General features: G+C 44.3%; 18 protein-coding genes and 1 long non-coding RNA gene across 52 annotated transcripts; 11 read left to right on the forward strand and 8 right to left on the reverse strand.

Annotated features, from left to right (window-relative positions):
* Window positions 1-16,654: 16,654 nt before the first annotated feature.
* nnt (nicotinamide nucleotide transhydrogenase) lies at window positions 16,655-38,023 on the reverse strand. The gene is made up of 22 exons (XM_086135351.1): window positions 37,969-38,023; window positions 36,450-36,654; window positions 36,015-36,244; window positions 35,673-35,890; window positions 35,467-35,554; window positions 34,877-34,965; window positions 34,604-34,791; window positions 34,305-34,438; window positions 34,022-34,213; window positions 32,218-32,371; window positions 31,184-31,345; window positions 30,136-30,246; window positions 28,443-28,588; window positions 28,033-28,228; window positions 27,359-27,592; window positions 26,933-27,093; window positions 25,742-25,921; window positions 24,973-25,132; window positions 22,411-22,492; window positions 21,452-21,570; window positions 20,617-20,732; window positions 16,655-18,743 (listed from the first exon to the last, which is right to left on the reverse strand). The coding sequence occupies exons 2-22, from the start codon at window positions 36,601-36,603 to the stop codon at window positions 18,600-18,602; spliced, it is 3,258 nt and encodes a 1,085-aa protein (XP_085991477.1). The 5' UTR covers window positions 36,604-36,654; window positions 37,969-38,023; the 3' UTR covers window positions 16,655-18,599.
* Window positions 38,024-39,392: 1,369 nt separating this feature from the next.
* ccdc80l2 (coiled-coil domain containing 80 like 2) lies at window positions 39,393-44,971 on the forward strand. The gene is made up of 12 exons (XM_086135045.1): window positions 39,393-39,904; window positions 40,130-40,218; window positions 40,302-40,472; window positions 40,586-40,737; window positions 41,442-41,780; window positions 42,098-42,311; window positions 42,395-42,551; window positions 42,810-42,946; window positions 43,034-43,185; window positions 43,287-43,390; window positions 44,276-44,356; window positions 44,479-44,971. The coding sequence occupies exons 1-12, from the start codon at window positions 39,625-39,627 to the stop codon at window positions 44,781-44,783; spliced, it is 2,181 nt and encodes a 726-aa protein (XP_085991171.1). The 5' UTR covers window positions 39,393-39,624; the 3' UTR covers window positions 44,784-44,971.
* A 741-nt stretch (window positions 44,972-45,712) lies between these two features.
* fyb1b (FYN binding protein 1 b) lies at window positions 45,713-53,266 on the forward strand. 4 transcript variants are annotated; one of them, XM_086135658.1, is made up of 19 exons: window positions 45,713-45,868; window positions 47,218-48,184; window positions 48,863-48,986; window positions 49,075-49,157; window positions 49,516-49,538; window positions 49,684-49,739; window positions 49,820-49,931; window positions 50,009-50,168; window positions 50,349-50,469; window positions 50,647-50,666; window positions 50,767-50,839; window positions 50,933-51,019; window positions 51,418-51,458; window positions 52,067-52,130; window positions 52,205-52,304; window positions 52,409-52,571; window positions 52,685-52,718; window positions 52,820-52,851; window positions 52,928-53,266. In XM_086135658.1, exons 1-19 carry the CDS (start codon window positions 45,749-45,751, stop codon window positions 52,948-52,950), a joined length of 2,403 nt encoding a protein of 800 aa, XP_085991784.1. In that variant the 5' UTR covers window positions 45,713-45,748; the 3' UTR covers window positions 52,951-53,266. The 4 variants fall into 4 exon arrangements, 3 of the variants coding, with proteins under 3 accessions (XP_085991784.1, XP_085991785.1, XP_085991786.1); XM_086135660.1 differs by lacking the exon at window positions 45,713-45,868 and adding an exon at window positions 46,500-46,578; XM_086135659.1 differs by lacking the exon at window positions 50,933-51,019.
* An 889-nt stretch (window positions 53,267-54,155) lies between these two features.
* On the forward strand, window positions 54,156-55,159 carry LOC147191608 (uncharacterized). Its single transcript, XR_015103398.1, has 4 exons — window positions 54,156-54,245; window positions 54,685-54,739; window positions 54,898-54,996; window positions 55,079-55,159. It is a non-coding gene; the product is annotated as an uncharacterized LOC147191608 (long non-coding RNA).
* Window positions 55,160-55,534: 375 nt separating this feature from the next.
* On the reverse strand, window positions 55,535-62,476 carry LOC147191609 (rod cGMP-specific 3',5'-cyclic phosphodiesterase subunit beta-like). The gene is made up of 23 exons (XM_086134152.1): window positions 61,939-62,476; window positions 61,549-61,860; window positions 60,632-60,784; window positions 60,470-60,559; window positions 60,093-60,233; window positions 59,935-60,009; window positions 59,795-59,859; window positions 59,404-59,470; window positions 59,278-59,325; window positions 59,044-59,193; window positions 58,816-58,959; window positions 58,336-58,401; window positions 58,117-58,266; window positions 57,924-58,031; window positions 57,736-57,845; window positions 57,456-57,543; window positions 57,161-57,261; window positions 56,946-57,053; window positions 56,800-56,863; window positions 56,659-56,733; window positions 56,221-56,304; window positions 55,982-56,135; window positions 55,535-55,889 (listed from the first exon to the last, which is right to left on the reverse strand). Exons 1-23 carry the CDS (start codon window positions 62,095-62,097, stop codon window positions 55,843-55,845), a joined length of 2,559 nt encoding a protein of 852 aa, XP_085990278.1. The 5' UTR covers window positions 62,098-62,476; the 3' UTR covers window positions 55,535-55,842.
* Window positions 62,477-64,694: 2,218 nt separating this feature from the next.
* On the reverse strand, window positions 64,695-92,440 carry LOC147191610 (keratin, type I cytoskeletal 18). 8 transcript variants are annotated; one of them, XM_086134157.1, is made up of 20 exons: window positions 92,122-92,439; window positions 88,902-89,046; window positions 88,434-88,553; window positions 88,278-88,338; window positions 88,130-88,199; window positions 83,658-83,728; window positions 83,471-83,546; window positions 79,683-79,762; window positions 78,694-78,849; window positions 73,411-73,523; window positions 73,018-73,102; window positions 71,805-72,071; window positions 71,569-71,694; window positions 71,270-71,352; window positions 71,014-71,170; window positions 70,066-70,230; window positions 69,828-69,953; window positions 68,789-69,006; window positions 68,206-68,234; window positions 64,695-68,132 (listed from the first exon to the last, which is right to left on the reverse strand). In XM_086134157.1, exons 12-20 carry the CDS (start codon window positions 72,060-72,062, stop codon window positions 68,017-68,019), a joined length of 1,278 nt encoding a protein of 425 aa, XP_085990283.1. In that variant the 5' UTR covers window positions 72,063-72,071; window positions 73,018-73,102; window positions 73,411-73,523; window positions 78,694-78,849; window positions 79,683-79,762; window positions 83,471-83,546; window positions 83,658-83,728; window positions 88,130-88,199; window positions 88,278-88,338; window positions 88,434-88,553; window positions 88,902-89,046; window positions 92,122-92,439; the 3' UTR covers window positions 64,695-68,016. The 8 variants fall into 8 exon arrangements, with proteins under 8 accessions (XP_085990283.1, XP_085990285.1, XP_085990281.1 ...); XM_086134159.1 differs by lacking the exon at window positions 73,018-73,102 and adding an exon at window positions 83,915-84,028 and having other exon boundaries at window positions 83,675-83,728; window positions 92,122-92,438; XM_086134155.1 differs by lacking the exon at window positions 73,018-73,102 and adding an exon at window positions 83,915-84,028 and having other exon boundaries at window positions 92,122-92,438.
* rbp4l (retinol binding protein 4, like) lies at window positions 65,359-67,102 on the forward strand. The gene is made up of 5 exons (XM_086134161.1): window positions 65,359-65,496; window positions 65,717-65,834; window positions 65,928-66,064; window positions 66,649-66,761; window positions 66,851-67,102. The coding sequence occupies exons 2-5, from the start codon at window positions 65,718-65,720 to the stop codon at window positions 67,072-67,074; spliced, it is 591 nt and encodes a 196-aa protein (XP_085990287.1). The 5' UTR covers window positions 65,359-65,496; window position 65,717; the 3' UTR covers window positions 67,075-67,102.
* Window positions 92,441-95,190: 2,750 nt separating the features above from the next.
* ndufa8 (NADH:ubiquinone oxidoreductase subunit A8) lies at window positions 95,191-98,070 on the reverse strand. The gene is made up of 4 exons (XM_086135709.1): window positions 97,882-98,070; window positions 96,662-96,825; window positions 95,919-96,084; window positions 95,191-95,558 (listed from the first exon to the last, which is right to left on the reverse strand). Exons 1-4 carry the CDS (start codon window positions 97,924-97,926, stop codon window positions 95,421-95,423), a joined length of 513 nt encoding a protein of 170 aa, XP_085991835.1. The 5' UTR covers window positions 97,927-98,070; the 3' UTR covers window positions 95,191-95,420.
* Window positions 98,071-98,465: 395 nt separating this feature from the next.
* morn5 (MORN repeat containing 5) lies at window positions 98,466-104,242 on the forward strand. Its single transcript, XM_086135498.1, has 5 exons — window positions 98,466-98,512; window positions 98,912-99,059; window positions 100,387-100,498; window positions 100,573-100,704; window positions 104,139-104,242. The coding sequence occupies exons 1-5, from the start codon at window positions 98,466-98,468 to the stop codon at window positions 104,240-104,242; spliced, it is 543 nt and encodes a 180-aa protein (XP_085991624.1).
* A 343-nt stretch (window positions 104,243-104,585) lies between these two features.
* On the reverse strand, window positions 104,586-119,786 carry lhx6a (LIM homeobox 6a). Of its 3 annotated transcripts, XM_086135157.1 has the most exons (10): window positions 118,414-119,786; window positions 118,066-118,317; window positions 117,444-117,506; window positions 116,391-116,573; window positions 115,050-115,171; window positions 107,787-108,007; window positions 106,811-106,911; window positions 106,552-106,647; window positions 106,285-106,459; window positions 104,586-105,617 (listed from the first exon to the last, which is right to left on the reverse strand). In XM_086135157.1, the coding sequence occupies exons 2-10, from the start codon at window positions 118,132-118,134 to the stop codon at window positions 105,538-105,540; spliced, it is 1,110 nt and encodes a 369-aa protein (XP_085991283.1). In that variant the 5' UTR covers window positions 118,135-118,317; window positions 118,414-119,786; the 3' UTR covers window positions 104,586-105,537. The 3 variants fall into 3 exon arrangements, with proteins under 3 accessions (XP_085991283.1, XP_085991284.1, XP_085991282.1); XM_086135158.1 differs by having other exon boundaries at window positions 107,787-108,004; window positions 118,066-119,786; XM_086135156.1 differs by having other exon boundaries at window positions 118,066-119,786.
* Window positions 119,787-119,920: 134 nt separating this feature from the next.
* rbm18 (RNA binding motif protein 18) lies at window positions 119,921-128,651 on the reverse strand. 2 transcript variants are annotated; one of them, XM_086135160.1, is made up of 6 exons: window positions 128,442-128,651; window positions 127,681-127,794; window positions 123,683-123,809; window positions 123,056-123,136; window positions 121,181-121,281; window positions 119,921-120,474 (listed from the first exon to the last, which is right to left on the reverse strand). In XM_086135160.1, the coding sequence occupies exons 2-6, from the start codon at window positions 127,785-127,787 to the stop codon at window positions 120,303-120,305; spliced, it is 588 nt and encodes a 195-aa protein (XP_085991286.1). In that variant the 5' UTR covers window positions 127,788-127,794; window positions 128,442-128,651; the 3' UTR covers window positions 119,921-120,302. The 2 variants fall into 2 exon arrangements, with proteins under 2 accessions (XP_085991286.1, XP_085991285.1); XM_086135159.1 differs by having other exon boundaries at window positions 123,050-123,136.
* Window positions 128,652-128,773: 122 nt separating this feature from the next.
* On the forward strand, window positions 128,774-141,526 carry mrrf (mitochondrial ribosome recycling factor). Its single transcript, XM_086135907.1, has 7 exons — window positions 128,774-128,869; window positions 130,511-130,681; window positions 130,748-130,900; window positions 133,550-133,668; window positions 137,225-137,316; window positions 139,156-139,315; window positions 139,404-141,526. Exons 2-7 carry the CDS (start codon window positions 130,513-130,515, stop codon window positions 139,479-139,481), a joined length of 771 nt encoding a protein of 256 aa, XP_085992033.1. The 5' UTR covers window positions 128,774-128,869; window positions 130,511-130,512; the 3' UTR covers window positions 139,482-141,526.
* A 3,340-nt stretch (window positions 141,527-144,866) lies between these two features.
* On the reverse strand, window positions 144,867-149,426 carry LOC147191617 (programmed cell death 1 ligand 1-like). 7 transcript variants are annotated; one of them, XR_015103591.1, is made up of 6 exons: window positions 148,573-149,128; window positions 148,218-148,483; window positions 147,989-148,085; window positions 147,383-147,567; window positions 146,803-146,925; window positions 144,867-145,860 (listed from the first exon to the last, which is right to left on the reverse strand). XR_015103591.1 is itself a non-coding variant. In XM_086135900.1 (6 exons), the coding sequence occupies exons 2-6, from the start codon at window positions 148,419-148,421 to the stop codon at window positions 145,889-145,891; spliced, it is 828 nt and encodes a 275-aa protein (XP_085992026.1). In that variant the 5' UTR covers window positions 148,422-148,520; window positions 149,385-149,426; the 3' UTR covers window positions 144,867-145,888. The 7 variants fall into 7 exon arrangements, 5 of the variants coding, with proteins under 5 accessions (XP_085992026.1, XP_085992025.1, XP_085992024.1 ...); XM_086135900.1 differs by lacking the exon at window positions 148,573-149,128 and adding an exon at window positions 149,385-149,426 and having other exon boundaries at window positions 144,867-146,025; window positions 147,301-147,567; window positions 148,218-148,520; XM_086135899.1 differs by having other exon boundaries at window positions 147,301-147,567; window positions 148,573-149,323.
* A 242-nt stretch (window positions 149,427-149,668) lies between these two features.
* plgrkt (plasminogen receptor, C-terminal lysine transmembrane protein) lies at window positions 149,669-153,932 on the forward strand. 2 transcript variants are annotated; one of them, XM_086135748.1, is made up of 5 exons: window positions 149,669-149,772; window positions 150,118-150,223; window positions 152,567-152,697; window positions 153,013-153,122; window positions 153,496-153,932. In XM_086135748.1, the coding sequence occupies exons 2-5, from the start codon at window positions 150,143-150,145 to the stop codon at window positions 153,621-153,623; spliced, it is 450 nt and encodes a 149-aa protein (XP_085991874.1). In that variant the 5' UTR covers window positions 149,669-149,772; window positions 150,118-150,142; the 3' UTR covers window positions 153,624-153,932. The 2 variants fall into 2 exon arrangements, with proteins under 2 accessions (XP_085991874.1, XP_085991875.1); XM_086135749.1 differs by lacking the exon at window positions 149,669-149,772 and adding an exon at window positions 149,990-150,010.
* A 162-nt stretch (window positions 153,933-154,094) lies between these two features.
* Window positions 154,095-156,511, forward strand: rln1 (relaxin 1). Its single transcript, XM_086135747.1, has 2 exons — window positions 154,095-155,017; window positions 155,830-156,511. Exons 1-2 carry the CDS (start codon window positions 154,825-154,827, stop codon window positions 156,129-156,131), a joined length of 495 nt encoding a protein of 164 aa, XP_085991873.1. The 5' UTR covers window positions 154,095-154,824; the 3' UTR covers window positions 156,132-156,511.
* Window positions 156,512-156,789: 278 nt separating this feature from the next.
* jak2a (Janus kinase 2a) lies at window positions 156,790-170,891 on the reverse strand. Of its 2 annotated transcripts, none has more exons than XM_086135862.1 (24): window positions 170,672-170,891; window positions 168,214-168,468; window positions 166,270-166,393; window positions 166,044-166,164; window positions 164,708-164,853; window positions 164,334-164,625; window positions 164,071-164,190; window positions 163,495-163,652; window positions 163,311-163,422; window positions 162,989-163,175; window positions 162,718-162,839; window positions 161,859-161,993; window positions 161,688-161,775; window positions 161,446-161,573; window positions 161,221-161,359; window positions 160,996-161,147; window positions 160,574-160,724; window positions 159,859-159,992; window positions 159,590-159,779; window positions 159,313-159,437; window positions 158,786-158,958; window positions 158,524-158,641; window positions 158,277-158,390; window positions 156,790-157,875 (listed from the first exon to the last, which is right to left on the reverse strand). In XM_086135862.1, the coding sequence occupies exons 2-24, from the start codon at window positions 168,446-168,448 to the stop codon at window positions 157,768-157,770; spliced, it is 3,372 nt and encodes a 1,123-aa protein (XP_085991988.1). In that variant the 5' UTR covers window positions 168,449-168,468; window positions 170,672-170,891; the 3' UTR covers window positions 156,790-157,767. The 2 variants fall into 2 exon arrangements, with proteins under 2 accessions (XP_085991988.1, XP_085991987.1); XM_086135861.1 differs by having other exon boundaries at window positions 170,587-170,891.
* On the forward strand, window positions 166,318-188,422 carry rc3h2 (ring finger and CCCH-type domains 2). Of its 7 annotated transcripts, none has more exons than XM_086135854.1 (20): window positions 166,318-167,161; window positions 172,116-175,759; window positions 175,840-175,957; window positions 176,045-176,278; window positions 176,362-176,537; window positions 177,397-177,597; window positions 177,985-178,117; window positions 178,438-178,556; window positions 178,643-178,752; window positions 179,288-179,563; window positions 179,806-180,017; window positions 180,372-180,670; window positions 180,742-180,888; window positions 182,496-182,690; window positions 183,080-183,247; window positions 183,371-183,641; window positions 184,099-184,183; window positions 184,422-184,548; window positions 184,621-184,781; window positions 185,064-188,422. In XM_086135854.1, exons 2-20 carry the CDS (start codon window positions 175,529-175,531, stop codon window positions 185,212-185,214), a joined length of 3,414 nt encoding a protein of 1,137 aa, XP_085991980.1. In that variant the 5' UTR covers window positions 166,318-167,161; window positions 172,116-175,528; the 3' UTR covers window positions 185,215-188,422. The 7 variants fall into 7 exon arrangements, with proteins under 7 accessions (XP_085991980.1, XP_085991985.1, XP_085991986.1 ...); XM_086135856.1 differs by lacking the exon at window positions 166,318-167,161 and having other exon boundaries at window positions 171,164-174,794; window positions 175,459-175,759; XM_086135855.1 differs by lacking the exon at window positions 166,318-167,161 and having other exon boundaries at window positions 171,164-172,410; window positions 172,501-175,759.
* A 446-nt stretch (window positions 188,423-188,868) lies between these two features.
* rabgap1 (RAB GTPase activating protein 1) lies at window positions 188,869-234,072 on the forward strand. 7 transcript variants are annotated; one of them, XM_086134488.1, is made up of 28 exons: window positions 188,869-189,008; window positions 192,066-192,153; window positions 192,234-192,321; window positions 195,033-195,062; window positions 196,318-196,561; window positions 197,458-197,671; window positions 197,958-198,132; window positions 199,611-199,771; window positions 200,591-200,701; window positions 200,878-200,944; window positions 201,242-201,344; window positions 202,143-202,312; window positions 202,440-202,608; window positions 204,904-204,997; window positions 206,123-206,273; window positions 221,022-221,135; window positions 223,417-223,491; window positions 224,561-224,686; window positions 224,827-224,970; window positions 225,053-225,094; window positions 225,453-225,581; window positions 226,334-226,426; window positions 227,057-227,167; window positions 227,437-227,541; window positions 228,156-228,239; window positions 230,283-230,354; window positions 230,855-231,055; window positions 231,230-234,072. In XM_086134488.1, exons 5-28 carry the CDS (start codon window positions 196,372-196,374, stop codon window positions 231,350-231,352), a joined length of 3,024 nt encoding a protein of 1,007 aa, XP_085990614.1. In that variant the 5' UTR covers window positions 188,869-189,008; window positions 192,066-192,153; window positions 192,234-192,321; window positions 195,033-195,062; window positions 196,318-196,371; the 3' UTR covers window positions 231,353-234,072. The 7 variants fall into 7 exon arrangements, with proteins under 7 accessions (XP_085990614.1, XP_085990608.1, XP_085990615.1 ...); XM_086134482.1 differs by having other exon boundaries at window positions 192,066-192,321; XM_086134489.1 differs by lacking the exon at window positions 195,033-195,062 and having other exon boundaries at window positions 192,234-192,330.
* Window positions 212,812-217,440, forward strand: LOC147191623 (putative G protein-coupled receptor 21). Its single transcript, XM_086135757.1, has one exon. It carries the CDS (start codon window positions 213,383-213,385, stop codon window positions 214,622-214,624), a length of 1,242 nt encoding a protein of 413 aa, XP_085991883.1. The 5' UTR covers window positions 212,812-213,382; the 3' UTR covers window positions 214,625-217,440.
* Window positions 234,073-239,076: the final 5,004 nt, after the last annotated feature.

A 239,076-nucleotide genomic window follows, 5' to 3' on the forward strand; every position in this document is an offset into this window, starting at 1 on the left:
CGACAATGGTAGTCTGTCTCTCTTTCTCTTTGTTTCTCAACGCTCGGCTGCCTGGCGAGTCATGAAGCTGCGCTCTTTCCTCATCTCAGGGTGCGGTTCGTAGTGCCGGTTGTCTTTTATCTTTTCATCAACTCGGTTTTGTTGCATCTGCACCACCGAACATGCCGATAGAGGCTTTCTGTTCTATTTTGTGGTCGTTTTTGTGCTCAATAAAGTTGAGCTGTTCTAAGTGAGTCTCAGTTCGCACGGAACTGCACGTACTGTTACCCACGGCGAAAAAAATGGGCCGCCTGAGGTACACTCAAGGTTTCCATGACGACCGGGGGCTGTGCTAAAGTTTTGCGACAAAGTGAGTACAGAGTGAGAAGGAAAAAAGCAGTCCATCAAAACAGAAAAAATAAAATAAAATTAAATTAAATTAAAAAAGCATCAATTTGTTTTTTTCTCACGGAGTTCACTGATCAGTTGATGGAACAGATCAGTGCAAGTGGCGCATGCAACCTCTTTTTCACCTGTCACTCTGCCCGCCCTTCCAAAATGTTGAGTTGGCATTTGCTACGTGTGTAAAAACAGCACCAAACAACGCAATAATCGCCTCAGAGGCCAAAGCCACAGCAGCTGCTCTGAACACACGAATGCACTCACACACGCGAAGGCATACAAAGTCATCTTTACGGTGCCTTTCAGATGTGGCCGCACAACAATAATCGTGCTCATAAACATTTTGGGTTGCAGCCCAGAGAGGCGCACGCTTCTTCGAGGGTTGTGGTGAGTAAACAGAGCTTTAAAAACAATAACAAGGCACCTGTGAAGTGTTGCTTATTTGCACTTCGACACAAAACGTTTGAAGATGGGACGGCAGAGTCTTTGTAGCCCAAACGCCGCATCTATAATAATAATAGGACCCGACGCAAACACAACAAATGACAAGAAATAAAATCTCCAGGGTGAAGCGGAATTCTCTAGATGAAAATTGTATTCATTTTGCTGCATACCATTGACTGAAAATGACGTCACAGTGCCTAAGGCAGGGGTGTCAAACTCATTTTTTGTCGCGGGCCGGTCTTCCCTCGGAGGGCCGATGCAAAATCTCAACGTTATTTATTACCCATGACAATTTGACATTACGGTACAGATTTCAGCAAAGATCAAGATTTGCTACCGCGGGCTACATAAAATGACGTGGCGGGCCCGATCTGGCCCCCGGGTCTTGACTTTGACACCTGTGGCCTAGGGACTCAGGTAGTGATCGTCATGACTCACCCGTTGTCTGGGTTTGGTCATGTGACGTTCGCTAGATGAGCCCTTCGGCACTTTGATGCCATTTTCAGTCGGCGGCGGGTGACTGGTGGATTTTGTCGTTTAATTCATATTCCACAAACGTAATATTAACCCGAATACTGCGGCGCATAAGAACGTCTTATTGTCAAGAACATCTCTGACTGTTAAACCTGACAGGCACAGTTTAGTTTGGAAAATAGTTTGGCCTCTGCAGATGGAATATTCCCCGTTTTCATCATTGAAAAGATTGATTCGCCATGCAAACACACACACACACACACACACACACACACACACACACACACACACACACACACACACACACACACACACACACACAACACACACAGAAGCCCAGGTCATCGCACCTCACCACAGTATCCTCAGACTGCGGTCGATGGAATAATGTTCACACTGGCAAAGACAAGCCGCACCGACCGTCCAAAGAATGAGTTGCAATAACAGAATTCCTCGCACGAGGAATGATCCGAGCCACAGGAGAGTGCAAGGTGACGCCGCAAGACAGCCTCGCGAAAGAATAACATCTTGGGGGAGAATAGAAGCCTTTGCATTTTTTTCATGCAAAGTAGCAATATTTCAAAGGCACTCTATAAATATCTGCTTTCTGTCGATCTGCCGAGCCAATGGTAATACACCTTTTCGGAGCAGCGGGCCAATGTTATTCCATTTGGATAGCCAGCGTGTGTATCATTACATGCCGAGCAAGCAGAACTCACCCCCCCACTCCCTTCCTAAAGAGCCAAACCGCATGCACAAAAGAATTTCATGTATGTTTGCTTCCAGGAGGAGACGAGAGCGTCTGAAACAGGTGCTGGAAGCGGGTCGGAAACTCACTCGCACATTTACATCCTTCTGTCACATTCTCGTGCGTCCGTCTACAACCCAAAGGGATGTACGGAGGGTCGGCGACTGCATCGCCTTGGACGACTGGACTACCGGTACATTGGTATCGGGAGAGACGAATCGACCACTTGGCACTGCATTCCAAAACGAAACGGTTTCTCTGTGTCCTGAAATCAATCAGTTGCGATTGTTCTTGAGCAGTTTCGGTATTATTAACGGTACTATTGGTTGGCGATGACGTCCGACACAAGAAGGCGTTTGTGTCGCTGAGGGGTAATTTTTTTCGGCACTCTCGCAATCAGAATTTTCATTCAACCTTCTTGGGAGTGTTTGATAAGATTGTTCTGTGTTGAAGAAACAAGACAAGACACTACTTTTCAGTTGTGTCCAGGTCGGTTTCATTTAAAGGTATCGATATTGGCAGCCTGCTTGTGGCAGTTTTACGATCGGGAATGAAAGGCTTACTGTCTGGCAAATGCCCGTTAAGATGCAATTTCTGTGAGCATGTATGGAATTAGAAAAAGATAATAGAACATTGACATTTATTTCATGCAATTTTAAGGAAAAATGCGGTATCTGAACATTTAGGTCATTATTATCTGTTAATTGGACGTTTTATGTATGGTAAACACAAGTGGTATCGGTACTTGGTATCGGTATCGGCGACCACTCACGTACTGGTATCGGTTTGAAAGAGGCGGTATCGGACGTCCGTAGTTTGAGTTACAGTAGCTGAAGAGAAAATTCAGGTCAGCACGTCAGTGGACGAGTTCATTGCCGCGATGCCAGTCACGAATTTGACCCAATTTTTCCTTTTTGACGTTCTGTATCAATGCAAACGATATCACGCGAAAAAGACGTCAGTTGAAGTCTAAAGCAAATCTGGTCAGTAAATAAACCGAAAAGACCTTGTAAAGAACCAAACAATGCTGATTTGGATTGTATTCGCTCACTGATGGCAAGTAAGCAATCCCGCACATGTGAACAGACAGGCTTGTAATTTTAGACGGCGGGGGAACAAATTGGTCCGTCTCACCCACTCAAGTCAATCAAGACGTTGAGGAGAGGGGAAGAAACAGTAAACACGGACAAAGGAGCACAGACAAATTGGGAAAGACGGCCATGGGAGTGTCTCGCCATCCTCCCGTTGGTGGTCTCTCTTCCCACCGTTTAATTGGCCAGGTGGGAGGGGGATGAGAGCCGCGGGACCAGCCGGAAAGCGCTCGGCGGACGAGGACTCGCAGGGAGAGGCCTTCATCAAAACAGCAGTTGCCGCTTATTAGATTATTATTACAGAACAGCAGCAGCGAGCGGCTTGATTACGGATGGGAGGTCTACTTTGACGGACATGTCTGGACGCCCAAATGGAGAACGGGGATACATACAAAATTGCTATTTCGAGATGATTGGCACATTTGATGAATTATGATGCTTTTAGATGTTTGAAAGCTCATTTTAGGATAGAAGTAAAGATGACTCATCGTGGTCTGCAATTATTCTCACAATTGTAATGTGGTCCCTGCTATTAAAATCATCAAGGCAATTCATTTCTGAACCCAATTTTACATTTCCTTTCCCGTTTGCCTTTTATAAATTCTTTCTTGAGCTCAAAATGAGGCGTGTGGGCTCCATCGCTAACCCAATAAGGGTATGAAGTATCTAGATGACAAATAATACACTTTATTGAATGATTTGCATCGGCGTTATCCTTTTGGATCCAATTTAAACGCACGCCGAGAAGAAAAATGAGACGACGGAAAGTAAAATCACATGTCAAGCCGTTGCCCACGCCGTGATAAACAAAAGCGGTAATAAAAAACAGGCCAAATAGTTGCGAGCTGATCTAGTGGCGGCGAGTCTTCAGTGCAGCGCAAGTACTCCCGACTTGCAATGAATTCGGATGGCATTTGTTGCACCAATTTGGAAAGAGATCGCCTCTGATGAGCTGCTTGAGTGGACGTAATGAGACAAAGCAACGCCTTGTGCAGAGTTTCAGATTTGATATGGCTGCTTATTATAGAACGCAACACACCCACACACTTGCTCAGACACTAAGTGTGGTCTCGGCCATGACCACCGTGACTGAAAATGACACAATTGCACAAAGCCACAAACATCCAGCTGTTTCAATGAGAAAGCAAACATTATAAACTTGTCTTGAGGGGTGTTATGTTGTTGCTAATTTTATATATATATTTGATTATCTTGCTCACAAATAAGTAGGGCACAATTTGGAATACAGCAACCGCTCCACATCCACTGGGGGGGCTCACATTTCAGACCAGACCCGTGAAATAGAAATACCTGAATTAAATACACCCACTCCAGGCAGGCTTTCACAGTATTTACGGTGCACAACTTCAAAACATTACAAACGCATTTAAAAATATTGTACAGTTTGACAGTGTACCAATCCCGACAATAATTCAAATTTAGAGTGTCAAAAATATCTCTATATATTCAGTATATATGCATGCCACCATCTAGTGGTAGACAGTGGAATTGCACCCAAAACAAACGGTACGAGAAAGTTTAAAAATTGGATCAACAAAGTCTGCAAAGTCGCAGGACAGCAAAGCTAGACTCCGCAATGGAGGGTCGAGGGTTAGGGGGTTTGGGGGAGGGGGGGGGGGACTATAGGAGGACCGTTGTGTGTCTGGACTGTGGAACCTATTGGCTAAATTTAGTTATGGTGAAATTTATTCGGGGAAGTACTTAACCTCTAAAGTGGAGTTGGCTGAACATATCTGGTTGGAACTTCTTGGTTCCAAGAACTCCAAGCCATGTCCAATATAAAGATCTGGTGACATTTTAGTGCCGAGAAACTATGTTGGAGAGGAATTTCAATAAGTTAGGCCACAATCTTGTCAAATAAAAAAAAAACAAATTAGTCGATGATTCTTTTCTCTCTCTGTTCTAGTCTTCCCAAAAACGAAGGCCGAAATGCGAATTGCATGACGCTCTGAGGTACATGAGGTATCGAATGTGGGCGCTTGGATGTGTGTGTTGACCGAACTGATTGTTGTTTGGATGTCTACACGAAAACGGAGTAAAAGGAGCGGGGCAGGTGGCCTCCTTCATCTGGAGCGCAGCTGTACTCAAGATGACTCACACACTCCTTTCCTACCTTGACCAGAACACACGCGCACGAGCGCACCTTCAAACACATACTTGCCACGATGAAACACACACACACACACACACACACACACACACACACACACACACACACACACACACACACACACACACACACACACACACACACACGCAAACCTCAGACATCTCCAATCAGACATGGCAGACCTCCCCCGTTGTCCGCTCAAGTGCGCTTTGATGTGGCATTTCATGACCGACTTAATTCAAAGAAATAAAAAGTTATGATCGAGCCGTTTCACTCTTGCTGCACCAGCACTCATGATGCAAGATAAACGGCTCTCTAATGCACTCGACTCTTCAAGTCCTGTCATTTTTCCCAAATCTTATGATTGTTGCCATGTGACAAATCTCCAGCAGCGGTGTAAATCCACATTTCAGGGACCTGTCATGTATAAGTAAGAAGAACGCTAACTGGCAGGCAGGACGCTATCTGGCAGAAATGTCAAGACACCATTTAGAAATCTTATTTGTTACCAAAGTCAAGTGCTTTTTGTTTGTTTGTTTTGTTAAGCCTTTCATGCACCATGTCACCTGATAACATGATAAACTGTCCACTGTCGTAACCGCTGTCCCTGAAAGGGTTAAAAAAAAAAAAAGGCATTTGATTATTCCAGTATTCATTTTTACCCTCGGCTACCTTATTTAACTTGCGATATGCATCTTTTCGAATCGTTTATATGGATATTTAGTTTCAGTGTGGGTCTTTTATATTTAACGTTGTTTTTTTGGGTGCATCTGGCTGCTTCTTTCCGTCCTCTGGCTATTTGGACTTCACCTTTGGGTAACAGGTTGTTTGTCCTTGTTTATATTTTACACGTGTGCTCACCCCTCAGAGGCACGGTAAGGGTACTTTAGATCAACCCCGTTACACTTCGATTCCTGGAACACTTAACATTACGTGCGTACCCACACATGCACTTTAGCAATCAGCGATGCTTTGTTGACAACAAGTTGGGCAGTAATTCAAATGCTGGGTTAAATTAAGCCGGCAAGTGACAAGCTCACAAACATCAACTTTGTTGCTTTTAAGTTATTTTTGTGATCAGATTTGACTCAGAGCGTCACAAAATTTGAATAAATAAAACTAAAAAGTTGATTGAGTCACTGCGTTTCTCCGTCTTCTCCTTCACTTGAAAACATGCATATTCCGGAAAATGCATTATTATTATTTTTCCAAACAGCTTGTATACAAATTGTTGATTCCTTGGAGTGCCTGTCCACCCATTAAATGTGAAATTCATAATATACAGTATGATAACATGACATAATGCAAAATATTATAATACCCATATAATATCCACTGTTATCGAACAGTGGGCCTAATTAATTTTTTTTTTTTTAACACGCTCAGCTAGGGAGGGTCGAATATCCAGAGTAACTTTCAAGAGGACTCTACTGTTTAAAACAAGATCACGTACAAACGTCCACATTCCCCACAGGTGTGTCTCCCCTGCTATCACCCCAAAGCCAAAAGGTAAGCAGAGCTGCACTGCACACAGCCGAGTGTATGACTGCTGATATCTCGCAGTAAAAATGATTTTATTGTCTTAAAATTAATGGGCACTCGCTCCACCAAAAACACACATTTCTTGCCCGGTCTCTGGTTATCCAGGCAACAACCCCCCCCCCCTCCCCCCACACACTCAATTGGCCCAGGAATATATGAGGGGGGGGGGGGGGTTTATGGCTGCTTACTTTCATGAGACAGGTCAGCCCCTTAAAACAGTGAGACAAGAAATAATAAAGTGTCCTATAATTCTTGATCCTTGGGGTATTTCAACAAAATTGTCACAGACATGTTATTAAGACACCTGGGAACCGTTTTACATTGTTAAAAAAAAATACAAACACAGGTCTCCCTCAAGCAACGTCTGCGTTCATGTTAGTGCGCGTTCAGGAAGTGTGTGTGTTTCCCCCCCCACAGCGTCCTGACTGTAAAACAAATATGGTTGGCGGTCGCTCATAAAGGAGTCACCACAAAGGGTGGGAAGGGCATGTCAAATAAACGAACACACTATTTAAAAAAAAAAAAGTTTATCTTTCGCTCGCTATGGATTGTTTATCCGCGCAACTGTGTGTGTAAAGTTTGCTCTATGATTTGCCCTATGGCGTGTCGACACATCAGCGGTGGCTTCCGTGTCCGTGTTGCGGGCTCGTTTTTTTTTTTTTTGTGTGTGTGTGTCAGAGTGCCCGCTTTCTTCCATTTGAATGTTGCTGCGAACCAAAACAGCAGCACCCAACGTAGGCGCCCAAGCGGTTTCTCATATGAAAGACCGAGTGTCTTTGATCCTTGGCCTCTCTTTGCGTTTCCCCATCATATTCATCTTTTGTTATAAACTTCACTCTCACTTGGCATAAACATGGTGGGAACATTGTTTCATATGATGCCAAAACATGAAAGAAATCCTCCCCGTTGGATGCCTCCCCCTATCTGCAGTTGAGTAAATAAACTCCCCGGGCTACTATTGTGTCGAACGACTTGATATATTTTTCCACGAGTCTATTCCATGTGATCTTTATTTTTTTTTTTACAATTGCTTTTCGTTTTGCCAATGATTGCGGTATTATTAAAACTCATTGTTAACCCTTTGGGGGACGGCTGTTACTAAAGTGGACATCTTATCATGTTACCAGGTTACAGGCTGCATGAAAGGGTTAATGTGTTTTTTTTTTAATTACAGATGCTGATGGCGACAAAAATCACTTTTTCGACCTTGTTTTTTTTTTAATTAAAGAGTTTTAATTGCAAAATGTGAATGACTTAGATTTGAAAAGATTTTTGGTCACAGGTGTCAAACTCAAGGCCCTGGGGCCAAATCTGGTCCACCATATCATTTTACGTGTCCTGCGAAATCAGATAAACACGTCAACTTCCATGATGCTTTTTAAAATGTCGACCAAAAATTTACATTCTCATATGTAATAAATAAGAGAGATATTCGAAGCATTTTCTTGTTCCCAAACACCTTGTGATAGTAACTTAAACAAGAGTTGAATCAACAGTTATTCGATAAGGGTTCAGTCATAACGGCCCTCCAAGGGAAACAGTAACGAAAATGTGGCCCGCTACAAAAATGAGTTTGACACCCCACCAAATCGTCTAACATTTAGGTGGTTCGGTTTGGATTGGAAGGTCAATTGAATCATCATTTCCATCAGTCGTTATCATGCCACGTTGCAATTTCAAGTGTCCAAAATGAGTTTCTGAAAACTCTCTTGAAGGTTTGGGTAAAAAATTGGAAGTGAGATGATCATCATCATGATCCATCTCACAGCAGAAGAAACACCGCGATGCTCAGCGAGGTCACGTTGAGCAAACATTGTTTTCGAGACACTTTTGGCTACATTACTCGTGCGGATGTTTCCGAGTGGTACGGAGATACTTTTGGGGTGTGGGGGAGGGGTGTGTGTGTGTGACTGTGTTAACAAAAGGGTGAATCATCCCGCCGTTGGTTTGGACGCCTCCCCATCGGGCTCTTGTAAATATTTGAGAGGGACTGTTGACATGAAGATAACACGAACTAATGCACTTGCGAGTCAGGAAAGCTGGCGATGGCGATACAGCGGCGGGTCCCAAACTGGGGCCTGGGAAGCCTCGTTCGAAAACATGGCGGTCCGCGAGATAAAGGACAATAAAAAATGTCGCCAGGATATACAGTACAAGGTCGAAACATTTCTGTTCAAATGCCAAATTTTTGAGTAAAAAAAATTGTTTTGGTTTGTTGTTTTTTTTAAACAAAAGGCGCATCATTATTAGGAATAAAATCCTTTTTTTTTTTTAGAACAAAATGCGTATTTTTCACCCCCATAGGAAGTTGCGTAATATTTGAAGTTTTATTTTTGAAATTCTCTCATTAAAACTCCCCCCCCCCAATAAACAGTTTTACAATATTATGATTGGTTATGCCTTGGAAAAAAATACAACTTTATTCTTTTCAGATGATAATTTTTCATTCCCATAACAATTTACGCATTTGGTTTTTATTGTAATAATCACAGCTATTTACGACTTGAATCTGTTTTTGTGGGGGGGGGGGGGGGGGGGGGTTTGCTTGAAAACAACTGGCTCAAATGGTGTCCAAAATAACCATTGAGTTCATCATTGTCAAGAACATTTTTCGGTGGACTTCCTCTTGAAATACGAACCTTTGCTGAGGTTTCAAGAACACGGTTTTAAGACGAATGCAAACAATTTGCTGAGGCGGATGCTGTTTCGGGAGCTTTTTTCTTTTTTTAACTAGGTTTGAACTGCTGAATGTAACCTCCGGGGTTCAACGTACGAATAAAAAGTATGTCATTTAGTCGACGCAATAAATCCTTTCAGGCACTTAAGACAAACCGCACGAGCGGTCGTTTTTTCTCAGCAAATTCCAAGACAATTCCAAGTTGTTGCGTAAAGCTCCATTTGAAGCGTTTCTGTTTTGCATCATAGATTGCGCAAAATAACACACCGACTTGAACGCGCGCGGCGTCCCTACGAGCCGTTCGACGATGACCTCGCCTTTCCCACTTTGGAGCAGCTGAGGAACATCTCGCGCTGAGGTCGAAAGAGAGGAGCCGTCATAAATCCACACTTTCCAAAGGCGCAGGCGGTCGGGCCAGCCGGCAGCAGCGTATTATGAATAGTTGCTATTCTGGAGTGTTCTCTTGGCAGACGCTCCCGAGCTGCAGTGTGTGGCCGCTTGACAAAAACACATCAGTTTCACCAAAAGCCCTCTAAATTAGCTTTTATTGCCATTCCGATGGCTGACTCATCACACCGTCACACTAATGAGGGCTTCCCCTCGCTCCATCTTTTCTCTCGCTCGAAGCCTAACTTTCAGAATGGAGAGAAGTCGCTCCAAAACGTGAGTTTGGTCGCCATTGAATTGTCAAATGAATCCAAGCTTAAGTGTCTATGACATCTCTTGTATGTTCCTCGGTGTGTGTAAGTTAGCTGATACACCGTCAGGGCAAAAAAAAAAAAAAATTTTACAAAAGCAAGCATCGGCTAGGCCGCAGGACACTCTTTTGTTGTGCTCCCGAAATTCCATCGGGAAAACCATCCGCTTTGGTGGCACGACATCTCCATTGTCCGTCCCTTACGCACGGACTTGAAACGCACACGCAACCACAACAAGCCGCTTGTTTTGCGTGGCGGCCACACCTGACTGATAAGGACGGACTGAGTATGGGGGCATCTCGGCACTTTCAAGCTTCCACCGGCGCCGCCATCAACATCGTCGTCACGAGCAGCAACCCACATCGGAGTACTCTTTTGTGATAGCTATCGGATGTGATTTTGTTTCCATTAATCATGGATTTTGCTGTTATTCCAACTCGCGCTGACATTTGATGGATGATTTTAAATATGATGATTGCGTTTTGATGAATTTATTGAAATTATGCTGAGATACTTTCGCGTGCAAACAGGATCTAAGGATTTGAATTGAGATGGAGTGTCCACTGTCGTACGAAATATGGTACAGCATCTGTTCGTAGCTGGCTATTCGCAAATTCGCCTTTTCACGTTTATTTTTCGCGGAAACACCCCGTGATACACTAAGATGCCGCCAAAGCCGTGGAATTGGTGTCAAAGGAAGTATGCCGAGGCGAAATGTCTCGACAGAGAGAATGTCGGAGAGGAGCTACGTTTCACCGGGACATCAACCTTCCTTCGGGCTCGCATTGAGAATATCACGGAATTACAGATGAGTTGAGATTTTTTTTTTAAAATCCGATTTAACAATTTTTTTTGGGGTGGAGGCTGGAACGGATTAACGGTATTTTCAGTCAGTGAATGGAGAAAATAGAAATAGTAAGTCGGTACAGCATGAGTGAAAAACAAACGTGATCATCCCAACAAATGATTTCCTGTCACGTTTCATCAGATGTCAGCACATGTCCTACAAACCCGTGAATATGCCACCATACAGCTGCGGTGCATTCAAAGACCGGGTATCGGAGTATGTAGGCCGCTGTTGTGTCTTTTACGGCTAAAACAGCGACACGGACCTCAACGTACACCTGCCCTCATACACACACACACACACACGCACATTCCTTCCATGACAGAGTGCCAGCTAAATGGACGGGTCAGGTGTTTCTGCCTTTGTAGTTTGACAAACGCCGAGCGAGAGACAGAAAGTGAGCGAGACAGACGGAGAATAGCGCTGGAAAAGATATGATGTTTTCCTTTCTTCCGCTTGGGCTCTGAAACTCCATCTCTCTTTCATTGCCCCTTTCATTGTCACTCAACTCTTTTGTGCGGCGCTGATGAGGCCCCCCTTGACACCAAAGAGGTCATCCGGCTGATACCCGACTCCCATTGACAGCCTGGTAACATCCTTTCCATAACTTCCTTTTATTTCCCGACAAGGCTATTAAAGTTGTCTGTTTTTTGGGTTTTTTTTTTTTTGCTAAATTAGGACTACCCTCCACCCCCTGACCTAACCCCCCCCCCCCCCCCCCCCCCCCCCCCTTATTTAATTGAACGCAGAGGCTTTTATTGCAAAAGAGCACAGGGTGTTCTCTATGGTGCGGTGCAGTTCCAGCGGAGGCTTGTGTGGTCATGGGCTTTGGGCCGAGACTGGTTTATCCCACTAACCCTGAGGTGCTCCAACACAATGGTTTCTCTTGCGGATTTAAATTGGGCCCCACACATGGAGTTGGTGGGCTACAAACACTCAAGCCTACTGTACATTACAGTTCATACAGCGAAGAAGCGGAATGATGATTGCCGTGAGAGTATGTCAACGTCTCTGTGTTGAAGGTTTGTCCTTTAGCTTTCCTTGTGGTTGCTAAAAGGTTACTGCCGTGGCTGTTTTTAAGAAAGGGCCATCGCGTCCTTTACTGACCTGCTACAAAAGTTACAGAACTCATGGGATTAGAATTAATCCACAGCCCACAACGGAGTCCATATAAGGGCTTGAAGGAAAACATTCGGCAGACCAACTCTACTGATTGAGGATGCGGCGGAGAAAAAAAAATACACTTGAAGGCCTAAAACACGAGGAATCGTTGGATTTTATGGAAAGCTTTCAACTCTCGAGTATTTCATTGAAGTCAGAGACTGTTTAACTTGTTGGATCCGATGGACAAATTAACTGGCTGAATCCAGTGGACTCTTTTCATCAGTTGGATGCCAAAGACAGTTGAATGGATCCGACAGACAAGAGTTTGACCCTAGCTACCATAGAAAAATTGTGGCTCCAACAGAAACTGTTTGGAAACCTCCAGACCCTTGAGTATGGATCCGATAAACCCCATAAATTGTTCCCATGGAAAATTCAGCCTGTTCTACAGACCATTTATTGGATGCTAAGGATCCATAACCAGATCAATCTTACAAATCTTTTAAGCGGGAAGATCTTTTCGACCCTTTAACCATTCGGGTTCTACGACGACAAATTTCTAGATTGGTTGGCTCCAATGGCCCTAAAACTGGGCGGATCCTAGGGACAATTTCGCCTTGGATCATAAGGACCCCTAAACTGGGTGGCTCTATGGATCCTTGAACTGGTTTGGATCCTCCAGACCCTTGACCTCGGATCCTACAAACCCTTCAATAGATCTGACAGGAACCGTTTTACAGGCCATTTATTAGATCCTGCGGACACTTTAACGAGATCGATCTTACAGATCTTTGAAGCCGTGAGATCTTTTAGACCCCTTAAACCAGTTGGGTCCTACTACAAACCCTCCCTACCTGTTGGACGCTACAGATCCCTTAATTGGTTGAATCCAACGGATCTTGAAGAGGTTGGATCCTCTGAACAATTTAACCATTACTTCAGTATTTTATGCACAGTATACTTAACCTGTTCAATCCTACTGACCCTTCAACTTGTTGGACCCTATGGATGATTTCATGAATCATACTGACCCTTCATCACTTTGGATCCTATGGATGATTTACTCGTTGGACTGTGTTGTGTTTAGCTGAACAATACCTAAACAGTAATATCGGAAAAGCAAGTACCAACCGGCTCCTGGACTAGCAGGTATACAACTGCCTCAGACTCAGGAAAAAAAAACCAAAACGCTATTTAAAAAGCTGTAGTTTTTCTACCTTTTTCTCTACTCAAAGAGTGTTTTTCTCCCGTCTGACCGAAGGACAATAACAAACTCTTACTAAGTGGTCCTGGAAGATGTTTCAATAAACATTTTGTTTCCCTAAAACGTGTTGCCTCTGTTTTAGAGATACATTATGCACTAAAAGGCTCATAGCGACACGTCGGCCTGCCGCCTCTTAGTCCTACATTAAGCAGCCCCCCCTACTTCCTTCATTCGTCTCTTCTCCTTCCATCCCCATCTTTCAACAATTTACATCCAGAGGTTGAGGAGCAGCTGGACAATAAAAGCAGCTTAAAAGACTCACTGCCTCCATGTTTACATTAGCCGGCCCTAAGCAGCGACGAAATTGAACAGTAAAAAGGTCATTTGTGTTCCTCGCCGGCCAGGTTGCTTTGACATTTATCTCCCGCTGTCATAGTGCAAATGTCTTTCGGAAAGTGCAATGTATTCCGGAGGCCCGACTGGGAGCTTTTAGGACGAGCTCGGTAACGCATTCGCTCCTTTCAAGCGCTGATTTCAAGATAAGCGCTTTTGATTTCATTACTATCGAGACCTGAAAATGGTGGCGATATATTTTTAGCAACAAAAAAGGCTTATTATATTAACTACAACTTATTATATTTACATATTTTATTGATGTTGAGTCAATGACCCACCCGATGACCAATCGGAGCGGGGCGTCAATTAGAGGCTACTTTTCAGTTCTTTACAGTAACAGTTTTGAACCTCAGCCAGCGTAAAAAAAAAAAAAAAAATCCTTATCCATCACGCTGCCGACTGCATAAGCGATTTCCCGCGGGACACTGCCGCTGACTATTTTTGCTGCTGTTCACGTAGTCCATCAAAATATGAGTGCGCATATGTTTAAGCGAGAGCAACACAACTGCAGGACTCTCAACCGGCCTTCCTTCCCCATGCATGGCGTGACAGATGAGCACGATGCACCTTCTGTTGGTTACGCGAGTTTAAAGCATAGTTGCACATGTTTACTACAGTCGCCCCTGCGGGGACGTGTGGCGGTCACATGGCTTCGCTGCAAGTCATTAAAGTAGCAGATACACGTTATAGCTCATGTTTACACTGACCATTTGTTGGAAGATATGTGGAACAGATGTCCCCCCCCCACCACCACCTCACCGATTAAAAAAACAAAAAAAAAACCTTTGGAGATGTTTCATCCTTGGTCTTGATTATGACACACTCAGAAACACACCACTAATCTACTTGATCTAAGGCGGAGGAGGTGGAGGAGGAATTGCCTGTCAACAAATCCCACCAAAAACACGATTGCATCTGCACACCTTTCAGCAAGCATTACTTCATGCTCATATGGTGATAACACGTATAAATGCAGCATATGTAACGAGGCCCCGGTGTCGAGTCTGGCCTGTGTGGCATTTGTTTAAAACCTGTCAAATAGGGGACTGTAGCGTTGTTGTGGACGACTTGTTATGACTTGGTGTCGTGTTAACACACCATCCATGGACAAACCGCGTCTCTCTCTAGTGACTATGACAGTGTGAGACAGAAGCTATGGAAACAACCGTGGCATGTCACGAAGCATGCTGTTTAAAACACTTGACGACTGGAACCGAATGTGAAAACGTCCCGGAGCAAACTTTCTTCTCACCCAACCTGGCTCTGTCTGACTTTTATCCTCTTTCCTGCACTGAAATGTCTCAAGTCATCTTTCCACATTGAAATCAATGGAAATGCCATTAATCCATTCCGGCCTCCTCTCCGCGCACCACCGAACTAATAAGTAAATATAAACAAACCAAAAAAATGAAGCCGAAGACAGACATACAGACTATCGTGGAGACTCAGTGCCCCTCAGTACGGCAGTAATATTAGTTGTTCTTCACAAAGGATAAAGAATATATGCCTGTGTGTATTGTTCTATGGTCGGCCAGCGTGTTGTTGAGGCACTGTAATTTTTTTTTACATTCTACTGTCCACTTTGCTGCTATGAAGCCTATTTTCATTTTAGAAGGACTATTGAAAGGTTCGCCTATGCCATTCAATTTAAATAATTTGATCTTTTGAACCATCTGGGTCATATTTTAACACGAAAAAGCAGACTCACGTCACATAATGCCACTTGGACTTTTTTTTTTTTAAATATCGAATACATAGTGCATTTTAATAGACAAACACAAAGACAAAATAACGATAAAGCCAAACTTGTGATCAAACACGACTTCACCACAAATCATTTGCATCCTTATCAAAGTGCACGCAAAGCCGCAGGCCAAAAGAGCGCAGGATGGAGGCTTATTGTGGCATAGGCATGCGGGTGATCCATCACAGTTGAGGATAAATAGTGGCAAAGTGACAACGGGGGCAGGAGGCGATCACCTGAGCCGTTATCACACAGCGGCGCTTCACCATTAACACCGACACCACCAGACCCTTAAGAACTGTGATAACTTCCTGCATACACAACCTCATAGTCCTAAACTTTTTCGGCCCCCCCAAAAAAAAGTTTCAATCGCTATCGCTGCATCTCACCCTCAACTGCGGCGAGTGACAGCTCCCCTCAGATGTGGCGTACCCACAGAGGAGATAAGAGCCTGTCTGAGTGCTACTTGTTACCGGATGAGGTCGCCCTCATGGCACACGCATGCACTCATCATCCTATCGTCTTATCTCTGTGGGCACCCGCCCTAACGCCAGCTTCCCCCCAGACGGCCCTCCGATGATGATGAATGGCAAATCAAGTGGCGCTGGGAGCTGAAATTGTCACACAAACTCGGATTTGCATCGGAGGTAGTAACGAGGCCCCCATGGCCCACTCATGCAATCCCTTTGTGTGTGTGTGTGTGTCTCTCTCTCTCTCTCTCACACACACACGCACACACACACACACACACACACACACACACACACACACACACACACACACACACACACACGCGGATGAGAGAGGTGGTTTATTATTTCTCACATTCATAACAATTAAAATGATGAACTTATGTCTGGAAACTAATGACAATTTTAGAAATACTTTTACAGTTAAAAATATTTGAGTGACTTGCGTCATTTGCTTATCATTTTTTGTTTCATTCAGTTAACCTGGGCACACTACAATTACTGTAAAAATATTTGCAATTAAGAACGATAACGACGCCAAGTGAGACCGAGTGACAATTTTTGAATGACTTCATTAAAAGCTGATCGGCGATTCGATCCGAAGCTACAATAGAATCGTCATCATGTGACTTTGGTGGAAAGGTCACGGTAGAGTAGTATGACAAAAACAAAAAACAAAAAGACACCACACAGCATACAGTACTTCGTGTAAATACAAGTTTATTTTTTTTGAGGGATGATTGCTCCATGATAAACAAAAGCGGAAAAGAACATCCACAGTACGTTTCCTTACCATGGTGCATTCAAACTTCCAATCCCGCTAGCAGGGCTTCACAAATGTCACATTACAAAAATACTTTCCGTTTGAGGGGTGGGGGCACCAGAAAACATACATTTGCAAATTGGCCTAGTTACAGTAAAATGATGATTTTCCTAATAATGGGCAACAACCTCGAATTGTTCCGCCAACAATGCCGACCACTCCAGGAAGTTTTCATGCATGTGAGCGCACAATCGCCAACGACTCAAACTAGACTGCAGCAAAACTGAGGTCAGGCGGTTCGACGAGACACAAAAGACGACGACGGGGTCCCAAAAAAATGAAGTATGGAAATGACGTGATTGGTCAGATGGAAAACGCTATTGGTCGAGTGCGTGAAGAGGTAGAGAGAAACGGATGGCAGAAGGGTCGCAGGGGTTCGTACACACTAGCAGGTCTTCTTACAGAACATTTACAAAAGACTTGAAATGGAGCGACCCCCCCACCTCCTTTATTGTTCCTCAAACCAGGAAAAATAACATCTAGCGTTCCAAACGATACAACATTTCTACTCGGGTGTAATTAATGTTCATTGTGACGGCGCACATTGGAATGAAGCTGGATTGACACCGCACGATTCAAGTGTTATATTTTAAATGTTTGCGCTCAATTAGGACAAATGGGGTCAAAGGGAAAAACAAAAATGCACCGAATCAGATCTTTGGATTGCAATGGTTCTCAAATAGTGGTACGCCATCTAGTGGTATGGGAAAGAATCACGGCCTAAGTACAGTTCAGTTGTATTTAACTTTTAAATTCAAATATTTCTTAAATAAATTGCGGTGCATTCCAATTTAACATTTCCATATGATACATCTTAATTGAATCGTGAAATAAATCATTTGGACACTTGGACCTGCACTGTAAATCCAGCCTAAAGGAGTAAAAAGGTTGGGCTTTGACATGTCTTGAATGCTTACAGAATGGGACTTGTTAAACAATCTCGCTGTGAAACGTACTTAAAATGCAACGACACGGACATAATAAATGCCAGATTACGCATTTCTCGAAAAACGGTTACAATTTATCCACGCACGTGAGCTGAAATATCTGACCGCAAGATCTCATCGCTCTCCATGAAAAAAACCCCAAATCTCCACATTCTTCAGGTTCATCTGAGGCAGAAATATGTCTTTTGTTGTTGTTTTCACAGATCAAAATGAATAAATACCGTAGATACATCTTTCGGTTGGACAGTGAAGAACAAGGTCTTCGACGAGGCCATCAAATCGTAATTCATGAAAGCGACTTTCTTTCATGAAGCGTTTCTCAATACAGTACGAGACTGTAAAAATTTTTTTTTACAAAACTGTTTTGATCATATTGCTTTTGTTTTCCTGCCAGTCATGAAAATGGGCTTACGTGCCCTTGTGCTTCAGAATCATTGCAGTAATTTGATTTATTCAAAAGGGATTGTCGAAAAAAAAGGGGGGGGGGGAAATAAATCAAAGACGGTGCGGCGTTCTCTGAAATGTCACTCTCTCGAATATTAAAGAAAAAAAATGCATGAGAGTTTCAATCTCTATTTCCTAAAAGTGTAATGTCACACATTTAACATGTAATTCACTCAATGTGGATCGCCGCAATCTAAATGGCAGACCCTTCCTTCATCTAAACGCTATACATTAAAATATGTAACGGCACAACCGTGACGTGTACGGTAACCGCTGCCATTTGTCTAATGGCGACGTGACGTCGTCGACGAGACTGCCGCAAAAAAAAAAAAAAAAAACATTTACGCCATGTCGCCCGGCCTCTGTGTGGTTCCCTTTATGTGCGGGGGGGGGGGGGGGGGGGGGGGGGTTTAAGGGCGATGGCGGAGCGCGCCTCACTGAGCCTCGCGGACCTTTGCTTGCAGGGCGTCGCACGTCTTCTTGGCGTCGCCCAGCAACATGGCCGTGTTGGGCTTGTAGAAGATGGGGTTGTCCACGGCGGCGTATCCCACGCCCAGCGAGCGTTTCATCACCACCACCTACGGCAAACCGGAGCGGACACCGTCAAGACGGTAAAGCGCTGTCCTTTTCGCAGCCACAGACGGTGGATGTTGAAACGAAGCGGGGCGCCACTTACTGGGGGCCTCGCCAGTCCACCAACTTAGCGGCCATTTGGATTTGAGTTCCGAGTTTGATCACAGAACGGATGACTCCGAAGTCAAGGTACCGCTGCACTGTATGCTAATTCCGAAGCCCTTCCAATTCAAGGACTCGCGAACATCTGCTGCATGAATTCCCTTCCCACTACTTGATCGAAGGTGATAATTTCATCCCGTGTGTGCCAAAAACACACTTTGTTGCCTATTTTGAGTGGAAAAGGTCAGGCAGTTTATTCCCCGAAATGGCTTACTCAATCACTTTGCAGACTGTTTAAAAGCATTTTCCTAAAAAGTGCATGTTGCTCCAACTGCGCGTGCGTTTGTGTGGTTAAGTGCACAAACAGCCGACTTTTATTTCTATGGGACGGAGGCAGTCCACAGTTTACGACATAATTTTATTTTACAGTTGCGACGAGACTCATATTTTTGCGTCCAAATTTTTGAGTTACAGGCAACCTTTCGATAAACTTTGAGTAAAGTGGGGGGAAACAAATGTCTGATGCTCTTTTGGCCGTTTCCTGAACGGGGCAGACAATCGGTCACAAAAGCAAAATGACAACACTCACAAGGAGCATGGAGCAGACACTCGTCATTCACTTAAAGACACACAACACAGAGATGTATGAGAGCGTGTGACATCTCAATTTCTCCGTAACATCAAATATAAAACAAAGTCGGCCATTCGAGACACACGTTTGATTTTTTACTTCCACACCCATTATTGCGTCGAACATCAACAGCGACTCATCATTTCAGTCGAAAAGCACCTTTGCTAAATGACATTTTAAAAAAACAAAACAAAAAAAAAAAGGCATCTAGACGAAAAAAGTTAAAATCTATATTGAAAGGCAGTTTGGTGGGTGTGCAACCAAATTCAGTTGCAACAATAGCAACAGACAAAAGACCCCGATTTCGAAATGCAAGGCATTCTTTTGAGCCATATCGCTTCGCCCTGCTGAGGCCACAAATATAAATCATCCATCGTTCTTTGATACCAATACGGTGAAAAAGAGAATCCCCTGTCAGGGTGTTGCAGCATAATCATGACCGTGTTTTTCGGACTACAAGTTGCTCTGGAGAATAAGTTGCACCATCAAAAAAAAAAAGGCGTGATGAAGAAAAGCAAAACATATATAAATTACTTCGAACTACATTGCATTTGAATTCAATTAATTCTTCAGCCCTGTGTCGTAGCCCAAAAATCTCCCATGGAGACAACTTTTTTTTTGACAAGGGGAAATGTCATAGGGTTCACTTATTGCTCGCGCCAACAATTAGAGGGGTAAGAATCATGTTACTTGGCCTGTACTAACGCCTAAAAAAAACTGACAAAAAAACCCAAAAACCAACAAACAGCTCATACAGCGAATGCAAAGTTTAGGGGTTTTGACAGCATGATATTTCAAAACCGAGGCATAGATAGAAGCCGGCCGGCAATAGGCCCGTGCCTATTCACAGGTTGATTTAATTGGGTTATCTTTTAATTTTTGGGGTTTTTTTCTGAGTAAAGATTGCTGTGGGCAAAGCGTGTCCAATCCCAGATCTCGGAACAGCGTCATTCCACAGTGACACAGTCAGCCCTAATAGGATCAGGATGGGACTGCACCTGGAGCTGTAACCATCCCTCTCGCGCTTTCTCTCTCTCTCTCCCCCATTTATCGCAACATTCACTCTTCTGTTGCTCTTTTATCTATTTTGGGCCCGGGGGACGTGAATGTTATGACGGCGCGGGCGTGTGCCAGATGTGTCTCACCTGCTTGGCTTTCCAGACCTCCAGCACGGGCATGCCGGCAATGATGGAGTTGGGGTCTTCCTGGGCGGCGGAGTTCACCGTGTCGTTGGCGCCGATCACCAGGACCAGGTCGGTCTCTGATTAGACACACCAGACGATGGAATGAAATTTAAAGTCGATGTCAAGTCGCGTGTTCAAACAGGGCCATGGCGACCACGTTCTGCGAAACGTGTTAACATTTACTTATTTGTACTTGACATACAGCACTTTGACAAATCACATCATGCGGTGGATTCCAAACTTGAAGGGGCCTCGGGCCTCAAAAGTACGACCGCCTCCTCTTCTTTCTTTCTTGGAACTAAATTGAGGTAAAACTCCTAGTTGCCTTTTAATAGTCCCAAGTCCCGTGGTAAAATTCTTGCGTCTTTACAGTGTAATCAAAACCACATCTCGAGTATCATCGAGCATCAAAGTGGTCAAAGGTTAACGACGAGTGAGGCAACACGACTTTACTTGGTCGTTTAATTTCACAATTTGATCGGTGGGCAGACCCTCCACAGACCCAACTACAGTCTTTGTATACAAACCCATTCAAAAGTAACATTTCCATTTGGTTGCGTCCTATGGTTTGATGTTCTAAGGCACAGGTGTCAAACTCAAGGCAAGATCGGGCCAGATCCGGCTCGCCACATCATTTTATGCGGGGCGCGAATAACAAATCATGTGTGTCAACTTCCTTGATGCTTGCTAAAATCTGTACCGAAATCTCAAATTGTCACGTGAAATCATAAATGAGTTTGACACCCCTGTTCTAACGTGATACGGATGTGTACTCGGGTGTCCCGGTTCATCTTACCAGGGAAATCTTCATTGATTTCCTCCATCTCCAGGACAATGTCGTAAGGGACGCCGGCTTCGGCCAACAGCACGTTGAGCTGACCGGGCATACGGCCGGCGACGGGGTGGATACCGAACCTGTAGCAACATCATGCAATTACTATTTTTGATTAAGATTGGTGGGGTGGGGGGGATCCTCAATTCACAACTTAGAAATCCAGCAGGGGATCAAGTCATGTATTCCCCTGCTGCGCACATGTTATTTTAATGAAACGAGAATCAAGTGGCCGTGTCATTGCAGCCACCGTTTGGATCGGGATTAACTCATTAGTTTGGTGATTTTAGGCAAGAGCAGAGTGCAAGGCGGCCCGCAGCATCTGGGACATATTAGCGGTGGTGGCGGGATTTGGGGGGGGGAAGACACTGGACACAGTCAACGTGAGGGAAGCGAGCGTGAACGTCTATCGTCCAGCGAGGCACCTGGAATATGAAATGAAAAGGGATGCTAGTCAGGGAGAATTGGAATCCAGAGTATTCGAGTAAAGAGAAGGAATACTGCTCTTTGGTTCCTTCTCTTGAACTCTGACCACTCGTTTTCCCCTCTAATCAAGTACAAATGCCCCAAGTAGCTCGGAAAGCGGCAGCTGCCGCAACGGAGGCGCGACAATTAAACCGGCTTCCGCTGGGCCTTTCTATTTGTCCTTTCTTGTTGACATGACCCCCCCCCCCCCCCCCCCCCCACTTTCCCTTCTTTTTGCCTTGATACGATTTTCAGTCATTGACATCATTGTAGCACATGACAATTCCGACAAACGTGAGCTGGTTTTGTGAAAACGTTTTATCCGAATCGAGTGGATAGCGGTGATCACAAACAGTGAGGAGGCAATCACTGCGGTCCAGCGGAGTCGTTATAAGTCAAGAATGTTCACTTGGAGAAGAATCGCCAAGAGTGGAGTTCGGGGAAGGGGAGAAACTTACCGCACGTCCTTGCCAGCATCTTTGAGATTCTTCACCAACTCGGCAATGGGGTACTGTGCCTTCGCAGCACAAAGACCGTAACCTGTAAAAAAAATAAGATAAATAAAAAGGGATTTATTGTTATTATTGTTATTTTTTTAGTCTATGCTTAGTCGGACACTCGCACAGCTAAACGAGGTCACCAAAAGATGATAAATGGGGTAAACGGTACTCAAGGTAACCTGTTGTCCACTAATAGGGTTCGTCTCGTTTTGAATTTCATGAATGGTAACGACAGATAAAAGCGCCTATTCAGGGCAGCAGGGTGATTGGCAGTTCATGCGGAGCACAAAATCCTCAGTTTGATCAGGCTGTTTCAGTGCCGTATAATCACCTCAGGAACATTTTTGAAGTGGAGTCTGCCGCTGACCCTCCAAGGCCCTAAACCGCTCACCGACTACCCGCTGTGACGGAGTTTTACAATCCCACAGAATGTGCTAATGCAGTTGTGAGAGCAAAGTGTGCTGCGAGTTAGAGAAAAAAAAAAACAGTAAGCTTGCCAGCTTCAAAAGAGCTCCACTGCCCAAATCACCAATAAATGTTAGATGTTGCCACAGGGGTTGACGTGTAAGATGTGGCCAAGCGTAATGTCACGAAGGAGGACTGAAAAGTGAGCATGTGAAATGTAGCAAGGAGACTGGAACTGTAGTGGTCATTTTTAAATTGACATTGACCCAGTTCACCATTTAACTAGCATCCTTGTCTGGTGAGTGACGTGGGAGTCAACAAGAACCACCGGGGAACGTCTTTTTCGCGTTTTCATCTGAGGGTTGAAAATAATGTCCCACCATAAATCAGTTCAACCATAAGTCTACGCACGCACTTATATGCCTTGAAATGTGTTTCAAGACCCTAAAGAGTGATTCAACTTCAGTGTTAGCATGCTAACCGCTAGCTCACCATTCTGCCGGTGACTATGTCACGTACAAAAAAAAAGAATGCTGATTTGTGGTACTTGATCTTTATCACACCGTTAAAAACCCCACATCCACATGTCAAACGCTCCAGTGGTGCTAACGAACCTTAACAACCAGTCAAAAACCATTGTGCGTGGATACGCCAATTACTGGTAAACAGTCAAGAGTTTCTGACACCAAAGGGGGGGGAAAAAAAAAAAAGAAAATGATTCTGTGCAGTTGTTCTCTCTTTGCTTCCCTACATTCCACATTTTGGAGAAAAATAAACCCGAAGAGAGATGGCCCAGACAAGGCATGCAAATCACGTTTATTCCCCCCCTACTGTCAAAAAAATAATAATCTTCATGTTTTGCCCAGATGTCAATCAGGTGAGGTGACAGACGGCTGCAATTGGTCTTAAATGGTCAAAGTGGAAACACGGTGATGGACTAAAGAGGGCAGACACTCAGCAGTCTAGTGGCTGATTAGTGCAGCAGAGAAAATAATCAGCCATTTGATTACACGGTGTTCCAGCAATTATGACATCAGCGGCAGTAAAACCTGAACACGGGACATACTGCATTGTGATCGACTTGACTTATTCAAGTTAAAGCTCCGTGGACCAAAAAAAACGTAAATAAAACATTGTATCATGTGATGGCTCCACTGACATCGAAGTAATTGTGACAGGGCGAGTATCCTTGACAAGGCTTTGTTATGATTATTCTAAATACTCCTATTTTGACTCATTAAAAAAATATTTCTGGAATTCTTTTTCTTTTTTTATTATTTGTTGAAAAGATGAAGAAAAACAAATCGAAAGCCTTTTTTCCGCCACCGCGTCCAACTCAGACTTTATTTTGGCGCCTTTTCGGTTCGGCTGTCGGACATGATCACTGTTTGTAGCAGAAAAGTCAAACATTGTATCACAATAGGATACGGGCACAAAGTGAAGGAAAAAAAAACTATTCGCAAGTTTGTAAAAGTGCATTACTCAAGACCATTTTTCACGTATTTTTAAAATAACGAAAAATAGAACTGTATTTTATAAAAACATTAAAAGAGGGATAATGTCAATGAATGTTTCGTAAAGTGTACATTGAGATATGTCAACTCCACGACAACTTTGGTGTGATGGTACCACTGTACGTGAAAACTATGGGGACCTTTGCAATCACAAAAGTGAAATTCCTTAAATTGGCAAAAACTAATGATCAAATCAATAAAAATGCATACCCATCTGTTCATTTTGTCTTAACCTTGGCTATGTTTGTATGTTTTGGAAACCTGCCGTACGCATCACACATTCATTCTGAATGGTGAATAGAAAAAAAAAATCCACATATTTTGCATCATACCTAATAATTGCATTGTAGCCGGTCTATTTACGAGACACGACCACACAAGAATGCGTGCTCCTGTCATTGTAAGTGTGCATCGGGGGGCGGCGGTGAGGGGGGGGGCTCAACCTTGTCAATTAGCCAAGCAAAACGATGATGTAACACGGGTCAAGAAAGGGTTAAATAAACAGAACATGCACTTTTCAAAAGACTGGAAAGGGGGGGGGGGGGGGTGACTGGCAAAGTCAAAGTGCTGTTTTTCTACTGGGGGGGGGGGGGGGGGTTACCTGGAGTGATGATAATGCTCTGGGCCTCTTTAATCATGTCGATGGTCTGATCCACGTTGACCTCAGTGTGCGTCCCTGTGATCTCCATGGGCTTCCCGGTACCGGTGGAAGACGTGCCGTAGCCCCCCAGGATGACGTTCGCCAACGAGCGGTTCATGGCCTGATGGGAAGCGTCGCTTTCATTATTGTTATCGTCTCGTTTTGTGTCAACAAGCAGACGCGAGGGCCTGAGATTTAGCTCCTCAACAATCTAGCCACGATGACAACATGAGAGTTCCTCCTGGTGGACACGAGAGGAATATTATTTGACCATATTCTATCCACAAATGTTCCCATGCAGATATCCTGCAAAATTGGTACATAATAGCCATAACAGAAGATCGGGCATTAATTGCTTTTTGCACTTCACATAAAACTCAGCAGATTCATTGTTAAGAAGGCGTGAGAGAAATGCTAATCTGCTTTCTGACGACTGTCGAAGCGCCGTTGAGCAAGGCATCGTTGTCTGAGCGAAGCCTTCTGAATTTTCATTTCAGTGAGACATAATCTGCACACCGTTTTTCCACCTATAACATGAACGGCAAAGCTCGGTGATGATCCGGAGCCACTTTCAAGCAATGAGGTCTGGCTACTGCCTTGCCTTGCCTTAATCCTGGCATTATTTTGATGACGTGTTCTTCAAACAGGCTGTTTGGAAGGGGCCATCGCGGTAGCTAATTGTTTTGTCACAATTGCAAAATGTGTTACAGTGTGATCCATCGCGACGTACCACACACATGATGTACGACAAAATGGCGCCAGACGATCCGATGAGGGCGCCGACGATGGTCAGGAGATTGTTGCTGAGCAGGAAGCCCTCGGCGCACAAGGCCCACCCCGAGTAGCTGTTCAGCACGGTGATCACCACCGGCATGTCGGCACCGCCGATGGCCGCGGTTAAGGTTACTCCCTGGAGTACAAAACAGAAGAGTACGTTAGGGCCGAGACACCTGCGATTGGAAAATCGAAAAAACACAAGAGATGATGATGTAATACATTGACACAAAAGAGTGCTTTGTTTTGGATCGCTGTGAAAAACGCAAAGCAGCTTTGAAAAAGAAACACCAACGGATTCATCATCATCATCCATCAACTTCCTGCATTGAAAATGATACATGAGGTGATAAGAGCCTGATTGGAGACGAGACATTTAGTAGCCAAGCCCTGATTGATCCGTCGGGGCGACGTGCAGATGTGTGGATCGGCTAACAGCTCCTTTGCTAAGCTACCAATGGAAGATCGTTTTATTATTATGATTATAATAATGACTGAAATGCATTTTGGCTCGTTAATTGGCCTCCCCCTGCTAACTATGATCGATTTTTAAGGTAGCAGGGGGGGGGGGGGGGAAGCCTCCCAAAAGCAGCCGCTGGTCATTGTAATCGCTCAGTGTGTCATCATTACTTCGGTTCGCTAGAAATGTGAAGCGTTAATTGACAGAAAGAAATTGAGGTCAAAGAGTTGTTCGGTATCCTGCAGCTAAAATTTGAGTTCGACGTCAAGGGAGCGAAACTCTCGGGGGACATTTTTAAAAGGTTAAGTGTGACTTTATAGTGGTGAAGCCCAATATAATTAAGAGTCAAGTGCGAGCAGGAAGCTGGCAGTTGCACAAAGTCGACTTTTTTTTTTTTTTTTTTTGCCACGACGGTGGCCAGACTATGAACAGATTTCTGGGCAGCGCCTGGTGCCAGTGCAACAGGCTGCTTATTGACTAGCTTCTCTCTGGCCAGACTTCACCCCCTTCCCGATGGAAATAAGAAATCAAGCTTCTTGCATACGCCGTCCATCAGCATGAACAGATTCCGATTTGTGCGCGTCGAAATGTCGCCATTGAAAAAAAAAAAAAAAAAAAAAAAAAATGAATGCGGCGTTGTGCGCACGTGGCCGCGCTCCAGAACCGTCCGCACACGACGGGCCATACCATGATGGCAGACAGAGCGGAGACTGAGCCCAGGCAGGTGATGCCCGTGATGTAGCTGGGGTCCAGCATGTAAGGGATCATCCCACCGATGCTGCCGGCCATCAGAGAGGCGTTCAGGGCGTGGCGGGCGGGAAGAATCAAGGGGGCGCTGTTCAGCATACCTGCAGGACGGGGAGGAGAAGAAGAGGAGGAGTAAACGTCACCACTTCAGACTGGATTCACATTGTTCAGGTGATACCGTTGCAGCTTCTGGGACTAAATTTTGGGATGAACGTAAAATGCACGATAACCCTTTAAGGTGAACTTAAATTTGACCTTGTGTAAACTTTGCAATGCACATGTCTGTTCAGCGTGCCGAATCCATTTCGCACAATCCCCCTTGACTTTTTACGCAGTAAAATATTTGCTCCAAAGTGTATCTCCAACCTTGCAGTTTGCCGTAAGCCACCAAGGAGCCGCTGAAAGTGACTCCGCCGATGAAGGTGCCCAGGTAGGCCACGATCTTGGTCAGATTGGCTGCGGGGTCCGTGGCAAAGTGCGGATACTCCACCATGTATTCGGCCACGCAGGTCAGCACGGCCGCCAAACCCACCAGGCTGTGGAAGGCGGCCACCAGCTGCGGCAGGTCGCTGATCTGGATCCTCTTAGCGATCGTCAGACCTGCAGAGGAGGAAGAAACAAGTGATTAAGCACACAGACATGCAAATCTCATGAAGATGAACAGAGAGCTGCCGGGAAGAAGACCTTTCTCAAGAAACTATGCGTTGCCGATGGCCTATTTGGCCATTTTCCATGTTTGGACCGACGGAGATGACGTGAACTGTTTAGTCTGGTCCTCGGCTTTGTTACTGGAACAATTAGCATTTCAATTAAATGTTCTAAGTAAGAGATAGTGACTAATGCGCAATTCTAACGAGCTGAGGCCCAACCCTGTGAATCTGTCAGCAACAATCTGTTTGATGCACACATCACAAAGCTCATCTGCACGCCCCGCAGATGCTTCTTAATCTCTCCAAGCCGACGGCGCGCACACACGCACACACACACACATACGGCACATCCGAACAGGACACCTCCCGCGACTACAAATTCAGACTCACCGGCGGTTCCGCCGACGGCCATTGCGGCGCTCATCTGCGCCAGGAGCTCGGGACTTGGCTTGAGTGCGCCCAGAGTGGCGGCGATGCCGCCGGCGACTCCCATAATACCCAAGGCGTTACCCAGGCGGGCTGTGGACTGGTTAGACAGGCCAGCCAGGGCGCCGACGCAGCACATTCCGGAACCCAAGTACATCATCTGGTGAGAGGAGGGGATGTACAATGCTTAAAAAAAACAACAACAACAACAACAAATGTTTTACATGGATGATTTGTTCAACATCTGGACTAACAAAGACCACATAAAAAGGATGATTACCTAACTTTTACATGCCGGAGTACGACTTTGATGGACTCTTAAAATGGACGCAGCGGATTCTACAGGCACATGACCAAGCACAAAATTCCCCCACCTGCTCAATGTTGTATCCCGACTGCAGCGCTGCAGCGTATCCGCCCACGAACACGCCAGCCGGAAGCAGATAGAGGTAGTTGTGCTCCGGGGGATCATTGGGACGCTTGAACATGTCCAACATCTTCTGAGTCACCAGGAAACCACCTTGGCCAAACAAAATGGAAGCTTAAGCGAGGTATGCGCATCACGATAATTGAGGCGCATATATATATACCACGCTTTTCACATAGCGGACTCACAAAGTGCTTCACACGGTTCAAATAAAAGCAAACAAACAAAAAAAAAAGAATCTAGTCTTGCTGAAATGCCCGTCTAAAATTTTATTTTTTATTTTTTTTAATGTCCACCATATAGGCAGCGCTTGACGCAAAATATATCACCTTTATTATTGTCAAGGAAACTTTTGACTTGACTTCCGCTTTAAAATGTTATTGGAAAAAAAAATGCCTGGCATGTGGAGGATTTAAGTCGAACTGTATTTGTTAAAACGTTGCTGTCATCGTGAAACGTGAGTGATGGCTCGTGACCATGTGTTGCAATTGCTGCCCACGTGACATGCCGGCGGGAACAAGAAGCCCCGTCATGCGATGCCTTCTTCGAAACAGGTGCGCAAAATTCAACGGACAGAGTGCAGGGCGCTCTTCTGAATTTGTAGCCGAGTCGCGTGCGTCAGCCATTTGCATGGAATCATGGTTGGCTGCCCCCCCCGAGGTTTGTGGCTTTTGCGGTATACCGCTTGGGAGATGTACATTTTGAACCGTGGATAAATTAAGGGTAAAGGAGAGTTTAAAAAAAAAAAAGTCTTGGTTGGAGTATTTGACACACCAAAGTGGCTCAAGTCATCATAACGCAAAGCCTTTGTTCCACCCCAAATTCAAAGTTTCACCGTCAGTCACGGTATCAGTGACGGGCGGCGGGGCGATGGAGCCGTCGAGTCCCCAAAGGCTCAAAGGCACACGACCTTTCAGGCCAGCGGTTTACCACGCATGCCGGTATGTTTACTCCCAACCCCTTCACATTCTGATGGGGTTCCTCACGTTCTGACATGTTGTGTCGAGTCTTTCTACAGATGAAAGGCAGATGATGGGCAGCTTTTGGAACAATGTTTGTTGCCCCAGTAGATCAACTCAAGCTCGCTTGGCTGGCCCCGCGAGTCACGCGGACCACCGCACAATAAATGCTCGATTCATTTTCGGGTTGACAATTAATCCATTTCTTGTACCCAAACCCGTTATTCGTATACACACTGCTCCTTCTTATTTAATAGTAAGTGTTAAAAACAGTTCTGTGACACATGGCTTCGGTTAAAGTCGCTTCACATTCCGCTATGGACCGCTTCCAAGCGGTGTTATGCCCTATTAAGGACTGTCAGGTTTCGTTGCCTGTGCCCCGCTTTTATTTTGGCGGACGAGGGCTTCTCGTCTGCGCCGTGACTGCCGTGGCGACCGCTTGGACAGTTGAAACAGCTCGCCGGGAAAACCACGTCAAAAGCCACTGGAGCTTGATCAGAGCAGGTGGGTATGAAAGAGGGGCTGTGGAGCTGGCTCAGAGGAATATTCTCGTACAATCGGTATCAAAACCTGTCAATCGCCCATCGACACTGACGTTTTATTGGCCGGCGCTTGCCGTTGCTGGCGGCGATCGCTGTGAGGTTGCGACGGCGTGCGCGCGTGTGTTGGGAAGGGACTCACCAGCTATGTTGACTGAGGAGATGAAGGCGGCGAGCACAGCCAGTGACTCCGCCGTGCTTGTTGGGGTGTAGCCACCTCCCATCAGGGCCAGACCACCCACGGCCGTGAGACCTGCACGCAGTAGACGTTTGGAAGATTACGTCCGTTATGCTTTCATACGACATTCTAAACTTGGGTGAAGACCCCTGGAGTTAAGAGAAAAAAAATCCTTTCCAGATTCCAGAATAAGTGTGCGCCCCACTTGATTGCATTAATGATTTACGCCCAATAAGAATGGCAATCGGCATTCAAAAGGACTTCAGCGGGTAGTGTGCTTCAACAGGCGGGCCCGGAATTTCTGTTCCGCTGTGACAACGCTCCATGACTTAACATTCATATTGAAGAGTTTGTGTAGAATAAGGTTAATTCCACAAAGAATCAAAGGGTAGGAAAGTCCCCGAGGAGCATATGAGACGAGCAAAGATGCAAACATAAAAGCAGTACAGGCCCCGTGGCCAATAAAATTTTAACAGGATGTGAAAAGTGTCCGCGTTCGTTCCCGCCGAGGCTCGGCGGCCTCACTCTGATGTCTGGGCGAGTCGCGCGCGCGCGCGACTAAATGAGCAAAGAGACCACCCTGACCCCCCCAAAGATCACCGCTGGTGTGTTACTTCCTACCTCAGCGTGGGTCGCCGGGGTGATCAAAGCCACGAGAACACACACGTGCACTTACCTCCCCGACCTTTGGACCCCGTTGTGTTAAGCGGCAGTCAACAACGGGAACACGATCTTTGAAGGTTTTATTTGGACTGAAGGAGATTTACATTTTCGTCTTTAAAATTGCACACGGATGCTGAGAGGCGCATAGAAGAGTTGGCGCGCACGAATCACTAAGCGAACGTTTAGTCTCAATGTAGCAATACCGTTATGGCAAAAAAATAATAATAATAACTGCATGATTACTAGCCAATCCGAGTCGCATAAATGAAAATCAATTGAGACAGCGCAGTGACGCAGCCGAACAAAACTGTACATATTGTGGACCTAAACAATCCTGCACACCACTGACCTGAGATGGCGTTGGTCACGGACATGAGCGGCGAGTGGAGCGCCGGGGTGACACCCCACACGGTGTGGTATCCCACGATGCCCGCCAAGCCGAAGGTGGTGACCATCTGGGTGAAGGCGGCGTTGGGAGCCGCCAAACCCAAACCTAACAGCGTGGTGAAGCCTGAAGCGAAGGAGGGAAAGCATTCGGCATTTAAAATGGCATCCGATACATTAACTCATTCACTCCCAAAGACGTTTTTAAACGTCTTTTCAGACTTGGTCAAGAATTGGCTGGTACTGAATGAGTTAAAAAAATAAATAAAATAAAAAAGATTCACTGATTGTTCACGGTGGCATCAGTTGAGGCAGATGCACCAGCCACTATGCCACCGTGCTATTTCCAATTTCTCCTTCCAGACCAATCCCACTAATGGAGTAAAATGGAGTTTTGAGTCGTTTGCCACCTCGGCATATGCACATTTTCCTCATTTCCTGTTGCCACGTGAAAAACTCTCCGACGCCCCATCAGCGCGAAAGTTTCTTTTTCAAAATGACTCCATGACACGTCCACTTTAACGAGCAGGGAAGCAGGAACTGGCGAGTGGTCGGCGCGCCTAACGACGGTGGCCGACAACGACGTGTGATTCAAAATGAAGTGCGTGCGGAGCACTGACACGGCGCCCCTGCGCGGCACCGCGGGGAGCGAGTGGCGGCGGCGGCGTCACTTCAAACGAACGCTCGGCGTGACGCCGCTTTTATACCGCGCGTTTCCTGACACTAAGAGGGTGCCCGTTTCGGGGGTGTCGGTGTGCGAGCGCTCGCTTTTATCTGGCTGTGACACTTCGCACCTCCCCGTGCGCATTCCGGCGCTGACCTAAAAGAGCTGATGATTAACCTCCACCTCGTCGCAGACCCCGACCTCCCGAAGGCTGACCCATGAGTCCGATGAGGACAATTAAAGCAAAATGAAGTCCAGGGGGGAGGGGGGCGGAGCCCACGTTGAGAACTCCTGAACTTCCTTCACACGTGAATGACACATTCAAGCACACTGACCTCCGGTGTACGCGCCGGCGGAAGTGAGCGTCGCCCTGAAGGGAGAGATTTGGGAAGTCTTCTCGGCCTCCAGCTCCTTGACAGATTTGGGCTTGGGCGGCGCGGCGGTGGGCATGTTGTTGGGCTGAGGTGCCGGGAAGAGGATCTTTCCATTCTGAAAAAACAAAAGAGAAAAATGAGGAAAAATGAAAAGGAAAGAAAACAAATCCGTGGTATGAATAGGGGTAATTTATTGCCAACATTTATTAAGCGATGACCTGAGCTTTTGGTTTCCTCTTCAGTCCCGATGACCTCAATCTATGTAACATTAGACGAAAAACATCCATGTAGGCAAACTAATGGCACGCATGGTAATATCTGTTATGAAGGCGTCATTTATAGATTGTGCAACATGTTCAGTGAATAAATACGGATAAAATAGTCGACTGCAGATCATTTGTTTACTGGAAAGAAACTTTTAGACGCCGGCCCAAAACTGATTAAAGCACAAGAAGCTTCCCAACAATATGATGAGGATGGATGACAAAGTGCGGTCGGAAAAACGATCCGCTATGCATCAGCTCTGCCATGACTGGTAATGAAAGCAGAGGTCACGCTTCAGTTCAAAGCCTGTAACTGAACCCTCGCTGGCCACAACATTAGCTACACGCCCACAATCTAATATGTGCGCCGCCGGTCTACCTTGAACGAGGCCAATAACTCGCTTTGATTGACACTGTCGGAGATAATTAAGATTAAAAAATAAATAAAATACAGTCGGCGTAGTGCTGTAAGACTACATACTTGCATCCTACAATTTCAACTTTGTTGCAGTCAACTCGCTACTTACACCGTGTAAAATAAAAAGCAGGAGATCTTCTGAAACGGCAGTCGGTGTACTTAACGATGTTACTCGTATAATTTGGGCTCAGCAATTTATCGACATCACGGTGCCCCAACTGAGGATAAACGTGAGAGAAAATGGAGCGATGAATACATTCAAGTGTGTAAAATAACTTAAACATGTTGGATATTTGTCGCTTCGTCGGTGAACTGTATAGAAAAAAAATAGTTTTAATTTCCACCCCAACGTTAAAAAAAAAAGATTCAGTTACTGGTTTGGAAAATAGAAAATAGGCAAAAATGTTGATCTTTGTTATTCCAGAGTAAAAATAGATGCTTGCATTTTTTTTTTTTACATACATAGAAAAATAAGTCAGCTTTTCGTGGCTTGCTACACAAATGAGAGAGAGAGAGAGAGAGATCTATAAATTGGGATATTGCCGTACAAATGTAAACAACAGTAGTTAAATTTGAGGGTCAGCTTTGTCTGGGAATCAAACTGTAACTTGTTGTGAGGGTGACACCTAGTGACCATGAGAGGAAGATACACATTCATTTTTGCTTTGCCTTTGCAAAAATCTCTCAGCAACACCCCGCCCCCCCCACCCCCCCGCAGCCTGTTGACCAAAAGCGATCATTCTGTTTTGTTTTGGGGTTTTTTTAATTGAAAAAGTCGGGGATTCACGGTTTGTTTGTACCTTCGACCATTTAGTTGAACAGCATTTAATTGTTCCGTCTGTCACTATACAGTTGACAGATGGATGCCCAAAGATACATTACAGTATTTGCAGTCAATAACGAATCTTTTTCTGACTAATTTAGTGGTATTGGACAATTTCCCACAGGACACCCGATGACCTATCACCACACGCTAATCAGCTGGAATATGGCGCTTGGGAGTCATCGTTCTCAATCACAAGTATCAAACTCAAGAGGATTGCGAGAAATTCCAAAGACAGGCCCGCATGTTCACATTTCGTACCTGCATGACAACAGAGCCTCTGACAACATGATCCATGGTCCCAAAGTCAAAGGCGTCCTTCACATCAAGGTAAAAGTTGTCCTTGTCTGGACTGATGGCGCGCAACAATTTTGTGATATTGTTGGAGTAGAGCGTGCTGGACTGCGTTGGCAAGCGGCTGGGCAGGTCTGTGTACCCAATATGGGTTACACCCTGCGAAAACGAGAGCAATCACATTTCTGAGATTTTTTTGTCTTCCAAACGGGTCATTCGTAATGACTGAGTAACTCTCAGGCGCACTCACATTGTGTACAGACAGCTCCCCCGGGACCGTGGTCTCGATGTTTCCACCGGCCTCAGCGGCCAGGTCCACCACCACCGATCCATCCTTCATGCTCTCTATCATTGGCTTGGTGATAAGGATGGGGGCCCGCTTGCCTGACACGTGAAAACAAGGAGCTGTTGAACCCACGATACATTTGTGGCCACATCATGATCAAATCTTGTAAGTAGGGGTGTGAAGTGAGGTTGCAAAATATGTCCCGCGGTCGGCCCCTGAGACACAGTATACGGTACTGCTTAGAACACAGTTTCCGTGCATACCGGGAATGAGCGCGGTGCTGATGACGATGTCCACCTCCTGACACTGTTTGGCAAACAGCTTCATCTCTGCCTCAATGAACTCTTTTGACATCACTTTGGCGTAGCCTCCTTGACCCTCTCCAGACTCCTTGAAGTCCACCTCGAGCGGTTCAGCGCCCAAAGACTTGAACTGGTCCAAAGCATCAGCCCTGCGGGAGAAAATGACAGCAGCCAATCGTAAGCTTGTTTTGTGTGTTTGTGTGTGTGTGAAAAATGTATGAGAGAGAAACACACCTTGTGTCAAAGCCTCGAACAATGGCTCCCATGGCTCTGGCGCTGCCGGCCGCTGCTAATCCAGCCACTCCGCCACCGATGATTAGCACCTAACGGAGGTGGGCCGCAAGGTTCAATCTTAGGGCTCATTTTATTTCTGTATTTACAGAAACAATCTGTGTAAAATGTGTCAAAAGCAAATGTTTTCAGTCCCTGGACTAATCCCGTACTTTGCGTTTCTTAACTGAGTGCCCGTCACCTGACATCACTCCGATCTGTACGTTAATAACGATTCGCCCTCTCCGCAGAGAAACATACGTACTGGTTGAACCTGATCTCCAAGACCCTCATTGATTTAAATTCTGTTGAATTTAGGTCGTTTTCTCCGAAGGTCCACAAGCCACTACACCCTGCGGTCATGTGACATCTTCAACATGACAGTTTCTAATCTTCAGACTGAAATCGGTTCAAGAGCATTTAGTTACGCTGCTCCTTCCGCAGGTCCCCATTGTGAATGAGAACTGTCTCAAGTGATCTTTTCCATGCTTATGTAGAAAAATGTTATAAAAGAGCAGCAATTCAAGGTCACTACACATAGAGAGTACACACACCTTAGCGGGTGGCACCTTCCCGGCTGCAGTGATTTGTCCTGTGAAAAAGCGCCCAAAGTTGTTCGCAGCTAGCACGACAGCCTTGTACCTAACGAAAAGAGGGAATGAAATGCATTAATTTTTTTTTGTTTTGACACAATGATATAATGTATATGGAGGACCAACTGTATTGTCACCAGCTGCCATTGAAGGCACCATGTACCCACCCTGCAATGTTCGCCATGGAGCTGAGGGCATCGTAACCCTGGGCGATGGTGACTCGGGGCACCTGGTCCATCGCCAGGACGGTGGCTTTCTTCTGAGAAAGCATGTCCATCAGCTCGGGGTTCTGAGCCGGGTAGATGAAGCTGACTAAAGTGGCCGCATCCTTCATCAGCTCGACCTCATGGATGCCCAAGTCCGGGTTGAAAACAGGAGCACGGACCTGAAAGCAGATGATTTGGAAGGGATGAGCTTTCTTTACTGCTGATCCTTTGGAGCCCTTAGCTGTAAAGGCCGCACAGCATGTTCATTTCCAAATGAAGGGCATTGGACAACGCAAGGCTTACCTTGACCAACATATCGGCTGCAAATACATCTTTAAGGTCTTTCATTGTAGCTCCAGCCTGGGCATACTGCTCATCTTGGAACTTTGAAGATTCTCCCGCGCCGGTCTCCACGACAACATTGAAGCCCTGTTTGACAAGCGCCTGGACACCAGCGGGAGAGAGCGCCACACGCCGTTCATTTTGAAAAATTTCTTTTGGGACACCAACTGTGAGTTGTTTGTATGGAATTCCTGCAGAGGCAAAAGGACAGACGACAAAGGTGCACCTGAGCTCAGCAACCGTTTTTTCAGAGTGCAGCCATTAATACCATTCACGATCTATTATATTTTTTTTCATATTTCATACGAGATAGATAAAGGAGAAATCAAAATGTGATTGTCACAGCAGCAAATGCCATACTAATGAGCACAATTCATCTGTGGCATTTTACACTACCTGGACTGGCACATCTTCCGAGGGCGTGATTGATCCTGAAAAATCGTACGCATGCTGTTTTGATAGTTGGGGCATGTTGCAGTTTTAAACAAGACACCCCGCTGAGGACAGGGGCCGAGGAGCCAGCCGCAAGCACACGTAGGAGGCTGGCCATGGTGCTCGCACACACACAGCAGTAGCTCAGCCGCGCAGAGAGCACTTCCTCCTGACGAAGAAGGAAAAGCACCGTGGGTAAATGACACTAGACAAGAACTTTGGTAACAAATAAATACTGTACATAAATAACGTTTTTAAATTAATTAATTTAAAAAAATTCAACCGTGCCACACTAGAGGATCTGACCCAACCAGGGACAAAATGATACATCACTTTTAATAAAGGTGTTATAATAATCGTTTGAGCTTTTGAAACATTAATTCATCCATGTACAGTTTTTTCTTGTTTATTGTTCATTAGGGTCACAGGAGAGCTGGCACATTCACATTAATTCACATCACACTGCCAATGGGAAATCCTGATTTTTTTAAAATAAAATGTGCATCGTCACATTATTAGTTTTAGCATTAAAATATCCAGTATCCTTTATTGCAGCACCGACAACAATAACAACCATTCGTACGTGAACTCAATCGCCTTAATGCTGTCACGTCACAGAGAGGTGACCTATACTGTATTGGTCAACTTGATTCGAAATGAGCCAGAGGATCAATATGTTGTCAGAGGGCAATTAACACAGAATGTCTAACCCTGATATGCTTTGCAATGAAAGGACACGTGTAGGTACAGTTCGATTAATGAAGTTATCCAAATGATGGATAGACAGATAGACATAGGCTACAGATAATGTTTGGTGGGATCGATGGATGAATGGATCGATCGATCGATCGATCAAATTTAGCAGGTTAACCTGCCAGATGGTGCCGCGTTCTAGCACGTCATCATTTTAACCGTCGTCACCAAAATGAATGAAACGTAACACGTCACCAACACGTCCAGCAATTCAAGAGCTTGTGGAGAAAACAAAAATCAAGTTGCTTCTGCTGAAAATGTCACGCAATAAAGGTGCGGAACGGAGGCAGTTAGTTCTTACAGTCCAGCGTATTGACGGATGCAAATTTCAATTCGTTTTTTTAAAATATGACTTTCATTCAATGGCTTCCAAATGCCACATTGACAGTGTCTTTCAGACGACCTGAGAAGTTTAAGCACGAAACGGAAAACGTTTCCATTGAGAAGGTCCACGGTATCACGCTCACGCGAGCCACAGCGACATTCATCTATTAATGTTTTTTTAATTTATTTGATTGTGTCCTCTGGCCGGCGTGCAAGTAGTGGGACTAGCTTGCAGTTAGCATGCTAGCCGCTGAAAAATGCACATCTGTCTCGTGCACTGGAAGGGCAGCGAGTGAAATTAAAAGAACACAAAGGCCCGCACACGTGCACGTGTGGCTGCACGACACGAATGCACGTTGAAAAACATTCAAAAACAACAGGGATCGACGTCATAACGTCCACTGACCTTTGCAGGGGTCTCGTCGGTGTCTTTTTTAGTGTGCACGGCCGAATTTGAGTCGACCCGGAAGATGTCAGCCGAAGCGGCCGGAATATCATTGGAGCATTTGAGGATGGACGAACTCGTCTACATGTGCAAACTCTCGTTTATGCTTTTGGGAACGCTATTCCATCTTCTAACACATTGACACGGTTCCGTTCATGTTTATCAATTTATTCCATAGAAGTGAGATTAATCCTTGTATCATTTTACAACCTGGAAGGAATTGTATCCGATTGCTACAAATTGTTATAAAAAATAAATATGAACGAGGAGAATTTTACATTATTTACAATATCAATACATCTCAAAATATAAATCTGAAAATGAATTCCGTCACGTATCCACTTGGGGGCGCTGTTTGACCGTTTCTGATGTTTTAAAATATATATTTTAATACAGTAATGAAATGGCAATTGCACTGCGGGCAAAAGGAAGCTTTTTCTTAAAAAGAACCACTGAAATTTAGTTCGCGTGATTTATATTAATTATTTAACCAATTAGGAAAGTGTTTGGTTTCACTATTTTTTAAAATGGCAACATGTAGTACTGATTACAATAGGTTATATAATTAATTAACAATACATACATGTTTATGTATGTACAATGTATGTAACATATGTATGGACTCTCTGTATGTATGTCTGAGAGAGAGACCAATATGTTTTTTTTTCCAGGGCCGATACTGATTATTAGCAACCATGGAGGCTGATAACCGATATTTGCAGCCAATTTGCAGAAAAAGGCAAAATATCGGTGGGATGAGCGCATTCCAACATTACAGAGTACAAGCATTGTCATTTGCAGTTTCTATCTATCTTCGTATCCCCAAACACCTTCTGAGAGAATTATATGCAGGTTTTAGTAATATTGTCACTTTTTTTCGGTAAAAAAAAAAAGGTCTGATATAATGAATGCATGAGTAGCCATTGCACTTTTTCCAAGGTTGGTTTGGTTTGATGTTCAACGCAAATTGCAATCAATGGATTTTATGTTCACATAAAAACAAAAGGTCACGGTGAGGACAAACGCTCCTCCCCGGCACCATTCATCTGGACTTGCTTATGTGGCTCAGGGAGAGGAATGTATAGTAAGGATGTCTGTTTTCTTGTTTGAACATTTCTTCCCATTGCCATCTGCAACTATTTGGCACAGTTACGTTTTTACACGCCACGCCAGAAAAAGCTGATGTAACAATACAACAATAGTGTTTCGTATGGTGATTTAAAGTTGATGTAGATATGTTATGATGGTCATGTTTGTGTGTGTGTGTGTGTGTGTGGGTGCGTGTGTGTGTGTGTGAGGCACACAAGCCTTTGAAGAAAATTCCAGCCGTGTTAACAAGCCTCAGCTTAATGCAAACCAGGAGTGAATGTGGAGAAAGAGAGAGGAAGGTCTCCGTCCTCACTCTGTCTACAGGCTTGAGGGTCTCACGTTAAGTCTTGTTTTGTCCTTTTGCGATCTTATTCCCTAATTTTTCCCAACCTTAATGACGACGACATTATTTGCATTTTTTTTTTCACATGGATTCATGCATTTGGCTTGTTTCGGTGTGACAGCTTTGACAGCTTGTTCTAGCAACGCTTGAATGAATGTTATGAGTTGTCTGACCAACCAGTGAGAATGTTTTGCCGCTTCTGCACACACTGGCTTCTCGTCGCTGCCCTGTGGAGCCTCAGTCACTCAAGCTCATTGGCCGCACGGCGGAAAGTCACTTCCAGCAAGTCCAAAAGCCAGCTGGACCCCAATGTGAAGGACTGGGGAGACTATTCGGATCTCCTCCCGGGAACGGCGCTGGGACTGGGCCTGAATGAAGACAGACGACATGGACACGACAACAGAGAGGGTTGGGGATCGTCATCGAGCCTCGCTCCTGATTTAGATTTTCTCTCCGACTATGCAGGCAAGCAAAATAGAACGGATGCGTGTTTGGAATATTTGGTTGCGTCAGACGTCATGTTTCAGTCCCAATGAAATCCTCTGGGTAAACATGGCGCCGTAATGGACTGAAATCTCAGAGCAGCCGTCGAGTCCCCCTGCTCAAGAAGACTTGCACTAGACTCCTACTCAGCTAACAATTTATTTCACGAGTAGATGCGCACCCGCCATTCTCTTTTCTCGCCCGCAGGTAAAAAGCGACTGTGGGTAATGACAGCGCCCACTTACAATGACCACTACCTTCGTATGATGGAGAAACAGCTGGAAGACATGGATCAGGTTCTTGAGTCGTAAAACAAGGGATGGGCTTTGTGCACGTGCTCAGATGTTGTTGTTTGGGGGTTTTTTTCGGTCTCCTTCAGAAATCGCTAAACTGCCGTCTGGCCGAAAGAGACACGTTCATCGTCACCGTCATCCAAAACGCTATGATGGAAGGAAGGATCCAGAAGACGACCGTTCAAGGAGAGGCCACGGTGGAGACACTGGACCCCGACACTGTCACCAAGCTGCTGCACTATCTTGAGCTCACCCAGGTAAAAGAATAAAGACAATTATATCTGCGCGATCAGGGACGGTCCACTCATATGTCAAAAAGCATGATGTGCTACGGTGACCCGTAACGGTCCAATCTTTTTATTGGTTTCAGGACCAAGCCTTTCACATGTTGGTGCTGAAAAAAAACCTGAGAGTCAGCGAGCGGTTCCCCTACCCGGTTCGGGTAGAGGCGATTTTGGAGGTCATTGATCAATTGCCCATGAGGAAGCTGGAGAAGATAACCAGAAAAGGATCCAAACTGAGGTTCTGCGTTAACACTTTGTACCGTATTTTCCGAACTGTAAGGCGCTTCGGAGTATAAGGCGCACCTTGAATAAACGGTCTATTTTAACCCTGGAGAACACAAGAACCCTTTTCTTCTTTGGAAAATGATGAATTATACATTAAATGACTGCTATATGTTCACTGAACACCAATATATATGTTTTTCAAATATTCAACGCTTGAATCCTAATTTAGGATTACGGCCAAATTTGACCCTTTGGGATTTTAGGGTAGCATTTGAGTAGCAGAATTTATAGGGGCCAAATTTGACCCCGTGGGTTCTCCAGGATTAAAACTGTTTTCATATATAGGGTGCAGCGCATTATAAGATGCATCGAATAGAAGCTACAATGGTGGCTGCGGTTTCATTATGCATCCACTAGATGGAGCTACGCTCAAGCGAATACAATACAATACAATACAGATTTGTTTATACAGAGCCTTCAAAACCGCTGCAGCCACAACAAAGCGCTTTGCAGAACATTTAAATGACTACGTCCAAGATATGTGAATATTGATCCATATATAAGGCGCGTCGGATTATAAGGCGCACAGTCGGCCTTTGAGAAAATTGAATGCTTTTTGGTGCCCTTATAGTGCTCAAAATACGGTAGCATTACAAAAGAAAATACACAAAATGGGGGCGTTGAGCTTTATGTGAGCACTGTTTCACAATTTCGCAGGTGTGAAAGCACGAAAAAGAAAGTTGTGGTGAAAAGGAAAAAGATGATGAAGAAGAAGAAGAAGATCATTCTGAGTCCTCAGAAGAAAAGCAACCGGACCTCTGAGGTGACCCTGCAAAGGAAGCCCCGGATGGACAAAAAAGCCGTGCTGAAGAGTAAGATCCAGGACATTCTGAGCGGCAAGTCCAGGTTTGTTATTTGGAAGGTGCCGGCTGGGAGGAGAAAGGAGGCCACCAATGACGGCGGCGCTGCTGGCGGTGGCAAACAGGAAGAGGAAAAGAAGAATACACAGCGTCCTCCTGCTGTGTCAACAGGAAAAGAGGAAGTGAAGCAAGAAAGGTGATTTCATTTCAGATTTCTTTTACATTCACTCTCAAATGCAAAACTGTCACCAAAACTAACAAGGACCAAAAAAAACGATCGAAACATATGATTTCTTGTAAACCAGCTTTCATTCAACTCAACAAACTCCTTGGCCAATAGCAAGTACGGATTATGTTACCGTTCCAAGTAGTGGTGGGGGGACAAGGGTGCATCCAACAAAACATTCGTCTTTGTTACATTTCACTCCTCCATGTCCAAACTGCGAGTGAATGGCGCTCACGTGAAGCCACCATTTTACATCACGTGTCCCCTTTGTGCCGATTGTTTTGCAGGCCTGACGCCACATCGGACAGAGGGCCTAAAAAACACGCCGAGGAGAGTAAAAAGGAAAATGAGCAAAAGGAAAAATCCAAAAAAAAGGGCAAAGGGAAAAAGGGGAAGAAAGGGAAAGGAAGAGGCAAGAAGTCTCATAAAGAAGCAAGTGAGAGGGACAAAAATGCCTTGAAAGACTTTCTGGATCATTTAAAGGGGAAGAGAAGGTTGATGGTAAGAATACCTTAAACGTCACGTGCCGCACAGTTTACGGTGCTTGATCGTGCGTGTGTGTGTGTTTGTCGTCGTGGTGGAAGCTAATCTCAACCCCGAGCAGCGACGCAACGCTGTACGTGCAGCAGAGCGCCGAGAACGAGAAGCAGCGCTGTGAGCTGGCCACCCGCAAGGTCACCGTGGCGACCATCGTGGGCAAAGGCAACGACGCCACCCTCACGTTGCAGCACCCCCGACTCGGTAGGACGGCTCGGCACGCATTTCGTGGTCCTCGTCTAGTCGTATTTATGACAGATAACACGACAAGAATATTATTTTCAGACTATTTTTTTTATTCCTAAAACTTACATGGGATTCCCACAGCAACATACAACAAAAATGTCCTCATTTTCTCAACATAGTGATGTCGTCCTGCTTCCTTCCTATTTTATTTTTTTAATAAGAAGTCCTTTGAACTTATTTTCACAATGAGCTCATTGTGCATTATTTGCATTGAAGAGTCGGAGCCTCCATTCAGTGAGCTACCAGAACAGTTGTCTGATTCAGGCCTGATCTCACTATTGCGATCCCATCTGGGTTTGTCTTCGCCTGATCTTTTTTCCATGACCGTCACCGACTACGACATCGGGCCCAACGTAAGATTAAATTTGGATTCCATGCAAATTCCTGTATGACAATATCATTTACGGCACTGATGAAGTCCCCCCCCCCCTGCCCCCCAGAGAGTGTTTGAGGCGCCTCCATCAAGCCTCGCTATATTCGACTACATCGACAACTTTCCCTCAAGGCGCCCCGAGAAAGAAAAAGAAAGGAAAAGTCCTCCAGCGTGCGGAGCTGACAAGCAACAACCCAAAACTGAGAATTCCCTGCTAAGGTAAAGCAGGGTCCACACGCCCACACACGTACAACGAACGCCAAACGACCCAAATGTTGTCCAACATCATCCTCACACTGAGACTGACCCATCCACGTTAGGTTCGTGTCCAAGAGGAGACTGCTGATCATCTCTGCTCCAGCTGAGGACGACTACTCGTTTCAACAGCAGCTGTCCGCTCTCAACGGGCAAGAATGTCACCTTGGTTAGCGAGGCGCCGCACTCACACTCGGAGGCGGCACAATCTACCGAGAACCAATACAACAGCTGTATCCCAAAATTCTACTTCGACGTGTTTTGAGCGACATTGTCAGGAACATGTTTGAAACCGAAGGAGCAAAAATTCAATAAGACTTTAACTAGTACCATATTGGCCCGAATATAAGACGGTGTTTTTTGCATTGAAATAAGACTGAAAAGGTGGGGGTCGTCTTATATTCGGGGTCTAGACATTATACCCATTAACGACGCTAGATGGGGCCAGATATCATTGAAGCGAATGCTGAACTTGACTCCGCAGGCAAAAGTGAACCTCTGTCCCAAAGAATAAAAATAAAAATAGCGGTAGCACGAAGAAGAAAAATAAAAAATAGCGGTAAGAAAGAAAAGACGAAAGAAAATAAGAGAAGAGATAACAGAAAATGGAGAAACATAGCGACAATCTGGGGAAAAGTGGGTCGAAGATCGGCCAGGTTAACCGGCAGCTGAGAAGTTATGATGTAATTTACATTTCAAAATCCAGAAGCCATTCATTTACGAATGTGATTGCACTTTAGTTTACTGTACATATTAAAATGTTCAGATATTAAGATTTGAATGAGGCAAAATAACATGCTTTTTCTCTCAAATATATTGTTAGAATCATTAGTTTCAGATGTACTGTAATTATTTTCTGTATAAAAATTAATTTGGTGTTCAAAAACTCTTTTTTCAAACTTGAGTCTTGAAAAAGAGGGGGTAAGAGGGGGTCGTCTTATAATCAGGGCCATCTTATATTCGGGGCCAATACGCTAAGTTAACCTTGTGTATGAAATACGCAAAATAGATGTCCGCTGTCTTGCCTTGCCGAAAGTATCTTTGCTTCTCTCAGGTATTCGTCACATTGCCATGTTGAAGCTAACCGGGGTTGGAGAGAAAGCTTCCGGGACTGTTGAGCTGTTTCCGCTCAATGGTGATTGCATTTCCTGGTTTATGGTTGTCATTTCATTTTTTGGGGGGGATTTTTGCCTCCATCTTGAGAGGTTCTCCATTTTCTATTATCATATCACATACATCTGTCACCATCCCCTCCAGGTCGCAGTCAGAGTGAAGTGGAGCCGTTGTCCCGCGTGGTGGTCAACGACCTGCGCGAGCAGCTGAAAATCAGCAAGGACTACTTCAGCATGCTGGTGGTGGGCAAGGACGGCGACGTCAAGGCGTGGTTCCCCTCACCCACGTGGTCTCTGGAGAACGTATACGACTTGGTCGACTCCCTGGAGCTGCGTCTGCAGGAGGAGAAGCTGCAGAGACGGCTCGGGATCCACTGCCCAGAGGTGTACGAGAGAGGAGGAGGAGAGCGGGAACGTTACCACGGTTACGGGGGAGAGCGTCACCGCTAACAAGGAATGAACATCGGATCACACACGAGACATATTGGAAAACTTTGCTTGGAGAATTTTTGGATTCGATTTGGGAATGAATCATAGTACATTGCACGAGTGTCAGAGGAATGCTGGAATGGCAACACATGTGATGTATCTTTAGCCGGCTAAATGAGCATTAAATTAAACTGTTGAGCAATCAGTCATTCGCGCCCATCAACGTCGTTGTCGTTACAATTCTGTTGGCCTCTGACGGCCTCCCAACGCAAAGGCAGTTTGCAAACTTGGACATTAGACTGGAGACACAAACCCTCGCACGTTAGCTTAGCTTTAGCAAGCTGGTACAACAGAACGAGGGGGGATTTAAAACTTTAACAAACCCAAAAACAAAACAAAACACAACACTGGGTTCTATCATTGGCCAGCGAGGAATCCTGGCGGTCAAACTAAGTTATTTTAAACTAAAAAGGAAAACCCTTCCGTAAGTTGACGCGACTGCATTAGCATGTCGGTGGACACTGCGACATGTTTTCAAAAAAGGGAATATGAGGCTTGATAAAGCGCTTTGGACGACTTGTGTCCAAGATAAGTGCACTTTTTCAGTTGTTGGACTTTGATGTACGGCAAAAGTACATTTTGTAACCCATTTCAGTTGATCGGGATCTTCTCATCTCAAGTTTGAGGAATGCTGATCCTCCCAGGCCGATAGAAGGCCTACAAATCAGAAGTTCGCCACCCCTAATTGAAGGGAACACTTTTTTAAATTTTTTTTTACTTTATAGTCCCAAGCTGCCGGACACAGGCAAGAAGCAAAGTGGCCAGCGACAAGCAAACCATGAGATCAGCACACCGAGATAATAGAAAGTGTGACACATACACACACACACACACACACACAGCACGGGGCGAGAGAGGAAGTAACCCACAGCAGTTCACACTCACTCACACACTCAATGCTTTATATCGCTCTTTGACGTCCACTAATGCTCTCTCTCTCACTCTCGGTCAGGTACACAACCTCCCACACACACACACACGTACGCACGCACGGCATAGCTACTTCGTCAGACACAGGCGAGGCCAGCGGGACTGTTCTCAACATGGTGAGTCCCTCAAACGACATTAAAAACAATAGACAACTGCTAAGATATGTGACGGACCTTCAATTTTTATGACGTCAGCAGCTCGTTGAACTATTCGCTCGTGAGCGACAAGTGCGCAATTAGACAGGGTTTATCGGAATATTGACAGACTTGTAGGGTCAATGGGATGATTCCGCTATTTTTTTTTAAAAAAATTATTCATTGGATATTCAACTCAATCTGAAAAGGGAGCCATTTTGTTTCGCTTCTGCGTCTCTTTCTTGTGCAACTTTGGCCCTCATCTCTCATCAAAGTGGAAATAGAAACGTTTGCTTCCTCTTTGCTTTGACCAGAGAACCTGGCTCCTATCGCACAAAATATTTCATTTCAAAGCTGGCGTCTAAACTATCCTTTGCTATGCAGTGGTTCATCGCTGTGAGGAATTGACCCAAGATTCGCATTATGCGCAAACCTGAAAAAAAAAGGACAATTCGAAAAGTTTTTATTGTTTTTACAAAGCTATAGTTTTGTAAAAGTCTGCTGCATTAGTCCAAGAGGCACAGTTGCAACTTTCTGGAGCAACACATGTTGGGTAATTTTAGTTTGGGTTTTTTTGGGGGGGGCGGGGGAGTGGGTGTTGAGAAACAGACACGTGACGGAGGGTATTTTTTGACTGATTTCATTTCCCAGCTTGTCATGGGGATGATGCTCGTACAACTTTTTCATCAGGGGTAGGTGGATGTTCAATAATTTGAGTTTAAGATGAAGTTGTTTCATATTCCTCATGATTAAACTCGACCGTAAACTCCAACTTTGTATATTGAAAAAAAAACCAATTCCAAATGTAAATCAAATTATTTAGCGAATTCGAACTTGCACATTTTCCACAATAAGATTGGCAGCATTTAACAACAGTAAGGAAAGGTGTTTATTATTTGCGTGTTTATTTCTACTAAAATCAAATGGTGTGCAAATGGTAAATGTTGAAAAAAATATATATGGTTGTTGCTGCTGCCAAGGTACCGGCAGGGGGGGCATAGGTGCTGTATGCCATTTTTTCTTTCGTAATGACTTTCCAGTTTTACATTGAGGGGCCGCCGGGTGGAACAACAATCAGCGCACGCAGAAGTTGGAGCTCGTTTGAAGTCGCAAATGTTTTGCAATGACATCGCTGCCATGACAACAGCAGCAGCAGCTTTCCGTCCTTGACTCTTATCTCTACTTCCTCGTACTGTGTCGTACGCTCGTTTCTTCTTTGACTCTGCAGTCCAGTGCGCCTCCGCGTCCAAAGTGTCACCGCTCCTCTAAATCGTCCGCGAGCGTTAGCCTGGAGTTAGTTGCGTTATCGTTCTCTTTCCCGTTGGTTGCAGGAAAACAAGGCTGACGTCAAGGCCATCATGGCTCGTTTTCAAGCCAACGCCGGGGGCGCCGAGGAGAGCTCCTCGCCGTCACCGAGACACAAAGCGCCCCTCAACGTCACCCTCTCATCTGGTCCCGCCATACCGTCCAAGAAACCAATTTTGGAGAGTCTCTCCGGCAGTAATTTAATTCTACCGCCCAAACCCTCGTCTAATCTACCGCCCAAACCCTCGTCCTACCTTAAAAGCACAATAAAAAGTGACACAGAGGTGCCGGGAGCAAACACAACTAAAGTGGCGAGCAGATTTCACAACACCCTTAGTGAGATGACGGATAAAAAAGCTGTGTTTGAGAGAGGCCAGACAGCTCTGAAGTCACCGGAAGCAAAGTCTCCTGAAGTCAAAAGCCCCGTGCTGAAGCCCACCCCCCCAAAACCTCCTCTCAGTACGAGCCTTTCAAACCCCAAACCCCCCGGTCCGAAGCCACCTCCGGCAGGATCCAAACCAAGTTGGGTTAGAGAAGAGAGCGGCGGAGGCTCGCCGACCGAGCCCACGCCGCCGAAAGTGCCCCCGTTGCACCGAAAACCCAACAGCAGCATCGTCAAGTTACGGCAACAGAATGAGCCCAACACAGACAAAGCGTCGCCTCCGTCAAACTTCCTGGCGGCCAAAGAGGCTTTCAATAAGCAGAAAAACAAGTCCGAGTCAGACCTCGGCGTGGAGGCGGACGCCAGACCGCCTCTCAGTGCCAACCCTGCCGTCCCCCCTCCCAAACCCCCGGCCAGTAAAAAGCCCAGCTTGAGAATTCCGCCCAATGCCTCAATTCAGAACGCCGACACCAACGATGATGATTCCCCTTCGGAACCGAAACGCAAGCCGCTTCCAAACACGCTCACTTTGGGCCCTGCGCCCGCTAAACCGAAACGACCGCCCAAAGTGGACCTGGAAGACTTCAGAAGAGCTGCGGGGATTTTTCATGGTAAGTTGGACTAGTTGCTTAACTCATTCAGTACCAGCCAATTCTGGACCGAGTCTGAAAAGACGTTTAAAAACGTCTTTGGGAGTGAATGAGCTTAACTCGAAGATAAATTTGTTTGGAGTTGAAAACTTTTTTTTTTTTTTTACTGCCAATACAAGTCATAAAGGATTTCGAATTCCGACTGAGTGACTTCACTTGTTGTTCAAAGGTTTGCATTAGTCACATATTGACTTCCTCCATTTGTCCAGTCAAGTTCACTGTCCATTTTCTCTCCCGGCTCCGCCCCCTCAACGGCCGGCTCACTTTGTTTTTGCCGTATGGGGAACTTGTGAAGAAGGAAGCAGGGAGAGAGTTTCGAGCGAGAGCTCTGCTGTTTACAGACAAGACGAGATAAGGGCTGATGCCTTCATCAGATCGTTTATTTTCCCGTTAAAATTAAATCACCTGGATATTGATGAATTGCCAGTATCAATTATTGCTTGATCCTATTGCGTTCCAAATACAGTGACAAACTATTACCAAAGTCCAAAATCAACATCGAGCAATCCTCAAGTCGCCTGTCATTTTAAAAGCCGTTATAAGGGCTTTCTCGGCCCGCAAGTATACGCTCGAGATACTGCAATGTCGGAATACACATACAGTCACACAAATGTGTATGATTTTTTTTTTTTGTGACAGGAAATAACACTTTCAACAAAACAGTTCCCCCAACTGGCTCAGCCTCCGGTAACCTTGGCGCAAACCGGCCTCAGCCGCCTCGAAGTGCACTTCCAAGTCTGCCCCCGCGACCTTCGGGAACCATGTAATGCACGCACGCACGCACGCGCGCACGCGCGCGCACACACACGTCGAGAAACATGTACATTACATTTTCAACTTGTACCTTGCAGCGTGCACCAGGAAGAATTCTACGACGATGTCGACGCGGTCAAGATCAGCTCTTCCCTTCCTCCTCCTCTACCGCCGTCTGCAGGTGCGGTCGACACTGAAAAGCATCAAACGTGTCAAGATGTTTTGAGGATATTATTTGTCATAAAAATGACGTCTTTAATATCATGGAACGACTTTTTAATTTTATTTTTTTGTTAGTTCTTGTAAATGTTTGAACAGTTTCAAAATAACTATCGTCAGACATGTAGACATTATTCAGGTAAAGTTACAACCGCTACATTTAATTTCCTGCCACGGATGATGCTGCAACTTTGCGGTTTTTGCTTTTGGGCAACTCCATGCTAGAAATGATTTCGATGACAAAGTCCAACATAGTCGACCTTTGTAACATGTCAACTGACGTTTCAAACCAAATTTTTTTTTTTGGGCTCCCTTTTCAGGTCATCCAAGCCTGAGGCCAAAGGTGACAAACGCTTCACTCCTCCTTTCAATTCGATCCGAATCCGACATGTTTGCTACATTGACGCAACGCTTAACAGAATCATCACGTCATCATCATTCATCGTAAAGTTTGCTCGTCGTTTTGATTTGCGTCCACGCGTGTGCAGGAGGAAGAACAGGACGACGACAGCGGCGATATGTACGAGCCTCTTGACGATGCGTGGTAAGAGAACGTTTTGGGTTTTTGTTTTTTTAAACCAAGTTGGAGATTTTTCCCCCCATTCGGTTTCTGCTCGTCAACAGGGACGAACACGAGAAAAGGAAAGAGAAAGAGGAGAAACGACAACTGGAAGCCGAGAAGAAGGAGCAGAAGGGGCGAGAGAAAAAAGAACAAGAGGCCAGAAAGAAATTCAAGGTGAGACGCGACACCCTTTTGACACTTTGCCGGATAGCTTTGGAACTTTAACCTCCGATATTATTTTGGCACGTCAGCTGGTGGGCCCCGTGGAAGCGATCCATCAGGGCAAAGCTCGCGGGGACTGCAAAGGCAGTAAGACGGAGCTGGCGCTCAAGCGAGGCGACTGCCTGGACATCATTCGAGTTCAAGGCAACCCAGAGGGCAAATGGTTGGGACGAAAACAAGACGGATCCAGTATGTTATGGGGTTTTTTTTGTCCCCTGCATTATATTCCTCTGAATCAAAACCAAAATTGTGACTTATTTGCGGGGGGGGGGGGGGGGGTTTGGTAAAAGTTTAAGATTTTCGTGAAAAAAAACCTAAAATTTCATCATCATCAAAAAAAGTCGCAAAAGTTGCTTGCTCCTTTGCCAGTTGGCTACGTGAAGACGACGTCGGTGGAGATTGACTTCAACACTCTGAAGACGCAACAAGCTCAGCAGGGCTCCAGGTTTGACGTCTACGATGACGTGGACGTGGCCTCGTCGGACAGCAGGTGCCAAGTAACTTTCAAATCGTTCATATCGATTGATACATTTTTGTTTGCGTGTGTCTGGGGGCGGGGGCGGGTTGTTTCATTCCATGTCAAGTCAGGTGTATTCTGCTTGATTTTTTTTTTAAATCAAATAAATTTGCTTTGATATCAATATTCCAACCCGTTTTCTCTCCGCAGTGGAATCAGTGGACAAGGAGGTAACTTGGCTCACCCTTTTCACAGAATTTCGTTATAATTCATTTGACTCCTTATAATAAATTGTGAGTAATTCCATCCCCCCCCCTCCCCCTGCCACAGTGTTTTTACCGCCTCCCCCAGTAGAGGATGACGAACTCTATAATGACGTCATCGATCCGGATTTGGATGTGAGGTGGGTAATGCCAAACACTGACACGATGAAATAAGAACGTATTAAAAAAAAAAAAAAAAAAAAAAAATCCTCTGTATATATTTGGCTGTTTAGTCACCAACGGCCCAGGTTGTCCGTTCCAAAGTCGCTGGGCCTCCTGAAGATTTTTGAGCGAAACAGACGTCCAGTCAGCACTAAAGTGTAAAAATACACTCGGTAGTAAGGCCGGTTCTCAAACGTTAATCCAGCAATCTTTCACGTCAATCGCCCGAGCCGTGACGTCAAGGCGGAGAGAAGGAGGAGATGATGCCGCCTTCTGTTGATTTGACTCTTTGTCGACCACTGATGATGTCATTCACGTTGCATGAGATTGATTTTTATTTTTTTTAATTTAAATGGCTTGTTGTTTGTGTGCAATCAACTAATTGTGTTTGTCGATCACTAATCCGCTGATTACGTTGGCGGGACTGACGCATGACGCCGATCATCCGGAAATTGAGGGCATCGGCTGTCAAACAGATCGAGTCAAAGTGACGTGACCTCTTTCGGCAGATATGTAGGATAACTTTTGACATTTCTCCTTTCTTCTGATGTGCCAGACTTCCTCCACCCAGCCAGTTTACGGCCGAGGACAATGCAGGTATTTCAAAATAATTGTTTTTTGTTTTGTTTATTTAAAGAGAAAGGGGAAAAAAAAGGATAATTTGTGGATTTTTTGTTGCATTTTTTTAAAATAGCCATTCATCCATTTTTGACACTTCAAATTCTGTTCAGCATCGTGCGACGATATTATTTATTTCATATATCAATTAGGATATTTTTGAAAGTAGAATTTAAATACAAAAGGCTAATTTTGTTTGTGGTTCAATCCAGTATTAATTTTTTTCTGGGGGTTTTTTTCTATGAAAGGAAAAGAAGAAAAACTATTTTCAAATGAGTGTGATTGAAGTATACAGATATTTTTCTTATGCAAGTTACAAAACACGATAGTTCATCTTTTTTTTTTTTTAAATTAATGTCAACTTTAAAAATACATCTAGCAAAACTATTCAAATATGATTCTTCTATTAAAAAGCATCGAAAAAGATAAATAAAGGATCCAGTCTTGTTTTTCTTCCGGATAATTGTGGCAAATTTGGATCAAATTAGAACAAAAGAACAATTGTCTTTGTTTCGACGACCATTGTGTTCGAGTGCAAGTCGAAAACGAAAAGACGACAACCGAAAACCTCTTTCATCTGTCTGAAGTTGACGACGAGCTCTACTACGACGTCGACGCCCAAATCCAGCCGCCTCCGCCACCCATCAGCAGGTACAATCGTGTCATTCGGCGCTACTTTGTCGCGGCCTTTTCCCCAAGTTGCGCCGCCATTTTTGTTTCCTCAGCATTCCGTCCACGAGAGGCAGAGGCAAGGCGGAAGAGACTGACCCGAAAAAGACAAAGAAGCTTGAGAAAGAAGAGAAAGACTTCAGGAAAAAGTTCAAAGTTTGTATTTCTTTCTTTATATATATATGTGTGTGTGTATATATATATATATATACACTGTATGTAAAACAAATGGATGTCCTTGTCATGCAATATGCTTTCAGTATGACGGTGAGATCCAGGTCCTGTATCAGGTGACCGTTAGCCCCACTGCGGTGAACAAAAAGTGGGGCATCAAAGAGCTGGCGGTCAAAGCCGGGGAGAAACTTGACGTGATCGTCAAGCCCACCGACAACAAAATGATCTGTCGCAACGAGGAGGGCAAGTGTGAGTGCACAAAAGTATCGGGACACACGGCCGTTACACCGACTGGACGATGTCCGAGTTTTTTTTTTCCCCCCCGATGGCCTATTCTAATCTATGTGTGTTGTCCTTCACAGTTGGTTACGTTTCAATGTGTCATATTTGCATGGAGTGAGTAGCACAAATATTTTCACGTGGTTCACATATAGCAAAACAGGGAGCGACAAGTAAACAAGAAAGCTGACTCGTTTTGTTTTTTTTTAAATTTACAGCGACGGCGACATTTATGACGATATCGGCGATGGTATGTTTTTCCAATCAATCAGTCTCAAATTCTAAATGAAAGGAATTTTTAATCATGATGTCATCTTCCTCCTCAGAGTGCATCTATGACAATGAATGAAGAAGACTGCATCCTGTGTACATACCAAGTGTAGAACGTGTTATTTAATTGTGTTTTGGAAATCGGAGCTTGGCCTTTTGGCGACATTTTTGAAAATATAAAACACAGCAGTATTTACACCTTTTCCATTTTGTTTTCAAATGTTCTCAGCTTTGTGCACACATAACGCTTCGGTAACTTTCCCTGTAAAATACCTTTACAAGTTTAAATGTGTTATGGACTCTAAAATAATGTATATAGACTCATGTGACATATGTAATCATGTAAAAGTCTGTTTTTTTCCTGTTGAATAAATATGTTTACAAAAAAAAATCTATCCCTGTATTTATATCAATTATCATGACATGCATTTTCACAGTTCTAAAGTTCAGAATTAAAATTTTGCCTGGGCATAGGTGGAGAGCATGCACATCAATTTTGGTAGCGACAGATTGTAGTTTTGTTATGCGACATTCAGCTTTTTCTCAATGGAGAATGTCTACGAGGAGGAAAAAGGTTAATGCCCATGAAATCCGAAATACTGTGCTATATTTTCAGAGGTTGAAGTGGGCATAAGTGGAGCTGTGCAAATGAATTTTGTATCGCTTTTTAACAATAAGCGTTTAAGACTGTCGCTTCCTCAAATCTTAACATATTGGCAACATTTAAACACCGTTTCCTTCATTCAAGCTCTTTTCACTTGATGGTTTACAAAAAATTAATTTTGTTGTCACTTACCTTTTTTGCAATTAATTCCACATAGCGAAGCTGTGGTTAATTAACGTCAAAATCTAATGACAAACACAAATACATTGACTGATAAGCACAAATTCTTTACCTTGTTGCCACTTTCAACCGGGCTCGGTGTAAACTGTTGTATTCGTCGTCTGTGTATCTTTCTGTTAATTTTTATAAAACTCATCAGTTTGACTGGTGAGCACGTTTGGCCTCATCGTGCAGAGGTGCAGCGTTCGCGGATGGTTGTTCAAATCTGGCGTCAGGCTTTTCCTTGTGCCTTCAAAGTAAAAATTCACTCCAACAGGAAAATTGAAAATAAAAGCTTAAATATTGTAGCAAGTGGAGAAGATAAAAACGCTGTTTGTAACAGTAGCCATGCTTTACAAAGCGAATGTTTAAACTATAAGGTGTAATTTTTGTTCCTGTGCTTGAGGTCGAATTGTGGTTGTTGCGCTACACTATTCAGACAGAGTGGGGGCGCTGTATCCACTTTGAGTCACCAGAAGAAGAAAAAGGCGGAAGTGAATGTTCTTGTCTTCATCATGGCTCCCCCTGTAGCTGTCTCTCCGCTCATTAAGGTGAAACAAACACTTCTTTGATTATTCTAACGCGACTCCGTTTTCGTTACGGTACCATTCTCTCATTAATCATATTGTGATGCGTCTGATGTTCAAAGTTGTATTTTATTTTCGTTGCGTAGTAAACTCGTTTAAGTTTGTCCCACGTATGTCACTGCAATGACATTGAGGTGTTTTTCATATGAATACGCAAAACTACGCAGAAATTCTCGGAAAAATATTTCCCATAGTCTGTAGTGAACGACGGTGATAAGATCCGTGTGCATGTTCTTTTGGTAAATGCGTGCGTGTTTTTAAACTCATCCGACGGAAGGTCAATGAGGACTTCGCTAGCGTGCTTGTTTTTAAAGCGCAGTAGATTGCTGAAAGACAAATTTGGAACTTTATGGTGTTATTTGTATTAACACACATAACCTAATGGTATGCGTGATATTTTCAGACGGCCCGGTGGTCTGCCCTGTTGCTTGGCGTCTTGTATGGCAAACAGAGGTTTGGTAAGTTTATTAAGCAATCCTCTTCCTTTCAGTACAGTGATGTAAAAGGAGTGCAGTCGGTGTAATTGCTTTCACCGGCCGTAGGTTCCCTACCTCTTCTCTACATCAGAAACATTAATTATCACGAGATATGGCATCACAACATTGTTATTATTCAGAGTACCTGAAGCCCATCGCAGAGGAGGAGCGCAAGGTGGAGGAGGCTGAAAAGAAGGCCCGAGAGGAACAGGAGCGCATTGCCAAACAACTGGCCGAAGGTAGCATACGACTGACATCATCACTCGATTTATTTCCTTCCATTTCCTGGTCTCAATGTTTCTCCTCCTTCTGTCTCCACAGCTAATTCAGACACCATCCTCAAGTGAGCCATCACTTCCTGTCTGCTATGTTCCAAAATGAATAAAAGCTGATTATTTTTCATGTGAGGTGATGAGAGTGTTCATTGGGATGCAGGTGTTTGTGTCCTTGATTTGAAGGCCGGTTGTAATCCTGGCGTTGTTTAGCAGCAATAATCCCAGGATTGGGGTCAACCGCCAGTAGTAGAAAGTGCACTGTGGACATAAGCACTCCTCTCTAAATTGTCAACAGTAAAAATATATTTGCTTTATTAGAATCTTTGTGTCACACACTGAGCATGCGGCGTTCAAAGTAGTTAATGAAAAAACTATTTTAATCTAACCACTGAGACAAATTGTTTTCCACAATGTTCCAATGTATTAAAATGCACCCGTACAGTGTTACTGTGTCGGTATTTGTCGAAAGGAACCGTTCGTGGAAAGAGCACACAGGAATCCATTTTTAGCAACAAGGGTGTATTTACAGTAAGCTAGAGTTGACAAGCAACCCCAAATTTTGGAACATACACTCACATCCCCATATGTACAGTACATGCACACTTACACAGTCCATGTATGCAAATATTCGACAGACTAGAAGATGCTTCTCTTGCTTCCGATTCTTTCTGCTCTTTCCTGAAAAGCACCAATTTCCCTGCAGAAATTCTATGGGACCACGTTTGCACGCACGTCCATCTCCCTGACTTATTTTTTTCTCCCCTTCCTTGGCGGAGACTACAGTGGTCATCAAATTCTCCTGTGAGTGTTTCAGCAAACCGAGCAGGTCTTGGAGCCTCCCCCACCGGCGTTATCCGCTGTTGGTCAAAGGCAAAATGTTACTCAGAATCATGCTGAGCATTCAATCACACAGAAATACGACTATTTATGATTCATTTTCTCGCCGCACCTTTCCTGGCTGCGGCTGCCTGCTTCGCCGCCTTCTCGTCCTCGGTGGCTTTGAGTTTCGCCTCGTACTCTTCCTTTTTGGCGTTCCACTCCTTCCTGTTGTTCAGGATTCCATCCAGCATGGGTTGGATTTGGGGGTGGAAGCGGGAGAACTCCTGTGGGAGGGAGGAGAGTACAATTCATCCTGTTATATGGTTTGATTGACAACTGGTTTATCGAACCAGTCAAATGAAGCTTCACCTTGTAGACAAACATGCAGACAAAGTCGATGAAACCACATTGGAGTTTGGGGAGCTCTGCTGCTTTGTTCCTGTCCATCATAGGCTGGCGGATGCAAAAGTACACAGAATTAGAACTATAAACGCATTCGACTAAGGTTTCGTCCACTTGTTAATAATGCACATGTACAGCTTTGTTTCAGTATTGTACTTGGCAGATGGTAAATGTATTCCATTTTGATGAAGCCGGCATCATGTCAAACTGGAAATCCTTGGTTGTCACCAGAGGACAAATTGTTAAAAATCGATTTTGCACATGCAAAGTACACAAGTACGGTTTTCTGTTGAGCAGATGAGGTATGTGTTGTAAAAATGGGAGGACTGTAAATGCGAATGAATGCATCACAGCATGTCCATTGAGAATTCTTACTCATTGTTGAAATCATTTGCAATGACTTACAATGGGTTGTTGCTCCAGCACCGTCCTCTCCAGGTCACCTTGCTCCCAAAACTCCGCCGCCACGGACAGGGCAACCTGCATGACGCAAACACACAGTGAGTACTGCGGAGGTATTTCAAGAATTGCACATATACGCCTCACCTTGCTTTGCACTTCCCAAGGTTTGGTGATGGCCGACAAGTCGCAAGCGGTCATCATCATGGCCCTGCAGTGACAAAACATTTATGAAAGGCTTGAGACAATGAGCAGTAACATTTTTTGGGTGTGTGTGTATAGAGTCCACTCACATGACGATCTCCTTCCTGGTTGTTTCTAGAGACATGAAATCAACCCACTTCTTTTCATCCTCATACGTGTGCGAAAGGTCCACAATCTTTTGGAACATGGTCCTCTTTCTGGCATGCGAGAAGAAAGGATGAGCACTTATTCCCGCATATTCTTGGTGGTGGTCTACCCCCGCCCCCATATGCGTGAGAGGGGACTAAGCATAACGTCGGCTCACTTGAAATAAAGAGCGAGATCAGTGGCGATGATGGCGATATCGGTGAGGTGAATGACGTGGTCCATCTGCCGCCTGTTCAGGTTCTGGTAAATGTTCAGTGACTACGGGTGAGGGAGGAAAGGAAGAGCTGTACGTTGTTGGGTTTTCAGGTTCAAAACATGCACATTTAGTTTTTGTCATGATATACGAAAGAAGTATTGGGATCACATAACATACCAAAAAAAGTTTTTTTTTAAAAAAGGTACAGTTAGCTTGTTTACAAATGGCTGTCGACCGGTCCGCTGTACGTTCTCACCTCATCGGACAAGAGAAATTTCCCGAACTCTAGATGGTGCCGTTCCAAGATGGAAGATCCGTGCAGCTTGGCTAGAGGGTTGCCTGATCTGTTTTGACGTGAACATAATTCGGATTCTTTCAAAACAATGTCATCTGGATTACACATCCAATATATGCTAATCGCTACCACCCCCACGTCGTTTTCAGAAACACTGTCGAGCCATAATACTGCACATTTGTAATTGACAGGTGATTAATAAGACTAACGTCAGGTAGAAAGTTCAGCAAGCAACACTTACTTGACCTGGTACAAATTATTGGTCCCTCTGTGGTCAATGTCATGAAGGAAGCCTGCTGTAATCATGGCCATGACCTCCAGGTCGGTATAGTACCTCTTCAGCAGTCCGGTCTGGAACAAAGATGCAAGTACGAAAGAAATCCCGCTTTGCTTTTTTTTTTAAGGCTGAAGAGGCATGTAGTAAAATACCGTCAAAAGCGTGAACATGGTCTGCCCCACGTTGAAGCCGTGGCGCCAGTTGTGATAAGTGATTCTCCTGTAGCCTTTACTGACAGAGTACATGAAACGAACCAGCACCTGAGGAGAGCCGATGGAACCGCGATGCTCAGAAGGAATCCCAAAATGTTTGATGAGACCAAGTACGGGAGTGTGGACAAATCACCTCCTGCGGGATTTGGAACTTCTTGACGACGCCCACTTCGTAGTACATCTGAATCCCGCACTTGACCAGTTCCATCTCTGTGCAGTTGAAATCCGAAAAGCGGAACTCGTAAATCTCAAATTTCTTGATCAGAGGTGGCAGGGCTTTTTTCTACAAAATAAAAAGTCTTTGACACAACTGCATTCAACCCGCTCGAGATCCCGTTGTTCACCATTTTACCAAGATATTTTGAAGCTCTTCCTCTTCACACTCCCATGGTTCGCAGTCATACAGCTCTTGGGTGTTCTGGGAGTGGATAGAAAAAATTTATGTTCGTACTGGCTCTTGAATTTAATGCGTTTTTACTGCTAACCTTAATTCCGAAAAGAAAAACCTTTCACCATAACGCTAATCCCTGTATTTGAACTTTGACCTCTAAACAAAGGAGGTTTGCCCCATCACCTATTGTCCACTTACAAAAATGTCCTGACATCTCGCCCCCTAAAGATTGTCTCATTCCTACGGGAATTGTGTAATGAGCTTTTGTGTCGTTTTGATATGCAGGACGTTTGTTTTCTTGTTGACTACCATTGACGGCTAGAGACGTCAAAATGTTTTACCATGGGCTGGCGGTTAATGAGTTTTAATAGGGAGACTCCACTCTCAAAATTGTAGAACTGAAGAATCTTAAAACATCTTCAGCAAGAATCTGGTACTGACCAGGATATTTTGAATTTCATCATCCCGGCATTTAACATGGTAGAGCACCATGTCCTGGGCAATGTCTTTGCGGTTCTCCAGCTTGTTCATTTTGTCATACGTGTCCGTGTTCAGAGCTGACCAGCCCAGGAACTGGGTCAAAGCCTTGGAAACAAGCGACACCAGAACAATCAGGACCGGTACAGAAAATTCAGCGGAATATGGAACGGCGATCTGAAAATATCATACCTCCATGAGCTGCTCATCTTGATCGTCAAAAGGCTTTCCATCTTTTCTGTTGTAAAATGTCGCCACGCCGACGATCTCTTCCTTTTTGTTGACGATCGGGAGGGAGAGAACATTCTTTATGGTCCATCCGCTGCTGTCCAGCGGCTCTGTCTGGATCATACAAACGACAAAACATATCGTGCCCATTGAGCGGCACATTGACACTATTCCTTTTCACGACTGCGCCTCTCCTACCTGGAAATCAAACGTGTCATCCGCCCCCGCATTCATAATATTGCAAATCTAAGGAGGACAAAACCAATAAATAGATTGCTCATGAAAACACAGAGCAAAGACCATATTGCTGTAAATGGAACTCACTAAGCCACTTTCAGCAACATAAGTAGGCAAACCGCTGCTCAAGGCCCAGTGGTCTGCCGGTGGATTACTAGATGACAAATAAAGATGTTAGTCTGATCTAATTCACAGATATTACAGTACATCATATGCATTTTTAAGGACAACTAGGCATAAACTCCCAGATCATGTATTTTTTATAAAATACATTGCGGTCCCCATTTCAATGGAATTTCAATGGCATCGAAACCAGCCCGAGGAGCACCATGTTATTTCCAGTTTGATCACTTCGTAACCATCGTCAAACTTGTACGCAAAGGCCTATTTGTGTTTTTATTTTGTTTATATATTTTTTGTTTGTGTGTGTTATATTGTATATCTAGTTAAAAGTCTAAATAAAAAAGGCTTTACTCACGGTATTACTTTGATATCTTCCTTCCCATGTAGTATGTAATCAATTACTTTGTAGAAATGTATTTCCTTAAAAATAAAGAGAAATATTTAGCTTATCGAATATGTGTTTTTTCATTCTGGACAATACAAAAAAAGAAGTACCCTTCCGTCAGGAGTTAGAGGTCCAGAGTAAGGAGGTTGCTCTCCCATTAACACTGGCCATACGTCAAAGAACTCCTGAAAGACAGAAACAGAATTACGTTCGGCTCAAAAAGAAAAGAAAAAAAAAACGATGGAAGAGCAAAACATAGAAAACTCGCCTTTTCCTTGGTCATGTCAAGTAAGCCAACAGAGTAGCGGTCACAGTTGAGGTAGGCTCGCACCGTGTACAAGGCCTTGTGGAACTGTCGCTCGATGTCGGTCAACTCTTCGAACACTTTGTTGGCAGACCATAGCAGCAGCTGGAAAACGACCACTTACTTTTTAAAATAAATTAAAAGCAATTCTATAGCGTAGAATTGTAGCTGATTCATATGCCACAACAGTTGATTTATCTCATGGGGAAAAAAAAAGATGCAGTATTGAAGGTGCAGTGTGTAGAATTTAGTGACATCTAGTGGTGACAATAGAATGCAACGAGCAAAGCTCGAAGCAATCGGCCTTATATGGCGACTTCCGTCACTGTCCTGTGCTTCACCTGTCCTTTACGGGTTTCACAGTTGTGGAGGTAACTCAGGTGGTAGATCTTCAAGTTCAAAGTGGCAATTTTCAGATACTTTAAAAAGAGCTGCAAAAGAACACGCGTGCATGATTACAAAATGTTCTACAGCTACAAAAAGTCAAGCGAAGTGGGTCTCACGTCTTCATCCTCATTCGTGAAATGAGGCCCGGTGGTCTTGTTGAGGGCGATGATCACGGCCACCAGGTCTTTGCCGTTGAGGATGGGCGTGGCCAGAATGTTCCTGGTCTTGTAATCAGTGAGCTCATCCACAAATGAGCTGAAGTACTGGTTCTGAAACACAGAAAATACACAATATTAGTTTTACTGTCATATGATAACATGGAGTAAACAGTTTTATCGGAAGGTAACAGTGGTTCAAAATAGCCATTTTAGCATCAACGATGAAATACTGCTAGTGAATATGCTTTGCGAATCAAGTTTCACGACAATGGGATCATCACTTTAATTCAAATATTACCTTTGTACAGAATTCTCAGGAGTGTCCGTTTTACACAGTCTGGCACATTTCAAAACAAACAGCTCAAACATACAGTAGAGGAGAGGCACAAAATGTTGCTAGCAAAACATCATCTTCCTAGCCGGCTGAATTTGAGCACCAAGATTTGAAGGGGGACCACTTAATACAGTCAACTAACATAAAAGATTAAAAATGTATGCAGACACGAAACTAGATCTGTCGTACATTACTGCTGACGAAATACTCGGGCCGTGTAATCCACTCGAGCAGAGCTGCAAATAAATGGATTATGTCTCACAAGTGGATTAAACCTTCACTTGGTCAAATATAGCTGCATGGCTGCATTCACCTGCAACTGGTTTGTCTTGGCTGAAAAAGTGTTCACAGGGGCCTCAAATTATGATAGCCGTCTACTTATATATCACCTACATTGTGTATGTATGTACAGTATATAGTTTTTTTTTGTGTCTGATTTAGCTTGACTTGGAAGTCTTATCAAATAAACATCGAGGTAGGTGGCTTCGTGTCAGTTTGCTGCCACCTGTTGGTCGTACCGAGTAGCGGTTGGTCCGCTTACCTCTTTGACATCCTTCATGTTGACCGTCTTCTTGGTCTGGGCTACATGGCCAACGATCCCCAAGTCCAGTGGGTAGACGATCTCGGAATCGGGCGGCACGACGCACTCGTCCAGCTCAGACTGGGTGTTGACACCGAAGAGTCTGGTGGCCAACTCGCCGATGCCGTTCCTCTGCCTGTACATGAACAGGCTGCAGCGGTCGGCGTGGATCAGCGCACTGATTCTCTTGAGGATCTTGAAGACCACTTTCTCCATGTTGATGTTCTCCTGCATGTCTGTGATCAGGTCATACATGATCCGACTTTCCTCCACCTGGGGGGGAACAAAGGCAGCGTAATCTTCCCGATTTGGGTTCGGATGCGTGTTTTTCAGTTAAAGTAGTCAGACTACCTGGCTGAGTTCCTGAAATTGGCTGAAGTCCACCTGCTTTTCCGGGAGTCCAGACAGCTTGGATATGTCGCTTTGAGTCATCTTCTTGGCAAAGTACTCCTTCGTAAAAGCCGGGTTCCCTTTGAGGAACCTTTCTACATCCTCCTTTTGCACGCCCATCTTTCCCGCCGCGTCCTCTTCACCCAAATGACGGCAGCCTCTTCAAAGGCAACAACAAATCTCTGGCTTTGACCTTTGCTGTCACGATGCTACCTCCAACTATGAACCGACAAGGCTACCCGAAAAGCAACAAAAAGCTGATGCAAGATCCACTTTAGGCCTTTATCGTAATCCAAAATGGGGAGGCAAAACGATGGTATAAAGTGCTGGTTAGAAGTAAAAATAATAATCCCCCTCCCCCCTGTGTACGCGTTGGATGAAGAGCCCTGATGAGAAGGCAGAGGGCTGAATGCAAACAATCCTCCTGCCCTCAGCAGATACTTGGAAAGGTTAGCAGGGGATCTACCTAGTCAGGTGATCATTTCCGAGCCCATATGAGCCCCACAGTGATCGTAGTCATCACAGGAGTATCAACCAATGACTTGGACTGGCTTTTGTGCTCAACGGGCCTCATTTGGATCCAAGTAGTTATCCTCTCCACAGCCACTTCTTACAGCTCTTCTGGGGGTGGATTCCGAGGCGCTCCCAAGCCAACCGGGACGCAGCATCTCCACGATGTCCCGGGTCGTATCCGTAACCTCCTTGCTGTGGGATATGCCCGGAATGCCAGGGAGGCGCCCAGGAAGCATCCTAAGCAGATCCCCGAACCACCTCGTCTCAATGCAGAAGGGGGAGCAGCGTCCTCGGAGGACTGAACTTCTCACGCTATCACTAAAAGAAGATTCTGGACACCCTGTGGAGGAAACTTATTTTGTATTCATGATCTTGTTCTTTTGGTCACAACCCGCAGCTGCGACCTTGTGACCGTAGGCGCTTGTTTATGCTACTCCAAGACATTTCTCCCATGATGGGGATCAATAAATTTTTTTATTCCGTGTTGAAAAATAACTTTTCTAGCAAGGTAGAGCCTCTTCACGTACATACATTTCTGCCGCATTGGTGCTGTGCTTTTGTTCATTGTCTCGTCTTTCAATTTTGCTCGTCTCTTATGGCCATCTCACGCAGGTCAGTGCAAGCTCTTTAAGCGCTTATCAAACAAGACCTCCTCGAGCATAAACCCGATTAAGTTAGGACACGGGTTGATTATCTCTGCACCACAACTGCCTGTGCTGTTCTAGGTGCCCTGCCTGTTGTTGTTGTTCACACCTTTGCATCACAAGGCTGCGGCAACGGATTGTGTCAACAAGGTTTGCATAAGCGCTTCTGAAAAGGTCATATTAATAATCTGTTTCCACTATAATCAATCACAACAGTCCAGGAGCGTATCCGTGTTTTGCCTGTTTTGTTTTTTGCCTAATTTGTTCCAGGCTGAAACTGATGCCATCTAACACAGTTCAGGAATGAACCGAGTGGTGATTGTATCCCAGACACGTAGTCAAAAATCCGTAACAAAAATATTTATTTACAAGAAAAAAAACGCACTGACAGAGTATAAACAGAAATGGCTGCTCAACGCATAAACAAAAAGCAAGGTAATAGTAACGCCGAGAATATACACAACATGACAAGAGCCCAATTACATGAACACAAAACAAGATCAAAGACAAAATTACATCAATATTTACTACCAAGGAACTCGAGGCAAAAGCGACTACGACGAGAGGTCTCGAAAACGACACTTGAGGAAGAGCAGCAACAAGATCAATAATCCGACTTGGCAGTCCTTAAATACATGGCTTCATCATGATGATCAAATTGGCAGCAGGTGTGCAAGCTGGAGGAGAAGCCCTCCATTGCCACCTGCTGGAGACACGGTGGGAACAATTCCAACCACCGCTCACCAGCTGCAGTACAAACAATGACCACCAGGTGGGATCAAAGTCATACTTGAGTACTTCACCTTTCCTTTTCCACTCCCTCGGTCCTGTCTTTTCCTTCTTGAGTGGGAAAAAGCATCACCATATAGCATTAAAAAATACAGTATGTTGCAGAATTAATTATTCTTTAGTCTTGACACCCCATTCAATAGTTAATCCACAGAGTGCCGGAAAGGTTACAGGACTGGTACCACAAAAGATAATATTTCAACCCCAAATCACAAATTAGCAGTTCTTTCTTCAACATGATTAGACATAGCAGCTTTTTATTCAATCGCTGCAGTTGCACAGTGAATCTATTTGCGTCCGTGAGCCGTTTCAGGCCCACACAAAACGGATTAGAGCCCAGAGGAGAAAGTAGATCGCCTGACTTGATTGGCTTGTGTGTCGTCTGTCTCAGCGAGGACACTGTTTACTATGTTTATGTGCAGGCCATGAACTTAATGTCCTTTTTTTTTTGTGGCTAGCTTTAATCGGGTAAAAGGGACACGCGCAGCAGCAGACAGCCTGGGGACAATTTTGGTGGGTTATTGTCACGTTGCTACGTTATGGCAGCGGTAATCGCAGGTGACCGAGGTTAATCTGGGAAGTTCGTGAGTTCACATGGCGGAGAAGATGAGAGTGTGTTTGTTTGTGTGCCATACAATCTGTCGGCAAGTATTCATACAGGAGACAACAATTATGGTATTCACCCCCCCCCCCCCAAAAAAAATCTGGGTTCAGTACGTAACACGGGTTCATGGGAGTTCAGTTCACATTGGGTACAGAAAGGGAGCAAAACACATTTCTTATTTTCATTCTCTTCTTCTTAGGAAAGTACAACAGTAGTTTGTTTTCTTACAAATAAAACAATGCAAACAAACACTTTTGTTTTTGCTTTGGCCCGACCTGAAAATCCGTGGAAGGACTGCTTCGATGTCGCTGAAAGCTGCACTTGTGCTGCACTATTTTTTAAATTCATTAATTTATTGGAGTACTCCATTTGGATTTGTGTGATGCGGTTTGAAATCAATAAACGTTTGATGTACTTCTAAAAGCACATTGTTAGGCCATGACATGTGCTAGCATGAAGCATGATTCGAGTGGGGATTCGGGATCAAAGGATGTAAATGTACAGCATACTTAACACTTTATTTTGGGCAGCACAAACGACCATTTTCAACATTCATGGTAACAGCGTCATTTCTAAAAAAGTTTTGGGCCCCCTGAATCAGAAACTGTACAACTTGAGCAAAATGGACTTGGGCTGAAGTCTCTCTTTAAAGATTTGGGTGCGGTCTTTCCAAGTAACATGCAAGTGATTGCGCCTCCAGTTAGTTACATAAAAGTCTAATTGTTTTTGTTTTGTTTTTTATGGTAAATCTTTGGCAAATTTGAACACAGAAGCCAGCTTACGGTAAGGACTTCTCGTCAACGAGATTACCTCTAGATTTAAGCACCTTATTTAGTTCCCGGCAATGAAAATCAGTCGTAAGCTGGTCTACGTTTAGCCGTATATAAAGGAGGCGGCGGCGGACGTCGGACCCAATCTGGTGTTTGGCCACAGACGTAGACTTCTTGCTCATACTTCGACATAAAAAAGGTAGGACAACGTTTTTTTTGGGGGGGGGGGGTATAAAGGTTGACCAGCAAAGTTGATGGCCTGCTTGCGTTACACTACACGAAGTGACAGGATTTAACGGGGTCACGTTTTTGGGAGGTCAAATTGAATGTCGGATACAAGACTTTGTCTGGGATGGTTGAGCTCAACCAGTGTTTTCTCCTCATAACGTGATATTGTGATCTTGTGTGTGCCCACCCAGAATGGCGTCCACCAAGCTGGCACTCCTGCTGGTCGTTCTGTCCTGCATTGAGAGCTGTCTGTCCACCCCGTGCGTGGTTGACAGCTTTTCCGTCAAACAGGACTTTGATCCCAATAGAGTAAGTACACCCTTAAAGTTGCCACTGATGGAAAAACAACTCAAAATTAATTGGAAAGCAGGTCTGACAACCCGATTAATGTTCTGCATTCAGTACTCCGGGAAGTGGTACGCTTTGCAGAAGAAGGATCCGGAGGGTTTGTTCCTGCAGGACAACATCTCGGCGGAGTACACCATCGACGACGACGGCAGCATGACGGCTTCCTCCAAGGGACGCGTCACCCTCTTCGGGTTCGTCAGACACCGGCGTTTTCAAAATTGTCCGACGTAAAGAAAAAAAACCAGAAGATCATTTGTCCTTCTTTACAGCTGTCAAAAATCAAAAGTCCATCAAAAATGGTTGGAGAAGGGTGGTACCTTATCTTAGAATTTCCATCCATCCATTTTTGAATCCGCTTATTCTAACACAGGGACGCGGGCGTGCTGCAGCATATCCCGGCTGTCTTCGGGCAGTAGGCGGGGTACACCCTGAACTGGTTGCCAGCCAATCGCAGGTCTTATGATAGTATCCTTCAAAATAAATGACTTGCAAATTATTTCATTTTGAAACTTACAAGCACATGCGGCAAACTCTCGCATTGCCACTGACGACCCAAGCTAAACTTAGCTCCTCCCTGACCAAAAAAAAAAAAAAAGTGTTTCAGATAAAACCACAAATATTGTGGATAGGTGGGTGAATTTATGACTGGTGCAGGGAATTACTATCCAGAGAGGAGTCGGTTTCTCAGCATCGTTTCCAAGATGGATTCCGGATTGTAAAAGATGAGAAATGCGTTGAGTTCAAGATAGGAATTTTCCATGTTTTTATGTCGTAGTTTCTGGGTCGTATGCGCTGACATGGCTGCCCAGTACTCCGTCCCCGACCCCGCAACCCCTGGAAAGATGTTCATGAACTACCAGGGACTGGCCAGTTACCTGTCCAGCGGAGGCAAGTGTCCCCCCCGTTCCCTTAAAAAAAAAAAAAAAAATGGTTTTGGGTCCCTTTCCTAACAGTATGTGAACCCCAACCTTCACCAGGGGACAACTACTGGGTGATCGACACCGACTACGACAACTACGCCATCACCTACGCCTGCCGCACCGTCAAGGAGGACGGCAGCTGCGATGATGGCTACGCCCTGGTCTTCTCCAGGAACCCCCGCGGCCTGCCCCCGGCCATCCAGCGCATCGTGCGCCAGAAGCAGGAAGACATCTGCATGGTCGGACAGTTTCAGCCAGTGCTGCAATCCGGAGCGTGCTAAGAATGGCAAAGCAGGGGGGGGGGGGGGGGGGGGGGGGGCGGGCGAGCGAGACAAGAAGCAAAGCGGCGACACCAGGCTGCGGTTGTCGTGGCTTGAAAGCAAGAGTGATGTGGAACAGAAAGTTTGCATGGGACTGATGTGAGACGAGCATTAAACTAAAAAAAAAAAAAAGACCACCTTACATAACCCCGTACCTGGAGTCCAAGTTGCTGTCTCCGGTGGTCTTCAAATGAATGTAACGTTTTTTTTTTCTAAAACCACACCTGGCTTTGTTTTGTGAATAAAGGAAGGTCTGAAACGTGCTGAGCTGCTGATCACCTTCCTGATCCGCCGTAAGAACCCGCAGACATGTGAAACACAGAGCGCTTAAGGGACTTTACTGCTGGCCTGATATTTTGCCGCATCAGTCCTGTTATGCTAATTCGACCGTCAGATCGATCGGATTAGTGATTTGGAAGAAAGCAGTGGTAGGTCTTGCGCTTGGTATACCCCCCCTCCCCGGTGGGCCTTTCGGTGCCGTCTCAGGTACCCGACAAAATCATCAATCAGACCCCCTGTTAAGCATCAATCAATGTTTTGTCAATTTGACATCCCACGCATTCGTCACATGATCATAAGAGTGAGTCAGGTCAAGATTTATTCAGCGACACATGAAGACAGGAGGAGTTAAAAATTATCCTTGCACGTGACTTAGGGATACTACAGTAAACTTTGATACCCGAAGAAATAATAAAATATCTCGGGGTACACAGTATTCTTTTGGAGAACACTTTCCCCCTACTAGTCTAATAATATTAGCAGAGTATGAGTATATATCGCTATGTTAGATTACGTTTCACAAGACAGAACGTCTCTCTGGTAACAAATAATTGTCACATCCTTATTATTATTATTATTTTTTTGCTTTTACTTTCCTGATGATTGGCTCCGAAATGCACCTTCCTATTTCTTGGTCTCTTCGATTTGCTCCACCTCACTGGATTCATCCACCACCTTGCCATTGACCATAGTCTGCGTCACCACCTTCACGATCTTCCTGGTGCGCACGTCGGGCTCTTCTGCACACGCAATCATACAAACGACAACATATATAGATAGAGAGAAAGATAAAATATGGTTAAAAGTACTCACTTTTTGGTGGAGGTAGAACTTCCTTAATGCTGAAACACAAAGAAAAATTTGCTTTGAACAAAAAGGACAAACACTCAAGCGATAGATCCACACGCTAACTTGCGCTTCTGCTTCGACATGTTGACATGCAGCTAAAACTCCTCAACTACATGTTGCATAAAACAAAAGGATGTCATGTCACCTAATGCCGTGATTACCATGAACTGAGGCACTTTTTTTTTTGTTTGTTTGAAAAATTGCCAAAATTGTCCCAAAAGAGGATGCATATGTTAATTTCATTCTTTTTGCCATCTAATCGAAGACTCTACCCACCTCACTTTCTTTTCCCATGTCATTTCCGGCTGGTACTAAAACTGGCATCTTATTGAGCCGAGTGCCTGTCAATGCTTGCGAACATAGCGAGCGTCGGTTTGTAAAGATGTTGCAAAAGACTGCCAAGATGTTCGCAGACACTTTTTACTTATTCCAATGAGTTTTTTCTTATTCAAAATTTCTAGGCGGTATCTTTTTTTTTTTTTTTACAAACCCTGACGCAAATCCAACATTGGCAAGTATTCCCTGCCCAATGAGTCAGCAGCTTTACCTTTCCTCTCCCTCCAGCAAGCGCCTGTAGGTGGCAATCTCCATCTCCAGGTTCTGTTTGATGCGCAGGAGCTGCTCGTAGTCCGTCTTGGTGCGCTGCATGTCAAGCCGGAGCTGCGAGAGGTCTTCTTCCAACTGGTTCAGGGCGACGTGCAGACGCTCCATCTCGGCGGCGTACTTCTGATTGGTTTCGCACAGGTTCGCCTCCAGGGCCGCAACCTGAGGGTAGAAACCGAGGCAACGCAGGATGGCAACGGTTCAATTCTGTTCATGTCCCGCGTGCGCTTCGAGTAGAAACAGAAGAACAGTCGGAACGTTCTTTTTAAGGCAGGATGGCGATCACCATTTTAGAAGCTTATCCCACTGTCTGCCAGTCTACCTCAAACCTCCAAAATGTCGTCCCGATCCTCAGATGACTTCACAAGCCATGACCAACAAACCCCCGTGAACAGACAAGACGCTGCTCTCCAAAGCAAACGCTGTCTGGCAAGACTCATTCACTTGACGCCTCGCTGGGAGTCGACCCTGACTCAGCAGTCTGCTGCTGTCGCTGCCGAAACATGTTGACTGTCAACACGCGCTTACTAGTCAAACAAGCGTTTCTGAAGGTGCAAATATGATCCAGCGCGAGGAAGTTTGACTGCGAAAGTGGACTTGCGCCAGCAGCTGAAAAACGACTTGCAGAAAACTGACTCCACTTACTTCTTACCACTCACTCTTATTGCTAGGTTTTATTCATTGATTTTTTTTATCTGCTGGTTTGTTAACTCCCTACTACCAGTTACCTACACTGTAACTACTTCCAACTACCAGTCACTGACTACTTAACCGCACGACTTCAAAACTAGCGACTGGATGCTACTTAATTTTGAGACATTGCACCGATGGAATATGTGGCACACCCTACCCACTGTCAGAAAAACCATCGCATCCAAGTGAAAATAGTGGAGGGAAAGGAAAAAAAAATCTCATCAAAGACACTTTCTGTGAATTTGTGGTATGCTTTCTTCACATCCGACATTTGGTGTGCGGCTAATCACCTGCTTGTGCAAACTCTCCAGCTCCACTTCGAGGGTTTGAAGGAAGCGCTGCCTTTCGACCAGCTCGCTCTGCGCAACTCTCAGGGCCTCGTTGCTCTCCTTCACGTCGTTCTGCACCGTCTCCAGCTGACACAGGAGAAGGTCAAAAATGACTGTGCTTCAACTTATTTTTATTTTTTTTTGCCCAACTAGTCTTGTGAAACACTTTGGTGGCCAACTGGATCCGGCAGTTGTGTACCTTTTTGCGGTACCAGTGCTCGGCGTGTTCCTTGTTTTTCTTGACTATGCCCTCATATTGGAGCCGCAGTTCAGACAGGATGGCTCCCAGCTCGGGTCCCTGGGCCGAGTCCACCTCCACGTTTACCTCATCCCGGGCTATACGAGACTTCATCTGCTCCAGTTCCTGCAGAGTAGGAATTAATATTCCCCCTGCATCGACAGTACATTATTTAGATCTTTTCCATCAATAGTTAATGAAGGACGGCTCGGTTTACCATCCAAACAAAGTAAAAGTCGTCGACCTCGGCTTTATTCTATAAGTGATTGAATAAGCAGCTACGGTGGACGCACATCTACGCTCTGCCGTTTATTTCCGCTGGAAAAAGTGTGCAATCGGGTTGTAATGTTCCGATTTGTGTCTGTATGCTCACGTTGCCATTGCGTGCGGATAAAGACGGTTTTGTCACAGAAGATTTTCCTGGCTGTAGTACACCTTACATAGAATGAGCAGACAGAAGCGGCTGTCTTAGTGTCATATGATCTAGCTGTTCTTTGTGTCTGTTGTAACCAAAGGACCCCCCCAGAAGACCACTTTCAGCCACCAAATTAGGTCAGTCAACTACAATCTGTCTTCTTGTTGTTTGAATGGGAGCGAAAAATTGCCAAAAATCCAAACAATTCTGGTTGAAATATTGACTGAAAGGGGTTTGTTTTTTCATGTCAAAAAAAATTGTTAAAAATGTCATGATACTGTCATGTCAGGCAGGAAGGGAGGGTGTTCCCTCCAGAGCGACACCTGTCGCTAATCTGCCTCATTATCCATCTGCCTTTATAGACCCAGCCATGCCAACAACTGGCTGTCAGATTATTTTGCCTTGCTCATGACTCTGTCTCTTTTTGCACTGGGATGACTGAAGATGAAATTAAAATGCGGAGCCCAGAGAAGTGGACAAGGCACGCAGACTACCTCCTCGTGGTTTTTCCTGAGGAAATAAAGTTCCTCTTTCAGGCTGTCGAGGTCGCCCCTGAGGGAAGCGATAATCTGGTCATGGTCACTCTTGGCCTTCTTCAGGGCCACGCAGTCTCGCTCCACCGACTGACACATCACCAGCTCCGTCTCCCACCTAGTTGGAATTTGTCAGTTGAACTTTTTTTTTTTGTGCGAGGCTGGCCGATGTCTTGAGGACATACACCACGTTCCAGTGTGATCATGAACGACTCACTTGATCCTAAAGTCATCGGCAGCCAGTCTGGCGTTATCGATCTCCAACATGAGGCGAGCATTTTCCAAGGTCTTCTTCCTCACCTAAAAAACATGAACTGTTAAATAGTTGAACTGACAATATAGCACATTAAAGACAAACAGAGGATTTCCTGAAACCAAAACAAAAGGGACTGGCAACCAGTCTTGGGTGTGCGCCGCATCTCACCCAAAGACAACTGAAGTAGCATGAGGGCTCCAGTCCATGTTTTTTTAGTTAGTTTTTTAATTAATCAAGTTGACTTTCCAGTGTGTCTTTACCTCCTGCTCGACTGCATGAGCCTGGGTCATCATGGATTCAAGGTCATGACCTTTGGGAATGCGCTCGATCATCACTTGCTTGATCTTCATCTCCAGGTCGGCATTGGAGTGTTCCAGCGAGTGCACCTGCGACGACAAAAAGAGACGGTTTGATCAAAGCACATCCGCGACATCATATCCTCGTCTGCCGCTTGGCTGCTGACCAAGAACCCCCCCTCCCCCAAACAGAAGCACACCTTATCCAAGTACTTGGCCAGACGGTTGTTGAGACTCTGCATGGCCTCCTTCTCGTTGGCGCTGCTGCCGTGGCGCCCGTTCAGCTGCAGGCCGGTCGGCCCGTTGAGGTCATGGCTGACGGACGCAGATCGGGTCAGCGGGCCGCCGGCGGAGAGCGAGACGGATGCGCGGGAGCGGCTGGCGTCCATCAGGGAGCGGCTGGAGAACGATGGCTGGCGACTTACTGAGTAACCCCGAAGTGACATGCTGGAGGTCATGATGACGGGCTGCGGTCGAGGGGTACACAGAAATGTAAGATGGGTCGGCACATACCAGCATTCGAGCGACCCTTCAAGACTTAAAAGCTTTTTGTGAAAAGATCAATTTTATGCACAATATCGACTTTGATGCTAATAATTGTGGCTTTAGTGATGCAAACATCTGAACAGTCGTCTTCATATGTGCAATGGATATCCAAAAAAAGTCTGCTTGCCCCAATGTTGAAAAGCCAGGTTGTGAAATGCATCATAAATAAGAAGTCACGAACATTCTTCTGAAGTATCACAAAAGATTTGCGCAAAGCCATACACAAATGTTTCATCCTGCATAGGCACAAGGACACTTCAAGTCCACTCAACATGATAAAATGGCTCTCAAAATTTGTGAGAGTCCATCGTGCGCCATTGGGGGCACCAGCGACTTCGTGGTCAGCACCTCTTCAGTTTGTCCATCTCACTTCCATTCAGTAAAAAAAAAAAAAATCTAATCTAAATGTAAATTCTCATATCAGAATGCACTCATAAAGTCAATGACTATGATAATAAGATCTCTTTTGTATTCACGAAGAGCAAATAATCCCAGCGTATAAATATGGGGCGCAGTTAAGGGCGTCCTGTGTAAAAAAACGGTGCCAAATAAATCATGAAAGTGACTCGCTGTGGCGAGGCCCTGACAGGACAAGTTGAAAGTGGCAACATTTGCATGAATGCTTTTGCGCCTATCTTTTATCTGCAATGCAACGCATTCATCATTTAATGAGAGGGGGAAAACAAGTCCTAATTAAGTCATAATGTCGTTGCAGTTCTCTCTCTCTTTCTGTAGGTTTATTCGGCATTCGCTTTTCCTGATATCACCTTACTTCCTGTACATTGGACACATCAACGTGTGGATGTTGGACAGTCGGCCTTTGTGTGTGTGTGTGTGTGGCAGGGGGGATGCGAGGCTTGTCCGTACGCGCTGGTCCTGGTGCGTTTCTCAACAGAGTTCGAGAGGCGGATTAGCCATCAAGGGAACCTCTCTGTTTGTCTGTCACTTGATCCTGGCAACGCGACAGAGGAGCCATCAGGGCACAGTTGAACTCCTTGTTCACATGGGGAAATGATGGCCTAAATATGATTCATTGTGCATTCCGAAACAGAGACAAGGTAACCCTTTGTTGGCTACAAAATGCAATTTTCGATTGATATAATTTTTTTTTCTCACGTGTATCACAGCGTAAATTGTGATAAATCTCATGCATGTGTGTTTTATTGTCAAATGATGGCTCATTTAATCTCATCGAGATCATTTTCATGAGTCAATTATCACAAAGGTAATAAAACAAAATAAAAGATGTCTTAAACTTACCGAGTTGGTCTCGAAGCAACGGGTGAGAAATGACGATCGGGCTCAAGGAGGCTCTGCGCTGTTCATGCTGCAAGGTGAGTTTATATTCAGGTGAGCGGGGAAGTGGGCGTGGCCTGTTCACAGAAAATGAAGGTGGTGAGCAAAATGAGTACGGCATCGCTTGATGGGGTTATTGAAGGGTTATTATTAGCATTGTAATTTAGTCAATTAAGTCCAATGTATATAATACATATGTCAAGAAGATGCCTTTGATAGTGTTTCAGCAATGTCAGCGTGGCATCAAGTATGCCTTCCGCTGGCTGACAATAACCCTCTCGTGTGTCAGGGCTATTGAATGTCTCATTGCTGTCACTGTTTCACAGTGGTGGAAGCAGTCTCCAGTCACACTCCCCCCCCCCCCCCCCATCTCTGTAACTTGAACGTCCTTTCAGTGAGTTATTAAACCGTGGTGGCTCAGAGGACGAGAACGCTGGCTTGCGCGCACCCGTGTGCAAAGGCCCGCATGAGCAGGATAACATGCATGAATGGGGAGCACCGGTTCGAGTGATAAAACCGCAACATTGCCTTCAAATATGCTACGTTCATGACCGTAACTCCGGTGAATTCGGTCTATGCAAATGAACTCAGCGTTGAAGCACAGCACTCATTTGTTTGCCGCAGACGAGGATATTATAATTTCAATGAGATGCAAATATCCCGCTTCCATCATTTGCATTCTGACCTTAATCAACATTTCTTTTTTGTTTTGTGCGAGAGACAAAAACAGGTTTGGGGCCTCCGTAGTGATGAGATGATTTGCCTTACAGGCAGCATAAAAAAGGGACACATAGTGCAGTTATTAAATCTGTTATAATACTGAACAGGCCCGACGTCACTTTAAGATATCACACACTTTCATCACAATTTGAGATACAATTATTGAGCCTCTCTGATATAAAGCAAGGAAACATTTTGAAAATAGACAGAAATTATTGAAAGATATAGAACACACTGAAAGGCGCAGCTAGGAAAATATGAAAAGATAGAGTACATTCATAGCCAGTACAGTATATTCCATTTGTGAGGCTTCACATCAGCAGTTATGCCTCCTGCCAAAGGAGGGCAGCAACAAGCTACCTTGGAAAAACTTGCTCACCTCTCGCATACATATGATTTGATAAATGATATTAAGATATTAAAGATAATATTATAACTTGAGAATACAAGTGCAACAGAATAGATAGGAAACCATGTGATGGATGGATGGCAAATGGATTCTAATTAGACTTGATAGGGAAAATAGATGTAGATCTACTTGTTTACCACAAACTACCAACCTATGTACAACACTTAATTCCAATTTTTATTCCTATAAAGTAGATTCATTTATTTTATTAAATAGAAAATAGCGTAAATCCATTTGTTGGTCTGTCCATTTACGTGCTTAATCTATCCATCCATCGAATCTCCATTGTATCTTTTGATCGCTCTTGCAGTGATTCTCAAGTGTGGTAAAAGAGCGCCCTCTCGTGGTGAGCACGAAAAATCTGAGTTTCACGTTTAGCGTCACGGCGCATAACGTTGCAGTACCTTAAACTTTTGTTTTAGTTTCCTGTATTTAAAGGCCGCGTTAATGTTCAAGTTGTGCATCACGTTACAGTGCCTTAGAATAATATTAAATATCCTCTCGGAATAACAATTCTACCGTGTTTTGATGAACATTTAGGCTTGCTGCTACTATGGTTGCTCGTTAAATAAAGCGGAGTTGAGTTGAATGTTTTCATGATGGCGATACTTGGAAGGCCAAGATATTTCATTTTAGGTGTAAAAAGTTGAAGAACCACTGGTCTGCTGTAGCTATGTCTTGATCTCTCGATATTTCTCTTCCGCTCTCTCCGTCTATCGATCTCTCGATCAACGTACCAAAAGTGAGGTTAAACATGAGCTAAATCCACTGTTATCCCTTAACTTTCACTTCCTGCTTCTCTCGCGTCCCTCCCCGACAGAGTTTGGTCCGTTAAACAAATAAACGGGTGATTAAACGAACAGAACGCCAGGATACTCCTGCTGACCCCACTTGACTCCCTGTGACTCCTGTCACAAGCGATCATATGATCCCTTCGGTGGCGCATGCGACTTGACACCGAGGCCAGGCTGCCAACTTTGACCATCGGGTCACGTCCACGAAAAAAAGGGGGGGGGGGTTGAATGGAATATGGCGGACGGAGCATGGGTGAAGCCTCTCAATAGCTCCTCAAGTGATTGCTTCCTGTTTGAGTTCAGGTGCTGCCTTTCACTCTCACTCATAGACAAACAAACATGGACATGATTACTGCGTGCAAGGAGCGAAAAGTTTCTCTCGCCCAATGCAAGTATCTGTATAAAGCATCCACTATCCTAACCCAAACGGTTTGAAGCAAAAAAACAAAACAACATTCAAGCGTGGTACAAGTCTGCTGAACAAGAAACAAACATCAAGTTCAAGAACATGTTCCGTGCATTTTTTTTTCACAAAAACCAACCCACTCAAAATTTTAATATTATTGAGGGACTATGTTTGTCCTAGATATCATTCCAAATCCGCAAAAAAAAATTTGTTGGCCCTACTCACGTTGTAATATAAGGCAGCATACGACCCAGTGCAAATGCAACTATGGCTTGTCCGCCATCTATTGGTGATTGGTGATATTACAACTGTATGCTACAGTGAACTGCATATTCAGTTTGACGCCCATGGTTTTGCATACTCGCGGATTTTTAACTGACTAAAAATGTAGTCACGGCTTACCACAGTTAAATTCTCCGAAAATAGGTTTCAATTTGAACTAAAGAAAAAAATTAAAGGCTCAGACTGATGGCTCTTAGGGCCCTGACGTTAGTTTGATGCTACGCCCATAAGCTATTTTCTGATAAGATTCAAATCAGTGGGCAATAGAGAAAAAAAAAGGCACATAACACAACATATGTGAACCACTCTGTAAAAGCACGCACCCCCCCCCCCCCCCCACGCCGTTGCCTGAGTGCTGCTTTTGTGTGTCAGACAAACATCAGCGTGCATGTTTGTGTGCAAGCGCAGATGATGATTTCAGAAGGCTTGTGATATTTTAGATATGCATCTATAAGCCTAGCTGCTGAGTGGATGGGAAGTTGAAAGGAAAAAGTGACGCATGTGTGTGTGTCGGTGTTTGTGTGTGCGCACGCGCGTGCGTGTACTTTTTATTTAAGTGGAAAGTTGGCAAGGGGAAGAGCGTTGTCCTCCAGGGAAGCCCTCGTCTTCTTAACTCCGGCGCGAGTGTAGCGATGCCTTGCTCAAGAGCGTAATTTCCAATCCGCTCCCTCAAGGGAAAATGAAATAAAATTACAGTTCAATTTTTATATAAAATTCGACACCGTTTGAAATATGAATATCTATGTGACATCATATTCTCGGCAAATGAAAATAAATAGTCCTCAAATTGAAAACCAGGAGATTTGTTCATAAAAATGAATTAATTAAATTGCTCACCAAGTCGCCACTCCCTTGCGCTGGTACGAGTCGCCATGGTAACAAAAATAAACGGGCCCTGCGGTCTACGGGGTGGGGTGAGGGCTCGCTCATTTGCATGAGACAGGACAGTGACCTCAAAACAGGCCAATTTCGCGACATGCTGTCTAAACTTTGACACATCTCATTCACATCTGAGTTCATTTGAGCACGAAAATCGCTATGTGATCAGAAACTATGAAATGAGGTCCTTTTTTGGGTCACTATGTAAAGCACGCAAACGACAGCTGAATACGTCACAGCATATCACGGTCCATTGCCAAAAAATACAATGAAAACATGCCCTCTAGTGGCCATTTTAAGTATAAATGAAAATTTGAAACTGAAGGTGCGACAATTCCGTCTAATCCACCGTGTTGCAGTCAAATATATATTTATAATTTTTTAAAAACTAAGAATCGTTGTACAAAAGTGTTTGTAAAGCTCTTATCGCAGCACATTCATGACAAAAAAAGCACATAATTTCATTGGATTAAATATTTGTCTCATTTCATTTTTCATGAAAAAGCAGGTTTACACAAATATGAATCTCTCAGCATTCATGCAAACCCAAAACAGTTTTGGTGTCAGCATGCTCACTGGAATTTTTTTTTAAACAACGTCCCAGCAGTAACACCCATAAAGATTATGATTAGTGATGGAATGCATGTCTCGCAGCATTAATTCAATGAATTTTCAGACAAGATTTAAAACAAAGTTTCTGCCACACACGTGTAAATGCTGAGAGAGGATCCTTCTCATAGTTCCAAAAGAAAATGCTTCAACTAAAAGATGCAGATCAGCTCATCGGATGGCCCCAGACTACACACAACACTATCAGACTCAGCCTGCAGTCAACAGAGAATCAACTCCACCCCCACCCTCCCCATCCAAAAATCCCCAAATAAATCCAACTCTCCATCTTGGATTTAAAAGAAAAATAATTCAAGTTGTGACTTCGAGTTTGTCAAGGAGACATGGACACAGAAGACGATAATGACACAGTGCTGTGATGCGCGGCTAATGTGATCATTAGATGTTTGTTTGGAGGAAGACGCTCGGCTTTCCTTCCTTTGGGGCCATTAAGAGCTGGCAGCGGCCTTGTTGTCTAAACCGGGCCTTTTCATATCGTGGTGACGTGTGCTTGCGGTTTCTCCTCGGCGTGTGCGTGTGCACACGTGGGTCTAATAATACGAATATAAAATAAAAATGAAATGATGTTCTGTTTCGATGGATACTGTCGGGCGGGTAGTTTGTCGAAATTTTGGGCCGCTGTAAAGCTACTACTGTACACGAGAGTCAAAATATTAGAAACAACTGTCAGTGTGATAAATGTTTGTTGGACAAGTATGTCAAATTTTACTGCCTTAAAAAAAAGGTCGAGGTGCTGATCCAATTTAAAATAATTGTTAATGATTAAAACAAACGTTTTGAATGAATAAAGTACACCCCGTTTTTTACACTTTTTTAAAAAAAATAGTGAATGCCTTTTTCTATTTAAAAAATCAATTTAAATCTCTTGAAATTCATACAAAACAACAATTTGGTCACTTAAAATCAAGATATTCTAATGAGGAAAAATTATAAATATAATCTGACATGACCTCTTTCTGTCATAATCAAACCTTTTCCCCAGGTAAAAAAAGAAAACTAAAATAAAGAAACAAATGTTAAGAAAATGAAGCCACCGCTGTCCCCGATGTGTCATAAAACGGTTTAAAAGAAATAATCCCGCCACAATTTCGGAGAATCTTGTTTTTTTACATTGAATCATTTCTTGCCTGAAGTTGTCGATCAATATGGCCGCCCTGTGATGAATATGCACGAGGCGTCTTCCTCCTCATCCTCCTCCTCCTCTTCGCCGGCGATGGCTACGAAGGCCCGGTAATTGCCGGTCGTCAGGGGTGGCAGGAACCGTAATTTGCATCTCGGGGATCCTGCAATCAGCGTTCTATTCATTAGTGCGCCTGCCGCTTCATCTGCTGGCCACTCAGAGCTGCCAATCTCCCGGCGGCAGCCAAAGCATGCGGGGAGGGAGGGGGCGGGCGGGCAGGGGGGGGAGACAGCAAATGGGGAAAAGTTTCAATTACAAGCCGTGGCCGCGCCGAGTGGTGTAACACGTCTCACACCCTATATTTAGGCGGGTTTTTACGCAGGTGATTGACTGGTGGCGCTTTGTGGAAAGAGAATTGGATGAAGAAAGCTCAATGAAAGCGTATAATGGCATGAATGTTCAATCACCGCGCAGCCCGAAGGGGGGGGACGTCTGCGGCCGTGTGAAGTGGGGGGCCCGCGACCGTCGAGACAAGACACGGACGATTGTCACTCAGGGCTATTGTCTCGTCAAGATTACACGAGATTTGATTTGCCCTCTTTGTCGCGCCACGTCGCTCGCTCCCGTGTGCGGCTTCCCGCCTTAATTCCTGACACTGGGGGACACGCGGTAAGGACGGGTCTGACACCGGGCCGAGAAATAAGTATCTTAACCGTTTCGTGCATCCGGTAATCCGATAACATGATAAAATGTCCACTGGAGTGGCCTTCCGTGCCTGAAAGGGTGAAAGTCTACCAATGTGCGCAGGTGGGGTCCGAGCAATGCGGAAAAGCCACAGGTAAAACTCTGGACAACACTTTGCTGGCAAACAGCAAATTATGCTCTGCTAAACAAAGTTCCGAGTATGTGACGGTAGTATCACTTCTGTTGTCCTCTCACTGTTCTGTTTTATAACTTGTGTTCGCACGAAGCAATCGGATGGTCGTTTTGACTCACTTGATGTTGTAGTTGACACACGAAGGTAACGCTGCATCTATATTTGTTTCTCCGCCAGACTCTCTTACATCCTTCTTTGTCTAGAAATGAAGACACACGTCATTAGGTACTGCTGCACAATACAGAGTGGGCCACGATAGCTTGCAAAAATGAAACAAAAAAGGTTTTCTATGAATGGAAACGTAGCCACATTCATTTTTGATTGACATTGCCAGAGAGGTGTTGGATTACCACAGTGTCAATCGTTGTATGACTATGACAGTGTCAATCAAAGGGGTTATGTAAAGTTCCTGACCATGTTTTGACAAATCAACCTGCGTTTTTCCTTTCAAGGTTTCTCCCTCATACTCCATTTTGGTGGAAATGGACGATGCCAATAAAGCTCTCTTGAAAACAAAACAAACTAAATGTTCTATACGGTTGTTGGGGTCACAAACGGTAAACGGCAAACCAACTTTCGTTGGGATCCAATCCAGATTACACAGAGGGCCGCATTTCACGTGGACAATCCCATTTTACACACTGTGTGTGTGTGTGTGCGTCTGTGCGTGGGTCTCATATTTAATCAGATCCTTTTGTTGTTTTCTACTCCCAGTTGCCGGCCTTGTGTTGGGAAATGTACCTAATGTTGTGACCGGCGAGGGCACGAACTGCGGGATTTTCTGAAGCACACGTGTAAATAAATTGTAATCAATCGGGAAAGCAATGAACACAATCCTATTGCCGAGCCTCTACTCATTCAATACGAGTGCAATTACACTGATTAAAGCCAACACATCAATGCATTCGTCAGTGCGTAGCATAGGGCGGGTATCGGTGAAGCGCTGCCATTTGTTTTGTTGAGCGCATTTGCTTAAGCTTTGCTCTTTTTTTTTTTTTTTTTTTTGAACACAGAAAAGTTTTGTCATGTTGCGATGTTGTTTTGTTCTTATAAAGCATCATTGTTCTGCTCTGGCATGGAAAAAAAAAGTGAAAGAAGCATGTTTTATATCAAGAACAAACCCTCTCTTGTTTCGCGGCGCTCAATCTTTTCGGCCTTAAGACTGTGTAGTCTCCTTTGTATGCACAGCAAAATATTATATACATATACATATATATACAGTATATAATTGAATGGTCTTTTGTGACAAAGTGAAAACTGAAATAATAGTTGAAGGGTCTCACGACTTTGTATTATGATACCGGTGATACCAACAAGAGAAAGGGCGATGATAACCATAGACTATCTTGTTTATGAATGACATCAACAAATATTGGCATGAGAAAACAGCACCACCTGCTGGCTGTGTGCCCCAAAAGCTGAGTCACCGATGACCACAATCACAGCTCGACTTGACCTTGGGATGAACCTGTCGATACACGGCCGGGGAAATGCCCCAATTTCCCCCCTTGACTTGGCGTGCTTGATCTCGAATCGCAGCTCATTTCTCCACGCATGAGCACATTTCCTCCTCTCACTCGTGACAGCCTTTTTATTGCCTTTGCACGGCACCTTTCCACCCCGTCGGCGCGCACCGCCGGCAGTCGAAAGGCGAGCGTCTGCCGTCGCAGAAACAACAACAAAAAAAAAAAAACCCAGACTCTGACGGGCCTCTGTCAAATTATTAAGGACGCCGCTCTGATGATTCTGCAACCGGACTCCGACCAACCGTTCTCCAGATGACTGCAATAACACTATTACGCTTGCCATCATCGTGTCCAAACACCTCTCGCTGTCAGTCTGTCTGACCAGCTGTCAAAATGCAACCCCCCCCCCCCCCCGCCACAACCAGCATCCCCCCCAACCTCTTTATGCCCTTGGCTGTGAAAAGACAAGAGAGGGGCGGTTAAAAGCGAGGTGAATTCCTGGGAACAGTTTCGGAGCCGCTGAAACACCTTGACACGCACCTGTCAGGGACCTTAATATGGCGTGTGTGCACGTGCGGGGGGGGGGGGGGGTTGAGGCGAGGGAGCGTGGAGCTCAGTGGGTGGCAAAGGAGAGCGATGGCTGCTTCTGACAGGAGCTATTTGGCTAATCCAAAACAACAGCTGTAAGGTAAGGAGGGAAGGGGGGGAGGAGGGTGGGGGGGCAAGGGGAGGGTGGGTGACGGGGCAGCTATACAGGAGGTAAAAATGAACCCTGCGTGGAAAAGCGCTTGCATAAAAAGGGTGACAAATGCGTTACGACTGCGTTACAACTGTAACTTGTTCCTGCTCTTTCCACAAACTATTTTGAAATTGAGTTTGTAATTAGAAATGAGTACTCCTGCTTTAGTCTCCTCCTCACTTTTTGACGATTTTGATTCTCTCCTCATTTGTCTCAACAAACCTTCATTGGAATCTACACTTGCACTTTTAGCCTTCAGCGTCACAGATCTTTTACTTTTTTTTTTTAAATTGACTGTTTACAGCTGTTGTCGTACCCATTGTTCTCTTGGTTGCATTTCCCCAGTTGCTCAACCCCTCTATCCGGTTTTCTCTTTTTTACGTTGGGCGTTTTTGACCCTCCCCATGTGTTGTGATTTTTAGCGACGTAAAAAATGCCGAGTCCACTCTGTGAGGAGTGCCCGTACAAATAAAATGGCCCCCTGATTGGCAACAACCAACATGCTGCATGTCGAGTGATGTCACTTTGTTGGAGGGAGGCGTGAAGGGAGGACAGCCAGCCTACTGGGACGCCATTGAGTTGCATCCATTAGTGTCCAAAAAGGCAGGTGAAAATGATTACGCACAGTACGGTCACGCATGTACTGGCCTTCATTAAACATCTGGTTGAGTTTTGTCGAAGGGGGAAGCCACGTTAGGGTGGTCCTCTCTCTTCCAACACATCTGTCCTGTTAACACGGGTCGGGCCGCCAGCGTTCTAACGTCTTAACATCTCCTCCGGGCGCTGCAACGCGACACCTGGGAGGCTCACGACTGACTGCATAATTAAAAGAATTACATGGTGAGAAGTATTGCGGGATCACGTTTGTGAACGCATGGCAAGATATTCGAGCAATACCCGGATATACTGGATTGCAAGTACTCCCATGAGCGGACTTGAGGCTTCCCGACCGTGGATTTGGCTATTCAATGAGTGACTTTTGCTGGGACTGAATGGAGACTGGCTGGAAAATTTCCCTGATGGTTTGGGGTGGCACAGTGAACAGGTTACACTTCTCCACGGCGCAAATAAAAGAATTTTCACTCATGGAGGCAGCAGTTCATTCAGTGCACAGTAAGGAGGCGGAGCATGGACACATCACCAAACACAAATTCCACCGTGGCCAAAATTTCAACTCAAGTCAAATATTTTCTCTTTGATATGTTCTATGCACCCCCACTATGCTAAACACGGCACTCTGATTAAAATTGCGTTTGTAGAATGTAAATTAAGCAGCAAAATCAACCCGTTTTTAAAAAATTCATCTCAGCCGGTGGCCATTTTGCCACTTGTCGTCGACGAAAAATGACATCGCAGTTGGTCAGGGCTCAGGTAACGACCGATCACGGCTCACCCATTTTCCGAGGATGGTCGTCTGACATTCGCAAGCTGAGCCGTGATTGGCTGTTACTTGATCCCTGCGCAGCTGATTTTCAGACGACAGTCAGTCACAAAATGGCCGCCATTCATCAGAATACCGTGTTTCAACTAGTCAGGCTGCATCGGACATTTTTGACTTGACTGCCCTTATAAGATAAACATCAGCAGATTGCGTTCCATTATTTTTACAATCCAAATATATTTATGTGTTTTGCGTTATACTAGCAATGATGTGATTGCTTGTCTATAGCATTCCTGTGGCAGTACCAAGAAGATGACCAACCTCCAAAAGGTCTTGATGACATCATCACAGTTTCACCTCACCAAGAAGGACTGCCATCACATGGTAGAAACCCAGTCTAAAAATATAATACAAATTAAAAAAGGACATTTGGACAACAATACGAAAGCACAAAAGACTGATGCTGTGGTGTCAGACTACACCAGGACCCCTGCGGTCCCTCACCCACCCTCTAGACCTTTTCACCTTGGCTCCATGGTGTCCACATCATCCACTTTTCCTCCTCCTTTGCCTCCACCGCTGAAACACAATGCACAGGCAAAACGATTGGGACAATGACAATGTTACACAGGCGTTGGAATTGCACACATTCTTCCACACCAAAACTTCCAAGCATAGCTTGACCGACTTGGGTTTTGGGCTTCCCCGAACTTCCCTCTAAAAGCTGTAATTGTCCAAATCATTTCAAGAAAGTTCTTGTCCGACCTCCGATTGATTGATGACGAGGTGTGTCCTAATACTGTTCCCCGTGTATCAGTCTGAGCGATGGTCCATGTTGATGGGATCGGGCCATATTTGGTCATGAATGTGGTTCAGAGCCTAATGACAGAAAAGGATCAGGACACGGCCCATATCCACAAGTGCACATTAAGTCCAATGCATTATTAGAAATAATGTCGTATTTAACATTGTGCTGCTAATTCATAGCTCTTAGATTGGTTCCTCACACACACACACACACACACCCGTAACCTCCCATATTAATCCATGAGCTCTAACCTGGAGTCTTCTTTAAAGTCACTTTGGGAACTTTAAACACACTTTCATGTCTGATTGTTCCTGAGTTCTTTAGAGGGTGTGTATTATGCATCCGTGTGTGTGTGTGTGTGTGCGCGCGCGCGCCTAAGTAGCAACAGATGCTTCTTGTGACCTCAGAGGCTTCCTGGAAACTCAAATTTGTCAAAATGAAGCAGGAAAAAGAGAGAGAGCACTGCAGTTTAGGTGAATGTAATTTATACGGGACGGACACACACACACACACACGCACGCACACACACACACACACACTGTACGCCATGCAAACCAAGCTTTTTGGGTTGTGTTACAATGACCTCATTGAATGGTAATCATAAATTGTACACATGCAGCATCAAATAGAAATGACATGTTACCGAGGACGTGATGTTACAACGCAAAATGAGAAGCCCTCGAGTGATCCTTTTATTTTTATTTTTTCCCAAATTTGAAAACAGTAAAATATAGCCGGTCCTTTTTGGCCAGTTTCATTTATTAATTCATTTTTAAATATGTATGAAGATTTTTAAAATTATATTCAAATTTGCATCCAAAATAAATACACATGAGGAAGCAAAACAATATTTCTTCATTTCTGTCCCACAAAAAAAAATAAAATAAATCGAATGATTTCGGTATTAATATTTTACTATCCATGCAGGTGGTGCTGAATATATTGCAGATATATGAAAAACTTCTGTTTCATTACGTCGGGGAAAATAATATCGCCTGCAACTGATATGTTATTTTAAGTCCTTTTTTTTTTTGATGAGGGACAATTTCCTGCCGATGTAATGACAGACCATTTAAAAAGCGACTTGTGAAACAAATGGTGTTCTGACTCAAGGCTTCACTCCGGGTTTTCACTTGCCGGCTCCTCGTATCTCGCAACAAGGCCGAAAATAAACCAGCCGTGTGATTGGGGACACAGCGGCGGCTGATGGCGGCCCTCGCACACATCATCCTCGCGCCGGAAAAGAAATCACGCTATCTGGGGGCGACGGGCAGGCCTCGAGCCGAGCCCATGATATCACCGCTTTAGCAAAACAAGAGGAAACGCGTGCCAGTCGCTCTCATATGCGACCAATTATTTCACGGTGAAGTCGAGTTGTGGGAGCTGGAGGGAGGAGGGGCAGGGGGACATTTTCAACCATTAGCCCTTTAGCTCCGGGATCATACTGAGGGTAATAGTGACTAAACGCTGAATAAACACATTTGGCTAATAGGTCATTCCAACCTGAAACGAACGGCAAAACCAGCCGATTGGCTCTCGCGGACGCCATCATCGGCGACGGGTGCATGCGGAAAAGACGCAAAATCACGTGCGAGTCGACGAAACAATGTCAATGTCAGTTTTAGTTTGGGTAGCACATTTTCGATGGCGAGCATAAACTCAGTGAGCTTCAGGATAAAAAAAAAAAGCAAGCATTACATGTGCCATTTACGCAGCTACTGTAAAGTAGGAATTGCATGTAGTTTTGTTTTGGGGGGTTTTTTGGCGACACATTCACTTCTGCATTAGTATCAATGTACGGTTGCCATATACGCTGCTGGTCAGTCTCATGACCCATTGTCATAAAAACGTCAATAGATATTTTGGATGCTTTGAAATGATTCTTTTGCACTGCTTCAGTCCAATTTCCCCAAGCATATTTTCTTATCTGATAATGACAATAGTGCGACTGATTGTCTGTCAGCATTCATGCAAAAAATAAAAAATAAGTCAAGTTTTAGAGTTATTGTACTTGTTTTCGTACAGTTTGGTGTCACATCTGTTCCGAATGTTTCAGTGGGAAATAGAACGGCAGCATCACAAACTTGATTTTGGAGTAGATAAATTAACAGGCTAAAAACAAAAACAAAAATGACAACATCGCCGAAAAGTAGAAAGAAAAAAACCAAAAAGAAAAGATGAAATGAATCGTGTTTTGTGGAACCTTGGCTGAGCTCAGCGGCGGTGAGACATGTAGCTCGCGTGGCAGTAAAAAGTCCAACGCGCCGGTCGCCTCGCTGCTCTCTTGCAGCGGGCCCGCAGCTCTGTTTACTTTCCGCTAGCAGGGCGATCTGGAAGTGTTTGGCCGGGGCTCTGCCGCTCACTGGGAACGATCAGGCAATTCACATTTTAAACTATTTTGATATCGGGGCCCTGTGGAGAGTTGCTCTTTTCCTTGAGAACATGACTTGCCTTTGGGCTCTGGGGCCTGCTCGCACGGCCCGAGCAGTAAACACGGGCATGGAAGCCAGAGAGTTCCTTTCGCGTTGTGAATTGACGACTACAAAAAGCAAGGAGGGGCGGGGAGTTGTCAGGGGGGTGAGGGATCACCCTCTCCCAAGATCTCACGATTGTGAGGAGGATTCCACTGTAAACAGACTGCAGGGAGGGAGATCGATGCAGACGAGTGACTTAATACCTCGCACTGAGAAGAAACGTATCGACTCTCAATAGACTGGCACTGGGTAGAAATTCGCGGCAGCCATCTTGGCAAAGTGATTTCATGACACAATAAAGAATAAGACGTGCGAGTTCAGTTTAACCCTTTCACCGTTTAACCTGCTAACATGATAAGCTGCCCACTGTAGGAACCGTAATGAATGCTGAAAAAAAAAAAAAAGGAACACAAAGCTGATACACAGACAGGAAGCCGTGACTTATTCTGTTGTGGATGGCAACAGGTGGCTACACAGGTCCCCCTGGAACTTAATTGTGCTGCTTGTGACTCTGGCATACATGAACCAAGACATCTGTAATTATAAATAATAATCTCCTCACAAAATTAAGTGAAATTGGATCATCTCTCAACACAAGTCTGCCCTGGTTGGAAAGAACGGCCTTAGCGCGCTGCAAAAAAATAAAAAATAAAAAAAAATGCTATGCCGTCACATGATTGCTACTGTATACCCCGGTACAGTACTACCTTCCCCACAAGTATCTGTGCATGCATTTTTTATTTGACTTTTTTACCATCATGAAATTGAGAGACAGCTTTCATACCAATGCTTTTGTGTGCAGCAAAAAATAACAATAATCATCGAATGACGTGATATAAGGACTCACACAGACTACCACCACCAAAATGACCATTTAATTGAATTTAAATCAACACTAAGCTTAGATTTGTTTGCGATGACTAAATAAAAATGCACACCACCGCCTCGCTCGGTGTCATCCTACACCTGACCGGACATGATGCGATGAAATGAGGTACTCAGTGTAATATGTTGGGGGACGGTGCGCGTACACAACGGGGGAAGCAACATCTGCAATGTAACTTTCAACGCGGCTCGGGAAAAGTAAATTCGAAATGATCAATGATCAGCACGACCGGTCATTTATAAAAGAAGAGAGCGCTAATTTGTCTGCGCGTTTCCGTGTTACTTGATGTTCATTTCTGCTCCTTCCTATTTATTTATTGACTTATTTTTGCCTGTGTTGTTTTCTCAGCATTGCAATGCATCACTTGACATTACCCAAGCAAGTTTGAGATGCAGCGCATCAGCTGAAAGCAATTTGGTCCCGAGCGCAGCTGCCAGGCGGATAAGACTTTCCTTCTTTCGTTTACTTTGAAATGTTCCTCCACCTCCCCAACCCCCACCCCACCCCAACTTCCAAAATACACAAGGCGGCCAAATTGCTGACATGTGTGGGGGGAGCGGGGACGGCGAGGCTCCTGCATTTTTTCATGCCCCCACTACGCAAAAGTCCACATTGTTTATTTAAAGAACGCTGAACACTTTAGCACTATTAAGCAACATGTCATATAGTAAACTAAAGGTTTCCTCTCAGGAAAAATCCCTGACAGTTTATTTTTCCTCTGCAAAAAGTTGGTTTTGACTCACCAAGCTGCCTCCATGCACAAGTAAGCAAACGGGCCTGTGAAGTGTACGACGCGAAAGTACAAAGCAAACCTGGAAGGGTTGCGCCGATTGTGGGAGTTGAGACCACAGCATTGGACGGTCTCTTGCCCCCGATGCGTGCCTGTCACAAATGAGAGGAATGCGTGATCAAAACTACACCATCATTTCATAGAATGAACCGCAAGAGGAAAATGACTACATTTCAAGATTCTTTCACTCGGCTGACGGATACACACGGGGGCAACGTTGTTGATCACATTCTGTTGGAAAAAAAAACAACATAAAAATAGAAATTTACTGAAACTAAAATCAGACATTGATTTATTTTTGTGGTCCAACAGAAATCCCGCATAACCTTCTGAGGCAATCAATTTGCACCGGTGGTGTTGTGATACGTGCTAGTGCCTTCTGTGCAAAGGGCATCGGTTCGATCCCCAGCCAGTACCCCAAAACCTTGCCACTGTCAGTCCCTAACCTGGAAAGAAAAACGGGTGTGTTACATCTCGTGCGAATACTGTGCCAAACGTGTTGTCTTTTGTTGAAATTGAAAAAGGTAATGAGCTTACTTTGACAAGTAAAGAGAAGGGGGGGGAGGGGTTGAAGCCAACAGGGTAAAACGGGAGAAGCGAAACAGGCATGACAGCCAGGAGTCAGCTTTGTGTGCGTCATCCAAGGCGAGGAGGGGCATGGAAGGAAGGAAAGAAGACTTCCACGGGGCGGGGCGGGATGGAGGGGGGGGGGGCGCTGAGAAGGGAAGGTTACTATGACTGATAGCCCACGGGGGCCCACAGAGCCAGCCGACACAGGGAAGCAGCTAATATACCTTGACATGCGTAGGAAACTCAAAACGCTGCGAGAGCTCTGTCAGATAGGAGCCACCCAGAGGAGTGTGTAGCCTGAGCCGCCGTGTGTCCTCTCTAACTAGCACTGTTTACATGAGTGCGTGGCCAAGGAATGCTCCAGTATACCTTGAAGAAACCACAAGCACAACAGCATTAGCGGCACATCAGCTCCCCGCCATGGGAACAAGTCAACTCTGCTCGGCTACCAACAAAAAGGCAACACTTGGCTCCCCCTGTGTGTGTGTGTGTGTGTGTGTGTGTGTGTGTGTGTGTGTTCAGTACATAGGATCGTGTGCTTCAGTCAATATTAGCTTGGATGCTGTAATATTGTCAGCAAACGCTTAATGGGAATTGAAAAGGGCAGAGTGATTCCTATGTGGATTTCAGTCAGAACTGATTTTCAGAAAGTAGCTCCAGTGACATGATGGGAACAGACAGTTTGGAAACAAAAAAGCAACACTTGTGTGCAAAGTTACGGTCCCGACTGCCAACAGACTTTTTTTTTCACAAAAAAGAGTGGAAACCAATAGTTATGACCCACTAAAATACTTACCACTGAAACAACTACTTTTCTTTTTTTTCTATGGGAAACATTTTTGTGCGGGGCTTGTTGTGCTAAACATTCAGAGACACATAAAAACATGTTTTTGAAAACAACTGAAGATTGGATAAATCAACTAAAACGTTAAATATACAGTATACGCAACAATGTTTATGCTAGGCAGCTAGCTACCTAGCCAGTCAACCACAAGACAAAATGTGGAAGAAAGAGACTAAAAATCTCTTTGCGAATGCCTTACTTTGAAGAGATCGCTTTGAAAAGTTAAATTTGGGGTTGGGGGGGGGGGGTCCATCCAAAACGCACAAAAAATTGATTTTTCACTTATGACATGTAAAATTGCTTGCTGTTGACAAGAGAGAATGACACAACAAATGGATGAATGCCCTGGAAAAAAAAAGTTCTAAAAGCACAACATGGTCACATTAAAAATAAAACAAATAGAAATGGTGCCTCGAAATGTATATTATTTTTAGAATTTGGGTTTCTTTTCTTAATACATTAAAAATACCTTACCATATGGACATTATGGAGTGTGTATGAATGGTTTAAAAAGAGGAATGGGACACCTGACCTTAAAAGTTTGGAGTTTGTTCGCCCTCTTGTAGTTGGATCTGCTTCCCTTTTTAGGCAGCAAACTTTCTCCATGGTTTTTGGAGTGTCTAATGGAATTTTTGAAGTCAGGGCTCATGTTCGTACACACCAAAATCCTCCAAGTGTGTCCTCGGCTGGAACGGAAAAGGAATTTTTTTCCACAGTTTTCCCACAATGGTGGGCGCATTAATTGTGCGAATATTTGTACGCATTAATTGGTACAAATGAGGAATTTAGATCCAGGGCAAACTGAGGTGATTGAAGCCAAAATTGCCCACATGTCCATATTGGCCAGTGATTCTGTGTCAATGTCATAAATTTTAACGGATTGTGATAATCTGTGATTGGCCGCTAACCAGTCCAGGGTGTAACCCTGCTATTTGCCAAAGTGGAGTGAGGATAGGTTCCAGCCCACTCGAGACCCCCGATGGACATAGGAAAATGGAAAAAGATGAATGGAGAACCGAGGGATTAGCAAAACCAGACTGATAAAATTTATTAAGCAGTGTGATTTGAGTCCTTATAGTGATGTCAGGAAACAATCAAGATGTATCCAGAGGGGCCCTGTTTTTTTCACTCATTGTTCACACTACCTCACTCCAAAAATGATTATGTATCATTTTCCTGACAAGAAGGCCAGCGTGTATAAAAAAAAAAAAATGAAATGAAGGAAAAATGAGCAGAGGTTGAACGTGCACCCGGTGCAGCTGGGTAAGGTCTGTTTTGACTGACGAGACCAGTGAAAGAGCGCGAGATAAAGCAAAGGGGAAGACAGCGTGGAGGCAAATTGACTCTGACTTACAGCAGGAGAGGAGAAAAAGAAGCAAAAAAAATAAATAAAAAAGGATTGGATGTTGGCACGCAGGGAAAGAGAGTCTGTGGTAGACTCGTAAATAGCCGGAGGGACAGAAGGGATGGAGAAATGGAGCTATCAGTGGAGGAGCGATGAAGGTCTGGGCTCGAGCCAACATAAACACACGGCGGCCCTGTAGGAGCTGCGGCAACAAACATGCCTGAAACGGCCTTGTCCATACACAATACGTACAAACACACAAACATGTAAACACTTAAGGCTGCACATTTTTATGTAACACACGCATAGTATATGTATGAACACACGCACACACACACATACCAGAAGGCAAGCGCCCAAACCGCAACATCTTGAGTGTTAAGCCGTATGTCATTTCATTTCATCACATACTTCACATTAGTCCACTTTGCTACGATACCACAGAATAAACATGCAGCGCCCCTCAAAAAAAAAAAAAAAAAAAAAAAAGACTGCAGTTTTATTTTTACACATGTGAAATAAACACACAGGAGAGTTAGCGGCGCCCCGCGGAAAATCGCTTCTAGGCCATCTTGGACAGCTCACTGAAATTATTTTCGCTGTAAGAATGCAATTCGCTCATTGTGTGCATGTGAATGTTGACAGATGCTACCTATCTTAAAAAAAAAGGGGGGGGGAGCATGATTTGAGGACAACAGTGAAGTTGCTTAATGCCACAAAAGTGTCTGAATGAATCAGAGCAATCCACATACGATACAAATATGCCCATAAAAAGATAGATAGATAGAAAATTTAGTTTGGATATTACTTGTTTATGTGTACCATGCTTTACTTCCCCTAACTTCTAATGTACAGTACAGTAAATTCTCTTCCCCACACTTTGTTGTAGCTAGTCCATCTTTCGGATCAAGTATAGTTTGAAAAAGCCACAAAACTAGAAATGTTTAATCTTTCGGTCTAATAGGCTGATGCCATGCATGATCTTGACATCCTAATCACTTGCCGTGGCTCCGAGTGATTTCTCTTTCCCAAGCTCCAGTGGGCCATCAAGGAGACCCATTGTAAAAAGACGTGGTCGACATCAAACTGATGTTTGTGACAACATTGATACGCGAAGATGAATCCTCTCAGGACTGCATCCAGAGGTGTGACTTCATAATTTGAATTTGAAATACATCTTCCTGGATGTGATACCAAGGCCTCAAACTTGGACCTCTCGAATATATGGTTTGAAGTGAGAAAAATAATGACTCACCTGTCTCAAATCCAACGAAAACATGAGCGGATTTCATCGACCACATAAGCATTAGCATTCAGACAAGCGCCATGTTTGTTTTTGGCACGGCTGTGTGTGACGCCTCCATTAACGTGTGACCGAGCGTAGCTTGCCGTGCTGCCAACGTAACGAGCGCCCTCTTGCTCCGTCTTGTTTTTGACCAGCCAACCAACCACCCGACGCACGCAGCCTCCAATGTGGGCTTCGGTGTTTTCTTAAGCGAGACATTCAAAAGTTGTTGGGCGAAACTGTAGCGGGATAACAGCGTCTACCGAGCGTGTCTGCCTGGAATGCAAAACACGAGCCGTGGTTGTCACTCAGTCGCCAGTGAAGGCTTCCATCATGACACTGTTTAGGTGTGAGATTCTTTTAAACTGTTCTTGCTTTAATCGCTAGTGTGTAAAAATATTAATAAAAAAATTAATCTATCAAATTCATCCATATTTGTATTTGATAACATCAGATTTGAATCAGTGATGGCGTTATGTGACCATAAATATATATTCGATGCCAATTTCATAACGTTTTTGGTCACAGCAACATTTAAATATTTTAAACATTCGTCCTATTTGCAGTTTTTAATCGAAGGCTGTCAAAATTGTTGGGTGTAAGACCTGTTAGAGTACACACTGTACTTGGCTTGAGAACTGAGCACCAATAAGTCAACTCTGGAGTTTATTTTGTATGTTTGTTGCATTTATTTCACTGCTGGTAATTCAAGCAGACAGGACTGCAGCCTCCTCATCCCCGCTTCAACCATGTTGTTTGTTTAACAGTCTTGAAAGATGCATAAATAAATAAAACCTTGCATAACCATGTCTGTTACATTTCAGCTGTCCCAATCTCTTCTCCACACGACGGGGGTGGGGGGGCAGTCGTGGGCACTTGTGGCCAGTGGGCGCATTTTGCCACATAAAGCAACAACCTGCATGGCGGTTCAAAGCCAAGTGCGAGGGGACATGAAAGTAGCACTCAGTACAAGATCACAGGGCGAAAAGGCAAGGAGTGTAAACAGATAGAACACGCCTCCATTTTCGGGCCTATCTCAAGGGTACCCTCATTGCGCAGGGTGGCTCTTAACGTTATGGATGCTGAAAAATGACCCGCCGGTTTCAACTTGATATCCATTTGCGGAAAACGTCGACATCTGCCACCCTGCACTGTTTTGGCGCTCATCACCAATCCAAACATTCATTTAATTGCCTCCACTGTGACACTGGACATTGGGAATATTGACAGGCGTGTTAGAAAGCAGCAAAGTTGTTTGAGTATTTTAGCGTGTCCAGCTCCCAGGCGGGCTGTTGTTTTGTGAAAGCCCCCGTATTGTATTTCTTTCCTGTGCCAGAGCACGTTTCCTGTGGCGCTGCCGTGTCAAACAACGATGACCCGCCGCTTCCTGCAAGTCGCATGGAGGCGAGGCCCTGCCACGAGCCCCGGGGGCCTCTTGGCCAGCCACCGAACATGTTCGGAGACCCCCACCGCATCCTCCCCACGCTTTCGAGTCATCCCCCAGCTTGCCTCTACCGCATCTCACTTTCCTCCCGCTTCCCCCTTTTGCTTGGATGTTGATCACTCCTCTAAGCATGCCCCCCCCCACCCTTGTCCTTTCTTACCTCCTCCACTGTGCCTTGCCCCCTTCAACTCCATGCTTCCCTTAATCCACACCTCCTTTCCTCTTTGGATTCAATCTCCCCCACCCACTTTCTCCTTCTCCGTGCAGGTCAGAAGAGGTTCTGTCAGACATTTCCCGTGCACGCCGCTGATCCAGTCCGCACCTTCGGAAGGGGATTTCTTCTTCAGTCACGTGCAGTCTACGGTCAAAATGCACCAAACTGGGGATACTGAGTGGGAAGAATCGTGTCAATTGTTTGCTGAGGAGTTGCATCTTGAAGGGACCGATAAAACCCGCAGTGCATTGCTTAGCATCACATTTTTCACATTTTCATTGGAATCCCACCAACGCTTCGCGCTGTCGCTTGACTTACCCGTTTCATCCTGGAACAGAACATTTTAACAGCGCTAGTCCTTATGATGGGTTTCGCGGATAAGCTTGAATACACCCTGGACTGGTCGCCAACCAATCACAGGGCACATATAGACAACAAACGTGGACAAAGAGTATTCGATTAACTTGAGACAACATGTCAATTGTACATGGAAAGGCCCAAGCCCTGAACCTCAGAAGATTGGAGGTAAAAACCTGCTATCCACTACCGCATCGCGCTGCCCTTCTCTGATTTCCACTGGCGGAAATTGTTTCCAAATCCAACAGAGGTGAACCAGAGTTCCAAAACGGATCGTGCTCCACTTTACATGGGAATTTCGGGTTTGTATTCATTTAAAGGTGTCACTCCGAAAACCTCTGGCTCAATATTTACCGAGCGGCGAGTATCTGAGTGTTTATTTTGATCTTGTGATGAAGTCAGAAGGACCGTCGGCGGCCGAGCCTTGAACTGTCTGCTTTCGAGAGACGTCTCCAAGTAAACACCTGTGAGCCTCGTGTGCGGAGCTGCCAATTGGAGCATTGCTATTGTTCCCTGTAGAAATCAAGAACATGGCAGAGGTTAAAGACCTAACCCGAGTGATGACTACTAGCTTGCAAAAGACCTCCCTTACAACTGAAACGTGGACAGAAGGGGGGAAAAATAATAATAATAATAATCGTTTTGCTCACATCTGTTCGTCGGGTCAGCGAGGCGTTCGATTGGCTTCGCTTCCCGTCTCATTTGGAGGTCACTGTGTACTCGCGTGTCTGCGCACGTGAGCTGGTGACACAAACACGCCTTATGCGCATCGCCTAAGTGCTTCTTTTTCACTCCGTCCCGGCCGGGTCATGGAACAGGAAGCGAGCTGGGAGAAAAGAAGGAAGCAGAAGCAGCTCTCTGTGGCTGCAGGTAGTCACCTTTAGTCTTGACCTTGAACCGGCCCTCAATCAGGCTGACAGCACATTGCTCGGACAAAGCGCAGATGTGCATAAACAGTGACGCACAACCCCGCATAAGCAGCTTTGAGACCAAAAAAAAAAAAAAAAAGAAAGACATAAAAATCCTTAATTTATTTCTTTATTATGTGACAGCAATGTTCACCGATGAGATTTACAGAAGCGGACCGGGAAAGCTACGATGCATCATGCATGCGGCCTTCCTTTCGTTAAAATAAATTTTATGAAGATGGTGAAGCTGTACAAAAGCCACTTGTAGGACCAAACAATGACAAAACCGCTGCTGTCAGAACATTTGGTGACCCCCCCTGGCTGCTTTTGGACAGAGCCCGTGACCTCACCAAGGCCAAAAGAACAACCTGCTGCCATATTTAGAAGGCTCGAGTTTACCCTCGATGGTCGAATTGGGCTCAGGGCGCGGGCGAGAGTGGTAGGGGTTCTCCGGCAGGGGCCTCGAGGTTGAAACCTTGGTCACCTAGAAAATAAATCAGGCGCACCATCACGTGGTTGTAAGGGCACGCACTTCCTTGCATTCAAATGTCGACACCCTGCGCCTCCGAGGAACTCAAAACTGAAACGGTCCCCTTTCAGAAAACGTTTGCCTAACTCTATGTCACATCCAGACATGGCGAGAATGGCAACTCATTTTCCACCCCAGGTCTGTTAAAGTGTGAGAACAATAGCTTTGACTGACAGGGGAAAGTTGGGAGTGAGAAGAGTGTGGGGGGGGGGGGGCTGATTTGTGAAATCTAGTTTGGTCGATGCAATCAAAAGCTCCTCTCTAATCAACACCAACGGCAGCCATCAAATTGAAGTGCTCGCTAACAAGGCTCACCTTCGACAGATCTCCCAGCTCAGGTCGCTCCCAACCCAGCTTGTCAAGGACGCAGTTGTCGAAGGATTGCTGTTGCCGGCGGCAACGGCGCAGCTCGGCCAAATTGGAATAGTCCAGGCAGGTCCAGTACTCGGTGAACGACTCGGCGCAGTTCCCCTTGATTTGCCTGACAGACAACATGCGAAACATGCGATGACTCTCGATGCACTCACTATTTGACGCAATAAAAATAAACAACTGTTTACAAGCGCTCTGTTTTGAATCCATCTGTCCAACGAATCAGAACATGGGATGTTTTTTTGTTTTGTTTTTTAATAGATGCTTTGTGCCTTCTTGCTCAGTGAAACCACATTCGAGCGATTTACAGTGGTCTCCCTCGCTCTCTGATTGGACTGAACAATTCCTCAAATTCAAATTAGCATCGTAACATAATAGAATGCAACTCTGAAAACACAACGGCTGTAATTTGCAATTTCAGTTGGTCGGTAGGCATTCAGTATATAATTCATTTATTTTGCAGTGTTGAGATGCGTTCAGTGTTTAGAAAGTGCCGTCTCCATGTTCGCATCGCTGCTTCAATAAACTTGAATGTGTGATACGCCACACAAGTTTGGTAGAATTTCTTGAAGCTGCCGTAGTGCATGCTTCAAAGAATCAAAAAAGGTGGCCATTTTTTAGTTGAGAACATTAAGACTTGTCTCGAAGCACGAGTGCTAGTCCTGAAATTAGCAGTGCTAACGTACCTGAAGAAGTTGAGCGCACACTCGTTGACTTTCCTCCCTTCTTCGAGACACTTGCGAGGGTCCTTTTCCTCCCAGCGGCAGAGCATGAACTCTTTGTTAGGTTTGTCACACTGGGAGCCATAGTGGTGAGCAGCGGCCTTCAGCACCGCAGATGACACACTGATCTGGTCGGGTGTCATGAATAACAGTCAACTGACAAATAACTATTCAAGCGCATATTCAATCAACCTAACACGCATGTTTTCAGAATATATGAGGCACGAGAAAACCCACACAAGTACGGCGAGACCAAAGATGAGGCTCAAACCAGAGTATTGCATTGTGAGGCATATTTACTAGCCACTAGGGCAACGTGCTGTCTTGACACGTCAAGTAACCTTACTTCATTTATTTCCAACAGCCATTAAGTTACCTATAGAGTCATATTCAATGGCATGAGGAAGAGATAACATTTGTCACCTTCTTTATCAACACGAGTGGGTATAAACATTAAAAACTACGCTCTGCAAGATACATTGCAGCTCAAGACCACTGCAAACCAGAAGCACAATTGAAAAAAAAAACATGTTAATACGTCTGGCAGTGTACATCAAAACATAACCTTACCTTGGTTGCGATTTTAGCATAGTTACCGAGGTCCAAGCTTCTAACTTCTGTCTTACTTCTGTCTTGGCATTCGACTCAGCATGACTTAGATTTGTTCTTGGTTTTACTGTTTGGTGCTTTCTACCGCCTTTATTACCGATTTGTCTTACTGTTTATTGTGCATGTTAAATTGCTCCATGTACAGCACTTTGTATGCAGCGATGGCTGTTTGAAAGTGCTCTATAAATACTGTTGACTTGACTTGACTTGACTTACAAGGATAAGTTCAACGTGTCATATAACGTTGCTGTGATTGACAGAATTTCGGTACATAGCAGACATAATCAAACATATATTGCTGAGTGTTAATGATGCAGACTATTAAAATTAGCTTGTGCTGCTTGCTGTGCAATCTGGTAGATCAGACGCCGGTCGCATTGGCATAAAGACATTTAATAATAAAAAAAAATGCGCAGTGTAACTCTGTCTCGCCGTCCTACGACTGATGACACGTAAATTACGTTTCTTGCAGTAAATTCCAGCAAATTACAAACAGTGAGAGAACGGGGTTAGCGGAATAGCTAACATGCTAACTTCTTAGCTTGGGTATAATTTCCATTCGCACTGCTGCTCACCTCGTCCACGTTCAGCTCCTGCAAACTGGGGATTTCCACCGGCATGGCTGCATGCGCGTGTAACAAAGCACACGCGGGGAAATCGACGACGCTGACACAACTTTGAAGGTCTCCTCGTCTGGCTCAGGACGAGCGACGGGACAGCAGAGAAGGTCAGTTTTCTCGTCAACTCGGAGGCGAGTGTTGATGACGCATCGTGACGCGCTGGACAACAAAGCACGCGTGCGCACTGGGGATCTGGGTACAGTAATTAAATGTTTTATAGAAGTCTGATTTTGGTCTTGGGAGTACATAAACTTGGGAGTTTATGTACACTTTCTTAGTTCAAATGTTTCATCAGCATAAAATGTCACAAGACGATACGTTCACTTGACAATACTGAAGTAAATACGTTGCCATGGTAACATGGACGCGCTTTTAAAACTGGTGGACGATGACCGTTTTACACGCGTCAATGCGACGATATTTACGTGTGGCAGTTTTTTAGGGGGGAAACATCGGTTTCTATATTTTGTGTTATAGTAACTGCAGAAGAAAATAAATTCTAAGGAGACTGCTTATTGAAAGAGAAGTTAAGTGGAAAAATGGAGCTCACCGGAAGCAGTTATGAAGGCCCTACTCTAAATAGCAGGTAAGTATAAGTTGTTTTAATTGCATCCGTTTCATTAGCACTGACCAATGTGTGAATACTGAAATTGAATGGACGGACGGATAGACGGACATCCATAAATTCAGTGAAAAAAAACATAATTACGTGTGTGTGTTTGGGGTGGGGGGCAAAAATAAATAAAGAAAATAATAAAAACGTGGGGATCTCTGCAAATAACAGGTAAAAAAATCTGCTCATGCCATACCATGAAATGAAGTGGTCTAAAATGTGGTTGCATTGTATCATCGGATTGCTCAATTATACTGTAATGGAGCGGGTGAAAAATAGATTACAGAATTCATGCATTTTTCAATCATTCTGATTGATACGTATTGATGCAGGATGTAAGAATGTTAACATGGTGGTCTACTGTCCTGTTAGGATGGAAGGAGAAGGGGAGTACACCTTCCCGTCAGAGACCAAGTACATAGGAGAGATGAAAGATGGGATGTTCCATGGAGGAGGGGTGCTCCACTTTCCAAATGGAAGTAAATACGAGGCCACCTGGGAGAACGGCATTGCCACGCAGGTGTGTGTGTTTTTTGTGTGTGTTTTTATGCACACGTCTACTCTATGTTTTTCAAATCGGTTATACTTAATATTCCATCTGCTGCATGTTATAGTAATCACTCCACGTTCTTGTAACGGCTATTAAGTTTCTCCGTGTCATACTTGACAAAGGTGTATTCTGTCCTGCTCACGTGCATTTACAGCAGCAATCATTGCAATTATTATCATCAATTCCGATGAGGGTCACTTCAAATGATAGTCACGGTGAACCGTGACTAAACTCAGCCAAGACTTCCCCGCACCTGCAATGATGCAACTATGCTGAGCCCAAACGGCAACACGTTGAACCCGGGGATAAGCAACACAGCTTTAGTCTGACCAAGAGCAATTTACATGAAAAAGAATATCGCATATTTAAAAAACAAAACAGGTCGCTTGTTGCTAGGCAGATTTCATATAACGTATACAGAAAAAAAAGATAATTTGGATGTACTCACCGTGTGTAGCTTCCACGATTGATTCTGTACTTAATATTAAAGGCCAAATCTGATTGAATGCGCCACCTGTTGGATCGAGTGTTGCCTCTGCCCCTGATACGGAGTCGCCGTCACCACTCGTCCCGACATAAGTTCCTCATCGCACTTTGCTCATGTCTTGCATTAAAGATTTCCAACCTCCCAACAAAAGAAAATCAAGTCCAATTAGATAACCGTTGTAATCTCCACGGACAGATTTATCTTGGCTGGGCTACAAATGAATGACATCAATTTCAACGGTCCCATTCGCTCTGTTTTCCATGTCGGAACAGATGTCATGAGTTTTTTTTCTAATTGCATTGTTTACTTAGAAAAGTAGCTGTTTCTAATAAACAACATTCCCCAACCATGTTCACTTTTTTCTATTATGAGTCCTTGTCTCTTTCCACACACACACACACACACACACACACACACACACACACACACACACACACACACACACACACACACACACGCACACGCACACGCACACACACGCGCACGCACATATACCGTCGACATTTGTTTACCAGAAGGCAAATCCCATTGTCTCCCATTAGAGCCGATCCATGCAGACTGGAATCTCCATCCCTGCCTCGAACCAAAAACAAGGACGGAAAAAAAAACCAGATTACAGTCTTGTTTTCTTAAATAGTTTTGTTCTGGAGAGACGTTCGCGTCCCCCCCCCCCCCCCCCCGTGTCAAAAGCAGATGTGCATGTCAAACAATAGGATGAAATGAATCGTCATCCATCAAATAAATGCTCATCTATGAAGTTTCTTTTTTTTTTTCTGTCTTCCACCGTAATTACTTAAAAAAAAAAAAAAGGGATCATTCACCTTTGCTGATGGGCTGCTGTACCAAGAGAAGAACTGGGATTATTGCGATGGCAATGACAGACGCTTCTACACCGAGAGATGCAACGGCCTTCGCCCGGCAGGTTGATATTGTTGTCATTTGATCGAACGTTTTAAGAGCGAATCACGTGCCTGTTTTTTTTTCTTCTCCACAAAGGTGAATCCCAGCTGACAGACCTGCATCCTCCACGTGTCATTCCTGACGGCTGCTATGACTGTGGAGATGGTTTCTATGACCCCGAGACGAGAATAATCACTTCCTACGATGGTACTTTCCTCAGAAATGCTGGTGAGACAAAAAAAAAAAAGACACTTCAGTACTGTACTTTTTACACTGCATAATAATACAATAACCAACACAGCTTTAAAGCTTCAAAACGTCGCGTAACTGTTCGGAATGAGCGTGGAACCACGAGAGCTTCTCTTTCTTTTCATGCCAGATTTCTGCACGTTGCACTCGTTGTGTTCACCGGTCTCACGATTTGATCAAGTGTGGCGGCTCGAGTGGCAGGCTTGTTCTCCTGAGGGTCAACTCCAACCATTTGTCCCAGTTGCACTGTCCTCAACTCTTTATTCTGTATTCAGCAGCGTCCTTACTCAAGAGTGTACAAGTGGATTCGACATACCCTCTTGTCTTGTGACACTTTTTTTTTTTTAAAGAAAAATGCTCCTGTATCCTGTATAGATTTATTTTCCAACCCAAGGAAGTGTAGGGGCATTTGTCAGAGCGCATGTAAACTTGGGATTTATTGCCTCAGGGCTTCCCGTCCAGGATGCAATGATGATGGCACACGGGGGGAAGAAAAGCCCCTAATCCGGTGTGGGGAAACACCTCCGCACAGTAAGGAAAGAGGAAGGAGTGGGTGCACGTTGATGTTCTAACTGGTGCAACTCACCTATAGTCACCCGACAGAACTGAATGAATTTGATGATAGCGTTGGCTAATCTTCGCTCCTTTTGCAGACCCCCTCGGGCTCCTTAGACACCGTTGCTAGCGCGGGCAAACATTCCCGCCCGGCACGGTGCTAAAACGCAGAACAATAGGATCGTCGGCCAATATTCCCCAAGAGGTCAAGGGATAATTTTCGGAGTCGACTCTCAAAGGAGAGTGCGCGGGGACCGTACCACGGTTATGCTGAGGTGGGTGAAAGACATCATTTCTGAGTCATAAGTTTTAAACGGTCGAGTTTGAAGCGAGTCCCAAGTCGGGCAAAAATCCGGTCGAGTCATTCCTTGGGCTCTGAACCAATCAGATGTCAATTCATCCAATCACAGCCGTACTGGCGTATTCTTAATTATATCGGCGATGGTTCCCAATTCAATGCGTAACTGACGCTTTTGACCAGCTACAATGCAAAAAAAAAAAAAAAAGTTGGGGGAACTCATAATTGCCAGACAACTGATAAAATTATAAGTTGGGCCAAACACTTTTGCGCGCAAAATGAATGGGACCGGCGAATATGGATATGCCACATAACTGATGATTGTGGTCATCATGAACCACCGTGATCCTTTTTGGTGATATTTTCTTCTTTTTTTTTTTAAAAAAAACCTAATAAACTACTGAAAGTATAGGCCAAGGCTAATTTGTGAAAAGGCGCCGACAGACTCTTCAAGTAGCAACACAGCAGGCAGCTGCAGGGCTACCATATTGTTTGGCGCACTTTCCTGTTTCTGGGATAAGCACTTCCCTTTGAAAAGCCCTCCACTGTGAAAAACATTCCAGTGCCAACAAAAACACCTCTGGTGACTAAAACGACAGGCCCTCCCTTTGTCCTCGTCAGGCTGAGGTGTTCCACGGACAGATAACATCAACCTAGGCCTTGAGAAGTGGAATATTTCAAACCCTGGCTGCGCATACTGTACATCTGCGAACAGAAAAACACCATTTGGGTTGACTCCAAAGCGCGGTTGCGCACGGATGATCATTTTTAAGATGTGTATCAAACCAGATGCTGTTTTTGTCGTGTGATGATATCATAGAAGTGAATTGGGCACAGATGACTTACACATGTACCGTTTCGCTCCGCCGGTTAGACATTCCGGTTCCACAATAAGATCTGAAGAGTTCAAACGCAAAAGTATCGTGGAGTCAAAATAAGTTTCTTGATTTGTGGTTTCAGGATTAACAATTTGTATTGAGGAGATTCTAAAGCAATTAAGAGGCTACGGCTCATCCTAAATGTCGCGGGTGAGACGGAGCATTTCACCAACTGACTTTTGGATGAAAGGTGGCACCCTTGATTGGTCGCCAGCCAAACAAGGGCTACATGTAGACAAACAGCCATTCACACTTACCGTCACTTCGTTGGGCAATTCAGCATCTTCAGGGAACCTAACATGCACGTTCTTGGGACATGGGGAACAGCAAAAATGTCGCCAATACTTACCGGCCACCTGTGTCCTCAATTAAGGGCAACTTAAATCACCAGCGTCCAATCTGAAGAGGGCGCCATTACCGAAGATGTGAATAGGGGTCAATCTAATCATCATCAATGCAGGTTACAGGGGTTCCCTCTTGACCCGATGACGAGATACATGTAGGCCACGATGATTACATTTTAGAGCCACAAAGACGGACGGAAAATGTTTGCAGCTGCTGATAAGCTCAATTGACCAAGCCCGGCCCAAATCCCCCCACAGTCTCCCTCCTGATCAGGTAGGAAGAAGATTGGGAGAGTTTTGTGCTTGAAGTGGCTGTTAGCGTTGACGCCCGTCGCTGCCAAATTACACACAATCAGTCGACAACCAGGACCTGAATACCCCCCCCCCCACACCACCCCCACCCAACGCGCCCGCCACAATGGAGCCCCACGCGCGCGCCAGCCTTTCGGGGTGAGGCCTGCGCGCCGCTCAAGTGCATGCAGCTGCGCGCGCTCCAGAGAAGGGCGACTTCCCCTGCAATTAGCTCCGCATTTCACTCGTAACAATTGACGAACTGCAGCATTATCTGCTCCTCTGGCAGTCCTTCTTTGGCAGAACACAAAAAAAAGAAGGGGCCGACCATTTTGCGAGGGGTTATTGTTTACGGGTGTCTGAAGTGGTTGTGAGAAGTTATTTTCTCCTAATTGTGAGGCTTATCTTGATTTGACAAAATTTACCAGCGACCTGAATGGCACTTCACTGCTCAAGCTGCCTTTTATACACAAAAGTGACCTGTGTTTTTAATTCTGCAGCTCAGTCGCTATTATGTCTCCTTTCATGCTGTGTGAGATTACGATTCCGTTGACTAGGCCGATAGATATTTAAATGGTGGTCAAGCGGAAGACATTTTCAAGAGGCCCCGCCGTACTTAATTTGATGTACAGTGAACCACCATCCATTGCGTGGGGGGGGGGGGGGGGGTACATTCTTCACCCAGACGCCAGTCGCGAAACTCTGCGATAAAAGGCTACATGAAAAACAAACGTTTTTGAAAATAGTTTTACACCTACAAGTGCTTTTAATACAATTCGAATGATTTAAGCACCCTTTTTAAACACTAAACAGACAATATAATGGAATCAGATATGCATTAAGATGTGAAGACAATAGTGGACTGCCGTTAAGAGGCTGGGCCTGGTGGGGAGGGGAGTGACGTCTTGGTGTGAGCTGTGACAGACAGCAGCTTTGCTATGAGTCTCCCCATTATGAAACCCCATAAAAAGATATTGCTATTAACCTCAGGTATCCTGAAAACTTACTAGCTTATAATGTTTTTTTTTTGTTTGTTTTTTTTAACAGATGACTCGGAACACGAGTGGATCGTGCGAACCTGTCGAGTGGCAGAGGAGCCGATTCCCGAGTCCTTCCTAGAAGAAGTGTCCTGTGTTTCTCATATGGATTAAAAAATGAAAATGATTAACTTGTTGGGACATAATATGTCATGAATGAAGCTTGCTTACTGTTTTTGACGCCTAAATCAGTAATTACAGTAAACGATGCACTAAATGGAAAACTGAAGTTGATGTGTTGTCTGCATTTGCGACACCGCAAGCTAACTTTAGCATGTTTGCTTGTGATTGTAATGCACAGCATTTTAGGGGTTGAAGGGTTATTGTGGCGTGTGGGACGCGTGGTGCTAAATAAATCAATGAATAAATACAAACGCAAATTTAATTTCAAGTTTGTGTCTATTTGTGTTTGCCAGCCACCTGGAGTGACGCAAGTCATAGGGAATGACCACAAATGTCATCACATTCTGTTTTATTGCATTTTGTTTACACAAAACATGGATGATGCACAGTCTATCAAATAAACGTTTGTGTTTTCATGTCATTGTTGTTGCTTTTTTAAAATTTTTATTTTATTTTACAAAAATCAAACAAAAAGTGCTTTACAGGATTTTTTTTTCATCTCAATAAATACAAGGACGTTGAGGTTCTCGTTGGATCCGCTTCTTTACACGATGGCTGTGGCACATAAGTACATGATGCGCAGACCTTCCCCAACACACACACACACGCACACACACACACACACACACACACACAGAAAGAGTCACATCTTACAAGTAGGTTCCATCTTTGTCAGTTTTGTACCAATACTGTTTCTCTCCAAGCAAACAGGCATTATTTTTATTCCTTTTTTTTTTTCCCGGAATATTAGTTTGACCAGTCTGCAGTCTGTTTAAAGAACCCTGAAATGGACAAAATCCTCAGACGTTGTGCTTTGCGGCCATCCTTCATTTTTAGGCATTGAAACCATTGACATAATCAGCAATTGGAAATGAGGCCTTCCAACACAACAGCGTTTTGTCGCCGTGAGTCATTATGTCGGGCGAGTGAATTTCATTTGGGTGGACTTCCAAGGTCTTCCTGACCACAGTTTGAGCTCCACCACTGAGCCCCTGTGACAACCCCCCCACCCTCTCCCATTCATTTGCGGGCCTCCAGGGGCTTCGGTCCATCTCCTTGAGTCACTTCCAGCCTTCCAGACTACATCATACACAACGAGGCAGAATATTCCTATTCGGCGCACTAAAAGGTGGGGGTTTTTTCCTCTCTCTCTCTCTCTCTCTCTCCTCCGATCCGACTCTGGCTCAACCTGATGGTTGCCGATCGGGTGTGAGTGATTGGAGGTCAAGTGTCGGGGGCGCAGAGGTTTGAGGCAGGACCTAAAAAGTCGCAGTAGTGGCGGCATGCTAGCGGCTGAGGGGCAGCTGAGGCAGCGACATGGCCTGGTGGGGGAGACTCTGGGAGGTCAACACGGAGAAAGGGTGACCTGAATAACACACACACACACACACACACACGTTATAAAAATGTGTTTATGATTTTTGTTGATATGGCGATATTGCTTTTTTGATGAACATTGTTGGCCTGTACAAGGATTTTAGATATTTGTAATTTAAGTGATTAACGTTTTTATGATTTTTTTTTTGTATTGAGTGAAGTATGTGGCATGTGTATGTTTTTATTTCAATTATTTTATTCATGAATAATATTAGATGCAAGTGAAAAGTGATGAGGTTTTTTTTCCAGCATTGTAATTATTTTATTTGAAGGTTTTTAGAGGTGACAGTAGTTTATTTTGAATTATATTTACTGTGTATATAACGAATCATATATTGTATTGAAATCATTCAAAAAATGACTCAGCATTTATTTTATTGTAAACATTTTTAAAATGGCTCATCATCTATGTAATTTCTAACTTCAGGTCAGCTGAGTTGAAGTTTATGGTTGTAACAGTTTTGTATAAAATTTAAATGATTTAACTTATCTCAATGAGAAAATAATAAAATAATTTGATCTGCGAGCAGAGTCAAGTCAGCATTATTTTGTTTGTATAATTTCTGCATTCTTTATCACAATGAAATAATCCTATTTGTTGCCGTCTTCATCATTTGCAAATGGCAAGCAAAAATCGGGAACGCTAAAAGACATACTGTCGATGTATCCGTGTAGGGCGACCATGCGCGCCCTGTCTGGGCTGCCGAAGGGAGAGTAGTGAAGGTCATCTGGCAAGGACGAGGGTATCCTGGACTGGGGGTGACCCTGGGGGCCCCCGCTGTGCTGGGGCGTGTGCTTTTTGTGTCTTGCTCTGCAGTTTTGAAACCACACCTATGAAGAGTGATGCAAGCGTGTGTGATGTTTGTCCACAAATGCGGGGGGATAGTGCCGACGACGGTGACGGACGCGCAGGACGCACTCACCTGTATAACTCGCCTGCTGAGACCCGTCATGTCGGCAAGTTTTTGTAACGTCTGAGCATCCGGGTTGTTGTCCTGGGCAAACTGGGCCTGCATGATCTGTACAGAAACCACATGTCAGTCAGTCGCAGGGCACACATAGAGACAAGCGACCGTTCACACCCACATCCACACCGTCACTCAGTGGGAACCGATCCCACGCTGCTTGCTGCTTGAATAATAATAATAATAATAATGCTAAAAGGGTTCCTGTTTGTGTCACCTGTAGCTGTTCAGCAGTGAAAGACGTCCGTGCCCTTTTGGCCGGTTTGGGCTGATTGTCTTGTTCTGTCGGAACCGCTCCCTCTAATGTGATACCATTGCCTGAAAAAGCACAATGAGCAGATGATGAGTTTTCAGTCCAGTTAAATCAATTCAAATGTTTCCTTTTCCCTCCAGGGTAAGAAATGTGAACGACGTTGTTGTTGTGATTTTCTGCTTGTCCCACTTTTGAGTGGGGTGTGTATATGTTAATGTGTCCGCAGTGGCATCGTACAAGCAGCATTCATTTGCCGCCCGTCACTCCCACCCCAAAAATGTCACTAAATCTAGAACTATAAAGTGTAAATTGATCATATGGATTTGCTGTTCGCTTCGTGGTTAACGAAAGCTGTACTCGGGGTGCAGAAGACCGGACTCCCCAAAATCCAGAACAGTGAATTCAAATGAAAATTGGATTTTAAGTCAGTGCTAATTCTTTCTCCTTTGTGTATTTTGACTGAGCTTCAGGAATCCCAAGAATGATTCGAATACGCGGGGAAATAAAATGCATACCGTATGTCACCTTCTAAGCCAAGAAACTGTGTTCCAAATTTTTAGGCGTTAGCCATTTTTTAAGCATCAACAATTACATTAGCTTTTACAATCATATGGATTTCATTAAAACAAAATTACAGAGATGAAAACTATTTTGGGGGGGTTATCAAAATACAGTGGAAATAACTGATACTCAAGATATTAATACATTATTAGTAGTAGTAGCAGTAGTAGTAGTAGTAGTAGTAGTTATGGCAGTCTACTGAAAATAAAAAAAGGTGTGTTGAATTTACCCAAATGGGCACCCCTAAACTTCTGATCCTAAAATTGCCCCATGGTCAGTGGATTTGTGTATGGGACAGAAATAAAAGTCAAGACAGACGTGAAACTGAATCCGCGGGGGAGATTGTAGTCATCCAACAAAGTGAATCGAACCCGCTCACCGCTTTCCGCCGCTCGCTTGAGGTTCTCCACCATGGTGTCGTAGTGGATCCTGCACAGCACCTTTTCCTCCACCAGGCCAAACTCCTCCCCCGTGGACAACTGCCTCTTGCACGAGTAGCACGCGAAGCACGCCAAGTGGTACGCGTTGCCTCTGGCGCGCCGCACCCAGTCGCTGGCGTAGATCTGACGCCCGCAGCGGGCACACTTAGTACCAAACCTACTGTGAAGGACAGAAGAAGAGAAGCCGCTGAGGTACAGGAAACACGACGACGTCGTTCCATCCGTTTTCTATCATGCTTGTTCTCATGACAACGTATTCTGGATGATAGCAATGAAACGCAGACACAAATGCGGACGCATTATGAAACCATAACCATAACTATTCTGCGGCCTGTGACGAAAATGAGTTTGATACTCCTGAAAAGGTTCATGGTTGAGGGCCTGAGCCCAATCGCGAACCCAGGACTAAATTATGAGGGAGACGGGTTCACCGCTATTACAGCGAGCTGCACAATGACTCCATAATTATTATTTTTTAATGTCCTTTCCTGAACGTTGATGTTTCAGTTTAAACTTTATGGAGGATTGAAGGAACTTTGGAGGAGGATGTGACCTACGCTAAAAGTCCCTAAGTTGAGCTTTGGATGCAAACAAACCAAGACCTGCAATTTCCTGACTGATGCCTGAAAATCCTGACACACTCACACACACTCACACACACACACACACACACACACACAAACACACATGTAGAGCACACTGGCAATTTCCCAAAGTTGAAGGTACGGGAAAAAAAAAAAAGAAGTGGATGACATCAGAGCTCGTCGTGGCTGTCGTGTAACCGATAGTAACAGAGAGGTCAGGCGCCATTCTACCGCAATGATTGGTATAGAGGGGGTTGGGGGTGGGGTGCGAGTGCGGCACGAGGCCAGCGAATGAGGGTTTTGGAAAGAGGAAAGTAAACGACGCGAGGACCCCGAAATGATTAACGACAGACTCGGCTGAAACGAGGCGTTAATATCTGACGTAAACACGCGCTGCTTATTGGAGCCCTTCGCATGGTGGTAAATGCGTTCGAGGACAGAATGAGGCAAACAGTGTGGTGATGGAGGCAGAACAGACCCCGCTCATGGAAAGCAAATAAAACGCTCAGTCAAGTGAGTTCATGACACGACAGAAAGTGTGATGCGGTTGCACTGGGGTTTGTTCTTGCACTCATGAAATGTGGATGAGGTTTTTTATATGTTATGCTGATGTGTGATTTGTTTGTATTCGTGTATGCAGCTGTGCTTTGCTCAAAGACAATTTTCACCTAAGGGAGACTAATAAAGATAAACCCCAAACCTTGCGCGGCCTGGACTGATCGCAAACCACTCGCCAATCGCACAATTAGAGAAACAAACATTCACACTCACACCTAGGAACAATTTAGAGTGTTCCATTAACACGCCACGCATGTTTTTGGAATGTGGGAGGAAAACCGTAGTACCCGGAGAAAACCCACGCAGGCCCGGGGAGAACATGCAAACTCAACACAGGAAAAACCGTCGCCGAAATCGAACCCTGCGCCTCGGCACCACCCGGCCGCCATATTGAATATCACATTTTCAAAATGAACAATTGAATGAATTTACAACCATTAGAAATGTAATTGTAATGTGTCATTCAACCCGTTGCTGTCAGTCTGACTTCACCATCCAAGATCAACAAAGACTCCTACATGACACAAAGCTCTTGTAGGGGGACACAAAAGTCATTGCTCATAATATCCACTACGCCAGATAATGAAACACAAGGAGCCATGGACACAAAAAAAAAAAAAATCAAGAAAAGCCAGCGCGGCTTGTGAGATGCGAAGAGACAAAAGCAAAGGGAAGGAAAAGGATGAATTCGAGACAGGCGGTACGGGCGATCTGTAGCGGGGGGAGTACAAGGGCCGCCACTTGAGTGGGTTTTGGCAGAGAACCAACCCACTCAAGTCCACTCTGTCTGGGATGAAAGCCCGCTGTTGTGCCCTCCGAGTCCTCACAAGCGTGTTCCCCTCCTCTTTTTTGTGCTTCCATCCATCCGTACATGCGGCTATACTCGACAAGTCGATTTCAAGGCGACCATCACATGATACATACAACAACAAAATACAACAACGAAATAATCGGAATAAGCGAATACTAAATGGTCTGTTTCTGTGAATATGAGTGTTTGTTTATCTCGCACTGAAGAAAACGGATCCATCACACTTCATGTGGCTGAAGAATAAACAATTATATAAACTGATGCTAGTGTAGTTATTTATCATGATTTATTATTATTTTGGGCAGATACGTTCAGTAAAATAATGCAGCGGGGTTTACCAACTCGGTGTCTCCGCAGACCACGTGAGTAGCCTGCAGAACTGTTCTTTTAAAAAAAAATAAAAATAAATAAAAATAATAATGAGGGGCATTGTGATTTCCTAGGAATGTTGTTCAAATACTCATTTAAGAAGAATAAGAATAAGAAAAGCTTTATTCGTCTCACAATGGAGACATTCCCAATTTACAGCAGCAAAGTTACGGGAAGGAAGAAAGTAGAAGAAGAAAAAGTAGAGGAGCTGCTGTAAAGGCAGCCACTCTCGCGGTGCCATCTTGAAGTCAGAATAACATCACAACAAAATAATACAACACGACACATAAGACACAGCCGGTCATTCAATCTTAACCACTTTTCTGCATACCCTTTGTTGTTTTGTTGTCCTAGAAGTCATTGACTTGCGTTTTTTTTTTTTTTGATTGAGGGCTCATATGATGTTCCATACTTAAATTTCCAACCCTGTACTAAAAAATCCAATCATGTCCATGTCAAACTATCGAACAACCCAACATTCAAGGTCACGATAACAAGCCTGTTGTGGCGACTCGAGAATACATTGAGACAATTTGCCAAAGTTGTCACTGAGATCTTCCAATAAAGTCATTCTGGAGACAAATGGACTTTGTGGCTTATATTGTACTGTGCCGGCGGATCGTTACGGATTGTTATGGCGAGCTCAACCTCTTGCTATACAGTAAAAAGCAAAACATTTGTGAGACTGAGCTACTAATCCGGCATGACAGCTCGTCCGCTCGGATACTCTGTAGACAAAACCCAGAGCTGCAAGTCATCACTCATTTCAAGGACCTCGCCTCCTCTTATCTTCATTGCCATATAGCCCCCCCCCCCTCATTTTTTTAAACTCATTCAGCAATCCGGGGGTTGTTTTGGATTAGTGTTAAGACATCAAGTACAGTACTGTGCTCTAAAATTAATAAATATGTCAAAATGTATGCCAAGTACGTGAATTTCTCCCAACAACTCAAAAATGTTGCTAAAATGAATAATTAAATGAGGTCATGAAAAAAAACCTTAACCTGCTGCATCAATGCTATCAATGTAAAAATATTGATGAAAAAATGGCTCAAAAATATAGTCTAGGCATTTTGTGTGGTTACGGTTTTCAACGGTTGTACATTTTTTTTGTATGTAGTAATTTCTGTCAGATTGAATTGAAAAGATTTATTTTTAGCAGCATTTGGTTTCATATCGAGTCTACAAAGGAGGAAGATTTTTAAATAATCATTTCAATCACGCACAATATCCGGCATTAATGTAGTAAGCCTCGAATAATTGAGCCTTTGTATGACGGATGTCTCTTTTTTTTCATTCTTGATTAATTCCCTCCGTTAAAAGAAAAACTTGCAATTCTGCATGCGCGCGGGGGGGGGGGGGGGGGGGCTGGTTGCTATGGAAACCTAATCACCTAACCAGAGGTGGGTTGATCAGTAATTACTGCCACAATTCAGCCACACACATGCGCACTTTCCGCTTAACAAAGCTCACTCAGGGTACAGTACGAGCACCCTGATGTGCACCTGATTGGGACTGCCATGAGATTTCCTGCTTGTTGTTGTGTGTGTGTGTGTGTGTGTGTGTGTGTGTGTGTGTGTGTGTGCGTGCGTGCGTGAGTGTGTAAGATACTACGGCCAGAAATATGAGTTGGAGTGGCACAGCAAGGGCTTTGTCCTGCACTTCTATCCCAACACACACACACACTCACACACACGCACACACACACACACACACACCGAAGGAAACACACTCTGATTTCCTGCTATTACGTCCCATTAAAGTGTCTGTCAGTCCAAAGCCAGATGAGAGAGTGACATAGATGAGGAAACATCTCCAGAGGTTTTGGAAGTGGTCCAAATGAATCTGGACATCACTTTTTAAAGTTCCATTTTTAAAAAAGGTGTTTTTATTTTCATTCCTGATATTCACTGTGACTTCCAAATCAATGAAAACTGAAACAAATGTGTCTAAATGAGTGCCAAAAGCTTTTGTCAAACATCAAAATTTCCGAATAGATGAGATGAGATTAGATTAAATTACATTACATTAGATTAGATTATAATAGATTAGATGAGATCCAAACCAGTTTCAAATTAGCAACACTCACTTTCATGCTTTTTAATCCTTTACCCTTAACTGGAAATTAGAAAAGTAAAACAACTCGTGAGACGTAAGTGTGAGTGCAATACATTTTATTTTATTTTTAACCAATTATAAATTACAATTAAACAATCACTTGTTCAAACTGTTTTTGGGGGGTACTTCAAAAATATTTTTAAAATTAATACTTAGCTGTACACACACACACACACACACACATATACAGTATATATATATATATATATATATATATATATACACACATACACATACATACAGACATACATACATACAGACATGCATAAATATATGCTGTCCACTCAAGTTCTTTAGCCTTGGAGTTAAGTATGTGGCTGCAAAGAGTTGTTTGTCCATCTTTCTGCAATACCAAATTACACGAGATACCTTTCCACACTTGAAATATGCAATTCCGTATGACCCTCAAATAAACTAGAATGCCCCCCCCCATCGGAAAAAAAGATTAGCACCACTGCCAAGCTTCCAATAATTGAGTTAAAGGATTTGCTATACAGTTCAGTGATGATGATGGCATAAACATCTCGCCATGTGACAGCCATTTGTACCTTTCCTGACTCCCTTCTCTGGCTGGAAGTCGCTCGCATACACTCAACGTCCTATTTTACATATTTGATAATGGCTCACAGTCCGGGGAGAGATTTGGGGGCGCAAGGGGTGACCGGTGAGGGAGGGTGTAAACGGAAAGGGGGGCGGGGGAGGTTCAGCTCGAGTATTAGTACGAACCTGGCAGAGCAAACAGAAATGTGTGTTGTGAAAATAATAAAAAGCAAGTGATTGACAGCTGCTGGACATGCATAAATAAACAGAGACCGCAGGGCGTGTTTGTGTGGCGGCGTCGAGCGAGGTGATATACAGTACATGTGTGCATTTCTTTACGCCTACTGAGCTGTGTGTATTGAAGGGCAAACGTGTATGTTAGTTTGGGATAAGAATCACATTCAGGATCACAAGGAAAAAAAAGGTGCTGACCAGGCACTCGGGGAGGTCTAATTGCTGGTCTGGAGGTCTGGGGTGGAGGCCGAGTAATTGCTGGTGATTATAAACCTCAGACGCGGTTTTGTGTCAGGTTTCGATCACACGCTGACATTTGTGTCCCTATGCCAGGATTTTCGGGCCAAGACACAAACACACTAAAATCATGATTCTCAAAGTGTGGTTCGCGAAAGAATCGCTGTGTCGATACAGTTCGGATGTGTGTCACTTTTGAGCGCGATTCATTTGCATTTCGTCTCGAAGAACTGTTTTGTTTTTCGCACTTTGGTTCTGAATGAATACATCGAGCCACGACGTTACTGTTGGCCAAGATGGCGGTCCTTTGAAAACCGCTAGGCTAAAACACAAATGCCATAACTTCATTATAAACTAATAACATACTGTACATAAATACACCACGACAAACATAAATGGGGAAAGAAATTGCGGGCTCAAAAAAACATCTTCAAGCATTTGACTCCATTTGACTCCCAAAGTTATTTCATGGCCGCCATTTTGGCTCCCGGGGTCTTGTTAACGTTTTTTTCTGCCAATTCCACATGACCAAAGCACATGCGCACACGTTATCTGCACACGCTATCCAGTTTTTAAATGTAACACCGCACATGTGCTCCAACGTGTGATCTAACTTGTTGCAAACAGTAGACATCACAACGCTCACAATTGGAAGCACTCATCCCTCCCCCCTCATCCTCCTCCAAGATGAAAAAGTGACAACACCCTGTGTTTGTCCCTGAAAGCGATTGCATCATCCATGCATTTGGGCGGTTTCTTTCTGATTTTTATGTGGGGAAAAGAAAAGCAGAAATTTTTGTTTTGTTTCGCGCGAGTTGGAGTCTGAGAGGCATATATGATTGTATTTAATATAGTTGTATTGTTAGATATATATATATATTTTACCAGTGACTTGTTGAGTGCAGTGCTAAATGCTGACGACAGCTATGGCCTGGCTTTCATTTGTGTTTTTTGCTTTTAGTTGTGATTGCAGAATGAAGCGAAAAAACAAAACAAGAAAAAACATGTAAACAAGAGAACAATCTTTCTTTGCCTGTCCTTGCAATGTTGTCTTGAAGTCATTATTTCCACCTTATTTTTGGAGGCAGCTCAGTCATATTGCAATGTTCTATCATTATTTCCTTTGTCATGATTTATATCTTACAACGACATCTGCATCCAGCATAATACTCAAGAAAGTGAGGTCAGAGCTACAAAATATAACAAACTGAACTGGTTATTTTATATTTTTAGTATTATCAGTCGATAGAAAAGCACTAGTAGTGATATTAATTACAATAATATATTTTTTTGTATTATTTGACACGATCTATACTAACCTATTCATGAATTTCATTTTACATGAGCTACTCAAAAAAAATACTACAGGGTCAAAACTAAAAAATATGTTATTCGCAGTTGATCTACAACTGCTGTTCATATGCAGTCATGAACAAGTAAGTATTACACAATAATATTAAAAAAATACAGCATTAAGTACAAGTAATGGATTAAATTGAGTTGAATGGCAACTTTATATCCACATATACACGTACAGTTGTGAATATTATTTTTCCCCAAAAAATAAATAAATCAAACCGCAGTGTTTCAAGCAATGTGATAAAATGGTCTACCCCGAATCCCATGAAAAGGTATTTTCTGAAGAATCCCGCATTTCAAACGTGTGTGTTTGATGACATGATGCAGTTTAGCAGAGAGGAGAGAGGAGGTGGTGTTTTGCAAATAAAAGTCGTATAGTAAACTTACCCTACCTGAAATAATCCATTTTACAGAAGATCTCCTTGTTTTTGATGTAGCAGCTACTGTGCTGACGTAACGACGTCCGGCACACCGAACATTCCAGGCAGCGCACGTGCCAGATCAGGTTGTTCACCTGCGCGTGCACGCACACGCGCACGCAACACACACACACACACACAGACACACACACACACACACACACCATTTTTAATACATTAGTCAATACATATATTACGATACCATTATAAACGACATGTTAACTCTATATTACGTCTACAAGATTATATTGTATCAAAAATGAAAACACAGATTGAATTCGAACGCCATTTTGAATATTCAAATGAGCCTTTGAAGACACTATTTTGGATTCGTTTGTTTTCGTCCACGTCATTAAACGGCTCATCGTTTCGTTTCGTTTCTCGAAGCTGTTGGGTAAAGTCTCCGCTAGCATTAGCATTAGGAGAATGCTCGAAATGATAACCAAAAACAAACAAACAAACAAAAAGGGGCGAATATCTTTTTATTTTACCTGGACCCGATAAAAATAACGAGACGAATAACGTTCTTAAAATACGTGAGGATTCGTTTCAACCGCCAAAGCGTCGCAAATCACGGTCTATACAGTAAATTAAATCAAATCTGACAAAATACTATTTTCAAAAATACAGTATAGGCACGATTAGTATTCTGCTGGCTCAAGAAATAAATAGGAAATTTCTGCTTTGAAAATAATGAGATAGAAAGAAATTAAATTCATGGCTGCAGGTCTTAGAAAAAATAATAGTTTTATTTGAAAATAATCTTGATGGATACAATTTATCAGCACGATTTAACCACGACGTCCGTTTAAAGTATTTATAATCCGATGGAAAAGTCACATACTATACTGATTGATACTGATCCAGTAATAGTTTATACGATTGCTTTCGATTTATTTATCAATACTGGAATGCCGTATGGTTTATAATGTTAATTCAATTTAGTTTTAAATTGACTTAGATATTACAGCGTTGGATTGCATTATATATCACTTCTCATCACGTTTAATTTGGGTAGCTCCACTTTCCCACGAGGGAAATTTGTTTAAAAGGGCGAAGAAACAGGAGACGTGACAGTCACGTTTTGACAGGCTTAAAAAAAAAAAAAAAAAAAAAAGTCTTGCGACTCAAATTTACTCCCCGGCTAACAATGCTAAAATGTCACGATGAGCACAACGAATAAACGTCTAATTCGCTTCATTTCACCCATTTGCAAAACAGTCACCGTGTTTAGTTCTGACGTTCAGCCTCCAGGCCTCGAACACAAGACAATTCGACTCCACGCAAAAACGCCAACCCCTGGAATGCGCTCACCTTCAGCAAGTATCGGTCCAGTATCTCCAGGCCGCAACTAGCGCACACGTTCTTCCCCGTGGACGGAACCGAGCTGGCGGTGGAGGTGGGAGAGCACACGGAGGGCGTGGACGGCGTGCTCGGGGACGAGCGTGTGTCCTCCCGCTCCATGTTGGACCGCTGAGACTCCGCGTCCGACTGAGACTGCGTGGAAGGGGGGGGGGGGGGGGGCAGCCACGAATCAGAACCGAGTGTCACACACACGCACACGTAGACGCAGCCTCAAACTCACGCGGGCACGCACACGTTTCCATCTTATCACTCGTCTTGGTCACGTGAACAAAATTAATATGGAGACAGATTGTGATTTTTCCACCTTTGACGAATGACAAAAATGACTAGAAGGTAAAACAACAATGAATTTCTCCATTGTGAGACAAATAAAGGTTTTCTTTTCTTATATCAATTTTTAAAAATATTTTAATATTGTTTTTTCAATTTTAATATTATGTATTCTCATCTTAGTTTGCAATGTCGTTTTACTACGTTATTCTCATTTTATTCTAATGCACAAATATTTAGTAGAATCCTTTAGTATTCTTTTTAACGAAATTATTATTATGCTGTTTGCATTATTTAAAATGAGATATTATTGAGCTAATGCCCTTTAATAAATACAGAAAGCACCACAGCACGAGGTCTATATGGCCCGTGGAAGTATATGATAAAGTTCGTTATGCAAAAAATATCTCTTTGTTTTTAAAAAAATATATATCTCCAAACTATCTCACATGCAAATGCCCTTAACGTACAATTCCAAAAATGATTGCGACATACTGTACCTGTATTGGGAAAGTTACCGTGTGCTTACTTAATCATTTGATTTCGTGTTTCAGATTGCATTCATATTTTCATAATGTCTCTTAACTCCAATAAGATGACTTTCCAAATATCGTGTTTTTTCGTCATTATTCAAAACAAAATTAACTACGCCACGATTGTCAAAACACTTGGAGCCTTCCCCCTCCCCCAAATACAGTCAAATATAAAAAAAATACATAAGAGTGGTCTTACCATTTGCGTGTGTTTGGAGTCCACGCTGCAGCCCGCAGCACTCTGACGTTCACTGCAGATCACCTACAGCCAAACGGACATCTTCAGCATCTTCCGTGTGATAAATCAACCAGTGTGAATGATCAGCTTTATACACTCGCCTTAATAAACCCCCCAAGCGTGCCCACTACCATCCCTCCCCTTTGACAACAAAAAGACACCATGAAATGAAGGATCTCAAATTGGCTTTCGCGGATAATAGCGTTTTTCCTTGCAATCCAGGACACGCGTGGAGACGAGGGGTGGGGAAGAGGGGGGGGGGGGGTGTTGTGGAGGGGGGTAAACTACCTGTAATTACAAATAACTGGCGGATAAGAGGTTGCACAAGTGTCTATTTCATGTGTCGATCAGTGGGCGAGCGACGGGTCACGCAAAGAGTTGCAAATGTAATTTCTGCCCTTTCCCTCCCCGAGCGGTTAAATTCTTGTCATTAAATTCGTATTAGTTTTTTTTAAACTACAGGTGTTGGGTCGTTTGTAAAGATATTTAAAAACTAAATCCCCAAAAAGCACCTCTGTGCGTCATGCAAAATTCAAAACAAAAACATATAACTCCAACAAACACCCCAAAAGGCTCGCCTTACCTGCTTCGTGGTGGACAGAACCGTGTTGCCCTCTGACAGAGGGGACAAAACTTCATTTTTCCAGTACATGAATCCCCCGGAGCCTCCCGGCGAGCAGCGGCAGCAGTCAAGCCGGGGACAAGTTGTCGATGGGCGGCCAGCAGAGCTTTTATCATCCGGTGCTCGCACGAAACGCTCCTCGCCGCCCTTTTTTGTTTTTTTCAAGCGGGCTTGACAGCTCCTTTCCCGGCTTTAAGAACGTTGACGATGCTCCTGTTGTGTGGCGAAGCAAAACTGCGTTTGTCTAGAAGCCTGGTAGAAAGACAAGGCATGTGCGCAAATGCACACCCTCCCCTTCGTGCACTGTACCTCTCCCCTCACTGGTGGGATGGAGTTGTGACTTTACAGGAAGTGCAACTCGCACGCAGCTTCTTATTCCTCCACGCAAACGCTTTCCAAGGTGCAGAGAGAGGTGGAGGGCTGCAAAGAAGAAAGTTACGCTGCGTGGCCTGCCTCCCTTTCGGGGGGACAAAAAAGGAGGGCGCGCGCGTGCGGATTTGCATATCTCGCAATGAACTGCAAAAAAACAAAAACCCAACAACTAAAAAATTAAAAATGACAGCGTTGCAATATGCCATAGGGATTTTCATCATGTGACAATGAGAAACGCTGCGAAACACATTTGCTCGTTTGTTATTTGAAAACGAGACGCGTCCGTAGCAATAACTGTACTCGCCCAAATTAAATCAAAACACAAAATGTTTTAATAACAATTTTCGGTTTGAACTGAACGAAAGAGGATTTCAACAGTTGCCGAATTATGACAAGCGTGTTGGACGATGTCAAACATAGGTGACAAATAATTATTGCCATAAAGCAAAAAAAATAAAAAATAATAATAATACGACGCAAACGAGAGCCCCGATACATTGACGTTGTTCACTAAAAATACGCACACTGGAAGCTAAATTAAACGTCTTCAAAATAGGTGCATTCGTGTGTGACATTTAATTTAGGAACAGACATTAGGATGATTGCCAGCAATTTAACGCACAAAAGACATAAAAGGGCTTTTTTTTTGTTGCAAAGCAGCGAGGATTTGGTTGGTCGTTAACGGTATTAACAACCGCGCTCTTTCCGATGCAATTTGTGCGCAATAATAAAGGTTAAAGGTTAATAAAGGTTTGACTTGCCGGCACGCTGACTGAAATGAAATAAGAGCATTATATGGCTGGCGCGTTTCTTTCTTGGGAGAATAATTTTTTATTTATTTTTTAAATGGGGGAGTCATCATAACGAAAAAAGAGAATTGCTTAAAAGCATCCTTTGGCTATGTCTTTTTTTTTTCAAATTCCACTGGAAAATTAATGGCCCAGAAATATGCGTTGTTGCGTCTATTTTTTCATGGTTTATATTCGAATAGGTGCGTAACCTGATGTGTATGCTGTGGTCCTAAAATGTACCATATTAAGTAGAAAATAGAGAATATCACAAAAGATTACGAATCAAAACCACGTCATTTTTTCTTGTTGAGGAAATTCGATTTAATCTTAAAAAAATCACGGGGGGGGGCATCATCATACACTTTCCCAATTTGGCTGGGAATTATTTATATTTTTTTCATAACGGGGCCATTTAATTTGATTCTTTTTAAAATGTCTTCCAACGGTCATACAAAATATATGGTGCAATATAATGCTACAACCAAACAAATGATTATTATTAGACACTATGAGCATTTGTGGCTTATTTTTTTCGGCTCTGAGGTTTAAATTGCATGGCAAGTATAATAATCTCGAGGTAGGTGTCAGACCCACAGTTCGTGAATCCCCCCCCCCCCCCCTAAAAAAAAGGAAGAAACAAGACAACCAGCACGGACTAGAAATAATTAAATTAATAAATCCAAACAACAACGTTGTGCACAAAACGGCTCAACATTTTTGCGAGTCTTGCTTACACAATTGGTTTTGAAAAGGCTTCGTTTTTCTTCAGGATGACGCAGTCGATCCTGCATATCCCAAACATCAACACACGCACACTCAAATAGATTGTAACATAACCAAATGACTGAATGTTATTCGCCCAGCATTGCTGTGAACAATGTCAGTGTCTATTATTCCGAGCATTAAAAAAAAGAAAAAGAAAAAAAAAAAGAAGTCCCTGCTGGGATGGGTCAGGGGAGCCTGAGGTGTGTGTGTGTGTGGGGGGGGGGGGGGGTTGCCAGGAGGAGCAGAATGGGGGTTCTCCTTGATAAGTGGTCATCTCCTAAACCTTCGAAAGGGCCTGCTATGTGATTTGGAGTAGGGCTCCCAGCGCTTCCTCTCTGGCGGCTTGTTGTAGACGTAGGCGGACGGGCCTGAGTACTCCTCATCGGGATTCTCCTCCATCATCTGCAGCTTGGCCTCGATAGCGCGGATCTTAGCGCTCGTACTTGTGGAGGACCCACGCGCACACACACAAACAAAATAAATAAGAGAAGTTAGAAAGCCGAATGGGAAATACCGGCGCAAGAGTACCAATCTTAGAATGAAATATTAAAAGGGGGTCGGAGGGGGGGGGGGGGGCTAAGAGGAGGAAGAGCAGGAGAGGGATGATGCATCTGGGCGGGCATGAAAGAAGACAGTGTTTTCATTTGCTCTCGTGCGAGGTGTGAAGAGCGCCATTTCAAGAGCCCAAGTGTGCGGTCTGTCCCGAGAAGAGCTCTCAAGATGGCATCCCGCGCTCGGGAGACACTGGCTCATGGCTAAGAGCCCCTCACTCTGCTTTATTTCCGACACTTGGAGACGCGGCGATGAAAGCTCCCAAGGACAATGGCCGCTCCCCAAAATAATAGCAGGACTTGTCGATATGTAAGTAGATGATCAATGAGATGGACCGTGGCTATCTCATGTTATAAACGGAAATGATTGGGGCTGAAAGTGAACCTTTGGAAAATCCTCCTGCCTTCGAGACAAGGAATACACATTTGTAACGCAATGTACCCGAGTCTGGGTCCACACGCCACCCGGTTGGTGTCAGATAATGTCAATGGAGTGAGGACATGGGCACATTTGTATTTCGCAACGAATGCGCAAAGCAATGAATAAGTGCAATTCATGTAAGTCGGGAAAAATTTGTTTGCGTGCGCTCAAACAACCTGAGGTGGTTCGTCGTCAAGGCTCCCTCGACTCCGTCGCCGCTGCTTGACGGCTCCAAGCTGGAAGGCATCGTCTTGTCGTTACGGAACCCTTCAAACCTCTGCAGATGACGATGACGATTAAGATGGCGGCGGCCAGAGAACCCGAGAGATGGGTTACAGACACCAAGGGAAACAAAAGAAGCACGGACAGGTGGAAAGAGAGCAAAGGGGTGAAAGAACCGCTAGGAAAGTGGCGGCAGGCGTTCAGGTAACACAGATAGCATCGAAAAATGAAAGAACGAAGGAGTTAGTTTAGCATTTAGCAAACAACAACAGAACGTGCAGAGAGAGGAACGCTCCGATAAGACGATTTCCCCGACAGGCTGCCATCTGCACTCATTCATCTCAGCTAGCCAACAGTGGATTCTCGTTACCTATGGATGAAAGAAACAAAAAAAAAAACAAAAGACCAGAAACAAAATGGACATCATGTGACAGGTGAAACAAAGACTAGCTGTTGTTATTGGGAAAACAACTGTCGAGCAATCTAGATCTCAAACGTTCGGGTCCAAAGAACCCTTACAAGGGTGATTTGTACTTATATATTTATTTGTTTTGGGGGGGGGTGACAATAACAAACTCATGTATCGTTAAGTTTTTAAGAGAGAAGCGGTATTATGTTCGGAGAAGAACGTATTTTTTTTCTCAAGACAAAAAAAAGTCCTAATATTTACACATTTGCAAAGGAACAACGTCATATTTTTATTTTTTCTATGTGAATTAAATGTCTTTTTTTTTTTAAATATTATGTCTTATTTTGGACAAATTTGCCCCCACCCCCAAAAAAATAACATTTAAAAAAAAGTACTACGTTCTCTATAAATATATGCCCCCCTATTTTTAAAGGACTTTAGTCCAGTAATAATATTTTTCTTTAAAAAAATAAAATAAAAACATTTCATTCATGTCGGGGTGTCAGAAAAATTTAAGATAAGTCGGATTTATTGGTTCGTTATGTGTGTTTAATTGGCACGCCCATAGCTTAGTCGGAGGCACTTTTTAAAATGATGCCAACATTATAATGTATTGCAAATTGTTTAGTTGACCCCGAAGGTACAGCTCACGAAACGACAATGTAGTTATCTGTAAATATCAATTCGAACCTGACGCATACAAATCAGTTCGGAATTGGTTCACATTTTCTCCTATGCGATATCCTAAAAAAATAGAGCATTGCTGGAAAACTGTCCGGCTTACAGAGTGTCAAATCTAATTGCTCCAAGGGGGATATTCAGTTTTGGAAGTGGTGGTAATTGTCATAAAAAATAAGCACAACTAGGCCAAGGTGATGAAAATGTGACACTGCGTGAGCGTGCGCACGCATGTGACCGTCGGGTGTGATTCATCTCTATACAGGATATCCCGCCACTATTTGCCAGTAAGCAGCCTATTGTTAAGAGACAAGCGTTGTGCTCAGATTCCGCCGCTCGCTCGGCTCAACGAGCGACTGGGGAAGAAACGCGAAGAATGGCGGCACGGATGCTCTTTTAGCTCACGTGCTTCAGGCTTCCAAAATTCAATCGCAGGCACCATTCGGCTGAGGTAGAAGTGATACGGCAGACGGCATTTTTTTGCAGCTGGTCTGGTATAAAGGCGCAGAAAATTCTTTTCTTCAGAGGTGCTATCAGATGGAACGCCGCTCGTCTAAGACTCGAGGCCGCGCGCGTCTTAATACCCGACTGCGGGGTGCCACCCGATGGCGATTGCACTCGATCTCTGCGTAAACGATCCCTTCATAAAAAAAAAAAACACAAAGCCCGATCTATACCACATCGTTGCTTGTTGCGCTAAAGTGCAGCAGTGGAAAAGAGCGAGTGTGACACTTACCCTTACCTGTGCGTGAGCCCATCGCACAACCAGTTTCTTGGACAGCGCCAGCTTGCCATTCAAGCACTGGATGGCTCTTTCGGCCTCCTGCCGACAAAAAAAAAAAAAAAGGAAGATGGTTGTGACGTTTACGACTCGACCGCGGTAGATTCCGACGGACAAATTCAGGTGAAGAAACTCGGACCTCGCGTATTAATGAAGCACTTCATCTGGGTGTGTGAGTAAGTATGTGTGAGTGTCGAAGATAAACACACACTTCCTTTGCATAAACTCTTCGGGGAGGACTTCATAGCCCAGGGATAGACACTGGCTGCGAAACTAGATGCTTATCATGATCCCTCCCGGCTCATTGTAAAACAAATACAGGCGAGTCAAGTTAGTGGGCGGCGGTGTCTGTTACTTTTAATACAAAACAGAATCCACCACACACACACGATTACGTTTGAGGTTGAGATATAGATAGAGATAACAATAAAGTGTGGCCATGGCCACTTTGACACCCTACCGCCCTCTGCTGTCAAATGAAAGTGCTGTCAAAATGCCCTCGGGATCGCATTGTGAACAGTCACGTGAACGAAACCCAGAAAACAGCTGAGCCATGCAGTCCATTTGTGTGTGTGTGTGTGTATGTACCTCTCTGGTGTTGAAGTTGACAAAGCAGTAGCCTCGCGGTTGGCCTTCCAGAGGACCGGATTTATGGAACAAGAAGTCGAACTGTTTGACATGGCCGAATTTTTCGAGGAGCTTCACCAAGTGATACCTGCCAGGAGAGGAAACATGGGACAGAGTGAAGACACACGCACGCACGCACATACACACACACACGCACACACACACAGATAACAAAAAAAGCCCCAGGGGGTGCCAAAAGGAGTATGTGATTTATCTTTATTTATTTAGTCACACTGGAAAAAAAGGAAATGTAGTTTTTGTCTCCGCATCAGAAGGATTGTTATCATCCTGCGCCCGGCCACTGTACAGTGTGTCTCTGTCAAGCGTGAGGGCTAATGAGAACGGCAGCTTTCCCTTCCCTGACACCTTTTTAGCAGCGGGCCAGCTGGTGCGGGCACGCCTGAGACAGTAAATCTTTTATTGAGACAATGACGAGGATACGGTAGCAGGACAATGAGGGAATAAAACAAAGGAAGCCTTCGGGCTCCCCTCCCGTGCGCCCGACTGCACAAACAACATCCAGCCTGCGACTGAACTTAGATATGCGCTCACGGAAGAGCTATGCGCCCGTGCGCATTTGGAAGCGTGGGTACGGCCGGCCTCGTAGCGGCATGGGGAAAAAAATGTGTCTTCTGGGAAAAGAGGCTGGACAATGAGACCTGCGTCACCTACCGACAGCCGTGCTGGCTCCAACAACAATGTAGGCAAATCAAATCAAAATCAAGAGTCCCCCGCGGTATTTTTAGACTCCAGCTTCAGGCTATGTTTACACTTTGTTCCCGACGCGCACGATGGTCCCGTTTTGCCTCCCATTTCAAGATATGCTGGGGTTTCTCAAGGCACGGGTGTCAAACTCGGGCCCTCGAGGGCCACGATCCTGCGTGATTGAGATGTTTCCAACTTGGCCCTCCTCTGTGGAGGGCCAAGTTGACACCATCTCAAAAGGATCACACCATTATTTTGGATTTTATGGACATTATAATGTCTTCCTCTCCATTGGCGCTCACGACTGCTTCATGAGGAAAGCGTTCGTGCCCGTAATCTCCAAAATATTGCTGCGAGCCCTTTGATATTATCTGACATTTATGCCGGTATGAGTAGAGACGTGCGTGTGAATTTTGGGGGACGACTGATAACAGTTTCCTGACGGTCACCTTTCTCTTCCTAACTGCCGCCGTTCTGCCACGGCGGCATTAGCGCGACATCCTTTGCGCTACGACGGAGCAAACCGACGGCTCCAAAGAACACAACAAAGGAAGACGTCATAATCTCAGGACTGGAGGTGACTGCAGGTGAAATACGGGCTTGTTTTGTTCAACGGCCTCTTATTGTTTTGTTGTTATTATTTGAAATCTCAAGAGGGTTTTTGTGTATGGCCGGCACGACGAGCATCGCTGTATGACAATGCGTAGTGTGTGTGGGAGCGCGTATGGGATGTGGAGGGCGACTTTCCAGGTCGCGGTACAGTAGTACACTTGTACAGCTCCCTTGAGGACTTTAGACCACAGATGACTTCTGCTTTTCCCAGACAACACCCTCCAAACATACCTGAACAAAGCGACTAAGAAGCAAGTTCATGTTCAAATATTGGATGTGAAAAATACTTAAAAAAATATATACAGTATATATACAGTATACTAAGTAAACACATACCCACCAAAAAAGAGAAATGACACCTTTATGTCAGTGGTAAAAAAAAAAAAAAAAAAAAATTTACAGTATACATATACTGGTGCCTATACAATGCAGATACTCCAAGAACATTTTTGGAGACTCGCAACAGAACCACAATGGACTGCGCCTCACGGGAGCAGTAAAAACCGCCGGAGGAAGAGGAGGAGATGGGGAGGAGGGAGGGGAGGGCGGGAGAGCCTGTGGAGAGTGAGAGTAAAGTTCAGAGTGGCAGCGTTTACGGCAAGGTGAAAGGTGGAGGCGGGAGGATGCCGCTGTGAAGGAAGCGAGGTGAGAAGATGGGTAATGGCCCAAAAATGAGGGTGGGGGGGGGGGGGTGGGGGGAGTTTGATTTGAGATAAGTCATGAGCTAAGTGGACAGCGGTGGGGCCACTATTCTATCTATCTATAGAGAGAGAGAGAGAGAGAGAGAGAGAGAGAGATAAATTGCTGACATTTATAAGATAAGATAAGAAAACCTTTATTAGTCTCGCAATGGAGAAATTAACGATTCACAGCAGCAAAGTTATGAAAGGAAGAAGTAGAACAACAAAATATAGGAGCTGCTGGAAAGGCAGCCACTCACGCGGCGCCATTTTGAAGTCAAAATAACACAACACAACACATAGTATGGTCAACAATGTTGGTTCACGCAACAAAGCGAGCAAGTTTTTTTTTTGCTTAAATATTGCAGTTGGGCTCAATAAAAGGGGACAACCATTCTGGAAATGCTGTGAAATGCTAGGGAAGCTAATTTTCACGATAGCAAAAGCCAAAACATTTCATTGAGTTGCCCAACTTCAAATGGTATCCAAGTTTGTTGCCTTGAAAGTTTTTTTTATTTTTATTTTTTAACAATGTGGGAACCGGTTAAAGGCATAAAAATGCAAACGACACAATTTCAAGCGTGAAGCTTTGCGCAAGGGCAATCGGGAGCCAGCAATGCCGGTCTGCCTCCCTCCTCAAATGGACACAGCTATGCCGGGTGGAACAAAAAAAGTGTCCCGCCAGTGCCAGCCAGGAGCTAATTAATCTTCCCAATCAGCAACAGGGGCCGTGGGCATTTCTCATGTTTTCTCTTCAAAACGGCGCACGAGGGGCGCTATTTAAAACAGAAGTGGAGCAGGGCATAGGAAAGGGAAGGAAACGCCTGTCTAGACGCCCACCAGAGCCTGCAACGCATGTATTCTGCAGAAGCCCCCCAACTGGCACGCAAAAACAATCTCCTTGTGCGAAAAATATGAGTTTCCACTCCAGCACATTGTGCAGAAAGGTAATTTCAAGCCCAAACAATGGTGGGTGATTGGTGGCTTTGTTGCACAATGTTTTTATTCGTTTTAATTATTTTAAACAAAGCGAGACTTAAGCTTGTGTTTAAAAGGGCGAGGGCCAGTCAATTCCTCTGCACACGTTGAACTGCTCACCAAAAGCGTTGGTTGAAAAAAAAGTTTAGATTTATTTTGTTTTGTTTTGAGTGACAGGTGCACAGTGTAGTTTTCTGTGTAGTACAACATTGTAGATTGTTATGGTACATGAAGGGTGAAAAAAAAAAAACAATTAGCAAACATCGGCCAAATTGCTGATGATGTTTGCCGGTGTTCGAAGGGCTTTAATTAGCTTGGTCAGGCCCTAATTTTTAAATTCAAGCATTTCCAGTTACGAGTGTGGTCCCGGAACGCATCAAACTTTTAAGTTAAGGCGGTACAGTTAATACAGGTTCTAAGACAGGTGCTGCAATTATTCTTTTTTTAAAGACCAATGTCAGAGAGCAGAGAGTCGTCAACCTTCAGGATACATCTGAGGCATATACACAAAATAAAGCAAGAAATGCACACGCAGAGATAGGTACAGGTTGACAGAGAGAGTAAACAGGGCAGGTGGGTGAAGAACGATGGCTGCTGCTTTTGCAGACCAGCTCCACGCTTCGCTGCCACTAATTTACACACCCAAGCCCGTCTGCTCAGTGTCAGCCTGCAACACACAGGCGCTACACACACACACGCCTCATCAATCATGCAGGCACGCACAATGCAGTGGCTCTCTCTGGGAGGCAGATATAGCCAGCTTTAAAAGGCAAAGTTTGGGATTTATAATGCAGACTGCCAAACATCAGACTCGCGTCGAACGCTTTAACGCTGCTTAGAGTTGACAGCTTCACGTGCGTGCGTCATATTTGTTAGTTTTGGGTGAAAAGTGGATTTGTCTTCTGTTCCGTTTCTTTAAATTGTGTGTATGTGTGTGTGTGTGGAAGGGTGGGGGGGGGTAGTTATTCAAGATAATATACTTACTCAGTGATTTTGGGATCAATGTTGCCTATCCACAAGCGGTTTCCATCATGGGCCCCACTGTCTGAAATGATGGAGGCATTTTCCATTGTCTCTGCTGCAGACGACATTCGTCCACTGACAAGGCAACGTAAGGGAATATCATTAAATGTACATTCTACTTCATATTCATATTTTTTTTCTTCTTTCTTCTCTCTACCCACAATCTTGCTGCTGTAGACTGTACATTTCCCCAGTGTGGGACAAATAAAGGATATCTTAATATTTCAAGAAATTATTTTGTGGAAGAACAATTGTCTTACTGAGCTATAACCGACGTAAGGAATCACCATGCAACTTTTATTGGGAGACGCTTATTAGTTTCAGATTATTAAAATGATAAATTAATTTGTGGGCAACAGTGACACGCGTCTAATATGATCGGCGTTGACTTTAAGATGAAAATGCACTTCAAGTACGAGCTGCTTGATCGCTCTCAAAAACACAAGACGACAGGACGCCGAAATTAAGACATTTTGAGTGTAATAGATGCGATGTAGTTATGGGGAAACACTTGCGATCTGAGGTTGCAGAATACAAACTAAACTAGCATGTGTGGTTTGAATCCAAACATGCTGCTGGGATTCACAGCTAGCTGTTCGATATTACCTACTTTGCTCAACAGTGAGCAAGGTGCCGCGAAACTATTGGAAACATTGAGCAACTAATATTAATTAATGTTTTATTTTAGCAGTTTACGAGCGATTAGCATGTTTAGCACTTACCTCCTCGCTGTGTCACACCAGTGATATGACCGCGGCTTCTTCTCCGATCGAATTCGCTTCTAATCCCGCTTTCGGGATGCTCGGTGGTGTCAGATAATAATAATATTCATTCTAAATCCATGAGGCGGATTTGTGAGTTTGAATTTAGTTGAAAGTGCTGTTTTGAGGGCGAGGCAGTGGATTTGCTACCGCCCAACAACACAGGCGCACTGTGATGCCGTGTGTTGTGTTTGTAGCGCACTCGTTTTGAATTACGCATGTCCCAACCACACAGACAGTAGTTCAAGTCATGGGGTTCCTACTCTGTCGGCACACTCGGTACAATATTTCAAGCGCTAACATCTCAAAAATCCGTCGAGGCACGATGACGACTAAATGTGAAGCATCGGTTCCCTGCACCATGCTCCTGTAAAGATTTGCAACAGCAAGTACGTGTATTTTGTGTAATTTAAGGTACTGTATTGCTTTGATTGTGTTATTCTTGTCATTTCTGCTAAACCGTGTTTCTTACTACTCTTTGTAGTATTTCTGACGTGTCACGAGTCGCGGGGAAAAATGTCTCAACACTTCGACCTTCAAACTTTCCTATACCAGTTTCCACTCATTATAAAACACGCGCAGAAGTCTTATTATGATGTTATAGAACCCCCTTCAATGTTAATTGTGATTAAGCTATGACATTTCAATTCATTCGTATGGAGACAGTTCGAATCAAATGTGCGCTAGAATTTAATGCACGTCACTTAATTTTCATCATATTAGGACGGTGTTATAAAACAAATAATGCATCTCATTTAATTGTTACACTAAATATTATTTTTTTTAAACAGCAGTCATTATTTTCGTTCATACAACAATGGAACAATTACCCAAATATTGTGTGTCAGACCTTGTTTTTTTTTTTTTTTTGTATGGCGGAGATGAGATGAAACCAGGAAGAGTATGATCAGATAGAATTTTTAGTTCACACTCGAAAGTGTACAAAGGAGACCTCATGCGGGCTCACCCGCTGCTTTGCTGCAGTAAAAGAGGTGTGAGTTCAGCTGCATCTGCAGGATGTGATGTTACAGTGTCCCATTGACCACCTGTGCTCGACGTTTTCTGCATGACTTCCCCTCCAAGCAGCTCCATCAGCATCCCACATCGGAGCCGATGTGCTCTACCACAGTTGGGTCTGATCCTATCAGCTTGCTAGGAAAGTCTGCCTGCCATGCTTTGAAAGCCTGTAAGGAGTTTAAAATGGGATGCTGTGGCAGTCCACTGTCTGACCTGAACATATTTGGATATCATATCGTCTCTGGACGTGTGCCTCATTGATTTGGTTTGTGATATTTATGGCAATAACAAGTTGGACTACGGCCCATCCAAAGCATCCACACAGCATATATAACACATCTGTTCTTATCAGAATGCAGCACCGCTGCTCGCTCAAGGATAAAAAAAACAATTACTAAAAATGTTTTAACAGTGCGACCTTGGCGGAAGGCTGCATGCCACTGACTTTTATTCTTTATTCTTCATTTATCATAACAATATTAAGCCGCATTCCGTTTTGGGGCCGAGACTGTGGTATGCTTCTCCCCTTTCAGCTCACGGAGAGTTCTTCACAGCCATTGGCATTGAAAGACAGGCTTTAGAGTGTTTGCGTCTGCGGTCTTTTGTTACTCCAGAGATTGTCTGTACTTGTGCGCTCTAAGGTTCAGCGGCACAGTTCACAGTCTGCAAGGTGGGAGGTGGTGAGTCCATGATAAAGTCAGGTGGTCTGGTATATGTGTTCAATCAATGGACTGGGAGGAATCCCCAAACATCATCATTGTATGTGTACTTCACTTGGAATAAAAGACGGTAAAGTGCTGGTACGAGATGTATGCCTACCTCCTACTGGCTGAAATGGGCTATTACCAGTTAAAAAAAAATACAGGTACAGTAATAGCCTGCAAGGCTATTGTGATAAATTTGATATCAAATAATCTATCAGTCTTTTCCAATTTGAGCTGAAAAAAGCTCCATCTCGATATGATCCAATTGTATTTAAAAGTTATGTTTGTTTTTTTGTGTTCGCTCGTTAGCCATGGCGACGAATCATTTGAGCCGACTGCGTCCGCTGCTCTGTCAGTCCTTGCGATCGCTCCGGTGTGCCCCCGCCATCCCCGCGACGCTCAGCGCCCCACCTTTGTTCCCCAGTGGCCCGTGCCAGCCTGCCGCGTGCGTGCGTCTCTATGCCACCAAGAAGGCTAAAGGTTAGTGTGGAGTGACTTGCGGGCGCCGTGTCTCTCGCTGAACGACCTTTCTCATTTTCCTCCTAGCCAAGACAAAGGGACAAGCGGCCAAGGTGAATATTAGCGCCGCTCTGGTGGAAGACATCATCAGTCTGGAGGAAGTGAAGGACGACATGGCGGCTGTTGTCAATGCGCTCAAAGATGACTTCACACGTAACCTCAGCATCAGAACCTCACCCGGTATTGTCTCACGTTGTACGATTATGAGCCGCACTTGCAACTTGACTGCCACAAAATACTTTGATTTGATTTTTTTATTTTTATTTTTTAACTTACAAATCCACACGCAGTCCTTGTTTGCATCACAGAGTGCCCCGTATGACCTTATCTTGACCCCACTTTGACCATGATTTCCCCAACTACATCCAGGTCGTGACCCGGTGCCTCCGGCCTGGAAAGATGGTAGCTCGGTTTGGGGATGAGGGTCAGAGGGGGATGAAATGGAAGGCCTAATGGGCGGAAGGAGATCGTTCTATTCACCTTGGCGATATGCAATTTCTGTTGCTTTTGCATGTGCCGAAGCAGCAATAGAAAAACAAAAGTCCTTAAATGATCAATGCCTCAGTAGTTATGTTTTCATATTTGTCCTTCTCCCGACCGCCTTTCTTCTTCTTCACGTTCTGGCTCAAACATTTTCAATGACGAGCACGAAAGAAACTCTCATTTCCATCCGCTTCCTCGGCCTCCGTCCCTTCATCCATCCATCTGTCCGTCCGCCTCGCTTCTGTCCAGCTGCACGGTAATCCGGGGAGGCAGCCCGGATTTAGGTCTGACAGCGGGGATGAGATGTTGGAATGGAATGTAGTCAGTTGTCCGGAGCGAGCGTGCGTGTCTCGTGCGCAAAAGCGTACGTGTGTTTACCGCAACTTTCTCATCTGGATTTAATCAGGAGTAAGTACGGCTCTAGCTGTATGAAAGTGTGTAGAAAGCCAGAGATCGATAGAAGGAGAACATTCGCCGAGTTGTTGCGGTCAAAGCGCGGTTGCCAGGGCGACTTCCACGCAGCATCATCCTGTCGGGTTGCTTTGAAGGATTGGTTTGACTTGTAGGGAAACGGACGTCTTCGACGCAGTCATCGATCAGTCGGGCGCAAGCATTCAAAAAGAAGAAAGAACGGTTAGATTTGCAAGTGGCGCATTTCCCCTCAGTGAATACCTGAGAAAGGTTTGGCACAGCATAAGATGACTGTTGCTGTTCAGATTGTTTTCCTCATTTATAATTTCTCTATATTTGTAACACAGGCTTAACTTTTTTTTTTGTAATATTAAAATTCATTTTTCATTTGTCTGACTTTCCCGAATGAGTGAAAAATTCCCCCTTCCCCCCCAGTGTTGCCCTTTTCAATATTGTTATGGAATGTGGTAAAAAAAAAAAAAGTTCCATTTTGTAAGAGTGAGCCAAGAAAATGAATAATAATATACAGAGGTTTCATTCCATTCATACCCAATTCAGTAATGGGATACTTTCAAATGGAGAAACTGAAATCAATACAGAACATTCAGTTTGATGAATGTGAAAGATTAATGTACTGCCCATTCATTGTTCTTGTCAAAGGCTCAACCCCATTTTTTTTTTTTCGTTTATCATCATGTTCATGTTTTCTCACATGTTAAGTGATGTGGTCGAGATTTCTGATATCCTCCCTGCCAGATCCCTTACCTCTGTCTCTCTCTCCTGGTAAAGAAATGGCCGCCTGTCTGGCCGGCGTAAGTGCTAACAGATGTTGTCGGTGCACATTGTCAAGGCACAAGTAACAAAGCCGGACAGGCAGAAGGTCAGAGCTACGGATCGGAAACCCTGCGACCGTATTTGTACTCGCAATATCTTCTTCTTGTATCTGGGCCTCGGAATCAAACAATGAAACGGTCACATCAAGGAAATGACTGTCACCTCTCTTTCAAGCCCCCCCCCCCCCCCCCACACACACACACCTTCGCACACACAAAAGCACACCGCCAGCAGTGTCATGAGTTGCAACCTCCGCAGCCTAAGCAGGCACAGAGTGATGTAAGGCAGAGGTGGAAGAGAAGGAAACAACTGCGTCTGAGGTTAGCCATATGGAAGGAGAGGGGAATCGAGGGGAGATGGGGGTGGGGGGGGGTCGAGGTCAACACACCTTTGCTTCGCTCATCACTGAAGCGAGAAGAGGCGCTCATAATAAATAAATAAATAAACAATTATTTTCTTGAGCCGCATTCGTTATCGGTCACTTTCTGACCAGATGATTAATTGCCTGCTGAAAATGAGTGTCAAACTGCGGCCCTCGAGGGCCGCTTTCCTGCACCTTTTCCATCTCTCCCTGCTGTAACACAGCCGATCCAAATGATCAGCTCATCAGCAAGCTTTGCGGGAGCCCGATAAAGATCCTGATCATTTCAGTCTGGTTTGTTGCAGCAGGAAACCATGCAGGGTAACGGCGATGGAGGACTGGAGTTTGACACCCGCGCTCGAAAAAGATGATCCCTAGCAATCATCCCAATGTAGCACACCACACACCACGTGATAATCATTTGGGATAATCTTTTCTTTTTGTAATCTTTTAAGAGTGGTTTTTACCTCCCAGAACTGCTGGGAACGTTGTCGGTCTGACAATTGTAAATTTGAATATTTACGATGGCAAAAAGTGCGTTTGGTTCACTTGGCAAAGATAGCCAATTAGGGAGCGCGCAAAGTCACGTTGTTGCTAGACCAAAATTGTGGAGCAGCCGTTTGTGATGAGTGTGTGGGGGTTTTTTTGGGGGGGGGGGGGGGGGGTCGCCGGTGAAAAAGAAACAACGGTAATAATGTTGACAAATGTTTAGTCATGTGTACATGTGCCATGTTGTATAGGAGCTCTGGACCACATTGTGGTGTCAACGCCAGATGGGAAGTTCCCTCTCAACCAGCTGGGCCAAGTCTCCATGAAATCCCCTCAGCTCATTCTGGTCAATATGAGCAGCTACCCTGAGGTAAGATAATCACTCACACACCAACAAACATGTGTCTTTTTTTTTTTTTTCACTGGCACGCGCGTGTAGACGCTAGCAAGCTAGCTCGGGTATGGTGCGATTCATGTAAGTATCGGCGTAACAAAAAAATAATCGGGGGTGACTCATTTGTTTGTTTGAACAACTTTTAGAAGCAGGCTGTTTCCCCGTTCCCCAATGCCAGATGATGACACTATACAGTATCTTTTTTTTTTTCATTCTGGGGGCTTTCAGAATTGCTTTTGAATATGGCCTGAATATGGTTCTCTCAGCACGCACTTTTTCTTCTTTTTTTTTTTTTTTAATTAGTTCTTCCAAAGCACATGTGATAGCACTCCAAAACGTTTCTTGGAAATTTGCGACGTCGTTTTTATTTTATTTTATTTTTTTTGTCATCCTGCTGACTCACAAACAAACAAACTGCGGGGAAAACCGTACCTCTGGTCTTGGTTCTTTCGCGCTGTGCGAAAGGTAATAACCTGAGGCTTGAAGTGGAGCCAGAGCAGACATATGAAACCTGACCTCAGTGTCTCACTCCAACTTTGTCTCGTATGCTAATTGATGGATCACTCGAGGAGCCCTTTGTTCTGGAGTGAAAGATAGCACCATGAACTTGAACGGTGTGTGTGCTTATATGTGCATAGATGCGTCTGTGTGTACGCTGTCACTGAATAGGAAATGACCTCATTTTACCCCCAGGTTAGGAAGGAATGGATTATTTTTCTTTCCTTTTTTTTTTTTTTTTTTTGAATACCCTCCTTTCCTTTCTTCACTGATACAACACTGTACTAATCACAGCTCTGGTTCATCCACTAGGCTTATAGTGTCCAGACTTTTTCCAGACTGGTGGTCTGGAAAGTCAAAGCGCCCCCCACCCCTTTCTTTTACTTTTTCAGTACAATTAAGTGATTACACAATCATCCATCCCTCTATTTTCCATATATTGCCTTCTTCTTCTTGTTTTCATTTCACTCACAATAGAACTCCTGACCTGCCAGGAAATTGAACAATTAACGCAACAATATTTAGTAATCACTCTTTAAATGAGCTCACCGAAATCATGCAGGTGGAATCATGACTTAATACTCGCCCTAATATTTAGAGCCGTAGCATTTGTTCTGTTTCTTACAGCTGCGACGGTGGCGTGAATTCATAAGTTGTAAAATGGGAAAAAAAGTAAGAAAAGAAATCCCTTCCAGGCTCATTTAAAAAAAAAAAATTATACGCACACATGTCCCCCGCAGCTATTTGCGTTAAAACTCACCTATCTCTAAAAATGCCACAAAATGGCACCAAAGCCCTGTCAAAACGGAAAGTAGTATATCAGTTTCAATGAACCATGTTGAAGTGAAATATCTCAACTGAGAGGCACGTTTTTTATATCTACGAAGAGTTAAGATTAGCTTGGGTCGTTACGGAGAGTCATTACCACATGTGCATCAATTGACATGAGCATTGATGATTTTTAAAGTTTTTTTTTTGCTATTTATGGCAAGGCTAGCTCCAGGTTTTACTTTCTCGTCACCGCGCAAAATGACTTGATTGTGCACCGATGCTAACCTTGTAAGCTTATTTTGTAAACCCGGAACCCCCCTGTGCTTGGCCTATGACAACGCTCGGCCAGCCAGTGGTCCTCTGGTAAGTGTTTATAAGCAGCGACTCTTAACCGCAGACCACACGCGCGCTCAAGCAGATACACAACACAGGCAGTACTCTGGCGTGCAAGTCGCACACAGAGGTGAGGCTGGCGTGCCCGGAGCTAATAGGCTTATAATGACGCCGATCCATTACCGGGACTTCCAGATGCCCTTCAATTGTTTTCCAGTCATTTATTAACAAGCAGCAGGCCCGTGTTTGGGTCGTAGGTGACTAGCACCAAAGCGCTCGTAAACGCAGGCGGACAGCGAACCCACATTCCTTTTCCTTTTCCTTTTCCTTCTTGGCTTCCAACGAGAGCCGCCTGCGTTTGATGTAAAAATTCTGTGTAATTTCCTCTGGTCCTCACTTACATATTAACGAGAACCTGGCCTGAATATATATTTATTTCTTTTTGTGCAAAAAAAAAAAAAAGTCCATCAGGAGTGCGGAAGCGATGATGAATATGACGCTGAGAACGCTCAAACATCGGTATGAGCCGAATCTATCACTTGCCGCTCCAAGAGAGCAAGAAGAGGTCTGTTGCTCTCTGGGCGATTTCCGCAAAGGAAAAGAAACAAGAGCTGAATGAATGAATTCATTGCGCACAAATAAGTTCCTTTAATCTCGCTGCCATTTCTTTTCCCCCGAGTGGGAAACACCAGAAGGAGCTGTCTTGAAAGGAGAGAAGGGAGGGTTTAAAAAAAAAAAAGGATATGCACATTTGTATGCATTTATAAACTCTTTGGAATGCTCAGCACAGGGAATTGTCATGCCGCGAAATTGTTTGGGAGTGATTTTCCTTTCTCCTGTATGCAAAGCCTGCAAAGTGCAGCATCTGGTAGGATGTTTACAATCTCTCAGCAATGCCCTCGTGTGTCCAAATGATCATTGTCAAGATTGCGCTTAGCTCTTTTTCTTTTCTTTTGCTTGTTTATTTATTTATTTATTTAAATCCGGGGTCGGGGGGGGGGTCCTACTTCCCTCCTAAACGTCATGCGGGATGCCGGATTTTATGGCTATCTGATGTCCAATCAGACTGACATTTGAGGCCGTTCCTGAAAGAAGGAGTTTGGATCGCAATACCGATCAGTCGACAAAGATCAGCTTCTCGTAATTACATACGCAGGTGCGTGAATGGTGCTCAGCAACAACGCAACAGGTCGACAAGAAGGAGCAACGCGAGCCTGCGGTGATTTCATCCGCAATGAGTCCGCACCTGACGTGATTTCGAGTGCAACTAGGAGACTGTAGCGAGCTAATTGTGTCGTAATATATTGATAGGAGACAAATACGGATAGATTGTATGACTTTTTTTTTTTTTTTTTGCTTTCGAAAATAGTCTTACTGAATTGTATTTTTTCATGTGTACATGTTCGGATGAGGCCTCAAATGTTTATTTATTGTTTGATCGACCATATGAGCAGTTTCATGGCTTACTTATTCTCGTTTCAATACAATATTAATATCGTAACAAAATGGCTTTCAAGGAGGACTTTTTTTTCCTCCTAATTTCACGCCGTTTCTTTTTGTGTGTGTGTGTGCGTGTGTGTGCGTGTGTGTGTGTGTGTGTGTGTGTGAAAGCAAGCTCTCTTGTTGGGTCACTGTGGGTCAGCGCCCTGCCCTGTAGCCTCTCAGCCCGATCCCACAGGACTGGCGCTGACAGTGGCCCAAGGCACTTCCACAGTGTATGGGCAGCCACACACACACACACACACACACACACACACGTTGCCCACTCGAACACACACAGCATACAGAACACCTTAATGACTGCCAGCTGGAGAAAGACCACTACCTGCAGTTGTAGCTTTGATTTTTTTTTTTTCATTCACCCCACCTTTCCTGTGCATGTTCTTGCCTCTGTGTGTGTGTGTGTTTGTTGGTTTGCGCGTGGCCTCAGGCGACGGCAGCAGCTACCCGTGCCCTGAAAGAGAGTAGCATGAACCTCAACCCTGAGGCGGACGGGACAATCATCAAGGTGCCTGTTCCGAAGTGAGTCTCTTCTACACACACGTGCCCGCACTAACACAAGACTCCTGCTAACAGCCAGTTAACCCCTGGTGCATACAAACCGCACTACAAACGACACTGAAGACACCGAAGGCTATGTTGGCACCGCAGCTCAGTAAATGGTTCATTTGTTACATCTCGGCAATGACGTGACGTCATCTTCAGTGGACTTGAAGTGAGATCGAGGCGCGTTGCCCTGTGTCTTCAAAATATTTCTACCTCCTCCCGCTTCGCTATCCCAACGAAATGAGATGACAAAATGAGTCCCTACACAGTTGCTTAAAAAAAGGGAGTTCATTTCTCGAACTCGTCCCAATATTTGAAGAGTAAATATTGCACTATTATCAGTGTAAAGGCGTGAAGTTGTCATCATAATTCTACGAGTGAAATATAAATGATCCAGAGGAAAGAAAAAAAAGTCTTACTGCAAGAACCGACTTAGTTTTGTCGTGTGCGCCTGCCCATTAATTTGAGTCTTTCCATGCAGTGCTTTGCTGTCCATATTGTGCACATTTGCATATAAGATGGAAAGCAAGCCCGTTTGTTGATGTGCGTGCCTTTTCCACGGCGGACGCAGCAGCAGCAGGTGTTATTCTGATGGAGTAGGGACACATGCGTCGGACCGCTCTCCCAAAACGCAGCCACCCGCCCCCTCCAATCAGCCCCGGCACGCTCCCGAGCCGCCATTTGCATCTGCAAAGAGAAGAAGAAGGCGCCCGTTGATTCGCGGCGCAATCAGCAATTAGAGCGTATTGTTTGCAATAAATAGATGCTACTCGTGGATTGTTTGCAAATAGTCCGCGAGGCTCGAAAACGGCAATTAAGGACAAAGGAGCAGAATGACACGGCGAGTCAAATTTTCCGAATGATTAAAACAAAGGGAGGTGATTGCAAAAGTTGTCGGGTTGATGAACGTTTCAGTTCTGGAGTGAAACCTCCGGGGGAGTGATTGTTTGTAAAATAGCAGTTAGAAACTTTTGACAAAATAACAGCCTCATTTTCGCACTTTGCTGGGCGTTTGTTTTAAAGGTATAATGAAGGGCGAGTTGGGTCAGATCCACTTAAGGACGTTTGAAGTGATCCAACTTGAATCACGCTCAATAAGAGCGGAGCCCTTCGTCAAGTTGGAACCGTTAATTAACAAACGCGAATACAATTGATGGATTGTTGTTTGTTCCTCCGGCCACATGGGGGCGTTTCGTTGTATCTTTATGGCCCTAGAAGTGCTTTTCGTTCAAATATTTACTGTCATTCTGGCTTGAGTTGTACGTTAGCATCGTGCGAGTTGCGCGCGGACGTACTGACCGTTTATCCTCCATGCCGTCCGTCCGCAAACCTCAGAACATAATTTGCTGGATTCATACAAGATCAGTAGCTCAAGTTGAATCCACATTGGCCGGATTTATAACATTGAACATGTACAGACCGCACCTTGCGGTCCACTTAAATACAGTCTGCCGTTCGCCAAAGTCAGCTGGGATTTGGGTCCACTTCTCCGCTGAACTGTGGCAGAGAAAACCCAAGGTGTCTTGAAATCGCTAACCTCCGCTTAGCGATCATGATTCCTTGACCGCAGCTGTGAATGGATCTCACGGGGGCAAATGGTCAAAGGCTTGGCGGAGGCCCGCTTTCTCGGAGTAACTCACTGCTGCTCTGGGAAAAAAATTAGTCTAAAATTTTTCTATGGTCAGGGAAAGCCTGTTTAACATCACCGTCACACGTCAGCAAAGTCTGACCAGAAAGTAGACTGCGGCTTTTAAAGGCGCAGGCCCGCTCTTGTTTGCCGGGGATTCAACTTTTTTCGGGCCTTCTCCCTCGCAGAGTGACACGTGAGCACAGAGAGAACCTCGCCAAAACGGCCAAGCAGTTCAGCAACAAGGCCAAAGACTCTCTGAGGAGAGTGCGCTCAAACGCTGTGGCGCAAGTGAAAAAGGCCAAGGAGGGACACTCCGAGGACACCATCCGCCTCGTCGAGAAACAGGTACAAAGGACGGAATCGAAAAGGGGGGGGCCTTTGTCGTCACGAGCGCGACTCCTCCGCCGCAACTGTCGCGTCTCTGTCGCCGCAGATTCAGCAGATGGCCGACGGCATCGTCGCAGACATCGACAAACAACTCGCAGCCAAGACCAAAGAGCTGCTCGGTTGAACGTGAGGAGGCGCACGAGCATCTGTTCGATTCAATACCTCGGCATTTTGTCGCAGGCATGTTTCAGACGGCAACACAAACTCAATGGCAGTAGGTTTTGGGACTCTTGCGTCGGTTTCACGTGTAAGCGGAAGATAGATCAAAACCGTGCGGTTCTGGACTACAACTTGCCTGACAGTGGCACAGATGTGAAATGAAATGAAATGAAAATGGCTCTCAAACAACAATTATCGTTTCTATGTGACCGCTTGAAAACTAACAAATTAATTTGGGGCCTGGTTTTGACATGCGCACGACGACCATTCACCAAACTACATTTACACTCGTCTCAAAGTTCCGAATTTAAGTCTTTCCGCTCAGAACGTCTTTGAGGTCTCGCAGTGGCAACGGACCGCTGTCGGGTGTCGTCGTGGTAACGTCATGTCAAAATATGAGCGGCATATTCCCATTCTCATTGGTCCTTTACGTATCAAACTATTGCAGCTCATGGGGATCATTTTGACAGTGTGTACGGGGGTCGTTGTGTAATTGCAGCCCAGGAGGTTTTCTTTACGTTGTTACCACATCACGAGCAATGATGCACAGAAAACAAACAAACAAAACCAAAAAAAAAAAAACCCCCAAAACGCTACTTCCTCCTTTTTGCCAACTTCAAATAAATTGAGCACTGGGAACAAATGGCTTTTTAATGGGATTTGTGGGCTTCCTCATCAACCCTCTTGCCACAAGTCTGTCTGTTTATATAAAAACAAGCGCACCCGTCTGAATGTCAACTGGCTTTGTTTTTTTTTTTCATCCCGCTTGCAAAAGCAGACAACATTGTCAACGAGTTGCTAAGCATTTGCCTCGCGTTCGAGATTGAAAATGCATCTGCATGTGGACCACACGTCTTAGTTCCCCCCTTTAAATGATTATTGATGGACCCTATTAAAAGCCAAACCGCTTTTTGTAGTGCGCGATGGTGCGTGCGTGATCGCTCTTATTTTCTTTTTCTCCGCTTTCAGTTTGAAGTCGAGCCCCCCCCCCCCCCCCGCCCCCACCCCCACCTCCATTAGTTTGAGTGATAATGGACTTTTCCTGTGTGCGCGGATCTGACTGTTGGCACTACAATGGTCCATTTGGGTGGGGTGGGGTGGGAAGAGGTCAGTGGGGGATTTTAATATTGCCTTTGTTTTGAAATTGCTGCATTTGGAAAAAACAATATGGGACTTCTCTTGTTGTGCGATTGTATGAATAGGAGCAGAACCATTCGACTCCTGCTTTCCTCTTCCTGTGGGGTCGTCCTAAAATTTCGATCTGCTTTGGGCGTAGCGCAGCGGCCTCACAAACACACGTGGTTGATTTCATTCCATCACGCTTCCCCTTTTGTTCAAAAACAAGGTGTTCGAGCGAAGTAGGCCTTCGTCCTTCAGCGCGGCGTCGCTTTAATGGGCTAAACAGAGCCGAGTCGTTGGATAAACAAGAGTTTAGCGAAGGAGCGTCTGCGCAGGGGACGCGGGCGGCCTCGCGTGGAAATGGCAGCGTTCGCCGCACCATTCCGTGTCCAGATGTCAGCAATTTTGGGGGCATTGTGTACCTTGGCCTGCAACAGAGGCTTCATGATCGATGGAGGGCTGAAAATCTCCAAGTCTCTGGCGCAACAAACGCAGGCCAAGCGTGAGGAAATTGCTTTCAGCTGATAGCTTCATTTCGCTTGACATTTATCAAGTGGAAGACGGGTTCCTTTTTTTTTCTTCGTTTGAATGTTTACCGCAAACGGCACACCGTGTTCTCGGCTCGTGTGTGCGTGCGCGCCTTCTGTCTTTGTAGAAGTTGCGGCATGTCCTTTTGGTCCTTCCGCAGAAAGATATACAAATGTAAATTCACTCGGTAAACTTTTGGCGGGGATTTGATAGCAGGGCCTTTTATTTGCTTTCTGTACACGGAATGGTTGTAATGTTGTGGCCGTGGTGTAGATCGGGTTAAAATACAAGTAGGGACATATTAAAGGGCAATTTGCACTTGCGGTGTTGCCGCGACAGCTTCCCATCATCCTCTTCTCTGTACTTCTGGATGCTGATTTCTGTGTGACTTATCTGAGAATAGCATGACGCTAACGTGTAGCAAGCCACACACACATATGCAAACACACATCGCCGCTCTCTCCCCTCATTACCTCTGGAGTGCAAAAGAGTGCGCGAAGCTACCCCGAAGATGTCATCGAGGCTCCAATCAGCGCATGAATATGAAAATAAAGCTCTCCAAAGGGGACACTCATTGCGCGTCAAATGGCTGCTTATGCAAATTCAATTGAAAAGAATCTGATGTTCCTAAGAGCTCCTCTGACCTTTTCAGTCCGCTCACACGGGCCCCGATTAATATTTATAGATGTAATTGGAATGAGCTCGGGTGGCGCGAGGCCTTGTTCCGATGCGGTTAGACACATGTCGGCCGTGCGCCCGCACCCCCGAGCGCACGCTGCAGGTGGACGCTCTTACTTTCTGCGGCGAACCGAGATTGCTTTTAAGGAGGAAGTTGGACATCCTCATAATCAGGTAAACTAATAGCGGGCAGTGAGAGTGTTTCCTTCCGCCGCATTCGGCGTGTCAGTCATTCGCAGAATTGCTCCTGTCTGTCTGGTCTGCGAGCTATTTGGATGGAGCGGAACGTGCGTCCACACAGTAAAGCCCACTTGACGTTTAGTGTGTACCGCAAGGCCCCCTTTTTTGGGGGGGGGGGGGTAGTGCTCCCCCTTCAACTGACGTGCTTCCACACACCTCCCGTCTCGCCGACGTGAACAAAGCCTTCCTCAGTCTAAAGTGGCCCAATCTCAAATGATTAGCGGCATGGGAGGAATTACATATTTAGCTTTACGTCCGTCACCATTTCCTCCCCGCTGCCTGATCTGAAGTGACTGGCGACTGGTCCCCTCTATGTCGCGCTATCTCCGTGAGGCTAAGAAGAACCCCCCCCACCCTCCCCGGCACCCCCCCGCCCCACCCCCCAGGAGACGAGTGTAATCAAGGGCCTCCAGCAGTGTGGAAGATGAGAGGTGCAGGGTGGACCCTGATGACAATGGACCCAATGGCAATTATATATTTTCATCTATCTGCACCCTTTTCGTATCAGGAGCCATTTCTGTTTGGATAAAGACACCCCCCCCCCCCCACCCCACGGTGTTCATGCTAAATTTATGAAGAAAAAAAAAAGATGCAGTGGTCGACTGTCATTCTATTTTGCCAGTGAATGCTTGCTGCAAATCTTTGTTCAAAACGACTCGGCCAGAAGAAAATGTGGATCAACTCATTCAGTGCCAGCCATATTCCAACCCTTCTTTACCCTACCGTGTGAAAATTTGGAATTGAATGACTTTTTTAAAGGCAAGGTTTCCAAAAGCTCTTTTTTTAATTTTTAACTTGTTCTGTACGATGCGATTCTCACACACACTGAAACCTGTTGTAGTTCATCCTCTATACCATCAGCCCTCGCTCGTAAATAAAGCAGATGGACACCGCCAAAGCCATTGGGCAGGAAGCCTGTTAATCTGCAATCCAATCCAACCCGAGTCAAGACTGAAACTCGGCTCAGCTTGACTGAGCGGGACCTGCGAGGAAGGAAGTGGAGAACTCAGGAAGCGGCGTTCAGAGCTTTCACCAGTCATATCCATCACGAGGGCTGGTGATGGAGGCATGATTCTGTGTGTGTGTGTGTGTCGTATCCATCACACAGGCAGGAGAGCAGTCATTAGAGGGGCTGGGCCGCATTTTAACTAAACATCTTTTTCCATAAAATAAATGCTTCCAGGTTACCGCGGGTCCCGGAGAAGCCAGGTCGCCCAGCGTTTGCTGCCACTCATCTGATCTCAATTACCAGGCCCCGCCAGGTCACAGGCCTGCGCTGGATGCACACCGGAGAAGACAAGCAAGCAAGTGTGCCTTTCTCTTTTGCTTCCAATTGACACATCGCCACCCCGGCGTGAACCTTCCACCTCTTACGTTTTTCTTGACTGCGGCTAGTATTGGGACACACACGTTACGCTTAACAGCGGTTCTCCCCAAAAAAAGTGAGGACCCCCGAGAGGGCTGGGGGGCGGGGGGTAATAATTAGAGTTTGTCTCAAAGGTAGAAATACGCCCCTGTCCACCACATGCACATATTGCAAAGAGATTTTGCTTATTCGTGCATACCAATGACCCAAAAGTGTTCATTTGATCAAATTCCCCTTCCTGAAATTGGAGTCCTGAAAATCCTTTTTTAAGGGTTATTGAACCGCTGAATTAAAATTAACCTACGTTGAAATCGCGAACCCAATGTCCAAAAGGGACAGAAACAATCACACATTATTTATCGACATTTCCAATGAAAGAAGCACTTTGTTTTGGTTGCAAATAAAAAAAAAACGGCTTGGGACCTAATTGGATTTCACCACTCACCCGGACTGGGATTTGAAGTCCGATCCTTGTGTCCAAAGTCAGTAACGTTACCCACTAATTCACCCCCCCCCCCCCCCCCCCAAATATCCAATATCCATTCTTCAACCCAGCCTGCTGGGTCAAATAACCCAACCTTGGGTAAAAGTAACTCAATCTGCTCAAAACCCGCTTCATACATGTATGTATGTATGTACACACACACACAAAACACACGCGCGCGCGCGCGCGCACACACACGTACGTACTGTATCAGCGTCTGCCTGCCTTTTGGTGTAAACTCCGTGTGCATTTACATCTCTACATCATCATAGGATAATTGCTTCCTCATGCTTCCCTTTCTTCCCCCCGTGAATATTAATTACCAGAAGATGAAACCGACCCCTTTGGTCTGCAAGGTTGAGGTCAAAAGAGGAAAGAGGGGGCTGTGTGTGTGTGTGTGTGTGTGTGCGTGCGTGTGTGCGTGCGTGTGTGTGTGCGTGCGTGTGCGTGTGTGTGTGTGTGTGAGAATGCGGGGGGGAAAAACTGCATTCGTTTGAAGGGGAAAACTTGAGGCAATTAATTTGAGATACAAATAGCTTATTTATCTAATTGAACTTTTTGGAGGGGTTTGATGTATTTTTGATGTTGCTTTTTTAAACAGCCCTGCTCCTGCTACGGAATGTATCCAAATCTGCATTTCATATTTTCAAATGGTCTCCACTTGAGTGAACCCAATTCATGATCTTCGTTGTAAATCGAGAAAACCGTATGCAGGTCGTGTTGGATTTGTATGGGCGGGTGAATGGCGCCATCTAGTGACTTTGTGGAGACTGCAGGCAAGAAGGAAAACTCAAAAGACTTACCGGTACTTACTTGATGGAGGCCTCCCATAGGGATCACCAACCCTTTTAGTAACAGTGATAAACATCAATCATTCACAGTGACTGATGTTTATCTTTCCATCAATCCTTTCTCACAAGAATGATGGACACTGATTTGACAATGTAAGAAGCAGACTTTTTATTTCCATAAATCTCCACAAGTGATTCCATTTTCAAGTGATCCCGTTCACAATGTCCCATCACTGGTCGGGGGGGGGGCTTTTTCAAGGACAACGTGTACTTTTACAAATACACCATTATGAATACGCCGCTGCATGCAGGAATCTGATAAGCGCCATATAAAAAAGAAAAAAACGGTATGTCCTCTAAAAAGCATTTTGTTGAAGATATCACGCGGTTCTATCAAGATTTGTATTTTTCATGATTCTAGAATCATTATAATATTGTGCTTGTGAAGTCAGGGGATTTTGACTTTTTTTTTCAGAGAAAATTTTGAATCCTTTAAAAGACAGCCAAAGAAAATCTCCCTCGGATCTTCATTCCCGCTCTTGTAATTCGATACACGCATGTGAAGACGAATGAACTGCAACAATGTATGTTAAAAATTCCCGTCGCTAGTATTGACCTGTCATCGTAAACAGGAACTCGAGCCTACGACAAAAGGCCATTGAAAGTACAGTACATGCTCGGAATGCCCCTCAAAAAGCTCGTTTCGGTTCTCTTCCTACTTTTAGTCTATGATTTCCTCGAAGAGTGAACAATGACGAGGCAATAAAGTCGGCATCTTTTCCAACGCAATGGGATTTTATCTTAATTAGCAGTTTCGGTGATCGTTATCATTTGAGTCATTAAGCCACTTTGCTTTCAGTTGCATTATTATTGACTCAATTGGTTCAAAAAGACCATTTGAGCTATTCCACATCGGAGATTCCTCTGGATGAATGATGCAACACAAAATACTAATCATAAAAAAATGGAAGTGTCATTATTATATCAATCAGTGCGATCAAGTTTGTCTTTATAAACTTTGAAACTCTGCTGAAATGTCACAAGACCTAAGATGCTCATCTTCCCACTGCCTCGGATCCATCGAGGAAGGCCGTTTCTCCGATGCCCGGCAGTAAAACGCTTCTCAAGCGGACACTCCCTGGAAACGAGCACAAGATCCTTTTTGTTCATGATGACCAGAAAAATCTGTTGCATTTTATGAATTGGACTAAGCAATTCCAGCATGCGGGTAGTTCCACGTGCCGATCTGGTTTTGGCTTCAGAGGACCTTCCAAAAACGTTGCCTGTTGGTGCACCTGGCAATCTGAAGACAGCCAAAGAAAAGCTCCCTCAGATCTTCATTCCCGCTCTTGTAATTAGATACACGCATGTGAAGACTAATGAACTGCAACACTGTGCTTTGTGGGATGGAAGTAGTCTTTTCCCAGCCAATCCCTGTGCCATCTGTCATTTACATCAAAATCAGGCCGGTCGGGACACAGTATATTACAGGCTCCCCCTTTGCAAATTATGTTGCCGGAAATGACCTAGGAGCTGCTTAGATAGGCCGGGAATCTGCTGAGTTCCTTCCCACAACGGCGCAAACACCCTCTCCCATTTGCGCTAGTCTCGCAGGATGCCAAAAGAAAGAAAGCTACACTCATGCGCAGAGTTAAACCACACTTTGCACTAAAATTCGGGTGTGCATGAAAATAGGGCCCCAGGTGTCAAAATCTGGCCTGCCACATCATTTTTATAGCTCCCAAAATTTCGATTTTCATATGAAATAAATTAAAGTCTTCAGATTGTGCTTTTTTTTTTTTTTTAAACCAACCCCCTTTTTGACAGTGACTCCAAGACCTATGATCCTTTGACATGCCGATCCACTTTCTTGTTAACCGCATCCACACAAATATATGTGGTTAGTGAAACGCTTGATTAAATGAGATGAAGGTCATAGCTTTGAAGTTTCTGGTGTTGCATCAGCAAAAAGCTCCACCTTAAAGGTCGGTCTTCAAAAAAAAAAGCAACATCATCATGACTTTGACGTTGCTTTTTGACACAGTTGATAGACAAATAGAGACGGTTTATTTTTCATTACCTTTTCTGCGTAGTTGAATTAGCACTATAATGAGGCCGATCAGTGCTATTCCAATACATATGCCAAATGCAGTCTGGGTTACATTTGCATTGTTTGTGTGTTCCTTCTGTAGCTGTGTTTCATCTATTTAAAAAAAAACAAAAATAAAAACAGTTGTGGTTGATTTTGTCAGGAGATGATTTTTCATGTGATTGGTCACAAATTAGGAAACAAACCAACATATGATAGACACATTGTCAGGGGTTTCACTTCCCCATTCAAGTTTGAAAACAATGCTGATTCATGACTCGGGTGACAATTTGGAAATTCTGCGGAATCTCCAGAAATCAGGTATTTACGTTGTTGAGACTATAGAGTCCTGTCATATCAGTTACGCCAACTATTCTTTTCTGTTATTTACGAGAATGGCTTTTGTGAAAACGTTTTACAACAACTTTGAATCGAATGCGCATCACATGTCGCAAAAGTGGAAACACGTGCATGGTAAATCCCGCTCACCTGGGATGAGAAAAGTCGCAGAGGAGCCGTTACTGTGAAAACTACACGTGTAGTTGTTTTTCTGCGATGATCCCACCCGTACCTGAGTGGTGATTCTGAAAAGGTGGTCCGCAGTTGTCACAACGGCAGTGCTGGCATTGAGCTTTTGACCGTGAGCGTCCTCCCAGGCCACCGTGGACACCGGGTAGCCCTCGGATTGGCAGCTTAACACGAGCTCGCCTCCAGCCGACGACTTGGAAATGCTTTTTGTGACCGTTTTATAAGGTGCTGCGAGGAGGAGATAAAGCACACAATGCCCGTTCAACCATTAAATGTGAAATTAAACACGCAAACAAATCTTTGGCCATACACCACGCTCACATCATCCTCCACAGGTGCCAGGCACCCCACAATCATGTCAAATCCAAAAGGTAAGCAGAGCTGCATTTTTTTTTTGTATAGCAAAGATTGAAGTTAGCGTCTGCTAAATGGCACATAGTTAATTACTCGAGATATGTTTGCCTCTGGGAGTGAAAATGTTTTTATTGTCTTTTTTTATTTATTTTTTGCCACACTATATATTTGTATACAACGCGTCCTTGCCAGTTCTGCACCGTAGCTACAATCTAGCTCCTGACCCTGCGTGGCCTTATTTTTTGCACAATTGCCGTACTGGTACGAAAGCCGTGTGTCAAGAAGTGTTCTTTACCAGTGACAGATAAATTAATGTCCTTGAAGTCAGCCCCGTTCCTTGTCCGCACTACGCACTGGTAGTTTCCCGTGTCGTTGATGCGAAGCCTGGACACCTGTAACAGTAAGTACAGTAAAACACACACATTCAGTTCCACTGTTGTTGTGTTGTCTGTTCGTGGTGTGGACTCATATTGGTACTTCAGTACATTGCATAATAGAGAAATTTGGGTCTGCAAGATCCTGACCTGCAGCCTGACCCAGCCGTCCTTAATCCCATCCATGAGGACCCTGGCGCGACCCCTGAAGTCCGGATGCTGGAAGGACATTTGCTCCTGCCCGTGATCCAGGCGGTACACCTCCCGAAAGCGAGCCCCTGAGATCCAGTACCAGGCCATCGTCAAATCGTCATAGGGATGCGGTGACAAAGGGTGGAAGCGGCAGCCCATCATTACGTCTCCTCCCAATTCGCCTCTGTATGAGGCTTGTTCACTAGTCGTGGTTAGCGGGACTGCTGGAGAGGAGGCGAAAGGAAAGATTCCAAAGGACTGCTGTGGATTAAAAGTGTTTTTTTTAAATGTGCTTTCTGTCCATTTCAAATACCTTGGAGACAGGGCTGAAACACCAATTGCAAAATAAATACTTTGGTCCAGTTCATTTAGAGCTGTGGGACAAAGACAAGCGAGCAAGAGTCAGATGACTTTTTTTTTAGGGGGGATTCCTATCACTTCATCTCTTCCTCAATTTGGGAAATTTTAAACTCCTTCATATATTAATTTAATACCCCAGATTTTTTTTAATCCAATAAAAAAGTATTTATCGCAGCTTTACCGTAAAAGCAAATGTTAAGTGACTTTGATTTTTGGGAAATTCATGTAAATTTAAAATAGCCTACATAACTCGGACATTCAGGCTGTTCAATGGCCAGTGATGATTTGCCAATTCAGGTCATTCAAAGAGAAGAAATGAACAAACAAGAATTCCTGTCAGATCTTTTTTCAAATTAAAAAGAACAACATTGGTCACTCTAAATTGTCCCTAGGTGTGGGTGTGGGCGTGCATGGTTATTCGTCTCTGTGTGCCCTGCGATTGGCTGGCAACCAATTCGGGGTGTCCCCTGTCTACTGCCCGAAGACCGCTGGGATAGGCTCCAGCGACCCTCGTGAGGATAAAGCGGTTCGGAAGATGAATGAATTTTGAAACAAATTACGATCCATCCATCCATTTTCCAATCCCAGCTGTCTTCGGACAGTCGGCGGGGGACACCGGAACCAGATGCCAGCCAATCGCAGGGCAACAAATTACTCTTCAATTTGATATCCAAACTACAACTTAATTTACTTCAAATTCTGATTAAAAATAAAACAAGAAATAAATAAACGGGGTTTCTCTTCAACAATTATTCAGTCTCCTACCTTGTGTGTGAACTTGAGTCTTCTCTCCCTTCAAGTTTCGAGCGCAGTATTTTGTTTCCACCACGCCCATTGTTCCTGTGACGTCACAGCAAAGCTATATATAGGCCAGGCACTGGTCATATACTGGAATAAATTAATATAAAATAATATACAGCACAAATAAATATAAAATAAAGTCTTTTGCGTGTGTGTGTGTTTGTGAGTGTGTGTGTGTGTGTTTATTAGTTTATTTATATTTTTGCGGAAATTACCGATCTGTTTTACTTTGAAAAGACAAATCAGAAGTGCATTTTCGGTGTACTCTTTGAACTTGACAACTATTCAATAATTACGCGTAATGACGTATTGAGGAAATCCTTGACACCAGTCACCTTGCTCGGGAATTCGGGTACGTACATGTATACAGGTATTTTTTTTTACAGCTATTTCATTTCATGGCCAAAATAGCAGCTGTTTTGAGGCAATTCGTGCTTTCTTAATTGCTTTTCAAAATATTAGCCGTACGGCTAGCCGTGACCAACTCGGAAGTTAAACATATCAAATTGAACCTTTTAGGTGGAAAAAAAAGAGTCAAGGTCAGATAACAAAGTGTCGAGACAGAAGAGTCAAACAGTGTTACTTCCTAGGTATAAAAGAGTCAGTTATAAAATTCTTAGAGTAAATGCATTAAATGAAAAGATAACGTGATGTTTGTGCAATCATTTTCTGTTTCTCTTTTATTTTGGATTTCTAGCAGCTCAGTGGTAACCATCGCCACCATGGGTTTTCTTCTCTCGAAGTCCATGGATGCAAACTTGAAAAAGCAGCAAGAGTTCATGCTACACAACTCCAGGCTACAGGTGAGTCAGGTTACTATGGCGATTTAAACACACGGAACCAGTTGTGCCAGTCAAGCAACCTCCAACAAATCTTCAACAGATTATTTTTTCCCCATGCTCAGTGCCAAAATAAAGCGGTCAAATTTAATATGATTTTGTAAATTTCCAGGAAAATATTTGTCTCCAAGACTATTACCACTCTTTTCATTTTCTCAAACAATGTTTCCCAACCTTTATTGAGCCAAGACACATTTTTGAAAATTCTCCCGTCGCAACACCAAATGAAAACATCACAATAAGTTGTCCTAACAGATTGCCTGTGGATTCGAGAACAATAGATACATCTGATGATGCCCATGTTTGCTTCAGCTCACAATAGTTTAGCCAAACTAGAACGAAACACAGCATCAAAACAAGCGCAGTCCATAACAACTCGGCAGAACTTCGCTAAACCTACATGTAAATATGACAACCAATATCTGCTATATTTATGGTTTTATGAAGTTGTATTGACTGTAATTGAATCTTCTGCCTTCTAGTGGGGAAGGACATTGAATTGTTCTGCCTGTCGTTGTATATCACTGGAATAAATACCATACATTTGCGATTCTGATCAAGGAGGAGAAATTGGTTCATTTCACGCAGCACACCTCATAATCTCTCATAGCTACTAGTTTGGGTATTCCCTGACTCAGCAGAAATCTAGTTACAGTGTCTGATGTGACTGTTTAAATGCGTCATCATCATCATCATTATCATTCCTTTTGCCAAGCAGGGATAACGTGTGACGTTGATGAAGTTATTTTTACTTCCAGACCCGTCTCCCATTGACTCTGCCCCAGTTTATTTAATTTATTTTTTTGGGAATGTGTTGCTGCCATAAAATCCAAAGTTTAAACATGAAATATCTTGCCTTTATAGTGAATTTAATTAAATATAGGTTGAAATGATTTGCAATTCATTGTATTCTGTGTTTATTGATGGTTCGTCCCAACTTCACTGGAATCAGTATTGTTGTCGCTCTGCGTGTTTTTGCTAATTGACAGTGACATATGGAAACTGATTTACGTTATCTAAAAAAAAAAGGCCACTGTTTGTTTTGACTTTCAAGTTCCTCTGAGTCGGCTTAATTCCACGGGTAGTGGAATTCAGTTGATTCAGGGCTAAATTTAACTTGTTTTTTTTTCCAGTCTTACACTTGCGTCACAGTTAATCATTGCCACGTGTGACTGAAAACAAAAAGTTAAAAAAAAAGTAATTTTTGTGTTTCCATTGTCCATTGACAAAGACATATGCCTTGAGTTGATTTTAGCTTTTTTTTTTAAATATATAAATGGATCGAACCCATTTCCTTTTGTGCAGCCACTTAACATAATTATTGATGGCTCCAAGCTGCATCGCAGGTGTGTCACACCGGCACACCTGAGCACTAAACCAGATTGTTTTGTTATTTGTACTGTACCTTCATTTACCGCTGCTCAGCCCAGCTGTACACACATGAGATTAAGACGAATCTCTTTTTTTTTCGAGAATGCTGAACCTGCGGCCGTGAGGACCTCGAATCGGAGATTCTCATTTGCGGATAGTTTCATTTCTCGGATGCCGATGTACTGAATCATGAATCTATGGTGGGAGGAGTGGGGAGGGTGCAGCTGGCCAACGAGCATCGATCAAAATATTTGATGGTGTTGGTTGATACTCTGACTCACTTTTACCAAAGAGAGATGACGCGTTTCAAGTTTTGTTATTTTTAGATGGCAACGAGCTATTTATAAATCTTATCGGTGTCAAAAACTGAGGATAAACGGATCAGGAAATGGATGGGTGGATGCAATGGATGGAATTCCACACACAAAGGGAATCGCTAAAGAATGCGATCAACAGCAGCGATTGCCATCACCATAGAATGCGCGCAAACATCACGTAGGATACTCCATCGAAACACTTTGGTTGGCATTTGAAAGCCCACATGTGAATAATTGGTGATTAAGTGAACATTTGCTGCCCCGCAGAGGATCGGACTTCTTGAAATTAGTTTTAAAAAGAACAACATGGCTTGATTGCGTTAATGATCTCAAGTACATTCATTGTGTATTAATTCACCTCTGACGTAATTGCGGGGGGAGCGTTCTGATTTCGGGCAATTGTTTTTGCACGGTCAAGCCATGGTAGTCCGCATGGGGTCACGGTAGGAGGCCAGTACTGTTAAGGACAATGGCTCCATCAGTTGGTTCCACAGAGAAACTGCCCTCTTTAGAAGAAACATTATTTGTCCCCTATACACACACACACACACAAACACATAAAAGTGAGTCCACTGGTATATCCACTCTGTTGCTCATATTCCGTGTATGTTTTTTACAGCTGGAGCGTCAGATGATGATGCAGAACCAGATGAGGGAGCGACAGATGGCCATGCAGATTGCCTGGTCAAGGGAGTTCATCAAGTACTTCGGCACATTCTTCGTGGTGGCCTCCACCGGCTTAACCGTGGGGTGAGTTTCACACCTCGTCGAGACTCGGTGCGGTTTTTGGGGCGTGAGTGCATTTTCACAGCTTTAACCTTTTTGTCCAGTGGCCTTTTGCCGCCATAGCGACCGGACAGTCCCGAAATGTCATTTTATACGACTGACTAGCTTTTCTCACCAATAGCAGCAGCCAGTCTGGCAATGCACAAATCATATGCAGTGTGTCAAGTTTTAACCCTTTCATGCACGCGCTAACCTGATAACATGATAAGTTGTTCAAAAAAGGGGTACTTTTGCCCATTCATCAAGGTGAACATAGTCAAATGTGTTTTTCTTCTCCAGTGCCTTAAAAAGAAAGAAACCAGCCATGTTGGCCCCGATCTTGCCACTCAGCTTCATCTTAGCCTATCAAATGGACAACGCCTATGGGACACTTATTCACCGAATTCGAGGTAAGGGCAGTCAAGTCGATCATCCCCTCTGTTTGAGTGAAGTTGAAAAGTGTTGAGTTCATTTCGTGCGCGCTCACCAAACTTTGAGAAGAATTCCTTGGTGGGCTCGGCTCTGTGCCCTGAGGAACAGTACATTGAAATGTTCAATAGTCCCAAATGTTATGTCAAAAAAACCCCAAAATACAATGAAATACAACCATCCAGAGGAAAAATACCATTAGAAAAACTATAGGTGTATAAAAGTCCCCCAAAAATAGGCAACAGGTGACAATAGTGCTCTGTATAATTGTTGTTTAAAAAAGGGTCCAAAATAGGAGAAGATGAACGTCTGTAGCCCAAAACACTTGCATTCTGCTTTCCCATTGCTTTTTAGGGGAGGCCGAGGGTATCATGGTGTCTGAAAATGACCGTCTGGACTTGCCTCATGGGATGCCAACCTTCGATAGCATAGAGAAGGCCCGACGCGCTAAAAGCAACCTGGCCTCTTTCTTGGAAAGATAACAATGTTATCTTCCCGAAAGACGCTTCCAACGGTAAAACCGTCCATTTGCGCTTGTCAGACTGTTACCTGCTGCTCGCGGTGGGGAAAAGACGAATGCCTTTGAATGTTCTTGGGTCATGTGATACTGTATACGGAATGTTACTTTTTTGTAAGCGGCAGTAGAATTCAACGGCTAAAGATTTGCACCAAATATAACCCATATACGAAACTTGATCCCGTATTGAGGATTAATCGGGCATCAATTTCAAACCTGCTCAGTGTCGATCAACTTCATTAAAGGTGCCTTCGCTGCACATTTTTTATTCATACTCACGAGACTGCCCCTGCTATTTTTTTTTTTCAAATACTGTACATGGGTGCATCTGAATGAATTAGAACGTGGTTGGAACGCTAAACGTATTTCAGTTGTGCAATGGAAACAGTGTCACTCGTACATAAATTCACTGAACATAGTAAAATATATCATGACTATTTAAAAATTTTTATGAGAACTCGCAGCTAAAGAAAATCCCAGATTCGTCAACTCAAAAAATTTGAATATTAGGTAACAATCTATTTTTTTTTTAAATGGTCGAAATTGTCTTTCTGAAAAGCACTTTATCTGTTTCATCATGGGATTCAATTTTTCACTTGAACTACTGCATAAAATGGGAACTTTTCTATCATATTCTGATGAATTGAGATGAGCCTCGAGTCATCACACCAGACTCACTTATTTTGCATCAACATGCGGAAATAAAGTAGAAATAATTATTGTTCAAATTCTACCGAAAATAACTGTCTGGTCAGTCAAGACTTGGATGTTTACACGATCAACAATTGAAGGTGACGTTGCCAAGTGTGGCTCCCAGTTTTCCGTGTGACCTCAGCGCTGACGTGGAGGCGAGGCCCAATGCGAAGGAGTCGACACCAATGCCGCTTTCAACGCAAGAGTCCACCACGCACGCTTGTAATATTGCCACGCGAAGAAATCAACCTCAGCGCGTCATTGCCGTCGGTCAAAATGACGCACGCGCGTGTGTGTGTGTGTGACGGAGAGAGAAAGAGAGGGGGAGTCTGGAGCGACTCCACAAAGTTAAGCAGACAACTATAAAAGATGTGGTCTCCCCCAAAGAAAACCACTCGAGTTCCATTAAGCCAGAGGACTTTTTTTTTTAATGGAAGCCAATTAGCTGCATTGACAGCTGATTGTTGAGAAGCATGTTTTTGAGAGTCGCCATATGCGTGTTGCTGTCGGCGCTGGTCGTGTACGGCGACGCGCAGCCTCAAACCATCAGCAGAGCGCTCCTGCCCAGGGAGTACGGAGTCAAGCTATGCGGCAGGGAGTTCATACGAGCCGTTATTTTCACCTGCGGAGGCTCCCGCTGGAAGCGACTCATCGACGCAGACTATGGTGAGCGGACCTTTTGTTGTTCATGTAAGATTGTGATGTGAAAAGAGGATTATTGATCATCAGTGAAAAGGAAGGAATCAGCATTAAAACACTTTATGGCGCTGGATGGCAATGGCGGTCCAATGCACTTGCCAATTAAATCTACATACTGTATACCGCTTGATCCAATCTGAATTGAAAACGTTTTAAATACCTGTCGTTGTTTTTGTACTCTGAAGTAAATATTTCCATGAACGGAATTGGAATTTAGCTTCAAATTCAAAATTAAAATTTGTATTGATTTTTTTTTTAACAATAGAAAAGAGATGACATAACAGTGCTTTTCATTGGCCAGAAAGGAAAAAAAAATCTCAATGTTTTCCAAGAAGCAATTCCATGACCTTTATCCAACACATGGGCCACCAGTTGAGAATCACTGCCCTACTTGATGTCGCGGTCATTTCTATTAGAAATAACCAGGTCTCAGGAAAACCTGTAAATCATGTAAAGTGTGCTGTTCATTTTTTTTCTCCATAAGACATTTGTTATGTTTTGAATTAATGCACTCTATATATGGATCTCGCCCAAATATCTATCTATCGATCCATGTGTCTAAAAATCGTGTTTTTTTAGATTTGTCCACCAGATAGCGCTTCCACATTACAAACATGCCGCAAAATATCATACAGCTCTGTCTTCTTGCAAATGTGCCTTTGCACTGAAATGTAAATATATCTTCTTCTGATTTTGATTTTTCATATTTCGATTCTTCATATTTCGTAATGACAATGAAATGCATCAAACGATGTGAATAACATGATATCTTTTTCCAGAATCCTTCTATCGGAGTCCCCACGGTGACGTCACAAAAAAGAGCGAGCAGCTCACGTCCCACACCCGCAACCTTCTTCCCCGGCGCACATCCTCCACCTCCTCCGAATTTTCTCCAACTTCCCTGGCGGACAGCTTGACCCTTCGCACTGCTTCAAGCAAAAGTGACGAGCACGACACGTCCAACGTTTTTGGTGCGCTGACTCAAGAACGGTGGCGGAGGCGGAGGCGCTTTTCTCAGGGTGTAGCGGGCGTTTGCTGCAGTGAAGGCTGTACGAAGTATGATATTGGAGGCTTATGTTGAAAGGGCCCCGCCGCGTCGCGTTGTCATGTACTGTAAATAGCTCATAAAAAAATTGTTTGGGGTGGGGAGGGGAATGCCATCTTAACATAAGAAAGATAAATAAATATATTCCGTAAAACAAGAGTTGCGTTTGTGTCCAGACTCAGAATCGTGTTTGACTGTACCTGTATAACAGATGGTGATCACTAGGGACTCGAAATGTCCATCCAATAAAAATAATCGCCTATGAGTTGATTTTTGCCTGTAGAGCCACCGATTTGCTGTTTCCGTGCAAATCAATGACTTTATTACTTTGGCACCATCTTGTAGCAAGAAACTATGTTAAAGTGGATTGAGGAGTTGGATTTAGCCCACCCACAATTGCCCCGCGACTGGCTAGTGAGCAATTCAGGATGTACCGGAGTTCTCCGTGAATTATGCTTTGCTGCCATCTTGTTGCTATTTTATAAACTGTCCCTATCTCCTGCCACTGCAACTAAAATAATCGGAACTTTTCCACCATATTCCTAAGTATTGGAAGACACTTTTTAATAACAAATGTATTATTAGACCATTGAGATTGTCTCAGAGACAAACCCAACATCACGAGGTGCTTTAATGTGGATTCTCCCCACAGCGTCTAACCAGACAAGGAGTCCAAAAGAAATTCACACACCGATTACAAGACTTGATCATTTATTTAAAGACAGTTGTAAGAAAAAGTATGTGAACCCTTTGGAATGACTCACATTCCTCAAATAATCAATCAAAGTCATACCAATATACAGTCTGCCTAAATTGATACCATGCTAACAATTATTGTGTTTTTATCGGGCACATGTTTAAAGTGCAGGGTGGGACAAATATGTGAACGTGACTTCTATGAGTGCTAATCGGAGTCAGGAAACCACCAACTTTGAGTCAAATCAAAGTAACGAGATTGGAGGTCTTTGCTAAAGGTGCCCTGCACACTCGGTTTGAGTCAGCAACCAGACTTCACGTCTACCTTATAGGATGGTGTCTACTGAGTAACCTAAAGCAGTGATTCCGAGAATGACAATCAATTAAAAAAAATTTAAAATAAGTGTGCCAAATAAATGACCACGTTTTCAGTACATTTAATAATACCACGGATGGCTTTTATTCAATTTGAATAGTAAAAAGTCCTTCAAAAAATGTTCTCTTCATTTCTTTGCCACATACTGACAACAACGTAAAGGTACATTTAAGATGAGGAGTCATCAAAACGGGTTCTGTGAAATGCCTCCACGCTTTTTTAAAATGTAAACACTTTCAAAATGTATACTGTACTCAACAATCAATATTACTTTGTTTTTAACGACATGTCGTTGGTCACTAATGTTTTAGCCCAGGCGGTGGAAATACAAAAAAAAAGGGGGGGGGGGACAATATACATGCATTCAATATCAAAATCTTTTATAAAACAAATTTTAAAAAATCAAATATAAAATAAGAAAAAAAAAAGCAATATTCAAAGGCAATCAGGAATGTTCTTTGGAGTCAGGTGTAGTGTTTCCGAAGTCCTCACATCACTTGTGGCGACGCAGTTGCATCAAAGAGGCGGTCGGCCCGGCGTGATCAGACTCGTTTGTTTGCATCAAAGCAACAAAAGCGAGACTTGACCAATGACTGCGCCTCACGTGTCCAGGTTGTCTCGTGCCATCTCCACGCTGTGGATCAACATTTGGAAAGTGGGCCTCTGTCCCGGGTCGCCGCTCCAGCACTCGGTCATCATCCGGTGCATCTGACAAAGTGAAAGCGGTCTTTTACACGCTGACAGTTACGCTCGGCGTCAGCGTTTAATCACGACATTGTATTAGAGCGAGGGCGGGGAAGCCTTTTCTGTGAGCCATGTAAGAGAGTTGGCAGACAGATTATTATCCGCCTATGACACTGCTTAGCCAGCTCTATTTTTTTTCCACCCCCATCGCACGTGGCACTGACACGTTTGGGAAGATGACATAACCCCGGCCATTCGCTTTAGTTGACGATTAAAACTTTTTCTCGAGTCGGGGGTTTGGAATGCAGACTTGATTTGGTCGTAACGTGTCTAATAAAAAAAAAAAAGTCCTTTTTTTTCAAGATCACATGGTTTGTATAACACATTTCAAAATAAGAAAAGAAAAAACATATGTTTGTGCTGACCTCCTTGGGGCAATGTTCAGGAGCGGGCAAGCGATAGCCTTGTTTCAGCAGATCGATCAAATGATAAACAATCATCTGCCCTTGTTTGTCATTTCCCATTTGCTCCATAAACACCTGCAGCAAAAAAATACAAAAAGAAGTAAGTCATCACGAGTCAGAGACATCACCGCAGAACCTGCTTTTTTAAGGAGCATTTCTTCAAAGAGATTTGATTCGTAGTTTGCGGGAAAGTCGTGCGAGATTGTACCGCAGGGGGGCTGTAGCCTTTGTCACAGTAGGTAAAAAGTTCATACAGGACCACACCAAAACTCCAAACGTCTGATGCCACTGAAAATTTGCTTTCCGTAAGTGACTCTGGCGAATACCTGGAGAAAATACAAAAATAAAAAATTAAATTACGTATTTCAGGGACAGCGGTTACTACAGTGGACAGCTTATCATGTTATCAGGTTACAGGGTGCATGTGAAAGGGTGAATCAAACATGTTGCGGTCTTTATGAAACGCTGACCAAAAAATGGGACTTTCTCCGGGCTCCCTCACGGTGTAGTACTCTTTGTCCTGGGGGAGCACTTTGGTCAGACCAAAGTCACCGATCTTCACCCTCGTGTCGCTCTCCACCAGAATATTTCTGGTGGCCAGGTCTCGGTGGATGTAACGCCTTGTGGCCAGGTAGTCCATACCCTAGAACCACCATGTTACATGTGAATACAGGGAGGGGGAAAAAAAAATCCAACATTTTTCCATTGCTCCCGAAAGAAATGTGCCAAAACATTTGCATTTATTGAGAAGGAAGTATTTGTTGATGATGGTGGATTTCCTGGAATAGTGTCGACCATACCTACATTCATTTGAAGATAAAATCACCTATACGCCATTTAATTACAAGTTTAATGTTGTGTGAGTAACTCACTTTTTTCACGATTCAATACATTTAATATTTTTCCCAAAATATTAAATGTGTCACTTTAAACAAATAGATGTCGCCACACGCTGACCGAGTACTCTGTCATGTGCTGTCCAGTGGAGTTTTGTCACCTTGCAGATCTGTAGCGCATAAAGAAGCAGCTTCTTGAAATCAAAGTGGACTTTGTTTTTGAGCAGATAATCCCGCAAACTGCCATAGGGAAGATACTCCATAATCAGGCGTAGGTTCTTCCGTCCTGAAAGAGGAAGTGTTCAAATTAATTTTTTCCCTTTTCTATTTTCTTTTTTTCCTCTCCGTTATCATTCTGACAGATGAGATCAGTTCTATTTGTTGGTGCCTTTCGAACAACTCGGTCACTGTCGCTGACAGGCCCTCGCTCGTCCGTACCTGCGCTGTAGCACACGCCTTTATATTTGACAATGTTCTCGTGATGGAGCGACTTGAGGATCTCGATCTCGCGCTCAAAATCCCGGATGTGCTCCGCCGTGCTGTGCTGGAGTTTCTTGACGGCCACCACCTCCCCCGTGCTGTCCTGCAGGGGGTCGTACCGACACATCTCCACGCTGCCAAAATTCCCCTGCAAGGGCGAAAAGGGTAGACATTTAGATGTCTTGTGTGTGTGTGGGTGTGAGCGTCTGCGTGCAGGTGCATCTCACTTTGCCCAACTGTTTGAGAAAGATGAGGTGTCGCTCCTCAAACTGAGCGGGCTCTTGACACTCGGAGGCCCACGGGAAGCCGAGGCCTCGCGTTTTGGCCGGCACCATGTCGCTCTCCACCAGCAGCTCGTAGTCTGCGCCGAAAGGTGATAAAGACGATGACAACGCCACATGGACAATACCGTGGCTGTATTTCCGCATATAAGTGAAAGGCAGCGTTGGTTTACTCGAGCGCAGATGAAGGAGCCGAGGATTTTGCCAAGCGTGCTAAACGTCATTTTGCATATTCTTAGAAGGAGTATACCGGATGTAGATGAATTTATCATACGCAATGTGAATGATCAAACACGAGACGAATTGCGTTGGCTGATTTTCCGCCTTTAAATGCCACGCCCGGAAGGTCGGTGCCAGCGTACCACGGGCAAAAATAAGAAGTGGCCAGGAGAACCGTTTTCCTATGCTGACATGTCTGAATCCTCTGAATGAGCAAAGCGCTAATTTGGAGCCAGTCACAAGAAGGAGTCATGCGTTACCAGTTATAACGACATTTCTTTCAACTTTACATGTCCATGTGTAACAGTAGCATCTGCAGTATGAAGTGAGGCCACCAAAGTTATACTTGATCCATTTTTCGATATAGAATAGGGACGTGTATGTTTGAGGGAGGTGACTGTGTGTGTGCGCCAAAAAGGGCAAAACGTGGGCAAGTCGCTACCTGGGGTAAAGAGACTGTTCAGGTCTCTGATGACCGCTCGGAAGGAGGGTCGGTGTGAAGGCTCGTAGTCCATACAGCTGTTAATCAGATTGGCCAGCTCGGTCCATTTGGGAGCCGGCAGCTGGTGTCTGTCCTCGTAGAACATCATCTTCTGCAGAGGGCAGCACAGACGCAGTCAAGTCAAGTCGGATTGATTGAAATCGCCCTTCATCACAAAAGAGTCTCAAAGTCAGAACAGGTGTGAACTTTTGGTGGCTCCTTGCTTGTAGGGCCGCCGCAAACGATCATTGGGCGAATCGATGACGAATTTCAGCGCCCTACTTGCTCGTGTGGAATCGTCGCACATTCTGTACCTCGATTAAGTGTGTTGCGTTGGCCCTCGAAACACACGAGTGAATCAAGGCGTTCGTCGTCTTTGTCACCTTGCAGCAGTCGAGGGTGCCGAGTGGTTTATCTCCACCGCTGCAGATCTCCCACAGGGCGGTGCCGAAGCCCCACTTATCGGTGGCCAAACTCAGATTTTGCTGGTTTTCAATGCACTCCGGCGGCACCCACGGGATCCGCTCCACCAGAACTGTTGAGTCCAAAGGCAGCAGACGAACGTTTGGCTCCGTCACATTTGAGTGTGGAGGTATGATTTTTAAGACCTTCTTTGGGCAGCACGGTGGTGCCGATGCCGGGGTCGCTGAGCTTGATGAAAGGCAGGCTGCCCGTCTTCCGGTCCTCCTTTCGGATCACCAGAACGTTCTTGGCGCACACGTTGCCGTGGACGACGTTCTTGTCTTCCTGAGGCCGCAAAAGACAAACGCTTAGCGCTCTCGCGCTCTCCTCAAGGCGAACGCCGCGGGAATAATCTTCCGTGATGATCTTACCAGGTAGTGCATGGCCCAGGCCAGCTGCTTGGCTACCTCCAGCTTCCAAGTGATGTTGATGCTACTTTTGTTCTTTTTCAAATACGTGTCGAGAGAGCCAAATTTACCGTACTCCTGGACCATAATGTCTGAAACGAAGACAAGGAGAGGTCAGTTTGATGCACCCGTCCATTTTTTTTTTTAATGTCTAAAACATGACAAACGGGAGTAGGAAATTTGGTCTTTGTGTGATTTGAACTTACTCTCGTCTCCACAAACGCACACGCCGTAGTTGAGGAGCAAGTGCTTGTGGGAGAGCTGGCTCATCATGCTGGCCGCTTCAAAGAATGACTGAGGGGGCAGGAGAAACCAAACCAATGTGAGAACAGGAGCCACTGTAGCTTCTCCACTCAGCCAAGTAGTCATAAGCTGACCTCTGAGTAACTACGATGAGCCTTGTCCAGGATTTTGATCACCACGTCGATTTGATGAATCTCTCCGTAGTCTCCGAGCTCCTTCCTCACGCCGGAGAAGAGCTTGGTGAACGTACCCTGGCCAAGACTCTCACTCTAAAATGTCGAGCCAAACAATGCTAAAGCACTTTCACGAGGACACACATGCAAGTTAAGATGCTAACCCAGAGGTGGGCAAACTACGGCCCGCGGGCCAAATCCGGCCCGTCGGTCTTTTTAATCCGGCCCGCCGAAGGTTGGTACACAATTAAGGTTCGATGTCAACGACTGCATTCATTTCATTTGGACTTGTAATGACAATGGCATTTCAACACCAGGTGGCACAGTTACTTGAAGTTACAGAGCATAGGGAGGAAAGGGGAGACGATACGGAAGCCCGCAGTAGAGCCAAGTCAAGCAAATCCCGTTCGATACGACGGAATAATGTACTCTTAAAGTCAGAAAAATGTGCCAAAAAATGCAAAATATTGCTTTTGAAATAAAGAAATCCAATTAATATTATGTCGAATTTAGTTCACCCTTTTGATCCGGCCCTCCATAATATTTTCTGGTTCTCATGTGGCCCTATGCAAAAAATAATTGCCCACCCCTGTGCTAACCAATGATAGGCAACGTTGATAAACGTACTTTACATGCTTCCTCGTCTATAGCCCAGAATCAATCTGAACAATTTTTTTTTCGCGATCTCGGACACTATAACCACAAAAAAAAAAAAAAAATGAGGCCTGTCGCACGAAGGAATCGCTCCTTAACGGTGTCGTTTCTGTTGCTATATTTGATGAATTGGAGGAATCGCAGAAAGCGACGAGGGTTGTCTTACGATGACAAGGTCCTCTTTTCGAATCTTGTGGAAAACCATCTGGCCGATGCTTTTTTGAAGCGAGGGAGACAGAAGAACATCCGGCCCTTGGTTATTTCGACACACCAGCAGGTTGGATTTGTCTGGAGAAGCGCGGAGGACACGTGTTAGGTAGCTTCCACCCAAAATTTCAAGCATTCTACAGTCAGCACGATCTTCATCTACATGCAAAACGCTCTTAAATGACAAATTTGAATCATTCGTGAGCTATTGTTTTTTTTTTTCGACTGACGTTTGGGGCTGGGCGGGCAGCACTTGGTCAGATGGAATGTGTATCCGTCTGTGCGAAGCGCCTCCTTTTGGTAGCAGTTGAGAAGTTCCCCGAGGGTGTCGAAGCTTCTCTTGGCCCCGTTCAGAACGTAGTCTCCCGACTCGCCCCTCAGAATCTGACAGTGCTTGTAGTCCATCATAGCATCATACTGAAGGTCAAAGGGAACAGATTGGCCGTCATATCACGTCTGTCGACAGATGACGACCGATCGAAGTCCGCGTTCGCAAAAAAATTAGGCGGACCATCAATCAGCAAGTCACCCGAAAGCCAACATGACGCTTACCCCCACCACAAAGGACATAAATAATTTGTCGTAGTCTCTGGGGCTACGGCGCAGCATGTACAGGCCTTGGCGGTTGCCGGAGCGACGCAGCTTAGCGATGGTAAACTCCATCCTGTGACCAGAGAGACGCGTTACGTTGTGGGGAGTGCGTGAAATCTTTTGGCTGAGCGTGCGGGCCACTTACGACACGGGGCCGTGACAGTGACTCTGAATGCCTTCCAGTAGCCTCGGGGGGGCCACCTCTTTGCAAAGAAAATGATGGGCGTCCGCAACCAGTCTGTAATATCCGTCCACTAGCGATACAAATGACAATGCCTCCGAGAGAGAGCGAAACTCCAGCTCCTAAGTGGACAAAGAATATATCAGAATTATTCCGATTATTATTATTATTATTTTAAATCACGAGTGCTTAATTTTCGATGCCGCACTGGAGAAGTTCTATTCACAGTATCGCAAGACTGGAAAACAAAAACACGATTGTTCGTTCACCCCCGACCGATACAAAAGATTAGCGCGCCCTTGCGATAATGACGACGACGTCACGAAGGACGTGCATGATACCAGCGAATCAGATTTAGTCGAGACTAGAAATATGTTTGGCCAGAAACATTCAGAAATGCATTGAACGCGTTGTTTCTGCTGTGTGGACTCGTTCCTGTGAAGACTTGAACGAGCAGACTTTCATTTCATGGTGTTTTGAGAATTTTCCACATCGCTGCACAACTACAGAAATGTGTCAGACAGCAAGTGTGTACTTTACCAAGATGTGGTGGTCTTGTCTCGTGAGAGTAACGACACGACTCTCCACTGAGCCTTCCTTATTGGCCTGCTTGATGCCGATGTCTATCACCTCTTGGAAATCACAGTACGTCTGCAGCTCCTAAACCACACATCATGCAAATTGATCATAATGACCGTCTCCCGTTTGCCGCCCGGCGTATGACAGACCGCGGCCGATTTAGATTATGCAGATATGGTAAATTGCCATGGCAACGCAAACCCCGCGGTCGTCGTCTTCCTTACCTCCTCTGCTCCCTCCGTTTTCCCTTTTGACCACTGGATGCCCTTGTTGCCCATGACGACGATGCTAACATCATGCGCAGACAGGTCCGTGACGTGGAAGCGCTCCGAGTAGAGCGATGGAAGCAGTATCTCCAAGCTCATCAGATACTTGAGGCGAAGTTTACACACCGTGGCCTTTAACTCTGTGAACTGCTGGATGAAGCGCTTGAAGCGGAAGCGGATGCGCTTCCGCGTCAGGATGTTGTACTCCTGTATGCGACTTCGCATGCAGCTCGGCAGGAAGGATTTGTAGCTGAACCAGAAATTATTATTATTTTTTTTTTGAAGAGACCTCACACCGAAACACTCGCGGTGCATTTGACGAGTCAACAGACCTGGTGTCGTTGTAGATGCGCACAGGAGACTGACCGCTTTCTTTGGCCAGACGCATCATGTCGAGAACCGCCAAGCCCAGACACTCTTCCTGGGCTTCGTGACCCATCGGGATGACAACCTTACCGTTAAGGAAGTCACTGCGCCACTGGCGAGGAAAATACCAAAAACATCCTCTTTGGAAACCGATAACAAGTAGATAGGGAAATAATCATCTATTCATTGTGAGATTTTGTTGCTTAGTCATGTCGTTGAAGCAAAAAAAGGAATGAGATCACGGGCTTTGTTCAATCGGCGGCAACCATTTAGCAAAGAACGAGTAGAGATCAGCTATGGGAGGTTGGGCCGACTCCACACAGTCTCGTACGGCGTCATTTAGTCATTATTTTAAAAATAGCAGATTGTTTTGTCCCTTTTTGATCAGGCCAACTTAGTTAAATGGCGTCCCGTAGTCATTAGTCAATTGCATATTTTGTCAACAAAACTTAAATGTGTGTGTTGAAATTCTGGATCTTTTTAAAGAGTGGTACAGTAGAGACACTTGAGTCGACCTGTTTTGGTAAAATCCACGACTGTCATGCTTCATTGAAGAAGGAACACTGTACGCTTGTGAGGCAAGTTCGATTTTATTATTTTTTTTGTGGTGTATGTTAAAATTCTTTTTGCGGTCAGACTGCTATAAATGGCTGGCGCCCTGTGAAGTATTCTCTCGTTTTTATCAATGACAGCGTCACAAATGTGCATTTTGCTGGGTTTGATTAGATATTGAATTGGCAAATCAATTAATATTCCACCCAAAAGCGACAACAAAATAAATATTTTGACTAAGGTGTGGCCGACACTTTTTCATGGTTTCCAACAGAATAATGCAATGATACCAAAATAAGGGTTTACTTTGATTTGTATCATCCTTCCAACCTTGTCTTGAGGTTTGAACCGCAGTGGCACATTCGCAAAAGGGCGGAGCAGGACACGCACAAGTCCCTTATTTGGCTGCTCAGTGACTGTTTATGTTCTGTTTGTATGCGAGCAGAAGCGAGTCGAGTCACACTAACAAACGCGGGCTCAACACGCAGACAAAGAGAGACAATGACATCACTGTGTTCCCCAATTTGTGTCGCTAACCATCATTAACCATGTTACTCGCCGTGTGCGACTTCAAGAGGAAAAAAATGGCAGAATGGTCGGCTAACTCTAATCACATGCGAGTAGAACCGAGATGATGACATTTTGTTGCGTCCGCTCGCCCATAACCGCGACTGCCGTTCCTCTCGGCTCTTTTGGTGATTCGCATTGAAAAAAGGAGACCTCAGCGTGACATTTGTCCTTACGACTGACCTGGAAAAATTGATACGCCATGACGCACTCATCCATCACAGGGCTCTCCGTGCCCTTGTTAATTCCACAGCGGTGAGCATATGAGGAACTGCCACTGTTATACCAGCCAGGAAAGTAGTACCTGGTTCAAGGTGGAGGGTGGGGGGGGGGGGGGGGGGGGTGGGGGAGGGGGTCATTATCTCGCATGCTCGAGAATGAACACTCGCGAACATCGTAAACCTTCTACCTGATTCTGAAGTGCAGGCGCTCGCTGGCCTCCTGGTGCAGTTTGAAGACATGATTAGCTGGGAACCACACGTGGTCGCTTTCTCTCATCAGGCTGAACAAATTGAAATACAGTGGCGCGATACCTGAAATGAATATTTTGTCGATTAAGACTTGAAAAGCAAGCAGTTATTCAGACCACACCCTTCTTACATCGGGATAACCTCAAATTGTCCAGGGCAGCCATTACACATATCCATGAATAAGGGATTTGAACCGCCTTTGCCTTTTATTACACAGAACCCAGCAAACGCAATATTGCTGCACAAAACACCACTTAGTGGACGGTGACAAGCGCTTTCAACACAACACGCCGGGCAAAGTGTAAAACTTCACACCCCTGTCCTGGCGAGCAACAAGCGCATAAAAAATGCAAACGGCTGGAAACTGTCAAAATGTCAGCCGGGACTTGTGTTTGACATTAGGGGAAACATGCACCCGCATGTAGAAAGTTGTAGAGTCAGGTTATTTGGCGACAGAAGATTTTCTTAACAGGAAGCACTCACCAGAGTGAGGCAACAGCCTGACGATGAGAACACTGCCTGGGGAGGAAGTGCGCTGGACCGCAAGCGGAAGTCAAGGTACTTGAGGAGTTAACCTACATACGAGTTCTGCCATGCATTATTATTTACAATACGAATGACCACCGACGCGTCTTCAGTCGTGACGACACAACGTTTTCATGTCTGTGCAATGTATCTCCATTTATTTTTGTCTTAAGTTACACTCACTTCCTGTCAAGGAATCGGGTCCTCTCGCACACATCTCAACCATTCTCAATCAGCTTTCGCTCCAAACCTGGGAATTTTGGGTTCAAAACAGCGTGTTATCTTCGACCTTGACCTACAGTGAAGGTAATCGAGCACCACTTGTTCTCAGAACATCGAACTCAACTGATACTTGACAGTTGCAAGATGTCAGCAGATTTGACGGACATTCTGACTCAGCGAGCGCTGAAACATTTCCAAGGAATGAGTAGTTTACACCGCTTTACGAATAAATCAGAAATGTTTAAAAAAAAAGAGACAAAAGTGGCTTTGGCGTCGCCATCTGAATCACTCAGTTACCGTTAAAAATGTCGCATAAAACTGTAGCAATGAAAACTCTGAGGTCTGATTCCAAGTGGCCAAACATTTGCACACATATTACTCCATGAAGTCTCAACATTCATTCGCCCTCGCGGGCACATACAGTGCATATTTGCCATCTATAGCCAGCAATGGCAATTCGTTCATTTGATATTCTTTTTTGTTTTAATTGGATGTATGTAATTTTGTCATGACCCACGCGCTGCTCTGCCAAATAGACTGTGTGTGGAATAAGTGGTTAAATGATAATTCAATTTTTAAAATGTTCATCGTTTCAGTGACCACAAGTTATGGGATAAAAACTCATTTGGATCACGTATTTCTATTTTCATATTCTATTGAAAATAGTTACCGTATTTTCCGCACTGTAGGGCGCACCCAAAAGCATTCAATGTTCTCAAAAGCCAACAGTGCGCTTTATAATTAATTCGATGCGCCTTATAGATGATCAATATTCTGAATTCTTGAACGTAGTATTTTAAATGTTCTGTAAAGCCCTTTGTTACAGCTGCAGCGACTTCTAAATAAAGCTGTATTGTATAGTATTCCCTTTAGCGTAGCTCCATCTAGTGGATGCATAACGCAACCGCATCCACTATTGTAGCTTCTATTCTATGCGCCTTATAATGGGGTGCGCCTTATATATGAAAACTGTTTTAAAATAGGCCATTCATAGGCCTTATACTCCGAAGCGCCCTATAGTGCGGAAAATACGGTAAACGGTAGACAAGTATAGATAGCAATCTGTAGATAGATATAAGGGGATTGTGGAAGGCAACGCATAGAATATCCGAAGCAACGTTTTCTTCATGTCTCACCGCAAGTTTTGGCCGCAAGGATGCAGAGCTGCTCCGCTACGTACTCGCCAGGCGGGTATGTGAGCAGGCACTCCTCTCCTCCATCGCCCTTCCTCACGTAGTACAGGTAGACACTGAGGCATGTGCTATTCCGCTCAGGTCCAGAAGGTGCCGTGCAGTCAGGTGGGAGACCATTATGATGTGCTTTGGGACAGGTGGTGGATGGGTTCATGTTTTTCGCCAGAAAACAGGCCATGCACCACCGCCAACATCCACCTAGCAATGGACCAACACGAGAAAAGAGAATTTCATTAAGGAGAGTTGAAGATTCTACCGTGCTAATATTTGCCATTAACAGCTCTGATGTGGTTGAGTACAAGATGGAGATGTAAATATCTGGAAATTAAAAGCTGAAATGTTCATTCAATATGAATTTTGCCGTCGTTTGATGTCGACGGCAAAAATTTGGCCTCATTGTTCCAATACGTGTGGAGGGGAGTCCATCTTTTCCCCTAATCTTGAGTCAACTTTCAACATTCATTGAAGTGAGCAAAGTGTTTTGAAAAGTTGTCCAGATGAAACACATTGTTTGACTACAAACAATGCGTTAACAATCACAAACAGTTCAAGTGTCCGCAGCAAGAATGTAAACAGGATAAAGGCCCTGTGTTCCGTGTGCCCTCGTTTCTCTGTTGGGCTGCTGAGCCACAACACAGCTAAAGACGCGTCTGCAAAGCCAAATAGATGATGTCAACTACATTCATGACCTCAAGTAGCTCAACTGATAAAAAGATAAATTTATACTTCACAATGCTGCAACAGATTATTCAGATGAACTGTCAACGATAGTCCTTACTACAATATAATGCAGAATATTGTGCAGGTTTGCCAAGACCTCTGCAGGTTCTTGCAGAGGGATTGTGATGAGTCAAATGTTTCACATATGATTTGATGAGGAAGTTGAGCACATGTTTCAGAAGAACATGGGAAAACATCCCTTGTATTGTGTGTTCCATGTTTACACACCCAAAACATTTATCACACAGCATACAGGCATGTTTCGTACTCAAGTCTTATCAGGGCCTCCTCGGTTTGCTGCGGTAGGTCCTCGTTATCAGTCACAACACATTTTAACATTTACTACACTAAAGTCTGGCTCTGGAAATTTGGGCTTTCACAGCGTGCGCTGACCCTCTGTTAATAACACTGCAACTGTGACTTTGGTGAATCTGAGCAATACGGCAATCTTCAAGAAGCCAAAAAGTTGCTACATAATTTAACCAACAAATAGTGAAATAGTGAGTAATCGACACCCACCCCAAAAAATGTTGTAATTGCCTCAAGATGCCACATGATGCTGACAAAGCACTGTTTTTCAATTAGACAAGGCTGCGGTCTGACTAAAAAACCTCCGCCACAGAATTCAACTTTTTTTTAAGCCAATGACTTTAAAAACAACCACAAAGATGGGATGAAACCATTTAAAGATTTAAAGAAACATTTTTCAAAAATCTTAAAATGAACTCGAAGTGAATGGAGGCCAGAATTGGATTTATGTGCTCCCTGCTACAAGCTCCTGTTAGGAGACAAGCAGCTACATTTTGGACCAACTGGAGATGCTTGAGGAAGTACTGGCAGAAACCCAGACATGATGTAACAAAGGCATCGATTACTGTCTCCTTATGTATTTTATCCAGTCATACATGTGAAATGATAAATACTGTGAGGTCGGGTTGTAATACAACTTATATTGGTTTCCAACTACCAAGCTATCGCAAGCTTAAACCTAAGAAACATATATGTGTGAAAGCGAAAGGGGGTGGATTACTCCATTCACTATTGGCGACCACGGCCATGACTAGAGCATCAGCGGTTTTATAGGGTGGCATGGACTGGCAGCTGCCACCTCTACCAAATGCCTTGCCATCCATGTCACCACTCCAAGAGTTGGCAACAAATCTATCAATACTACATTCAAAATGTCATTATAAACATTCCTGATATTGTGTATTTTAAAACAATTCATTGAAACGTCTTTGCCCAGGTGAAATTGGCTAGAGCCGCCGCTGGTCCACACGTTTGTGACGTCATGGGAAAACTATTCCACACATGATGTAATGTGCGACTGTGCACGACAAAAGTGCCTTCATTAGTAATTAGGATGTTCAGAATCAGTGAATGGGCCGTAAATGTTGCTGTTGTAACTTTAAAACTGTCCCATCGTCATTGTCGCCATGCATTTTTTAGTAGTAATCGTAATAGTAGGGTTATTAAACATGCACACCTGTCAACCGAACATAACCAAATAAATTACATCACGTCAACGTTTTGAGAACGTCATATCAACAATGCTCAGCTTATAAAACCATCAGACCCGCTAAAACAAACACTTACAGTCTTGTTGTTGTCGAGTTGTGGGCGGGAGCAATGCCGCTTGCACGACGCTGCTAAAATGCTCAAATGTGCTAAAAATTCTCACACTGCTAACGGCTCCCACGTCGGCCTTGGCTTCGAACACCGACCGTCCAGCAGCCGCGCCGTATCTTTGTCCCGAAACACAACAACGATCGCCTTTAACTGCTCTCGTCCGGGGCCAACTGTCAACTGTGAAGCGAACCAATAGTGACCTAGGACCCTCTCGCTTGGAGTAAAACACGGGAACTCTCACTCCTCGACTTTTCCCCTCTCGCGAGTGGGAGTAGACAATAGTCCGCCCAAGACCATCGTGTTTGTGAGTCGGGCAAAGAGCGCCCCCTGATGGAATTGTATCACATAGCAGGCTGATCTCGCTGGTGTTCCCACAACAAACTACTATGCCAGCCTCAAGAACATATCCGACAATTTAACGGAAATAAAATCATAACTGACAGCACAGGGAGATACTTTACATCTCAAATGATAAAAAAACAACAAAAAATAATTCTGAGGGGAGTTATGATAATGGGGAAAAAAAAGATATGTGGTTGCAAAAGGGTGCACACCCACTTACTTGGACGTGGATGTGTTCGGAATGAACAGATTCCATTTCAAATTTATTGTAAATGGGAGTCAGCAAACACCTGCCACCATTTAATGTGTTTCTGATTCAACCCGAATTTCAGATGTTTTAGTTGGCTTTTCCTGACTTCTTTTCAATTTCTTGCAGAAGCCTAAAGGTTTTTTTCTGCAAACATTTAATGCTTGATCCATCGAGCTGTTCATAATTTCAACAAACTATGCTTAAGCCCCAGTTCCAACTGAAGAAAAACAGTCCAAAACCATGATCCCCCCCCCCAACCCCACCTCAAAGCTTCGCTGTACTGCATTTATACAGTATTTGTTTCTTTTGATGATGAGCATCGCTTTTTTTGCAGCAAGTAAAATTAAACTAATTATTTAATAACATATAAAAGTTACTGCACAATCATAGATGAAATTGATATTTTTTTTAATAAGAGCGTACCCATCAATTTACACAATGCAATAGAAATATGAATGAAGCACAACCAAATACTTTTTAACTCATCCGTTTTAGCAAAAAGCAACACAATGCAACAAATGTTACAGGGCTCTCTGTAATGTCTGTGTTTAGTGGTCTGGATTGAAAATATTGTCATATTTAAACGTAATCTGTCATTCTCGGGATGCAAAAATGTATTTTCAAAGTGTTTCAATGAGTGTCGCGTGCCATATCGAGGGTTAATATGCAACTGTATAGAGTAAAGTGCTACGGTGAACCTGTATCGGCGCGTTTCACTGGTGCGCCACATGCACTTAATAGTATAGTGAACATATCAAGACATATTCTTGTCCTGTTCCTTTAAAAAGCAAGCAGCCCACGCCTCGACAAAAGCGGCTTGTTCCGGCTTGCATCTCTTTTTTTTTTTTAATGCTCGCACGCCACATGAAAATAGTGCCGAAGCACTTCTCTGTGTCCTACGCAGTCGTTTGGCTTTGACGTTCAGCCATAGGTGGAAGGACGGCGCCCGGGGCCGGGGGAGTGCGCCATGCGAGGCCGCCTGCGAGGCACCGCGGCCGGCTGAGGAAGCTCTGTCAGCAGCCGTTCGCCATCATTCGCTCCTCCGAGCCAGCGGACCACCTGAACCCAAGTGCTGTTCCTTGCTCCAAGACTCATCTCCAGGCCTCCTTTTCATCATTCTTTTGATTTATTTTTTATTTTTTTGTTGCCATCTTGATGGACGAAGGAGAGCGCGTTTTGGCTGAGGAGGCGTGCGTGAGGTAGGTGACTTCCCCAGATGTGCTTCTTTTTTGCCTCTCCTTCAACTTCACTCGGCCTCAACTTGTTTTGATTGCGCTGTGTTTGTTTAGCGTGAAATGAGTTTGCTGCCAGCTAAACGTCTGCAACTGGTGCTGAAAGGAGAAAGAGGTGGGAGGAGGCAGGTGGTGCGTGGATGTTCTTTGGCCGCTCTAGAAAACACTGAACAGCATTCTCGGGTTGTGATGGAGCACATTTCCCAACTTTTTAGACGACTAGAGAAACAGAAATAGGATACATTCACCCCGCAGTGGTCGCCAGTAACATCGTGCATCAAACACATCCATCCATCCATTTTCCGAACCGCTTGATCCTCACTAGGGTCGCGGGGGGTGCTGGAGCCTATCCCAGCCATCTCCGGGCAGTAGGCGGGGGACACCCTGAATCAGTTGCCAGCCAATCGCAGGGCACACAGAGACAAACAACCATCCACGCCCACACTCACACCTAGGGACAATTTCGACTGCTCAATTAGCCTGACATGCATGTTTTTGGAATGTGGGAGGAAACCGGAGCACCCGGAGAAAACCCACGCAGGCCCGGGGAGAACATGCAAACTCCACACAGGGAGGCCGGAGCTGGAATCGAACCCGGTACCCCTGCACTGTGAAGCCGACGTGCTAACCACTGGACTACCGGGCCGCCGCATCAAACACAATAAACGTATATTGCCATTCTGCATGTAAATTAAAAAGATATCGTTTTAAGCGAGTCAGCTTGGTCAAGGGAAATTGTATGCGCCAAGGCACGCCACTTTTAAGTCAGTGTTCCAATTTGCACTTGATTTAAGAAACGCCATATAGCACATCAGATTGTTGAGATGTATTTTTTATTTTATTTTGACCTATAACTTGAGCAGTACAGATTTTACCATGCGTTGCATTTGATAGCTGTGACATTTCATCGGGGGGAAAAAATCCACCTGTTGTTGACCCTAACAATTATTTTATAAATGTATTACAATGTTGCTAAATATTGAAAACATTGTGTGCAAGAAAAAACAAAACAAAGGCAGATTCAATATCATGGGGAAAAAAAATTATATATTGGCCAGGTGGTGCCTGGTATCCTCCAAACCAGATGCCTGACATTCACGCCAAAGAGGTCAGTCTTTGTCTCATCAGACCAAAGTATTTTCTTTCTCATGGTCTGTGTCAGTGATGAAAATTTGCAGTCTTTAGTTCCCCCGAACATTCATGTTTTTGTGAACGTGGGAGGAGGCAAGATAGATGAGATGCAAACCCACAAACTCAGAATCGAGATGCTTGACATCAGCTATTACAAAAGAATATATTTGTAAAATTATTGTTTGGCTTTCTTTGCAAATTGTAACATTGCTGCATGAGAGAAGGAAATTAAATGTAAAGAAGCATGTCACACAGTAAGAAATACTGTATTGTATTTTTTTTCCAGTTGTCCCATAAAGACTAATATGTATATTTTTTTCATATTTTTAAAAGATTACACAACTCCTGTTTGCTTCCTTTGCTGCGGACGCAACTGTATTAAAAATATAAGATGCCGTTTTTCAGTGTAGCAGCATGTGAGCTGCATGCTTCCTCCCACCAAGATACTGCCCCCACGCACGAGAACGACAGCCATCAGGAATATAACACGCACACACACACTTACAATAAACAGCAGCTGGGGGGGGGGGTGCCAAAAAAAAATAGCTTAAAGCAGGGCACACTTTGTATCTTATTTGGAAAACTGTGAGCGAGTGAGAGCTGGTTTAAAAGAATGTATTTTTGAATACCTTCAAAAGTGTTTTGTAATTAAGTCTAAATGCATTTTAATCATTTTTCAATGCGTTTACAGCGTGTGGGTGTGGTAAAAGCGACCCCCCCGCCCAAAAAAAGTAGGTTTTTATACGGCAGATTTTCATCTCTCACTAGTTAGGTTTCCATAACAGTTTTTAGCAAAATAAAAGCGATAAACAAATACCAGAAAAAATCTCCCAAAGTACAGTAATTACTTCCAATCACTGACTGTACATGTGGACAATAGTGGCTGTGCTACAGGAGAAGTGTGTAAGCCGAGCCACCAAAACAGGATATAACCGTTGTTCAAAGCAGGAACAGGTGGCTGTAGTGTTATGTTCCCTACCAGTGGCTTTGCTCCACCCCCCCCCCCCCCCCCCAACCCCCACTACCCCGTCCTCGTCCTTAAATTCACACCCGGGGCTCCTTTTGCCACAAGAGCGTGTTCAAACTCTTCCTTGGACGGTGCTGTTTTTCAATGGGAAGGTGGGGTGCAGTTATGGCAGTTAAATTTGGGTGCCTGACTGAAGGAAACATGAGGCGGGAGCACGTTTTGACGCAGTCCGGGCGGCACGGAGCCCTTGAAGGTGCGTAAATATAATAAATGATCTCAAAGGGACGTGTTTCGATAGCTCTTAAGTGTTTTCAAAGAGTCATTACGTGTAACATGCAATTTGGCTTCTGTTATGCAATTACTCGGTCCTCACGCTCACAATTTAAAATGACCCAGTCCTATTGAACTATTTTAACAGGAATTCAAATTTGAAGGGCCCTATTTTCGTGCCCAGCGTGAGTCGTCATCAAACTGTGCGTGTAGGTGGAGATTTTTTTTCTTCTTCTGTAAAGGTGCGTTTGCGCTGTTGTGGGAGCGAACACAGGTCGACATTTTGCCATCCAATGCAAGCGGCTCGCCTCATTCGCGTTCAAAGCACTGTTTCAAAGGAAACTGCAAGATCTCCACATGTAGAAGATGCAAAATCATCCGTTGTGGAGTGAGCACTTGGAGACCACTTTGCCAAAACTGAGGTGAAGATGAAAACATCAAAGACATTGATGGCCTTCGACCTTTGTATGATTTAGAACATTGACAAGTAAACACACGCTCTTTGGATGATTAGTTTCTCTTTGAAGCTTTCCATAATCTTTATATAGCGGGTATTCTTTGAAAGTCGCTCTTAGATCATCCGGGTGTGGACTCGGCGCCTGGTATGCACCAAAAGCAGCATGTCTCGTCCCTCATGCCTTTTCTAGCGCTGGCCTGCCGCAGCTCGCTGAAATGTCTTCCCCCTGAGCCTGACGCCGTCTCCTCCCCGGAGCCGGGATGCCGGTGCAGGCCGCGCAGTGGACGGACTTCCTGTCCTGTCCCATCTGCTACAACGAGTTCAACGGTAGCGGCCAGCAGCCCGTCAGCCTGGGCTGCTCGCACACGGTGTGCCGCACCTGCCTGCACAAGCTGCACCGCAAAGCCTGCCCCTTCGACCAGACGCCCATCAGCACGGATATCGACCTGCTGCCCGTCAACTGTGCCCTGCTGCAGCTGCTCGGAGCTCAGGTCAAAGGAAACGAACAATTTGGAAATGGAATGGATGGCAAAAATGGTTGGACAAAAACCTGTGTCTTTGTGTCATTTAGGTTCCGGACGTGCAGCCAGTCAGCCTGAGCAGTGCGACAGATGTTGGACACTATGAGGCCTGCAGGGTGTGTGTGGAAGAGCTGGCGCTATACCTCAAACCAATTAGCGGCACGAAAGGTACGAATTTTGCTTCGTAAATGACAGTTTCTGATGTTCAAATCAATGATGGAGAATAAAATAAAGCTGAATGTGCTCCTGCTGCAGGCGTGGCGCCTCCGAGTTCGAGTGCACTCAGCCGTCCCATGCAGAGGAAGCTGGTGACGCTGGTCAACTGCCAGCTGGTGGAGGAGGAAGGCCGCCTGCGGGCCGTACGAGCGGGCCGGTCGCTGGGGGAGCGGACGGTGACCGAGCTCATCCTGCTTCACCAGAACCCCCAGCAGCTGTCCGCCAACCTCTGGGCTGCGGTGAGGGCGCGGGGATGCCAATTCCTGGGGCCTGGTGAGTCTACGTCACCATTTAAAACAGAAACAAAAAGATCACGTCTGCTCCGCTACTTCTTAGTCAATTCTTCTCCGCTTCAGCCATGCAGGAGGATGCCCTGAAGCTTGTGCTGTTGGCTCTGGAGGACGGTTCGGCACTGTCCAGGAAGGTGCTGGTGTTGTTTGTTGTGCAAAAGTTGGAGGGGCGCTTCCCTCAGGCTTCCAAAACAAGCATTGGCCATGTGGTGCAGCTCCTCTACAGGGCCTCTTGCTTCAAGGTACGGTGCAACATTTGGAAATTCCTCCAAGGCAAGGGCCACCCTGAACATAAAAGAAAATATTGTGCAACAACTGAACAAAGGTTTATTATTTCATAGGATGAGCATTTGTGGGTTACACTAAATGTGGTCAGGCCTTTTATAATAGTTGTTCTGAGGTCTTATTTGTTGAATTTGACCTGAGTAAGAACCTGCCATATAGTGTAATGGGGAAAAAAACCCCATCATAAATGTACATGAATGCGCGTTTGACCTTCGTAACCTCGGAACACAAACCGAGCACCACCCGTGGATACAAAAGTCAAGTACAAGTAACTAATACGCGGACCACTCTGGACATGTCCGTGTATATTTCTGTGCCGGTTACGCGATGTTGCACATAGCTGGCAGGCCACAAATGCCAACTATTTACTGGTGATGTAAGAGCCTTCTAAATTTGCATACCGGCACGACCTGTCTTGCAGATCCAGAAGTAGGTCAAAATGAGGTGGCAGAGCAAAGACATGAGACGATGACAACTTTCGTTCATGCTGAGCTAAGCGGATCGGTGTGATGTCGTCTAATGATGATTACTCATAGGGCAGATTCTGAAAAAGGGAGATTCCCTTTTCATGATCTGAATTTGAGTTGACATGTCTGAAGATTTATCACACCTCCTAATAATACACTGAGCCGTCCACAGATAGCTAGCAAGCTAGCTGGTAGGCTATGTAGCTAGCTAGCTTGCTATCTGTGGGGGATATCTATAGCTAGAACAAGCCTTATGTGATATGGCGGGTCAAAGGGTATGAAGTTTGAAAATAAAACATATCACAATGTAAAAAGAAATGATCAAACGTCTTCCTGCATCATCATCCAGGTAACCAAGCGAGATGAAGACTCCTCACTGATGCAGCTGAAGGAGGAATTCCGCACGTACGAAGCTCTGAGGAGAGAACACGACGCTCAAATTGTGCACATCGCCATGGAAGCTGGCCTCCGCATCTCGCCCGAGCAGTGGTCTTCTCTGCTGTATGGGGACCTGGTCCACAAGTCGCACATGCAGTCCATCATTGACAAGGTCTCAGTCATTTGACTCATACTCTAAGACAGGGTACAGCTGGGCTTTTTTTGCACAAAAGTTCCATTTTAATCGATTTTTTTCCCCTCCTTCGCTCATAGTGAAAGCAAATGACAACATCGCTCTCCACAACTTTTGCTCTTTGTTTTGTGTTCTTTTTTTTTTCAACAAGCGTTGAACAAGTGCTCTAGCAAATATCAGACGATTGTTTTATTGGGTTATTTGACAGTTTTTACTATACAGTACTCTAACGTTATGGCAATACATGATGCATTTTAATACCTTTGAGAAATCCTGCAAATCTGAGAAAACTTTTTTTTTGTTTACGTATATTATAAAAAAAAAAGAAAGAAAAGAAGACCGGCATTAGCATTTATTACTGTGTAGTTGCAGTCTCCAGAGTCGTTTGCAAAGAGTGTCCAGGAGCTGACCATCGTCCTGCAGAGGACAGGAGACCCAGCCAACCTCACCAGTCTCAGAGCTCACCTCGAGCTGCTGGCCAACATAGACCACAATACAGGTACAGTATACGTCACTTGGTTTTAGATTAGATCGATTTGTGTGATGGGCTCTAATGATGACTACTCATAGGGCAGATTTCGAGAAAGGGAGACTCCCTTTTGCTGTATCTGAGTTTGGGTTGAGATATCTGAAGACGCCTCACACGGCCACACAAAAACATTGCTCGCAAAGGAATCTCTGTAGGCATGAGCCGTGACTCATCCCTGTGCTGTCTTAGAGAGACAAATGCTTTGGCCGTAGTCTGAGATTGGAATAACATATCGAGAAGAAAACACAGTTATAGTATTGCGAAGTGATCGTTTCTTTGTATTTGCATAGATGATGCAGCACCATCCTGGGAAGAGCTGGAAAATGTGATGTTGGCTGTGAAGTTGGTGGTTCATGGCCTGGTAGAGTTCATCCAAAACTTCAGTAAGAAAGGCCACGACACCCCGCAGGTAGTCACTTGAGTATGCAGCTGTGCAGATTTTGGTCTTTGATGAACAGTTGCATCATATGTATACTTTGTTTGTGGCGTTTGCAGCCTCTGAACAGCAAGTATAAGACCAGCATGTGCAGAGATCTTCGTCATCAGGGAGGTTGTCCGAGAGGAAGTAACTGCACATTTGCACACACGCAGGATGAACTCGACAAGTGAGTGAATGGCAGATGTTACTTTCAAATGTAGGGATGGGCATTTTGAGCCATTTGGTACTAGTCCAGAGAGAAAAGTCAAATTGATTTTTTTTTCTTTTTTTTGTAGCATTCAATGGAATTTTATTTATTGAAATGAAAGTCGAATTTAATTGTCACAAGTGACACGTGCTGCGCTCCGATTTTCTGTCTGCCTTGAGTGTCTCTGGTTCTTATGGGATTCCAAAGAACCCGATATTGTGGTCAATTCTCACTGAGAGCTTTTCCAAGTTGGCATCCCTTTTGCGAACGAGTTCAGGAATTGTATCCAATCTGCTCGTGAACTTGCACATCGCCCAAGTCTCAGGACAGGTAGCTAAACGATTGCCCAAAAGTGCTGCCACCTTCCGAACTTTGTGATAAATCAGGAAAATGATTGCGCCAAACAGCAGAATGCCTTTGCTCAGAATTCCCATGACGTAAACGACCGATCTTTCTCATCGAAAAAATTTTGCGTTGAGATACCTGCTGATCAATTCCATAATTGTCTTTACAGATTTCGCTTGAAGAACAAGAAGAGCGGAAGTCTTGGCCGTGCATTCCCTCCATCCGGTGGTAAAAACTTCACGGCGGAGGGCGGCATCCACAATGACGGGGCCGCGGGAGTTGGAGAGGACACCCTGAAGGAAGGTGGCCCTCACCCGCAACTCATCTCCAGAGGAGCTGAGCCCATGGACGACATCGCGAGAGTCGTGCTCAGCGAATCCGTCGGGGCAAGTGGGTCCAATGGGCCAAGTGGCGCCAGTATGACCTTCCTGGGTTCAGCTGAACAGTAAGCATCTTCTTTTGAATATGACAAGTTTTTGCTCTGACTGTATTCCCTCAAATTGTGCAATAACGAAACAAACAAAAAAAATCCCCATCTCACGAAAGAACAAGATTACAAAATTATTTTGAACATGGAAATTAATTAGGAATTGGCTTTCTTTTGAACACTTTCTATAAAATATGACAGGATTTTGTCTTCTATTCAACAATGTACTTAGTTGTTTTTATTGCCGCTTTCTTCTTGAGGAAGCCCGCGTCCCCTCCCAGAACTCCCGTCAGCCACTCCGCAGCGTCGTTTCCTTTGACTGCCATGGGACGGGTGACCGATGGTGGCGGGGGCTCAGTGTCCAAACACGGTGGTCCCCTCATGCTACGAGTGCCTCATCCTTCTCAGGCCTCGGAGCTGTTCTACCAGGAGCAACAATCTGCGTACGACGCGGCCCGCTACCAGCCAAACTGTGAGTCCTTCTTTGAATACGGTATTTCCTCAAACGGGGGCTGTTTATGAAATTAAAAAGAGGACCGGGTGTCCAGGGTGGAGTCGTCTGCTTTATGCTCCTGCTCACACGCAACCCGAATGAGGACAAATGTTCGAGAAAATGGATGGAGGAATTTAACACAGCATCAATTCGACTCATTTTGCTCGCGGGCCATATAAAATGATGTGGCGGGCCAGATCTGGCCCCCGGGCCTTGACTTTCACACCATGAATTAGAGTGTAAAACGCTATTTGAGGAAATGCAGTGAGCACCTCAATCATAATAGCATATATTGACAAGAAAGTAAAATATATTTCTCTGCTCATCCCCTAGCAGGTTCCTACTACCCATCTACTCTCCACCCTCCACACAAACCCTGCATGGCTCGCTTTCTCAGATCTTCCAACGTCCCAGAATCCTCTTTGCCGCCGTCCCCCTTTCCCGGCGAGCCTCAGATAGCCCATCAAAACCCCTCCTCTCCTTCCGCGGGATATCCTCCGCATCCACCGAGAGAGCGCATGGGAACCGCCGTCTTCCACCACCACCCAGGGCAGCCTCCGTATGGACCTCTGGCTTCTGCCCACGGGGTTTATGCACCACTTTACGACAGCAGAAGAGTGTGGAGACCTCAGGTTGAGCCTTCTGTTCATTCTATCAAATGCATCTTTGCTGTTATGAACACATCTGCATATTCACATTGCAGCTGTACCATCGAGAGGACGCCAGGAGTAATTCGTTGCCTCCGGAGGTGCTGCATTCCTCCGTCTACCAGCCTCCACTCAGGGAGAGATTCAACTCGCTAGACAGCAACTTCTGCTCTGGATCCGAGCACCGTGCGGCGCTGCACAGGGTGGGTGCAAATGCGCATGCATATCGGTATGTTAGAATATCATAGATAAAGTGCAAAAATCATTCAAATGATTGAAGATAAAATCATGAACGATTTGATCGTGTGTCTAGTGAGTTTACCGAGAGGTACAGAAGTTATACAAGTTTCACTTTTAGAAATTAGCACGGCACACGATGTGGACCCAATTTTTGGGACGTTATCCAAAAGAACACTTGCGAGTTGGGCCTGAGGCTGTTTGACGGTTGCTCTGTGGACCCTCATTCCCTCAAAATGATGACCTCCGACACCATGCTCAAATTAATCGCTGGTTAAATCTTCCGCTTGGAAAAAAAAGAAAAAAAAGGTTCCACAACTTAAACCACTTTTTTTTCTGAAAAACAAAACAAAACGAAAAAAAAATCCCAGTATTTTGCCACAAGTTGGCTGCAATTACCTTTACGATGACTGATAGCGCTATGTGTCACGACAGATGTCACTACCGCAGCACACACCGCCCGAAGAGCTGACATGGCATCTATAAACCTGAAGTGCTGCTACGGTATTTGTGGAAATGTCCAGAGGTGATGAACATTTCAACAGTGAGTGAAAAGAATGAGGAACAGGGGCGGGGAAAAAAAAATCGATTCAAATGCATATCAAACTATTATATGATGGATTGGCTATATTTTGGGTGTAAAATAATAAAATATGCATCGTCATTTAATATCAGTGTAAAATGACACGATTGATTCATTAATTGATCGAGACTCGTGTCCACAGACTTTTGTCCATTTAACCCCTTTCATGCGCCCTGTAATGTGACAACATGATAAGGTGTCCACTGTCGTAACCGCTGTCCCTGAAAGGGTTCATGTTGTTTTTACAACATGGTACATTGCACTTTTAATTTGAAAGATGACATACATTTATCGATTTTAAAACGTAGATAATAATAACAATAATAATACACTTTATTTATAAGCGCCTTTCAAAATTATGAACACAAGTTATCCGTTTTGATTGAATAATGAGTAGTGGTCTCTGCTGAGAGTGATTTTTAAAACGGATCTGCTAGCATCCCTTAATCTGTATTATTATTATTATTTTAATTCTCTGATTTCAAAACGCAAAAACATTCCTTTCCTTGAGTTTGTCTTACGCCCACATTTGTCACCTCTCCGTTCACTGCCAGTCGCGGAGCCCCCCCGAACCACCTCTGTATGTACTCCATCCTCCTACTTGTACCTACCGAAATATGTCTCTGCCGCCCCCACTCACTTCCGTGCATTTTCTCCTCGTCCTACTCCGCCAGCACTGCTGCAGCCGACATATTTTGTAATTGCAATGTGTTATTGAAAAGAAGCACTGTTAAACTTTAACTGAATGAGATTGTGTTTCGTGAAAGAACATTTGCAATGGTGACAAAAGCATTTTCTGTATCGCTGGTGAGGCTGAGGTAGGAAGTTCAGCCCACCCGCGACCCGTGACAAGCACGATGAAAAATGGCCGGATGGATCTTTTGAGCTTTTCATTAGGTTCATGCCCCTCGCTCTGCTTTTCATCCTCGCAACCCATAAAAGTCTCATCGTGACCTTCCTTCTCACTTGTATGCATGATTGTTTTTCCAGGAGTACGGCCGGGTACCCGTGGTCTACGACGACCTATTCCGACGTAAGCAAGAGCAGTGGGCGCATCACCACCACCATCATCATCATCATCATCACAGCACCAGCAGGCCCTCGCAGCCTTCAGCCATTTTCAACGTCGACTTCGGAGCCGATGTACGCAGCGATTCCGAGCGGCAGCCTGGATTGACCATTACGGTACGAGTCATTACAAGACGCAGCGGTACTTGTTGAGTTAACGTCTTTATGCTTAATTGAATTACCCGCTCGGAGAGCTTCCGCCAGGCCCCGGGTCTCATACTGTGCAAGTGGGAGATAGTTGCTTAGCAACTATGGCCGATCAAATCATGGCTCAACTGCGGCGAGCGTGGGTGCATGTGTGAGAAAAAAAAGCATCATTCGAGACTTATAACGAGCAGCGACTGTCGAATTCTGCTGACTAAAGTTTTGCGAAATTGATGTGCAATGTACAGCTCTGTAATCTCTTGGAAGGCTTCCTCTAAATTGGTGCCCCTATAATCATTACTTACGTTCCTATTCATGTTAAAAATAAAGAGAATGACAATAAGACTTTGCGTTTGTTGCAGCATGTGGAGACCAGTGCGGGTCAGTGTATGGGGTGCCGCTTCAGAGGCCAGGAGAGCCTGGCGCACTACTCGCCGTGGTCCTGCGGCTCGACTGTTGGCCCCTGTCTCAGCCCCTTTGAACCTGAGGCACTCACACCAACTGCGTCTCACTCCGCCTTGGAGCAGTCGGTGAGTCGTTTGTGCACACAAATTAGTCGTTTGTTCGCACGATGTATTAATAAAAAAATTTTTTTTTGTTTTTTTTTTGCAAATGTCAAGTCTGGCGCTGTGTAAGACTTGTTTCTCACTTAGCAGTTGGACGGTTGCAGCAGTGGCAGCGGCGGAGGTGTTGGCAGCGACGGCAGCGTCACTTGCGGCGGCGTCCCAAAGTGCTGGCTTCACTCGTCAGATCACTACAGGCGACTGAAAGAAGAGGATCCCATCATTCCCTTCAGCGAGGGGCCCATTATCTCCAAGTGGGGGGCCATATCCAGGGCGTCTCGCTCGGGCTACCACACCACCGATCCCGTCCAGTCCACCGCTTGCCAGGCTGGCGCCAGCACCACGCCCGTCAACTTTAAAGGTAAGCGTGACCAACAAGTTGTAAAACGTTTTCCTGAACGGCAGTGATCACATCGTCGGACATTTTGCCATCATGGTTCACCTACTGCACTCCCGGGTGGAAAAAAAACAAAACAAAACAAGCTATCGCTAATGGCAACACTATTAAACAAACCCGTCAATGTCTTTTTAACCAAGGTCGAGGAAATTTGGGGATCTTCTCTGGACAACTATTTAGTACATCCAGTCCATGTATCCACCCACAAATGGATTGAGATTTTTTAAATGTTATTTTTGGGGGGAAAAAAATCTCGGACCTTTTTGGGATATATCTGTCATAAATATACATTCAATATTCATATTCAGAATCGAACCCTGCACCTCCGCACTGTGAGGCCGACGCACTAACCAGTCGATCACCAGGCCGCCCAACTGTGGTCCTTGACATTTGAATTCATTTGTATCGTTATATTTGCCAGATTATAACTGCCCCTTGGATCGCAGCGAGTACAGATGGTGCTCAAGGGGATCTGATTCTTCCAGCCACTCCAGCTTCCGAGAAAGGTACAACATTTTACACGTCTGCAGATTCTGCCGCTTATTTTTGTTGAGTGATTATTAAAGAATGAGAACACGTCCGACTTTACTGACTGTATGTTAAAAAAAAAAAAGATGCACTTTGATCATTTGCATGACTGACAGTTTTATTTTGTCACCTGGCGCCCTTTGCGTGCATTTGCGGTTTGAGTGAGCAGCTTTGTCGACATTCATCAAGCGAGAAAATTGCATGTGATCTTCAAAGCCACCAGACAGCCTTCAGCCAAGATCGGGACAGTGACAAGAGCGAGCCGGGCCCCGAACGAGACATTGAGCTTGAGCTGCGCGCTCTGGACATGGAGGACTCGGAGCCACAGGACATCACGTCTCAGGTAGAGCTTGAAAAAGCACTTTGAATTGCCGGACTGTACCTTTTCCATCGTCTTGTCCTTTTTACCTCTCAGGATTCTTTGGAGCTGGCCGCGCCATACTCCGAAGATGCTTCTCACCTCCTGGCACCGACTTGCTCCTCTCCGTTGCTGTCATCCCCGCTCAAGGAACACCACGCTGAGGACACTTCAACGGATAAAATGGACACTTACCTGCTGAAAAAGATGGCCTTCAGGTGACTTGTGAGGAATCATGTCGAGGATTAACCTCAAGTGCGCAGACAGACTCTAAATTAGCTCTTTGCAAATCAAACCTGTCATTTTTCCTGTCGGATCACTTTTGAACTCATTCACTCCCAAAGACGTTTTAAAACGTCTTTTCAGACTTGGCCTAGAATTGGCTGGTACTGAATGAGTTAATTACCGGTATTGGAAAATGTCACAAAAACCATCTGTACAGAAAAAGGATTTTTTTAAAATTTATCTGTAAACAGGAGTTCTTTTTGCTTTACTTCCAGGAAGTCGCTGTCACCCATAGGCTTGGTCTCGGGAGGTCTGGCCGTCGGCAAGCTGGTGCTGCGGACGGGAACGCCTCTGCCCGGCGGCGACTCCTCCCCTCGCTCTTGTCCCGAAGCGCCCGGGACGGAGATGCTGCTTAGTGGAAGCTAAGGGATATTTCATATCACAACAACATCACCCTCCACACGCACTTTGACTCAAATTATATAGTTTACATAAAATTAATTCTGTTGTGGTTTTAACACAGCAGGACCCCCAAGCCCCCCCCCCCACCCCCATGTGAAGGTGAGAATCACTAATTTATAAATGTCTGGGGGGGTTTTTTGTGCTATGAGTTTAAAACGATTGCGCATACTTTTTTTGTATTGCTCGTGCCTTGGAAAAACATCTGTCTTTTTCTATGACGCATGAATACAGTCCTTTCATGTACTAGATTTATTCGTCCTTTATTCGTCTTGCGATGGGCAAATTTGCGACATTTCAGCGGCAATAGTGGACGCAAGAAAGGGGGAAAAAAAAAGATATCGCATTCGACGGTAGAAAATGTACCAATTTTGCATGCTGAAGCACAATAACGCAGTTCTATTTCTACCACTCCGACTACTTCTAACAATAATTTATTACTGGTTTCACATACAGTGGCACCACCAAAGTCCGAATGATTTTCCCATAGGAAATAATGTAAAATGAGCTCGAATTGTGCAACAAAAACAAATTCCTGACAGGTGCATTGAGAGGCAGCGGGTCTTAAAGGTACCACATACACTACTTCCTTTATGCTTATATTGGAGTGAGGGGCCAGACTTTTCCTGGTTATTGTCACACTTTTCAAATGGGGAAAGAAAAAAAAATCCTCGTACAAAATTTTGAACTAATTTGTTTTTCCTAAAGTGACCCCAAATACACACAAATGGGTTAAAAATGTCACTCCTTTACACAGGTGCAATATTGCTGGACACTGAGTCTGTGCCGGGTCAAATTTCTGGTTTACCACTCTGTGTTAAATCACGGAAAAGGCTGCTAATGGCAGTAAAAGAGTCAAAAGCATATCAGAAATAACCCTACGGTAGTTTGTGTGGTTGCGTAAGGAGCACAAGTCGAACAGAGCACTTGCAAAAATAAAAATTAAAAAAAATGCACCTTCCCCTGACAATGTTAAGATTATTCATTCATTTACAATTGTCAGGCAGGCTATTAGGTTGTTTGGAAAAGATCTGTAATTCATAACTTGACACGGACAATGACGAAGCTATTTTAAAATGACCCGGAACATACTTTAGATGTCGTCCTGGAAAATGAACGGAAAAAAATTTGGATTCATTGTGGTCATCTGATGATGCCATCAGGCTCGATGCATCAAGCAAACATGACACCACGCGTTTGGCGGTTAGCTTTGGAATCTCATCCCCAGCGGGAGTGGACAACAAATGTCTTGTCTGCGCGATGACTCAAAACAAGGCTTTTTCTTCTGCATGTCATATGATGCTTTGAACTGGAGCCACCAAGGAATGGCCGATGGCGCCGTCATCAGGTCCCATGACTTTTGCGCCGTTATTCATTGCTGCAGGTGACACCAGAAAACACGTTATCGAACTGGAATCAAGTCAATTAAAGGTTACGATCCTTGCCATTTGTTGTACACAACAAAATATGATATTAACCCACTGGTGCATGGATTATGAAAGCCTGAAATGTTTTTTTTTCTTTGTAGTGCATAAGAAAAACAAAATGGTGATTCTTCAAACTTTTTTAAGTGTGTCGGATAAGTATTATACAACAACATCCCGCAGTATCTCAACATCCGCATCATCGAAATGTCTCTGAATGTTTCTTTCAAATAAAGGGGAGCCGCAAAGAGCATTTCAAACCCCCGTTAGGAAATTCCACCGTAGAAACCATTGTATGTAGAAGAAAATGGCTCTTAAAATCCTGTGCACCGTAGTAACCGCGATGCACCAGAGACTGGGGTGCGGAACCTAAAGCCTGTGGGCCATATACGGTCCCTTAAAGCAAATATAACTAGAACTCAAATCTAAGAAGCACTGTCATGAAAGCCCCCTGCTAACATTGAATCTACCTGCATGGTAGTGGTTCTGTTCCTTTCTGGTCTTTGTTTTGTGTGTGCATTTTGTGCAGCCGCTAACTTCTGTGAAGTTGTTTGTCCGAGTATTTCGTATCAGGACTGCAATCACGATATTTGAAAACGTTCACGGTGTCGTAAATATAAAACCCGGCGATGTGCATACATATCCTCTGTACTGTATATGCATATCCTAGTCATATTTTGTTATGGCATATGAGAACCGCTTGGGAAATGAATATTTTGTACGCTTTTTGTATGTCAACCAAGTTCAGCTCTGTGAGCCACCGTTGCGCCGCATCTGTTGACAACACTTTTCAAGTCAGCTCAAGTGCCATCGAATGAACGATTAGCAAGAACTGTGAGATAATATTTTTGTTATCAAACTTAACCTGAGGTTTCCCCAGTAAAGAATTTTGTTGCTCCGCAATTATCGTCATGCCATTAAATTATTTGTGCAAGTACCGTGTTTCCTCAGATAGCGCCCCAAGGCAATGTGGTACTTTGTGGTACTGTTAACGTTCTAACTGTGCGTAATGTTACAGTGACTTGCAAGAGCATGCTACTTGTTTGCTCATTCACGCTGATTATTATTCTTATAATTATTATTAGTTGTTGTAATTGTATTCATGGTTTGGGTTCTAAGAACTTGTGCGTCTTAACTCTTGATATTATATGGAGGGGGGGGCTATTTGTTAAATGTGAAACATAAACAGATGAACTGATGTTTTCCTGTTACTCATGTCTGTATTAGACGCTTTATTCGCAAATCTGTTGTTTGGTTGAAACTATTGAAGAGATGGTATGCATCCATCCTTGTATCTAGTCCGGCGCCATCTGTCGATGGATTGCTCGGTTTATTTATCTGACCCGATCAGATTTGGTTGAAGGTTCGAGTCAGTGGGGCAGTTGTCTAATGTTTCAGAAGGAAGAAAATGAAAATCCTTGAGAGACAGTATAATGTAAGACGTCCCTTCATTGAAATAATACAGTTATGTATTCCATTTATTTCCTTGGAAATGCCACTTTATGAAAGGTTTCCTTTTTACAAAATGCTAACGCTTGACGACAGTAAAGTCTACGTGTTGATGAAGAGTGACTTTTAAATGATTCATTTCGATGGCCGTCGTGTGAGCAGTTGGCTATTGTGAGCGTGGCTGTGTGGGTTGTTTCCTTGTCTTTTCTTGCATATGACAGTGATGTTAAGCAACAAAGTGCTTCTGTGTTGCACTGTGAGCTGAGACTGGGTGCATGCAACAATAAAGCAACTAAACTTCATGTTTGTTCTTTTATTCTTTATGTTGAAATGCCATCACAATTCCAAACCTCAAGTTTCTTTTTCAATGAAACACATGTAAAATCACAAGATTTTTGCCAAGGAAAGTGGGTATATCCTTCCCAAATCTTGAAAATTACTGCATATAACTGCATAATTTATACTGTTTGTATTCACATGTGTGTATGAATGTACAGTGATTCATTTTTTTCCCATAACTGAATACATGTTACCTAATTTTTTGTGGAAGATGTATATTGAATGATTATGAAATTAGCATTTTTAATATAGGTCTAATTATGTTACAAAAATCTGGCACGATTTAAAAAACAAAAGCACCCTAAATCGACAGTCAATTCGAAGTAGTGTGCGCGTGTGGCGCATGCGCGTTTGATATAGAGGGCATCCTAATGCAGGGGCACGCAAGGGGGCGTAACAAACACGCGCATGCGCAACAGCGGTGACAGCGGGTTGCTCGGGGCTTGTGTTTACAGCTCGGACGGATGCTGTTTGGCTTGTGACGAAATTGGTGTACGACAATGTCGCGTCAAACGTCACATGAGAGCTTATAGCTGCGGCGATTTAAAGGTAGGAGAACTTCAACGCCCTGAAGCGCTTATGAATGTTGACTGCTTCTTCGTTGGGGGGAACAATTGTCAGTGTGAAGTGTGATCGGCATAGCAGGCTAGCTTGACAGCAGGCTGTTGTATAGTGGCCTGCATCCAGGATTTTCCTCCTCCCTGCCTACATACGCGGCAATGCATGTCTGCAACAACCTCGCGTGGCAACTATTACCTTGACAAACGTTTAGCTTGGCAGTCAACGACCTTGGCCGCTGTTTAAATGGACAGGCTGCCATGTCGCTGTGACGGCTAACCCTTGGCAGTCAGGTTGACGCTAACTACAAGTTCAGAGTTGGATCAATTCATCAAAGCAAACTCTTCATGCGACGGCGTTTGTGTTTGGAATACATTTCAGATCGTGGTGGTGTTTGCGTGCATCACTAAGGGTAGTAGGTTTGCTCGTGTCCGGATTAAGTTGGGTGCCAGAAAGCCAATTAAATGTCCAGGCTAGCAGTATAATGTGTGCTAACAAGGCGTGACGTCCATCAAATCCAATGCCTGAACCCACATGGCCTGATTGTTTTGTTTTGCTCCCATTGAGAAGTGAATCTGGGTGTGATGGATGATGCTTTTCTTCGTGCACTTTCAGATCACTGCTGATAAATCCGTGAGCAAGATTTTCTTGCCTTTTCTGGGTGGGTGTTGATTTGGGGTGTGGCGTTTATTTATTCAAGTTAGGGTGATAATAAGATGTAGGGCATTGTTGAATCATACAGCATTGGTCAGGGATTAGGACCAAATGAGTGTGACAAATAATCTAATTGCAACACCCCGCCTTTATATTGCAGTTGCAATTTAATATGCAATTATTTTTTTCAAGGTCCTCTTCCAATCTGTTTCTTAACATACAAACCATATACTATCCTGTATTACAATACATCATTTCATATTCGTTATACACTAGGGCTGCCACAAACGATTATTTTGCTCGTTGACTAATCTCCAACAATACAATACATGATGATTTATATAGCGCTTTCACAACAGCGGCAGCTGTAACAAAGCGCTTAACAAAACAGTTAACATAAAGTAAAATAATAAAAACAACACATAACATAAAACACGGACAGTCGTGCAGTCCTAACCACTTTTCCGTCACACGCTTTGTTGTTTGAAGCAGTTTGAGATGAAAGAGGAGAGAATCAAAGTGTCCTTTAACCAGTGGATCAGAGACGTCATAGTCGCAATTAGTTGACTATCGAATCAAGAGAGCAGCATTTTCTTGTGTTGTAATCTCTTCATGTGTAGAAAATCAAAATGAATGAGTAAATAAATAAATCTGAAAAAATGGGTTAGAAAAATTTACGATTTTAAGAGCTAAAGTCAGATGATTCAATCGGCTGGCCTGGATTTAAATTTTATTTTTCTGTAATTCTGACTTAATTTTGGGGAATATGTCAAAATATTCCCCCGAAAAATTATTCCCATAATTATAATTCTCATCTCTTCTATGATTCCAAGATATACACCAGCCAAGTTTTTAAATACGACATACATATGTGAAAATTCAGGTTGACACTGGCTTGTTCTATTTTTCCATTGTCATGGCTTTATAATGTATTCAAAAATGTTTTAACAATATGATGTAGTGCACTTGTACACCGCGACAAATTACAGCCACATGAATACGCATTATGTGAAACGAATACCCCACAGCATTACATAATATAACAGCCAGTGTGAAGTGCAGCATCTTGAACTGTGCTGATTGACAGCTTGGAATTGCTTCGCTCACATGAGCAAGTGTCCTTCAAAACAATTTCCGGCTGCGTTAATATTGTCACCGTGAGCGGCTCGGCTTGATTTCCTAATCCAAAGAAACCTCAGATGTGTCCATTGTCTGATATTTGCCGGCATCAGTTCAAATTAGTGACGGGAATGGCAGTTCTTTTGAGTAGTACACAATGCTTTCTTCCTTTGGACAAAAGATTGCGCTGCCCTTTTCTTTTATGTGCTGCTTGTGCGCTGCTCCCAGTGTCTCACTTATTTTCGGTCACTATTATCCTTTTCTTATCTGTGCATTGTTCACAGCTGAGAGGGTTCAGCTGCCACAAAGCCCGTTCAGCTGCCACAAAACAAAAAAAGTGGACGCTCCCTCACGAGTCGGCAAGTCCCGTTTTGAGCAAGCAGGAGAGCTTTTTCCACATGAGACATAACTGATCTCCACACTCGCTTTTTGGCACCCTTACGTCAACATTGGAACAGCATCTTTCTTAACCGTCGCACACAGAAAAAAAAAAAATAAATGTTAATTTGCAACTTTTTCATTGAACTCTTTTGTAACTTAGACATTCAGAACAATCACGACCTCTGAAGCAGCAAGGATCAACTTCACATTGTGTGTGCTTTATTTCTGGCCCGGGATACGAACACTTGCAAGTAGTTCCAGGTTGTAAATTGCGAGGCTTGTGTACATGTACTCGCGCTTTACTGCCGTTAAGCGAGCGTGCAGCTTGGCAGGCGCGGCGGAGCGTTGATCCTGATGCTCATGCTAGGCAGGCCCCCCCCCGAGTGTGACAAGGCCTTCTTTGTGGCCGTGTCAGAGCCGCCAGTTCATGTCGGGTAGCCTCTCTGTGTGCTAGGTGCCGTTCTTTTTGTCTTTACAATTCCGCTGATCCTTTGCCGAGATGGTGCTCTTTTGGGGAAAAAAAAAAAAAAAACCAGTTGGTTTATTCCCAATTTTGGGTCCAAAAAGCATAAACAGATTTTTAAAAATTTTTTTATAGGCAAACAGTCTGTTGAAGCCAACCTGTGTTGCGTGATAATTGCAACAAGAGCTTGTCGCGCTACTTTGTATATTCCTCCCTCGGACATTCGGCGGCTCATTAGCCTGCCATGCATGTTTTTTTTTTTTTGGAATGCGGGAGGAAACCGCGAGTACCCGGGGAAAACCCACGCAGGCCCGGGGAGAACATGCAAATTCCACACAGGGAGGCCGGAGCTGGAATTGAACCCGGTACCTCAGCACTTTGAGGTCGATGCGCTAACCGCTTTTAATTCTGTCCTTTTTTTCTTTTTCCAGGTGATTTTTGCACATCATCTCCCACCGCTTCTTCCTTCCTCCTCCTCCTCCTCTTCGCGTCTTCCATTCATGAGCAGAGTGGCTGAGCGTAAGAGCGACTGCCATGGATGACAAGGGCTTGGTGGGGAAGATTAGCGTGTCGTCAGACTCGGTGTCCACTCTTAACAGTGAGGACTTTGTCCTGGTGTCCCGGCTGGGGGACGAGACACCCTCGTCCACTAATAATGGTAGTGATGACGAAAAGACGGGATTGAAGGTAAGGACGGTGAGTCTCAGGTGTGGATGCACCAGGGTGCGAGGGACGGCTGGCTTTTATTAGTTTTTATTCACTTAAAGGGGATCCTATTATGGAAAATGTACTTTTGAATTGCTTTCAGACTAAATGTTGGTTCTCTGGATTGCCTGCCCAATTATCAAGTGTAAAATTAAAGAACCAATCGGCCTATTTGTGAAAATATATTTAAAAAATGCATCATTTTATCTCCCTTAAATTGTTTATTGAGGACCAGTTCAGAACTTGATGATCCTCATACTCATTGTCTTTTTCCATCTTGATCATTTGCTAAAATCACAAGTCAGAAGTTGCAATTGATTTTCATTTCTCACTCCTTTTCCACATTGGCTTTTTACACACTAACCATCAAGCTTAACCATTTGGGGTTTCACTTCTTCTTTTCTTACCCTTTGTTACCTGTGTCTGGATTAAGAAACCCCTGGCATGCTTTTTCAAAATGTTGGGCCTCATTCCCCGAGACGTTGGTCGTCGCAGCGTTGGGCATGTTTAGCAATTGGTTAATTCGGTTATTGTTGAGAATGCTTTTGATTCGGCGGAATTCTGTCGTCAAGCGATGGAGGAAAACTGGAGGCGAATGATTTCACTGTAACCAGCGGAGGTACTGTGAATTCTGTCTCGGCTTGTTTGCAGTCATGACATTGTGCTCCATCCACATTGGGGAGTGTCAATACTAATCCATTGATTAATCACTGACCAATGGATGGACGGACGGATGGATTTCAGGCACTATTTGAGGCATATTTTCCCTAAGTTCTTCATTGATGCTGTCATCTACTGTAAGTCAATTAAAAGTTGTTTGTGATGCTGTACAATTAGATCTGGGTAAAATAAAAAAAAAGATTGTTTGACCTTGGATATTTGCTCCTTCTTGGGTGGTATCTTTGGCATTTGAATAGTCGCTCTCCTGTTTCCATGAAATGTCTTTTGAGACCGCTGGCATGCGTGATTGACAGTCACAAAGAAAGAAGGGAACAACGTGGAGCGAGGAAGGAGTCAAAGGTGACTCTATCCATCCTGTGCATCTCGGAATTAATGACATTAGCATGTGCTACAATGGTCGACGATGCCGTATGCGTCATAGCACAGCGTGGCCGACTGCTGGCCGGCCACTTTCGTGCAGCTGCTCCTGCTTTGGACTCATTCTTTGTTATTTTTGTTTCTGTTTGTTGCAAGGGTGTGTCGTGTCACAAAGGGAGGGGAGGACTTTGCGAGGGAGGAACTGCAGTCAGGCAGGCACCATCTTGTGTGTGTCCCAAAGGGGTTCAGGTTACCACCTCGTCTCCTGTCCCTCCCTTTCCTCTCTCAGTGAAGGCATTTTTTGACGTTCATTACGTCGACAGTGATTTCATTGACCCTAATCACATTTCCCCTTGGTCACCATTTTCTGCCCGTGACCACTTCTCAACATTTCCAAAAGTGTTTTATGGCGAGATACCAGAAGATGGCGCCACGACAACATGAACGGTGTGTAGACTCGGACAAGCCTCCGAGAGCCAACACAAGACCGGCATAAAAGTCGGCATTCTTTTTGACACAGTCAGAGAGGTATTAATTGATTGAACGATGTATTTATTCACATGGTGGTAGTTTGCACTTTTATACTTTATTGGCAATATTCTGGTCACCTTGTTTAGCTATATGGGAGGGACAACATTTTAGAAACATCTCAACATAGTTCTAGTTCACTTGAATAACACTGGAAAATTTGTCTCTCTTATGCTATTCTCATGAATCCCCCCCCCAAAAAAAAGATTTAGATGAAAGTGGTGCACATTGTTCGGAACGAAGTGTTTTGTGAGGACCTGGATGAAGCTGCAAATCACAAAAGTATTCACTTGTGTTGTCTCATAAACCAAGAAGTAGCAAAGACAAAAAAAAACATTCTTGTGTGTTCTTACTGCTTTTAAGCTCGGTGTACTCAAACTGACCAAGCATCACACTGAACACAATATGTCTACTGACCATTGCAAGTCTCCTTCCCCCATACCAGAAGACAGATCTTGGAGAGGCAATATGGCACCACAGGGCATCCAAACCGCTGGAGTAGCAGCAAAGAATAGCACTCGTCGCAAAAGTAGCAGTAGAAGATGGTAACTCTTAGCTTATTTGGCAAGTAGATCACAGTTCTTCTTCTCGTCATTATTGCTGCGGTAAATGACTGATACGACGTGTAACGGCATAAATACAAACACTCAGTTCCTCTATTTGAATGCGGCAACAGCGCACTCTTTTCATTGTCTCCTAATTGGATATCATGCCGTTTTACATCACACCCACGGTCAGTTCCGCAGTCGGATTTGCCATTGTAAATATGATATTTATCATTGTCTACTAGGCCATTTTCTGAGCAGATCAGAGAAGGGGAAAAATCTCTCAGCAGGTTACTCAGGGTGATAGTTCAAAGAGAATCCATTTTTTGTTGACCGTAGTATTTGAAGGGATTCAGTCAAATTCAGTCAATTGTCACCTTTCATTTCAAAGCCCAAAGTTTTTGTTGTGGTGTACAATGGGTTAAGGTGGTGATTTGACTGTCCATCATTTATGACAGCTCGGGAGAAAACCCTTCATTCACTCCCGACATCATGATTTGGTTTTTCACCTGCGCCGTCTCTTGTACTGTCCATCACGTCAGAGAGGAATCAGTGTGTCTAAACTTGTTGTCTGTTATGCAGGTGATTTCAGAGGAAGGGGTCAGCTTTAAGGTCAGTCTCTTTGACTCTTTGCTCTCTTCCGCCTCCTCTTTGTATTCTTCGTATCTCTCTCTCTCTCTCTCTGTAACGTGATCCAGTGGTGACTGTCCGTGATTTGTGCTCTCTTGTTCATTTGCTGGCTGTTGAGTGAGCCCACGAGTTGGTCACTGCGTTGATTTAGCTCTCATGGTGATAGCATTAGAAAGAAGTATTCATATGTAGTGTCGCCTGAACATTCGCGCAAGTTTTTAGGACTGGCTTTCAATGCAATGTCATCAATATGCAACAGACTTCTGATTTGCATTTGGAGGTTAGAACCTGATGTCATTGAGAGCGAACCTATTCGTGCATCGTAGTCTTAATTACAGTAAATGGTTGGATGAAAAGCCCTACTAAGCCATGGCTCTAAATACGATATTCTTACGCAGATGTGCAAATTCATTTGTAAAAAAAAATTGTAACCTGAAAAGGTTGGTGTCATCGTAATCAATGAACATTATAAGATTTTATTCAGGGGTGCACATAAGTGGTGCACCAGTGCGCTCGAGCGCTGGGGATTGAATATTTTACCTTTTGTACACTAAGAATTAGTCAGGCCAGCCTCGATTTAAGTCATCGACCACAACGATTGCTTACGAAGGCTAACTTCAAAATAAAAGTAAAGTAACGCATTGATATCGACGTAATATGACTTGTTTAGTGTGAAGTTGACCCTCATGACACGGTGGTGGTCCAATGTGAGCAGAAGAGCTAGCGGTGAGACGGTTCTGCGTGTGCTTGGTTTGATTCATTTATAGCCTTAAGATTAGAATGTATGTACTTTTACTTGTTTCGTATGCAGTTAGCGTTGGCCTAACTCCACCATTTACACAACTTACATTTTTACTGACCTACTAATCACTAAAATGGTAAGAGATGTAAAAAACAGGATGCTTGTCCACAGAGCAATCACTTGATGCACATTATGTCTTCCAAGAATAAGGTGAGAAGCAGGGATACAAAAGGAGGATTTATTAATGCACTGAAGTTGCTCACTTATCAGCACCATGTTGTGGTCAATCACATGTCGTAGAAAAATGTGATTTTGCAGGCTTTGCTTCAGTGATTTTTAATCAGTGTTTTTCGGTTTACTGACATCTGTTTGGCCCTAAATGTCTCCATTTGAATTCTGTGTGTGTGTGTGTGTGTGTGTGTGTGTGTGTGTGTGTGTGTGTGTGTGTGTGTGTGTGTGTGTGTGCGTGTGTGTGTGTGTGTGTGTGTGTGTCAGATTGTGGGAAATGGCAGTGAGCAGCAACTCCAAAGGGAGCTAGAGGATGTCCTCATGGAACCGTCATTAGGCGACGCCAGGCCGGGGCCCCTGGCGGGCGCCGGGGACCATGACCTCCTGCTCACCACAGCATCGCCCGTAGCACCAGGCACTGATCCCCTCAGTTCGGCATCACCCAAGGTGGAGATGGTACTTCCTGTTCAGACAGCTCAGGAGAGCGAGCTGAATGAGCGGTCCTATCGGGGTGAGTGGTCATGCCTGGTAATTCTAAACGTTTAGCTGCAAGGAACTGAATTGGCTCATGCAAAACTTGAGGTGAAATTAATTGTGTGTGTGTGTGCGCACGCGCGCGCACATCATTAATGCAGGAGAACACTGACTGCACATTGCTCTGGATGAGAGAACCCGTACACTTTGACTGCTATGATAAATGCGTCGTGATAATTAAAATTTAAAATGGTCATACTGACTGAAAATGTAATCCTGTTTATCTCTAATCCATAAACTGTTGAATCCTTCTTGGAAATGATGGCCTTGATCACCTCTAGAAATCATTTTTGACTGGATAAGAAAGTGTCTCATCGTGACATCAAATGATTGAGCAACCAAGCCTCAAATCATGATCCAACATGTGAGATGAAGGGCAGTGTGTCTGCACACAACGATGCCGAAATAAAAGCATGCGGGGTTTGGCTTCAAGTAGCCGTATCCTAATATTTTCCACAATATTTCATAAAATAGTCATCGGTACAACCTGTCTCTGCTTGAAGCAAAACCACGCATGCAGGCTATCTCTCGTGGCGCGCAAGCTAATCTAACACTCCGTTTCACAAGGAGAGGACAGTAATATATTCTCCGGACAGACAAATGAAGAATTTAACTTTTTAGAAAATGTGCCCCATGTTACATCTGGTGTAAAAATCACACACCATTTGATAAAAAGAACATCATGGTGGTGGTTGTGTGTTCCGGGACCGCTCGATTGCTTCAGGACCTGGACGACATGCTCTGATTAATGGAACATATTAACAGCATCTTTTTTTATTCCAGTGCATAGAAAGTCACTTTATGCCACCGGAGGTGAAGAAAGGTCTACAATTAAACGATCAAAGTAGAGCTCATGACGTGCTTCCTTCACAGGAGATGAATCGTCATCAGACGGCAGTCCTGGTAGTCCCATCCCAGATGAGGACAGTGTAGTCTTCAGTCAGCTGACATATCTCGGGTGCGCCTCGGTCAACGCTCCCCGCAGTGAAGTGGAGGCTCTCCGTATGATGGACATCCTGAGGGGGCAGTGTCAGCTCCCCTTGGACGTCACGTTGTGTGTGCCAGGCGTGTCTGAAGGCACTGTCAGGTAATTGGAGAATTTTTAGCCATGTCCTCCGAGCGATCCAGGAGGTTAATTCTACCCGATATGACTGCGAACAGTCAACCCTGATCAGGTTTGAATTGGTACAGTATTTGCAGCATTTGCAATAGAAGTACCAAAGTCATTTATGGAGTAGGATTTGTTTACCCGTGTGACAAATTGTAACTCACGACATTCTTACTGAATTTGCACAAAACTGCAGCTTTTTTGGAAATTGAGACAGTTCGCAGTGGTACCCGTGATGAGCGTTGCTTCACATTCATTTTCACAGGCTTTTGGACCCCAACAACAGTGCGGAGATCGCCAACTACCCGATCTATAAGATTCTGTTCTGCGTGCGCGGCCATGACGGCACGCCGGAGAGTGACTGCTTTGCGTTCACCGAGAGCCACTACAACGCCGAGATCTTCAGGATCCATGTGTTCCGTTGCCAAATCCAAGAGGCAGTAAGTTCTTTTTTTCATTTCTTTTTCTCACATGAATAATATGATACCGTCGTTTCTCAACGAGTGGGAATCCCTCTCAGCGACTCCGGCTCCTGATTAGCCAAGTCAAGGCTATTCAAAAGTAATGTGAAAATGTTAGCACAGTTTATCAGTGAATCACTGAAGAAAGAAGAGTTGAGATCCACAGATTGCGCCAAATCGAGTCTTGTGATGAGCAGAGTGGCTTTTTGGGCACATGAGGAGCGCGATCATGACACACCCATTTGTTTCCTGTGAAAGTGAGCAATGCTTACAGAAGTGGCTGCAGATAATGGATCATAACAATTATTATTCCAGATTCTGACACGATTGCTCAGCAGTGTTTTTTCTTCTGGGGAGCTACGCAATGTACTTGATTTTTGCCATTTTACAGAATGTCTCTATAATAACAAATTTTGTTTTGTTTTAAATGACAGTTTTGCACGACGTAAATTGTCACATTCGCTCATGTTACTTCTCTGATTGTGGATGTGCCTCCCACATCTGCAACTGCCTATATGATGAAACCCTGGCCACTATTTGACCAAGTACTTCATGCGCAATGTTAAAGTTTTCGAAATAGTTAAGACTGAGCAGGAATACCCAAAATTTTCTGTGTTCCCCTCACATTGCAGTCTATTTATATAAACACGGTCAATGTTGCTAGGAGCGTTCTGTCGACCTTGTCTTGGATCGCCGATCCCCAGCCCCCTGCCCCCTGCCCCTGACCCCGACCCTGTAGCATGTCCCACAGGTGCCACGTCAGTGTTGGGAGCTTCCCCGGTGCAAAGGCGTTATGTCATGCACTCCGGGCTGTGTTGCAGTACTCATATAACCCACACACAAAATATTAAGAAAAGCCCCCAGAACAAGAGGTGTTAAGGGAGACGATGTGTCACTGCTTATATCATTCAACAGAAGTGGCGGGGGGGGGGGGGGGGGGTTTAGGCTTCAGAACCCCCAGTCCTAATTGAAACTGCATTTTTGCCACGCTACTCGCATGAACCTTAAAATGTCAACTTGGTATTTTAGCGTGTGTGTGTTTTGCTGTTTGAATTCCAGCTCAGGGCTTCTTGAGTGGAGTTTTCATCTTTCCCCTTTGCTGGTTTCTCCTTTGTTCATTCCCAGAACATGTATGTTAGGTTCATTGAAGGCTCCAAATAAACAAAAGAACCTCTTAGACTTTTCCTAACAGTGGCATAAAAAGGCATATTCGCGACGATTCTGGTCTAATGATGTTTTCCATTTTAGGAGCTCCGCTCTGTTTCAATAAACAAAGAAACTTCACGTTATTGTCACCATGTGACACAATGACATACGTGAACCTCTGGAGTGTGAACAGGGCGATGTTACGAATCGCAATGCTGCTGCTGGTTCTTTGTTGAAGAACATCTCCGCAGCCCTTTATTCTTTTCTTCACATTATTTGCCAAACCGTTGTGCTGCTTTCCCTCTCTGCAGGTGAGTCGGATTCTGTACAGCTTTGCCACAGCATTTCGGCGGTCAGCTAAGAAGGCGGCACTGGCGTCGCAGCAGCTTGCTCCACTCACGCCAGATAGTGACTTGTTTACCTTCACCGTCAGCCTGGAAATCAAGGAGGATGATGGCAAAGGCACTTTCAGGTATAAGAATTGATGATGTGTTTTCCTAGCTTATCAGATACTGACTGAAAACGTACACACACACTGACAATGGATAAATTAAAAAAAAAAAGTCTTCCTTAAACAAAAAATTGCATTAACCTCAGTACCTCCATTGAGCTATCCATTGAAGACAAGCATGCCACTTTTTTGTATTTATGCTGGAAAGCATAAATACAAGTGTGAAACAGCGTGAAACAGCTTCTTTTTTTTTGTACAAATGAGGGGATGTAAAATCAGCCAGCCATACAAGGTAAGCTTAAACTTCAATTGAGCAAGTGTATCTTTATTTCATCGAACACAATGAGTTCCCTCTTTCCATGTTGCTTGCTCTCTTGTTTGAGGTTATGCAATTAAGACCAGAAATAGCAAGACATCCTTGAAGCTTCCATCACGCTCCAGTTCAGAGGGAAACACAAGTGCCTGTGTGGTTGCTGCTTTCAACCAGCTTTTGACCAGTTTTTATTTCTTCCCCAATCGTCCCCATGTGCTCTCAACTATTAACATTTCAAATAGATTTAAAGACTAGATTATCTTCACATTTGAATCCGAAGCGAACAACATTCACGCACAGGGCACGCACACTCAGATGAGGGAATTAGTTTGTGAGATTCGAAAGAACAAAGCACAACCCTATTCTTTCGTTTCACTTAGCTATGAACTAAATTTGATTGGAATCGACCTGTCGTGATGCATTTTGGTGTATTTCTTCTTGCACGATTCAAACTCGCTCTTAATGTGTGGTGAGGAATTTAGATTTTGTCTTCTATGATTTACTGCTTTATTCCCCCCTCCCCCCAGTGCTGTAGCAAAAGACAAGGACAAGCAGAGCTTCAAACTACGTGCCGGAATGGACAAGAAAATAGTCATTTATGTCCAGCAGACGTCCAATAAGGAACTGGCTATTGAGCGGTAAGAGGAAACACACACGCACACTCACGTGCACGAGGATGAAAATGTCAAATATCTAATGCTTGGATCGGTATACAATAATTAGGCCTGTTCAAGAAGCTAGTTGTAGTAACTGACTAGCAAGATTTGATTGTTTGTTGAAGGTTTTTTTTTTTGTGTGTGTGCCTCTGCTCAAGGTGTTTTGGTCTTCTGCTTAGCCCTGGAAAGAACGTCAAAAACAGTGACATGCACCTTCTAGACCTGGTAGGTTAGTTGTGTGCACTTCTGTGTGTATCGATACCTTGGATGTATTTTGAATACAATAAAACATCTGTGATTTTAATAGTAATTAGTGTATACACATTTGGACAAATGGACGACTCCTCAATAAACGCCCCTTTTTTTGTACTCCTTTACAGAGGATGGATAACATTCACCAAGAAAAAACCCCAAAAACCCACATTTGTTCAGTGTATGAATAAATGCGCGTTGAGCTGTCCCATGTGGAGTTATTTATATGTGGGCATGAGCTAATTCCCTCCGACTTGTGCCCCCTTTTAGGAGTCAATGGGAAAGAGCTCCGACGGGAAGTCTTACATCATCACAGGAAGTTGGAACCCCAGCACGCCCCAGTTCCAGGCTGTGAACGAGGAAACGCCCAAAGGTAACAAAGACCAGCTACTGTATTATTAACAAAAACAAAAGAACCCCGCTATTAGCTGCCTTTGTTTTTCTGTTTCACATCCACACATGTAAATTGCTTTATGGTCGCACTGATCTTCAAAGAACTTAATAATCACTTGACATAAATTGTGGGCAACATGCAGCATCTCCAGAAACCGCAGTTTTTTTCCCCCCACACATTATTTCAAAATGGAATCACATTTTTTTTGCCCCTCCAAATTCTCCAAACAACACCCCGTCTGTTTTCAAACAAGGCTGTAATATACAATACTTCCCAGATCCACTGTTTGTCTCAATAGATTTGCAAAGTCAGTGTGATTTTACCCACGACCAGGGCTGTGCTGTTTCCATTCTTATAGATCAGGAAATACAATTTCCAATTGAGCTTAATGATATTTGGAGTTATTTGCTTCCGACTCAAAACTCGCCCTATCAAATAAATCACTCTCTTGACTTCACTGATAAATGAGTAGTCCTAGGAAACATGTTTACCAGGTTTTAACTGTTACACGTACACAAGTATGAATTGAGTTCAACCACTGATGACATTTCAGTGACAAGAAAATGACAGCTAGTTAGCCACTAGCTAGCTAATATAGCAGTACACAGCTTCACTTAGTGCCTCTTCTTGTCAAACAGCGCAGACAGTTGGAATAAATTACCGGTAAATGAAACACTAACTAACCTCCCTTGCTTGGATAAGCAGTGCCACGTTGTTCATTGATTGGTCTTGGTTAATTGGTGATGATAAATAAAACCGTTTTTCTTGCTTTTGTAGATAAATGTATGTACATGACGACAGCGGTGGACCTCGTCATTACAGAAGTCGAAGAGCCGGTGCGTTTCCTTCTGGAGACGAGGGTCCGGGTTTGCTCTCCCAACGATCGTCTCTTTTGGCCCTTCAGCAAGCGCAGCCACACTGAAACCTACTACCTGAAACTGCGACAGGTATGCCGACTTATGGCGAGCACTTGCGGTTTCATCCAAGCAAATGAAGGTCAAGCTTAAAATCAGTTTATGCTAATGCTGCACAAAGTGAAAATACTTCCTCATTGCATTTTTTTTTCTTCTTCAGATGGAGCGCAAGGAGCGGAAAAGTCCCTCCGCCGACACACTTTACGAGGTGGTGAGTTTGGAAAGTGAGACAGAGAGAGAGAAACGGAAGACCACAGCTAGTCCTGGTATCCCTCCTGGCGCGCCGGGTTCGATGGTCCCTTCTCCACCCGAGGATGACGAAGAGGAAGGTAAAAAAAAAAAGTTTTCGTCTGTTAATCATCATTTTGGCGACCCGGTAAATATCTCAATGCATTTAATCATAAGAAAATGTTGTTGTAAAAGAGTAAAATTTCAAATAGAAAGCACGAATTCCGCCCTTGTGAATGAACCTCTATCGAAATCACAGCACAACTCCGCGGACATCTCACTGAATAGTTTATACACTCTGATATTTATCATTGCTCGTCCTTGTCACTGATGGCTATAATACACTATTTAAGCAGGAAATGAAAACGCTCCCCCTGAAGGCTGTCCCGGATATAAATGTGATGTTCGCCCGAGTCCTCGTGGTGCCAGGTCACAAGCTGTGTTGGAGAACTTCTTGTGCTGTACTTCAGGTGTCAGCAACCATGTGTTTGTGTTATTTTTAAGACGTCCACACAAATGCGGATATTCCGCCTCACTCATAGTCAAGAGATCCAGATTCGAATCTTTGCTCTCTCTGTGTGCCCACCAGTTCGCACAGTTTATATATATATAAAATATGCTGCCTTCAGCTGATGGGTAGATGGATAGATAAGCGGCGTGACGTCAATGCGCGGCCGTGAAAAGAGCCCACTTATTTTCTCGTTGTTCATTCTCCATCTCACATGCAGCCAATACGGAAGCTGCGGGCCATGATTGAGCGAAAGCTTGCCGCATTAAGCAAAACATAATACAACGGCTCTTTAGTCGAGAGAACACATTTTTGTGCACCATGTAGGTGTATCACATCCCGCTCCTGGCAGTTTTCACAAATTCTAAGGGCAAATAACTTGTGCGATGGCAACTCTGATGTTTGATGGAGATTACTTTGAATGCCTGGGAGGGGAGGCGCCTCACCACTTTGTACACATCTGACTCCGGGTTGCACATTGTGTTCTTTTATTTATTTTTTGCACGTTGCATTGCAATTCATTTCAACGTGGTCGAAAAAAAATAAAATTATTATGTATTATTGAAGTTGTGTATTCTAAAGATTTATTGAACAACTTCTCCAATCTTTCACTGAAAAAATACCCACCAAAAAGCTCATACGCCCGAAATTGCAATCGGTTGTCTAATTTGAAGCGTCACAAATACTCTGTTTCGAACAGCTTTACTTGCCCTTAAAAAAATCCTCGAATTTCACATTCAAGCTCTTGCAACCTTTTTTTTCTGGGAATTTAGATGTTATGGAGGATTGATTGCTCATTTTTAATATTATTCTTTTTTTTTTTTTTTTTTTTAATTCCACAAAAATGGCGGCCACTTACCATGTTGCTCATAAATTGTCTTTGTTACATTCTTCCTCTTTGCCACCACCATTGATAGTCTGCGGTCACATAAAAAAGAAGCCAAAGAATAAGAAAAACACTTGTGGGCGGGGGGTATTCTTTTTGATTTGGACTCCGATGAAGTCTCACAAGATTTGCTGAAAGTGTCATGTGAAACCTTTTTTTTTTTTCTGGGGCATTCAGCGCCATTTGACTTCAAAGACACCACGGGGCTTTCAATAGCTGTCGAGTCATTAAAAGTAGTTTGTGTGACAGGCAACATTTCTTCTAAGCTGCACGCATGCGCAATTGCGCACTTCTCTCAACCTCTCGGCGCACACAGTGACAGCTGGCGCGCACCATGCACACATGACATTTCTACACTCATTCTTTTATTTTCCACCCACTTTAATCAACAAACAGGACACCAGACTAGTCCCACCTCCGTTACAGTTTCAGTAGTGCGACCGAGGGTGCGCACTCAGTTGTTCTACGATAGTTTGATGTATACATTGACGCACATTCACTCACACTCACCACAGACTAGAGGCTGGAGGCGACGCGCGGACCGCTCCGTTCAGGAAGTCCAAACATGGACATAGTTTACGAGCCCCTTGAATGAGGGTCTTTCGTGCGTTTCGACGGTCAGGTGACTAGAAATGTTTCTGTTTTATTAAATGACATGTTTTCCGTTATTTATGAGTGGACATCGTGTGATCATAGTTATACACACCGTGTGCTCAAGGATAAGTCACCAACGTCGTCCAATTTTATTCGTGTCATAAATCTCCCATTCGATGATATGTTCTATTTTGATATAAAGGTAACTGGAATTGTTTTCATAACCTACTTAGATCACGCAAACTTGTTATGATCGCAGGTTTTGGACAGATGTGATACCGGTTTGACGCCGTGTGCATGTCTGTTGTTGCTCACCGTGGTCCAAAGAGTGCTCAGGGAGTTTGTGTGTGTGTGCTTAGACGGATGGAAAATGTAGCAAGTAAATGTTTTTTTTTTTTGTGTGTCTAGATAATGACGAGCCATTACTCAGTGGTTCTGGTGATGTTTCCAAAGAGTGTGCTGAGAAGATCCTGGAGACCTGGGGAGACTTGCTATCTAAGTGGTAAGGTCTTTTGTTGTGTTTGGCCTTTAGCAGTCTTTCTACTTCCTCTGAAACAAACAGTCACACAATTGCCCCTTATTTATTTATTTGAGGGAACAAGATAAGCACCTTGCTGGGGTAGCTCTCCTCTCCCATTGCTGCATTTGTTTTTTAATTAAAAGCATGTGATTTAAAAAAAAAAATAGGACGTGTGGTGTCTTGAAAGCGTGCGTGCTTTGGGTAGCTTGAGCAGGACAAAATGTAAAATGGTTGCACAATTTAAGTCATGACCCTAAGGCCAGATGACAGAGAAGCTCCGGCCTACTGTTGAACCGTGAATTATGGTCGTCACGGTGACTACAGATGTTTCCGTACACACAACTTTGGTTCCTCTTGCTAGTCAACTGTTTTTCCCCTGAGCATTAAAATGACTGGTATTACATAATTGGGACACATTGTAAATGTAAAATCGCATTAAAAGTAGAAGTGAATCTAGTCAGTAATCGGGGTGCCAAGTGGCTTCCGATACGATATCAATCTTGCATCTCAAGGCATGCCCGATACTGATGGTGATCCGTTACGATATCAGCAGGAATGAAGCATGCTTTTATTTTTTTACTAAGAAATGTAAGAGCCTTGATCATGTGATACTATTTCACACAAAGATCAATTGTCAACCTCAAGTATGAGATATTGGAGATTTTAGATGTAGACAGATATAACCTGATGCTGTTTTTTTTTTTTTTGGTCTTATATTGGACCAATATCAATTAGATCTGTCTGTGTTGAATGCGATCACCACTGGCGCTGAATTTGCCACGCTTCTAATTTTTATGAATGCGCTAAGCCGCCAACAGCTACGAGAAGAAGCATTTTGTTACTTGGCGGAAGGCACAGGCCAACAAATGCCTGCGCTACAATTTTGATGCGCTCAAGGTGACATGGTAGGTTTAAAGTCGAGATTCTCCCCGCATCTTGTGCCGCGTGATGATGCATTTGTTATGAGTTTATTACGTGCTACTCATAACCTTGAAAACTTGGGTGCCATTACTTTTGTGAACCAAGCTCTCAATTGGTTCATCGACTGTAATTGACCAGAGAAATCATCCCTATGACTGACCACTGCTCTTCCGCCTCCTTTCTCAGGCATATGAATCTGTCCGTGCGTCCCAGGCCGCTTCCAGCTCTGGTGCGGAGCGGAATACCCGAGGCGCTCCGTGGCGAGGTGTGGCAGCTCTTGTCTGGTTGCCACAACAATGACCATCAGGTCGAGGAGTACCGCACTCTAATCACAAAGGTAAGGCAAAACAACACAATAGTAATTACTTAAGGATGACACACACGCAAATCTACTATACTATAATATTTTTACCCTTAATTTTATTTCGCAATATGTAGGGGAAAAAATATGCAAGTAGCAGAGGCAGATGATGGTACTTTCCAATTTCAATAAATGTAGCAAGTAGTCGTCCGACCAGACATGTTGTTCACCCCTGCATAGAATAAAAAAGGCTCATGGGTCTCTCGAGAGTAGCAAACCCTGCTACAGTGACCCAAAAAAAAAAAAAAATCCCAGGATTTTTATTTTGGGATTATTTCCCACAGTCCAGACATGCAATCTTTTTCCAAAAGTTCCCAGTTCCGCAGTAGAGTGGCGCCAAAGCATTTAATCGGACATTTTTACGTTGGGCTAACGGGAGGTATGACAACAGTACACCCCCCTCACACCTCAAATTATAAAAAAAAAAAAAATAATAATAAATGTAATCATCAGGAGCTTCCTCACAGTTTTTAATGCAACTTGTCCTTGGTTTTGTGCATTCACACAGTAATTGCTTTTTCCCTTCAATGTTTTATGTGTTGTTCTAATCTAAGTACTTATATTTGATCCGACACTGCAAGTACTGTAGTTTTTCGCACATACCCATGGGCATGTGGTTATATGTTGTATTTCAACCCCCCCACACACACACACACACACACACACACCAAAATGTGCCAATGCTGCTCTTCAGTTCTTGGCTGCAACTCTGTTGCCTGCTTATGTAAAGGCAACATCCCGGGGGCACAATGCTGGTTCCCAGGTGGTGAAAACATGTTGGTCTTGCCTTTTTCCTCCACTTCCCTCTTGACCCCCCCACCCCGCTGCCTGACCACTGTGCCCACCTCCCTTTCCAAGACTTTTTTTCTCTTTCTGTTTAACAACAGTCCCTGCAGATGCATTTGTGTTAACTTAAATGGTATGAATGGAATGTTAGCTTTCCCTCACAATATCATAACAATGATGTGCAGCGCTACTGATTTGATAACCACTGGACAGAAAGTTGGAAAGTATTTTTAAGGCATTCCAGGAAAACACGTGCGGCTTGTCCAACAGACATTTCTCGATTTATTTAGTCTACTCAAAGCTTGGCTGGTTGAGAGTGTCAGCAATAGTATATAAAGTATGTTCAGCAATACCGAAACCTTTTCAAGTTCAATGCCCCTCAAATTGAGAAATTTACAAAAAAAATGTTTCGGTACATCTGGGTGGATCATGCCTCTTGGCCAAAGTCTGCTGGGATAGACTCCTGCTCACCCCTCATAGGGGCAAGCGCTATAGAAAATGGATGGGGGAGTGGTCTTAGAATTGGGGGGGGTTCTTAATTTTTTTTTTTTGTTGCTTTCTTGCCATAACTAATTCCACTAAAAATGTACACTAAAAATGTACCATAGAATAAATAATGATAAATTCATAATTAGTTTGTTCACAGTTATGTTCCAATATCAGTTTTGGATGAGGATTTTGTTAGCCTTGGATATAGTCAAATTTATCTCTTCAAAGAACAGTAAAAATCTATCAACATTCACTTTGCAATTACTACTCTTCATAATTAACTTGGCTTCTTATGTACTCTGCTCATTATTTAATGACTAGGCTCCCATCTTTTTTTTAATTTGTGCATACCGTGGTCACATGCCAGCTCCTACGTTTTGTGCTCTTGTGCATACTGTGTTGTTAGCGTATGCGCGCGTGCGTGCATCTCCCTGTGTTGCACGAACATTGTGTCCTAGCTAGCAGCCTCTTTGATCCCTTGACCTGGTCTCGGCCTGTCTGAACATGCTGTCCATCAGCCTTTCTGATGAGGCCATTGAAAATGCGGTTACAGTTTCAAATGCAACCTTTTTTTCCCCCAATAGACCCCTGACGCGAACCTCCCTGCTACAGAGTACTGAAAGTACCAGATTATATTTGAATGCTGACTAATTAACATTCCAGCCAGTAACCAAAAAGAGCAAAACCCATTACGCTATTGTAGCCATGGCCCGCATTTTTAATTATTTCCATAAATTAAAGCAGGCAGGAGGCATTGAGTGACAGAGCCAATATGCGTGGTTTTGGCGAGTTGCCTATCCTAACTCGCCCAGTGGAAGCTGATTGTCGCGAAGTTGTGTCAAAAGAGAGGACAGAAATAAAACGGGAACACCTATTTGATGTGTGAAGAAGCTAACACCTGGGTTGGTTGACATCTCATGTTTCTTTTTCCGCTGCGCAGTACCGACTCACCATTCTGTCAGTCGTGCTTTAAAAAAAACAACAAAAAAAAACAACAACAACAATGGAGGAGAGTGTGGCTGTCCTGTATTTACTTTTTGGTGTACTGGCCCAGGTAAGGAGACACATCCAAGAGGAGACTAAAGGGCAGCAAAAAATAAATACAAAATGCAGCACTGGATCTGATGCACAGCAACACTGTTTCGGGAACGCTCTCTAATTCCGCATGACAATTTGAGGCTGGATGAGTTTTTATGGAAGAACCTTCGAACCTCGGCTTCAACTCCATCAGTGGCATGACCTCCAGCTTCCCGGAACTTACATGTAACGGCCAAGTGTCCCAATACTTTGTGTAACGCCACGATGCTTTCAGCAAGACAAAACAGGCCATTGTGACTCTCCAAATGCCAATACCTTGGGATAGTTGGAATCAGAAGTGCTTGTATTGTGTTGCCATGTGTTAGGCACGGGAATGCCCTCTCCAAGCGGTATCCAAGTTTTGATGAAAACACAACTTAAGTTGGATGGGAACAGAACTGAGGGCCTTTTGTGCTTTTGGTGAAAGAAAAAGCGCATGATGTCAACTGCATGGTGCACATGCATGTCAATACTTTAATCACGGTCACATCTTGTCAGTTTCTTCCCTCGTTGAATTTTCATAGCATCGTGTGCCAAAGCAGCCACTGACTTGATGGGGTATTTTAACTGCGATGTTTGTAATTTGCAGCACAGTAGAATGCGGTCTAGTGACCGCGTAACCACGTTCCTTTTGCACTTTACATTGATTGAAATCAAAATATCAGTTGCCCATAGTTACGAATATAAATGGTGATTGTTTTGTCGATATAAAGATAAGATAAACAAAACAGCTTTGAGGCACGGAGTAGTCTTCTGGATTAAATCGTTTTTTTTTTTTTTTTTTTTTTTTTTTTTGGTGAATCAGGATTTTTATGGCGACCAAGACAAAACGACACGGGACATAATTTACACACTCTGGGTGTCAAAGTCTCCCGTGACCCCAATCATTAAAGAGAAACAAGCGAGCGGGCCCCCCATTAATTACAACAACCAGATTCAGCAGAATGCTGAGTTTTTATTTGTTGGAATCGTCGGAATTGTGGTTCAGTGGTGCTTCCCAAAGTATGGTGACTAGTTAAAACGAGTTCTGAGACCTTGCACAGTGTACAAAGTTGTAGGTCTATGTTGTGCTCAGTTCAGCAAGCAAGTGTCAGGATGTCACGCTGCCTCCTCTTCATCATTGTGGCTGCACCCTTTCCATCCTGCCATTTTGTTCCTAATATCCCAAACTTCTTTCTCACCTTTCCTCTTTTCTCTGATGAGCTCTCTCCTCCCTTGCCTCTCCCTGCTATCCCCCCCCCCCATTCCTCTCCATGCAACCCTCTTCGCCTCGCTGTCATTTATTTTTAGCTCCTCGTGCGGTGGGCCGAGGGGGTGCGTGAATGCAAGGGAGTGTGTCTGGATTTTGCTGGCTGGGGCGGAGAGAGAAAGGTGCAGGCTGGTGTGTGTATGCGCGTGTTTGGGTCTCGATCACGCGACGGCAAATTGCTGGGCACGAGACAAACTCTGCGGCTTTCCAAAAGTCATTAAATGAGGATGTAGATCATCTAGCGTTTGGCTATTAATATCCGACTGGGGGCCTAATTTTAGTGCAGGATCCTGTGTAATTAGATCTAATCATAACAGCGCATATCCTTGTAAGTTGTCGCACAGGTTCATTAGACTGAGGAGGTGGGTGGGGGGGGCTGTCACAACTAAGTTGTTTAAGAAGATGCAATCGAAAAGCTTTTCCGTACAAGCTTGAGCAGTCCTCCAGAGTTTATAATGAACAACTGTCTGCTAGAAGGGAGATTAAGATGTCAGGTTCACTTTTGCCGACTCACGCTTAGCTGACGCTTTCAAAATTGTGTCATGCAGCATCTGCAAATCTGTTCGACCGAAAGCATGCATGCACACCCCTTCCTGTCCAACTAGAATTTAATTTGGGATTTATTTGGTACGTACTTTTGTCATTTGGTTCTAAAAACGAGATCAATTTATCGTCAATATAAAATCCTACTGGCCATATTTTGTAACTGCATTCCTGTTTATATGGTTATGCTACAGTCTACTGAAATTCCAAAATGGCCCCCCTGATCCCCTGCCCCAAAAAACAGCCACGAATAAGCACTACCCAACTGTATGGCGTTTTTTTTTTGTTCGCATAGCATTGTTGGCGTGCGTAATCAGATATTGCTATATTTTCCAATCGCATTGTGTGGCTATATTGACGACCTGCCAAGGTGAAGCTGATAGATGGACTGAGTGTTCAGTGATTTAGCGGTCAGCGGTTCGTTTTCAGAATAGTCAATTCTGTCCGTCTGAACTTGATGAACTCGTACCGAAATGATTTTGTCTTCTCGACAACGTGCAAGTGAGGCATTATCCGTTTTGCTCTTGTTTCTGGTGTTAATTAGGACGATCTCAGGCTGTGGAAATAGAACAGTTTGTGTTACACTTTCAGGACCTGTAGAGTTCTCTTGCGCTGGTTCTGTTGTGTTGTTGTTGTGCGTTTTAATTTTTTTTTTCATGCATTTGGGAAGTGAGCATCATCACAGTCGTTTTATCTGGAAAACAAGCGTGATCGTAGTAATTTGGATGCTTGGTGAAGAAATAGCAGAGCATGGAAAAAGAGGGCATACCAATGCAATTTAGGTTTTCGGGGAATGTTCATCATTTCTTGATTGTAGATTATGGTTTCCCTTGAGTGAATCACATGACTTTTTTTTGCCATTTTGGCATCATTGTGGCGATTGAGGATCGCATGGTGAGAAATGACCAAAACAAATAGCCATGCGGAAGATAGCTTACCATGTTGCGCTGTCTGAGCTCTAGACAAAAGCAGTATTGTACACCACAGTCTCCACTTTGCTGCAGCGGTGTGTTGTCTTGTGCCCGTCGTCTTCTGACTGTGGCCAGTGGGCACATGGTGAAAAATAAGTACAAGAAAAACCCTTCATCTTCTGCACTGTTGTTTATTAGCATCTTGTTCTGGCTGTTCAATGTGAAATGTTGTTTACTTATTTTATTTTTTTTGCAGTTTCTTGCGGTGCTCTTTTGAAATAAAAATCCCACAGCGACACGAGTCGAGCTGGTGCTCTGCAGTGACAACGCGGTGGTAAACATGATGCCGAAAAACATTGGTCAAATTTTTAAGTTTGTAGCCATATTTGAGTACTCAACATGATTGCTTTTCAACCTTGATTATGACAAATAAACTTTGTCAAAAATAGTTTATGGTCTGTATACGGTCATTAGACCAGTCCTGTTTGCTCAGTTGGATTTGATGCTGCCCAAAACCGTGCTTTTAGGTATTCCATGTGCTACCGCTTATTAAAATGACCAGGAAATTGAAGAAAACAAGGTGGTCTAATTTCTTTCATTGATGAAGTATTCATCGTCGAATTGCATTTCTCGTTTCGGTAGAAATTAAAATGTTGATTTCAAGCCGGAGAACACTGCAAATGAAATCACAAATGGAACATCGCTAAAGTAGCGTGCACGGTATTTCCTCTTTGCATGGCAGCACAAAGCACCGTGTGTTTCTAATCATCGCAGGGACGGTTTCCGTGTTTTAAATTTTACTCGTGACCAGTTTTCGTTACAAGTCAAACTCATCTATTCAAAAGGAGCGCAAAAAGGATGCAGTTTCAGGGACGACGTCGCGCACAGCCGCGTTTAACGCTAAACGGTAACACCGCTCTTTTTGTATCGCTGTTTAATTGTCGCAATGACAATCTGGCCGCGCGCATGAGAGCACGTTGGCAAATGAAAAGCGGTCGGGTGGAGGAGGCGCGGGATGGAGGCAGTTGCATGTCTCCGCTCTCGATGATTGGCTTGAGCCACACGGAAGGGAGGGACTTCTGCCGCTCTTTCTTCAGTCGAAAGAGCGCGAGCTCCAGTGGGCGGGAGACTGGGAGTAAAGAAGAGAAAGAGACTGTTTAGCAAAGGAGGATAAATCATCACCAAGAGAGGGGGGGAGGCGGCAGAGGGTTCCTCCAGCATCGGTATGCCAGCCTACCTCATTTCCACTTCAGACATTGTTGCCGCGCCTCCTCGTCGAAAGAACAGCTGAGGTGTGGATGTGTGATTGTCTGCGTGTGTGTTCAGGCATTTTCGACATCTGTCACCTCATACACTGCTTTCCTTCCAGCAGTTGGCTGTGATACGATGGCAAAGGACTAGACGGAAACTTGGGGCGGGTGGGAGGGGAAGGGGGGGTGGATAAAGAGCCCGCACACACGGAACTGTGGTGGAAATAAGGTAAAGAAGAGGCAAGAGAGGAAGAGGAAAAGAAGGAGAACCAGGAAGAGCTGGACGAAGCATCGTTGATGACTGCTTTGTTTCTTCAGCATGTTGCACCGCGTTCTTTCTTCACTGGAACCCGCGTTTGTGTTTCTGTGGACTCCAAAAATATAAGAGGGATTCCTCGTTCTGACCCTTCCGCGGGAGATGTTGCAGCCATCTGTGCGATTCGGGGTACTAAAGGCTGGGCGAGGACAAACCGGACTGGATTTTTTTCTTCTACAAAGACACACTTTTTGCCTGTGGAAAGCAGTCGATACGTTTTGTGTTATTTTGCCTGCTGTTTTTGTTGTTGTTTTTTTTTTTAATTCAAAACAGCGTGCTATCAGTGGGCTCCCCTTCCATCCCGCTTGGCATTTGAAATGAGGCGGCAGATTAACAACGGAATTGAAGCATGGAGCATTTGGTGTAGAATGAAAGTGTGCAGTTAGTTTCAAACGACCTGCAAAGAGAGTCCAAGGGTTCACCTTACCCTCGAAGGGCCCCCGAGAGACGTCCTCCTGCCCACGATGATGAATTCCACCCTGGATCCATTGAACCTGAGCTCTGCTGACCTGCCGAACTTCACTGCTCCCTTTTGCCTGCTTGAGATCAGCTATTCCCAAATTTTCACCACCTGCCTGCTCGAAGTCTCCATTATCCTTCTCCTCACCGTTCTGATTATTTCAGGCAACTTGGTGGTGATTTTTGTTTTTCACTGCGCCCCTTTGCTGAGCCAGCACACCACCAGCGCTTTCATCCAGACGATGGCGTACGCCGATTTGCTTGTCGGTGTCAGCTGCCTCTTCCCCTCCTTGTCCTTATTGCATCACCTCCAAGGTCTTGACCCCAAACTCACCTGCCAGGTGTTTGGATACCTGGTGTCCGTTTTGAAGTCCGTCTCCATGGCGTCGTTGGCATGCGTGAGCGTGGACCGCTACATCGCCATCACGCAACCCCTGACCTACGCGGCCCTGGTGACACCGTGTCGGGTGCGCTACTGCATCATTCTGATTTGGTTGTACTCGGCACTGGTGTTTCTGCCGTCATTCCTCGGTTGGGGGAAGCCCGGTTACCACGGCGACGTGGTGGAGTGGTGCGCCGACAAGTGGAAGACCCAGCCGGCCTTCACCACCTTGATTGTCGTGCTTCTCTATGCGCCCGCCGCTCTCACGGTCTGCTTCACGTACGCCAACATCTTCAAGATCTGCCGGCAGCACACGCGGGAGATCAGCGAACGTCAGGCGCGCTACCGACCCCAACCGCACCCGGATCCGGCTTTGACATCGGGATCTTTGGCCAAGGACAATGGCGAGCTGGACCAAAGGCATTCTCCTGGCTTATTCAAACCTCACAAACACCACCATCAACACCCGCATGATCAACAACCCTCTTCCACATACCCGGATAAACGATATGCCATGGTACTGTTCCGCATTACCAGCGTTTTCTACATCCTCTGGTTGCCCTACATCATTTACTTTCTGTTGGAGAGCGGTGGACTCTACCACCACCCGGCGGTGTCTTTCCTCACCACTTGGCTGGCCATCAGCAACAGCTTCTGTAACTGCCTCATCTACAGCCTCTCCAACTCCGCCTTCAGGAAGGGCCTCAAGCGTCTCTGCTCGTACTGCTTACAGCGCAGTGGCAGCGGCTTCGGCGGCAGGAAACCCAAAAAGGCTTTCATCGGTTCGATCGACCAGGGATGTACTGTGGCAGGGTACGGATCCGGCCACGGAGAGATAGGAATTGGCACAACGTGTCATGTGTAGTGGCCTCGTCGGGGACAGCTTTGTGCCACATTTGGCGTTTCAACGGCTCGGCTGAAGTGTCTCTCCTCTGCAAGATGATATGTTGCCACGAAGACATGGAAGGAGGCGTGATTGTGCCACTGCTTTTTCCATCACATTTGGAGGTTACACAGACGTCCTCTCTGCTCACGCCACGGCCGGCAGCTGGGGGGAGTCTGGAGTGAGCCGCTGAAGGATAAACTGGGCTAAATAGGCTTACAAGGTGTCATTCGTCCATGGGAGGGGACAGTAGTGAAAGCTGGATGGGATTGTTTTTTTTTGTTGTTGTTGTTGTTAAGGCAACACAATGCAAGGATTGAGTATTGTCATGAATGAAGCGTGTCAGTTGAGAAAACGACGCGAGTGCAAACAGAACATTCCGTAGGAAGCAAGCTGAAGTCTTAATATGAACTACTTGGGAGGTGTTCTTGCCCTTCTCTGCACTTAGAATAAGAGTTATGTGTCAAGTTAGTGTACGTTCAAATCAATGAATGACACCGTCTGGCTGCGCTTAATCCGTGAAGAATAAACACAACAGGAATAATGTCGAGGTAGACCGTATGGCTTCTATCAATTTTTTTAGTGGTTTAGACAAGATACTCAGCCCTCGATGGAAATTCCTTGGGTTCAAATGAATGGCTTTGACCGTTCACCAAACACTGCAGTTTATTCCTTTCTCTTGTTGCATGTAATGCAGTTGACACTCCAATTTTCTCTGCTGCCATTGCTTGGCTATTGTGTAACTTGGTGTAAGTGTCAATCAAAACAAGAGAGCAGATGTTTTTACACCAACTGTACGCTGATAACCGGTACATAATTATCCCCCCCCCGTTATGTGGTACATCGTTGCCTGCGAACAATTGTCTGATGACACGCTTTTTTGTGGTCGTTGAAACTCCACGTCCCGAATATGAAGAACCGCCTTGCTCCATCGAGCGCAGCAGTAATTCGATTCAGCATTGTGATCACTGTAATGTACCTGTCCGTTTGCACATAACCGTTGACCATCACAGGTCAACACACACACACACACTCACAGAAAAAAACAAAACAGAGAGGCCATTCTCTCCGGCTACAAAGTTCCCCTGAAAAGAGAGTGACCCCTGAGACCCGCATGTCTCTTGTGTGCATGCGTGTATTGTATGTTTCCATCATCTCTTCATCTGTGCTTTTCGGAACGTGCTGGAACGTCACATTCAGCAAGCTGAATAGATCCGTTGTAAGAATACAAAGCGCGGAAAAAGATAACTTAGCTTTATGTACAGTACCTTATGTTGTATACCAAAGAGAGTTTGATGTTTGCTTAAAAAACTTTCCGTTGGTAACCGGTATGGAGATGAAATATTGGAGGCGGCGCTGCACTTTTGGTGAAGACCCGCAAAACTGTGAAGCGCCGTTTGAAGTCATTCATTCTTGCGTTGAAATTCAAATTGAAGTGGGATTGCGTTACTCTTCCGTTTCTAGAGGGCTGAGTTTTGTAGACACGCGACTGTTAGACAGGGTGCTGTCAATTTTACGTGGGACCGTTTGTACTTTTCAACAGCTGACTTGTCAGGCTGGCGTGTTTTCATTTTGTTGTTTTTTTCTCGCACACCGGAGCGTCTGCGACTCGGTTCGGGTGTACTGGAACGCGACCAACGGCTGAACAAGACTGTTAATTGAAGCGAGGGTGCTAACGCAGTTTTTTTTTCCCCGCCTGTCATTGCTCGAGGATATTTGAAGTGTTTTTGTGGGTGTACAGTTTTGTAATTAGGATGACTTAATTCATGATAGATTCACGTGTTGTCTTACAAAATGCTGTCATTTGTGAAGCCGTGCCAAATACAGTACGATAATCGCTCATGTTGCTACCTTGTGTCGTCCACCGCGTTGTTAGTGTCAAGAAATGGCATATTGAATGTGTGCGTCGATGTTATTGTGAAGATAGAAATGAGGCAGAAGCTAACTGCAATTGTATTTATTATGAAAGTGCATCTTTCTCTTGGCAGATTTCATTGAGGCGATTCTACTGTAACTTGTTTTTTCTAGATTGCAATCTACTGAAGTGATCAGAATTTATCGAGGTTTTTTTTTTCTCTTTTTTAAAAAAAAAAAGAAAAAGAAATTTCAAGGTCGGGTGACGGGTGTTGCTGCTGCCGGCAAGTTTATGCGCACTACTTTATGGGTTGTTTGTTGGTCAGGGAGCAAGTGGATTCATTATTTTGTCAATAATTTCTCAATCTGTACATACAGCGTGGCTCCTTGTAAATAAATGCCGTTTGAGAGAGACTATCATTAAATTATTTCGCTTTAAGACACAATTCAGGACTACAAGTACTGAATAGCATTGGCTCCGAAACATTTGAAAGAGCTTGTACAAACGAAATCAATTGCTGCGCTTTAACACACATGCAGGGCTGGAGTCAGACAATTCCTTATCTGTCTTCCAATCTGTTTTGGGTTTTTCTTTGTGCTTATTTTAGGATCTAAATAGGACACAGCAGTACGGAGCTAATTGTACACTCATGACCCAGCTTTTGGGAGCAGCTGACTTTTTTTGCGCTTGAAAACTCCCTGAGATAAGAGTCCAGTCTTCCCATTCTAAGTCACGGTCTTATCCAGGACGAGTTTAGTCAAATGAATGTTGAGATAGAAGCAATCAAATGTGTGTTTTATTTGAAACGAGATCCTGTGACTAATACCAGAAGACGTTATGATTCTCTGTAGGCGCAAACCTACGTGTACTGTATATTGTATTGTAACTTTGTACATGTTGTGCATCTGTACTGAGAAAATAAATGTCATTTTATCTCGATGTACTTTTTGACGTCTCTGTGTACCTTTTTTTCTAATCACAGCGGATGATAAGACATTCCAAACGCATGCTGCGCGCTCTCCATGATAGAAACATATTTTGACAACATACTAACAAATATGGATGGATGGAATTCTTTTCTCAGGTCTTTAAAAAAAAAAAGTATTAGCTTCCAATCATGCAGAACTAAACCATTTGCTGAATTGCAAACGTGTCAGTTTAAGATTGTCGCCGAGAAAGTCCTAACATGATGTAAATGGACTGTAACACACCGGCACCAGAATGCGGAGCGCTGAGTGTGCATTCTGGTAATGAGGCAGCGCGCGTTTTAGCGGATGACTGAATGATGCGTGATTGATGCCATAAGAGAGCGGAGGATGTCGATTTGGCGCTTTACGTCGTCTTGTCTTGTAACCTTGTCGTGTTTGGGATGATGCTTCTGTAACTTGTGAAGGCTGACGCGGCACAGCGGTTGAAGTGGGACAAAAACCTGGGGTGTGAAGATCATGATTTGGTTGAGTCTGCAAACACGGCGTAGCTGGGGTGGTCGATTTTAGGAAAGTGGAAAAAAAAAACCTGCGAGGGGAAGAAATTGTGAGGTTTCAATAATATCCGGCCGTATGTTCATTTGGCAATTCAACGGGGAGCGGAGAAAGAACAACAGAGTGACAAGTCAGCCATTGTGTTAACTCCAGCAAAATCAGGGACATGAACAATAGAGGGCTAAATACGCAACCTTCCCACGGAAGCGCAACGCGAATCCGCTATTCCCACAATTGCAGTAGTCATGCAGCACACGGCCTCGCACACATTGTGGGGTCTTGCCATATATGGCAAGTTTTTGTTTTATTACATTTGGTGTCCATCCATGAAATGCTGTTTTTAAAAATAAATCCTTCAAGTCTATGTGGCTGTGCTAAAAAAGCAAAGCAAAAATCCATATCATAGCCTCATCATCAGATAATTATTTTCATATGTTGTGACAGAACCAGCTTTGGGAACAATTGAGCTTTTGTTTGTTGTTATTACATTCTCATGAAATCCAGTTATTTATTTATTTTTTTGTTTGTTTTGTTTTTCATCATCGTCCAACCAGCGGCGTTGGCTATACTAATTGGATCAGCTTGCTCACGCTCTATGACCGCTCGGGAGAAAATGGATTGAACATAGTTCCTCTGAATCGTTCTGGAGTTAAAGAAGTTACAAAAACATTCGTGGCCGAGGCCAATGTCAATGCATTTATTTTGTGAAGCCATTCATTATTAATAAAAAAGCAAAGGACCGATACTGTTTTTTTTTTCCCCATCAAAAATTATGAGCCGAACCAAATCAGCATTCACAGTTTTAAATCACCATTAATTGGCTTGACTGTAATTGAACTCTTCAACCCCACGCCCCCCAAAAAGTGTCTTCATTCAATATTTCCATTTCAAAACATTTCACCAGTGTTTCAGTCATAACGTCTGACATTCTTGCGCCAACAAAGGATAAAAATAAATTGCACCTCATTTCACACAGGGCATGCGCGATTAAGCGAGCGTCAGCGTAGTGTTGCCAAATTTGTGACTTTTACTGTTTCAGACCCTGCCAGTGATTTAAAATAAAGTAATAATAAAAATAAGCAACGAGCTGACTTTTTGAGCTGTTATTCCAGACTTCTTGAGATTTTGAAACTCGCTAAGCCGTTATTGGCAAATGCAACTATTCACTTATAGCCAGACTGCCTGGACATGGCCTCAGGAGGAAAACGGACAAGTCGAGAGCACAGAACAACCTCCAAAGAAATTCAACGTGACCTCCAAGCTCAAGCTACGTCATCAAATTGCAGCAGCCATCGTCGTTTGAGCCAAAGTGTACTTCCAAGTGATACGACCAAGGAGGGCACCACTGTTGAAAATAAATCATCGGGTCATGAGACTGGAATCTGCCAAATTCCTTGTTGACAAGCCACAAATCTACTGAGAGAATGTGCGATGGACAGATGAGGATAAACAACTTTTTTGGCAAAGCACAGCACCTCTATGTTCAAAAAATGAAGCATACCGAGAAAAGAACACTGTCCCTTCTGTCAAGCATGGACGAGGATCTGTTCTGCTCTGGGGCTGCTTTGCTCCATCTGACACGGTGTGTAGAATCTGTTGTGCAGGTTGCAATGAATTCTCAAGACCATCAAGGTATTGTGGGCCAAAATTTCTACTGGGGAGGTGCAGATGTCTCTAGATCTAGATCGTTTGAGTGCTATGATTTCCACAAAAGGTTGCGCAACAGAATGTTAATGGTCCATTTTTGCATTTTTGTCCAGGCCTATTTCATGAGTTTGTTTCAAGAAAAAAAAATCTGTGAAACCACAATTCAAAAGCAATATATTGATTTTCATTGGTTATTTTTTATTGGTTAATATTATTTTTTCAATGAGTACTTCTTTTGTCAGATTCAATTTATTTCTGTGACCCCCTTCAGGTTTTTCTTACACGAACAGAGGGGTAACAACAATTGCGCACGGTTTCTTTGGGTTGTGAATTGACCGCACTTGAGTCATGACGAAGCAAATGGTCTTTAATGCTGTTCCTCGCACTTCCGTCCACCGCTATGAGAAACTGGTTCTGTTTTCACTGCCCTTTCACGCTAGCGTCATACCAAGGCTCCCTTCAAGTGCCCCCAGAAAGACAGAAGGGAAGCTAATTGGCCGTTATGTCAGAGGTCTTTGTCTAAGCTCTCAGCACTTGAGATAAGAACGGCTAAGTGGCGCTCGGATAAACACGGAAGCTTATCATTCACTCGGATGCCGCGGATCCGTGTTATGGACAACACTCACTGCCGGAGTCCTGCTTCTAAAACGTATCATTAACAAAGCTGAGCCGCCGAGTGAGCCGTTAGACCGATATCAAAAAGCCTTGGGCTTAAACTACAGTGACTGCACTATCTGCTTTTGCCGTCGTAACGGAGATATAAGCAGGCCCGGGAATGACAGAATGTGAAGAACTTAACGCAGCACATACAGTCCGCTCAACGTACTGTGTGCACGGTCGACTTGGTACACAGTCTTCCGCACACGGTAAACAACAAACAGTGTCAGCTGTGGCTGTGATTTTTCAGGGCGCGGTTGGAAGTTGTTAGAAGACACTCGGCAGCAACGCACGGATGCCGGTTCACGTTCGCCATTAGCTGACATTGGTTGGACGAGTTCTTTCTTCCGGTGTTGCTTTTTATACCCGCTGTATTTTCATGTGGCAGTTCTTCCTCTCTGGATGTCGGTGTAGTGCTTTCGATGACAAGGTGCTGATGACTTGATGCATATCAGAGACTCAGATCGTGTGTGACACTTGCTGGGTAGACCCCCCCCCCCAACCCCTTTTGTTCATTGCAGTCTCAGTATAACAATAAAGTGGTGATTGTTTCGAATGCTAAAAGTTCTCTAATATGTCCGCCATTTTGCTCTATACTGTTTTTTCTGTTTCTAAGAAACAGGACGTTATTTTCCGCATGAATGATTTCTTTCAATGTCTTGTGGTGAGTCTTTTTCATGTTATATATAAATATAACAGCAACCCCCATCCCCCCACCCCCCTCTCTTGATCTCACTAGGAATCGCCGCAGGACAGTGCCATCACTCGGGACATTAACAGGACGTTCCCGGCTCATGACTACTTCAAAGACACCGGAGGAGATGGGCAAGACTCCCTGTATAAGATCTGCAAGGTATTTACACACTCACCCACATTTCAAAGAGGTTTTGCGCTCCATACAGGGGGTGGAGGGGGGTCCCTTTGTGGCGACATCTCTTAAATGTGTCAATCAGAATGCGATGGGAGTCTCTCGCTAGCCTCACTAATGAAGTCGTAAAGTCCTCATTCAAATATTGAGATGAAAAAAAAAAACACTTACAGGCTGGAAATGAACCACCCGGTGAAAAACAGTAAGCATGTCTTCTTGCGCCGCGTATATTTACCCGCGCCATTCATGTCAAGAGGACCGTCATAAACCGCACAAATGCTTTTTCCAGCCTGTCAAAAAAATAAATAAAAATCCTTTTGAGTCCTGCTCCCCTGACGAGTGAAGTATGCAAAAGGCAGTTGTCACATGCAGTTGTTAGCCCAAATTTCCAGCTGTTCCCGAATGATGCTGCAGGCCTCTTGGCAGGCTCCCTGACCAACTTTCCTCTTATCTTAATCAATTATATGAAGAAGACTCATTTTTAAATATGCTTTATTTCAATACGAGTGATGAGATAAACCCCCCTTTTTGTGTTCTTCTGTGTGATGTTTTAATTTCATCAGTCTGGATCAACATCAGCCACTGCAAATAATACATTTGAGGATTTTGTCCCCGCTGACTTCGATATGAATGATCCTGCGAAAGACAATATTACGTTATCTCTTCGGAGGGCTCATTCGCTTGTTATTCGTGGCTTCCGTACGCCGAAGAGAGTGTGGAGAAATAGTGCCGACGTCCCGTTTTTTTTTTTTTGTCCAGCATGCGATCAACCTCAAGTGTCTTTGTGATCGACCAGTTGATCGCGATCAACCTATTGGGACTCTCCGGGTCAGCCGTTTAATTTAATTTTATGAGACAGAGGTCAACTCGCTGCCATTGGCACTTAAATGTTTTTACCAGAATCCCAAAACAAATTATTGGTTCCCACATCAAGAATTGTTTTGAATTTAGAAGTCATCCGGTGTCACTTTGGAGGTTCCTTTCTCAAAACAATCATGTGAATGCTCTGTAAAATTCGTATTACTAAAAAAAATGCTTTGTAGGTACCAGTAATTAAATATCAGCCTTTTTCTTTGCTTTGTTTCCAGGGGCAATTGGTGGCCTCGTGATTAGAAACAATGACGGTCTGTGTCTTCAAGCCCCACCTTGTAGGACTCGTAAATCACGGCGATTGCATGTCCTTGGCGTCCAACCTAACGATTGTGCCAACAGCTCGGTAGCGCAGTCGGGACGCCGACGCTGAGTTTGACGCCGTCGATCCGAGCACACATCAAATGAAATCTAAGACGCATTCTCCACTTTTTACGATGAAATGAGCATTTCTTGCGCGTGCATATTCTTGAGACGTGGCTGTGGTTTGCTGCGCTCGGATTTTTCATTTCATTCATTATGCATGTGTAACTCGAGCGAGGGCATCCATCTCGACGCAGTTAAGCACCTCCTCAGGTGTGTTTAAATAATTCAGCCACCGCCACCGCCTCTCTTTTGCTCCGCTCGTGGATTGATCCGCGCTTTGTCCCTTCGACTTGACTCATTGCTCGCATTTGTTGCTCAGTAGGCCACCGCGAACCGTTTTGGCGAAACTCTTGTCCCGTTGTCTTCATCTTCTCTCGCTGTCACAATGGTACCATGGACCATCTCCTGGGTTCCTTTTCTCTCTCTCCCCCCAACATCACTCTGACGCGTGGTTGGTCGCCGTGCACTTCTAAAAGCGGAACTCCCATCTGCTCTGGAATCAGTATTTAAACAAGCTCTATCTGAGCGATATGATGTAAATAAGCGTGGCTATTATGTGGCTCTTTGTTCATTCTTCTCCCTCCTTTTATTTACAGTCTCACTCTCTTGGTATTTATGCACGAGTCTTATTCCACATTATGGTTAAAATCCCTCACCGACCTTAGAAATTTGATCATAATTTTCAGGGAAAGTCGGCCTTCACAGTCGTACAAACGTCATTTGAACCACCTTGCGTCAAGGGATTGAGTTGGCTTTTTTTCGCAACTTTTTTGGTAGTCATTTTTCCCTGCCAAAAGGACCCAGCTCAATCGTGTTTTCGAAGTTTGTGTTTCACTGGCTTTGCCTTTCACACTTATTAACTTAGTTTGTGCAAGAAGGGTGACCAACATCTGTTATTCGTTACAGTCACGAGAACAACTTCGACTCATAAGTTCTTTTTTTTTTTTTTCATTTCATTTTTCAGCGTTTGCATGAACTGTCAAGCCTATTTAATGACTTTCTGTTCACTGCCTTTGTCTCCTCCCTCCAGGCATACTCTGTATATGATGAGGAGATTGGCTACTGCCAGGGACAATCCTTCTTGGCTGCTGTGCTACTGTTGCACGTGAGTTTCCATATCAGTCCAGCAAAAATGCTTTTTTTTTCTTTTTTTTAATCAAACAAACTGAAGGGCCGAGGGGATCAGTTTTTTTTTTTTTTTCCACATGCCTTAAGTCCTCTTATCAGCTGAGTTCCAGTTAAGTGTTTGGTCATCTTGTCCAACAATTTCAAGGACAGAGAACAACTGTTTAGTGTTCTCTTTTGACATCAGTCTCAGATATCGACTCCCATGATGTTTTGGTGCCATATAACTTCTGGTGAAATCTACTGGAGGGCGGTATGTGCGTTGCAGTCATTTGGTGTGTCAATCAGCCCTGCAAAAGTCAATGACTTCACAGCTAATGCCGAGCTCAATATTTCATCTAGTTTTCAATCCAGATTTTATTGTCGTCGAAGTCAGTTTGACCACCATTTATGTTAGTTTTTTCTGTAAACTAGCGTCATTGTTTTGTTTTGTATCTAATGTTTGTTTGTTTGTTTGTTTTTTTAAATTGGGACGACTGGGTAAACGCAAAATGAGCATTGTATGGAAAGAAATTTGAGAACCACCCTTGTTTTTTCAGTATGTTTTTTGATTGCCATCTTGACATGGTACAAATATTTTGGAACGTTTCGTTACCAATATGCCTAAAGGAGTCAACAATGCATTTGCTTTAGGGTGTTTCCACTTACGCAACCAGCCGATTGTGTTATGTTTTCTTTCTTTCACCCTCTGACAGTTGTTACTTTTCCGTTTGCTTACATAATTGACACTTTCGTAGGGGGAAATGGTTTTAAATGTTGCATTACCACTAGAATATACAGTACATCGTCAAGATTTCGAATCTTTTTTTCCCCCAACAATAGTGCAAAGAAAAAATAAAATTGCAATTTCAGAATGAATGGTTTCTTTAGCTAACACTGCCACCTAGAGGTCAACCCACATCACAGCGTACAACAAAAGGGCTGCACAATTTCGAACGATCTCAAGATGAGAAACATTCTACTTACATTATTACCCAACTTTATACGCGACAGCCTATATGCGGTGTAAATCGAGACACACCCCTAAAAGTCTGGAGTTTGTCGCTCAGATGCCGGAGGAGCAAGCCTTCAGTGTGCTCGTCAAGATCATGTTTGACTATGGTCTCAGGGACCTGTTCAAGCAAAACTTTGAAGATCTGCATTGCAAGTTCTTCCAGCTGGAGAGACTCATGCAGGTTGGTGCCTTTTGTATACGGTTCATTCCGATCACGGGCCCAACATTAAGTGCGCACGCACGCCGTATCCTGTCTTCTGACTTACATAAGGCGCTAAGAATCTGCATATCTTTACCCCGTTGGCCCTTTGTCTTTATCAGGAATATATACCCGATTTGTACACCCATTTCCTGAACGTGGGTTTGGAAGCTCACATGTATGCCTCCCAGTGGTTCCTCACCCTCTTTACAGCCAAGTTCCCTCTCTACATGGTCTTCCATATCATTGACCTGCTTCTGTGTGAGGTGAGATGCGCCACGTTGCCGCACCCCATACTGTCATCATATTGCGTTACCTTGTGGTTGATCCCGTTATTGTCATCCTTAGGGCATCAGTGTGATCTTCAACGTGGCTCTAGCACTTCTCAAGGTAACGTTTGTATCATATTTATGTTTGACCGCTCTATTTATGTTCAATCAGCAGCTTGTGCGAGAACTGTTTCCATCTGTACTACCTGACGCACTGCAGCCACGACACACCTTTTTTTTTTTTTTTTTTTGGTGAGCTCTGAATAACCAAATGGCACATATGAACAACGCTCTTTGAGTCGGAATGAAGCGGTGCGCACTCGGAGCGAATTTCCCAACGCACAAACAATCAGAGGACAGGATTGTGGTTGCAAGTTTGAGCTCTACTGTTGCTGGTCTTGATGATGAGAAGTACTTGGCTCTGGTCTTCCTTCGAAAGGAAAATTGTCACCCATTTCTTCTTCTCCTTTTTCTTTTAGACATCAAAAGATGATCTGATCCAAACAGACTTTGAGGGCGCCCTCAAATTTTTTCGTGTTCCGGTTCCCAAAAGGTATCGCTCAGAGGAGAATGCCAAGAAGCTGATGGAGCTGGCTTGTAGCATGAAGGTGGGTGTCACCCCCCGTCCCTTGGGTGAGTTTAGAATGTGACCTTTTACCCAGGTGTAATCAACTGTAAACACTGTATTCCTAGTTAAATGGGATGGTTAAATGAGGGCCGGTGAAGCATTGTGGCACATTCCCCAAACGATATTTGATACTCTCGCCCAATATTTTTTCTCACATTGTGTGTCATAAAATGTTTTATGAATATATTCTACGTGTCATGAAGCAGTTACCACTTAAACATATTTTAACTAAAGCCTTTGGATTATTGTTTACAACCGCCGTTTGTGTTTTTCAATGAAATACAGTACTTCCCCTTGAATTTCTACACTGCTGCTTTATTACCAGTAGGGGGCACTGTTTAACTTAAAATGTAATTGAAAGCCGCTGACACGCTGCACGCACACAGACCCGTGTTTTGACAGATTTTGGACCATCTGGCCCACTTTCGGACATTCAAGGTAACTTTGGCCAGTACTGTATATTTTTAGACCCAACTCAGTCAAGGAGCCTGCTGACTTTGATAAGATTTCCCGATTTTACATCATGCATATTGACAAACCCTGTTTACCAGCAAGAGTGCCCTCTGAGCCACCTTGATTTTAGGCACCATCGTTGACGAACTGTCACATTTGAACTCGATAGTGTAAATCCAGCTTTAAAAATTCCAATCATGTGTGTTTTTCTTTTTTCATACATGTGACAATACTCAACTAAATAGGTTAAAAACAAAATCTGTTGCTGTTCTGCTTCAGATCAGCCAGAAGAAGCTGAAGAAGTTTGAGAAGGAGTACCACACCATTCGGGAGCAGCAGGAACAGCAGGAAGCCCCTATTGAGAGATATGAGGTTTGTATGCGTGCAAAGGCAACACCACCACCCACAAAATTTCCATCAAAGCTTTATCATTAACTCTCTGCTTTGACTACATTTTAACAGTGAGCTGTGCCAGGGCACGTTTGCTTTATATATTAATTTTTTTTTTTTTTTTTATGTAACAGGGTTCACTCGACAATCTACTACATTTTAACATTTTACAGCTTAAAAAAAGTCCCCAAAAAATGAGGTGGTGATCAAAATGCAATACATCATTGCAGGCCATAAGTCATATACAGTTTCCTGTAATATATCAGCTGGAGTCAGCTTGAAAAATATACAGAACTGTACTTTTTATTTTTATTTTTTTAACCATAAATTATTTTGGTACATCAATTTTTCCAGTCGCGCTCTATTCTTGCTTGACTTTTTATGTTCACCATGCACATGCAGGTCATCTCCTGTTAAACATTACACCAAGTTCTCACCTTAGTTAAATTTCATACCCGTTTGCTCTCCCACTTTTATGTTATTCTGTTCATTTGCAGCTTTCGCTTCCCGTATCCCGCTTGCATTGGGCCACGCCCGCCCCTTGTTTTACTCCCCTGGCCTCCCTTCCTCTTTCGGCCCTGTTTTAATCTTTGTCTCGACGTTGACCTGCAGAGGGAGAACCGTCGTTTGCAGGAGGCCAACATGCGCTTGGAGCAGGAGAACGACGACCTGGCACACGAGCTGGTCAGCAGCAAGATTGCCCTGCGCAAAGACCTTGACAACGTAAGTCGGAAAAAGAAAAGGTGGACGTTTTCTGGTTTTTGTGGGATGTAGGAAAACTCGTGCGATAACTCATACCAACCGAGTTGCACATTAAGCTAGTCTGTAACAAACACTGTGGCCAGCAAAAGTTTAAATCCAGTAATATGATCAAATTCAAACATACACTTGACAGTGTATGTATCTATCCATATGATTAGAAATTATTTTTAATGTCACCTGTGACATCAACATCGTGAGCCTGGCTCCACCGAATCACTTTTATGTGTCAGGCTGAGGAGAAGGCCGACGCCCTGAACAAGGAGCTGCTGCTGACCAAGCAGAAACTCGTTGACGCAGAGGATGAGAAGAGACGACTGGAGGAAGAGTCGGCGCAGGTCTCTGCGATATTTATTATGCATGACACGTCTAGAAATTGTGGCACAGATTTTAGCAAGGATCATGGAAGGTGACACGCAAGATTTGTTTCCACGGGCCGCGTAAAAGGATCGTGTCGGGCCGGATCGGGGCAACAAGCCACAGGTTTGACACCTGTGATTTAGAAGTACACAGTCGGGTGACAGATGATGAAATGAACATGTCAAAAAAAAATCACAGCATTCTGTGTGGTGTTGTGGCCATGTGACCTCTGCTGTTGTCAAATCCTGTCAAAATACATCCGCTGGTGGCCGACATCGAATTCCGTCACTTGGGTTGAAGAGCGGGCGGGGCAAGGAAGACAGAGCTGCCACCTTTCCCGCCGATCCCCCTGTGACTTCCCTGTTCTCCTCTTGTAATGTCCCGTGTCTTCCTTAGTGTCGCGGTCGCAGAAGAGAAAGATTGCGCTCGCGTAGAGGATGTGATTTTGCCCTCGGCCGTCGAGCCTGCCAATAGTTTTCTGTCTCCTTTACATGCTCATGGCGGTAACAAAGAAACACGGTCTCTGGCGGCTAGAGGACTCACATCTGCCCTTCGTGCTTGACTTCTAACAGTTTGTCGTGTGTGTCCACAGCTGAAGGAGATGTGCCGACGAGAGCTGGACAAGTCGGAATCCGAGATTAAGAAGAACGGCTCCATTATTGGGGAATACAAGCAGGTATGGCTCAAGGTTATTTAAATCGTAGTTTGATTATATTCCACCATCATTCAAACCTTAATAGAAACACCAAAGTGCCTGTTGAGGGTACGCCACATTTAATCGATCCCCGTTTTGTATGGTAGCTCCTCCGAAAGGCCTTCATTTTAAAAAGCCTGTCGTGTCCCGCAGGTCTCAGAGGAGCGATGGGGTGTTAAATATTGCAACTAGTCCGGGTCATTTAAATAATAATCAATAAATGCCTTCATCGATCCTGCGCCCAGCGGCCCCTACGAGCTGAGTTGTGTGCCAACGTGACATAATCATTACAAGAATGCCGCATTTAGTTGACGCCGCGCTGTGCCCCGTGGCTTTGATGTGATTAGTAACTGAGCTGGAAATGAAGTCGAGGCGTGTAAGTGTGCCGCTCATAAATCAGCACACTGAACACGGCATGCCGTTGCTTAACCCACGACGCTAGCATATGCGGAGCAGCTAGCGACGCAGCTAGCGGCTTGTTCATCATAGCTGTACAAACCCGTGTATTTCTTTTTTTTTTCTCACCTTTCACTTCTTTTCAGAAACCACTGAGCACTGTGACTTTGCCAACTCATTCGCTAAGTCACAGTGAAGAAACATTCTCAACATGGCACACTTTGACACTTCCCGTACATTCACCAATCTTCTCTATGACCCCTTGACTCTTTTTTTTGGGTGTTTTTTCCTTTGTGCTGCACAAATAATTTGTAGCGCGTGTGAGTTTGTGTGTGTGGTGCAGAAAATCTCAACATCAAGACGCCGTGTCCTTCAGGCGAACTCTGTGATGACTGTGAGCAGATTCCGACTCCTAGCGCCGTTTCATCCTTTCTGGATGTCATCCTGTCGCTTGATGTTGAAATGCAAACCCCTTCGCGGATCCATTTTCTCCCGTATTGCCATTGCGGAGCTGTTATGCAACAATTCTGTCGCTCCCCGCCTGAGTGTGCGGACAGAAATAGCAAGAGGAGGACATCTTTAGAGGCAACGTTTTCAGTCTTCAAAAACGTTATGGCGCCATTTTACCTGACAATACCTGCATTGGTGCCGAGAAAAAGAATTGGGGTTGCACACCTACCTTATTACCAACCAGTGACGCATCCAAATGATTTCAAATTCTATAACTTGAGGTTTCATATTTAAATAACATTGCTTTTAACATGTTGACAGTATAATCTCAATTCTATACATTGGAATGATTTCCAGCTTTTGAGTCACATAAACGCCAGCGCATTCTCTTGCGGAACAGGTAGAACGTTTACAAATCTAAAAATAAATGTTTCGCAGCTGGAAGATCAAGGGGGATGGGGGGGGGGCAGAAAAACCCGTAGTGATGTGGGAGGTCGATGGCAAGTGTACAGGCAGCTGAAAGGAAAAGAGATGACAACGGGAAGAGATAAAAAAGGCCCGTAGGAGGACTATGATAACTATCTGCTGCGGGGAGGATAAGAAGAGACGCTGTGGATGAGAAACGAGAATGCTCTTGTTGACCAGAGGCTGGAAAAGCTCACATTTGACTTGGGATCACTTGTATTATGTTGCGCTCTCTATTTACACGATGTTGTTTCCCTTGTCATGCTTCCGGCGTGAGATTCAGGCGCAGCATACAAAAAGAGGGTCTTTACCTGCAAGAGTGCCCTCTGAGCCCCCTTGATTTTAAGCACCATCTTTGACGACATACTACACTTGATGGACCAATTGTATACATTTCTGGGGAAAAAAAATGAAATTGACCAAATTGTGACATAAGGACATAGGAGGTTTCGACCCGACGCCAGCTGTCCCCTCTGGTGTGCAAGCCGTGTGAAACAGGTAGTGGTGAAATAGCAGTCGACATTCGGCAAACTAAAGCTCAAGCTAAACGCCAGCACAGAGAAGATCATTTAGGACAGAAGTGCAATTTAATAGTATGTATCCTTGTTTAAGACTCGTGGGTTTAGTATGGGGCAAAAATGTTGCATCCTGCAGTCTGAACTTTACAGTATATGGATATCCTAAATTCACTGAGGGCAACTCATCTCCTTCCAGATCTGCTCCCAGCTGAGCGAGCGGCTGGAAAAGCAACAGGCGGCCAATCGAGGAGAGCTTGAGAAGATCAGAGTGAGTTTTGCCTTCGCACATGCACGCATTCGCGCACGCACGCACTTGAACGTGACTTTGGAGAAGTGTATGTACCCGGCATCGTGCCTTGGGGATTACCTCAGCCATGAGGAGTAAATGGAGCGCAAAGACAGAGCTCGTTCAGTGCATACATTGTGGATGGATCGAACAGTATAACGACTACATTCCAGAGTTTAACATGGATCCTTTCGCTATAAATACCGAGGAGTTTTGTAAATGTGACCAAGAAATTTGCATTTGTTCAAACGCCCATTTGACCCTGGACTCTCTGCAGATAGGTTAATCATCTCTGGCCACGACGCAGAAATATGGTAGTTCTCTTGTGCAAAGTTAGAACGATGCATTGTTTGTTAAGTGACAATTTCTTCCCCCTTTTTTTGAACATATGAGGAAGAAAACACTTCTAGTTCCTTCATTTATCCTGCAGCCTTTAGTCCACTTCAGCGGTTTTGTGTTTAACCGTCCTCTCTCCTCTCCAGGCCAAAGTGGAGGGCTGCGACAAATGCAGCAGCCTTTTCAACAAGGAAGGACGCGTTCGGGCGCCCGTGGCGGCGCCGCCACCTGGAGGCAGCGAGGAGACGGATGAGGAGAAGGAGGCTTTGAAAAACCAGTTGAGGGAAATGGAGCTGGAACTGGCGCAGACCAAACTGCAGCTGGTGGAGGCCGAGTGCAAGATCCAGGTAGCTCAAACGTTTCCTTTTGGCAGCCAAAAAAAATTTTTTTTAAACTGGCCTTGTGTGTAATTTGGGCGAGTGTTAAAGTAGTTCAAGCTGAGCACTGTGGATCTCCTTAAACATGAAAAACTCTTCGTGAGTTGCTACGTGCTGACTTTCCTGCCATTCCTTTGCCATCAGGACCTGGAGCACCATCTGGGTCTGGCTCTCAATGAGGTCCAGGCGGCCAAGAAGACCTGGTTCAACCGAACGCTCAGCTCCATCAAAACAGTCACCGGCACCCAGGGCAAAGAGACCACCTAACCCTGCTCGGGCTTGGTGGTCTCTTTTGCGTCAGCCGGAACTTGAACGCTTCTCGCTTTCCATCCCGGGGCGAGCGTCACTACGGAGCCACATTTCTCCTTTTTCCTCCTCCCGTTTAGGCCCAACAGGACTACAGACACGAGCACTGACATAAGCGCCTTTCAAAAAACAAACCCCCCAAAAAAATACCTTTTGTTTCCCCTCCCCCATCCAGTGGTCACACTTTGGTTTGTGCCCTTGTTACTGCTGGACCAACAAGAGGAGGAAGGTAGGACCTATCTGTAACCATGGTAACGTGACAGGCGCACACTCCCTCTTTCCCCCTTCCCTGAAGAAAAAACAAAACAAAAAAACTACTGGCACAAACTAAAAGAAAAGTTTTCGGTACGAGACATGTTAGATGCTTTTTTTTTTCGTAACATACAGCTTCCCTTTTTCTATGTATGTTCATGAATGTGCTTCTATAAAGTGCGAATGCGTGTGAGTGAGAGCTTAAATAACGGCTTGAACTCAAAGTGTGTCGTGTAGGAATGCATGCATGGACGAGAAGACATATTTCGTGTTTGATGTAGCGTACGCGATTCATTCACACAAACGACGCAGCCGCTTTCTTTTGCTCACGTAGGGTTGCCATAGCGACGTTTGTCCATATGTGCCCAGCTGTTGACCGGCGACCAGCCCTGAGTGTACCCCGCATTCTCGCTCCAGCTCACCCGCCAACCTAATGGGTAAAAAGAAAATGGATAAACGCCACTTTCACACTTGGTGTGATTGAATTCTAATGTATGACGCTCGACTTCCTGTTGAGCATTATAAAATAAAATACAATAAAATATCAAGACTATCCCTAACTAGAGTGGTCAACAGCAAATTTTAATCGGAGATGGCTTTATGTGTCACTGAAGGTATTTCTAATGCTGATTTAAAATGTGTACTTACTGTTTTTTTTCTTTTTAGCACATCAGCGTTTTGAGATCTTTTTTTTAAGTTTGCAATACGGATTTTACTGTGCATTGTAAGTTATAGCCATGACATTTCAGATTAAACCACGTGTTGCGGCACCAATTTCATCATTTCTAATTATATTGCCAGATTACATATTTTTTTTAGTATGAGTATTATTATGAAAAAAAAAATAAGAAGGTTCAACCGTCATGAAAATGGAAATAGGGTTCACACACGGCCGCGGCTGCTGCACAAACCAACGGAAAATGTGTGCTGGCATTACTCGTTCACACAATGCCGATGCTATAAGGTTTGGAATCGGATCAAGAAATGACTAATAAGAGTTTTTGTGATGGTGCCGACGCAGTGGCGAGCAGTGAATAAGTTTGCACAAGACGCGGTCGCTTACTTTTTTTTTTTTTGTATTTGTAGCATTAATTTACAGCCTGAAATTGTTTTAGTTGTTTTTTGGGGGGGGGGTGCGGGAGTCATACAAATATTTACTGTGATTATGACTACTACATAAGAGTAGGGTAGTGATGGAAGAGGGGGCGCTTTGGCATGCATTGAAGATGAGCAGATTTTCACCTCTTGCACAGAGCTCTCTCTTCCCCGGGAGAACACTGTACAGTTACACAACTAATATTTCCCAGAGGAAATACAAGAAATAAACCCTTGCAGATTAATTTTAACATTCTTAACAATTGTTATTACATTTGGAAGGAAATAAAAAACAAGTCAACTCTTTATGTTAAAACATCAAAACAAAATGTTATTTTATCCTGTTGAGCAAGGAGAAAGATGCATGTGCCACTTTTCTACTGCGTAATAAGTTCCTTTTTGGGTTCGCTGGTTGTCTTCCTGTTTTTTGTGTTTTTTTTTTTTATTTTTGCCGTTGCTGATACTCTCCTGTGAATTGGACCATTTTGCCACATGCCTACCCAGTGAGTGTGTGTTTTACCTTTGGAAAAACTTGGTCCCCGTACATCATCAAAACAACTTTGTATGCGTGTGTGGTCTGTTGAAAAAAGTCAATAATACTGTGTTCTGATATTGACCATGTCTAAAGAATTGTAATCCTATGAGATTAAAATTGCGGACCACATAAAATGATGTGGTGGGCCGAATCTGACCCTCGGGCCTTCAGTTTGACACCTGCTAACAAAGCCTTTGTTTATGACTTTGATCATGTTTATTTATTTTTTTACTTATAGTTTTTTGTAGTAATGTGGTTCCAATGCTCCTTTGTATGAATTGTTTTTTCAAAGTTGCAATTTTTAATGAACATTTTCTTTAAGTCCCACAAAATTCTAAGAAATACTTAAGTCTTCAAAAAAAAAATCTAAAGTTGGAACAAGAATGAACTCATAATCCAATGTGAATAATGTCTTAAACCGTGAATTTCCCAAATTTAAAGAAGCACTGCTGACTGATCTGTGCATCTAAATTCAATAGAGCTCTGGCTACCTTGCACTAAACCACCACTTTCTTGTTTAACCATAGGCAGTGAACCCCCCACCTTCAAGAAGAATGAAAGTAGGCAGTAAATCTATTTCGGGATCTGTCTAATTTTGGCAAAAAAAAAAAAATTAAAATTCAATGTTAGATCCTCTGTCATCCTGCTTTTTACGCCTACTGTATGATGTGCATCTCCGAGAATTATTCTCTAATGTATGTTATGAGATAAATTTGTAATTATACAAAAGAGAATTTGTTCACAATATTTTGCCTTATCCATTGCTGTTACTCTCAATCAATATATGTTTTTAAATGGTGTTTTGTATTATTTTAGGTGTGTTTAAAAAGTCCTTTTAAAATTAAGTGCACAAAATGCTATAAAAACATGTCGAGATGTTTCTAAATTGCAGGATTTCACTTATAGCGGGGATGGTCAGGAACATAGAGTAAAACCCGCGATGGAGGTCGGTTTACTGTAACCACACAAAGCTAAACACATTTTGTGCAAATGTAGTATACTGTGAGGTAAAAACTTGTGTGTACGCAACCAACCTTGCGACACATGTTGTCTGACATGAAACAGACAGCTGAGTCTCCAAAAATCCAAGCACACCTAACACTTTTTGAAGTCAACATACCAGACTCCGAAGCCTAACAATCCCGTGGAAGGTTTCAGACGCGATCAAGTCAATTAGCACCACGGATGTAAATATCCTACGTTCATTTTCATCGGTGTTGCTGGGCCGAAAAGGTCTAAAGCATCATTAGTGAGAGAGTCGGAGGACTCATGTTTTTGAAGTCTGACAATGTCGGCTCGATAAAGAAAGCAGTGATGGGAGATTATGAGTGACCCGTCAATCACTTGGTGGGGCTAATTCCACAAGGGCCAGATCCCACTGCACTAATAGTCATACCTAAAATACCCACCCAGACACAGAGCAATTATCACACAATAAAATTGCACACCCAGGCAATTAACATGATCACAGAGAATGTCCCTGCACTTGACAGAATGTAGGGAGGGGAAAAAATGGGATTGGGAACAATGGGATCTTTTTGCGTATACGTACACTTCACAACATATTGAAGTCCGTCTAGTTAAACGCGCATTTGTTATTTTAATTTCCACCACAACAGGAGACTTACCCCTTTCGAAAAAGCTTCTGTTTTTCATGTATTTTGGGGAAAATTATATTTCTCAACCCTAAGTGCCCCGTACAAAGAGGTATTCATTTCATTTCAATTGTCATTCATTTGTTATATTAATTATGATCCCTCCAGGGGAAATTCAGCGGGACTTTGGTGTGTATTTTTTTGGCTGCACACCGCACAGAGAATCAGGCCGCACACTCAAGCAAAGACATCTGCGTAAAGGTAAAAATTACAAAAAATGTGGAACTAAATTTGATGACTATTTTGGTGGAATAGTGTTAAATATTGTCATGTGACATTACTGGGTCGCGAGGGGGTGCTGGAGCCTATCCCAGCCGTCTTCGGGCAGTAGGCGGGGAACACCCTGAACCAGTTGCCAGCAAATCACACCTCAGGACAATTTAGAGTGTCCAATCAGCCTGCCATGGATGTTTTTGGGAATGTGGGAGGAAACTGGAATACCCAGAGAAAACCCACGCAGGCCCGGGGAGCACATGCAAACTCCACACAGGAAGGCTGGAGCGGGGACCTTCCGAGAGTTGTCAAAGCGGAACATATCACTTGTCTGGTGTCATTCAATACGATGAAACCGCGAAGAAAAAAAAATACGAGCGCATAAAATGGAAGTCTGCAATTTGTGTTGTACTTCCCTCGTGGCTATTGCCTCACTTCTGCTGAGCGCGAGTGCCACAGCGGCGGCACGGTGGTGAGCCTCGAGAGATGGGGCGGAAGGACGCGAGCAGAGGGAAGTAAAAGATGAAATCATGTGATCGGAAAAGGGAAATGAGGCAACAGTCATCCGTTGATTGAAGATAGTATGGCACATGCTGGCTTTTTTCTTTTTCTTGCGTGTGCGACTTTTTGCTCAAGATAGCCAATCGCCACGTGAAGTGTTGTGTTTTTAATGCGCAAGTGATTACTGGTGTCCATGTCGCACGAGTTGGCGCTTTCACAGCTTTGCATTCATTTTCATTCGTCCCACTTTGTTGCCATCATTAATTAGTCGGGCGTGTATGAGGCTTGAAAAGTGTCCATTTGCTTGTGAATTCAGCACAGTTATTTTTATTTTAACTTTTGTTTTGCAATTTCTATTTGTACTTTTTTAGTTAAACGAGTACTGCTACATTTACTCGAGTCCTTTTCTTTTGTCACCCACAATTTTGAATACGCTTGCCACCTCCGTCCGCGCTCCTCGTTATTGTCTTTTGTGAAGAGATGGCGGTGCATCGAGGTCGCGCTGCTTTTGTCGGGGTGTTGAAACCAAATGTGTGGCATTGGTCTGCTAACGCTAACGTGTTTTCGAGGCTTCCACTGTCAACCCTCTTAATGAAGGCACCACCCGAGCTCTATGTGTGTGTGTGTGTGTGTGTGTGTGTTTGTGCCTCGATGGGATCACCACCTTATCGTGGTGAGGCACTTTGCGCGTCTCCATGACCCCTAGAGCTATGTTGGCAGGAGTCCCGCACTCCTGGCAGGGTCACCCAAGCCGAACAGGTCGAAGGGTAGAGGCCAGACAAAGAGTGATCCCAAACCGGCACCTGGGGGCAGGCACAGGCGGAGTCCAACAGACCGGACTACCGGCAGCCCCCTGCAACTCTTGCCAGGAGAAGGTCGTCATGGGTACCCTCATGCCACCGGAAACCACCTGGCAGGAGTGAAGATGGTGGGAGTGAGGACTGCGCGCCCACACCCTCACCTTAATCCGAACCTCTGCGCAAGCTTCTTGCCCCAACCCCACACCCAATCCCCCACCCTGCATCCCCCTAATCCCCCAAAGTCCTGTGGCAATGTGGAATGGCGGTGGGCACAGGCCAAGGATGTGGCTGGGAGTGCCTAGCCAAACCATGCACACAGGCGGCAATGGAGTGATGGTCGTTGACACTGCGGGATGGAGCAGCGCATCTCTTCGGCAGCTTCCATTGTGACTGAGCAGCTCCACACTGCTCACCCCTGAGATGGGGAGGGACCTAGAAAAAATGGTCTAAAAATTGTCTGCTCTCCACACTCCGGACGGTAAACCGCAATCGTCGGAGCATCCCCCTTGCGGTCGAAAGGATAATAAACGAAATAGAAAAAATCTATGCATAGCTTCGTGGAACGTCCGCACACTGCTGGACCTGGCTGAAACTCCTGACAGGCCCCACCGGAGGACAGCACTTGTGGCCACAGAGCTCGCGAGGTATAACATCGATATCGCAGCTCTCAGCGAGACCAGGATACATGGAGAGGACTCCCTGACAGAAGTTGGTGCAGGGTATACCTTCTTCTGGAAAGGGGTCCCTGAAGGCACTCGTCGAAACCATGGAGTTGGCTTTGCTGTGAAGTCCCAACTGCTGAAGCGCATCCCAGAATCCCCCACCGGCATCAATGAAAGGCTGATGACATGGCGCATTCCCCTGGCAAAGGGACGCTTCGCCACACTCATCAGTGCCTACGCACCAACTCTGAATGCCGAGCAGAATATAAAGGAGGATTTCTACAGAACTCTGGACACCATCCTGCAGCAAACACCGGCTATGGACAAGCTCATAGTCATGGGAGATTTCAATGCTAGGGTGGGCACGGAACACCTGGTATGGAGTAAAGTTATTGGCCAGCATGGAGTGGGAAAAATGAACAACAACGGCCTTCGGCTCCTCTCTCTCTGTGCAGAACATCAGTTGGTCATCACTAACACCATTTTCCAAATGAAGAACAGGTTTAAGACCACCTGGCAGCATCCCCGCTCCAAACACTGGCATCTCCTGGACTATGTGATTGTCCGTCAAAAGGACATACGGGATGTCCTCATCACCCGTGTCATGCGCGGAGCTGAGTGTTGGACTGACCATCTCATGGTCAGATCCAAACTCCTCATGAGCATTCAACCCCGTCATCCAAGGACAGCTCCCAACAAAAGGCTCAACTGTGCAGCATTGAACAACCCCACCACCAGAGCCAACCTCCGGCGACTCCTTGCTGAAAACCTTGACAAGATCCCGGAGGAATCAAGTGACTGGCCAGCTCTGCACCAGGCTATCCAGAGCACAGCTTCGGAGGTGCTTGGCCAGTCAAGGAGACGCCACCAGGATTGGTTTGACTGCAACTCAACCGAGATACATACACTTCTGAAAGCAAAGCATGAGGCCCATAAAGCTCTCCTGTCCTGCCCTACATCTCTCACCCGTAAAGCCACCTTTTCTGCAGTTAGAACAGTGACCCAGCGAGCACTCCGTATCATGGAGGACACCTGGTGGGTGCAGAAGGCAAATGAGATCCAAAATCTGGCAGACTGTAACAACACCCAGGGCTTCTACAATGCCATCAAAGCACTGTATGGTCCCAAGAAGCGGGCAATTGCTCCAGTCCGATCAGCTGATGGCTCTGCACTCCTCAAGGACCACCATGAGATCCTTGCCCGTTGGGCAAACCACTTTGAACATCTTCTCAACCGTACCAACCCTGTCAATCCACACATTCTGGACAATCTTCCAGACCTGCCAACAATCATGAGCCTCGACGCCCCACCATCCTATTCTGAAACCCAGCAAGCCATTGCGGGCCTAAAGAACAACAAAAGCGCTGGACCTGATGGCATCCCTGCAGAGGTTTTCAAACACGGAGGTTATCTCCTCACGCGCCGACTGCACCTCCTGATTCAAAACATCTGGGAACATGGGACCGTCCCGCAGGACTGGAAGGATGCTAACATCGTTGTTATCTATAAGCAGAAAGGGGACAGAGCAGCCTGTGGGAATAGCCGAGGAATCTCTCTCCTCTCCACCGCAGGAAAGATCTTGGCCAAAATCATGCTCAGCAGGCTAGTCGAGCACATCTCAGAAGGTGTGCTTCCAGAAACCCAGTGTGGCTACCGGAAGACTAGATCCACCATTGACATGATCTTTGTTTTAAGACAGCTAATGGAGAAAAGCAGAGAACATCAAAAGGACCTGTACATAGCCTTCATCGATCTCAGCAAAGCCTTTGACACCATTAACCGTGAGTTGCTCTGGAAACACCTCTCCAAACTTGGGGTCCCACCCAAGTTTCTCAGCATCCTCCAGCAGCTGCATGATGGGATGCAAGCCAGAGTGCTCATCGGAGGACTCCAGTCAGAGCTCTTCAAGGTGAAAGTCGGGGTGAAGCAGGGCTGTGTCTTGGCTCCAGTGCTTTTTAACATCCTCCTCTCT

The sequence above is a fragment of the Hippocampus guttulatus genome, chromosome 17 (genome assembly GCF_054856545.1).
Source record: "Hippocampus guttulatus isolate MCC_2025c chromosome 17, RoL_Hgut_1.0, whole genome shotgun sequence".
Taxonomy (NCBI): Eukaryota; Metazoa; Chordata; class Actinopteri; order Syngnathiformes; family Syngnathidae; genus Hippocampus; species Hippocampus guttulatus.

Bases quoted from the DNA above. Each gene is read 5' to 3' on its own strand.
- nnt (XM_086135351.1), bottom strand. From the start codon at position 36,603: ATGGCCAGCCTCCTACGTGTGCTTGCGGCTGGCTCCTCGGCCCCTGTC. The intron at 25,133-25,741 runs GTACGTCGCGAT...GCTTCCCATCAG, and splicing joins TGTCGTACATCATGTGTGTG to GCCATGAACCGCTCGTTGGC. The intron at 21,571-22,410 runs GTAAGTTTCTCC...ATGTTGCTACAG, and splicing joins GATGCTGGCAAGGACGTGCG to GTTCGGTATCCACCCCGTCG.
- ccdc80l2 (XM_086135045.1), top strand. From the start codon at position 39,625: ATGTTTTGCCGCTTCTGCACACACTGGCTTCTCGTCGCTGCCCTGTGG. The intron at 43,186-43,286 runs GTAAAGCAGGGT...CATCCACGTTAG, and splicing joins ACTGAGAATTCCCTGCTAAG to GTTCGTGTCCAAGAGGAGAC. The intron at 44,357-44,478 runs GTGATTGCATTT...CATCCCCTCCAG, and splicing joins TGAGCTGTTTCCGCTCAATG to GTCGCAGTCAGAGTGAAGTG.
- fyb1b (XM_086135658.1), top strand. From the start codon at position 45,749: ATGCTCTCTCTCTCACTCTCGGTCAGGTACACAACCTCCCACACACAC. The intron at 49,932-50,008 runs GTGAGACGCGAC...TTGGCACGTCAG, and splicing joins AGGCCAGAAAGAAATTCAAG to CTGGTGGGCCCCGTGGAAGC. The intron at 52,572-52,684 runs GTGAGTGCACAA...TGTCCTTCACAG, and splicing joins TCGCAACGAGGAGGGCAAGT to TTGGTTACGTTTCAATGTGT.
- LOC147191609 (XM_086134152.1), bottom strand. From the start codon at position 62,097: ATGGGCGTGCAAAAGGAGGATGTAGAAAGGTTCCTCAAAGGGAACCCG. The intron at 56,864-56,945 runs GTGAGTGGACTC...TTGTCACTGCAG, and splicing joins ACCAGGAAGGAGATCGTCAT to GGCCATGATGATGACCGCTT. The intron at 56,734-56,799 runs GTGAGGCGTATA...TGCGTCATGCAG, and splicing joins CTTGGGAAGTGCAAAGCAAG to GTTGCCCTGTCCGTGGCGGC.
- rbp4l (XM_086134161.1), top strand. From the start codon at position 65,718: ATGGCGTCCACCAAGCTGGCACTCCTGCTGGTCGTTCTGTCCTGCATT. The intron at 65,835-65,927 runs GTAAGTACACCC...TTCTGCATTCAG, and splicing joins AGGACTTTGATCCCAATAGA to TACTCCGGGAAGTGGTACGC. The intron at 66,762-66,850 runs GCAAGTGTCCCC...AACCTTCACCAG, and splicing joins CAGTTACCTGTCCAGCGGAG to GGGACAACTACTGGGTGATC.
- LOC147191610 (XM_086134157.1), bottom strand. From the start codon at position 72,062: ATGACCTCCAGCATGTCACTTCGGGGTTACTCAGTAAGTCGCCAGCCA. The intron at 70,231-71,013 runs GTAGTCTGCGTG...CCTACTCTGCAG, and splicing joins TCAGGAAAAACCACGAGGAG to GAACTGGAGCAGATGAAGTC. The intron at 69,954-70,065 runs GTACACAACTGC...CTCCTGTGTCAG, and splicing joins AGCACTGGTACCGCAAAAAG to CTGGAGACGGTGCAGAACGA.
- ndufa8 (XM_086135709.1), bottom strand. From the start codon at position 97,926: ATGCCGGTGGAAATCCCCAGTTTGCAGGAGCTGAACGTGGACGAG. The intron at 96,826-97,881 runs GTGAGCAGCAGT...ACACCCGACCAG, and splicing joins AGGAGCTGAACGTGGACGAG to ATCAGTGTGTCATCTGCGGT. The intron at 96,085-96,661 runs GTACGTTAGCAC...GTTGTCTGTCAG, and splicing joins TGTGCGCTCAACTTCTTCAG to GCAAATCAAGGGGAACTGCG.
- morn5 (XM_086135498.1), top strand. From the start codon at position 98,466: ATGGAGCTCACCGGAAGCAGTTATGAAGGCCCTACTCTAAATAGCAG. The intron at 98,513-98,911 runs GTAAGTATAAGT...CTGTCCTGTTAG, and splicing joins GGCCCTACTCTAAATAGCAG to GATGGAAGGAGAAGGGGAGT. The intron at 100,705-104,138 runs GTGAGACAAAAA...TTTTTTTAACAG, and splicing joins TACTTTCCTCAGAAATGCTG to ATGACTCGGAACACGAGTGG.
- lhx6a (XM_086135157.1), bottom strand. From the start codon at position 118,134: ATGTACTGGAAAAATGAAGTTTTGTCCCCTCTGTCAGAGGGCAACACG. The intron at 117,507-118,065 runs GTAAGGCGAGCC...GTTTGGCTGTAG, and splicing joins TTCTGTCCACCACGAAGCAG to GTGATCTGCAGTGAACGTCA. The intron at 106,648-106,810 runs GTGACACAAACA...GTTTCTGTACAG, and splicing joins TCACTGCTGAACAGCTACAG to ATCATGCAGGCCCAGTTTGC.
- rbm18 (XM_086135159.1), bottom strand. From the start codon at position 127,787: ATGTCGTCTGCAGCAGAGACAATGGAAAATGCCTCCATCATTTCAGAC. The intron at 123,137-123,682 runs GTACATACACAC...TTTTGTCGGCAG, and splicing joins TCAACTTCAACACCAGAGAG to GAGGCCGAAAGAGCCATCCA. The intron at 120,475-121,180 runs GTTGTTTGAGCG...GTCCTCCACAAG, and splicing joins TTGACGACGAACCACCTCAG to TACGAGCGCTAAGATCCGCG.
- mrrf (XM_086135907.1), top strand. From the start codon at position 130,513: ATGGCGACGAATCATTTGAGCCGACTGCGTCCGCTGCTCTGTCAGTCC. The intron at 133,669-137,224 runs GTAAGATAATCA...GCGTGGCCTCAG, and splicing joins ATATGAGCAGCTACCCTGAG to GCGACGGCAGCAGCTACCCG. The intron at 137,317-139,155 runs GTGAGTCTCTTC...TCTCCCTCGCAG, and splicing joins ATCAAGGTGCCTGTTCCGAA to AGTGACACGTGAGCACAGAG.
- LOC147191617 (XM_086135898.1), bottom strand. From the start codon at position 148,627: ATGAACTGGACCAAAGTATTTATTTTGCAATTGGTGTTTCAGCCCTGT. The intron at 146,926-147,300 runs GTGAGCGGGATT...TTTTTTAAATAG, and splicing joins TGCGACTTTTCTCATCCCAG to ATGAAACACAGCTACAGAAG. The intron at 146,026-146,802 runs GTAATGAAAAAT...GGCTGTCTTCAG, and splicing joins AATTCAACTACGCAGAAAAG to ATTGCCAGGTGCACCAACAG.
- plgrkt (XM_086135748.1), top strand. From the start codon at position 150,143: ATGGGTTTTCTTCTCTCGAAGTCCATGGATGCAAACTTGAAAAAGCAG. The intron at 150,224-152,566 runs GTGAGTCAGGTT...TGTTTTTTACAG, and splicing joins TACACAACTCCAGGCTACAG to CTGGAGCGTCAGATGATGAT. The intron at 153,123-153,495 runs GTAAGGGCAGTC...ATTGCTTTTTAG, and splicing joins ACTTATTCACCGAATTCGAG to GGGAGGCCGAGGGTATCATG.
- rln1 (XM_086135747.1), top strand. From the start codon at position 154,825: ATGTTTTTGAGAGTCGCCATATGCGTGTTGCTGTCGGCGCTGGTCGTG. The intron at 155,018-155,829 runs GTGAGCGGACCT...ATCTTTTTCCAG, and splicing joins ACTCATCGACGCAGACTATG to AATCCTTCTATCGGAGTCCC.
- jak2a (XM_086135862.1), bottom strand. From the start codon at position 168,448: ATGGCCTGTTTTCTGGCGAAAAACATGAACCCATCCACCACCTGTCCC. The intron at 166,394-168,213 runs GTGAGACATGAA...TATTCATTTCAG, and splicing joins CCTTGCGGCCAAAACTTGCG to GTATCGCGCCACTGTATTTC. The intron at 161,360-161,445 runs GTAAGATCATCA...TTGCGGCCTCAG, and splicing joins CCTGGGCCATGCACTACCTG to GAAGACAAGAACGTCGTCCA.
- rc3h2 (XM_086135854.1), top strand. From the start codon at position 175,529: ATGCCGGTGCAGGCCGCGCAGTGGACGGACTTCCTGTCCTGTCCCATC. The intron at 180,889-182,495 runs GTGGGTGCAAAT...TTGTTTTTCCAG, and splicing joins ACCGTGCGGCGCTGCACAGG to GAGTACGGCCGGGTACCCGT. The intron at 184,184-184,421 runs GTACAACATTTT...TGATCTTCAAAG, and splicing joins CACTCCAGCTTCCGAGAAAG to CCACCAGACAGCCTTCAGCC.
- rabgap1 (XM_086134482.1), top strand. From the start codon at position 192,169: ATGGATGACAAGGGCTTGGTGGGGAAGATTAGCGTGTCGTCAGACTCG. The intron at 195,063-196,317 runs GTCAGTCTCTTT...TGTGTGTGTCAG, and splicing joins AGGAAGGGGTCAGCTTTAAG to ATTGTGGGAAATGGCAGTGA. The intron at 227,542-228,155 runs GTCTCTGCGATA...GTGTGTCCACAG, and splicing joins TGGAGGAAGAGTCGGCGCAG to CTGAAGGAGATGTGCCGACG.
- LOC147191623 (XM_086135757.1), top strand. From the start codon at position 213,383: ATGATGAATTCCACCCTGGATCCATTGAACCTGAGCTCTGCTGACCTG.